Below are 288,358 nucleotides of genomic sequence, written 5' to 3' on the forward strand. Positions count from 1 at the left end.
AGCTAACAAATTGACAAACAAAACGCATTTTCCTCACATTTCTGTGGTGGAAAGTCCTGGAATCTGCGTGGATCAACAAATTTCCACCCACCCCGTGTTCCCCCAGGTCTCCTGAAAAATATGGTACCTCACTTGCCTGGGTCTGCCTAGTGCCTACGACAGGAAACAGTGCAAAACGCAACGTGTTTGCACCGCAATTTCGCAGTGAAAACGGGCCCTTTTCTGGCAAAGTGCCTACCTGTAGTTTTTGAACCCTACCTCTGCCGGCACCTAGGGAAACCTAGCAAACCTATACATTTTTGAAAACTAGACACCTAGGGGAATTAAGGATGGGGTGACTCAACTGCCTCCCACCAGGTTCTGTTACCCATAATCCCTTGCAAAGCTAAGAAATTGACAAAAAAAACGCATTTTCCTCACATTTCTGTGGTGGAAAGTTCTGGAATCTGCGTGGATCAACAAATTTCCACCCACCCCGTGTTCCCCCAGGTCTCCCAAAAAAATGGTACCTCACTTGCTTGGGTCTGCCTAGTGCCTGCGACAGGAAACAGCGCAAAACTCAACGTGTTCGCACCGCAATTTCGCAGTGAAAACTCGCCCTTTTTTGGCAAAGTGCCTACCTATAGTTATTGAACCCTAGCTCTGCCGGCACCTAGGGAAACATAGCAAACCTATACATTTTTGAAAACTAGACACCCAGGGGAATTCAGGATGGGGTGACTCAATTGCCTCCCACCAGGTTCTGTTACCCAGAATCCCTTGCAAAGCTAAACAATTGACAAAAAAAACGCATATTCCTCACATTTCTGTGGTGGAAAGTTCTGAAATTTGCGTGGATCAACAAATTTCCACCCACCCCATGTTTCCCCAGGTCTCCCCAAAAAAATGGTACCTCACTTGCCTGGGTCTGCCTAGTGCCTGCGACAGGAAACAGCGCAAAATGCAACGTGTTCACACCGCAATTTCGCAGTGAAAACGGGCCCTTTTTTGGCAAAGTGCCTACCTTTTGTTTTTTAACCCTAGCTCTGCCGGCACCTAGAGAAACCTAGTAAACCTATACATTTTTGAATACTAGACACCCAGGGGAATTCAGGATGGGGTGACTCAACTGCCTCCCACCAGGTTCTGTTACCCAGAATCCCTTGCAAAGCTAAAAGATTGACAAAAAAAGCATTTTCCTCACATTTCTGTGGTGGAAAGTTTTGGAATCTGCGTGGATCAACAAATGTCCACCCACCCAGTGTTCCCCCAGGTCTATCGAAAAAAATGGTACCTCACTTGCCTGGGTCTGCCTAGTGCCTGCGACAGGAAACAGCGCAAAACGCAACGTGTTCGCACTGCAATTTCGCAGTGAAAACGAGCCCTTTTTTGGCAAAGTGCCTACCTTTCGTTTTTGAACCCTAGCTCGGCCAGCACCTAGGGATACCTAGCAAACCTATACATTTTTGAAAACTAGACACCCAGGGGAATTCAGGATGGGGTGACTCAACTGCCTCTCACCAGGTCTGTTACCCAGAATCCCTTGCAAACCTAAACAATTTACAAAAATAACACATTTTCCTCACATTTCTGTGGTGGAAAGCTCTGGAATCTGCGTGGATCAACAAATTTTCACCCACCCCGTGTTTCCCCAGGTCTCCCGAAAAAAATGGTACCTCACTTGCCTGGGTCTGCCTAGTGCCTGCGACAGGAAACAGCGCAAAACGCAACGTGTTCGCACCGCAATTTCGCAGTGAAAACGGGCCCTTTTTTGGCAAAGTGCCTACCTGTAGTTTTTTAACCCTAGCACGGCCGGCACCTAGGGAAACCTAGCAAACCTATACATTTTTTAAAACTAGACACCCAGGGGAATTCAGGATGGGGTGACTCAACTGCCTCCCACCAGGTTCTGTTATCCAGAATCCCTTGCAAAGCTAACAAATTGACCAAAAAAATGCATTTTCCTCACATTTCTGTGGTGGAAAGTTCTGGAATCTGCGTGGATCAACAAATTTCCACCCACCCAGCGTTCCCCCGGGTCTCCTGATAGAAATGGTACCTCAATTGCGTGGGTAGGCATCGTGGCTGCAACAGGAAAAGGCCCAAATCGTACGGTAGAGACTTAAAAATTACCTTTAACAAAACTATCTTCTTTTTGGGGGGGCACCTGAGTTTTTGGCCCGGGGCTCGGCGGCAAACTGGTGAAACTACCAAACCCAAACAGTTCTGAAAACTAGACACCCGGGGGAGTCCAGGGAGGTATGGCATGCATGGGTCCCCCAATGTTTTCCTACCCAGAAATCCCTGCAAACCTTAAAAAAAACCTTTTACATACATCTTTGTGTCGGATCTCCGTGCCGGCACAAATGTCCTACCACCCAGCGTTCCCCTTGATCTCCCAAGTAAAATGATACCTCACTTGTGTGGGTGGGCCAAAGGCCTGTGACTAGGATGACCCCAAAACAGTAGAATTCTCTGCACTTAATTTGTCATTCCTGAATGCTACAATTTCTTAAAAATAAATTTTTGGCCTGTTCTGCTTTGGCCCACCCACACAAGTGAGGTATCATTTTACTCGGGAGAACAAGGGGAATGCTGGGTGGTAGGACATTTGTGCCGGCACGGAGATCCCACGCAATAAAGTTTGGATGGATGGTACTCAGCATGTACACATCCCTCCTGATCACAAATTTCACAGCTAGTAGTTCGCCACAACGTAAGGAACTGCACTGACCCCTCTGAAGTTTCTTGCAAACAAGCTCCTTTGGAAAACCTTTGCGGTTAGAGCGGATTGTGCCACATGCAAAAGTGTCCACTTTAAACAATTCCTTAAACAATTGCACAGCAGTGTAGAAGTTATCAAGGTACAAATGGTGGCCTCTGTTGAACAGTCTTCTAGCAAGATCCCACACAATTTTCTCTGACACTTCAAAAGTGGACGGACTACCAGGGGGGTCAATAGTGGAATCTCTACCAGTGTACACACGAAAATTAAAAACATACCGTCTTACTCTCAGACAACAGATACAGTTTAATTCCATAGCGTGCCCTGTTGCTAGGGATGTACTGCCTAAAAACCAAACGACCCTTGAACAAAACCAAAGACTCATCAATAGAAATTTCTTTCCCAGGAATGTTAATCTCTGAAAAACGATCAACAAAGTGATCAAGAACAGGCCGAATCTTAAAAAGACGTTCACAGTCAGGGTGACTACGTGGCAACGCCTCAGAATTATCCACAAAATGCAACATGCATAGCAAAAGTAAAAACCGATCACGAGTCATAACAGCTGGAAATATAGCTGTTGCCGTCAAAGGACTGGAAGACCAATATGAAGCCAGGTTCGGCTTCTTTAACAGACCCATCAATAAAGTCAATCCCAAAAACTTCTTCCGCTCTTCCAGATTTGTGGGAGTGCACCGGGTAGCTCTAGAGTGGGGCCTAAGTTTGTCACTGTTGACCCTCAAAAACTGTTCAGCATACAAATTAGTCTGCTCAACAATCTCACCCAAAAACACATCATCCATAAATAACTGAAAATACTGTGTAGGCAAAAAGTTTTCACAATCCACTCTACACCCTGCATCACCGCTAAAGGGAGACAACACCGGCTGCACCATGTTCGGATCAACCCAGAGCCCAACACTTCCAGTAGGAAGACTAGCAGCCTCAGGCTGAAATCCAGCTGCCTCTTGCACCATTGGCACAGCAGTGTCCTCCTCTAACACAGGCCCTTCATCTGCACTGAGAGTACCGTCATCATCCGATGATTCCATGTGGAGAGAAAACTCACTGCCAGAATCTTCCCCTCCCTCCTCTCCCTCAGACGCACTGTCAGTGTCATAATCTGGCTCAGAGGAAGATTCAAGAAGCATACCTACCACCTGCTGAGCAGTCATTCTACGGCTAGCCATAATGATTACTTACAAAGGTAACTTGACACACAAGTCAACAACTATAATCACTATGGGAAATAAGCAATTAACAAAATTCACCTTTATCAAAAATAACTACACAGTGCTAAACAATACCACTCACTTGCCAGAAGCAACTAAACTCACCACCACGTAGTCTGCACTGACACAGTATGGATCAACAATATCCCACTAAAAAAGAAAGGGAAAAAAATAGACATAAGACAATGCAAAACACATCACAAAAATGTTCATGCACAAAACACTAACTAAATGCCACTAAGACACCACTTACAAAAAATTATCCAAACATTACAATATTACTCATTTGGAGTACATACAACACAAATAATTTTCTTACCTACAATAATGCAAATTCACAAAATGGCAGAACAACCACTGTCGAAACCGCAAACAGGAATCAAAAGCTTGAGACTAGATTTAAAAAGAAGAAAAAAAATATTAGATTCACATACACAAAAAATACACTAGTCCAACATGCCAAGTTAAGGGGTAGGTGAGTCTAACAGTATAACATCAATAGGGGAGCAACCCTTGCCCTTGAAGCCACCCCTAAAAAGACAAACTTTTTAAAAATGCTGGTGTCTACTGGCTTCTGCCCCCTTGGGAACAGATGGGACTGCTACTCTGCCACTCAAAGAGGGCAGAAAAGGCCACAATCATCCTCCCATAAAGGAAGGGGACCGACCCATGACCATGGGGCGGATCAATAAACCCTGGTGCCCTAGTGGCCCTAAAAAAAAAAGCAGAACTGCCCTTCCAGGTGATACCAAAGGGGATGACGTACGGAGCGCATGCGCAAATCTAACACTCACCCCCAGGCAACTGATCTTGAATTAATCCATCATCATTGTTTAGCTCACTTAACCAACCCAGTTCAGACATGGCCATATGCAAATCAGACTGACCATTATGGTTATTTTTCTAAAAATGGGCAGCCATAAGCTTACAACATGCCCCTAAGGCTACTCAAAATGGCCCCCAAAATGAAAGTGACCCTTGCCCAAGGCACTTTGCCCCAATGCATGGTTTCTATGAAAAAAAATATTTAAATAATTACCCCCGGGGGCAGACAAAGCAAAAGTAATTGCCCCCTAAAGGGGAGCAACCCTTGTCCAAGGGGTTTCTCCCCAAAACAAAAAAAACATTAGGGCTACTCAAAATGGCCACCAAAAGGAGAGTGACCCTTGCCCAAGGGGCCACTCTCCTGCTCTTTGCCCCAGTGCATAGACACATGTGTATACTACTGCTCCCAAAAGGAGAGTGACCCTTGTCCAAGGGGTCGCTCCCAAAAACTAAAAAAGCAATAGGGCCACACAAGATAGCCCCCAAAAAAAGAGTGGCCCTTGCCCAAGGGGCCACTCCCTTGTTCTTTGCCCCAGGAAAAAAAACATATAAAATATATATTGCCCCACAAATACAGGAGCGTCCCTTATCCAAGGGGACGCTCCCCAAAACAAAAATAAACTAAAGGGCTGCACAAAATGGCCCCCATAATGAGAGTGAGCCTTGCCCAAGGGGTCACTCCCCAAACGCACAGACAATGCCCAAAATGCAGGGTTTTTTTTTTTTTAAAAAGGCAACTTCTGCCCCCCCTGGGGGCCAGAGAAAGCGAAACTATGTGCCCCAAAATATGGGAGAGACCCTTGCCCAAGGGGCCGCTCCCCAGACCAACCAACTTTGCCAATCAAAAAAAAAAATTCCCTGGTGTCTAGTGGGCATTCCTGCTGCACGATCGCACGATCGTGCAGCAGGAATGCAGAAAGAGACATCGAGGGAAAGGAAAACCCTTTCCTTTCCCCCGATGACTCTTTCGTTTCAATCCCCCCCTCCCCAGCCCCAAAACTCACCTCTTTCTCCAATGACGCGCAGGAAGCAAATGGCTTCCCTGCGCGTCGGTGGAGAAAGGGAACCTCCAATGACGTCAGCGCGCCTCGCGCGCTGATGTCATTGATGACGCGGGCGGGGGGAGGGGAGGGGGGAGGCAGGGGAAGGTCTTCCCCTTCCTCCCCCGTAAAAACGAAATAGATCGGGCACCCACGGGGGGAGCGCTGGCTCGTCATGAGCACCCGAGCACTGTATGCCATGACGAGCTCAGCTCGTCATGAGCATACAAGGGGTTAAAGCAGTCCCCCCCCCCAACAAGGGCTGCAGTGAATGTAGCTTTTTAACTGTGCATTAAGTGCACAAATGACTAAAACTGAATTCAGCTCGGATTTATTGAAGTATACTAACAAGTCAGTAAATAACTCTAAACGTAATGCTAAAGCAAGTTCAAGTGTTCATAGGAAAGACATATATTTTGTGGCTGTTTGGAGCTTGATGGCAAAATATTTGAAAATGTTTTGACATGTAGCGATGAGCTGGCTGTTTCAAAAAAGGCATTTTTACTGGGCAGCGCGGAAACAGCCGATCAGCTATGTTGCCGCTCCCTCACCCAAAAAAACAAACAGCCACATTGTTTGTAATTACCCAAATCACACCTCCATTGGCTGGCCTTAGTTACTTCACGTTCGAACAGCAATCTGATTGAGCACTCTTGTTAGGGATCCATTCGTCATGGGTCCATGAGAATGCGCGAGCTACTGACATCGGTCTGTTTAAATATGAATCTTCTGTGGAAAGGAGCAAAAAAAAAAAGAGAGAAACAAACCCGCTTCTCAGAGGAATTTTTGCAAATTGAAATAGAACAAGTATGATTATTTTAAGTTCAGCTGCTACATATAAAAAAACAAGCGTGCGTGGCCACGCTAAAGATATGGTGAAAAACATACATATGGTGAGCAGAATAAGAAGTCCGGAAATTAATTGGAAGCACAATACTTGACAGTGATCAACAAGTTGCCAAGGGAGAGCGAGGGTGAGACAGGCAGTGGAGGAGCAAGCACGCGCTGCCACGCTAATTGAAAACAGATGGCCCCTGCGCGCCGCTGCTTGCTTCTGCAAGGTGGATGCCAGCACAAACACTAGTGCTTGAAAAGAGCTGACCAATTTCTAAAGGTCATCTCCTAGAGCAGCGCATGCAAATTGCACTAGGCTCGACCTAAAAAGGAGGTGTGGGTTCCAGCAATCAGGGCTGGATTATGGAACCAAAAGCAGCCCTGGTAAAAATGTATAAACCAGCACCCACTACATTCATCCATCCATCCATCCATCCATCCATCCATCCATCCATTTATCCATCAGTTCTCTCCTTTTCTCTTTCTTTTTGTTTCTCTTATCCCTTTCTCTCTCCCTCTCTTTCCTTCTCTCTTGAAGCCTTCCTTTGCCTGCTGCAGTTATCTTTAGGAAGCTGGAGTAAGGGACAGAGGCACCTAGAGCGGCCCCAGGCATTCAAAACTGGCCACCAGGGTAATGCCCGTGGAATAAAAGGCCTCTCCGTACATGACAGGGATGTACAAATATGCCATTATCTAACAGGGTTGTCCATGTGTGTCGGTATTGTGCTGGCTCTTCTTCTGGTGCAGGCCAAAGTGCAGTACACAAAAAAGCTGAACCTTGCTGCAGTAGAAAAAAAGAAAAGTGTGCAAATAATTTGCATTGGATTAACAATAGTTTTTCCCAGTCCTATCCACCAACAATAGCCATTAACATAGTCTGTCAAAAACCTCATGCATGCCTAAATTGTTACCAAGCTCACCTTTTGTGCTGGTACGGGGTGCACTTTAATTAAAATCTGTCCACATGCATTGAAAACTGACACAGTTATTGTGGCCTGTTTTAACAATGCTGACATAGTAAAAGCGAAGCAAAATTATATTATTTTGTTGAGTAGTTCTTTACAAATCTCATATATCTGCCTCTCTATTACACACCACATACTGATATCAGTCATTGAATGGTTTTACGCCACTGCATGACTACAAAATTACTTATCCTGCTTGACAAATGTTTTTTTGTTTTAATTCTCTTTTTATTAACCCCTTGGCCGCGACGTTAATTCTGCCACGGCGCTGGGGGTGAGGGGGGCAGCGCGGCACTGCCATGCTCTTGACGGAACCACTCCGTCACGAGCCACGGGCACGCGGTGCTTGTGACGGAGTGGTTCTGTCACGGCCACCACGCCCGCTTAATAAAACGCGCCTCGCAGACGCAGAATCACGGCAGCGTGGGCGTGGCGGCGCGCCGTGACGGGACCACTCCGTCACCAGCACAGCGCTTCCGCGGCTGGTGACGGAGTGGTTCCGTCACCAGCACACAAGCGTTTAAAGAATTGTGATAGTACAGTGAGTGGCCACGAGGCCACAGGGTAAAGAAATACAATGGTAAAAGAACGAATGTCCATTCTTACAAGCAAAACACATTCTCTGTACAGCATTAGGTAGGAAGAAGGTCAATGTCTAACTCAGCTCTATGCAGTTCGTCTGATGGAGATACACATATTTCACCACGTGATACATTCCACTTAGCCCATGTGTGATCCCATTTCGTGGGGCAACCCGTGTGTTTAAAAACATGTTTCTCAGCAATCATCACATTATCCATGTCATTGGCCCATCTCTGATATTTAGGCATATCCCCAGTCCAAAATACTTGAGCTATATTCCTCTTGGCAAGGACGAATCCCAGTGATGCCCATGTGCTCTCAGTCTGGGTCAGGTTGGTGGCCTCCCACACATTTAGTAAACAAAGTCGGGGGGAGTGGGCAATGTTTTTCCCGCTTACCCTGGTAGCATAGAGATGATTTTCAGCAAGTATGGATGAATGAGTGGGCACTCCCAGATCGTGTGGGAAAATGTACCCTTTGCTGAGCACCTTCTGAGGCATCCAGGATCCGGCAGACGCCACATTTTGACCAGTGTATGTGCAGATGGGTAAGATCTGTGTAGGATTTTAAGCTGGACTAGTTGTAATCTCATTGGAATAGCGACTTCTTTGGGGGAGGAGAGAGCCTCCTGCCAGTCGTCGTCCTCTAGATACCGAAGGTCTGATTCCCACAGCTGTAGGAGAGGTACCAATGGGTCTAGTCTGTTGTTCATTAATTTACGATATGTGTGTAAAATTGCTTTGTGTGTCAGGGGATCTGTTAAAATTCTATCTTCTGGTGGGGAGGCCTCGGGTAGAGCCTCACCACTTGCCACAACAGTAGTTATTGCATGGCGAATTTATAAGTAGTAGAACGTCTCTGACCCAGCCAGTTGGTACTGCTTGTAGGTCTCTAAGTTGGACTATCTAATTTCACTTCTACAGGTCACCAACTGAAGAGATACCAATTAAGTCCCATTTATTGAAGCCTGGGCATTTGATCAATATACTGAATTGCTCGGATTCCCACAAGGGAGTGTACAGCATCAGTTTTTTGTGCCGCCCAAGTGTTTTTGTCGCGCGGTGCCAATGTGCAACTGTCTGGGCCGTAGGGCCAGTGAGTTGCTGGCGTTCGGGATTGGAATAAAGTGCACGCTGGTACCACCCGGAAATCATTATCCATTTGCCTGTGCAGTACGCGGGTTCGGACGGTGAGGCGAAGAACCGTTGATTGACCACCGCGAGCTGGAAGGTCCAGTAGTATTTTTTTAGCTCAGGCAATGTAATTCCTCCGTCATACCATCCCCTGGTCAGTTTGTGTGTCGCAATGCGTGAGTTTTTGCCATCCCATAGAAGAGTTTTGACCTTACGCTCTACACTGGCAAAGTAGGTGTCTGAAACTTTGTAAGGATTGTTTTGTAGCACGTATAAAAATCGAGGCAGCGCCAGCATTTTGAAAAGCTCTGCCCTACCGAGAAGAGTGAGGGGCAGCGACCACCAGTGGAGCACGTTGTTGTGTAGCCTAGTCAGTGGTGCCTTAATATTGATGTCATAGAATTGGGCAGGGTGCTGGGTAACGTATATACCAAGGAAAGGAAATCCTTCAGTAGCCACTGTGCTGTTGGTCCCCTTAGGCATCCGTGGCACTGGACCCTGAAGCAATAACAGAACAGAATTTGTCCAGTTATTAGTGTACCCCGAGTGGGCGCTAAAGATTGCGAAGATATGCTGGATCCTATGGATCGAGGCCAATGGAGCTACAACAAACAAAAGGAAGTCGTCAGTATAGAGGGAGATTCTGTCTTCATGCTGGTCAGTCCATTTCAGCCCCCTGATCATGGGGTCACACCTGACCCAGGTCGCCAAAGGCTCCAATATCAGGGCAAACATTAGGGGCGACTTGGGGCAACCCTGTCTAGTCCCCCTCTCTAGGCAGAATCGTCAGGAAGTGTGTTGATTAACAACTACTTGGGCCGTTGGTTCTGAATACAGTAATTTAACCCATTTTATAAAGTTCAGGCCGAATTCCATATGTTCGAGGAGGGCAAATAGGTAAGGCCACTCGATAGTATTGAACACCATTTTTTAATCCAGTGACAGCAATGTTGCATCCTCTTGGATGGTGTGAGTTCTCCCCATCACCCTGTGCAATCTTCTGAGATTGAGGGCCATGTTACCTCCAGGCATAAAGCCCGATTGGCCTGGGTGCACATGTTTACATATGACGGGTATCAAGCGATTGGCCAATACCTTGGCAAGGATTTGTACTAGTGCGGTTAACAGTGAGATTGGACACTAAGAGTCACATCTTATCGCTGGTTTGCCTTGTTTGTGGTTGACGACCACTGGAGGCCAACATCCAGTCTTTCATCTAGGGGCCCTGTTTGGTAGCTCTCTAGATGCAAGGCATGGAGAGAGGGGTTATATCTTGGAGGTCACTAATTTAATTAGTTCAATTGGGGGTCAATTAGGGTCCATGGCTTTACCCGACTTGATCCTTTGTATGGCAGTCGCTAATTCCTCCTCTATAAGATTTCCCTCTAGGGACTCGCAATAATCTGGGGTGAGGGTAGTGACTGGAATAGTGTTGAGAAGGTCACTGAAATCATGTAGGGTAGTAGAAGCAGTGGAGGAATAGATGGAGGCAAAGTGGGATGCGAAGGCCTCAGCAATTCGCCGTGGGTCTCTCACCATTTCTCCCATATCCATCTCAATAAGCGACACCCATCGCTGTGCGGTTTCCTGCTTTTCTAACCATGCCAGCAATTTTATGGTAGTGTCCCCCAGTTCATATATTTTATGCAGACTTGCTCTCTGTTTCGACGAAGCCGTGTCTGTGGCTAACTGACGATAATCTTGTCTTTTAACACTTAGAGTGTGGGTGAGCATTTCGTCATCGATAGACGCCACCATGTCCTCCAGCTCCTGAATCTCCCGCTCCAGAGTGTCCAATCATGCCCTTAGTTCCTTCTTATGTCCCGCCATTAATGAAAGTGCCTAACCCCTGATCGCTGCCCCAAAGACGCCCCACTGCATCTGATGAGATTTGACTGTAAATGTGTTTTCAGTGTAGTTGTGGTCTACCTCTTTTAGATTTGGGTTCTTTACATGTGGGATCTTCAGACTCCACGGGTTTAAGGACAGGGTGGTACGGCCACACTCCTGAGGCAGAGCTAACTAAATCAGCACAGGAGACGGGTCAGAGACACCGCGTGCCAAGGACCTAGCTACATTAAAATTAGGGAGATCGTAGGCGTGTATGAGCAGATGGTCAATTCTGGATTGACTACCACGGGCACCGGAGTGCAAGGTAAAATTCTGCGCCAGGGGATTAAAATGCTGCCAGAGATCCACAAGGCCAAAAGCTAAGAGAAAATCCATTAGGGGTGAGATGTCATGCGGATATTGTCGAGGAGTGCGCCGGTCAACCCGACCATCCACTGTCAGAATAAAATAGCCTCCCAGCACCAGGATACTGACTGGGAGGTTAAGCAGGCGTTTACCCAAGTCAGTCAATGTGGTTCTTTTTCAGCGCCGGAGAAATATAGATCGAGAGTACATTCAGTGGTTTCCCCTTCCATGTCCCAGCAATCGCGGTAAATATACCCTGATTGTCAACCCATGTGTTGTTTATTATGAATGGGCATTGCTTGTGAACTAGACGTAAAGCCTGCTTGTGCCACCAGCCTATAGCCCCATCGATCAAGGGCCTTACAAGTGTTGCCAGTTAAATGTGTCTCCTGCGATAGAGCTAAGTCTGGGGCTTGCCTCTTAAGATATTGGAGCACTACCCCTCTCTTCAATTTTTCCGCTAGCCCATTGACTGTCCATGTGATAATGCGGAGCGTTCTCTTCACGGCATGGTCCTACATGGTGTATCTAGGTGAACTGGGGCACTGATCTCCCGCGATCCAAATGTAGATGGCAGATGCTGGTACAGAAATTTCGTAAGTCCTTAGTGCGTTTGCATGGAGACATCATTTCCCCACCACTATCACAACTAAACAACAGTAAAAACTGAGTAAACAAACCTCCCTACCCCCCAAATGTCCCACACTCCCCCCTCCCTGCCTCCCTGCACAGCGGGTACTAAACCTCCCGCCACCCGAAACTTGCAGAGTGCCTATCATTCACCCTTAAAATAGTGGGGAACATGATCCAACCCCACTCCCTAGGGCGCTAATTTGTTTTACTGCATTTACCCCTGTCATTATTCTTCATAACGTTAAATTAAGACAACAAAAAGCTGTAAATAACAAGCAAACAATGATACCCCACACCAGGTTGTAGTTACGTTCTTAGAGCTACTAGCAATGTTGTCAAGTAACCTCAGAGTACTGTTGCAAAGCAGTTCTGTAGTAGGTTGGCCTGTGCCAGCATGTGCCATATAGATTTGGCCTTGTCAACTGGAAACCGCGGTCCCACTCCTTCAATCTGCTTGTCTTTGTTCCGGCGTACCCCTCGTCATAGCTTCTCCATGCGGTGAGGACCCTGATTTGCGGCTCGACCTGTCTTTATTCCCAGTGCCACGGTTCTATTTATGGTTCCACTTGCTAACCATGCGCCAACCATTGAGCCAGTCCCAAGCATCTTTGGGACTGGTGAAAAAACATGTTTTCCCTTCAGACTCAACACGCAATTTTGCTGGAAACAACATGGCATATTTGATTTCTTGATCTCGCAGGGCGCGTTTCACCTCCAGGAAGCTACGGCATTGCCTTTGCACTCTCAGCGTAAAATCTGGGAAAAAGGTACTTTTGCTATTATCAAGAGTGATCGGTAGAGCCGCTCTCGCTGTATGAAGTAATATATCCCTGTTGCGCAAGTTGAACACCCTTGCCAGGATGGGCCTAGGTGGTACACCAGGCTTGGATCTTCCGCCCGGCACTCTGTGTGCCCTTCCAATAGAGAAATATTTGGACAGACCCTTAGGTTGGAGATGTTGCAGCACCAGGTCTCCCACAAATAGGTCCACTGCTTACCCCTCGGCTCGTTCTGGCACTCCTATTATTTGGATATTGTTGTGGCGCATTCTACTTTCATAGTCGTCGAGTTGATGTTGTAGCATGTCTTGATGGACTTGGAGATCTGCGACTTGACATTTGAGGAGGTCGGTGTCAGTTGTTAAATCCTCAGTTGTAGATTCCACCTCTTTGATCTGCTCGTTTATGTTCCACATGTCCGCCCTGATGGGGGAGACCTTAAAGGCAACGGTGTCAATCCTGCCCTCTGAAGATGTGTGCACTGTCGTTATGGCTTCTAAGATGTCTTGTAGTGTGGGTCCTGGTCGGTCCCTTGCAGATTTTAGGTTCGCTTGTGCCTCTTCCTGACCTTTTTGCCATGCATATTTCTCCAGCTTCGCTTGGAGTGCGCTACGACCGTTTTGGCTGCTTGCCATATTGTGCTCAGTACGCAAGGTGCTGCCAGAGGAGAGATTGGGCCCCGCTGGCTACTCGCTGCCAACTATTCAAGGGCCAATACTCTATCCGGCCTGTCGGGTTTCACCAATAGGGCCTACGCCAACGGAGAGCACACTACGGGTTATACACACTTCAGAGGGGGCTAGCACTGTCTTGATACTGATCCCTCTTGTGGCCGCTCTGAATGCCACCCGCCGGCAATCCTGAGTTATTTAGATTGGTGCACAGCACCCTGATGGCTGTTATTTGGGTTGAGGTGCCATTCATGGGAGCCCTAGTGATAGTCTCGCGTCAGAGCACTCCCCCGCATAAGTGGGGTTCAGGGGATTAAGAGCGCAGTAATGTGCAGAGTTTAGTGTATATGGGAGAGCGCTGCCCCCCATGGCAAGCGGCCTTTGTGTCTGCTGCCCCCATAGTAATGTCTATGTAGATTCACCGGGTGGGTTCCCAGCTCTCCTCACGCCTTACATCACAGGAGCCAGGGTCCAGGGCGAGCACATGTTATCTTCACTCCCCGGGGAGCAGCAGAGTGGTGCAAGTGCCTTCACCGTGCAGCAGCATGTGCTGGTTTCTTCAAGTAGCACGGACCAGCAGTGCGGCACAGATTCCACAATGGCTGCAGGCTGTGCTGAATGTTTCCGGGGAAGTCTGGGGAGCGCGTTGAGTCCTGGCAGTTGCTGGGGCGTGGAGTTGAGTGGTTCTCCACACCTTAGAGCACCGTTTACATAAATTTGCCATAAGTTATAGTTTGTGCAAATCCACCTAGTGGCTCCATATCCCTATACTTAATACCACACATCTGAGGATTCAGTTGCTGGGGCTTGGAACCCTACAGCGCAGGTGAAAAAGGCTGCTATTGGTGCGCGCCCCCCACGGTGAGTGCATGTTGGTGTGTCCTACCGCAGGAGCGGTATCTTTGCCATCGGGAGGCCGGAGGCCTGCTGGGTGTGCTTTGCATGTGTCTATTAACTCCCGGGAGCTGCGGGGGCTGGAGACCCACGAGGAAAGGTGAGGAAAGCTACTGGCGGTGCGCCCCCCCCCCACGTGGTGAGCGCTTGCAGGCCTATCTTAACGCAGCCGCAGTGTCCTCTCCGTTAGGCGGTCGGAGGCCTGCGGGACGCGCTTTGTGGTTCGTTGGCAATTTCTGGGAGTCGCAGGGGCTAAAGACTCCCCAGGACTGGTGAAGAAGGCTTCATGGTGGTGCTCAACCCCCCCCCGAAGAGCTCAGGCTAAGAGTTCGTACCGCAGCAGTGGTATTGTTGTCGTTGGGTGGCCAGAAGCCAGTGAGGCGCATGTCACAACTTCTACAATGGTGACCCAGGTCCGGGTGAAACCCGCCAGCACTTGTTCAATTCGAACGTCGTTCACTGCACCAGTTCTGCAAGCTGCGGGGGTTAATTGGTCTGCTTTTAGTGTGTTTCATTCAGGGCATGCTATTTTAATGTGGATTTTCGGGAGTGGTGCGACGGAGCAGAGCTACCGCGCGGCCATTTCCTTCGGCAGTCGGCCGCGCCCCCGACAAATGGGTTTAAAAAGTCTACTGGTACTGTTTCAAGGGTTTGAGGAAACACCAATGAAAATCGATTAAGTGAATCGATGAAATTCGAATGCTATGCTCTTCAGGGGGCTGTATCTTAGAATATCAAACAAAACAAATATCCTGCTGCAATAAAACGGTTGCCAGAATATGAACTCCAAAAATATTGTGAAGGTAAGTATATATTGGTAAGTATAGATATACTTCTCTTAACTCCACATCTATGTAAATGGAAGAGATAAATATGTATCATCAAAGAACACACATGAGAAGCTAAGTATTGGAAACTTATATCCACCTCAGTACTCTTACTCTCACCATGTTTTTGTTGTAGATTTTCTTCCTTAGATATTTTGCAATAGCTAAGACTCAATTATCGATAGTATGTCCATCATGGAAATTGTCTCATTTGTTTTCATCCCAAAACATGAAATTTGTAAGGAAAATATAATGGATCTATAAGATATTCAAAAATGTATAGAATGTTTAAACATCTGCTATAGTTTCAGTGGGAGGTGAAGTACCGGCTATGGCACTGAGTGTATGCAGTTGGTTGTTGCATTATAGATTAAGGTTGAGGCAATGATGTGTAACCGAGCTCAGTGTTCTAGAAGAACAGCTGAATAATTTAAGATCAATCAGGAAGAATTCTTTGTAATCTGAGATTAGATGCGGATGCATCTCTTTGGCGGGGAGGTGGAAACACTATACAGTGGAGATCATCTCCCTGGTGGAGATTACGCAGAAGTTAGGAAACTGAGGTGAGAAGGGAGCACCAGAGGCTAGTTTCATGATTGCGGACTCGCTGGGCGGGCTCTTCATTAGCTCCCGACAGGCTGACCCCGAAGAGCGACATGGAGAGATGGATTATGGGTTATTAAGGGCTTCATATTTTTGGGTCCTGCTGATATTTCCATGTATTCTTCTGACTGTGGTGCATGGTAAGTATTGTATTGCGCCTGCTCTTTAATTATCCACTATGAGCTTTGAATAGCTTTTGATCGATACAAAAACATGTAATTCCTCAATTTGAGTAATAGATAATCTAAGTATCAATTTAACTCTGCCTCATGTCTTATTCAGGGCTTGTTTTTTACTCCTTCAAGTAGAAGTTATTATACAGGTGTAGATGGACATTGATGTGGTTCTAGCCTTTTGGGTTTGCCTTGGAGTTGTTGGTCCCTATAGTGATCAGTATGTTCAGCATAGGCAACATCATAACTGAATTCTGTCCTGTCTCATGTTAAATCATTGTTTAATTCTGATTCAACTACTATTTCTTGTTCAATACTGTGTGCCCCTGTAAATTTGCGATGTTGCTATTGCTGCGTTTTCCACGTAAACATAATGCATTTACCTCACTTGCCACATAATACAAAATTTGCAACATCATATTCAGATTCTAATAAAAAAATAGTTTACAGGTGTTTACTAAAAACATGCCATAAATTTTACTTCACAGTGACAAACCATTTGAAAAAGGGTAACTGTTTGCCTTGCATTTGGCAAATTCCCTATTAATGTGTTAAACCGACACTAATGAGGTGTAACCCTTTATCTTACAGCATTAATGTGAAGTCTAATGACAAATTAGCGAAATAGTAAGGCAGGATTAATCCTCATAATTTCTCTTTTATGGCTGCATCCTTAGTGAACTATTTCAGATATTTTGGTTTTCCCTTGCTGTACAATTCCAGTGACCCTGAATATAATCAGATGTGCTGCACTCCTACGTTGCTTGAAAATTTGCATGGGCTTAACTTTACAGTCTTAGCCTGGTCACCTATGATGCCGTAAGGCACAGAACAGTGGTCTTGGAATGCTGCGTCCCCCGTGAAAATAGAAAAACAAATGTGAGTCCCCGCCCAGAATTTTTCACAATTATTCTATTCAATTTGCAATGTTAAAATATATCTAGACTTATTTAAACATTACAGTTATGTTAAACCTTTTAAAAATCCAATAAATGATTGCTAAACATACTATTCTGGTCAGGCAGGCCTTACCAATGTGTAAAAGTATCGCACAGTGTGATTGTTAGAAATGGGGGATAATATTTTGAGTCCCTTCCCTTTTGAAACAAACTCCCAGCCAGCTATAATGAACAAGATTTTAGTGATGGCCCGTTACAGAGTGGCTTATTGTTGATACTTCGTTTTCTGCTTAAACAAAGCAATTATATCTGCATTATGCTTATTTTAACCAGAGCCTGCCACCCCCTCCCCCCCATCTGTTATGGTCCCCCAGTGGGGCTGGCCCCCCATATTGAAGACCCCTGGCATATAGACACATGCCGCTGCGTGGTCAAACACTATGGGATTGATTACAAACTCACTAAGCGAGAATGCACGGTCTGCTATGGAAATTAAGCATTTGTATTGTCTTCTGTGTCATCTGCTTTCGTAGGCATCACAACTCTCGGCCAAGTTATTAAAGCCAGGTTCCAGTTTGGTGCATGACTGGCCTAAACTACTAGAGGAAATCCACCCTGGGCTGTTCCCTCAATGGATATACACTTGTGAACACACAGGTGTATTCCTCTTTATTTGTAAGTGTGAGTAAATCTTCTGAAAGGGATCAGGACTGGTTGTTTGAAAGTTGGTGTATTCATAGACTTTCCCACAGCTCATTCCCCTCTGCAACATTGGCACATATTTACTACTGTCAAAGCAGAAGAAATTCAATGTTCAGGGTGAGAATAGTAATGGAATCATCCTGTGGCATGTATGGGTGCAGCTATGCATGGAAAGTTTTCCTATACGTTTAATCACAAAGAAAATACTGTGAAGTACAATTGACACTGCCATGTTGCAGTTTACATGAACGTTTATGCTTTTGAAAATGGTTTTGTTTGAGGTTAAATAACAATTCACAATTTGAGGCCAGTAGCAAGCAGCCTTAGGAACAGTTTCAACTCCCAAGGTGTACTCCTGGACGTCTGGAGTATTCTAAAATAGGTCGTACGCCTACTTTAAATGTAGGAGGCCTGCAAGAGTTCATTTCTTGGTTTGTAAATTGGACCCTTTTTGTTTATGAATGTCTTGCGGGTGTGCAACTGTAGTCTAGTGTCCTTGGGATAGATTGTGATTGTGCCAAGAAACACTAGGGGCCTGATTTACAAAGGTAAACGTAAAGGTTTGTGTTAGTTTACGATTGATTAGTATTCACAGAGGGATTTACTAGTAGTACCTTTGGGAGTGCAGAGTATCCACACATAAAAAGATAGGACTGTCCTATATTTTTATGTGCTGCGACTCCGCACTCCCAAAGATGCTACAGGTAAGCCCCTTTGTGAATACCAAACAATCGTAAACTTACACAATAGTATAAGTTTACCTTTGTGAAAAAGGCCCTTAGGTTTTTTTTGGTATTGATCACCAATATTTTTAAGACCATTCAGGCTGTACATTTACTTACTGAACAGGACATTGTGGGTGTTTGTGGCATTCATCCTGCTGGTTCAAAAACGTTTGGGAAAAAAAACTGACGGTTGCTAGGTAAATTTCAGTTCAGCTATGTATATATTCCAATGGATCAAGATGATGGCTTATGAATTTCAGTTTAGCATTGATAATATGTATAAAATAAATAACTGTCAAGGCAATACTCCACTTAGTATTAAAATTGGTGGATTTATTATTATTATGATTATTAGTATATTGATTATTTTTGTTGAGACTGTTGTTTTGTTGTTATTATTACTATTGAAATACCTTTACTTTTACATCGAATACGTGTTACAATGATATTAATAAAACTGATGATAATATTTATTAATAATAATCATAATGATCTTCGGGAAAATATGTGTCTGAGATTGAGCTTTTATCTGAGGTCTTTGCAATTCATGCTAGGCTAATACCAAATGAAAATCTGGCCCCATTTCATTGACAATGAAAGGGTGAAAGATTGAGACAGTTTAGCTGGAGCTTTGACCTCCGGAGCCTCCACTACCCCCCCTGACCTTGGAGTGTGCACTGTCAGTCCTTCCTTGGAGTGCTTGGCCCATATTGTTCCCATTCTGAAAGTATGCAGAGAAAGGGTTCATCTTTTGTTTCGCCCAGTGCACAGGCATTTGTTTTGGGGTTATTCTTGCAGATTGTCCCCACTCCTTGAAGCTAAATAAATTTACAAGTAAGCATGGTCAACCACAGTAGGTCTAGACTATAACAGAAAGTGCATCTTCACTGACTGGTCAGCTTCATTAATCAGCCACTCACCAAGCGTGTACTTTATCACTGATGCCTAGCTCATTCATCCATTTATCTCTCACCAGCCCTCAATCCCTCTTACACCCAGAGCACATGGAACTGCCTTCCAACTCCATATCTGGGGCTGCACACCACTGTGAGGGTGCAGTGTGTGGGGTAGAACGAATGGTCACTCTCTGAGACATTGGCATTAGGGTGGAGATGATGGTGGAAGAAGAGGGGAGTGTGCTCTTGACATAGGTATATGAGGTGATATCCTTAGTGCTTGTGAAGAAGGAACAAAGTGTTCACCACCCGGGGGGGGGGGGGGGGGGGGTGAAAGGTAAACCGTGGCTACAGATCATGATAGGTGTGGGGGGCATTCAACCAATTAAACCAGATGCATGACAAAGGGAACACCTCAATTGTGGTGCTTTCAATGGTGGTGAAGAGATGGTACAGGTGGGAAGCACCTCGAAACTTTACTGCACTGTTTGATCCATTAAATACAAATGAATCTTTCATCTTTATTCAATATTTCAAAAATAATCATAAACGTACACAGAAGATTACATACATAAAATTATAATAGTAAAGACAAGTACACTCTTTGAGTACAGCAGTCATACACAGATCCTACAAAATAAACTATGCATGGCATCTTTTTTGATAATGCATGTTAGAATACGCTTAAAAAGTCATTGTTTTATGATACCTTACCGCAGACTTTTAAGAAGTCCCCACAGAATAACAAACAGCTAGGCTGGACAACATCCACGAAAAACAAAAAGAAGGTTCACATTCATAAAATCCATGAGCTTTAAGTATGAGTTTTAAATACAATTGTGTAAAAGGATAACATGCATAAATGTTTGTGTATATTAATTGCACAGACAAAATAGTATTGTTGATGAATCATATTGTCCCAGAGTAAAACAGAGATAGCTTCCAATGCTGCCCAGGAGAAATCTAGTCAGTAATCTAGTCAGTAGGGATCATTCCCACAAGTTGTTAACCAAGGTTAGATAAGACTCTATATTACTTGTAGTTCATATAACTGCATAATCCTGGAGGGTTATCTTTTTTACCTGTTTGACCCCTCTGTCCATGGTGGTTACCATAATATACTTCTCTTTCATTCTTTGTGCTTCTACTTTAATAATCTGATGGGGAGAGGTAAACAGGTAATTAAATACAAATGAATCACAGTAGTAAATATTTTAAAGTATGTGGACTTAGAGTAGCAAATCCTGGGGGCCATCTGTGTGATCTCTTAACATGTTGACTGCACATGGTACCAGTCACCATCGTTGCACTGTGTCATTGTATTTCAGAGTGGCGGCCACCTTGGATGAGGGAAAACCCTCTCAGCCAGTAGTATTAAAACATGTTGGAGAGATTTCCTCTGGCACACATTTCTGACTGCAGCATACAACTTCAGTTCAATCAGCTTCATAAGAAAATAAGACCAACATGTGAGCATGTTCAAATCTCCTTTCTGAATATTGCTTCTTAACCCTTAGTTCCTGGTTATCACATAAGGTTTAGCAACAGCTGCACTATTAGGATGTGAGTAACATCAAAAGGATAAACGCTAAGATCACAATAATGATGTACTGTAATGTTTCAATGGATGGAGGGGTGAGTGGATGATGCATGGATGGATGGGTGGTGGATGTGTAGGCGGAAGAATGGTTGATGGATGGCTGGATGGATGGGGAGCTAAGTGTGTCAGTGAATGGATGGATGGATGAACAGATAGAAGAATACATTTATTAATTTGGCCACTACTGAATTAACACACTTAGGAGTTCCAAGGCTGTTGAAGTTCAACAAACAAGGTTCCTTAAATATTTTACTGCAGGGGCCAAGCTGGTAATTTCAACTGTCTCCTGGAGCAGATACACGTTCTAACCTTTTATTCATGACAAAGGTCCAATGTCCATGGCAACATCCTAAAACCCAACGATAGTATTAAATGGAGGTTCAAGGACCATATGCCCCCAAGGCAATGACCAGGGGAATCATCAAGACTGTCAAGACCCAGACGTCATGATTTTCTGCAGGAGAGACAAGGTGTTTGATACTGAGTGTTTATAAGTCAGTATTGGACCTGTGTTGAGATGTTTCACCACTTTATTCTTGACTCCTTTCAAAGGTCTTAAAATAACACCCATTTGAGGAATTCCATCCAAGACTCATTGCTCATAGCTTATTTCTGGGGACCTGGAAGTTCTTCCTGCATTAGGAGCATAAGGTGATCAACTCACTAGGATCCCGTTGTATGCACCTGAAAAAATGTAAAAGGGTATCAGAGCTTGATGTACGGTCCAAATCTCCATCTTAGTGGTGTACATGAGTGAAATGTTATGTGACTAAGACCAGGGAGACACAGAGAATCCTGCATGCATTCCACATCCTTACACTAGGAATACAGTGACAACTCTATGCTCAGATCCATTTAACAGATTTCCTGCAGACTACATTGCAGGAAAGTCAATACCACATGCGACACACAAACAACGTGTTCTACATGTGCATGAGGTGTATCCACAGGCCACTTCAGCAAAGATGTGTTTGTTAAATGCCTCAGCAATGCAGAGTGGAAATATTCTCTGTTATTCTCTGTGCTCATTAGTTTCTTAAACTGTTCCCATTATTTAGGCTACATGGACATCGATTAAAGCTTTTCGTGCCTGCCCCAATTAAATATATGGAATGAGAATAACTAATAATACTAATGAATCTTCATTTAATAAACTTAAATTCGGCCATTCCTTTAGAAAGAAGGGTAAACATGATTAAATCAGAAAAATGATAGCATTAGCCAACAGAAGAGGCTGACTAGAGTGTAACAAAAGGGGGTGGTGATGGACGGAGCATCTGAACCAATCAAACACTCACACCCAGTCAAAAGATCTGGGTTTGATCCATCACCGTTCTTTAGCCCACTCAGCCACCCCAGTTCAGACATGGCTATATGCAAATCAGTCTGACCCTGTGCCTCATGGGAACAGCCCAGCCCGAACTGCCAAGCCATGCCTTCCCTGGACCGGAAACAAGCTTCCGAGGACCGGTTTCTGGCATTCCAGCCGTCTTCAGCCCGGCTTGCTTGAATCCAGTGGCAAAGTGAGCAAGGGACTCACGTCTGAGCATACCCTGCCACACTTATGGCGGTCCTTGGATGCTTGATTCCGGTCTGGGAAAGACATGGCTTGGTAGTTCGGACTGGACTGTTCCCATGAGGCACAGGGTCAGAGCTGATTTGCATTTAGCCAGTGTCTAACCCAGGGTGGTGTGGAGTGCAAAAATCCGATGGATTTAGGCCCAGATCCTTGCACTGGGGTGAATGTATGACATTGTTCTACATTCTGTCCATCATCTGTGTTTTTTGCAATTTTCAGCCTGAGTGGGCTGGGTATGCTCAGACGTGAGTCCCAGGCTCTCCACACCACTGGAGTCAAGCTATCCAGGCTGATGAAGGCTGATAGCCAGAAACCGGTCCTTGGATGCTTGATTCCGGTCTCGGCAAGACATGGCTTGGTAGTTCGGACTGGACTGTTCCCATGAGGCACAGGGTCAGAGCTGATTTGCATATAGCCAGTGTCTAACCCAGGGTGGTGTGGAGTGCAAAAAAACGATGGATTTAGGCCCAGATCCTTGTACTGGGGTGAATGTATGACATTGTTCTACATTCTGTCCATCATCTGTGTTTTTTGCAATTTTCACCCCTAGTGGGCTGGGTATGCTCAGACGTGAATCCCAGGCTCTCCACACCACTGGAGTCAAGCTATCCAGGCTGATGAAGGCTGATAGCCAGAAACCGGTCCTTGGATGCTTGATTCCGGTCTGGTAAAGACATGGCTTGGTAGTTCGGACTGGACTGTTCCCATGAGGCACAGGGTCAGAGCTGATTTGCATATAGCCAGTGTCTAACCCAGGGTGGTGTGGAGTGCAAAAAACGATGGATTTAGGCCCAGATCCTTGTACTGGGGTGAATGTATGACATTGTTCTACATTCTGTCCATCAACTGTGTTTTTTGCAATTTTCACCCCGAGTGGGCTGGGTATGCTCAGACGTGAGTCCCAGACTCTCCACACCACTGGAGTCAAGCTATCCAGGCTGATGAAGGCTGATAGCCAGAAACCGGTCCTTGGATGCTTGATTCCGGTCTGGGAAAGACATGGCTTGGTAGTTCGGACTGGACTGTTCCCATGAGGCACAGGGTCAGAGCTGATTTGCATATAGCCAGTGTCTAACCCAGGGTGGTGTGGAGTCCAAAAAAACAATGGATTTAGGCCCAGATCCTTGTACTGGGGTGAATGTATGACTTTGTTCTACATTCTGTCCATCAACTGTGTTTTTTTGCAATTTTCACCCCGAGTGGGCTGGGTATGCTCAGACGTGAGTCCAAGGCTCTCCACACCACTGGAGTCAAGCTATCCAGGCTGATGAAGGCTGATAGCCAGAAACCGGTCCTTGGATGCTTGATTCCGGTCTGGGAAAGACATGGCTTGGTAGTTCGGACTGGACTGTTCCCATGAGGCACAGGGTCAGAGCTGATTTGCATATAGCCAGTGTCTAACCCAGGGTGGTGTGGAGTGCAAAAAAACGATGGATTTAGACCCAGATCCTTGTACTGGGGTGAAAATATGACATTGTTCTACATTCTGTCCATCAACTGTGTTTTTTTGCGACTAGAGTGTAAGGGCCACTTTTTGGAATGAGCCCAGTGCCAATTTGAACACCTTAATAGCTGGATGTAAGGTGCTGAAAAAACTATACTGTGTTTCTCGGCATGTTTACAGACAGGTTGAACAATGATGGGATGCTTTTCTGTTTATGAGTTCACAGATTTACATTTTCTGGATCTATGTTGGAGTGGATACTTTTAAGTAAAAATACCATGATGAATCACCCACTATGAAGATTCTGCATGAATTGAATTTTCATTAATGTGACAAGGCATCGTATTAATAGAATTGCACAAATTTACTTTTCAAAGAAAAAGCTTCTCAATTAACCTCCAACATATTAACCCTAAATCAACTAATTTCTAGTCTCAGCCCTAAACGTATCCCAGTGCTAGCCTCAACCTTGAACCTAACCCAATGCTAGTGTCAAAGTTAAACCTAACTCTAAACCTACTTCTAAAATTATCCATTACCCTAATTCTTAACCTATTGATGCACTAAATCTAACCATTAACCCAGCCCTAACTTTAACCCAGAATCCTAAACGTAATCCTTCTCATTTCAGTAAGTCATGCACTATTATATTCTGTGGGAAATTGGATTGCTGGTTATGGGGTGCGGAAGGGGGGTGGAACCCTACTCAAGTAGAAACCACAATGCCTTTCAGGGTGAAGTCCCCAGCAAACACCCAAATTAACCAGTGCCCAACCCTCTGGTAGCTTGGCACAAAATCTGTTATAATTAATGCATAAGCTATGTGTAAAATATGTAAGCAGCACTTCAAACAGTTATAAAGTAAAAATACAACACAAGAATAATCCAATACCAACTACAAAACATAGAGTAAAATGGAATAAATTATTTGAGACCAAAACAACAAAAATCCAGGATATGCAATTTTAAAGATTTAAGTGAAAATAGTGCCTAATAGCACAAGCGCCAACTGTGGTTGGACTGGGACAAAGTCAGAGGTTTAGACTGACCATGATGGAGCACAGGACGGATACAGGGACCCAGTAAGGCCCACTGAACAAATCCTTAATTCCTGATTGCGGAGCATTGTGAGATCCTGTGTTGAGCATGCGCTGCGTAGCAGCATTTCGGATGAGCTGTAAACTGTTATGTGAGATCCTGCATCAGGTAAGCATAGCTCAGCAGTAGTTCCAAGGCAAGCTTGCAAGGGGATTCATCATGATTTGCTAGTTCTGCCCAAGAACCCACAGCTGGGCTAACAGAGCACCTTCAGGTCCACTTCCAAGTGTCTAGGACTGGGGTGGCACCATTTGGGGGGCAAGACTTAAGGCAGGCAGAGTCCAGCTACTGGGTTCAAGGTGATATAGCCTTTTCTGTCCCTGAAGTTCCAGTCAGGAGGCCAGCCAACCAGCCCTTGGTGGTCCTGGGTTCAGAATCCCTTCTCATTAAGGCAGCAGGGCAGCAGAGTATCAGGGCAGCAACAGTCCTTCTTGCAGCAGAACAGCGCAATAGTCCTTCTTAGTCTTCCACAGGTCCAGAGGGGTACTGAAGAGTTTGGATCTGAGTGTCCAATATTTACACTTGGTGCGAACTTTGAAGTAGGTGAACGTTCTGGAGGTTTTCATGCCCAGAGGTGTTTGGAATGGCTTGCCTCCATGTCCTGGCCCCAGCTTGTCTGAGGGTGTAATAGACTGGTGGTAAACCCTTTTTGAGTGTGCTGAGGCAGAGTCTTTTTGATGTGTAAGTGTGTTAGGTGACAGCTCCTCCCCATCATTAAGTCCGACATGGCCTATCCTGTCAATACAGAGGGGCAAATTACCAACGATTAGCGATATTTATCGCTAACGATGCTTAGCAATGAATTTTTTAACGCTAAGCATCGCCGGAAATTATCGCAGATATAACTTGCTATTAGCAAGGTTTATCTCAGAAGTGATAAAAATCCTCGCTCTAACTGCCAAATGAGAGATTATCGCTGGAAAACCAATGATAATCTCTCGAAGTTTGGCATTAGCTTTATGATAGGGGCTCACAAACTTAGCCATGATATCCATCTTCCATAGGATATGATGGCTAAGTCAGGAAAATACCAGGTGTAAAAAAAGCAGTGCTAACAGCGGTTAGCGCTGCTTTTTTTATCACTAACATGGTTAGCGAAATCCTTGATAATAGGAGAAATGTCGCTTAACAACATTTCTCCTATTATTTTTCTCTGGAACGCCCCCTTTGCATCTCATTAGAGATGCAAGGGGAAGCGTAGAGAAAAAGGGTGCTAACATGCAAATTTGCGTGTTAGCACCCTGTTGCTGATAGGGAGATAATTTTATCTCCGCTTTCTTGGCTTTTAAAGCCAAAAAAGCGGAGATAAATCCCTTGATAATATGCCCCAGAGTCCCCTCTGTTTCAATGTCAGGGAGCAATATGCAAAAACCAACAGCCAGCAACACCTAGTCATGTGACCCACGATACAGGCTGCAGGCACCAAATGGTTAGGCCAAGAAAATGTCAACTTTCTAAAAGTGGTATTTCCAGAATTTTGACTTAAAATACGATTTTACCATTAAAGAGGGTTTAAGATGCCAATTCTTTAGACACCAAACTTGATATTCCGATCTGTTCCCAATTGAAAGTTATCACTTGCTAAATGTAATAAGGTAACCAAATGTTATCCTATGGGAGAGGTAGGTCTTTCAGTAATAAAAAAAATAATTTAAGAGTTTTCACTACCAGGACATGTAAACAGTTTAATCTTGTCCAACTTTTTTAATGTGTAATACTCTGCCCTGTGGACTGTTTAGGGACTAGCGTAGGGGTGACTTATATGTATTAATAAAAAGGAAAGGTTGATCTGGCAAAAGGTTTATTTTGCATTGCACACACAGGCTTTGCAATGGCAGGCCTGAGACATTTTTGAAGGGCTACTTAATTGGGGGGCACAATCAGTGCTGAAGGCCCACTAGTAGCCTTTTATTTACAGGCCCTGGGTACATGCAGTACCACTTTACTAGGGATTTATAAGTAAATTGAATGCGCCAATCGGCTAGAAGCCAATGTTACCGTTTTTTAGGGAGTACGCACACACACTTTAGCACTGGTTGACAGTGGTAAACTGCACAGAGTCCTGAGGCCAACAAAACCTAGATGAGCAAAAATGGAGGAGTAAGGCAAAATGTTTGGGGGAAGGCTAAGGCTGACAGGTCTAACATTTTCTTTCCACTTTTATTTTTGTCATCTTTCCTTTGTACTAATAATGAAAACCTCAGTTACTTTTATTTTTGCCATAGTGACTCAAAATTCAAATTTAGGAGACCTACTTATCTTAATAAAGCTTTGTTTAAAACGACATTTCTTCAAACTAGTTTCATCATAGTGACATAGCCTGCATGTGGTAGCATGAGGGGGGGAAGACATCAGACTTCCACACCAGTTTTTTCATTTTTCACAAATACAGTTAGAAGGCGGCATGCTTATGTTTTTGTCCAACATTTTGGGCCAGATGTAGGTAGGACTCAGTTACCGATTCTTAATTACCGAATTTTACCGATTCGGTAATTAAGAATCGGTAAATAAGAATGAGGGACATGTAGGAACATCCAGATGTTCCTTTTACCGAATCGGTAAAAATCTGTATTTACCGATTCGGTAAATACCGACCGGTAATGCCCATTCATTCCTATGGGCTTGGCAGCCCATAGGAATGAATGGGCATTACCGAATCGGTATTTACCGAATCGGTAAATACAGATTTCCACAAGGGTGCAGGGGGTGTCACTTTGACACCCTCTGGCACCCCCAAAAGAGGCTCGGGTGCCATGTGGCAGGCATACCTGCCCTAGGGGCAGGTCTGCCTGTCATATGGCACAGGTGTGCATGCACACATGTGCATGCACACCGGAATCGGTATTTTACCATCAAATATATTTGATGGTAAAATACAGATTCGGTAAGGGTTGTGGGACTCAGAAGAGTCCCACCTACATATCAAATTTATCGAATAGGTAAAAATACCGATTCGGTATTTTACAGATTCGGTAAATTTACCGATCGGTAAATTTACCAAATCTGTAAAATGTGTGGCCCTACATACCATTTCGTAAATACCGGTCGGTAACGGCCGAAAATACCGATTTTCGGCCGTTACCGACCGACCTACATCCGGCCCTTTGTAACTAACAGGTTTTTCGAATTACAGACTATATAGAGTTATCAGAGCAAAGTTGAGAGGAGTTGGCCTAACGGCTATGGCGCTCGACCTCAGACCTAAGGATCTGGGTTCGAGTCTCGGTAACGACGCCAAAAACCTCCTGTGATTCTGGGCAAATCACTTAATCTCCCTGTGCCTAAAACCTCCTGTGATTCTGGGCAAATCACTTAATCTCCCCGTGCCTAAAAATGAAAGTGTGTCCTCATGTAACGTAACTGGTGCTATGTAAAGCGCTCTGATACCTGATTCGGTTCGGGTCTAGTTCGCGCTATATAAAACTCTGCAAAAAAAAAAGTTGCTTAAAAGACAGTGTAAACGTGTAATAAAGGAAAACGTATTTTTGTGTGTCTTACAAAGTTGGTAGGGTAGATGTTGCTGATATTCCTGGAAAGGGAGTGATTCATCCACATCTGTTATCACAACTTGGGATTGTTATCTGTAAATTAATGTTGAAAGAAAGATTATGAGCCCTGATTAAATAAGGTTCGATGCAAGTCAAAATAACTAGCAACTAAATTATGATTTTTATTTCACCACAAACTTCCCAAAATGTTTGTGGTTTTGCATGACAACCATAAAATTAAGTAATAAAAGGGAAGTAAGGGAGAGGATGGTGAATGGGGAATGCGTAAATGTAACAGCCATCCCAAAATGCAGTATGGTAAGGGAGGAGTATAACAGAACCATTTACAAAGCAACCAAATAGATAGACAGAAGGGGAATGAAATGGAGAGTTCTGCTATGTTACTTAAAGGTGTTTTTAGGAATCTACCATTTGCTTCGGGGGATGGATTCTGAACTGAAAGATGGGGACCATTCAATAAAACAATGTTTTCTAATGTCAGGAAAAGTGACATTTAGTGAGTAATCGAAAAACAGTAGCAGTCGGTAATGTGTTTTATGGTTATTAATAATAATAATAATCCTGTATTTTTAAAGCGCACAGCTACCCGTAGTAGGTTTCCCGGCGCAGGGGGCCGTCGGGAAGATTAAACAAGCTATTGTCCAGACTCACATGGTGCTGGGCAGACCCCTGCCGCAGGTGCCCGAACCGTGATCCCCAGCATCCGCGTCAGTCACCCTGGCCGCTGCGCCACACCTCTTCCACGTGTTTTATGGTTAATGGTGTAGAGTTCTTTGGTCAACGCACTTTTAGCAAACTAGCACCTTTGAGGTTCTTCCTGTACTTGTATATTGTCACGGGTATAGTGAAGCCACACGGAGAGTTCTTGAACCTAAACAGATTTTGAATCTCTTGATGAAAAAGCATGACCCAGATTCATAAAGAATACCTGGTTTCAGGCAAAGAGGGATGCAATTGACCCCTTTGTTTAGTGACTGGCGGGATATACTTATCCAGTTGTTCCCAGAAGCCACAAGGTGTGGCCTAATGAGTTTTCTGGATTCTGCTGCTTTGCTCTGATTTGGTGAATGTATGTTCCTTATTGAGAGTACACTTATAAGTGCTGGTGACCTACTGGGAAAATGATGTCATGAAAGATCTTAGAGGTAAAGAATTGCGCTTGCAGCAGATTTGTGGCTAGGTGGTGAACTAAGCATTCAAGATTGCTCCCAAATTCTTCACACTGGTGAGCAAGGATAGTGAGCTCCTAAGCAGTGTAATGGCTCTCCATTTCAAAGATAACAAATGCAGAATGGACTCAAAAGGCATCTGACAACCCCTTTGCTTCACCCAGGAAGCACTCATTCAACTGGATTCACCTGAATCACATTGGTTCCTAAACAACAAGGGTCTCATGGCTCAACTTCTTATACCCATTGAATATTATCTCTGATTTCCATGGAGGAGGAGACATTTATATCCAGATTCATTCTTTCTGCCTTATGCAGTTACTCTGGTGTAGTAACGTGTTGGCTCTATGGGGGTCCCATACTCCACGGGATAAGGATGGTTGTGTCATTGGAGATGTATTTCACTGTAGCCCTGAAAGGTCACCCAAGGGCACGCAACAGCAGCAATGTAATTGGTAAAAATGTGAGCTATTTTGGGAATCTTAAAAAGTAAAGGTTGGAGAAGTTCCTGTACATCCAATTTTGGACATTGTAATAGCTGCAATAGTAGGAACATGGAGCCCAAAAGGACAACGAAGCACATTAGAGAATACTTTCCAGAGGGGATGGTGAAATAGAATGAGTTGCTAAGAACAGATGGCCTTTTGTCATTCACAAACCTTTTGTTCTGGGTTTGCATCACAACAGTGATGCAAATCAGCCCAAAACGTGTTTTTTACTTTCTAGTGCAAAATATGCTGTGCACTGGAAAATTGCCCAAAAGTAACACAAAGCAGCACAACGTGCATTACCCTGCGCAAGAGAGTGAATTACATGGGTGGTATATGGGTGTTCCTGTGCCACCACCCATGCTTTTTGAAGCAAATCCCTATCTACTAATAATAGTAGACAGGGTTTTGCACCATTGGGAAGTCCGGCGCTGAGGATGTGGCACGCAGTTGGGGCAATGTATCGGATCTGAGGAGCTGCAAGGATGTGATTCGGGCGTTGTCGATCAGAAATGTGAGGCCCTGCACTGAGGATGAAATGCGTCAGTTCCAAAGGGCTGGGATGTGGGTCTTTGCGATAGGTCCAATCCACGCAGCAGCTGCAATGCATCGGTTCTGTTTGGGTTTGTGATGCACAGCATTGGAGATGCATCAGTTCTGCTGTATCCACAGATGCTGGCAGAGTATTTTAAGCCCACTTCCAAGGGTTCAGGACTAGGGTGCCACCACTTGGCAGGGCGGACCCACAGATGGCAGAATCCAGGTGCAAATGCAAGATTGTTGTAAGCCTGTTGTGTCCCTGAAGCTTCAGATCAGGAGATCAGCCAACTAGCCCTTGGAGTATTCACAGGTCCAGAAGTGCACTGAATAGTTGGTGAGTGAGGTATTTATACACAGTTGGGCCTTTGAAGTGGGGAGAAACTTCAAGAGGCTTCCCTTTGAAGTGCAGAGGCGCACTGCCTTCCTGGCCCTGGTTCCACACTAACTACATGGAGTATGCAGCCCTTTGTGTGGAGACAGGACACAGTATAAGTGGGGCTCAGCTGCTCTCTCCCATGCCCATCCTGTCACACCTAAACTCCCCATGGTGTGTGGCTGTCTAGGAGAAATACACAATACCCATCTTTTACGCACACCCATTTGTGTGACCCAGAGACATGCTGCAGGCACCAAATGACTAAGGAAAGAAAACACCAACTTTCCAAATGTGCCATTTTAAGACCTACAAGTTAAAAACTAACTTCAACATGTTAAGATTTTAAATTACTATTCCAGAGATACCAAACATGAATGGCTTAACCATTTCCATTTGGAAATCACACTTATAAAATGTAATATGGTAATTACAACACTATCTTATAAGAGAGGTAGGCCTTGCAGTAGTAAAAAACGAATTTAACTCCATCACATGTACAACTCAAAAGTAAATGTCCAACTTGTTAAATACATTGGATACTGCTCTCTGGGCTTTTCAAGGGCCTACCCTAGGAGTGACTTATATGTATTAAAATGAAGATTTGGGCTTGGCAAAAGGTTTATTTTGCCAGGTCGACTTTGCAGGTCAAAACTGCACACACATGCTCTGCAATGGCAAGCCTGAGACATGCTTGGAGTGCTACATAAGTGGATGGCACAATCAGTGCTGCAGGCCTACTAGTAGCATTTAATTTACAGGCCTTGAACACAGGCAGTGCCACTTTACAAGGGACTTACAAGTAAATTAAAGATGCCAACTGGGTATAAGTCAATGTTACCATATTTTAGCAAGAAGCACACACACAAAAGTGCACAGAGTTCTGAGGCCAGAAAACACAATGTCAATAAAAACAGGTGGTCTGAAGGCAAAAGGTTAGGGGGAAACCATGCCAAAGATGCTAGGTCTAACATTTAAATAGACAAATATATAGTTGCAGTTACACATCAGAAGCCCAGGCGTTTTATGCCACAAATGTAAGACGCACTTGCTTATTGTTTTACCACACTTATTTCTGACAAGCAGTTGTGTGATATTAGTAATGCCAGCCTACACTGTTGAGGTGTGGTATCTTCTAACCTTTGAAGACCTTCATATCTTTCCAGAGTAAGTGATGGACCCCAGATTTGGTTTCCACATTCATGGATTTTCACTCAAGCTCTCACTGACTTCTAGAATGCACTGATCTCCATCAGGAATTTAGAGAGATATTTAAGTTGTGTTTAAGAACTTCTGTGATCCAGAGATGCTTATTGGTTACATCCGAAGGAGGGGTTGGTATGCTAATATATATATATACCTTAGCATGGTTCCCAGTTCAGCATAATTAGTGGAAATTAGAATTTCCTGTATAAAATGCCATTAGAAGGTAGACATTTTAGAATGCTAAATGATGATAATAAGGATGGGTTGAGTGGTCATGGGTCAGTTAATAGTGGCCCAGTTTGATGATATATAAGTGAATATAGGTTTTCAAGGTACATGAGCTCAAATACGGTGCCAACCCCAAGGGCAGTTCTTTGAAAAACGTTGGCTGGTTCCCAGTTTAGCACAAATAGTAGAAGTGTCTGTCTGAAATATCTGTGCAAGGTAGGTAACATGGAAAACTAATGGTTCGATTTACAAAAGAGAAATGCAGACTTAGGGGTATCTGAAGTCTGAAAAACTCCAAAATGATCCTGGCCTTATTTTTTGCAATTCACAAAGCATTGTTTAAAATACCTTGTGAATGAACTTATGTTTCCAGAATGCTTGCTAATTAAGTTGAATGACACATAAGCACCTACACATGATACAAGTCATGCATACACGTCGGGTTCAAAACAACAATATTCACACGTACATTCTCATGTACAGGACATCAAATAGACATTTCATGCCTAACAAATGTGTGCATATGTATGCCAGGCCTTGGAACATTTGTCATTGTCACCTAAAATGCAAGTGTGCATATCTTATGCTTGTGTATGTAAAATATACATGAGTAAGCAGAATAGGCATCCAATATATTCATATTCTAAGTATGCGTGAGCGGAATATGCTGATAAACTTTATCGAACCTGCTCTGTGAGGTTCAAATGAGGCATAACCATGGGAGTGGTCTATCATGATGAGGCTCTTCATAGGGATATAGTCACCATTCATCCGAAATGCTGGTTGGAATTAAGGTTTAGTGCTTAGAAGGGATATTTGTGTTGTTAGAATATTAGGACACACATCCCAATCTCTTAACTTCACAACATTTTGGCAGCACATATCTAGTCAATTTAGCCAGTGCCGTGTTAGAAGTTCCAATTGGTGGAGTAAGTTTGTGTGACCATGTATGAAGGAACTGGAGTCCTCAAACAGACAAAATGTGATGGAAAGAATGCTTGCAAATAGTCTACTCACTGGTGATTGCTCCATCATGCGAGCTCAGATTAGACCCAAACATATGTAAATCAGCGTTTGTCCTGCTCCAATAGGAACTGTCCAGCATGAACTGCCAGGCCAGTTGGTGAAAAGAGGTGGCTTGTAATTTTAGTTCGAGGGATTTCCAGTGGTTAGAATATTTGCAAGCATTTCTCCCATCACCTTGTGTGTGTGTGAGAGAATTGCAGTCAATCATATTTTCACAGGTTGGGTGAGAGAAGAGAAGGTGCATTGTCGATAAATACCTTGGGAGTAGAGAAAATATTCCTTGTTTTTTGTTTACATTTCACGATTACTGGCATGAATTATGAATGGCATTATTTCTGCCACTTTTCATTGACTAACATTGATGTAAAAAAAATTGTTGATTACCACACGCCTATGTTTCAATCTTAAAACATTCTTTAGTTAAGTCTTGTTGTCTTTTCCTATTTTCGTGAATTGTACTTTGAGGAGTTTAGGATAGTTGTAAGGTATGCCACTGAGAAATGACCTTCAAATGTTTACAATAAAGGTCTTTGAAGTTGGCAAGATTTGGGTGTTGGTTTCCCGGTAGTAAAGTGTGCTTCAGGATGCATTAGGTTAAAGATAGCACCAGTTTGCAAGTGCAGCCCATGGTGAAACATAAATTACATTTTGTAGTTGTTGGAGGATAGGAAAGTTGTTTAGTGATAGTTTTCGAACCAATGATCATCTAAATTAATAACGCTGAATGGCGTTTTTTAAAGTAACAGAGATGATTAACGAAGTGTGCATCTTTTCTTAGTCTGTCATTTTTTGACAATTACTAATACATTTGTAGATGAATGGTTTAATGAGAATGCAAGCAGGGCATCAGACCACAGATTTTAGTCCCTACAACCATTGTTAATTTAAAAATGTGGGCATGCAGGGTCCATCAGGTAATGAATCAAGCTGATATTTCAAAATGGACGCTCATTCAACATTGAGTCTAAAGGGCTTTCAAAGAATTTGTTACACATGGTAGTATTCAGAATATATGTCCACAGACTGCCGTGGTGATCCTATGTTCAAGAGATTTGGCCGCAAATGTAATATTATTTCATGCTAAAGTGTATGTGCTGAGTTGTGTGAAAGGGAGAGAGCAGGACAGAGCCATATTTGCAGAAGTAAGGCGCTTTTGCTCAATTTACAAGCGCTGGTGCACAATTGTGCTGCCTTGAGCCATGCATACACATCTTTCCACCATAGTGGAAATGTGTGTGTCTGAATCTAGCATCATTTTGTAATGTACAAACTCTAAGCTTAGACTATGTTTAAAATGTTTTCCTCTCTGAATTTTCTAGACTGTACATGTGTGCTGCACCATACAGCACATGTGCACAGTCTGGAAAATTTTGAGAAATAAAACATTTCTCCAACTTTGCACCTTCCTCGAGGTTAAACATTTTTGGGGTGCAAAGCCCTGTCAACCATTGTTAGTGGATAGGGCTTGGTGTCAAAAAACACGTTTGGTAACATCAGAATGCCCATGTACCACCCATGGTTCGCAAAGTCAAACAAAGCAGGGCAAACCACCACTTTGTCGTATTCTCAGGAAAATTTCCAAAATTTGGAAACTAAATAATCAATCTACACTTTTGGTGAATTGGCACTGGTTCAACATTTTGATGTATTTGGCTTATTATTTAAAACCACTATCACGTGTGTTGATTATTGGTGGTGCAAAGCTTTGAACTTGCATGATACTGGCCTCTGTATCACTTCAGAAAATGTAAATGTTAAGTACAATTCTTGAGAGTAAGTTTAGCAGAAAAAGAGAAATAGCAGTTATTGATTTGTGCTATTTTACAAATAATTGAGTCATATTGCATACCAGTAAATGTGGGCACCACTTTTAAGACCAGCAAAGCTCATTATAGGGAGTAGAATTGTACACATTATTCATCTTTTAGATTTCGTCTGTAGAGGATTCTCTTTACTTGGAGATGTACCATGGTGTTATATACGTGCACTGAAATTATTGGGAAAAATAGACATGATTCTGGGGACAATGTGCAATGAACATGCATGACGATTTCTAAGACTCGTCATAATTTCTAATTTGAATCCTTCTTCCATTTGTATTCAATTAACAGAACCCACAGTCAGCATATGTTGAGAAAAGCAGACATGTTTTGACAATTTTATAGGAATTTCATTTTGTGGACAAGCTTCTAGTCGAGAGCTCACATACTCTAACACTCCAATTCACTCAAACAGGAAAAAAGTAGGAATATGAACATTTTGTGATGCTGACTTTTGCCAGTTTATGATGTTTTCTTACAAAAATTCTGTAGGTAACTTAAAAAAAGGTGAAAAATTCAGCAGAATGTAGCTTTGACAGGAAACAAATCTACTTTTCTGCTGAACATTTTACATGGAAAATATCAGAAACAATTTATTGTGGGACATTTCACAGGTTAATTTGTGTGAAGATGACAGACTTTGCAAGGTCGCAAAACTTTGCTGGTGGATTTATAATTTCGTGCAGTCCTAGAAAGAATATTCCCCTTGTTTGTAAGAGTGGACTAGGTTACCTCTTTTCAAGAAAGTAGCTGGATATTCTTTCTAATTTATATTTTCTTCCTTGTTGCCCCCAGGACAGTTTCGGAGCAAAGCGGATGAGACAGTGAAAGGAGTCCTTGGTGGCTCGGTGCAGTTAGAGTGTGCCGAGTTTTCCTCTCTTCTCTACTTCATCTGGAACTTTGTGAAGCTGAATACAAGCCTATCCCTTCCAATCGCATCAAGTTTTGGGGGCTCATCCAATGTGCATGCGATTTCAGCACGCCTCGGTGATGTCAGCTTGGCCAATAGCACTTTGGTGATCAAAAACCTACAGACATTTGCAGAGGGGACATACGTGTGTCAGGTCCCATATGAAGAGGAAGGTGTCCAGCCAATCTACATCGATCTAGTTATTCTAAGTAAGTGGATATCCATATACTCCAAGTATTTTAAAAATTAGCATTCTATGTGCTTCATCAAAATCAGAACCCTGCAATGCAGAAAAGTTTGAAAGGAGTTGTGTCATCATTTGATATCAATACATTTTAGGGATCTCCTAACTAGAGTCTTTTACTACATCAAACTCATCCGTGTCCCCAGATTTTTGGGCACAAGACTTGCTAGCACACGACTGACATAAAAGTTAAATCATTGCATAGCAATAGTAGGCACTGGGGGCAAGCAAATTATAGTCTGAGTAAACAATGATAACTTTAGAGGCCATGAGGATCTCTTTCCAAACAGAGAGCAGTTACCGGACACAGTGAAAAAGCTGTGTTTTCTGCTAGGAAATTGCATAGAGGTAGATTTAATACAGAAAGTGTACATTTATCTTCAAAACCTTGCCTATCTACCTTTTTTTTGTATTTTGTTTTACTTAGACTGTCCTAGAAGTGCAGATTGCACATGTTGTTCAGCAAAGTGAAAGGTTGTCTTTCGACCACACACAGAGACACAAACCTATGCATTTGTCAATACCAAATCTCCCTCCCTTACACACTGCAATTCATGGACATTCAGCACCACTCACTGATGTACACACCTTGCAGTTCTGAACTCTCATTCTCATGAATGTGTGCAAAGCAATCCTACCCACATCCAATAAGCCTGTATTACTAGTGGATCTTTAACCCATTATTACGACGACTACGAGTGATATTTCTGGCCTATAACTAATTTGATCTGAACACTACTGATCAGTGTCCAACTTTGATGTGCCCTATTAATACTTATGCCAAGATAACTACTGGCTCATTTGTAATTTGTGATACTATGTGTACAATTAATATTAGAAGTAATAATGGTATAAGCAATATTACTAATGGTGCAACCCCTACTACTATTACTACATACATAGGCTCTCCAGTTATTAATACTGGTACGTACTGTCTTACCTCAATTATTGCCAATAGTTTCGGTTCCACCGCTATCATTACTATACATCCTACTTCTGTCTTTATTTCTACCAATTCCATACATTCAATTGATGCTAATGATAAAGCTACTATCACCACAAGTGTACGTTCATTGGTAGTACTGTGTGGATGCAACTACAACTACTTCTACCTCTACTACCAGTCCTACTAATACTAAATACTACTACCACTACTAGTGGTATTAGCAGCCCATTTAAAATTATGACCACTTCTACTATTAGTAGTAGTACTGCCTTTTCACCAAACACAAGTACGGTTCCCACTGGTAATATCCTTATTGACTACTGCTACAACTACTGCTCATGGTTTGCTTCCTGATAGTATTAGTGGTAAGTCTGCCACAAATACAACTACTACTACAACCCCACTGCTACAAAAGCTACTGCCAGTATAGCAGATACTAGTACTGCACTCAGTACAACTGATGCCGCTTCTACTACATTCTATTTCTCAGTCTCTGTGGCCTGAATTTGACTAATATAGGCAATGTCTTGTTTGTGCATTTGGGAGGGCTACCTTTGTTGTGTTTTTTGGTCCATTTGTGCTTCATATCTACACTTCTTTCTCTTAGAAAGCAACCTCTGCAACCATTACTGTTATTTAGTGCTCTCCTGCTGGGTGTCAGATCCAGTTAATTATTTCTCTATGGATGGTCTGTGAGTGCTTAGGTGACCTGGGCACAATTCATGTGTACCCTTTTGTTCACTGATATCCCCTTTTCTTAGTTGGAAGATGTTTTCAGTTTCAATACATTAAGAATCTGTGGTCAAGACTACATTATTGGGGAGGGGTGGCATTTGGTTGGGTGCTAGTGTGAGCTGTTTCTACTGATATAACAACGGCCGCCTCCCCCACTTCTAGAAACCTAGGTACACCTCAAAGGAACCTGCAACTCAAGCATGCATGTGTCAGAAATGGTTGCAGGTTTGCATGTTGCCTCAAAAAGCCTCCACAATGTCCCTAAAAACCCTACATGAAAACTGACTTTGTCTTAAAACTTCCAACCCTCGACTCTCTTCTTTCTTTCATATCACTCTCTCCTTACTTTTCATCCCTTGCATGCCTCCGGTGCCTGATTACAGCCTACTCTAAATCACATGCATGTTTTCCTTAATCCCTATTTTTGTATCTCTGCACATTGACCACACAACATTTCAAAGATCTATGCCCACATGCATCAAACTGAATTGCATTCACAAAGGTGCGAATCGCAAAATTCGTCCGTTTGCGAATGCAATTCATTGTTTTGGGATGCATTAACCTTTTTGGCTTTTCCGCAATTTAAGAAATCGCAATTTATTTGCGATTTCTTAAATATCAATTGCATTTAAGAAATCGCAATTTTGCGATTTCTTAATTGCAATGCATGATTATTTTTAAATTGCGAATTCGCAAATTGGAAGTGGTAAATTACCATGAAGTTAACCTTCAGGGTAATTTTTGAAAACTTTCAAAAATGCACAAAAGTGCATTTTTGAAAGTTTCATTTTAAACACACACATGCCCTTTGGGCATGTCTGTGTGAAAAAAGCACTTTAAGGTACATTTCAGGGGTGCAGGGGGGGTCCCTTGGACCCCCCCATGCACCCTTGAAATTGCATTCTCATTTTGCGATTCCTTATTTGCGAATCGCAAAATGAGAATGCCTTCACATTCATTCCTATGGGCCTCTAGGCCCATAGGAATCAATGGAAAGGGATTCCTTAATTGCGATTCACAAACAGTAACCCAGCCCAAAAGTTAATTATTAGGACTGTCCCAAATTCAGTTTCCACAAGCCGGACAAACCCATAATTGAAAGCAGTACCCATGTAATGAAAAGTCGTAAGGAAAGAAACAATTCAGATGCTGATTACGATAAGATATGTGCAAGGAAACTAAAAGTTAACGATATCCTGAACATTGATTGGTAATTTTAGACAACGATCAGCCAGAGAAATTGGCTTCGTGAAAGGGTCAGTTTCAGGTGACGGGGTCAGCGTCTTTGCAATTCACTCACAAGTCAGAAAAGGGCCTGTTAATGCATACATGAACAATGAGGCCCATGCAACTTTTTTCGTTCGGTTACCTCCACGGCCTACGTGAGGGCAACACAAAAATGGCGTCACGAACAACTCAAACAAAATGGAGTCTGGTTCGAAATCACGGAACATCACCCGTTTACTGATAATATTAACAAAGTCCATCCCAGCTGATCTCTCTACCACTTCTCCCTTTAACCTATGCCTACTTAGTACCTTAAACTTTAAACAAAATATCTCACAGTGTCCAACCTAGTACAGTAACCAGCAAAGTGGACCATGAACAAAGAAATACCACAACCGGACATACAGAGCTGTTCAAAACTGCCACCTTACTGAAAACCATAAACTGTGCACCAATCTTTCACCCTTCTTCATCCATCACACTGCTAAGGGCTGCATCCCATAATAGGATAAATGCACTTCAGTGGTCTTTACGCACAGCATAGAAACACTTCCAACACAGGATCAAAACTAAGACGGACACTTCTAACCAAACATCTTATATGGTGTAGTGTGCTGCCCATGTTGGCAAGTGCTTCAGCGCCCCGCATAGGATCAGTAGGCACTACTGAAATGTTGCAAGACAATACTGTTATTTCTGTCACCATTACCAACTTTGAAGCTGGTAAACCTGCAACTGGTACCACAGCTCTTTGGCCCGACTACTGTAAGTGTAAGTGCTAAAAGGATTACCCATGCTGTGGCTTCTTGAAGTATTTATAACACTGGATTTCCTACTCATAGATTTCCATCTGATTGTATTACTTGTGCAGCATATACTACTATGTGTAGCCATATGACTGCTAGCATACTAAATATATTAGCAATTTAATCAGATATTGAGGTGTTCGAATTGTGAAGTGAAGAGAGGTTGAGATAATAAGCACACAAAAAAGACTAGGTTTCCGATTTGGTGGCTAGCTGTATTTATCTGGTCTTTGAGAAAGGTGGCTTTGCTGTTTAGATGCTTATAACCGTATACATCACTTTCATTTTTTTAGATATATATACAGAGGGTGTCCAGCGTTTTTCCGAACTTCCGAAAGCAGTGTTAGCATTGCCTCTCTGCGTTTAAGGAGTGAACCATCCTTTAGAGACTCTTTTTTTAATTCTAAGTTTTAAAGACAGTGGCTAATTTGTCAATAAGTAGGCATGTCCATGTTCTTGTTCAAGAAATGTTATTGTGATGACAGTTGTGATGAAAATCCTTGGAGATATGCTTCTGTTTTTTCTGACCCATGCATAAAGGGTGTGCGCTAGGTTTTCCTGGGGTGCTTAGGAATGGTGTCAGAAAAGGGGATTATAAAGTGGCCACTTATGGTGCTATTGTAGTGTAGTTAATATTGTTTCTGTGTATCATTGTCATTCTGCCACCCATTTTGTTTTGCTCTCTTTGAGCAGTATTTTGTAAACCTGAGGTACCACTAACCTCAGTATGTGATGTGCCAAGCGGGTAAATTTCTATGCAGTATACTACATTGTATTGCCTTTTCTGAGGTGAGAAGTTAGGGAGACTAGGGGAGGGAAGGGAAAGATTATTCTGCCAGGGGGAGCAAGAAATACTCCCTCTTTGACAGAGGAAAAAAGTCATGCTGGAATAGGATATGAGGCTTGGCTGCCGTAGCACCAAAACACAAATTTGCCATCTGGAATTACTGGCTGGTAAAATCAGGTTCAGTGTTCCTACACCAGGGAAAACCGGGTGCGAGAACACTGGACCACTTACAATCAGGCAGAACTGTACACCACCTCAGAAAGCCACGCTCCCTGGCTTGTAATCAGGCCCCAAGCGTGTTATTTAAGTGTTAGCTGTTTACCATATGTGTAGAAGAGTGAGTTGGAATATTGCTATTTTTTTCATATGGCGTCTAATTCTTTGTTGTATCATTTGGTAGAGTTTGAGAACTAATTCTGTTTTTGCTGACCTGTTCTCGGTATGCGGGTTTTAGGATATGTGTTTTGCAACTGCATCCTCCATCAGTTGACAGGGTCTACACATTTAGAATCTTATCTAGTTTTCTTTCTTAAACGTCAGTGGCATCAGTATGTACCTTGGATTGATCACAGGAAGTCTGCGTTGTTTCTTGGCTTTGAGAGGGATCTTGACGTATACAGAAGAATGGTAGTTCAGGTTGGGACTTATTTGGGAAGATCATTTGTGGGGTGGTGATGTGCGTTGACAAGATTGTCATTGAAGAGAGGTACAATAGTACAGTCGTCTTAAAATTTCTAAGTCAAGCTAAAGCCAAATGTGTCTATCCATCCAACGCTGGAGAAATCTGTACAAGAGGTAAGTTGAGTAGACATGTAGGGTTTATAATGCAGATGGTGGTTTACAAATATTAGGCCTTTGTGTGATGGCAGTATCTTACCTTTCAATAGGCATTGATGTTGAGGTGTAGAGGCGTTTCTGATCAAATAAGTTGTAGCGCTGGGATGGTTTGCGTGGACTATCATGGATGGAGGTATTAAGTGACTGGGTGTGACAGGGTGCTTTCAGGCTGCAATATATTATTATTATTATTATTATTATAATTGCATTTGTTGAGCGCACAGCTACCCGAAGGTTTCCCGGCGCTATAGCAAACGGAAGATGGGAAGAAAAACATGGGCAAGGCAGTTACATGTTAAAAAGCCAGGTCTTAATACCTTTGCGGAATGCCATATAACAGACTTCCGAGCGCAGGGATTGGGGCATAGAGTTCCATAAAGAGGGGGCCAGAAAGGCGAACGAACGTCCGCCCATCTTGGCTCGCTTCACACGCGGAATTTGAAACTTATTTTGGGTGGACGATCGTAAAGTGCGAGATGGGACATAGTGCTGGACCATAAGATTAGTCATATTATGGGATAAATCTGTGAGTCTCAGGTAGCTGAATGTGAATCATTGTAGGGTAATTTCGATTGCATACTCCATAATTTTACATTGTGGTATACAGTAATGTGCAGCTCATATGTTTGGTTGTCCTAGCGAACGATTAGTAGTCTGTGCCCCAGGTTTGTTTAGTTTCTTTGATAATAATGATGAATTAGTGAAAGCAAGATTCAAGTGATTGTATCTTCAGAGAATTAAAGGAGTTCAGTTATAATTGTTCCCTTTATCTGGCGAAAGTATATGTCAGAAATGAGAGTTTCAGCATTAGCTGTTATGGTGATTTTCTTAATAGCTTTAGAAGTATTTAAGAGCTACGGTTTGCGTAGATGAATTCCAAAGTGTCACTTCTTTTGTGTTAGGTTTGGTAGGATATATGGATGTTTACTTTTGTGAGGGCCATTGTTGTAGACTTTGTTAGGGCAGAGGATGAGAGCTGTATCCTGGGCCAGTTGCAGATTTGTGGGAAACGATCACTAAGAATCTTTTATTGCAATTATGCAGTATGAACAGTCGAGGTTTAATAAAAGCTACACGGTGGTGAAGGTAATTCCATAAGCAGATTATCATTTCAATTTGGCACTTTAAGGAAATTCAGCAGGTTGAGTCTCCTCTGGATATACCACTTTGTACAGCAGCCAAAATATTTTCCATTTCAAACTGCTAATCACATTGTCAAGAATCGAATGTGGTAAATTTAAAGTGTTTTGCTAAGTTATGTACTTTTTTAAGTGTGTAATCACCATTGGGTGTTTTACTGTGGTTTTAGATATATGGAGTGTGCAATATAACGATCAAAAAGATACTGTTATGTTATGTTAAAATCAATTTGTAAAGCGCTCGTACGCCCGTGGGCTTCATGGCGCTATAGGAAAAGTGAAGAATCCGTCCAACATAACACTAAGCTAACAATGGCTAATGGTAGGCTTGAGAGAACAGCCAAGTTTTTAATCCCTTACGAAAGGTGAGTAGATCCTTACTCTGCCTAATCGATAAGGGGATGGAGTGGTCAGAATACCAGCTACCGAAATATCATGAAGGTCAGAATATATAGGTAAGTATAGGTTTACTGTTCTTAATTGTAACCTCATGGTACAATGAGGTGGAAAAATGGCAAGAATATATAGAAAGTATCTAAGATCATTATTCTTAATTCCACACCTATGTACCAAGGTACATAGATGTGGAGTAAGAATAGTGATCCTAAATTCTCCTTATGTATACTTTCCTTCTTTCCATCTCTATGCACCTTGAAGTTACATAGAACTGGAATTAAGGATTCGTTTTTAGAATAGTCTCTCTCAGCGGACCCCACCTTGACTAAGACCAGCTTCTACAACTGAATGAACGTCGTAGCCTGGATGAAGAACAACTCCCTGAAGCTCAACACGGAAACACGGATAAAACCGAAGTACTGATCTTCGGCATACTTTCCGCCATCTGGAATGACTCCTGCTGGCCACCAGAACTCAGTTCCATCCCTGCTCCAAAAGACCACTACCATAACCTCAGCATCAACTCTCCATGAAACGTCAGTTCAATGCCGTCTCTTCAGGCTACTTTCACACTCTCCGAATGATCTGCAAAGTATTCTAGTGACTCTCCATCAGCACCAGCAAAACAGTGAAGCTGGCCATTATCACCAGCCGGCTGTATTACGGTAACACACTCTACACAGGCACCTCCATCAAACTCATGAAAAGACTCCAGATGATCCAGATCGCAGCAGCTGGACTGATCCTCGTCCTACCCAAGAGAACCCACATCAACCAGCATATGAAGGACTGACTCCTCATACAGAAGAAATGCTATTTCAAGCTTCTGACCCATGCCTACAAAGCCCTCCATGACCAAGCACCCGCTTACATAAACCAGCGCCTGAATTTCCACCTTACTCCCAGGAACCTCCACTCCACTCACCTCGCCCTTCCACAGATACCATGCACCTGCCGCTGCCGCTCGGGAGGACGCTCCTTTTCCCACCTCGTCACCAAGTCCTGGAACACACTCCACATCCACTTCCGCATTTCACAGTTGCTGACCCACTTCAGGAAGGGTCTTAAGACTTGGCTCTTCAACTGATACCCGCAGCACAGCACCTGGAAATCTTCTCGGGTGATAAGCTGCGCTATATATATACTGATTCATTGATTGAAACCTATACTTATCGCCTATACTTATCTATGTATAAATACTTCACGATATTTCAGAAGTTGATAGTGTGATTGCAATATTTTGTAGCACGATATTTTTGGGCTTGATATGCTGATAAACAACCTTGTAGAAAGCAACGAGGCAATGTGATCTGATAATTCAGTTTAACCAGGTATTTTATCTCTTGCAGTTCCAGTTTCAAAGCCACTCCTTCGAATAAATAACTCTGCAGCAGTAGAAGGGTCTCCTGTGATGCTAACATGTCTGGTGAGGAACGGCACTGGTCCAATTGACTACATATGGCAGCGAAATACAATACAAGAAGGCACTGTGCCAGTGTCCGAGGGAAATGGCAGCGCGGTCTCTCTTAGTTCAGTAAATCGGACACATATCGGTTGGTACACTTGCACAGGAAAGAATGAGGTGAACCAAGAAACCAGCGACAGAGTCTACCTGGATGTCATATGTAAGTGCTCAATAGATTCAGAATACATTGTTTGTGGCTACATGTCTTGCCAGATATGTTAACAAATTTCAGGGATTCTTAATTGGTTTAATGCCTAAGGTGAGAAACTAACTTATGTCTAAGTGCTTGAGTTAATAAATAAGTAAATAAAGCAGAGGAAAAATGTAACATGCACACCGCTGGGTATTGAAACACAAACTTGCTCCTTCCCTTGCTTTGGGAGTTCTGGTGACCAAACCTAGAAACCTTCTTTAAATATTTATTTGGGACTTCGACGATTTCAAATGTTACTTGGTTGCTAAAATATTATCAGTTGCACACTAGTATTACATTCATATTACTATGACTCCAAAGGCATTGGGTTGAAGTAGAAAATTGGGAGATACCTACTGTACACTGAGCAGATGCTTATTTTCCTTACCCAATTACCCCATCATAGGAAAGAGGAGAAACTGTTTTACCAACAGTATCATAAGGAACATGAATTTCCGATGAAGGTGTTCAGTACTTTCAGTTATTCTCCTGATTTCTTTCTCTCTCTAACGAGAAACACCGACACACATGCACACCAACTCTGTCTCACATGCACACACACACACATGCACACCAACGCTGTTGCACATGCAAACACACACACGTATGCATATCTTAGCAAAGTGAGAAAACAGTGGCTAAAATGTTGAAATTCTTCTGAGGTTTGAGTATCTAGACAAAGACATGCTCTTTGTGCTTACAATGGCTGTCCAAAATACGAACTCCGCAGCTAAACCACCTTTCAAGAATGGCAGGTGGTCAAGCTATATTGATTACATTTTGGTACATGTCAGAAGATTGACATCATAGATTTTGAAGTCATCACTAGACCTGAAAGTGCTCATGAACCTCCGGCTCTTGGTCTGAAGCAGGAAAGCATTATTAAATTGTGCCATAACTTTTTTACTTAACCCTGATAACACCGATATCACTGTAAGAAACAATGGTAAATGGATTAAGTGGGAATTTATAATAGAATCGAACACCCAACCTTACCTTCTATTTACAATCAAATGATTTAAATTTTGGAGACCATTCTCCTAAACTGCTAAAATTATCCTGAAATTCTGGATCTACACTACTTTGCTTTACAGAAACTAAACTAGCAGATTATTTCATAAAACGTCCATGTAAAAATGTGGAACACATGCTCACATCCGTGGCATGTTAGGACTTTTAATGAGTCCTAGAAAGCTTTACTAGTTGCTTTCCACAAAGGTAAATGAGAAAGCATAGTGAATGCAAGAAATCATAATAAATGGTCTTTAGAGAGAAAAAGAAATCTTGGAAGCTGAAAAATTAGACGATTTACTTTCTGCGACTGGATCAAATAAATTTTTTCACATTGTTGCCCACTGAGGTTTCCCTCTTAATAGTCTCCAGAAATGCCAAAGACTTGGTTCCAGCACTTAACCTTGATCTATGAAGTGTGTTGTAAATGAATTCCATTTGGCTAATACTGTTATAGATACAGTAAATGAGCCTGCCACTGGCACTGACCCGGTGACTTTCTCTTTGGAAGAAGTATTGAAAAGAGTTCTTTCACAAACATCTCAAAAAGTCAGAGAGGTGTACAGTCTATACATACACGCAGTATCAACTGAACTTGCATGGGGGCACCAATCCCAGACATATGGTAGAGCGCTGAAAGTATCCTACTTTACAAAAAGTGCAACTATACTTATCCAAGGAGGTATAGGACAATTAGCTTCACTGATGATGTTCAAATAATATGTTCAAAAATGGTGGTGGTCACATTAAAAGTGTGGATTAATATTGAAAATGTGCTTCAATGCCATTAGATGGTCTTTTTTTTTTTGTATTAAGCCAGTAGATATTTACAAGATGGGGACAGCAAATGGCAAAATCAGTATCACATAATGAAAACATATGATATGTTCAATAAATGGAAATGCAAAGCATATAAATACACAAGAAAGAGAGGCAGAAATTAATAAAAATTATGAACACAATGTAAATAAAACTCTATATATCATCATACACAAATATACAACTAGCGGTATTATTATAATACAGATATATCCCCGTCATATGAATCAGTCTATTTGCCTGCTCTTCCGGGGGTACATAGCCATCTACAACTTATTTACACAATATTTACACCCATATTACAGCTTATCTGGCTAAGAGTCCAACATACTTGCCTAGGGTTATATAGATTGATTATTTTACTAATTAATGGAAAAAGACTAAGATCTATCCCTGCTGTGAAACATTACCTAAGTACTTATACTACCGGTGACAGATAATCTGTTAAAGCCCCCCAGATCTTCTCGCCAAGTTTACGTTTACATGGGCTTTTAATAGCATATAAGCTAGCCTCAAGTTTACAGATAGCAAACATTCTGCCTCTCCACATCTCAAATGTAGGGGGCTCTTCCTGGCGCCACACTGAGGCAATACACAATCTTGCTATTGCAACTGCAATATATATTAAGTATCTATATGCGTACATCCCTTGTGTTGGTGTTTCATCCTTTATAACACCCAACAGCATAACTAATGGGGTTATCTCAATCCGTACACCAGTCACCTCTGTTAAAAATGTCTGCATTCTATCAATGTTTTCAACTCTGGACATGTAGCAAACATGTGAACTATATCTGCCTGTTCTATCCCACATCGAGTACACTTATCCTCATTTGCACCGCCCCAACATGCAATTTTAACCGGTGTATAGTATAAATTAAGCATAGTTTTATATTGTTGCGATCTCAAATTTGAGGATATTAACAGTTTTTCAGCCAGAAAGATAGATTCTTGGAAAATATTCCCTTCTACCAACACTCTCATGTTCCATTTAGCATTCTGCGCCTCAACATCATCATTTTGTAAAATCAATAAGTGTCTGATATATAGTACCAATTTTTTCCCGAGCCATCACAGCTTCTATAGGCTTACTTTTCTCGGCTAAACATAAGACATCCCTCCTCTTACATAGTTAATCCCGGATCTGCAAGTATTTAAAAAAATCCGATTTGTGGAAATCATATTTAGTCATCAATGCAGCATATGTTTTAAAGCCGTTGTTATCTACTAGCAAGCCCAGGGTTGTAATACCTTTGCTTCTCCATCTATTCATGATATTATCTGAAAAGATAGGTGGGAACAGTGCTACTGCATCAGTAGGTGTGTAATAGTTTATTTTGCCAATATTGAGATGTCTCTTAAATTGGCGCCAGACCTTATAAGCAGCCTGAAGCACCTTAAAGCGGTTCTTCTTATAATAACTTGGCTCCAGTTTGTTTTTTTAAATTTCTATGTCTTTTCACCCAATAATAATTGATATATATATATGTGGTACCTCATCTCGGGTTCACCATTAGTTCCCACCAATAATATTCCTATATGCTGTGATAAGCAAGCCCAATAGTAAAATTGGAAGTTTGGGACTGCCCAGCCCCCTCTCTCCCGTGGCAGGGTCATGAATTTCAGTGCTCGCCGGGGCTTCCCCTGTGCCCATAAAAAGCTGTTGCAAATCGATTGCAGTCTCTGCATTTGTTTCCTAGTAATTTCCAATGGTACTGCCCTAAAGAAATAAAGGACGTTTGGGAGCACATTCATTTTCAGGACATTACATCTTCCCAGCAGTGACAAATGTACATTTTCCATCCTATCCAAATCTTTTTTAATCTTACTAAGCAAAGGTTGCCAATTGATTCTAACCATCTTATCTAGGCAAGCATTCAGGCGTACTCCCAAGTATAGGGCCTCCTCTAACACTCTCTGGTCTCTGAATTGTGTTTGTTCGGTACAAATTATTTGTGTCTTGGCCAAATTCAATTTATAGCCTGCACTCCTCCCAAATGTTGCTGCCAGTTGTTCCGTTTGCTCCAACGTAATTGTGCGATCCGGTGATACTATTGCGATATCATCTGCATAAGCAAATATATCAACCCGCTCCAACCTGGGGCCTAATAGTTGTTCATTTATTCTATGCCCCAACAGGTTTAGGAACGGGTTGATATATATCGCAAATAACAGGGGGGAGCATGGGCAGCCTTGCCGGGTACCTCTTGTTTTAACTCGTGGTTTTGCTTCTAGCCCTAGTGTACGTATTATTGCCTTTGGAGCTCTATACATTGACCTAATTGCCTGGACAAACCCCACACCAACACCATGTCCCCTAAGTGTGGTCCATAAAAATTCCCATGAGACACGGCCAAACGCCTTTTCTGCGTCTAATAATATTACCCCACATGGCATCTTAGGTGTATTGGCAATATCTAGCAGTGTTGTAACTCTGCTTATATGGTTGACCGTGTCTCTGCCTTGTATGAACCCGTGCTGGTGAACCGAAACTAAGGCCTTAATAACCTGCGTTAAGCGTGCCGCTAACATTTTTGCATAGATTTTGCAATCGCAGTTTATTAATGATGTTGGTCTGAATGACCCTGGGAGAGTAGGGGGTTTTTCTTTTTTTTAAAACACAATAATGCTTGCCTCATCCCAGGATAACGGAGCATCCCCCATTTGTGCCTCTCGGCAAACCTCAAGCATATTCTCCTGAATTTCAGGCAGCAATAATCAATATATCTCTAGTGGGAGTCTGTCAGGCCCTGCAGCTTTTCCCATAGCTAATGCACCCACCTCGTCTATCAACTCTTGCATTTAAATTGGTTCCTCTAATGCCCTCTTATCCTCTTCCTCAAAGATTATCCTATAAAGGTCCTTATATAATTCTTCCTATCCAACTAAACTCTGTTCATCCTCAGAATGAAGCTTTTCATAAAATGTTCTAAACACCTCTAGGATACCCTCTGGTGTCTATTGTGTTCCCTGCCAAATCCTCAATTGACACTATTGTGTTCTCCACCTCTTTACATCTAATCTTCTTTGCAAGGCACCTACCGGTTGTTTCCCCAAACTCGTAGCAGTCTTTTCTAATAAGATGGTATTTTTTGGCGATATCTTTAGCCCATTCCTCATTGATCTTAGATTTAGCCCAAGCCACCTCTGTTTGAGCCAGTGCAATGTAGGCTTTGTCCCGCACTGCCTCCATTAACCTATGTTCTGAGTGTCGTAGCTTCTCATATAATTGCATCTGTTGTTGTCTGAGTTGATTCTGTATGCGCAGGCAAAATCTGAATATCTCCCCCCTGAGTCCTGCTTTCATTGCATCCCAGACCATGCCTTCTCCAGTGGAACCACGATTTATACCTAAAAATTCTACCACCCATTTACGCATGTGTGCTACAAACTCCTCATTTAATAATAGCTTTTTGTCGAAGGAAAATGTGCTACTAGGGCGAGTTAACCCGGACAGCGCTAGTTTCAGTATGACTGGATTATGATCCGAGGTTATACAAGGGTAGACCAGCATTTGTGCGTCTTTTAGAAGTGTTTTTGGTGTGAAAAAAAAATCTAATCTAGTGAGCTTTTGATGGGGGCATGAATAGTGCGTATATCCTGGTTCGGGGTGATTTAGCCTGGGCCATACATCAATTAACCCATGTTCAAAGAGAAGCTGTTGTAGAGCTTCAACTTTGGGTTTTTTCCCAACATATTTGTCACCTCCGGGTCCTTTAATAACATCCTCCAGCTGTATATTGAAATCGCCAGTCAAAATCAATGGAGTTGCCCAATTAGCTAATTCCATATTAAGATATGTAATTATTTGTTCCTCATCATGATTAGAGCCATAGACAGAACATATTGTGCAGCTCTTATTAGCAACAACATATTCCATCATGGCCCATCACCTGTACTTGTCTGCAGCCATTTTATTCACTTTTAAGAGACCTCTTTTAGACAATATAGCGACCCCTCGGGTGGTAGTCGCTTGTGTAGTAGAGACCTGCATCTCCAGCCCAAGTTCTTTTAAGTAATTATGTTTGTTTCAAGGGACGTGTGTCTCTTGGAAACAAACTACATCAGGTGACATGTTTTTTATTTCATAGGCTACTCTTTGCCGCTTGCCCCTATCATTGAGCCCCCGCACATTAAATGTACATACGGTTAGTCCTGCCATTAGCTAGTTTTAGGCCACTGTGCCGTCTTCCTTCACATCTTGAATGTCTCTTTCTTTGTTTTTCCTCTCTTCCCATTCTTCCTTCATGTCCCCAAAAATAGCTACTGACTTTTTTCCCTCCAATTTTATCCCCATACACACCCCCCTCTGGCAGCCTCCCCCTTCCCCAAACCAAACACACCGCCCACCTCCCCTATCCTGCCTTATCTGCCAGCTGAAGGCCCCCACCCTTTCCCCAACGTGTAGGCGAATAGACCCCTCGGTTTACAGTGATGGAGAGACGCGATGCCACCCCAGCCCCCCGTGTCTCCCCGATGCATTCTACTTTACCTGACCCATATGAAATTTGGAAAAAGGAAACAACACCCTTTAGGCAATAGAATAAAGATTACACGAGACATACAGAAAAAACATGTTTCATACTTAATGATCTTTGAGAAGTAGTGCCAACGCCTTTTACATGTAACATTTGCATGTAGACATCAAAGCCTTACATAAATTCCTTCCCTATTACTTGATCTCTTTCACTTTTACTTCAGAGAAAAAAAATCTTTTTTTATCTTTATAGATAACTTTTAATTTGGCAGGGGCTAATAGAAATGCCTGTGCCCCCTTCTCTTGAAGAGGCGCAACTAGCTGTCTGAGCTGCCACCGTTTTTCCACAGTAGTGGGACAAAAATCAGGGCGAACAAAAAATTCTACCCCCGCAGCTTTCCTCTGCCTGTCTGGCCTCGCTAAATCAGATAATGCCTGCCTTGACAAGTAATTAGAGAGGCATATCAATATAGCCCTAGGTCATACGTTAACCTGATTATGTTTTACTTGAAACGGGAATCTATGGGCTCATTGTATCTCATTTTCCCATGACCATCGAGATAGTTCGGGAAAAGCCTCAGTAAAAAGTTTAACAATAAAACTGCGGGAGTCTGTCCCCTCGACCCCTTCAGGCACACCAAGAATTCTTAGATTGTTCTGTCTTAGATTATTTTCCATGTCCTCGATCTTCCACTATAGATCATCTCTATGTTTTGTTAATGCCTCAGTAGTTGTCTTCTGAACCACCATTTTGTCCTCTAAGGTGGATATCCGGGTCTCTGCCTCCGTTATTCTTTCCCCGATTTCTGAACACGTTTTAGCCATCCGACGAATAGTGTTCTGTAATTTTCTACAGGCACCCTGCGTTTTCAAACTTTCTACCCAGCTTTCCTCCCTATGGGCCTTTCCTCCCTATTGTCTCATATATGAGGGTTAGGGAAATACTCTCATACCGTTCTACTGCCCTTCCCGAAGAGTTCTGTTCTGGATCTATTTGACTACAACATTGGCTACTACTTGGACTTGATATATGTGGCATTATTTTCTTGCGTACAGTCCCACTAGCATGTGCTCTATCTGCCCTTCTCTGGGTTTCTTCTTCCAAACATATACTACTAGTCTCACTCCAGCACCTGTTTGACAAATTAAGCAGATCCTCGGATACCTGCAAAGACTCATCCCCCGAAGAGCTTGAGTGAAAAAAAAGGACCCTCTACATCTGGGGCTTGTGCATTCATCGCCAACAACCCCTCCGACACTGACCCGGCTTTAAAGCTTCCTCTCCGCTCCTGGGGAGGCCCATCCTCAGCTACTATAATCAATCTAATTTCCGGGGTGTCCAAGTTCGCCGTGTCTGGGTCTGGATCTCTTATTGTTGCCAAACCCCCACTGTTCTGATTTTTCATTGCATCATCAGAGAGAACCACAGCTCCCTCACTCGCTGCTAAAGTAGTCCCTTTTTTCATTATATTGGTATGAGTCATACTCAGCCCTTTACCCCTGCTCACCTCAGAAGAGTTCTGGGTTTGGGTTTCTCCTCGTTTCGCCGCCCAAAAAATTGCAGGGGTGATTTTCTTTTGCTTCTTAGCTTTGCCTTTCAAGCTTTCTTTTGTAGCTGATCCACCTCGTTGTGTGTTTGGATCTGTTTGGTCGCTTTCCATTCCTTTGCTTTGTGCCGATGTGTTTCACCCCGCAGAAGCAGTAACGTTTCATGTTTTGCCGGCCCTGGAGCTCTTAGGTTGCATCCTAACATCCACTTCGGCCCGGGTGCCCCCCCCGCGGCCCCAGAAATTGCCGAAAGGCACACCAAGCGCACTGGGACCGGGACCACATGTTCTTGAGCAGCTTGTCATTATATGTGACTTTTGTCACTCTATAATCATCATTTGATACCATTCCTCATCACAGCCTATGGCAAGTTATTTATACTATAGGTTTCCACTAAATCTTTTGAACATCATCATTCTTCTCCGTGATAGCAATGATGCTAAATTCAGATATGGTTCTGATGGTCATGATCTTATAACTACTACTAAGGTCAAAAACCTCTATAATATTTATTTAATCAGGGATTCGTGGATCAAAATAGACTGGGGTGTAAAACACATGGCAATCTAACAGAACACTTCTTAGCACACAAATATATTCGCCATTTTTGAAATTTAGATTAGGCATTCCATCTTTAACAAATGTTACTGACAAATAATCTAGTAGACTGTTTCATCTTATTTGTGCTGTTAGTTAGGTAATTCACATGAAACATATATTAATGGTGTGCTTTTTCTCCCCTCTTTTTCACAAGCCAAGGATGAAATGTTTCTCCATAATATGGGAATACATAGCTGCATGGTCACCTTCTGAATAGAAAAGACAAATACATATGTGTTGGTTTTTGCCCTATCCTGTTATTTTTTTATTGCTTGAATAATTATATCGAACAGTTTTACAATTGCACTATGAATGGTTTCTTCAACTATAGAGGATGGATTTGTACAGACATATTTACATTTGAATATTCTCCTTTTTTCCTTTACTTAATGATTTAGAGAATTTAGAGAATCGCATTCACCAACTTCGCAATTCATTTTTGTTATAGTACTTGATAATATGATGGTTAGAAGCAGGATAAGCTGTTGTTTCACTGATATATTTGGACTTTATGTGATTTTAAATGTAATATTTTTATTTATTTTTCAAACATTTTAATGTTTCATGTATTGGACATGAAGTATTATGGGAATATATCCTGAAATAAACTTGATGAAAATGGATGAAAATCTGTTTTGGTGCCCATCGGTGTGCTGCAAGGCATTATAAAGATACATCAATAACATGTATTTTTTTAGCAATTCAAAAATACACTAATTGCCTCTTAATTATCACTTTACTGGACTATTGCAATGGTTTCTACTTAGGGATGCAAATGTTTCAGTAAACAAAAGCTGCCATTGTTCCCAAATTCTGAAGTTTGAACAAGAGAAACATACCAATATCTGACCATTGCTTACCAGTGCTTTATTCTCTACCATGATAGAAAGTTGAACAGTGGATACACTGCATTATTTGTTGGCCTCCATCATACAGCACCACTTTCTTGCTGGGGAACCAGCAGATACCTTCCATGCCATACACTGCAGTCCAGAACTGCGTGATCCTTTCAGTTTCCAATGTTCACTTGTCAGAAAAAAACAGAGGAGTGTTCCAGTCTTGTACCTTTACTCTAGATCAAACATGTGGTCAGAAAAAAAGTAGCTTCTATGATTAATAGTTCATAAATCAGGTAAATCCATTGTTGGTCCATAACACAAACACTTTCATTTTGAGATTTTAAACTAAAGAAAGCCAACTTACTTTCAGGATGGGCAGTTTCTGGCCCGTATCTGAGACGCATCCTCCATCAGCTTCTTTAGAAAAAAGAATATCTTAGATATTTGTGCTATATAAAAATTGCCAAATCAAATTCATTTGTTTAATTATTAAATTGAATATGAACACATCTAAGAATGGGATCCTGGGGTAATAAAGGAAATGCATATGTGAACCTTGAGTCTATGACCACTCTATCTTAGCCAGTGTCCTGCTTCTATCTGAGACTGTGAAGGATCTTCCTGCCTCCTTGCTTGGTAATAATCTGAAGAGAAAGTGCTCCTTCACAAAGATATTTTGGAATATGTATGAAAGTACTTTTGAAGTACTCATTTACATCTTTTGTGAGTAAACATTTAAAATAAGAATAAAAGAGTACTCCTGTGGTACTACTTTTCTTAATCACAAACGGTTTTGGGAATTTTCCCTTATGTGTACTATATGTTCTAGCACTGTTACGGACTGAATTTGCCAGTGGAGTAAATCTCAGTGTCATTTCTATGGTGTTCTCAAGCAATCTCTATTCTCTCTCTCTAGCCTGCCATTGCGTTAATATTTTTTATGCTCTAGGCTGCTCTTTCTCTCTGCTCCAAATCACATGCCTTTCTTACTGTTGTGGTTGTCACATCACTGTTTTTTACTGATACTTGCACAGTTTCACTCTCCATTGGCACACCTTTATTCTCCCTCTTTCTCTTCTACTTACTCTTTCATTGTTAATTCACTGCGCTTTCTCATTATGCCAGTCCACTGCCCTGTAACTCTGCTATTCCACTCCACTATTCTTTAACCCCTCTAAGCTATTTTACTGTCATCTGTATGTACTCTACTAATTATCATTCTTCTCATCACATTCTCATTTTTTTCTTTTAGTGTGTCACTTTCTTCTTGCCGCTTTGCTATCTGAAACACCCTCTACTTCATGACCAGTTGTCTGACTTTTAGTTTCCCCTCAATGCAATCTCTGTTCCTAACCCCACCTGTTATCCCTCATCAGAAACATGCATCTAAAAAAATATATAAATAATCACATAGGCAAAACCTACTGCATTTACCAATGCTTGTTTTGCTTTCTTGCCTTTCCATTGATATAAGCTATTTTCCAGGTTAAACATTGAAAGTGACCTTGCCGGCCATTGCTGAAATATAGGGGTACAAGGTTGAGCCAGGCCGCCGCCCTCCCCCTATTTTTGACTCTCCTTCTCTCCTCTCTCAATAGACTGAGACTGAACTATTTTGTCTAATACCCGATGGAGCTACCTGGTTTAGCTATAGGGGAGATGGGCTGTGGAATCCCTCCTTGGTCGTCACCTACCCAGCCGGCCCTTAGATAGACTTCATTTCCTCTCTCTTTGTTGTCTCTTCCCCTATCCCCCCTATCTCTACTTCCATGCCCCCTCCCCACTACCCTCCATCTATTTTGCCCCCCACGTCTCTTTAAATATTTTTCCCACTGAGACCGAGCTATTTGGCCAATGCCCGGTGGAGCTACCTGATAGCTATTGAGGAGATGGATTTTGGGTCTTCCCCTCGACTGTCACCTACCCAGCCAGACCTTGGACAGACTTTCCTTTCGTCTCTCTGCCGCTTCTCCCTCCCACTTCTTTACCCTTACCACTTCCCCTCAAAACCTCAATTATCTCGTCTCCTATGTTCTTGTTATTGTTTGTCTAGCAACTGATGTAAATTGAACTGATTTAATCTTGTAATGTAATTTTTGTGGAACCTCATGTAAAGCGCTCTGATACCTCCGGGTCTAGCCAGCGCTATATAAAACTCTTGAATAAATAAATAAATAAATGAATAAATACAGATACGAGCTACTGCCATAGCCACAAAGACAAAGCCACCTTTGTCTTTGTAATGCCAGCAGTATTATTAGCCCCCCTAATAATAAAAGTTGAGGAGTTAATATCACATCCACATGGAGGACCACCCTCAGAAAGCTAGGTATATTTTACTTAAGAGAGTCTAGAGCTGGGTAAATGCTGAACATGTGTCCCAAATCTGCCTCCCGACTTTGACAGCGCTGACAGCAGATACCTACATTTCTCCTCCAGCTCGCTATTTTTGCTAGAGTATAATACAAGTTAAAAAGCGTCTTACAAATTTGTGCCTGCAGACAAGAGCAAAGTATATCCAAGCTCACGTGAAACAAGGAAGCTACTGCCTGTGGTCTGTGGCCATTTTTACCACATCTCAGGCAATTTCTTGAGATCGTCAGATATAAAGCCACTCAAGTAATCACACATTTGATCTTTTCTTACAGATATTATTATCACCAATGAGCTCAACCATTGTTTCCTTAGTAAACCGGATTGCTCCACCACATTTTTTAACAAGATATCCCAAACCTGAAAATATTTTTTTAAATCTCTCTTTTCTACCCTGTACTCCAGTTGTAGCTCCCAAAATGAGAGTTCTTTATTTCCATCAAATAAATCACTTAGCTTCTCAAACCCATTAGCTTACCACCTGAGACAATGAGTCTTGAAATATCTTTAGGAGCAAGGGAGACCTACAGATAGGGGTGCAGTAAATTTATCTCCCAATGCCAATCTTCTTCTTAAAGAACACGCAGAACTTAAAGGCAGCTTGCAGGGACTTAAAGATAACTTTTTGTAATAGCTTGGCTCAAACATTTTAAAACACACTCCTTAGTGCCATCCCCTATTAGCAATTCATAAATAGGAGGCGTCACAACTGCCACCTGACAATCAATCTGCCTTGCTCCAGTAAGAGATTTCATGTTTTGTAGGGCCTTTGACCACTGATAGTATGTAACATTTGGGACTGCTTAGCTGCCGCTTGCCCTAGGCAACATCAAACACCTAAGAGCCCTTCTGGATTTGGCATAGGACTAAGTAAAACTGCTAGACATCTCCTTCATTGTCTTGAACCATCTTTTTTCACACTATAATGGTATTGCCCTCAAAATGAATACAGAACTTTGGGAAAGGATAACATTTTTATTGCATTGCAGTATCCAATAATCATGAGATGGAGATTATCCATTCTACTAAAGTCCTTATATATTACTGTGGCTAGATTTAGTTCCACAATCTGAAAAATTTTAGGTGTAATATTTACTCCCAGAAACACAGCTTGTTCTACTATAGGATCGTCCTCCAAATGTATCTGATCATTGACAACCAGCTGTGTCTCATTACGGTTCAAGGAATAACCAGAAGGTTTTCCAAATTTTAAGGCCTCTTTTTCAAACTCCTTTATTGTCCCATCTTAATCCAGTGTCACAAGTGTCCAAAAGAACTCATTGGTTGAATTAAAGCATTGGATTTAAATTTTATTATCAGAGGATCAATAGAAAGAGCAGATAATAAGGGCTAGAAGGGATACCCCTGTCTCTTATTAATCATTTTGTGAAAAAGCGCAGACTACCCTGCCATAATGTAATGCCTAGCTGTTACAATTCTGTGAACTGCTTTAATAGCCTTGAAGAATCCCTGACTGTATTTGTGCCACCTAAACATGGCCTCCAGATTTTCCCAGGTAACCCGATCAAAAGCCTTTTCAGCATCTAAAATTCCCAAGACCATAGGATCTCCTGTCACACAACACCAGCTCCATTGAACAATGTTATAATTCAACTAATATGATTGGTGGTTCTTCTCCCATGTATGAAACTGTGTTGTCTTGGGGGTACCAGTTTGCCAATAAAAGATTTAACCTTGAAGCCAAAATCTTAGAGTTCATTTTGGCATCACTGTTGATCAATGAGGCAGGTCTGTATAACGTAGGATCATGAGGAGGCTTCTCGTTCTTCTTAGAAACAACTCTATTTGTAGTTGCCCAACATTCTGGAGTCTGTTGACTGCTTTGTACCTTGCGCTAAATATTAACTAAATCTACCTGTAGGGCTAAAAAGACGTATTAAATTCCAGAGGGATTCTATCCGAACCCACTGCGTTTCCAGAATGTAAGGCCCTGAGTGCCTAACTAATTTTGTTATTGCAAAAGGGGTCATCCAAATATTCCCGCTCTTCAGAATTGAATTAAATCACATAACCTTTATCGATTTCACTTTAAAAATCATAAAAGCATAAAATATAGCATTTCAGAAATCATCGAAGTCAGAATTTTTTTAAAACATATATACAATAAACATAAGAAGCAAAATATTCCACAAGTACATACTTACAATCTTATAAATTCTTTCTGTACTTGATCACAGCCCACAAGAAACTTGACATGATTCAGGTTGACTCTTCAGAAAGTGATCACTTATTGAAATGTAAAGCGTGGTGGATGAAATCAAGAGCCTTCACAGAATGACAAATAAAGAATAGCACATAGTTGATAAGGTGGTAATTCCAAGGGCTGGATTGAGACCCTTTCTTGTGTAAAGGAAACAATAGTGACCCTGGTCATGACTATGGGATGTTTGTCTTTAATAATTATTCTTGGAATAGGTGGGCCATTACTGAGGCCCATCGAGTTGGGGCACATGTATCTATCAAGGGTGGGATGCCACTTGGGCCCAGGGCTCCACTTGGGCACATTTCTTTGATGGCTGTCACCATTTGGTCCAGGCTTACTGATGTCATGTCTACATGGCCCATGCTAATTGATGTCATTAGCACGTTGGTGCCTTGTCGAGGTACTTCGATCTCACTTCCATCTATCACTTGATCTATATGTAAATTTTTAATGTAGGATTCTGATTCAGCAGGGGTAATATTAACTGCCTTTGCCTGATGTTTTAGGGTTGAGCTATTATTGATCCATAGCCAGAATTTCCTCTGATCTTTAGATTTTATTATTGCGTGAAATTCAGGCAACCTTCTGGCTTTCTTCTCCCTTTTTTGAGTCTAAAGATATTTCTTGTATTTCAGCCTAATCGTGGCAACCTGGTTCTGTAGCCACTTGCTTTCACCCTTATCATGGCTTAAGATTTTTCAAAGCTTGGTTTTGTTATTTTAATGCAGCTGTTAAATTCTTGCTCTGCTTTCTGCTTGTTGAGGTTTTACTTAGTACAGATTTCCTAGATGCTGGCTTGCTTCACTATGACTCTATAATTTTCCTTTAGGTGCACTGCCAGAAGGCCCCAGAGGTTTGAGTTGAGGTTTTCATTAGTTGTTTTCAAGGGCTCATCTAGATGAGTGATCTGCATGAGTATACACCCCTAAATACAACTTCATATGCCTCCTCACAGATATAACTAATATCAAAAGAAGAATAAATAAGATAAATTAAAAGCATACTTAATAGAAGAGACCAAATCAGGGGGGGCACTATGTAAACAATTACAAGCCAATTAATATACGCTTCTGGCTTAGCCCTTTATGCTGAGCCTGCTAGTTCATTTAAGTACTCCTTAGCTTTCATTTCTGAAATGAATACATGAGTCTTACTTTTAAATATAATCTAGAGATGAGCAGGGTTCATCAGGTAAGCTTCAGCTCCCTTCTCCTGACACAGCTTTATAAATTGTCTCAATCTCCATCGTCTTTCCCCAGTCAAAAGGCAACAGTCCAACCTTGTAAAAAAGGAATATCCATCAAGGTTTTACCTGCCATGGGGGTGTACTTTCTCAAAGATAGCCTGCCTGAGAAGGAAGTTGCCAAAATAGACAATAACTGCATTAGGCCTGGGGTGCCTTCCTCCCGTGGTTGACTTTGTCTTTTTAGCATAAAAGAGAACCAATGTGCTCTCTGAATCTCTTGTTCCCAATTCCAGCATCCTAGATCAGAAAAAGCTCCCTTGAACAGTATAATCACAAAGGTTCTAATATCATTGCATTTGACCCCTTCCTAGAGGCACAACATCTGCAAGTTGTTTTGCAACTGCCTGTTCTTGAAGTCCTCACGTTTCCATTGTATATCCAAGATCTGGGATTCTTGGGTCTCTGACGGTCTTTTCAGCACATCACGCCTGTCTCAATGCTGAAGTGCGGTTAGCAACCACAGTAATCCTTTCACCAATTTCAGTGCAGGCCTTGGAGATCTTTCTCATTGCTCCCTGCAATTTCTTTGCTACCATCCTTGCCTTGCAGCAATCAGAGCGAGTTTCTTCCTGGTGTTGCTTAATGGAGCGATATATAAGCCCCAATGTCGGCTCTCCCCGGTTTCCTTAATTAGGCTATCGGATTTATGGATGGTGAGAGACCTGCTGTTGGTTAGGTGGGTCCTTGTACACCTGCTGAGTTGGTGAGCAGTCCCATTTTAACCCAGGGACCGATAAATTCTCACCCTTTTTCCCAGCTGAATTTTGCCGTTTAGGCCTCCTATGTCACCTTACAAGCTTAAATATTGCTGTGGGGTTCATTTCTACTGATGAGCCGTACAACATGATACCTAAAGCTGATGAGTAGTCTACATCCTCCACATCCCCCACGCTAGGGGAGTCTGCTCCTTCACTTAATGAGAAGAACCTGTCTCCATGCTCAGAGGGTTTGTCTAGCATCTTATGTGTTCTGCCGTAGTCCTCTGCCATCCTAGTATCATTGTCCCACAACTTAGCCATTGAGGGAGTGTCTCTACCCTCTCTGCTATCACGGGTCCTTGCTAATACAGGGATACTACCCATAGACTTCCTGGTGAGCCAAGTAACTGTGCATTAGCGACCTCTAACTTCTCTGCTGAGGTTATAGAGGAGTGATTGCTTGAACAAAGGGAAAACTCAGCCTCAGGCCCATTTGCACTAATGTCAGAAAGTACAGTAGGAGAAGCCGGTCACCAAACCAACAGGGCGCACACCCTCTACAGAGGTTATCTCCTCAATCAGGAGAGAGGTAGATGCTGTGAGCAACTCATTATTTGTCCCTTTGGCTCCCTCTCTTTCAGACGCCTTATAGCTTGAAGCAGCACCTAATGCCATATTGCCCCCTTCCATTAAATTATGAGAAATTTCACTGACCTAAGGCCCAGGATCTACCTGTAAACTGCTGATTTGCTGATCAGAACATCATTTTGAATGGTTAGTGGCCCACCAGATAAAGATAACGCAAAGGGAGCAGCCATAGTCTGAGAAGATGGTTCGGACCCACCCTGCATTATTGAGACCTCACTGTCAGTTACCTCATCTCCACTGCCAGTGTAAACACTGCCCATAAGAGTATTTATCACAATTCTGTCTTGAGCATGGCCTCCCTGAGAGGCCTGCACTCCTGGGGGCTTTCTTAGCACACTTGCTGCCACAAGAAGATCCACTATGGAGGACCAAAGTCCAGGCCCAAAAGCTGGTACAGCATTATCCACACTTGCTTTGTATTTACTTCCCCAGCTGTTGGTGCTTGCTGCCCTTTGGGCCCGGCTTTCTCGTTGCCACGCTATTGTGATGTGTTTTTGAGTGGGGTGGGTCGGGAATGCGAGGTGCTGCTCAAGGATTCCACCCGCCCGCTCTCGAGTTAAGTGCCAACTCTTGAGTGTCATACCTAGCCCAGAGTATGCCCGCTTCCCTAGTAGCCAGGCAATTTGGTAATTGCAGCACCCACAGTGATGACTTAACCCGTATGTAGCACGCCAGACTGCATGACTTACAGCTGCTGCTGCTGCTACTGCTCCTTTAGCCTCCAAGAAACAGCATGACTGGAGCCGCGTCTCTGTACATCAGCTCTTACACTTGCTCATGCGGTAGACCTGCCTCCACTCACCAGCTCACACAATTCAATCAGCTGGGAAGGAGCACAGCCGAATGCGACTGCTCACATGGTCGACATAGTGCTTCCAGAAGTGAAGATGTCTTAATGTTGCATTACTGCTGTGATATAGGTTTAACAACAAGGGGTGGTGATGGACAGAGTTTCTGAATTAAGCAGAATACTCTCACCCAGTCAAGAGATCAGGGCTAGATCCAACACCGTTTTTTAGCTCACTGCACCATCCCAGTTCAGAACCTGGCTATATGCAAATTAGTCTGTTCCTGTCCCAGTGCATGATGGGAACAGGGCAAACCAAACTACCAAGCCAATTCTTACACTGGGAAGGAAACAAGCTTCCGGGGACCGGTTTCTGCCATTTCAGGCGTCGTCGGCCCGGCTTGCTTGAATCCTGATGGTGCAATGAGCAAGGGACTCACATCTGAGTATACCCTTCCACGCTTAGGGTGGACAAAATATTTAACAACAAGGGGTGGTGATGGACAGAGTTTCTGAATTAAGCAGAATACTCTCACCCAGTCAAGAGATCAGGGCTAGATCCAACACCATTTTTTAGCTCACTGCACCATCCCAGTTCAGAACCTGGCTATATGCAAATTAGTCTGTTCCTGTCCCAGTGCATGATGGGAACAGGGCAAACCAAACTACCAAGCCAATTTTTACACTGGGAAGGAAACAAGCTTCCGGGGACCGGTTTCTGCCATTTCAGGCGTCGTCGGCCCGGCTTGCTTGAATCCTGATGGTGCAATGAGCAAGGGACTCACATCTGAGTATACCCTTCCACGCTTAGGGTGGACAAAATATTTAACAACACGAGGCTGAAATGCCAGAAACCGGTCCCCGGAAGCTTGTATCCTTTCTGGTGAAGAATTGGCTTGGTAGTTTGGTCTGCCCTGTTCCCATGATGCACTGGGCCAGGGACAGACTAATTTGCATATAGCCAGGTTCTGAGCTGGGATGGGGCAGTGAGCTAAATAACGGTGATGGATCAAGCGCTGATCTTTGGACTGGGTAAGAGTGGTCTGCTTAATTCAGACACTCTGTTCATCACCACCCCCTTTTCTGAATCGTTTTTGGCCACTATAGGTGTGGCAGGGTATACTCAGACATGAGTCCCTTGCTCACTGCTCCATCAGGTTTCAAGCAAGCCGGGCCGACGAGGCTGAAATGCCAGAAACCGGTCCCCGGAAGCTTGTATCCTTTCTGGTGAAGAATTGGCTTGGTAGTTTGGTCTGCCCTGTTCCCATGATGCACTGGGCCAGGGACAGACTAATTTGCATATAGCCAGGTTCTGAGCTGGGATGGGGCAGTGAGCTAAATAACGGTGATGGATCAAGCCCTGATCTCTTGACTGGGTGAGAGTATTCTGCTTAATTCAGACACTCTGTTCATCACCACCCCCTTTTCTGAATCGTTTTTGGCCACTATAGGTGTGGCAGGGTATACTCAGACATGAGTCCCTTGCTCACTGCTCCATCAGGATTCAAGCAAGCCGGGCCGACGAGGCTGAAATGCCAGAAACCGGTCCCCGGAAGCTTGTATCCTTTCTGGTGAAGAATTGGCTTGGTAGTTTGGTCTGCCCTGTTCCCATGATGCACTGGGCCAGGGACAGACTAATTTGCATATAGCCAGGTTCTGAGCTGGGATGGGGCAGTGAGCTAAATAACGGTGATGGATCAAGCCCTGATCTTTTGACTGGGTAAGAGTGGTCTGCTTAATTCAGACACTCTGTTCATCACCACCCCCTTTTCTGAATCGTTTTTGGCCACTATAGGTGTGGCAGGGTATACTCAGACATGAGTCCCTTGCTCACTGCTCCATCAGGATTCAAGCAAGCCGGGCCGACGAGGCTGAAATGCCAGAAACCGGTCCCTGGAAGCTTGTATCCTTTCTGGTGAAGAATTGGCTTGGTAGTTTGGTCTGCCCTGTTCCCATGATGCACTGGGCCAGGGACAGACTAATTTGCATATAGCCAGGTTCTGAGCTGGGATGGGGCAGTGAGCTAAATAACGGTGATGGATCAAGCCCTGATCTTTGGACTGGGTAAGAGTGGTCTGCTTAATTCAGACACTCTGTTCATCACCACCCCCTTTTCTGAATCGTTTTTGGCCACTATAGGTGTGGCAGGGTATACTCAGACATGAGTCCCTTGCTCACTGCTCCATCAGGATTCAAGCAAGCCGGGCCGACGAGGCTGAAATGCCAGAAACCGGTCCCCGGAAACTTGTATCCTTTCTGGTGAAGAATTGGCTTGGTAGTTTGGTCTGCCCTGTTCCCATGATGCACTGGGCCAGGGACAGACTAATTTGCATATAGCCAGGTTCTGAGCTGGGATGGGGCAGTGAGCTAAATAACGGTGATGGAACAAGCCCTGATCTTTGGACTGGGTAAGAGTGGTCTGCTTAATTCAGACACTCTGTTCATCACCACCCCCTTTTCTGAATCGTGATATAGGTTTGACAAGCCTATAATTCTATTAGTGCAGGGAACTTCTAGGATTTAGTATGCCCGATATTAGCACTGGATATAATGGGGCTTATTTATGGGCCCTTGTGTCACTTTTGCGCTGCCGGTGCGTCACTTTTGACACACCAGCGGTGTAACAAATGCACCATGTTGCATCATATTTACAAAGTGACGCATCTAGATAGATGCGTCACTTTGTAAATAAACCCCTGTGCCACATTATACCTGCGCCAGGTATAATATATGCTGGGGGGGCATTCTGATGCAAGAAAGGATTGTAGAAGTGACACAGTAAAATCTATGAGATTTCACTGGGCCACTTCTAGGACACAAATGCGTCAATATCTCACGCCTGCCTCATGGCAGGCATAAGACTAATGCAGGCACATTTAACATGGGACTTGCACATGTGTAATGTCCCATTGCTGGAGTTGTGTCACTTTAAATATGATGCATCATTGGTCTCGCAAGGAGGGCGCAATGAAAAGTGACGCATCACTGTTTTCTCGCAGCGATACGTCACTTTTCATAAACGAGGGCCAATGAGTTTATGCCTTAGAGCAAAATATGTTCACTGTCTTTCCAATCACTGTTAGCTGATCATACAAACCTCTTTTCACCACTTCGAGTAGCGTTATCTTTCTTTCATCACTGTAATGATATCACTGATATGCATTGCCCTTACCAATAGCCTTTATGTGCTTCACTGATTTTCTGTGTCTTCCATGCCTACTGATAAGTATCTCTACACTGAAACACGTAAAGGTTAATACAACACATATGGATACTCCATTATAGGGTTAATTGCATTTTCTCTTGGTTTTCCTTTCTTTAAGATGGACCAGATGACCCTGTGATCAACATTCAGCCCTTTGCCATCAGTGAAACAGGCTTTGCGGCTAATGAGCAAGAGGAAGTCACCATGACCTGCCTGGCATCTTCGAACCCCCCCTGCCAGTATATATGGTTCTATAACAACTCTCAAATCTATTCGGGGCAGATGTATGTCATTTCGAAGATCTCAAGAAGCCAGACGGGCACCTACACCTGCCTCGCGCAGAACTCACACCTCAATACGCGCACCCAACTCACCATCAGCCTTACAGTCTACTGTAAGTATGAAATCGCGCATTGTTTTGTGTTGCACTGCTGCTACTGCCACCTGGGTGTCCCTTTTCCAATTTCCATTCCTTTCTTTCTCTCATTTTTCCCTGCTCTTTCCATTAGAAATATGCTTTCCAGTTCCTTACAAGCAGCGATGGAAGAAACAACTGAGGAGTTCAAAGAAAACAATAAAAGCACATAAATAATAAGAATGAAGGAGAAATTCTGAATGCTGCAAGAGAAATCTAGCTACATTTATTTGAAGGAAGTTATGAAGGTGTATCATTAGTGGGAGATTTCCTTCCCATAAGTCTGATACCTCATATGACACCCCCAGTGACAAGGAGAAGACTATTTTCGGGCAGATATTTCCATTGGACACTATTGCATTCAGTACCTTTCGAATCCTTGGCGTACAGGGTGTAAGCTGTTGAAGCATACAGTCACTAACGAGAGTAATATACTTCTATAGAAACGATTTGATGAATTCCAGTGTAAAAAGGCTAAGAACAGACCAAATGATGCAGATTTTAAAACTGTCATTTTTCCTGGCAAATAATAATATAAGCTCATAAAAAGTTGAGGTCGCTGAATATGGCATGACATTTGGTAATCAGATAAATTGAAGTATGCCATGGACTAAAACAAATTTACATTTGTCTCAATTTACAGCTGTGATTCTCTGGAACCTTGGGACATATTGCCAAGGAATAGCGATATTTATTGCAAAATGCGCTTAGCGCATTTTTTTTAATCGCTGCCTATCGCTGGATATGTTAGCGGAGAAAACATGCTATTAGCAACGTTTTTCTCCATTGTGCTAAAATATTCAGTGATAGTGGCAAAATGCGTGACGAAATGCTCTTAGCCATGTTATCCACCTCCCATTGAATAACATGGCTAAGAACTGGTCTGGGCAGGTGTTAGTATTTGGAGATATTCGCGCTTAGCGCAAATATATCCATCGCTACGCCTGCCTTGCTAATAGGCGATAGCGACGTTAGCGACTGCTTTCAGTCGCTAACTGGTTGGGTACGCCCACTTTGCATGTCATTAGCAATAAACATCGCTGACATGCAAAGCAGACCCCAAACTGCTCGCTATCGCCTAAAAGCTTTCGCTAACATCAGTTAGCGACAGCTTGCTAATAGGGCGATAGAATTATCGCCGCTTAGCGGCCGAAAACGGCCGCTGAATCAGCGATAATTGCCTATCGCCCCCCTTGGTAATATGCCCCCTTGTATTTTAAAGATTTTGGGCCATATTTATCATGGGGTTGTATTTGCACCAAGCAACAGGGTGCAAAAGTGATGCAACCCATGAGATGCAATTTATCAAGCCTTGCATGGTCCTGAGTGGCTTGATAAATCTAGAGTAACGCAACACAGCGCAAATTGCTGCTTTGCGTTGCTCTATCACAGGAAGGCTTTCAATGGGTGGTGCGTGGGTGTTCCCATGCAACACCCATAGATGTGGGGCATTTCCAGGTATACTAGACCTGGGAATGCATCAAAATGCTATATTACCACCCCCCCCCCCCACGTGAGTCATGACAAGGAGAAAATATCTTTATTTCTCCATGTTTTTTCCTCTTTATATGTGTGCTGCATTCTGCAGCATACATAGAAAAAGGAAAATGCTTTAGGGGATTGTTTTTGTGCAGGAAGGTGCTCCTTCCTGCACAAAAAAGTGTCCTACTAACAATGCAGGCACCTTTGCACAATTGTGCAAGAGTGCTTGCATTGGCGCCAGATAGAACATTGTGCACCAGTGCTGGGAAAAGGCAGGAATTCGCTGAACATTGTTCAGTATGGAATATTCCTGCCCTTTCTCTATCACGCAGCGCAGCAAGATGACTTGCTCCATGCGCTGCGTGATATAATTATAAATATGCCCCACTGTATCTGCTGGGATCCTCACAGCCCTTAAACGGGAATTTACCAGATGAAATTGATCAAGTGTCTGGATCACTTTATTTGGAGTTTGTTTAATGTACATATTCATAGATGCCTAGAGTTTTTGACAGTTTTTAATTGCTATTGTGAAATACTATACTTATTAGAGACTACGGCCCATCTAACGTCAACTGAGAGTACCTTTTGCATGCCTGTGCTTCTAGCAGGTAAATAGATCAAATATTGAGCATTTATGAAGGCATGGATTCGGGAAATATTTTGCCAGGTACAGTCAAACAATACCTTGGCTAGTTTTTGGTTTATAGTGAGCTTCAAGATGATGTGTTTTGCAACAGATAAGTAGTATTTCTTGGTGCATGAATGAAATAGGTAAAAATCTATAACATGTTTGTAGTTTAATTAATTATTCTATAATTGTTTTTTGTGATTGCTTTGCACTTTTAAGTTTGTGGAATCAGCATAATTAGCTTCAGCAGTACTGCAGTTCTAGCTAGATGAGTTCTGTGAAGCACAGTCATATAATGATAATGTAGTCAAATACCATTGTTTTGGGATTTTGCTTTCTATAAAACCTATATTGGATTTTTTGCAGTAGTCACACTGTGTGTGTTAGAATTGAGTTTCTGGTGTTCTTTTCAAGCATACCATTAGTGTATGATTAGAAATAACGTGGACAGTCCTTAACTAACTAAAGAAAACTTCAGATTAATTAAGAGCTTTATGTTTTTGTGTCACATGTTCATTCAAGGTAGAGCTGAATTATTGGCATGGGAATGGTCATCCAAATAGGGTACATTAGAAAGCGTTCTTAAAACCTTTTATTAGTTAGTGCTGGAATACAGGGCTAGGTCAGCCTCCATAATATGAATCTGTAGGAATTCATGTAGCAAGTATTGTGAATTCTGACAAAACATGCACAATCTTTTGATAATTTTTTTCCTGGGGAGCTGCCTTCATTCAGTGGTATGGCTTGAATCATGGATGATAAAGGGTTCCACACAAATTACTAATAGAAATATCTAGCCACATTTAATTGCAGTATTTTCTTTTGTGAGGAAGGTGAGATTGTAGTTTTCTGGAAATCATAAATAAAGGTCAGGCTTTCTGGTGAAGAGATAAAAGAGAATTATATTTGGCATAGGTGGTATGCCTAATTTGGTTTAAAAAACGAACTGTGACAGTGCTATCAAGGAAATCCCTGTTTCTATGTTATTTCTTGTATCAAAGGTTTAAAATATTATTTTGCAATGATTAGTGATGTAATATTTTGCAGAGTTGCATTTGTGGTTTTCCGTATTGAGTGAGATGTCATACTGGTGCACACATTTCCCTCAGTAGTGTGTTTGATTTGTGCTACATTGGACCAGATGTGGTGTTTATTCATTTTAAAAATACATGTAATCTTTACAATGTTGAAATGTGGTAGGCAAGTGGTACACCACTTTAGGATTTTCTGGGATTATTTTTATTTTAGTTTTAGTTACTTGAAGGACTTAGTTTGAATAGTTTCTCTATTTATTTTGTTTTAATAGGTTTGTACACTATACAAGTGGTAAATTTTGTTTGAAGATCATTTACCATTTATGATTTGTAGGCTTGATAACTGGAGTTTCTCCCCCGCCCTATTTTTTTATCTTTTCAGCTCTTAAAAGGAGTTATGTTTGCTTGTAGTGTTTTGGAGTGGAACTCAATACTAGCGTTTCAATGAGTTTTGTTTAACGATTACTATATGATTTGTTTAAATATATGATCAAAATTGCAGTTTTAATATTGGGGTCAGGGGTTGTTCTATTTCCAGTTTTACCATGTCATCATCATGGTATTATTGTATTATTAAATTTCTTTCAATGTGAGTTCAAAGTACGATACCCAAGTATTTCTCTCTAAATTAAAATGAGTTTTATAGGAAATGAAAAACCCTATGCACCAAATCCTGCAATGGTTTTGGATTGGATGGTTAGGGATAAGACGTATATTTTCAGAACTACGAAGCCATAGGTTTCAGAATTTCATAGTGAAACACTCTTCCCTAAATTCTGGAAAAAAAAGAGAAGCTGTGTGGCATACATAGACTTAAATCTATGCACTTAAATTTCCATTTTATCATGAATGAGTTAGAGTGATCCTTTTATTCATATGGAAATGGTAGTATATCTCTAAATAGATTACCACTGCCGACAGCTATTTCACTCAGTTTTCTATATCAACTTGAGTCATGTAACTAAGTTAAAACAATTTATGGCAATAACCTTAACACTGACCTGTACACTAACCTTAACGCTAACACTAGCTCAAAGCCTAACAATAAAAATGTGCCTAACACTACTTATAAAGTCACAGCATCCAAACTCTTTGATTAGGCCTACCTTAATCCTAAACGTAATCCTACACTTACCCTTAAACCTAAACCTCAGTTTAATCCCAGCACTGTATCTAACTCCAAATCAAAACTCTGGCCTACCCCATTAGCTTGAATATGTAACCCTAACCTTAACCCTAACCCTTTACCCTAACACTTACCGTAACCCCATATTTTAGCCGTATCCATATCTTGACATATAGATGTACTTGATTATATGCAATGGCTTGAATCAAAGTAAAGGTTCTGATTATATGTTAAGTAGATATAATGGATTCTAATTTGTGGCAGTGTTTCAAGGAAAGGCATTAGTGGTTTCTTAAAAACCCATGGTACTTATTTTAGCATAGATGAAGTATTAAAGAAAATAAATTAGCCATTCCCAGTTGGTGTTTATTTAGTTCAAAGGTACTAGAAGACTGAATGTACAGATGCACATTATGAACTCATTATATTTTTCTCCACATGTCTATTCAGAGGACTTAAGTTCCAAAAGGCCAGGTATTTATCCTTGAAGTTTCCTAGATGCGCAAAAAAATGACAAAGGTACTCATAAATACCTGTGTCAGGTACCTTCTTATTTGTTAAAACCAGATGTTTTAAAAAAAAATAGATACTAATTGAGTATAGAAAACAGAGTGATAGTGCTTTGAATGTATTTAGGTTTGAACATTCCTTTTACAGGTGTTTATGTGATTATTTTCCAATCTCAATGTTCATAATTTCTCATCTATTTCTGTTAAATTTAACATGATTAGTTCTCAAAGAAAGTAGTGGTTAGAAAGAAATATAAACTAATACTTTTTACAATAAAAAAAGTGGGAAACGGTTAGTAAAATCCAATGGAATCTTGATGTTTTGGAGAAATATAGATGGTTTGGATGGGAAATGGTAGAAAGAGGCAGAATTCAATGTACTATAAAATGTGAGTAATAACATGCAGAAGAACATTTATTTTGTTGTGTTTAATAATGAGATGGGTCAACTAGATTAATTAAGTTGGTAACAAAAAGTGAAAATGGATTGTGAATGTGATGCAGAGCATGGAAAACATTTAAAATACAATGCTGTAATGGTGTGAAACATCTTAAAACAATAAATATTTTGGTTTGCTGCAAATTATGCTGTCTAAAATGTTCATTCTTTAGGACTGGATCACACTTTATAGATAGAATTTATGAAACCGTCTTTTTCTCTCACAGAACTGAAGAAATAAAAAAATAATTTTAAGTCAACCCCAGACAGAAATATATATATAAACGATCCTAACCCCCTAGGAGAGAACAAACTACTGCTTTGGAAGTTTGCTTATAAAAAACAAAAAGGATTGATAAGTGGCTTCAAGAAACATGATGGTTGCTTGGCATACATATAGTACCTTCAGAAGAGCTACCCTGGCTGTGGTTCCTCTGAGGGCACAGAGATATTTTCCAGGCAGGCAGAGATCTCTAATATGGTTGGTTGTAATCTACCATGTCGACCAGTGATGTTATCATTCCCCTGGCTGAAGGAGTAGAGCACACCAAACATTCAATAACTTCTAAAGTGCTCAAGGCTCATGCATATGTTCGTATTTTATTTGTGACTTTCTGTCTGTCCATGCATACACTGAGTCACAAATTATTCAAATGTATTAAACTGAACTCTGAAAAGTTGTGTGCTCATTTATTAATTGAAATAAATAAAAACTAGAATAAATAGGCAAGTACTTAGATATGATGATAGGTACAAAAATAGATAGCAAATAGTCTGCCCTTTAAACTAGTCTCATATTTCAATCAATCAAATCCAGCTTTTTTCAGTTAGTAAAGAACAACCATAAAAGAATCCTAAAAATAACAATAAACATCTTCACAATTCATCGCAGTCTGTACATTAAAACACAAAATGGTTAAAAATTCTACTGTACATGAATATATGCAATGGAGTGATACAATAAAAGCAAAAGCGGGAGATAGTTTGTACATAAAGTACCACGTGCATAGTATATAGTACGGCAACAAAACTGCAACCCTGAATATCATTAAACAATATGCGTCCTATCTTCTTCATAAATGAGGGCCTTGAGATGTGAGTTATATTTTCTTCTTCTAATTGCCATCTGAATGTAAATCGTCACCGCATTACACACTCTGTCATTTTCTAAATTACAAATAAAATCAAAAGCAGTTTTATAGGTGAACAATCTTTCCTTTAAAAACAATAGACATAAAATGTTCTTCGTGATATCTCTATAAAACTCACAAAATAAGATAAAGTGTAAAGTTGTCTGATCAGATTTTCCCTCATAGGGGCATTTTGGGAGATTTTGTTTCCATTCTCCCATGGTTGGGAAGGCTAATAAAAAATGGCTATCCCCATTCTTAATCTAGTTAGGTAAAATCTATGTTTTGTATTCAAGACCTGGAGTAAATAGCATTGTGTCCCTGATCCAATGGGTCTATCAATTCTCGTATTTAATAACTATGATAGGCAGGGAAAGGGTGAGTAGCAGAGTTCTATATTTATATCTTTTAAATGATTACAGTATACAGGAAAAAACACAATATGGGGCACATGCATCAAGGGTTTTTGCATTCGCAAATGGTGCGAATCGCAAAATTCGGCCATTTGCGAATGCAAATCCCTTATTTGGGATGCATTCAACTTTTTGCTTTTTTCGCAATTTAAGAAATCGCAATTTATTTGCGATTTCTTAAATTCCGATTGCATTTAAGAAATCGCAATTTAGCGATTTCTTAAATGCTATGCATGATTTTTTTAAAAATGTGAATTCGCAAATAGGTAGTGGTAAATTACCATGAAGTTGAACTTCAAGGTAATTTGCAAAAACTTTCAAAAATGCACAAAAGTGCATTTTTGAAAGTTTCATTTTACACATACACATGCCCTTGGGGCATGTGTGTGTGAAAAAAGTTCTTAAAGTTAAATTTCAGGGGTGCAGGGGGGGTCCTTTGGACCCCCCCCTGCACCCTTGAAATAGCATTCTCATTTTGCGATTCCTTAATTGCGAATCGCAAAATGAGAATGGCTTCCCATTCATTCCTATGGGCCTCTAGGCCCATAGGAATCAATGGGAAGGGATTCCTTAATTGCGATTCGCAAATTGTAAATCACAATTAAGGAGAATTAAGAAATCGCAAAACAAATTGCGATTTCTTAATGCATAGTATTTTGCGATTTTTTAATTGCGATTCCTTAATTTTCGCAATTAAGAAATCGCAAAATGGTACAATGATGCATGTGGCTGTATGTCCTTAAATTGCAAATTTCTCTTGGCATTCTCTCCAGAAAAAACTGAAAGAAGTTATGATCTGAATTACCTGCTTTTGCCATTGCTCTAGATCAGGGGCCCAGAGTTTGCATGTTTGCACTACTACCAGCTATGGTGTCCTGGCATATGCATTTGCTTCAGCATTGGCACATGCACATTGTTTGTAGTCGAAATAATAGATATTATCCAATATTTCAAATTAACATGCAATGCATAATTCTCTACTACGTAAGCAAAAATAGAATGGATTTACAATGAATGCCATGTATTTGTAAACATTAGTAAAATATTTCATCAGTTGCCGAATTGTCTTTGAAGCTTTCTTAAGAATCCATCACTACTCTATGTTGCCTTTCAGATACCTTGCAAGACTCTAATTATATCAGCCATTCTTCTATTTTTACTAATGTTAACCACGTAATTACAGACAATAATGCTTTTCCATGTTCTTATTTATTTTTAAAACCTGAAAAATATAGAAAGTATACCTTCTTTTGAGTGACTATATACTTTTTCAATCATGACTGCTAGGTCAATATATTTACAGAGTGATGGCAAAGTGTGGGGATTTAGAAAAGTAGTAAGAGTTTCTTAACTAAGCACAAATGTGTAGTATAATGTTATTGTTCTGTCTGTGCATCAACGTATTGTTTATACGCCTGCATATAATTCTAAAATGGTTTTTGCACTCTGCTATATTAGTTTTAAGTTTTAGCAACAATAGATATCTGTTGAACTGGAATTATTTTCTTTGGCGTAATATATAAGTTAGTATATATCATTGGTTTTGTTGATAATACATTATTAGCTGACTACCAGGTATCGCACTTAAGGAGTTAGAAGACTGGGAATGTAATAAAAAATATTTAAATCAGTGTAACCTTAAAAATTAAGCCTCAGTGCTTCAATATTCTTTTTAGGTCTGCTAGTCAATGTCTTTGCCCGATTGTATTCCCTGTTCATGAATGCCCTGCATTCAGATTGTGTTATTCTCCGTCACATCCTTGTGGGATGAAGCAGGTCACAGGCAGAAAGGGCCTTTGAGGAGTTGGCATATGGAATGTCTGGGTGGTCATGTCACTCCTTCGAGGAGTCATATTAGCGGGGTGTCCATGCACATTGCTGTCCCTGGCACCCCATTTTTCTGGTGTTTTTCCTGATATTCATTGTCTCTGCTTCTGGATAACGTTTTCTCCTGGTCAATCAGCCAAATATAGCGGCATTGCGCTTCCTTCTATGACAATGGCATTGTCTATTGACTAACAGCAAAGTGATGTCAGTGAACTTACATCCAAGTTTTTTATGTTTGGGGCAAGGCATTAATTAGTCCAGGAGACTTACTTTGGCTCAATGTAGCCATATCTTACCTGTTTGGTGTTTAGTATGATTGTGATCTGTTCCCAATAGTTCCCAAGCACTGATCTATCCAAATCATGTGAAACAAACCAGTGTCTTCTGTCCCCCACTAAAGAAAGTGGTGGGTAGAGATACTTTAGCCAATTTGAGGTCAGTTAAGTTTGGTAAAATAAGTTGAAATGTTTTGTATTTAAAGTGCGCATTCCTGAATACTTTAACTATGAATATCCTAGATCTGACTCATTCAGCATCAAACCGGGGTATATGCAGACCTCCTTCCCTGCACAGTTTTAGGGCTTCCCGAAAGCCAGAACTCAGGCCTATTGATTGTTTTGTAGAATTGTATGTTTGCCCTACATCCTCATCTGATTGTCAATGTGGCCTGCAGTATTTTGTCTATGGATGGTTCCCACAGTTTGGGTCTCATATTCATACAGCGTTTGTTCACTAGTTAGTTGTGGTAGAGTAAGTATACTACTGGTATATCGTCAGCCAAACAAAAGTCCCCAAATGTCATTGATACACATTGCCAACATGAAGGATTTCCATGGAGCCCAGACTCTCACCTGAAATCACACAGAGACTGGGCTATGACCACAGCAGAAGTTCTGGGGCATAGCTCACATGCAGTGTGTTGTAACGTACTGTTTGGTATAATGCATCCTCCCCATTGATGTTCTCTTCACTGCTGCTCAGCCATCATGTGAGTACCGTAACCTATACTGGGTCTGGGCTTACGGGCAATAAGGACAAGCCTCACTAAATACAAAAACCAAAAACAAGCACCAATATTGCCAAAAACTTAGAATGGGGGCCTGGAAGTGACCTAACAACCTACTCAATTAAACAGTAAGTTTTCAGACAACTCTTTTAGTCTAGAACAAATCAATTATTTTAATTTTCAATTTGTATCAAAGACATATTTAGAAAACATTCAAAAGTTTATGTACAAAAATTATTACACTCCACAATTATTTACAATAACACTTCTTACACTCATTCCTAACAATTACAAACATTCACACATACATACACATTATGACACATATAGAATCAGTTGACATTAATTTGTACCAAACATATTCATAGGGTGAATTTAAACAAAACAACACAGGAAATGAAATCAAAATGTTATGAAGATTTCTTATTTTAAAGAAACGTCCTAGTGTTGTATACAAAAGGTCTACGCGTTTCGAAAACCCTTTCTTCTAGGGAATTCTCTTCAGGACCACGTAGCTGTGAATGAGAAGACACAAGAAAGGTCAGTCTCCAGAGACGACCTCATCTGTGTCACTGTACACAAAATGAAAGGGCGACACCTACTCCTACCTCAATGATGCTTGTTTTCTTTGTAATCAGGGATTCTGAAATAAACAGTAAACAGCCCAAAGTCATATCTAATTGCTCAACAGACTCATGTCCTGCACAAGAGTTACAACCAAGGAATAAGCAAAATAAATACTCACATCCATCCCTTCTTAATCTGCTTATTTTCTAATGGAGTGTGGATTCTGTGTGGTGAAGGAGCGTAAATCAGTACAAGTTGTAGTTCGAAAGCGTGAAGGTTTTATTGAGACAATGCAACATCCACAACTTACTTATGTTGAAGCGTGTGATTAGATCCAACAGCCTGGGGGCGCGTAGGGAGCGCTGTGTCCCTGTCAGGGTAAATGTGGCACTGTATCAGTATCGTGCGCAATGAGGTGTTTAACAATGCAGCTTCGTCGCGCAATGAGAAACGCCAATAGCTTCTTACCCGCTGTTCTTCGTTTGTGGCTTCAAAGGGGACCGTATTCATCTGCTGTCTCCGTTTTTTCCAAAGCTCAATTGAGGAAACCTGTCGATCAGGCAACGCGGTAATCCTATCTTCGTGCGCACTAATCTACTTCCGGGTTATTGTGATGATGGGATTTGTAGTTCAGTAGCCAAAATGAATCGGGATTTGTAGTTTTTTGTTGATTTGAGAAGTGCAGGTTTGCAATGGATTGGCAGAATCGTTTCGAATCAATGCCAGTCTTGATGGATGATAATATTGGTTGTGATGCTTATAATCCATTTTATGTATCTCTTAGACCTTGGTGCTTCTATTATGTTTACATCGGGCTGTCAAGAGCAGAGGTTGTGATGGTTTGATGTATCGAGTGTCATGCTGGCCGAGTCTCCGGTTTCACATGTAGAGGCTGCCGGACCAATCTTATTACTGCTTAAAGCATATTATTGTAGTCGGTAAATTTCTGACATTTCATTTAATCCGTCGGCGGCTGAATTAAATTTGATGATAAGTATTGCTTCATGGCGGGCTAGTTTGTCTTCAATGTCGCCACCTCGGAGATCTCTCTCGATCTTGGCGATCACCGTCCATCTTAGGTCATCCAATGTATGTTTTTCAAAGTGCCAATGGTTCACAAGTGGGGCAGAAATCACATTGTTTTTTATTCGTGACCTATGCTGTGTGATGCGACATCTAACTTCTTGGCTCGTTTTGCCAATATAAAGTTTGTTGCATGGGCACAAGACTCCATAGATCACATATCGTGATTTACAATTTGTATATTTGTCGTGTTTCCATAACACTTTCTTGTGTTGAAAAAGTGAGCCTTCGTTTGTGCTAGGGCAACAGATGCAAGTCCCACACCTGTGGTGTCCTATCAAAGGTGGTAGTCCAACGTATGCTCCCACTGTCAATTGGTCTTTCTTTTTCAGAGCTGCTCTCACTAAATGATTTCCTACACATTGATCTTTTTTGTATGTGAATAATGGTTTTTCTCTGAGAGATTCATCAATATTTTCGACGAGGTGCCAGTTTTGTAGGATTGTTTTTTTGACCTGATTAGAGTTTGGGCAGAAGGTTGATACGCAAACCACTCTATTCAGTGGTGGTTTTTCTCTTTTTTCTAAGAGAGTTTCCCTGGGGACCCACCAGGCTCTCTTCATTGACCTTTTGAGTAGTTTTTTTGGGTATCCTCTTGCTAGCAAATTTTCTGTTAGATTATTCGCATGTAGAAAGTATTCCTCTTTTAGGTGGCAATTTCTCTTTATTCGGAGGTATTGCCCGAAAGGGAGATTTTCTCTTAAATTCCGTGGGTGGTTGCTACGGAAATGAAGAGCTTTATTTCGGTCTGTCTGTTTTTTTAAAAAGGGTAGTTATTAGACCGTCCTCCGTTGGGTAGACTTCCACATCCAGGAATGCCATCTTTATTTTTGAGTAGTTCATACTGAATTTGATTTCCAGCGTTCTAGAGTTTAGCCACTCATAGAACTGTTTCAGATCATCCTCACTTCCTCTCCATGTCATAAAAACATCGTCGATATATCGACTCCAGCTCGAGATCTTTTCTGAGAAAGGATTATTCTGGTAGATGAATTTTTCTTCATAGAGTGCCATAAAAAGCACAGCTAATTCTGGTGCGAATGGACACCCCATTGCTACTCCACTCGTTTGAAAAAAGAATTGACCATTGAAATTAAAGTAGTTATTTTTTAAAGCAAATGCTGCTAGTTCCATTATGAATTCCGTCGGGACTCTCATTGGTTTTTCTCTTTCTTCCAAGAACAATTGGATGGCGTCCAGACCATCATTTTGAGGTATTTGGGTGTATAGCGATGTCACGTCTAAGGTGACTAACAGATCATGGTTCTCTTCAAAAGGAATTGCTGGTAGTTTAGAAATGAAATCTGTCGTATCTCTCAAGTATGATTTTACTTTAGGAAGAGACGGTTTTAAAAAGAAATCAACAAATTTGGAGATCGGTTCCAATAGTGAATCACAACCGGAGACTATTGGTCTCCCTGGTGGTGTATTGGCATCTTTATGAATCTTCGGGAGAACATAAAAAAGAGGTATCCTCGGATTAATGCATTTTAGATATTCATGTTCCTTTTTTCCAATGATTCCACATTCAAATCCTTTGTCCAGGATCAGATTAAGTTGTTGTTGTAAATCCCTAGTTGGATCATGGGGAATTTGTCTATAGCATCTAGTATTGTTTAGTTGGGTCATTACTTCCAAGATGTATTTCTCTGTGTCCCAGATGACAATGGAGCCACCCTTGTCAGCTTGTTTTATTGTAACTGATGTATCTTTTTTTAGATTCTCCATGGCTATTCTTTCCGAAAGTGAGATGTTGAATTTAGTCCACTTTCTTTTTTGTTCCATATTCGAGATCGCTGAGAGCACCGTTTTTTCAAAAATAAGGATCTCCTTAGCCACTTTGTTTGCTGGTGGACAGAAAAGTGATTTCTTCTTCAGACCTGTGGTTTCAATTGGTGGATATTTTGAGAGAAAAAAGATCTTAATTTGAGTTTTCTACAAAATTCAAGCACCTCAGTCTTTAGTCTAAAATACTAGTTTCCGCTGTGGTTAAGATTTTATTTGACAGGTTGAAAATAGGCGACACTACCAATTTTTGTAATTCTGCCGCCGCGTTGACATCTCCCATGGTTGATTGTATCGGGGGCGGACCCGAGGTGGTTGCTGGCCTCTCCCTAAAAAAGACGATGTTGATGGACCAGCCTGTTGTTGAAATGAACCTCTCTTATTTGTATTTCTCCTCTGATTTCCTCCTTCGTTTTCACTGCCACTTGAAGATGACGAGGTGTCAGAGAAAGTGATGAACTTACTGTTCGATCTTCCTTGGTTATCAGCTAGATATTTTCTAGAATCTAGTCGTGTGTAAAAATCAGCTTGTAAATATGGGTACACTTTTTCAAGGTTGAAATTCTTTTTATCCTTTTGGAACTGATTTTCTTTTTGGTTTATAGTGAAGTCCTTGAATTCCAAGATGTCCTTTTCCACTTTTTCTAGTAATGCCTTGGCATCCGTGATTAGTTGGTTTTGTTGAATTTCGTCTTCCAAAGTTTTAATTTCCTCAAGTTGTTGCACAGAGATCCTTTGGGCCGTCTCTACAGTTGAAACCATGAGATCTCAGCTACACTTATTCTCGATATAGCTATAATCCTTTTTATAAATAGGGTCTTCAGTGAATATGACCGGGATATTCTTTATTTGCAGTCCTCCTGGAATTGTGCCTGCTTTAAGATGTTGCAATAAAAAATGTCCATGCAGGTCCGTTCGGATCTGCTTCTTTTTTAATCTTAGTAGTTTGTCTGTTTCATTTTGATTTCTTGCTGAAGTACTTAAGGTGGTCATTGTGAGGTCATTGGAATGCTGAGAGTGTTTGTTTTTAGATGAGTGTCAGTTGGAGTGAATGAGCTGAGCAGCAAAGATGCTGCTCCTGGTGGGCAATATTTAGGAATCTACCATCTTACTGATCACCTGTAACTCAAGACATAACTTAAAGAATAAACTTGCAGCCATAATCTACATGAATTGGCTATGTGGCTTCCTTTGTTACAACACCGGAAGCGATTGGAGAAAGAACCAGTGTGTGGAAGAAAATTGAAGAGAAACTAATAGTAAAAGAAGTACTGAAGAAACTAAAAATAAAAGAAGTGGATGCCTGAAGTAGAGAGGACCACCCTGGAACTCGACCAGTGTCTCTTACATTTGACAACGTGCAGTACCTCTAGTGTGAATGGCGTTTGACCTGCTTAACATCAATGTGTGCTGATTTAAAATTTTTGAGAATTGTGTAACTCATGCCCACAAGGGTGGACCCTGCGGCTTATTCAGCCTTATGCAGCTGCACCAAGTGAATTCATTCAGTGATTAGTGAACTGGCAGTGAGGCCGATGGGGTCTATGTAATCTGGTTGGATTATTACTTTTGTTAGGAGTCTTGAATTCAACCCGTTTCAATTAAGGCAGTGAGTAACTGGCAGCGCAAAAGAAGTCGGCATCTTGGAGCTAAGACTGTGGATGTATATTTGTTGATTAAGTGGCCATGGCCATGAGACGGTACACTGTAGAAGGTGAACTGTATCAAGCCGATTACCTCATTTTGAAGCCGGTTGGTGAGCTAGTGCTCATGCGGCATTTTAAAAGGTGTGAGGGGCATCTGAAAAGGCTTGTGTGGCTGCCATGAGCTGTTGAAAAGCAGCCTGCGTGGACTAACATGTGCTGCTCCTCAGGCGTGTGCTAAGTGCACTGGGAACCTAAGGAGCCACGAGGCACCTCGAGCTCAGGTAGTAAGGGGCAGCAAGAGGTGTCATCTCAACGTAATTTATTATCTTGTTGAAGAAACGCGTGCTGGAGCATGCGCAGGTGTGACGCCACACTTCACTGATTCTGTCGACTTTATCACATATGGCTGAAGGCTAGAATGCACACTGCTGCGATTGAAGGAGAACAGGAATTGGAATACAATGCACAACGGAACCTGGGCAGGTGTGAGAGCTACAATGAGGTTTTGGTGTGGTGAACTCTGGGTGATGTACGCTGCAGTGCGCGACACAAGGTTGTTATAACAGGAACAGGGACTCAATGGCATTTGTCAGCATTTTTCAGGTGATGCCACTCCTCATACTGAATGAAGTTGCAAGGAGTGCAAACTTCTGACTGCAATCAGAAGAACTCAGCATTTTTAGTAGGGTGAAGTTACTCAAATTATCAGAGGGTGGAGAAGAATCGTTCATCGGTGGTTGAAGTCTTGTTGTTACCTGAGTTCACAATGCCATGCTAAATGCTGGTTACCAGAATTTAAGCATGTATATAGTGTGCTGAAGTTTTTTATGCCAGGCTGAATTTTAGGAATGCTTTTTTTTTAGGTTGTATGCTGGAGTGGTAGGTGCGGTTGTGACATGTTGGTGTCATGCTGAGTATTTTCCCCTATCCTGTTGTGTATGCAGATGGGGGAGTGTGTTGAAGGTTTGACCACTGGTTCTGCCTTGAGTGTTTGCATGTGATGCAATAGAGGGTAGGAGAAGCCCTGTTCCAGTGTGAATGCAGTAGAGGGTATGGGAAGCTCTGGCCCTGTGTGAATGCAGTAGATGGTAGGGGAAGCTCTGGTCCTGTGTGAATTCAGTAGGGGTGCAGTTGAGGGTAGGGGAAGCTCTGGCCCTGTGTGAATTCAGTAGGGGTGCAGTTGAGGGTAGGGGAAGCTCTGGCCCAGTGTGAATGCAGTAGAGGGTATGGGAAGCTCTGGCCCTGTGTGAATGCAGTAGAGGGTATGGGAAGCTCTGGCCCTGTGTGGATGCAGTAGACAGTAGGAGAAGCCCTGGTCCTGTGTGAATGCACTAGAGGGTATGGGAAGCTCTGGCCCTGTGTGAATGCAGTAGACGGTATGGGAAGCTCTGGCCCTGTGTGAATGCAGTAGACGGTAGGAGAAGCCCTGGTCCTGTGTGAATGCACTAGAGGGTATGGGAAGCTCTGGCCCTGTGTGAATGCAGTAGACGGTATGGGAAGCTCTGGCCCTGTGTGAATGCAGTAGACGTAGGAGAAGCCCTGGTCCTGTGTGAATGCACTAGAGGGTATGGGAAGCCCTGGTCCTGTGTGAATGCAGTAGACGGTAGGGGAAGCTCTGGTCCTGTGTGAATGCAGTAGACGGTAGGGGAAGCTCTGGTCCTGTGTGAATTCAGTAGGGGTGCAGTTGAGGGTATGGGAAGCTCTGGCCCTGTGTGAATGCAGTAGACGGTAGGGGAAGCTCTGGTCCTGTGTAAATTCAGTAGGGGTGCAGTTGAGGGTAGGGGAAGCTCTGGCCCTGTGTGAATGCAGTAGACGGTAGGGGAAGCTCTGGTCCTGTGTGAATTCAGTAGGGGTGCAGTTGAGGGTATGGGAAGCTCTGGCCCTGTGTGAATGCAGTAGACGGTATGGGAAGCTCTGGCCCTGTGTGAATGCAGTAGACGTAGGAGAAGCCCTGGTCCTGTGTGAATGCACTAGAGGGTATGGGAAGCCCTGGTCCTGTGTGAATGCAGTAGACGGTAGGGGAAGCTCTGGTCCTGTGTCCTGTGTAAATTCAGTAGGGGTGCAGTTGAGGGTAGGGGAAGCTCTGGCCCTGTGTGAATGCAGTAGAGGGTAGGGGAAGCTCTGGTCCTGTGTGAATTCAGTAGGGGTGCAGTTGAGGGTAGGAGAAGCCCAGGTCCTGTGTGAATGTAGTTGAGGGTAGGGAAAGCCCTGGTCCTGTGTGAATGCAGTAGACGGTAGGGGAAGCTCTGGTCCTGTGTGAATTCAGTAGGGGTGCAGTTGAGGGTAGGAGAAGCCCAGGTCCTGTGTGAATGTAGTTGAGGGTAGGGGAAGCCCTGGTCCTGTGTGAATGCAGTAGACGGTAGGGGAAGCTCTGGTCCTGTGTGAATTCAGTAGGGGTGCAGTTGAGGGTAGGAGAAGCCCTGGTCCTGTGTGAATGTAGTTGAGGGTAGGGGAAGCCCTGGTCCTGTGTGAATGCAGTAGATGGTAGGAGAAGCTCTGGTCCTGTGTGAATTCAGTAGGGGTGCAGTTGAGGGTGGGAGAAACTCTGGTCTTGTGCGAATGCAGTAGAGGGTAGAGGAAGCCCTGGTCCTGTGTGAATGCAGTAGAGGGGTATGGTGCGGCTGTGAGCTTCTGCCCCAGGTACTGTTTGGATGTGGAAGGGAGGTGAGGTGATGTCATGAGGCAGTGTTTCAAGCTTTACTCCTGGACCCGTCTGGAAGTCGTAGGGGGGTGAAATGAGTGTTTCTGATCTTGAAATTATGCAGTAGGGAGAGGGCTTTAGTTCTCTGGTCCTGCTTAAGTGAATTTGTGCTGTTGTGGAGAACATGGAGTTAGTTTTCCCGAAGTGTGAGCAGTAGAGGGTGTCTGTGTTCCTGGTCTTGCCTGGAGATTTTGGGGCATATGTTAGAGCGTGGAGCTGCACTAAATATAGCAGTGTCTCGTTCCGACATTTTTAAAAACCTGGGATGTGCTCTATTTACTACAATGTGGTGCATCCCTTTGTTTTGTCTAGCATGAAAATCAGCTGCCTGCTGCCTACGCAGACACCCTTGCACCATAGTGTAAGGGGGCCAGCGTTGCAGGGAATGATTGTTTATGTGCAGAACAGTGTCCCTTCCTGCACATAAATAATCCATAATGGCTAGTTGTTACTTCTATGTGTGCTCCATTCTGCAGAACACAAAGAAGTAGCAAAGTGTCATTATTTAATGATTGTTTTTGTGCAGAGGGGGACACTTCTCTGCATATAAACAATCATTAATGGCTTTTTGCTCTTTCTATGTGTGCTGCAGAAACTAAAACGGGGAGAAATAAAAGCGTTTCTCCTCGTGCATGGCATTAGTTGGGGGCACTGCACAGATATACACCTCATTGTAAATATGAGACAGCGTCAAAAAGCAATGGGTGTTGGGGTGGAAAGCACACAGAGACACCCATTGTGCACCTCTTTCATGCAGATACCTGCGTGAAAGGGTAGCATCTTTACAAAGAGACAATAAGCCACAAAAAGTGCCTTAACATCACTGTAAACATGGTGGAGGGCATACCGCCACTGGAGTGCCAAAAAGCGTGATGCTCCGGTGGTGAAAAGGCCTTGTACATATGCCCCTTAATGTGTTGTGGAGAGGAAGATGTGGTTAGTTCCCCCAGAAGTGTGAGCAACAGAGGGTGCTATGTGTTCCTGGTCCAACAAGAGATCTAAAGTGTTATGGAGGGGAACGTGTAGTTAGTTTTCCCTGATGGATGAGCAGAGAAGTTTTGGGTTGTCTGTTTAACCTTTTCTGTTTATTTCTTTGGAGTGGAATTTATCAATTTGTAGGACGTATAGCATGGATATCTTACGTCCCATTGTATTTGTAGATTTGTAGGAAGTATTGCTTCTGGATTTGACCAATTTACGTTCCATTGTATTTTCTATTGTTTCTATAAGGGGGGGAGATGTGTTGTAACCTACTATTTGGTATAATTGATTTTCTCTTCCCAGCTGTACAGTCAGCATGTGAGGTCATTGGAATGTCGAGAGTGTTTGGACGAGTGTCAGTTGGAGTGAATTGGCTGAGGCGCAAGGATGTTTCTCCTGGTGGGGCAATACATAGAAATCTATAATTTTACTTATAACCTGTAACTGAAGACATAACTTAAAGAATAAACTTACAACCATAATCTACATTACTTGGCAATGTGACTTCCTTTGTTACAACACAGTCTTTTTAAAGTAATGGGTCCAGTATTTCCCCACTACGGAGCTATTTCAGGAGCTGGGGTATGATTGATGTTATATCACTGCATATTCTTGTTGCAACAAATGTTAGTATCAGAGCTTTTGTTTGGTCGTTTGTTTCTTCATAGGGAAGGGGGATAATTCCAGGCACCCTGTCACCCATTGTATGTGTGGTGTGGCACAACATAATAGTTTACTAAATCAGGGACACTCCACTCCTCTTCTGTTATGGGCTATTTCACTTTGGTTAGTGCCACACTTTCTTTCAGTTTTCCAATTTACGTCTCACAATAAAATATCTGTGAATCAAAAGAACTTTTCGGGCAGGGCCAGTGGGATGCTGGCAAACTGATGCAGCAGTCTCGGGGGAAGGACAATCTTGATTAGCACACTCTTCTTCCCATAAGTGATATCATAATGTTTTTCCAGAATTACTCTACCCAAGAGGAGTCAATTTTGCCTACCCTCCCATAATTATGGTCAATTATCACATTCGCCTAGCTATAGATGCGTACACCCCTATACTTAATGGTGTTTGTAGCCCACTATATGTCTGCAGCAGTCAGATATTTTGGGGCTTGTGTTACAGACGTTTTAGCGGGTATAGGCAAGACGTAGCACTTTTCATGTGGAGCCGTGACCGCTGTTCAAATGTGTTTAATATCTTCATGAGTGCTAAGACCTCTGATTTCATATGAGTCACACATAATAAATAATAACTCATCAGCATCAAGGTTGGTATGGGACAGCATTATCCATCCAAGCTCTGGTCACCTACGCACCCACAAAGCCAACAGTTGCATTGCCAGTTGGAATATTATCAGAGACAGTGGGAAGCCCTGTTGTGTGTCCCATTGAATTGGTCAGATCCTGGAGATCGCCGTCCCTGTTTTCACTCTGCCTTTGGGCGGGTGTGTAGTTTGTTCAGCCAAGCCAAAAACTGTTCCTCACCTTTCAGGTGTTGCAGTGTCTTCCACTATAGTGCTAAACGTGAGCTGGATTCAAGTTTAAGATCGCATTTATCAGATGTATGACGTTACAATGCATGCTTTTACCACGCATGCTGTTACAACGCAGTTTTTACAGCGCAAACCTTTACAACGTATAGTGCTTTGGGGTGCTGGATAGTGAATAGTTTAATTTACTATTCCAACTACAGTCCCCGTGGACACTAGGGAAGGTGTTGGATAGTAAATTAAATCTATTCCCTATCCTAGAGCGCCCCCCAGCGCAATGCGTTGTAATGGTTTTCGTTGTAAAACCTGCGTTGTATAAGCACTGCGTTGTAAAAGTTTCGTTGTAAAGGATGTTTCCCCATTTATCAATTAAAATGGAAACATACTAGTGGTAAATTAATTTTTTCACAAAAATGTGGGTAAACACAAATACGATGAGGACACATTAAAATGGGCAAGTACAGAGATAAATGTTGAAAAATGAATACTATAAATTTCAACAGATTCGTTGAGGGGAGATAGGATGTATTTGTATAGCTCCCATGTGTTTCCTTTGGATAGTGTGAACTATTGTTATGGATTCAGTTCCTATAGATGAATTTGATTTTTTGGAATGGAGTTTGTTGTATAGGGTAGATTGACTTAAAGTAGGTTACGTTAATATGGAAAAGTGCAGCTACACATTAAAATGGTTTTGGGCAGATTTGATATATGCGTGTGGGCTCAATAATAATAATAATAATAGTAAATATAATATAGTACATAAAATATAAGTTATGCAAGAATGAATATATCAAAATTAAAAGAGAATGATTGGACAGACGTGATAAGATGCAGAATCACTGAATTTGCCAGTTGGCTTGTATCCACTCTTTTTCAGTAGTCCTTGAACACTCTGTTATATAGATATTTGGAGGGTGACAAGAATGCTTTTTATTTGTAGAAGTACCATAACCTTAGGTATGTAATGTTAGGAAAATAAATTGGATGTGAATTCTATCCATCGGTAAGGACCCAGTGCTTTATTTGATGTAAAATGCAGGTATTTATCTTGTTGAGACCATTAATGTATAAATATAAATGTAAATATTTTCTCCCGTTAATCAATGATTGTGATTAGCATTTTCACCAATAAAAATAATGATCATATTATTAGGGAAACCTAATTTAAGTTGATTACTATCTCTACATGTTTAAATGACACCTAAACAAGAGTTCAATCATCAAAGCTAATAATATCAAGGAGTGAATACATTTACAATATCCACTATCTTTGTAACTTAACGTATGTGAATACATGTCATGCATCTGTGTCAGTCAGGGTGGGAGCGGCAGTTCCTAGAGTCTTCCAAACAGGCAGTGACCCATAGGCTACACGTTCTGGTGACTTCTACTGGGTTTTAAGGGGTCAGAAGGCCAATTAGTTACATATAGGCAAGTTTGTGCTGGATCGCCAACATTGCTCTATTTTCTTTACTGTTGCTCAGTTTCTCCGATATGAAAAACAGTAGACACACTCCTCTATGCTGTTAATCAGTGACGCCCGGCACGGCTCACGGGTGGCCACTGGGTCCCACGCCTCTGCTCCCGCTCTACTCTGTCCGACTGCAAGTAACGGAAGCACAGCCAGGCTCCCTTGACCCTTCACAATGCTGCAATGCAGCGTTGTGATTGGTAAGCACCCCTGACCAATCACACCACTGAAATGCAGCGTTGTGATTAGTCTATACGTCTTGGTTCGATGCTCTGCCAGGGAATGGGGGCCTGGGCATGTTCTCCACGCAGGCTGTAATGCTGCCTGCGTGGAGAACAGGTAAAGTGCGCATGACTGTTTGGCCTGTCCCCGAGGACCAGCCAATCAGTCATGTGCACTTAGGAGTGGGCAAACCACTCCTCCCGTGTCCTGCTCCGAGAGCAGATTAGCCTGACTGCCCGCAAAGCAGTACGGAAACATAAAATGATAATAACTCAAAGTCATTATCATTTTGTGTTTCCTTTATTTGCACTACTTAAAAGCAGTGGTGCATCGCTCTTCCGCCACAGTGGAGGAACCAACACTGCTGTCAAAGTGTTTTACTGTGGTGGAAAGAAACTGTCTCTGCCTTTCAGCCATGGACTCACTTTCTCAAGAGTGGAAGTGTTAGTCCCCCCCACTTCCTTTATACTCTGAAGAAGACAGTTAATAGAAACAAAATACTAAAACGTGCTCAGTTACATACAGAGCATAACTATATACATTTTTATTGAACTTTCTTTTGTATTCATTGTAGTCATTGTAGCCACAAATATTTAATTGTATGCATTTTCATTTCAATAATAATTGACATTCTGCATTATTGTTATATGTTCGATTGTAAAGTACATTAATAGATTCTTATTACTTTGTTGCTCCTCTCTGAAATGTTGGTTACCTGGTAAGTGTCATCCTGATGTTTAAACCCTCGCTAATGTTCAAGAGTGCGCTTTGAAAGAGACAGAATAGTGCTTCCAACGTACCTTTTTGACATGGACACGTAAGAATATAGGTTGCAAATGTTGTGCCACTTGATATTTTGATTGACCTCCCTTAATATCTTAGTTTGCGACCTTGCATATTCTTTCCTTAATATATAATTCTTGCATGCTTCATCAATGACAGACGTGAACAGTTCTTTCGTGTATCCGTGTTTTATTAGTCATCTGTTTCTGCATGTAGCTGTGTACTAAAATGCATCCTCTTACCATTGAATGCCTATAGATTATTTGTTGTGCCTGGGATGTCTCTTCTTTTAGATAACGATAAGCCTTTAACTTTTAAAATAAGACTTGTACGGCCACATGCATCAATGTTGCCGTTTGCGAATCCTTAATTGGGAAAAATTAAGGAATCGCAATTAAGGATTCGCAAACGGCAATGCATGAATAATTCGCTTTTTTTTAGCGTTTTGGTAATTTTCCTTAATTGCGATTCACAATTTGCGAATCGCAATTAAGGAAAACCCTTCCCATTGATTCCTATGGACCAAGAGGCCCATAGGAATCAATGGGAAGGCATTTACAATTTGTTGTTGTAAAAGCTTTTATTCGACACTTTGTCATAAAGCCAACACACACATATAATACATACAACATAATCATCTTTAAAAAAAAATTTGGTTTAAAATTAATAATATATTAGCAACATTCATAATGTGCAAAATGCACTAAGTGCAAGTGCATAAGGTACAGGTCCAGTACCATCATTTCGAAAATTGTAAGGTGATTTATTACTCATATGTTTGTGAAAAATCTACAATCCGGCTATCTTGCAAGACCAAATATTAAGAACAATTAAATACAATTATAAATAATTAAAAATGCCAGCAATAAAAACAGTTATGTCCTAGAATAGCATTCCAAGTTTCTTTCTAGTTATACAAACACCATGGAGATACCTACTCAAACCAAATGTTATTAGCTTAATGGTTGAAGATCTAAGTATACGCTCTGCCTCTTTGAATGATCGTGTGCCCAAGTTTTTACAAAGGGGTATGATCCATTTCTTACGCAGTAATACATATAACAGGCAGAAAAAGAGGATATGTGCCTCATCTTCTTTAAGTTTTAGATCACATAGTTTACAATTTGGATCTTTGTTTGCCCCTCCCCACCGGCAAGTGTTTGCATTTATCTGCAAAACTCCATATCTAAATTGGAGGTAGACAGATTTAGCCAGGGGTGGCTCAATTTCGTCCATAAAATGTTCAAACGAGGGGTGATCCTTAAATTGCAAAAATGTATGTGTTAAAGTACCAGTAGCACGTTCATATACGTTAATGTTCACATAATTCCAGTAGGCAGATTTTACTTGTTCCTTACAAGTGTTAGGCGAGGTGATTGACATTGCTGGTGTTTCCCAGAAGTGTGATAAGCCTATTTTTATGAACCAATAGGATACATGTCTCAGCCACTTGATTGAATTAAAAGAATCCAGCTCCCTTACTTCCAATAATCCTGCTCTATAATCAGCAAGTTCCGGGGTAGACCATAATCTCACCCAATAAAGCAATGGCCTCAACAAACACAAATGATCTGTACGTTTTAGACTAATGTCTAAGTAGACCGGCACTAGAGGTGTTCTTACTGGCAGTCTTAATAGACGTCTAAAAAACATATTTTCATCGATATCAAATGATTTTTTTGTGTAAGGCCCCCAAATCTCGGCCCCATACAGGGCGGCAGATTGTGCTTTAGCTTTGAACACTTCAATCGCAGGAGTTATAGCTTTTGATGTACTCCCACCATGAATTTTTAGAATAGGAAGGGAGTTCTGCTTTAGTATTAACCTGCTTTTTACTAATTGATTTGTCCAAGACATTCTGCTATCTAGCCTGATACCAAGATAATCAAAGGAATCCACATAGTCAAGTTTAGTATTATTTAAGGCCAAGTTCTTCTTAAATGTTTTAGGAGGATTAATGGCCATGTACTTAGTTTTAGATGAGTTGATTTCTAACCCCTTTAACTCGCAATAGCTATTAAATTTATTTATTAGATTTTTCAAGCCTTTTGGTGTTTGGGATATTAGGATGGTGTCATCCGCAAATAACAGTGCTGTGACTGCCTCATTGCACAATTTGGGAGAATCGTGGTTACATTGTGCTAGGTAGTGGGGGATATCGTTTACAAATAGGGAGAAAAGGGTTGGGGCCAGTACACACCCTTGCCTTACCCCCCTTTTTACTGGGATGGCTCGGGTAAGTTCACCATTTCTTCCCCACCTTACTTTAGCAAAGTTATCAGTATGGAGTCTTATAAGGTTGACCAACAATTCATCCGGGACACCCATCTTCCTCAAACATTCCCATAGTAAGTAGCGGGGAACAAGATCGAACGCTGAGCGTAGGTCCATAAATGCAACATATATGCTACACTTCTTTATCTTAATGTATTTCCAGCATATACACATAAATCTATACACCTGATCTACAGTGCTTGTCTTGGTTCTGAATCCTGCTTGGAATTTAGAAAGGATTTCTGATTCCTCTATCCAATTTAAAAGCCGGTTTAAAATATGTCTGGCAAAGATTTTTTGTAAAATGTCAATTAAACTAATTGGTCTGTAGTTACCCGGGTTGTAGCGATCCCCTTTTTTATAGATGGTTACTATTTCTGCCCCTTTCCATGTTTCTGGGATCGGGGTTCCCAACAAGATGGAATTACACAAAAAGTTTATATAGGGGCACCATATATCAATGTTATGGGTAAATAAATCACCAGGTAATTTGTCCGGGCCTGGAGCCTTACCTGCCTTTATTGCTTTTATTGCACACAAAGTTTCTTTAATGCTGAATTTCACTGTATTAGAGCACTGGGTAGAAAAGCCAGAATCATTGTGCTCGGAGGGTGACCCTGCCTGGTCATACAGAACCACAAAGTGATCAAACCAGACATTTTCATCCAAAAAGAAATCTCTATTGGAGCTGCCTGTTTTATTATTTTTGGCTATCAAGTTCCAGAAGGTGCATTGGTCGGGCATCCTAGCGGCACTCAAAAGATCTACCCAGATTAAGTCATCCCATTCCCTTTTTGCATTATGCAGAAGTCTTTTATATTCTTGCCTGCATTCTCTAACTCTCAACTGGTCTTTAGATTTCACTGCAGTGATTAAGTTAGTTTTAGCTAGATGACACTGTTTATTGTACCATGGTGTCTCTAGTTCCAATTGCCTCCTTGTGTTATCTTTTTTATTTTTACAACTTTTACTCAGAAGGGGAGTTAGTGATTCCACTAAATGATAATGCATTTTCAGGACCTCATGGGATCCCAACCTTAGATTTTCATATAAAGGGATAATATCTGTGAAGATGTTATAAATTCCCAAGAGCGTCTCCTCTTTTGCTAGAATATGAGGCCATTTAATTGCTTTCCTGTTGTTGGAAACAACAACGTCAGCCACCTCCCTCTCACTTTCCATCTTACTATCGTGTGCCAAAAAAGGATCCGATAATAGCCCTAATTGTAGTGGAAAGTGATCACTCTCCGGTCTGTTCACGACCTTAAGTGCCAACAATAAGTACCAGAGGTTAGTTGAAATCAACATAAAGTCGATCAGTGATTTAGACGACCCTTTGCTGAATGTGATGTTGGCTGGCTTATCCGGATCTAGTCGCCCATTGCATGCCCTCAAGCCATGGGATACAGTCAGTTCGTATATCTGTATAGCAGCCACTGTACATTTTACCGGCTTTGCATTATCTAGGGGGGGGATGTCAAGCGCTCTATCTTCATTTTCCAATAGATTTACGAGCCCCACTATGGGCTCGAACTGACAGTTGAAATCCCCGCCTATAAATATTTTGGAATCGGGCTCTAAATTACACAAATAAGAGCTAAGTTGTTCTATAACCAATGATTCCTTATTTTGCGGGAAAGGTCTATTATAGACATTTATCATATAAACATCGCCCATGTTTTTCGTGGCTAACTTAACACCAAGTAAATCATTGGAAGCAAGATACAAGGGCGATACAACAACATCCAGGGATATACTTATCCAAATTATTAAACCCCCTGACGGTCTACCTCTCACTGATGCAATTGCCCCACAATAAAATGCTTTATAACCAAGTCTGTGTATGATGTTAATGGCCCATGTTTCCTGCAGAAGTATAATGTCGTGCTCCTCCATAAAGGAGCTCCAATTTCCATCACAAAGGTTTCTAGACAACCCTGCAATGTTCCATGACATTATTTTTAAATCTCGATTAGGCTTACAATGAACTTTATAGGATGGGTGGCAATTACTTGTAATCGATATTTCCCCCTCGTTAAGTAACTCCATGGGTTCTTGTCCACACACCTGATCCTGGGATACTTTGTTAGACAGTGGTGATGAATCATGGGCCTGAGCGCTACTATCATCGATTAAGTTCGGCCCTTGATTGCCAACCAATTTCCTTCCGGGCAGTTTCCCTTCCTGCGTTGGCTTGATAATTTCTATTTCAGGGATCAGTACCCCAGTACATATCGTTGGTGTTTTGCTTGATTCATGCTGGTGTGCACTAGACGTAAGGAAAGACAATCCATTAGGCTCATAGTCCTCATTTGTTTGTCAATGGCCCCACCATGACCAGTTATTATCCGATCCCAAGTTTGTCGGGTGTATTCTTTCAATTGGAGTTGGAAGATCAAAAAATGAATATCTATTGGCCATCGGACCTGGCTGTTGAGGGGCTCTGCTATCTTGCTTCCATTGCATTGGGTAAAAGTAGCTAAGATCGCAGGTTCCAATTCCTCGGTTACCTCTTCGTGGTTGTTGGCTATATACAAGTTGTGCTGCAGAGGGATCTTTAAAATTAACCAGAATACAATCCCCTTCAATATCTTTAGACCTAGTGCCCAACCAGCTGACTCTTCGGACTTGAATGACTTGACAATTGACAGAGTAGGGTAGGGGTCTATTTTCCCTTAGCCAGTGTAAGGTCTTATTTTTTAATTCGTCGTAAGACTCTCTTTTGTTGGGTTTCAATGGGGGAACCCCAGTGAGAACTACCACATATGGTTGGCACCCTGGTGGGAGGTGTGCATTTGGGACCTTCTTTAGCGCCTGTAATCCTATACTGCAGTCAGATGTTTGAATATTAGAGTTATTGTTGTTGATTGTAGGTCCCATTCCAGTAGTTGGTTTTATGGGTACCGATGTTTGAAGAGTAATAGAATTTGGTAATTGTTTTGTTTTACGCGGTGCAGGCTTTGGGGGAGCAACCGGTTGTTTTCCGCCATTGGGCGGTAAATCTTCCGGGGGCTCTGAACTTAATCCTCCCAATACGGTGTTAGTCCTACTTAAATCTGCTGCCCTGTCATTCCTGGGTGGGCAAGATGGTTGCGCAGGTTTGGTGGTCATAGAGCTCTTCTCCATCCTTACAGTGTCTTGGCCGATCTTTGAATGAAGTTTAACTAGCGTTTTTAGGGCAAAGAAATTGTCCAAGGATGTTTGCTCGAATTTGTCCAAGCGGTCTGTTAGCCCTTTCAGTTTGTCAGTTACTGGCAGCAATAACGATGTCATAAGGGATTGAATACGCTCCATCAGCAATTCTGATGCTGATAATTCTTCAGAATTGTTTGCTGGATCAATGGCCACAGCGGTACCAGAAAAAACATTTGATTGGTCGCACTCCGGAGGTTCACTACATTCTATCACATTGTTCGTGAAGTCATTAACTACTGCTTTACAGTGCGTTCCCACATTCATGTAGTTCTTACGAATTCTTTTTAGGGCCTTTAGTCTATAAGCTTTACGTGGGGTAACTAATCTTTTCCGTTTTACGGCAGCCCTGCCTGTCTTCTGAGGAGGTGATTGAAGAATGTGTTCTGTGGGGATATCGTGTATCGTTATTAGGGGCAAGGCCGGTGGTGCGGGCACTACAAAATTTGTAACGTTTCTAGTTCCAGCGTTAGTTGATGTTTTGTTTAGAGGTACTGGGTCGGGTACAATTTCAAAAAGATCACTATCCGGTCTCAAATCGACGACACATGGTTGCTGGTCGCTAGGAATAGGGGGGGTATTTGGTTCCGCTTGAATGATGTTTGGGGGAGATATGGCCTGTGCAAGAGACCCCATAGAGGATCGCTTGTGCGCCAAGTATTCACGTGATAGTCTACGTTCTGCTAAAATGATCTCCTTCTCTACGACAGAAACTGCACGGGTAATGAAATTATCCATGGTCCCCAGCGTAGCGTTTCCCCCTCTCCGTGAGCATCTACCTGAGCGGGTGGCCATTGGGGAATATGTAGACATGTAAAAATGCTTAACAAAGTTAGTTGTGTTACTCTATACCCCTGCGCGATGGTCCTCAGGTTTACCAATGATGTTGGGGGGGTGGCCCGTCCCGGCCCCTGCTGGCCCCGGACGGCCACAGACGGCCCGCCCTTTGCCCGGGCTTCGCCCGGCGTCCCGCTTGCGTCCCGCAAGACGGCCTCACCTCTGATGTTATAGGAAAGCTATAGGGGCGGGGCACGCAGGGGGGCGCTGACCGATGTCACGTGGTCATGCAGGGACTCCTGGGATAGTGAGTCCCTGCCGCGCTTACCCCGGCAGCCTCCTCAGGTGTTCGTCTCCCTCGGCAACCAGGTAGGAGCAGACAGCGTTGGTGGGTTGATTGATCCTCCCACAGGCGAAGCGGCTCCCGCGCAGCGGGAGCGGCGAGCAGTCGTCAACAAGGCAAATGGACAGGCAAGCTCCCACGTCGTTCCCAAACGCGGCAAGAAAAGGGTCACACAGGTGGTTGTTCCAACTTCACTCTTAACGGTTTGCCGGTAGGGGCGGGGCACGCAGGGGGGCGCTGACCGATGTCACGTGGTCATGCAGGGACTCCTGGGATAGTGAGTCCCTGCCGCTCTTACCCCGGCAGCCTCCTCAGGTGTTCGTCTCCCTCGGCGACCAGGTAGGAGCAGACAGCGTTGGTGGGTTGATTGATCCTCCCACAGGCGAAGCGGCTCCTGCGCAGCGGGAGCGGCGAGCAGTCGTCAACAAGTCAAATGGACAGGCAAGCTCCCACGTCGTTCCCAAACGCGGCAAGAAAAGGGTCAATTTGCGATTTTCAATTTGCAAATCGCAAATTGAAAATGCAATTTCAAGGGTGCAGGGGGGGTCCAAAGAACTCCTCCCTGCACCCCTGAAATTAAACTTAAGTGCAATTTACACACACACATGCCCCAAGGACATGTGTGTGTGTAACATGCAACTTTCAAAAATGCATTTTTGAGCATTTTTGAAGGTTTTCGGTAAATTAGCACGAGGTTCAACCTCATGCTAATTTACGCCTTCCAAATAATTTGCATTTTAAAAATTATCATGCATTGCATTTCAGAAATCTGAAATTGCGATTTCTGAAATGCAATAGCAATTTTAGAAATCGCAACATGATTGCCATTCCTAAAATTGCGAAATACATGATGCATTCGCAAACGGCCGAAAATTGCGATTCGCACCGTTTGCGAATGCAATTATCGTTGATGCATGTGCCCGCATGTGTTTTTCAGCTGTTTACTTTCTCCACTATAATTAGTGGAGAAAGAAAACATTGTAATTAATTCCTGTTTTATTTCCAGTTTATTTCCTTCAACTAATAAGTGTTTTCGATCTGTGCCAGGATCCTTTTGTTTTGCTCTCATTCTTACTTGTGTTGGATCGACGCTTTCTTTAATCCTCTGTGTCAAAATGTCACTTTATTCTTGGTATTTCTGTCGAATACTGCAGTTCGCTACAGAGTATGTTGTGCATTTATGCAAATGGTGATGAATATTTGCATGGAACAGTGTATACCCTGAATTTAATTTCTTTTTTTACGAAAACGCCTCAGTTGAATCATTCCATTTGCACGGTTATACTATATTAAAAATGGCACTCGTTTCTTAATTATGCCGTAAGTAAAGCTTAGGTCCAAATCATTGTGAGTGCACTTAGCAATCCTTTAAGCTCTTTTAGCAATATACTTCATTTAAGCATGGGCAGGACTACATAAAGTAATCACTCTGCACCAGAACAGGCAGGAACAAGGACAGAGCTTACTCTTTTCTCCATACACAGACATTTATTTTCAGGAGTACATTAGGATATGGAGCTGAACTGTTTCCACTCTTTGTTGCTGAGAGAGGGCGATGGCTTTGGTGCCCTCCTCAGGGAAAGGCCTGATTGGGAGAAGGAGTTAATGGGATCCAATCGGGGATGCATACACTGATGAGCATTGAGAAGATGCACTGGTGTACCACATACATCACCAAGACTTAGGCCACCAAAGAGCAGGCCAATAGCTGAATGAGGAATACTTATTTGGAATCAGCTGTTGTTGCTGACAGAAAGCAAGGCCAGCTTTGCATGGATAAATACTATGCAGCTATGGCTGCTGTTGACTTTTGATAGTGGTGAGGACTTCATGCTAACCAGTGACTCTCATAGGTAGGATTTGCAACATATCACTGTAACCCCTTGCATAATATGATGGCAGTTCTACCTAACAGTTACCTTTCTGTTCTACTCACGTAACTTGGTCTACAACTTTTTCTGGCATCTAAACGCTGATCATTATTAGTTGCTTGTTCTTTCTGGAGCTGGCAATAGAAACATACCTCATTCAAAGATCCAAATATAGCAATTTAACGACAAGAAAAATTATATCTGTAATGCATGTGTGGTAAAACTATTGCAATGGGTCAATTTAATGTAATCTTTCAACAATATTTACTTTTGAATTAATTAAATTCAAACTTCATTGGATAGACCTCAGATGGTACATAATCGATCCATTATAATCTTCAAAATACATAGTATTAGACATTGATTTTCTAATGTTCTTCTTTATGTAGAATTGGTCGAGACACCGTGTTTGTCTTTTCATTAGCAATAGCTACATTGTTTTCGAATAAAATCCATTAAGGACATGTCGCATTGGAATATAGTCCTGTATATATCATTTAGTTTCCCAACATATGCTATGGTTTAATTAGCAATAATTTCACTGCATTTTGGATAGACCTACTAATAGTAAATTTTTCATAAATACTATAGCAAATTGGCCAACAAACTCCTTAACAGTTTCTTCTTAGTTTGTGAACTGAAATGGGTCACAGGAAGAACATGCTATTGGAGTAAATATGGAATGACCCATATTGGTTTGGGGGTCACCTCTGCATTACAGTTGCTATGGTTTATTCTTCATAAGGAAGTATGATCAATGCGCTTTGTTCATAACACCATAAATACCTATATTGACAACCGATCTGATATAGAACATAATGATATCTCAATGGAAGTGGACATTCAGTCTAGCTCCATGTATATAATTGTGGTGAAAATGCCACTACTGCCTTCACCCTGAACCATTGGCGCCGATTTACCAACATCCGTGGGGTTGCAGAAGTGACATCACACCGTTTTCCCTCTATTTTGGAATCACAGGAAGTAACATCATTTTACTTTTGAACATTGTGGCATCACAGTAACTGTAGATAATATCCCAGGAAGTGGCATCATGTGACTTCATATTAAAAGGCAACTAGTGAGGGTTTCTTCTGCAAGTGCATATTTCTTGCAGATTTCCAAAGAGTAACATTGCTGGATTTTATTTCAGATTTCAATAAGTGGACAGCTTTGAGTTCCGAACCTCCCTGTCTCCTCTTCTGAATGTGATTGTGGTGTAAATGTTGTTGTTCTTCTAGTTAAATAATGCATAGAAATATAAGGGAATACAGTGTGAAAGAATAGTCTACCTGAGAATGATTAGCTAAACACGCCTGTCTTATCAATTTGTTGAAATTTTGTGTGTAGGTGAAGTGTGACAGCATTTTGTTCAGTATAAAGGCACGCTGGTCAACGAGTACTGCATAATTTGGTACAGTTGTGTTAGGGCGAAACAGTTGTTGTCTTTTTTTTTTTTAAGCCGCAGTGTTGGTCAGTACATATAAAGTCATAGACAGACACCTGCTGATCCAGAGTGTCATGATTATTTTATGCAACAAAGCTTACAAGTCACTAAGGCGTTCTCCCTCATAGTCAGCTGTGGTGGGAGAATGCCCGGTAGCAGCCATTTTGGCTGTTCTATTTCAAAGAGCCAGCATTTGTGGTGGGCGGTCTATTGGGGCTTCCCATGACTGGAATAGTAAGCCCTGCTTTCTAATCATACACTTTTTTATTGATTTAGACCTTTAGGTCAACAATACAAAACATTCGGAATCAATGCAAAATTGTAAAATATAAAACAATAAATAAAACGTTTTAAAAAATGGATACAGGTTATAACACCAAATTCATCAGGTGGTGATCTGCTTAAAACGATCAGAACATTAATTCTGGATAAATTATAGATAAAACATATGCTTTTTATAAAGCGGTTCCGAGCTTCTGCTAAAACTTTACTGGGGCAGACATATAAAACATGTACAATATCTTGAACACCTCCCCTACTTGTGTCACTACAGTGTTTAGTGTAATCTTCTAGTGGTAAGGCCCCTAAACAGAGCATAATAATGCAGTGTCTAACGTTGTGATCTACTGTAAATCTCATATATATATTTTTTTATCAATCCTATACTCTAAATTATCAGTGAAGAGCCTATAATGTACTAACTTGGAACAGTGTGCAATGTCGAGGTCATAACTCAGTCTCGTCATTTTTTCCAGAAATAGCTTCAAAAGTGCAGTGACCAGGACTGTAGAAGTGTGATAGAGCATTGAAAATGCTCTAAAGCAGTTGCGAGATTTACATTAAAAGTATACTGACTCGCTGCAGTCTTAACTGTTTCAGTCTTTAAGAGAGCTCTAAAAGACCCTTCCGCCACATGCAGTAAGTTATATGCCCATTTAATTAAGTTTGCCAAAGATCTAGAATCGGCACTGACTATCATGAGCTCTAAACATAATGCTTGTACCGGTATGGCTTGGCTCATAGTAGGTACCTTACGGAGAAGCTTCCCTTCATTTGAGTTTAAAGTTAACCACTTATTTATAAGCATATAATCCAGCTCCTATGACAGAGTAGAGGAAATCTTTTTTCTGATAGGTTTCAAGAAGGGAATGTAAGTGTCTCTTTCCCGAAGAAGAATACAAACTTTTTAGAGCACTTACATGGGCTGCAGCCTTGAGCTCCGTATACAAAAAGTGAAAAGTAGTTTCTAATGTCTGTGAAAAAACACTCCCCAGATAAGTATATGACCTTGCTACCTCAACTGGTCCCCCACCCAGTTTCCATTCAAAGTGTCTATAGTATTTCCTCCCCCTAAACGGGACCACTTTTGTTTTAGAGATGTTTACTTTTAAAAGAGGGCTGGTGTGCGGACACGCACCTGATTCTGAGTGAAAGACGCTGTTAGTGACAGTTGTATTTTCAGGTCATTTTTCAGCTATTTGAAATCTTGTTGCTCCTCTCTTTAAATTTTGGGGGGTTTTGTAGACACTCTCCCTTATCCATGGTCAGTTGCGGATGAAAAACGCCCACAAGTAGCCATTTTGGCTGGGCCATTTGAAGGAGCCAGTGTTTGTGGTGGGCGGTCTAACGGCCCTTCATGTGACTGGAATAGTAAGCCTGATTCCCTATATAAACAGTGCTGATGCACCAACGTGCAGTGGACATGAACAGTTGGCACACTGCTAGTGCACCAAAGGCAAGCCTGTCTGCACCCGTCCACACCTGCATCGTGCCAGGAGTCAGGGACTATGTTAGTTTGTCCAGGCATGGCCCACGTTACACTTCATCGCAACTGCTCGCCCTTTGTCCCACGATGATAAAAGATTGCTGTAACTTGGTGAACCTTGAGAAGGGGAAATCAAATGTAAGTTTTGTGAATTCTCGTTGAGTTCAGTGATTAAGTGCGACCCTTGTTTGAGCGGGGGGAGGTCAGTTAACCTATGGAAGTTACGTTTAAACTGCAGATCTCTGGTTTGTCATTATGCAGAGGTCTTTTATTTCATTTCAGACAATGCTTGGGATGCAGTATTTCTAAAGGAGACTTTGCTTAATCAAAATAACAACCCATGGGAGCTGCTTTGACACTACTGTCTGCTTATAATATTAAAAGATGTGATAGAATGTCTGGCTGGGGGAGGGATTGCTAAAACTTTTATAGAACTGCATTTCTGCTCCATGGAGCAACTTAATATCCCTGAATACAAGAGTTTTCTGTTCCTGATTGGGGGTTACTGAAAACGTCTCTTTTTCTAAAATGCTTATGTATAGAGCCCCCAGTCCTGAGAGGACATTTTAGAAAGAGTTAGTGGAGAGAATCGCACTGTTTGTGTTAGAATTAGCAAACTTTAAGGTAATGGGAGATCGGAACCTACTTTTAGATACTTATAATTCAGCCCAGATTTTAAATCCAATTTCAGACCTGGGGTCCTATTTAGAATACAGCACACTTTCCTTGTTTGTGCCTTGGCACAACTTTCAAAAAGTACAAGCTGTGCAAACAAGGAAATGTGCCGTATTAGAATGAATGCTATGCCCCAGGGCAGCCATAAACTCTTGGGGCAGCACATTCAAGTGAAATACAGAGCAGCTGATTAAAAGCTGCTCCCTGTTTCACTATGCAGATGCAACCCACCTACACTTTTAATGGGGATCAGAGACCCCTTGTAGGCAGGTACAGTGAGTTACTGCACCTACCTGCAGGGGGATGTCTGAGAAATCCATTTGACCCTTTTTCTCCTTCCTAGACTCCTGCCTTTAGGAGGTGTACTGAAAGTGTGTCACCTTTTTGTTTGCCTCTTAAAAGAATGTTTGCCTTTTCCCCTACATTGGTAATATGGCACGGGTTCAGAGGCAAAGTGATTCCCTCAATTGCCTGGGGCCATGCACCCATGGAAATGAGGGAACGCCCTCTCATGATAGCGCTGGAGCAACATGTGCCCCAGTGCTATCTGTATTGAAGAAGGGGATGCACAAGCAGTCTGCGGCTCCTTCTATAGTACTACTGTGCCACGGGGCTCTCAAAGCTGGCACACACACCCGGCCATGGAAGTGATTCAGCTTACTCAACTAGTTAAAGGCCCCATTCATGTGGCCAGTCACCTGCTGGATCTGGTGTTTTCAAACCTGCCTCATCTACATGTGCTAATGCCTATTCCTGTGGCGTGGTCTGACCACTTTGCTGTTCCTCTAACCATGGTAGTGCAAATTTCCCTACATCAAATGGTAGGCAGGCCACTTGTTGGTAGGCAATGGTATAAACTGGATGACATCAGTTTCGCTAATGTGCTACAGGGCAATGGTCCAAAGTTGACTCTAACATTGATGATGTGGGCCACATATCAAATCCTAGATAAATTTGACACTTAATTTATTGTTTCCTGAAAGAGTGGTTAAGCAAAAACTGAAGACATTTGCCCCCTGGTTAACTAAATAGCTAATTGTACAAAAAACAATGCAATATGCTTGAACGTAGTTGGAGGAAATCTTGTGACACTAATGCCCAAAAGAATGATGTCACCACCAACACATCTATCATAAAATAATTAAAAGGACACATTCTAATTTTTATGCAGGAACACTTGAGGGAAGTCAGAATCCAGCTAAGTATATTTATGCGATTGTGCATGGTCTAATAAAGACCATGGATAACTCTCCTCTGATTGATGTGTCGAATGAGAAATGTAAACTGTTGTGGATTACTTTGTAAAAAAAAGAAAAGGAAATCAATTCTAATTTTCCTGGGGAAAACACAATTGGTGGGCCATTATGGCTTACCCAATTGGAACAGGAGCTCCCCCCAAGCACCCACCTATAAGGGTACGATCAGCTGGACTAAGAAGGTTTGCAAACCCTTATATCAAAGGTAAAATCCAGATCGCCCAATGAGGCAGTGAAGATGGACATTAAAAAAAGGGCAGGTTCTGCTCATTATCCAATATTCCTTAGTCATCTAAACCTCCCAATCTTACCTGCAGAGATGTCAGAGTATTAGAAACCTGCTAAAGTTATTACTCTCTTAAAAATATTTACCCTGGATCACACCTCGCCTGAATATTACTGGGCGATCTCTCTTTTTACGTTTCTGGTGAAAGTTTCAGCAAAATATGTCAACAGCCAAATGATCAAGTATTTGGAAGAACATCAACTGCTCCACCTTTCGCAGAATGGGTTTATGCAAGTTCCTAGCATGCGGAGTTTGTGGATGGAGGGGGCTCTGCCGCTTTGATTTTACTAGACCTAAGTACAGCTTTTGACATCGTATAAGGAGCTCATGGGCAAATTAAGCAAGATTGGGATATAGGTAAAGACATGGGCTTGACTCACCTCCTTTTCAAAGGATCACTCCTTTCAGGTGATCTCCTCACTATCTGCCTTCACTAAGCGCAGGTGGAGTTTGGGTCCCTCAAAGTTCTGGCATTAGGCCCCAAACACTTCATCACCTATGTCAGGTCACTAGCAGAAACTGTGGAATCCTTTAGGTTGTTCTTAGTATCTAATGCTGATGACACCCAACTGATTCTGACATTATAATCTCTAGAGGAGAGAGAACATTTCCTCTTCAAGAACTGCCTGTAGGCTGTGGCCCAATAAATGCACTTGAACTGCTTGGAGTTAAATGCCAATAAAGCAGAGATTAGAATCTCAGCTTTATTGGCATTTAACGGTGGTCAAACACTTTCTGGAATGTGTGCTGATTGGTGGTCTAACATGCTGGGCCAACCCCAATCGAGTAGTTAAGTACTTGGGAGTCTGGATTTATACAAAGATGACATTTAAGCCTCAAATTAAAGCACTGACATTTAGCTGCATGGGCTACTAAAAAGCCTAAGGAAAATTCTAGGCTTCTTTTGTCCATCAGTTCAGAAGACGATTGTACAGGCCTTAATCATTTTGGGCCCAATTTACAAAAGTAATCTGAGACAAAATCCTAACTTTGTGACTTTCGGTATTCAGAAAAGGAGTTTAAGAGTAGTAAAGTTACGATTTTGTCTTAAATTTGTCTTAAATTTTGGTCTTAAGACAAAATCCTAACTTAAGTTTAACATAAATTTAATTTAAGTTTAATTTAGGATTTTGTCTTAAGTTTGTCTTAAATTTTGGACTTAAGGCAAAATCCTAACTTAAGTTCAACTTAAGTTAGGATTATGTCTTAAGTTTGTCTTCAGGATTGGTTTTAAGACAAAATCCTAACGTAAGTTAAACTTAAATTAGGATTTTATCTTAAGACCATAACTGAAGACAAACTCAAGACAAAATCCTAAATTAAACTTAAGTTAAACTTAAGTTAGGATTCTGTCTTAAAACCCAAACTTAAGACAAAATCCTAACTTTACTACTCCTAAATGCCTTTTGTGAATACCTAAAGTCTTAAAGCTAGGATTTTGTGTCGGATTGCTTTTGTGAATCGGGCCCTTTCTATCTAGACTACTGTAGCATTCTGTATCTGGGCTCCACTAGGTTAGCTAAAAAGAGATTTCAGATTATTTAAAATGTGGCAGCAAAGTTGCTATGTCACTTGCCAAGATCTCAGTCAGTGTTGAATCTACATTGGCTTACAGTGGAGAAGCAAATGCAATTTAATGTGTTATGCGTGACTCATTGAGTCTTTAACAAAGTAGGTGCGCCTATCTTGTTTTTCTCTGCTTCCGCCTTAACTCCCCACCTGGTACAGAGGACCTCAGTCTGGTGGTGATTTAACATTTTAAATTGGCCAGACAGGGAGGAAGGTATTTTCATGTATTGCTATCTAGCTTATTGAATAAACTTCCGATCCACTCATGGAACATTTCAAACCTTCATAGTTTCAGGAAGCAACTTAAGACATGGACGTTTCAATTTTAGGTGTACGTTTTGCTCTCTTCCACTTGTTCATCAGGTATAAATTTGTGTAACATAACATATATGGAGCTCATGTTTCCATTTTTTTCTGTGCCTCACTTAAATGCAAGTTAGACAGTCGCTCATCACTATCATCAATACAATTGCACATTTGAAAAACGGGTGGCCTTTTAGGCCCAAGATGTATAAGAGCTGCTATAGTTAAAAAAAAACATATATGTCCACCTTTACGGTTACTAAAAAAAATAGAACACAGCTTGGTATACCTTTTGAAAGCACCTTTGGCGTTTGCTTCAACCTGAAAAGAGCAGAAAAATGTTCTAATTTTAATACAGCATGCAGTGTTGTATTTCGGATAAATGTATAAAAACATGTTGGACAAGGTTTGGAAGCACCGAGGAAGGGATACCAAGAGGCAAACACGCATTACGATTAAAAGACCAGTTATTATAAGGTATAAACCTAGCTAAATTGGCATCGCTTTTTCAGACAACCAAAGGGAATTCAAGGCACATGTCAACCGAAATAGAAATTGCATACTTGAAATGAATGATATGAAGAGAACCAGAGTATTTTATGTAGTTTGGATTTTATGAAATAGCCAATTGAGAGGGAAACAGGCAATTAGGGAACTCTTGGTTACAACCAAGCAAAATTTTAATATCCAACTTAATATTTTGACTTTTCAGGCTATAGACAACTTCATAGTTTGATATGCATCATGCCTCCTCAACTGAGTAGCTGGCATTCTGAATATTCAAAGATGGCCCTCTGTTTAAGCTAAATTAATTCAACCAAACCCCAGTACAAGTATGATATTCTTCTACAGTGATGTACAATCAAAATTTAATTCCAATGGATCTAATTTTTAATGCTTTACTTTGTGCCTTAATCATTCAAAGAAGGAACCACACACTCTGATTTCCTGTGAAGTTTCATTGTCGATAGTTCTATTATTATAGCAAACGACAAGGGTAATAATGGGCAACCGTGATTAATGTTATGCTCAACGTATTTTGCAGTTGAAGCAAGCTATAAAGCTTGGTAAGTATCCATATGTCAATCAAAAATACATATAGCTCCTCAAAGCATGAAAATAATTGCCAACCTTTTCCAAAGGCTTTTTATGTGTCTACTAATCACCCCAAGGCTTGTCTTCAAGCACTTTTCCTCATAGATAACGCAATTAGCCGCAGTAAGTCAGTCTGTTGCATGAATGTGAAATAGAGTTTCAGTCTTTTAAGCCAAGGAGAAGTCACGCAGTGGCTTGCTCTACCAGCTGACGTTCTGGCACCAATGCCCCAGGCAAGTGAGAACCCAGGTACATTTCATTGCTGTAATCAAGCTTCAAGGGCATAATGGAGTTGACCAGAAATATCTGAAAGCTAAAATAAGGAGTGGTAACGCATGGTTCTACCATGCATGATGTAAGGAATGACAAAGACCCTGAGTTGATCTAAAAAAATAAGCAAAGGCCACAGTAGAACTTAATACCCAGACCTATCATCATTAGCAAAGAGAAACATGTTGACCCATTGAGGCAGGCTATGAATACATAGAACAAGTAGGCCTCACGCTCCTCATCCATGAAGGACAGTTGTTGGATAAGTACTAACAACTACCAACACATATTTACTCAGTCTAAGGCTAACCATTAGAACCACCAGAGCAAGAATTCATGCGAAATGTCATGTTGCTATCTCAAGCTTTTGCAACAAAAACCTCTAAGAAGCCAAGAAAATGGGAGTCATGTCATAAAGAGCAATACAACATGACAAAGCATAAATCTGATCTCCAGAAAACAACAAATACTACTCCCACCAAATATGAACAAAGCACTACAAAACTAACACCCATCACACACAACACACACACAATATACCATCACAAATACCACACTTACACCACACCACATCATACCATACAAACACGACACTAAAAGAGAACCCATTACAAAAGTCACATCACAGCAACCAATTAAATACATCTCTAACACCCAGCACGATTTTCTAATCACCAAACTTACCACTCCAAATATTCCTCAATATACCAAATAAATCCCTTAGTATTGAAAAAGAAATACGGCAGGGGTGGGGTGAAGAAGAGAATGGAAGATAGGAAAAGAAAGCCAGAGAAAGATGAAACAGGTCATGCACACAGCAACAGGAGCCCAAAAGCCAGAAACTGTGACTCATGGAAACCATAAAGGGGACCACGGAGATTGGGACCACCGGGCCCACCCCCTCCCTCCACCCGCAGATGAAGGTGATCCACAGGTAAACCCAACGACCACACTATACACAATAAGTCACTAGAGTGACACAATTTCTTACATGCCTCATTGTATGATACAACCATTAGTCATGAGCATTAAGAGATATAAACAATCACTTTGCCCACCCAAACATTTGCCTTGTCAGCCAAACGAAACGAAGGCCTTGCGCCGCCGGTGCGTCACTTTATTTGACGCAACGGCGGCGCAAACAATGCGCCCTATTTACAACGTGACGCATCTATGAGATGCGTCACGTTGTAAAGCCCTGCGCCATAAGGAGGCGTTCCTGCGCAGGGAGGGGGCGTTCCTGCGCAGGAACGCCTCCTAAAAGTGGCTGAGTGGAATCTATAAGATTTCACTCAGTCACTTTCAGGACAATGCTGCGTCAAAACCCTGCGTCTGCTTGAAGCAGGCGTAGGTCTTGACGCAGCATTGTGGAGATGGTGCACCCCCGAGCCTTGCTGAAGCTGCGTCGCGCTTGCGACGCAGCTCCAGCAATGCGCCACCTTTACGGCACAGATGCGTCACACATCTGTGCCGTTTTTGCCCCATGGTGCGCCGCATTGTAAATGCGGCGCACCATGCGTGGCGGAGCAGCGGCGCAGGATGACTGGCGCATCCCTGGGGATGCGCCAGTCATCATAAATCTGCCCCAGGAATATAATTCATATGATAGATGAAAATAAAACAAATTGAATGTGGAATCCTTCACAGCTCCTCATTTGCCTGAAGGACAGGCACCTCATTATTTGGAATGCCTGAACTGCATGTTTACTGGAGATTGTTTGAATATAGCAGAATTGCTATATATTTTATAGGGCGTGCAATAAGTCTTATATGGGGGTGCTCAGTATAAATCCTGAAGGGCTGGATCTGTGCTATATATTCAGAATGACTAGTGAATTTAATTTAGATTTATTGTATACAAATTTGTTATACCACTATCCTGACAAACTGAGATGGGCATGATTTTCCTATGCATTAGGAGTAAAGCAGCATCTGTTTGATAGTGAGCTCCAGCTATTGTTTGTATTACATTTCAAAGTATACCGTGACATTTTGGATTCAAATAAATTGGAGAACAGGCCCTCAGGGAAAGGTGCACAGCTGAGGCCTGCTCTGCATGAGAGCATGGCAGGCTCCTACAGTGACTGTCAGAAGAAGTAAACCTGGCAGATGACGAATAAACAACCCTTCTCATGGAGGCTCCCTGGCTGTTATTTCAATTTGCAGGAGCTTCTGTTGGACTGGCGGATCCCAGCCTGAGGCAGTGTGCTTAACCACTGTAAAGAAAACACAAGAACCGCAATGTCCTCATGAAATCCAGCACACAGTCAAGACAGAGTATCATGGCAAGGGTGAGACGGTGTTTATTAGTTTAAAGTTCCTGTTTACGTCAAGTGCATCCGAAGGACCAGGCCCGGCTATAGGGCAGTGCGGCCAGTGCAGTCGCACAGGGCGCTGGCCTCATAGGGGGGGGGGGGGGCACTGTGTTTAGCAATAACTTGTGATTGGAGAAATGAGGGGCACTTATGCCCGGTGATAGTGACGGAATTCAAGGAGGTGGTCATGGGAGGTGGGGGCGCCCCAAAAAATATTGCACTTGGCACCACCAGTGCTAAAACCGGCCCTGCGTAGAACACCGGCCAATAACATCTGCGAGGAAACCATTTCCTAATTTGCATGCAACGATTTGCACCATTCCCCTGCGTATAATCAGAAAAAAATATTTTAAAAGAGGAAAATGTACTTTACGTGCTTTGGGTTTTGCCACACATTGAGGTTTTGGCAACTGATGTACTAACAAAGAACTATGAATAAATAGATAAGTGGTAAGAGCAAATGGAGGCATAATTCTCATAAATTGACATCTGAAGAGCGCAGTGTGCACCCGTCGCTTCCTGAAATCTAATTTGATTGTTCAAGAAATATCGGGGCATATTATCAAGGACGGGCGATACATTATCGCTGCTTTTATCGGCAGGAAACTGCCGATAAAGCGGCGATAATGGGCTTGATAATATGCTCTATGAATTTTTATCGAAGCCCATGTTAGATGTGAAGACATCTAACATGGTCTTCGATAGGAATTCATAGAGCATATTATCAAGCACATTATCTCTGCCTTATCGGCAGTTTCCTGGGCTTCGATAGGAATTCATAGAGCATATTATCAAGCCCATTATCGCCGCTTTATCGGCAGTTTCCTGCCGATAAAAGTGGCGATAATGTATCGCCCGTCCTTGATAATATGCCCCATATTTCTTAGCATTTTATCAGTGTCGAAATCGTTCATGTCTAATAGTGTGCCATGATTTCATTTGGTAATTTATTTCAATCAGTAGAAATCCAATTCTAGCTTGCTGCTGGAGGTATCTATTCCAGTCATCAAATTACTCCTACCACAACTGGACCCAGAAGAAACCACCTGCTGCAGCCAGCTGGAATTTACCAGAGAGAGCAGTCTGGCGGAATTTAAACCTTTGAATCAGACTGGCAAGTGCTCGCAACTTTTCAAGAACAAAACACGGAGGGGCATATTATCAAGAATGGCGTTAAAATTATCGCCGGTTTAGCGGCAGAAAACTGCTGCTAAAGCGGCGATAATGGGCTTGATAATATGCCCTTGAGAATTCCAATTGAAGTCCATGTTCTGGTGTGAACATGGGCTTCTATTGGAATTCTCCAGGGCATATTATCAAGCCCATTATCGCCGTTTTAGCGGCAGTTTTCTGACGCTAAACCGGCGATAATTTTAATGCCGTTCTTGATAATATGCCCCGATATCTTTTTTGGAAAATGGGCCTCAATCTCTTGCTACTGTGCTACACCCTTCCCTCAATTGGATATGCAATTTTCAATACCATTAACTCTCTGATGTTGGCTACAGCCAAGCTATCAAAAGTTTTATCTTGTAGACACATTATGAAGCTGGCCATGGGTCAAGGTTTTCGCCTGTTTTAATAAGGTCTAAGGGTCATATTATCAGGAACAGGCGATAAAATTATCACGCTTTATCGGCAGGAAACTGCCACTAAAGCAGCGATAATTTTAATGCCGTTCTTGATAATATGCCCCGATATCTTTTCTGGAAAATGGGCCTCAATCTCTTGCTACTGTGCTACACCCTTCCCTCAATTGGATATGCAATTTTCAATACCATTAACTCTCTGATGTTGGCTACAGCCAAGCTATCAAAAGTTTTATCTTGTAGACACATTATGAAGCTGGCCATGGGTCAAGGTTTTCGCCTGTTTTAATAAGGTCTAAGGGTCATATTATCAGGAACAGGCGATAAAATTATCACCGCTTTATCGGCAGGAAACTGCCACTAAAGCGGCGATAATTTTAATGCCGTTCTTGATAATATGCCCCGATATCTTTCCTGGAAAATGGGCCTCAATCTCTTGCTACTGTGCTACACCCTTCCCTCAATTGGATATGCAATTTTCAATACCATTAACTCTCTGATGTTGGCTACAGCCAAGCCATCAAAAGTTTTATCTTGTAGACACATTATGAAGCTGGCCATGGGTCAAGGTTTTAGCCTGTTTTAATAAGGTCTAAGGGTCATATTATCAGGAACAGGCGATAAAATTATCGCCGCTTTATCGGCAGGAAACTGCCACTAAAGCGGCGATAATGGGCTTGATAATATGCCCTTGTGAATTTTCATAGCAGCCCAGGTTAACACCAGAACCTGGGCTGCTATGGGAATTCACAAGGACATAATATGAAGCCCATTATCGCCACTTTAGCGGCAGTTTCCTGCCGATAAAGCGGCGATAATTTTATCGTCTGTTCTTGATAATATGGCCCCAAATGACGTTACTTTCAGAGCCATTTAGACACAGACAGGCGACAAGTTAGTGGTGGCCTTGTCCATAGTCCCCATAGAAGAGGAATACTTGCCTGGCTGAAGGGATCTATGTGCCATCGGTGGACCTGAAGGGGCAGCAGTTGCACAGATGATTGCAGAGGAGGTTGCATGTTTGTTTGACCACCATAGCATTATTGCTTTCTTTTTCTGAAACAAGTTTTCAAACCGGAAGTTTGGTTCAGAAAAAAAAAAAAAATTCCCTGAAAGATTTTTTTTCCATGCACATCAGGGCAATTGCTTGTTCTCCCTGCTGGTTCCATCATAACTCGTGAGGTGGAGTGCAGCAGAGAAAATCAGCGATAGTCGCCCTGCCATTAACAAGATGGGACACACCGCTATTGTGACCTGGATGTCCTTTAGCAGATAAGGGTTTAGGACATTGGAAGCAGGTAAGTGTACTGGTGGCAAACCTGCAATTCCCACAGTCCTAAATGGGAACAGTAAAATTGGTATATGGTGCATATGTTGGTTTGGTTGGATGTACGGTTTCCCACGAGTCCTATATGCCCCCTTTCTTCTAGACACAAACATATGAAGATGTTCGTATTCCACAATTTCTCGTCATCTTGCATTTCCCACACAAACACAAAAACGGGTGAGAAACGTCCTTTGAAACTACTCTACTCTATATTATGTGCTGTTTAAAGTTGCCCAGTTCAAAAGTAGAATTTAATTGACAAAATACAACAGACAACCAATCACTCTTTAGGTGGTAACTATTTCACTTAATACTAGACAAAAACAAACATAACAACCCATTTTTTTTAAAGGCACTGAAGGATGGGCATCTGGTTAGTGCTTCAGAATATTTTCCTCTTGCATAACTGCATTCTCCTAGGTTGTGTCTGGAATTCCACTGTAAACATTTTTCATTTCTAAGTCCTTCCAGTTTGCAGTTTATTAAGGAGTGGAGGTTAACTGAATGGAATCCCACACATGTAATGTGGCAACTTTTCCCTTTCTATTTTTTTATGTGATGCACATGGTACCTGAAAACATACTACTGATGATTGCGAAAGATGACTGCATCTCCCTTTCATTGTTTGGATCGTACTCTAACATCTTCCCGTAGTAATGTCAAAACAAGGCTAATCCTTGGCCTTTCCCAGTTTACCATGTATAAACCATGGTTAACCAATACTTTTGCATGGACATGAAAGTAGCTGAAACATGGTTGGAGCTGCTACATACATCAGCACATATCTCTAACCCAGTCCCCCACAGCCCACTGCCTTTCTTCGCATTTTTCACTGCCTCCTCCACCTTCGACCCTCGCACCACAACACTCTCCCCGGTCCCCCACTTCCTCCTGTCCTCGTTTGCCTAGGCCACTCTCTCCCTTAACCATTGAGCCACCCTTCACTCCGTGCTCAGCACACCTCTCGCTGGAAACTAAACTTGATTCCCTCATTTCGGTCATTTCCCAGCTTGAAGCGTCCATTTCACTCCTATGTGCTAAGATATCCCCCTCCCTGAACAACCTCCCGAGGAGTTCCTTGCTGCCACGCCCCAATAGAGCTAACCACAATCTGTCCTCCACAGACATTACCAACCTATTGGCTACCTACAAGACCATCAATGTCAATTCCCCTACACTCGCCTCTCCTAACAACTCTACTCAATTTGCCATTCAGACCATCTCTTCTGTCAGAACTTACCAGCCTCCCCCTCAAGGGGCACCTTCGTTCAAGAATCTAATCCCTATCCCCCTCATCAGTCCAGACTCTCACACCACCAAAACAGTTGTGTCAGAGCTACACTGTATGCTCCATAACTGCAGATCTGCAACCAAACATAAACTTGAAATCTCCGACACCATCACTCACCACAATCTCGACATGCTCTTTCTCACTGAGACCTGGTTTAATGACTCCTCTCACACTTCATTTGATCTTTTGTTACCTACTGACTACTCTATTCTCAGAAACGACAGACCAGTCAAGATCGGAGAAGGTGTCGCGATCATCTTTAGAGACACCCTCCAAATCAAAGCCTTGCCCACCACCCTCTTTCGCACCTTTGAATGCCTCTCCCTAGAATTCCAAGTTCATCATGGGACACCCTTCAGGTTCCATACCATCTACCACCCGCCTGGTAATTGCTCTTCCTTCATTGAGGAATTCATCGACTTCATTAGTGACCAATATTCACAGAGCGACAAGCAGGTCTTCCTAGGCAATTTCAATCTCCACTGGGGCTCTGTGGAAGACTCGGCTGCCAACAAGCTTGCAACCTTTCTCTCAGCTAACGATCTTGCACAACACTGCTCAGAAATTACACATGCCAAGGGCTCAATTCTGGACCTTGTGATTTCCAAATCAGACCAGATTACCACTGCTTCACCCATCCGTGTTGACTGGTATGACCATTTCCTCATTCCCTTCTGTTTTCTCCTCTCTCACATTTTAACTCTTGCCCAACCCAAAAGAGCCTGTACGTGGTTCCGCAACACAAAAAACATTGATCTTGAGACTCTATTTGATTCTGCTATGCAGTCTCTTCCTAGTCTAGACCCCAATACGGATGTCAACGATCTCACTCCCCTTTGCCTCTCAATCCTTGAAGTTGAAATCGACAAGGTTGCTCCACTCCAAAGCAAAAGGAAAAGACCCACCGCATCAGCTCCTTGGTTCAACAAAGCTCTCTATGTCGAAAGGAAAAATCTTAGAATATTGGAGAAGCACTGGAGACAATCTCCATCCACCCCCAACCTCTCTCTTTTACGTTCAGCAAGATCCATATACCACAAGCACATCTTCCAGGAAAAAACATCACATTTCAGATCCCTCCTCGATTAAGCTAAAAACAGACCCAAAACACTTTTCGACCTCATCAAAAACCCTAATTGTGCTCCCCAAACCATCAAGCTTGGGGATGCTTCTAAAAAAGCAACTGAGTTCGCTATATTCTTCGATCAAAAGGTAAAATCTCTGGTGGAACAGGTCACCCACCCCACTCCCATCGAGGAGTAAAAATCCGTAGTCACTTGGCAGAACTTTGGTTTGAGGTTGATCTCCTCAAATGCATCTGCGAAACCAAACCCTCCAACCATTCCTCCGACCCCATTCCCAGTGGCATCGCCATGGATTTCTATACTAACACTCTCTCCTACTGCACCAGGCTAGTCAATCTCTTCCTCAGTCAAGGATCCCTCCCAATTGTCCTCAAAACAGGACAGGTTACCCCCTTCTAAAAAAAACCTCTGCAGATGCAAATGACCTCAATAACTTCCGCCCCATCACCAATCTCCCTTTTCTTTCAAAGATCACAGAAAAATGTGTTGCAAAACAACTCTCCCAACACATTATGGACAATAATCTCCTCGACATGTTCCAGTCGGGCTTTATTCAAAACTGCAGCACAGAAACAACCCTGCTGCAAGTGATCGATGATGCGCTGCATATTCTCGACTCGGGGGAATAGTGCCTTCTGATTCTTCTTGACCTCTCTGCAGCTTTTGACACTGTTAATCACAACACACTCCTTAACATTCTTCAACAGAGAATGGGCGTGGAAGGCACAGTACTCAAATGGTTTGCCTCTTTCCTCTCGGACAGATCCCAAATGATCAAGATTGCAAACAGTCTCTCGTCTCCACTGGTGGTTGGTCAAGGCGTACCTCAAGGTTCTATCCTTGCTCCAACTCTGTTCAATCTCTATCTGGAACCATTAGGGAACCTTTTAAGCAAATCTGGAATCCTCTACCATCTCTATGCGGATGACACCCAAATCTACCTCAAGGTGTCTTCCTCTCATGATCTCTCACTACTCAGCTCTACTCTCAATACTATTCACAACTGGATGTTAGTTCACCAACTCATTCTCAATCCCTCCAAAACAGAATTCCTCCTCTTATCTAGCTCCCTCTCTCCGCCTCCTGTGCAATCCTGGATGGATCAATCGAATCTACTCAACAGTAAACCCATCATTGTGGACTGCGCTAAATCCTTAGGTGTCATACTTGACAAAAGACTCAACCTAATCTCACACATCAACTCCATGGCCAAGTGCGCATGTTATCAACTGCGCCTTTTATGGGGGATTCGTCGGTTCTTCCCGGAGAAGGACCTAAAAACCTTGGTCCAATCGCTAGTTCTCTCTAGACTGGAATACTGTAATTCTCTTCTGACTGGCCTTCCCAAATCTCACCTCTCCCCCCTCAAATCCATCCTCCATTCAGCAGCTCGCTTCATTACAGGGTCCAAACGTAGTGACCACATCACTCCTATCCTGTCTTCTCTCCAATGGCTTCCCATCGAGGCTAGAGCTATCTACAAAACAGCGTGCATCACTCACAAAGCTTTGCACTCTTCCTCCCCTCCCTATCTGGCGAATAAACTCAAACTGTCTGGAGGCTCAAGACCTTCTCGGAATGCAGAAGAGTTCCTTCTTGAACCCCCTCCTTCAAAAGGGAAAAATTGTTGGCACAATCGTTCTCAGGTAATGCGGTGAGAATCTGGAACTCGCTTCCTCCTTCGCTCCGTGCCATCACCTCCATCCAGATCTTCAAAGCCGACCTCAAATCTCTTTTATTCCAAAGACACTTTCAGAACTAATTCCCTCCTTCTCAGACCCCACCAGGAAGTTCTTTAGTCATTGTAAATTTGTCACAAATATTTTTATTTTAGTTTGTACATCCTGTGCTTCTGCGTTTGATATTGTGTTCCTTTTGCCTGCGTTGTTTTGATTTTATGGCCTGCTATTGTTCGCCAGGAAGTTCTTTAGTCATTGTATAATTTGTCATATTTATTCTTATTTTTGCTTGTACAATCTGTTCATGCTGTGCTTGAGATTATGTGCCTTTTGCCTGCGTCGCTCCGATTCTATGGCCTGCTATTTTTGTTTGTTTTATTCCTGCAACAGTTCTCTCATGTAACGTAACTGGTTCTATTGTACAGTGCTCTGACACCTTCGGGTAAAGTCCACGCTTTATAAAAATGCATTAAATAAATAAAAATAAATAAATAAAAACAGGCAAATAATTATGAGGAACTTGATAAATGGTAAATGGGACTCCCCCCCAAAAAAGAAGAACAAGCATTGATAAAGGCAAAGGTCTGGTGCAGTCTCTTTCTAAAACTTTGTTGTAGAGGCAATCGCTGGGTCCTCCTTGATATGAAAAAGGTCACGCAGAGTGAAGTTATTGAATGTCAGAAGTGGCCTGACCCATTGTCCCATACTGTGTGCTAACATGAGTGGAAGAAAAATGTGAATGACAAAACAAGAGATGAATGGATTGAGCCCCTGTAAATAAGTATATATCTATATATAAATATATATATATATATTACCTACTGGCATCACCAGTAGGTAGTTATATTAGGACCGACTTTCCACAGTAAAGGCGTTTTTTTTGTTGCTAATACCTCTGGCACCATTTGATGAATCTTCACTAATGTTTGCCATTCACTTCAGCTGCTGCCTTGAAAGTTTCCGGGTGATTCGCCAAGTGGGGGCCAAGAAAAAGGGAGTGTCCCAAAACGTTTTCCCCATGCAATTTCCCATAGAGATTTTAGACACAATTACAGGGTGAACTACTAAATGGAATTACACCAAAGTTGGCAGAAAGCTAGATCTTGGTCCAGAAAAAGTGTTTTTTGTGATTTAGTGTAAATCCATTTAGTAGTTTTCGAGTTATTATAGAAAAAACAAATTTAAAATATCTAAGGAAGCAGATCCTCCACGGATCCAAAAGGTCTCATGCTGAGATCTAATTGGCTGCCAACACTTGAACCAGAAAGTGTTGACAGCCATTTTGGAACTGGGACTCAGCCGAGGCCCAAAAAAAAGGCTAATAAAAAAAGAGAAGGGGGCAGGGTAGGAGTACCCTGAACCCTAGGATTGGTGTTGGGGTCCCCCAGGGACCGAGCTAGGCCCAAAAAGCATTTTTTTTTAAATCCTACAATAATCATGGTGGATTTACGAATCTCAGGAAAATCTTTTTAAAAACAAGCGCTTGCTTATAGTTGAGCCATGGGGTGGCCAGGTCCCAAAGGCATATATAATAAAGAATTTTTAGGAGGGTGTGAACATGGTCCCCTACCCATGGCTGATATAGGCCCAGAGGACCACCACCTTCCCGGTGCCAGGCCAACGCTAAATGAATAGGAGGGGGGTGTGTGGCGCCCTCCATTGGCCATCTATTGCTGCACGGCTCCCCGGGCAAGGCCAATAAAATTCTAATTCAAATCAAGGGAGGGGGGCTGTGCGGACCCCCCTCCTGGGCCCTTTATGGCCCGTGGACCACCACCTCACCGGGCAGGCCCTGTAATAACAAAGGAGGGGGCTGAATGGCCCTCCTCCAGGAACCATTAATGGCCCTGTTTTCTCAGCAATTCCACATTGAAAAACGATCTTAAATCCTTTCTGGGGGTGAATGTTTCATTGACCTATTGGACTGCAATCTGTAGTTACTGTGATGAGTGGGTTTAATCTTGTCCTCTCCTGGTGAGAGAAGAGTACATGGTTCTTCCTGTAAACTGCTATGAGTATGCGAAGGAGAAAAATCAGTACACCTGGGGGCCTCGCCTGTTTGGCCCCACCCCGTCCACCTCAGTAGTATGCTAAGATCTTCTCACCTTTTGCCAGAATGACGAAAACTTACCAAAAGGCCCCCCCTGCGTGTTTCCCACTGATTTTGGTGACGTATTCTTGAAGTCAGAGAATATGAAAATATCTCCACTAAACAAAGAAGCACTAACTTTATATAGGTACGAGGAAGTACCCTTGTTTGGTGGATAGTCACCTGTTTGTAGTCGCATCATCTTCTCTATAGGAGAATTCATGTTAGCACACATTTCTGGAAGAAGACCCATGAGGAACAATCACATTGCTGAAATTAAATGAACAGAAGGTCACTGGTGACATTTTCTTCTGGTCCATTATGCTGTTGTAGTGTAGAATATGCACTAGACATTTACCCAATGAGTGAAATGTACTAATTAACCAATAGAAAGTACTCCAATTGGGTGGACATTTTGTTCAAAACTGTGGACTCTTGTTGGATAAAGGGGCAGGTGAGGTTCTGCTCTGGCTGAGTCAGTAAACAGCAGCTGACACACCCAAACAGACACTCAGATACCCACTCACACACCCATTCTGCCACTCTCACATCCATCCACAGACCCACATAGCCACTCACACACCCACTCACACACCAATATAGTCACTCACACAGCTACTCACATACCCACAAAACTACTCACATACCCACTCACAGACCCACATAACCACTCACACACCCATATAGCCACTCACACACCTACTTATACACTCATATAGCCACTCACACACCCACTCACAGACCCATACAGTCACTCACTAACCCACTCACACACCCACACAGCTATTCACACACCCACTCACAGACCCAAGCAGCCACTCACACACCCACTCACACCGTCAACACTACTCATATACCCACCCACCCACTCACAGACCCATACACTCACCCACCCAGCCACCAACCCATACAGCTACTCACACACCCACTCACAGACCCATACAGTCACTCACACATCCACTCATAGACCCAGACAGCCACTTCTACCCCCACTCACACTTTCACATAACTACACACACCCACTCACAGACCCATACAGCCACTCAGAGACCCACAACACCACTCACATACCCACTTACAGACCTATACAGCCACTCACAAACCCACTCACACATCCACACAACTGCTCACATACTCACTCACTGACCCATACTGCCACTCACATACCCACTCACTGACAAATCTACTCACACACCCTCAAAACTACTAACACACCCACTCATACACCCATAAAGGCACACACACCCATTCGCAGACCGATACAGCCACTTGCATACCCTGTCACTGACCCATACAGCTACTCACACACCCACCCAAAGACCCATACAGCCACTCACACATTCTCTCACAGACCCATACAGCCACTCACACGCCTACTCACTGACCCATGAAGCCATTCACACACCCACAAAAACATTCACACACCCACTCATAGATCCCATGCAACCACTCACACACCCACTCTCAAAGGTTACAGGTTACAGTTATGAAAAAACATTTTTAAAAACCTTCAAATTCCCTTTAAAGCCAAAAGTTACAGGGACGTTATAGTTAGAAAATAACATTAAATAGCTGTAGAAATTCACTGAAAAAACAAAAGGTACAGGGACATTATAGTTAGGCTTAGATTTCACATGTACAAAACATTAGAAATTTTTGAGTTATAGTTACCTGAGCTAACTGTAACTTACACCCCCGCAATACACTGATTATGACCTCACATATTACATCACTCATGACATGGTCAGTGACATTACTAATCACATCACTGATGAAATCTCAAATTAAAACACTGATGACATCTCAAATTAAATCACTGATGACATCACTTTCAGATCCCCATCACCATCATGAAATCAAAACATTTAGAGGCATCATTGCCCTTTACTTGCTTTATAATAACTCGTTCATACAAGGAGAATTTCCCAGTGATAAAGATTAGAACAGATTACACCCCCTCTTCAAGAAATTCCTTAGTCCCAAAACTCCCATCCAAATAATCCACATATCAACAACAATATCCAATTCAGTAAAGACAAGTGAAAGACATTTGGTATTATAACCATTGAGCAACTACTTGACATTGGACTTTAATGAGCGCACCAATACAGATTCCACCAGGAAAGCCGTATGGCATGAACCAAGCGGTGGGCTGATGGCAACACATTATGTATGACGGACCACATTAAAAAAGGCTTTCTTCTCCAACTTGACCAATGACAGTATTCAGCAGAGTTGACCATGTACCCTAATAAGCATCAGTGGGGCACATATGGGCATCAGTGTTGATGTTATTTTGAGCTTTGCATCCTTCTTGCAATTAATAATTCATATAATGAAAGTTGCTCATTGTATTAGGCCACAGAACATCGTAGCAACATCTGCTGTAAAAGAACAACCGCAGAAACGTCAGCCCATTTTCTAGGAGTGAACGACACAGCTGCAAACATTAGAGGCCACTGACAGATGGAGGATAAATCATAGTTTAACAGAGAACAACATTGGTTGTTCTGTCTTAAAATGCAGACCAATGGTCTGAATGATGATACACCCTGGATTGAATGCTCCAGATAACAAAAAGCCCTCGAGATAGAGCAACTGTATTACCAGAACACAGCCAGCCAGCAGTTGAGCTTCACACGTCTTTGAAGTAGTCTCCAAACATTATGATTGCCCAGATAGACTAGAGGATGTCTCCTAGAGAGGATTGTTTGTTAAAGCACCCTTAGATCTGGTACCTCATGACTCACTAGAACTCTTCTGTTTATTATAATATACAACACTCGTAATTTTATTAAGACACCACTATCTTCCTACATGGGTACAACTTCTATATCATCTGGTGAACAATATCCTGTCACACCGGTTTCACCACTGGCCACTAAGGACCAAAGGTGGACCAAGTTTTGGGAGCCATGTGCACAGGTTTCTTTAGGGAGTCTATTTTCTACTCATACTGTTGTTGGTGTCTATGATTAAGTACCACAGGCACATATACAGAGATAGTACTCATTTCCCTCTTTCAATATGGCCACAAAACTAGGGCCTCCACTTTTACTTCCATACCAACGCCCGGTGCCTTGCGAGACACTGGCTGATGAATCATTTACAATTACGAAAGCACTATGCTTGACGTGATCCAAACAAGTCTTCACCATCGCATTAAAAGCACCTACTCAGGGTTGGGAAGGCCCGCACAGTGTCTGGACAGTTCACTTGAATACATGCCAAGATGTCTGAAATCCTGCAAGTTCCCTTGATGCTGCATTCAGACTCACGTGATGGCCGCTACGTGTTGGTGATCATGTCTAGGTATGACGTGATTGGTTCCAGCTGAGTCCCTTGCAATGTACTTAACCATGTTCTGTCCGGACCACAATCTCCTCCGGGCAAGCAAAAGGCAGGGTAGGTCACCGGTTTACACTCAACGATGATCCATGTAAATACCGCGGTCTCTGAATGGCAAGTTATAAATTCCACAACGCCGCCTCACCTTTTGATTCTTTCCTAATACTTACCTCTTCAGAATGTTTTGCCGTAGCACTTTCATGGTCATCTGCACAAGGAGCACAATATTTCTGATTGGAGGGCAATACCATATCCCTACCCTTATCTTGGTTCACCTCCTTAGGTTATTGTGTGTGTGTATGTCGGGTATTCATTATCACTTTTAAGCAAAATCTCCCAACTTATTTCTTAGGATGTGTGACACATTGCACCACAGGAGCTTTGTATTGCACTCCTAGCATGATTTGATTTATATATTATAATAATGCTATCATGTACCCCCTGTGGATCTCCCTTGGGAATGTCCAATATCATAACACCAACAAATCATGTTTTTTTCTTTCAAGTTGGATTCAGAGACCTCATTAGGTCTACTGAAAGTAGGTACCTGTGTGGCTTACTTCTATTCGTTTTTTAGTGAATATTTGTTACCAAAAAAACCTGCCCACTTAACCCTCAAAGTGGGCATACTAATTCTTACTTTTTGGTCTTAATGAATTGCCATAGACCCCTCCTGGACCCTGAGGCGTGAAACATGATGACCTATATATGTTGATAGAGTGCCTCTCTTCATACCTAGAAGTAAACAATCTACACATACCTTTTATCCTTACCTAGGGGACTCAGGATTAAAAGTATATTTGTGGTACCCCTGCGGTGGTTTCAATTCACCACTTCACTTATCTCCCACACACCTGCACTCATCATCACATCTTTTTAATTAAAGCTAAAGAGCCCTCTTGTTTAGCCCACGAGGTATTGCAGTGCCAACCTCACGGGCAGCCAAGACTGATGATGACGCATGACACCCTCACTGGTGTGTGAGGGCACTACTTCCTAAAAAGGAAGACCCCATCCGTCTTCTACAAATGTAACCTGAGACACCCTAACACAGGAACAGATACCCCGCGAATATTCTCACATTTTTCAATTTGTTATCTACGTCAACAAGTAAATGTAGTACAATTTCAAAAACACCTGCTGCAGAATGAGATCAAGAGCACACTAAAATGACCACATTGCACCTATGATGAAATCCCCCACCTACTCTCCATATAGGCAAAGGTCAATTTTACCTACCCTGCAAGGCGGCATACCAGGACACTCATCTACTTGACTCGAACCGTATCATCTTGGGCAGCACCCATTTCCTTAGCAACAAAGACCAACCAAGTCTGGAAGAATCAAAATGGAAGAAAAATAACGGAAGCAATCCTTATCCAGAAATAACCCAAATTCAAATATTTCCTCCCATGCAACTTGAGATTAGTTCCATGCTGTGCTTGCTACAAGAAAGAGAGTAAAGATTCCTCTTGATACTAAATTACTAATGAAGTTTGACTTTGGGGCTGTTGATTGAGTAACTGAGATGTGTGGTCTTTGCATTTGTTTTATCTATTTAAACTGTGTCCAAAATCAACAAAGATAAGTGTTTTGCCTCAAAACATTAGCATAATGAGGCTAATATGAGAATTAAAATAGCTTTTTGACTTTGCTAATAGACTGATAACTCCTACAGCTTAAGGGTTTTAAGGGTTTAGGCTAGGACAGAAAGTGGGGTTCTGATTTGCTTTAGTTCTTCCATAGCTTTAAAAGGCCATATGACTTGTGCCTTATGACAGGAAAGATGTCTGTGATTTACAATGGCCCTAGTACTGGTTAGGAAAGTCTTAAGATTGCATTTCTATGTTTAGATCAGACTGAGGGAGTCCATTGTTAGAGATCCCCATCTTCCGTGTCACGATTTTGGTCCCACTAGGTTTTCTGTTTTGTTTTACTGAAACACATTCCCAAAGCATGCATTTGCGTCAGTGAAATAAACAATCAGTTGACCTGATGAGTAGGGAGTTTGGTTACTGTGTATCAGGGTCATTGCTAGTTTTTCTTTTCTCTGTCCCCTGGGAGTACAATGGCTTTTCTAGTTGAGAAAATCAATGAAGCTGCCTGTCTTAATAAGGCCTGGCGGCCCAGCGGCACACAGGTCACTAGGTCAGGGTTTCCACTGTCAAAGCCAGCTTAAGACCCCCTTACAGAAACACTGCAATTCCTCACTCCAGACCATAATAAGACAGGCAACAACAATGATGGCAGATGATGTAGCCATTTTTTTCTTTATATATGCCCTGCATCCACCAACCTCTATATCTGAATATAGGCCCCTCTTTTGGTGCACATGACTATATTTAGCCAAGGAAAACCCCTACTGCACAAAGCAAATCCTTCCCGGTATAGAAGTGTTGTAAGATTGTTTTAAGTCAGTGAACAACTTTAATAAATTATACTGCAAGTTTGAAGTTCACACTTATATTTAAGTTTGCTGCACTACTCAAATATATTTATTGTTTCATAGCCACAACATAAAACAAGAATACAATACAAAATACTAGTTAAAATACAAAAACATGTATTTTAAAAAATGAAGAAAAAATACATTCATGTTAAGTTAGCATGCAATATTTAACACCTCAAAGAGGATAGCTATTACATTAGCATTCTTAGATGCTTGGATTCCAGATTCTGAAAATACGGGTCAAAAAAAGTTCTACAAATTTGCAGACATAATGGGAAATCCAAAAAAGGTGGGACATCATGATTTGCAACCCCATGAACATGTACAATTAAATTTAATCTGCTTGCTGCATCCATAAAACCTTCAATATGCTGGCAGGATTAACCCAATTTGCCTGTTCAAACACTGGTTGCCTAAGGCTTTATCAAGGAATTTGGGTAAATGCAGCATCAGCGCCATACCTAAATAAGTCTGTGGTAAGCCAAAACATTTCGTAGTTTGCAAATATTGGCAACTCTAGTAGCAGGCTTCTTGTCATTGCAGATCATTTTTCCCAAATTGTTTAAAAGTGATTTAAGAATGAGACTAAGAGATTATCACACCTGATATTTATTTTTGTTGTTGTGTATTTTTATTGAGAAGTACATGTCTGTATATAAACAATACATAAAAAAGAGAGTAAACAATAGATCACATTTTGGCCACACAATAAATTACTATGAAATGTTAACTCCTCAGATTTCTAAACACAAAAAGACATAATATAGATATCAAAGATTCAATATCTGAGATACTCATAAAACCTGGAAATGAAGAAATAGGAAAGGGATAAATCAGATATTTGTGCAGAAAGAATGCAATTAAATATACGCTCAAAGTTAGAAATAGCTTATTGCACTGGGCATGAGAACTTAGAAACTGGAATTTCTAGGATACGATATACAAAGTAAGTAAAATGTTCTCAGGCCGATCGATGACTGTCAACACAAAAATCCTGCTTTCAACCTTACAGGTTGGATCATTGATGGTTTTAGGACCTCAAACTCAGAATCAATTTGAGAGTGTTTACTGCAACCATGTAAAAGGAACTTTTGGTATCCATTAAACACCATGGGCTTCAGCTGTTCTCAAATGGAATTCACATATTCACGGCCTTAATCTGAGTCTCACTCTAACGGGGTTCCCAAGACAAGCTATCCAAAAACAGTATACAGAGATCATGAAATTGGTTCACTGGATCCAGCCTCTTGTTTTCAAACCACCTCATGAACACACCTTCTTCCTACCATTACCTTAATTTTGTTAGTGCTTTCAAGTAGCTTGTTACATGGCAACATTTTTCAGAAACGAAATATGACACATAAACCCCCACATGCTTCTCCATCCCACTCCACCACAATTTCCCAAAATAATCAGGCCTTCAGCATTCATTGTCTCCTGCAAAATGTTATGGTAACCAAAGATTATGTGTCCTGAAAAATATTGACAGGTACACATATGCTGCTTTTCAAAATATTTCTGGTGGATCTCCTGACAGCCCTAGGCAAAGTGAATGCACACGCCCCAAATCTTGGAGGCAAACCAATTTGTTGCCTCCTTTGTGCAGATGATGCCCCTCTAATATTCAAGACCAGAGTGGGGTTGCAATAGCTTCTGGACAAAATTGCACAATTATAAGAAACACAATGGGCTTACCATCAACCCGAGAAACATGGATAATGATAATTGGTGGTAAGAAAAAGAAAAGCAGGTCAGTAGTATTTGAAAGGTCTTCAAATTGCTGTGGCCTATAAATACCTGGGTGTGATCATGGATAATTGTGGAACCTTCCTCCCTCACAAGGAGGCCTTAAAGTCAAAAGCAACGACCCTACTACATGCATTCTTGAAGCTTTCGAAACACCTTGTTGGTGGTCCCCCTGATCCCTCAATGAAAGGGATCTGCGCCAAACTGCTGCCCATTCTCGCCTATGGATCAGAGGCTATGCTTGGAAGCAGTTCCTGTCTGCTGGATAAGCTCCTAGAGGGCACCTATAGAAGGGTTCTTCACCTCTCCTGCTCAAATTAAGCTTGTTTTTGGCCTTTTTAATCAAACCCTGGAGAGACAAGGTGCATTTTTGAAAATATGCTTTATGCAAGCGCTGACTCTCTGGAAAACCAATTATGGCTACAAATATCTAAATCTGATAGTTGATCTGCAGCCGGGTCAATTTGGATCATTCATTACAGAACCTAAAAGCAGATGTGCTGTCGGACACCTGCATTACTTTTGCAAGTTTTATAAGGATCATTTTCAAAGTGGTACATCAGACATCATGGCTGGCACATAAACAAATATTGGCTCCACGCAGGCATGCCTAGGTGGCCTTAACCAACTATGTTAAACTCACACCGCAACCAATTTTAAATGCTTACATGTCAAAACACATTAAACAAAAGCTCATACAGTATAGGTTAGGAGGGCTGCCAACCTGCGAGGATTTCGAAAAATGTTAATGCAATATGCAGGCTCAGCCAGTCTTACAGCGAAACAATTGTGCACACAGTCTGCTTTTGCCAGGTTTTGTTGAAAGAAAGGCGGGAGCTTTTAAAAACTCAGGGGCATATTTACCGCTACCAGAACATCACTTTTTCCAATGTTTTGGTGGCGTTAACTCCTTCACCTTATTTACATAATGCCCCTATTCATACAGCACTTAGCGTGAAAAGAGCGTGTAGTGTATGTTGGAGTGGGCATTCTGCAGCAACACCAATTGCAGTAATGACACTGCACCATAATAACAAGGTATGGGTCAGCGCAAAAAATACTGTCAGTGAATACCTAGGGGCATATTACCAACAAGTAGCGATATTTATCGCTAAATAGGCATAGGGCGATTTTTTTATCGCTGCCTATCGCTGGATATGTTAGCGGAGAAAACATGCTATTGGCAAAGTTTCAGCGATAGCGGCGAAATGCGTGAATATCGCTGAGAATACAGCGATATTCACGCATTAGCGACGAAATGCTCTTAGCCATGTTATCCACCTCCCGTTGGATAACATGGCTAAGAACTGGTCTGGGCAGGTGTTAGTATTTGGGGATATTCGCGCTTAGCGCAAATATTTCCATTGCTACGTCTGCCTTGCTAATAGGCGATAGCGATGTTAGCGACTGCTTTCAGTCGCTAACTGGTTGGGTACGCCCACTTTGCATGTCATTAGCGATAGACATCGCTGACATGCAAAGCGGGCCCCAAACCGCTCGCTATCGCCTAAAAGCTGTCGCTAACATTAGTTAGCGACAGCTTGCTAATAGGGCGATAGAATTATCGCAGCTTAGCTGACAAAAACAGCCACTAAAGCGGCGATAATTGCCTATCGCCCTGCTTGATAATATGCCCCCTGGTCTTAAGCAGGCGATACTAGGAGAAGTGTTTTATTTCTCCCCGTATTTTGTTCTTTCCAAATGCACTGCATTCTGCAACACACATAGGTAGAGCAACTCGCCTGTAAAGATTGTTTATGTGCAGGAAGGTGTCCCTTCATGCATATAAAAAATTGCCCCTGCAGCACAGGCACCCCTAGCAAATTGGTACTAGGGTGCCTGTGCTGGTGCTGGAAAGCTTCTTAGCACCAGCGCTAGTGGAAGCTCAGCTTGGTGCCACACTCTTGTAAATATGGCGCATCCTGGCCTTTTTGAAACAGTTGGAGCATGGCGTTACCAAATTTGGCTTAACACCACGCTCTGCCAGTTTCTTGTAAGCCCCTAAATTCCAACCGCTGGGCATACTCTCTTGTGGACCCGCTGTAATCACTTGTTTCAAAGCACAACATCCAATTTTGGCAGGGAGATTTGAGAAATGTAGCAGGCATTCGAGAAGTTGTTGAGTACTGCAATCCCCTGTGACTAATATACTAACCAGGCACTTTAGACCAATGATCTGTGGTCCCTCTTACATACTCGCCCCGAAACCGTGGAGAACTGTAGAGACTATTATTTACAAACCTTATCCACAATGATGAACTTCACAGGATCATTTTCGTCATGATCTATAAAATGTGTAATTCAATTGTATAAGCTGCTGACAAAATGCCGAAAGTGTGAGTTTCTGCTTGTTTGATGTGTAACAGAATGACAGAGGGCAGTCTTAAACGCAGCAATTAGATTTACACTTTAAGTATCTAAGGTCCTGTAATGTCCTAAATATTCAGGAGAGGTGCATTTTTCAACAGCGCAATGCGGCTATGAACCGGGATATAGCAATCTTGATAGCACTTTATACACTGTATGCACTTACAGGGAATCAATACTTTTTTATGAGGTTTGTGTCATGATATACCTGTTTCAAAACGGATGGAGACCAGGGCCTAGATGTATCAAGCCTTTTGCGATTCATTTCGGCCTTAACGAATCGCAAACGGACATGTTGCATCTTTTGGAATGTATGTGAAATTAGCAAAATAAGGAATCGCAAAAAATTGCGATTCCTTATTTTGGATGTATGACATTACAACGCATGCTTTTACATCGCATGCTTTGACAACGCGGTTTTTACAATGCATACCATTACAACGCATAGTGCTTTTAGGCGCTGGATAGTGAATTGTTTAATTTACTATTCCAACTCCAGTCCCCGTGGATAGTAGGGAAGGTGTTGGATAGTACATTAAACCTATTCCCTATCCTAGAGCGCCCCCCAGCGCAATGCGTTGTAATGGTTTGCGTTGTAAAAGTTGCGTCGTAAAGGCACTGCGTGGTAAAAGTTGCGTTGTAAAGGTTGTTTACCCCTTATTTTGCTTAAGCATTTAAGGAATCGCAATTTTGCGATTCCTTAAATGCTATGTATGAAGCTTTTTTAAATTGCGAATTCAGGTTAAGGAATCGCAAATTAACACCAACTTGAGGTTCGTGTTGATTTGCGAAATCCTTTCGCAAATAAGGAATAATAAGGAATCGCAAAAAAATTGCGATTTTCAACATACATCACATTTTGCGAATTCTTAATAGCGATTCGGTAAAAATCGCCATTAAGAAATCGCAAAACGTAATGTTGATACATCCAGGCCCAGTTTTTTTTACACCCTTTACAAGTCTAAGAGAGTACGCAATTTGCAAAAGTGTTGATAGCACTTTACATACTGTAGGCACTTTCAGGTTATTATCATGTTCTTTTAGAAGCCTGTGTCTTAATATGCATGTTATAAATTGATTGAGATCCGTTTAAATGAGTTTCATAAGCTGCAAGTTTTCCCGCACATTTTAAACACGTATTCAATGATTTATGTGGAAGGGGCTCAGTACTATGAGTTGAGGATTTCATTTTTTGTGTATTTTGTGTGTACTGCATGAATCTTTTGGAAATGGCTTAACACTGTGACATACTGCTCTCACGTTTTAACTGATAGATATGCTAGCAATGAACCCACAGTAATCTTTTAATGTATAAACTTCATGTATTTTTAAACTAGTTTTATTAATCATACAAATAAATTAATTGAAATTGAATTGACATATTCAAATTATTCCATAGTGCCTCTGAGAATTAAAGGTTGCATTGTACACTAGGGCAAATGTGGAGTGAGGATCACTGCACCAAGAATACATCAGAACATGGTTTGTACCTACAGTAAATGCTGAATTCAAAGCCCGGAAGTGATGCTAAACAGGTTCTGGCATGGCACACATAATGCCATTAGAAGCTAAAATCATGAATAACTTATGTTCCTTTTAAAGTAAACTACTATTCTGAACTCTGAAGTATGAACTGTCCTGCTCTGTGCTTAGGTTAATTGCCTACTTTGCAGATTCAAGGACAACTTTCAATCACGCTTCTGGTTTCTAGAAGGGTCATGACCAATGGGAAACTGAACCTGCTGAATAATAAGAACTGAGACTGTACCTCAGTGATAAGGCCTGATAAAGACAAGATGCATCTGGGGATGTTTGTGTCCCATGCAGGGGGCCTAGAGTATGGGCTTATCTGGTTATTTGAAAATGGATGTCAACCAACTCTATAATGGCAAGGACTTGTGATATGCTAATTAACTGGAATTGAAGACAACCAAAGTAATCCCAATTTATTCAGATTGGTTCACGCATGTTCGTTCATCACCTATTTTCCTTTTTAAGTCAATCCATGTTGGCTTGAGCCCACCTTTTAGCATAGTTTAGAATTTAGGGACAGATGTATGAAAGCTTTTTGCATTTCTTAGCGAGGCGAATCGCAGTTTCGGCTAATTAAGGAATGCAAAACAGCCTTTTCATATGTACAAAGGCCAAAAACAGGTCGCAATTTGCGATTTCTACCCGGTAGAAATCACAAATTGTGACCGTGATTTAGGAAACGCAAATAGGGATTACATATGTGCGATTCCTAAAGCGCATGTACAAAACATTTCCTAAATGTGAATTGAGCATTCAGGAAATGCTATTACCATCGACTCAAAGCCAATGGTAACCGTGTGCAAAATGCATTTTTTAATGTGACATGAAGTGCACATATGGCCTTAGGGCATATGTGCACGTACATGTGCACTAGAATTTTGCAGGGGGGTGAGGGGAGGGGTTTAGGCTCAGAGGCACCCTTGGATTTGGATTTCCTGAACTGCGATTTCCAATTAGGAAATCGCAATTTAGGAAATGCAATCCATTTCCTCTTTGGCCCATAGGTGGGAATGCAATAGTATTTCTTATTTCCGATTTCCTAATAGATTTTCCTACTCTGTGGAAATCACTATTAGGAAATTGCAAATGTTATTCAGACCGTTTTGCACTGTATCGCTATTTAGAAAATGCAAAATAAGAATTTCTTACATCTGGCCCTAAATGTTAACACTGCTGCAAAAGTGAACTGGTTGGTACCTAAGAAAGTAACTTCCCATGTCAACAATTAACTGATGATCTAGCAGGATGAATTGTATCCCCAAATTTCTCAATGTTGGTTTTGCATTTTGGCTCACACCAGACAACAGAGTTCAGAATTGTGTTTTTTCGGTCAATTCATTTGAACTGCAGCTGATCAAGTCAACACGATTTTTCCAGGATCTACCCAGTCTCGCAGACTCAGGCTATTTGACTTGTGACACACTTTAGTACATAGAAAAAGCATGCAAACACAATGGAATGACAGCCATCTTTGAACTGTTATGCATTCTTTAATAACACTTTTAACTCCTCCTACTGTTGATGCAAACCCCATCCTGTGTGTAGATTTACCCAATGGCGCTCCCACCTGCACAGCCCTCGCTTGGAATAATTACAAGGATGTTGCCCTGTGGTGCTCCTGGACTGGTGGTCTGCCACCAGCACGGCTGCGCTGGCTGAAGTCCAGCGAGGCGGAGAGCGACATCGAGTCATATTCCAACGTCACCAGACTCAAAAGAGGGGCTGACATAAGGAACAGCAGCACATACACCTGTGTGATCTCCCACCCTGGACTCAGAGGGGATGCAGTGTGCAGAACCACAGTTTGTAAGTAGCATGTTTTTGTTGACACATGTGTATATTGTATTGTATTGTATTGTAATTGCATTTATATAGTGCTTACTACCCCTGACGAGGCGTTGAAGCGCTTTTTCGGCGAGTAGCACGCTACTCCGGGACCCATAGAGGATTAGTGTTGAATTAGTATAGTGAAACATGCAAGTACATTTTAAGTGGTAGATAGGTTAGTCAGCTATTTGGATTTGGAATGATAGCAGAAGGATAGAGGAGGAAAAAGGTTTGTATTTATATATCACTTGTTACCCCTGATGGGGTATTGACGCACGCTATTCAGGAAGCCCATAAAGGATTAGTGGTGGATTAATATGGTAAAATATGGAGTAATTTCAGTGGTGAATATTAGTCAGTTATTTTGAGTGAGAAGGTTAGCGGAGGCATAAAAGGGAAGAAAGGTTTGCATTCTATATGGAAATGTGAACAACGTTTGTAAATTGGCAATATATTTATGAGTCCTTCCTTCTTTTATTCCCATATTCATCCCTTAGAAAAATGCCTGCTAACGCCCTGGTGAGGGTCTCAGCATTTAATAAACAAGCATTAGAAATGCAATCGGGCTCGGATTTATTTGAGTTTGAGCTAATGGCATTGTAAATGCCAATGTATTGTTGCTATGTGTTATGGAGTGTGTTCATGTGGTGTGTACTGCTAGGGATCTCCTTGTGAATGTGCCAATATTGCACCACTTGCCTGTGATGTCCGTCTTATGTGTGAGAAGCTTGCACCTCTGCTGCCTGTGGTCTCCTTGTGAGTGTAAGAAGCTTGCACTGCTGCTGCCTGAGATGTCGTTCTTGTGAGTGGGTGAAGATTGCACCTCAGCTGGCTGTGGTCTCCTTGTGAGTGTATGCACTGTCATTGCTAGCCTGTAGATATGCACTATCATCGCTAGCCTGTAGATATGCATTGGCTTCACTAGCCTGTAGGTATGCACCGTCATCGCTAGCCTGTAGATATGCACTGTCATCGCTAGCCTGTAGATATGCGCTGTCATTGCTATCCTGTAGATATGCGCTGTCGTAGCTAGCCTGTAGATATGCATTATCATCGCTAGCTTGTAGGTATGCACTGTCATTGCTAGCCTGTAGATATGCTTTGTCATCGCTAGCCTGTAGATATGCACTGTCATCACTAGCCTGTAGATATGCATTGGCTTCACTAGCCTGTAGATATGCACCGTCATCGCTAGCCTGTAGATATGCACTGTCATCGCTAACCTGTAGATATGCATTGGCTTCACTAGGCTGTAGTTATGCTCTGTCATCGCTAGCCTGTAGATATGCTCTGTCATCGCTAGCCTGTAGATATGCACTGTCATCGCTAGCCTGTAGATATGCACTGTCATCGCTAGCCTGTAGATATTTGCTGTCATTGCTATCCTGTAGATATGCGCTGTCGTAGCTAGCCTGTAGATATGCATTATCATCGCTAGCTTGTAGGTATGCACTGTCATCGCTAGCCTGTAGATATGCTTTGTCATCGCTAGCCTGTAGATATGCTTTGTCATCGCTAGCCTGTAGATATGCACTGTCATCACTAGCCTGTAGATATGCATTGGCTTCACTAGCCTGTAGATATGCACCGTCATCGCTAGCCTGTAGATATGCACTGTCATCGCTAACCTGTAGATATGCATTGGCTTCACTAGGCTGTAGTTATGCTCTGTCATCGCTAGCCTGTAGATATGCATTGTCATCGCTAGCCTGTAGATATGCACTGTCATCGCTAGCCTGTAGATATGCACTGTCATCGCTAGCCTGTAGATATGCACTGTCATCGCTAGCCTGTAGATATGCACTGTCGTCGCTAGCCTGTAGATATGCGCTGTCGTTGCTATCCTGTAGATATGCGCTGTCGTTGCTAGCCTGTAGATATGCATTGGCTTCACTAGCCTGTAGATATGCACTGTCATCTGCACTCTGCACCGCCACTCTGCACCGCCACTCTGCACCGCCACTCTGCACCGCCACTCTGCACCGCCACTCTGCACCGCCACCCTGCACCGCCACTCTGCACCACCGCACTGCCACTCTGCACTGCCACTCTGCACCACCGCACTGCCACTCTGCACCGCCACTCTGCATCACCGCACTGCCACTCTGCACCGCCACTCTGCACCACCGCACTGCCACTCTGCACCGCCACTCTGCACCACCGCACTGCCACTCTGCACCGCCACTCTGCACCGCCACTCTGCACCACTGCACCGCCACTCTGCACTGCCACTCTGCACCACCACTCTGCACTCTGCACCGCCACTCTGCACTCTGCACCGCCACTCTGCACCGCCACTCTGCACCGCCACTCTGCACCGCCACTCTGCACCGCCACTCTGCACCGCCACTCTGCACCGCCACTCTGCACCGCCACTCTGCCACTCTGCACCGCCACTCTGCACCACCGCACTGCCACTCTGCACCGCCACTCTGCACCTCTGCACCGCCACTCTGCACCTCTGCACCGCCACTCTGCACCGCCACTCTGCACCGCCACCCTGCACCGCCACTCTGCACCACCGCACTGCCACTCTGCACCGCCACTCTGCACCGCCACTCTGCACCGCCACTCTGCACCACTGCACCGCCACTCTGCACCGCCACTCTGCACCGCCACTCTGCACCGCCACTCTGCACTCTGCACCGCCACTCTGCACTCTGCACCGCCACTCTGCACCGCCACTCTGCACCGCCACTCTGCACCGCCACTCTGCACCGCCACTCTGCACTGCCACTCTGCACTGCCACTCTGCACCACCACTCTGCACTCTGCACCGCCACTCTGCACTCTGCACCGCCACTCTGCACCGCCACTCTGCACCGCCACTCTGCACCGCCACTCTGCACCGCCACTCTGCACCGCCACTCTGCACCACCGCACTGCCACTCTGCACCGCCACTCTGCACCTCTGCACCGCCACTCTGCACCTCTGCACCGCCACTCTGCACCTGTGCACCGCCACTCTGCACCGCCACCCTGCACCGCCACCCTGCACCGCCACCCTGCACCGCCACCCTGCACCGCCACCCTGCACCGCCACTCTGCACCGCCACTCTGCACCGCCACTCTGCACTCTGCACCGCCACTCTGCACTCTGCACCGCCACTCTGCACCGCCACTCTGCACCGCCACTCTGCACCACCACTCTGCACCGCCACTCTGCACTCTGCACCGCCACTCTGCACCGCCACTCTGCACCGCCACTCTGCACCGCCACTCTGCACCGCCACTCTGCACTCTGCACCGCCACTCTGCACCGCCACTCTGCACTCTGCACCGCCACTCTGCACCGCCACTCTGCACCGCCACTCTGCACCGCCACTCTGCACCACTGGACCGCCACTCTGCACTGCCACTCTGCACTGCCACTCTGCACCACCACTCTGCACGGCCACTCTGCACCACCACTCTGCACCGCCACTCTGCACCGCCACTCTGCACTCTGCACCGCCACTCTGCACCGCCACTCTGCACCGCCACTCTGCACCGCCACTCTGCACCACCACTCTGCACCACCACACTGCCACTCTGCACCGCCACTCTGCACCACCGCACTGCCACTCTGCACCGCCACTCTGCACCTCTGCACCGCCACTCTGCACCGCCACTCTGCACCTCTGCACCGCCACTCTGCACCGCCACTCTGCACCGCCACTCTGCACCGCCACTCTGCACCGCCACCGTGCACCGCCACCCTGCACCGCCACCCTGCACCACCACTCTGCACCGCCACTCTGCACCGCCACCCTGCACCGCCACTCTGCACCGCCACTCTGCACCACCGCACCGCCACTCTGCACCACCACTCTGCACCGCCACCCTGCACTGCCACTCTGCACCACCGCACCGCCACTCTGCACCGCCACTCTGCACAGCCACTCTGCACCACCACTCTGCACCGCCACTCTGCACCACCACTCTGCACCACCACTCTGCACCGCCACTCTGCACCGCCACTCTGCACCGCCACTCTGCACTCTGCACCGCCACTATGCAAAGCCACTCTGCACTCTGCACCGCCACTCTGCACCGCCACTCTGCACCGCCACTCTGCACCGCCACTCTGCACCGCCACTCTGCACCGCCACTCTGCACTGCACCGCCACTCTGCACCGCCACTCTGCACCGCCACTCTGCACTCTGCACTGCCACTCTGCACCCCCACTCTGCACCCCCACTCTGCACCCCCACTCTGCACCTCCACTCTGCACCGCCACTCTGCACCGCCACTCTGCACCGCCACTCTGCACCGCCACTCTGCACCGCCACTCTGCACCCCCACTCTGCACTGCCACTCTGCACCGCCACTCAGCACTGCCACTCTGCACCACTGCACCGCCACTCTGCACTGCACCGCCACTCTGCACCGCCACTCTGCACCGCCACTCTGCACCACCACTCTGCACCGCCACTCTGCACCGCCACTCTGCACCGCCACTCTGCACTCTGCACCGCCACTCTGTACTCTGCACCGCCACTCTGCACCGCCACTCTGCACCGCCACTCTGCACCGCCACTCTGCACCGCCACTCTACACCGCCACTCTGCACCACCACTCTGCACTCTGCACCGCCACTATGCACTAGATGGTATCGGATATTGCTTGTTTTACCTTTGGTCAGAAATCTATAATTTTTTTCCCTTCTGGCTCTTTTTTGTTGTTGTTTTTGTTTTGTTTTCAAACCAGTACTGTGGGAGTTTGAAATGCGCAAACTTTTCCCCATTGCCAGCTTACATGTGACAGTTTCCTGCAAGGTCCTACTATTCTCGTCTCACACATCGAATCCTTTTGTACCTGGTTTCCACTGTTGCATTCAAAACAAAATATTAGAGCGATTATCTTTGCTGTAAAATTGGTTTCTGTAATACTGCATATGATCATAAAGTTGTCCATGGAATCTCCAATTGACAGATGACCAAGTAGTTGAGGCACTTGGTGCCATCAAGTGTGATTTAAAGCGCGGGGCATGCCTTATGATCTATGTGCTCTCTTGAAGGCGTTTATATTGCTATTCAGGCTTGCAATGTAACTTAGAAAATCGATTTTAAAATGTGACTTTGAGAAAATGTAACACTGGTCTACGGCACCCGATTGATTAGTCTTTGCAGCATCTTAGGGTCTTCTATGCACTGCATGTATGTCATACTGAAAACATCACTCCATGCGAATAAATCTGACCTGAATTGTATGTTTACATCCGTTCTCTTATATGTGCTGGATTGCTTAGTGTGTTCTGCTGTTGAAGGAACACTTGTGCTTTTTTATGCTAATGTAGTGAGGGCGCGCGCAGTCCACTGTCTGTCAGGAGCGCCTCTGGGAAACGAACATACACGGGAACTTAAATGTTAAAAGCGGCACCATCTGGATTGCATTACACGGCCACTCTGACAGCTCCTAATTAAGATTAATCACTCAGCCGTGCTCGTTCGCGCACACAATATGCCACATCGGCCACGCGTAAATTACTTATAGCCTATCAGGTCAACGCTACAAAAAAAACAGAACAGCGAAGACGAATCACTAGGCAGATGCCGTAAAAATCTAAGGAATGTGCCTGGAAAGAGCCCTTTCTGAATTCCTTCTTCTTTTGATAGCATAAGATCTCGGGAAGCTCCGCCTCCCCACTTCGTGGAGGCGGAGGCCCGAGCCCTAAAAACTGGTTCAAAAATCCCAAAATCAGAGTCCATTTGCAAAAAAGTTAGTGCACAATATGGAATCACTTATTGTGAATGCACTCTTATTACATCAGACCCAAAAAGGGTCGCAGCGGTATATAGTTTTATTAACATCTGTGCTTAATGTTAGTTACAAGACAACTATCCTCCTGAGCGAATATTTCGGCTTTCTATGTACATTTTTCTTTTAATAATCACAGTTGAGAGGTGGGCAGTCTTAGGTGAAAAACTGAAAAGTTACAATTGCAACAAAAAGAGCTCCCGGGGGATAAGATCAAGCAAGTGTCAAATAAAACCCCTTGCAACGTATCCATATGACTCAAGTGAAAGTGTATTTTCAGTAAGTTACACAACTCGCAACTCAAATTTCACAACCATTGACTTCATGCTCAGATAGCCACAGATACCTATTTGGGTCTGGCTTGTAAACTCTTCTGTAGGAAGAATTTTTATTGGAACCGAGCATATGGCATGCATGCTTTTAGGCTACAAAATAATAGCTCTATACATGTGGAAGTCGTGACTGACCATTACAAATTGGAGGTGCATGTTGATGGCCTGTATAGGGATTATGGACAGCATTTCATAGTTACAGGCATCTTGAATTTTTGCAGTGAACTCTTCCAATCAATTCTCAGTGTCATCTCGAACAATCTTATGCACCCATCCCTGGAATGCATGGACACAGAAGCCCTCACGTATGTACTTTCTTTACCATATAACCCTCAGCATGGCTGATTTTTAGCAGTGGACATTGCTGAGGTGCATTGCTAGTCATGATCTAGATCTTTTGACTCTTGTTCCTTTTAGGTCAGATTAGGTTCTACCTGCAGATCTTCTGATCCAGGGGACTTAATGCTTAATGTTGGCCTGCAGGCGTCGCAATGCTTTTGAGGGTGTGTTTTCCTGACCTCCCTTAGTGAGAGTTGTAGGCCGAGATGCAGAATCAGGAGTGTTGGGTTGATCTTTCACTCTGATGACATTGTTTACAGATAGTTGTAGATTTCCTCGATGGGAGCCTACCTTGATTGACATGACATGAAGGTGGTCTGAGACATACACAGTAATGGCACGTTTTCCCTAGGATGCAATTGCAGTGTCAGGCTTAAATGCTGTCAGTGATCTAATGAGGCACTGTGGTTTCATAGTCACTGAATCACTCTCAGTCACTCCCTACTGGTTGCCTTTAGCGTAGAAACCTTCAGCGCCAATGTAAGGTTTCTATACAAACTGCAGTTATCAAGTTAGTTTTCCCACAGTAACAATATTATATACCATGGCACTGATCAGGGTTCTGCCCAGTCTAACCAAACACAGCAAAAGAAGGTAGTCAACTTTTGACTAGTACATATTGCCGCCCATAATTTAAATTTAGTAAGAGTTATATGTCTGTCCTGTTCACGTTGTGGTGAGATAACAAAATAGGAGGTCAAAGAGTACCTGGGCCTTGGGTGCACTCTGACCATCCCATATAGCACTATTCATCTACCGAAGCCCTCTCTGGGATGCCCGAGAAACTGGTAGGGGCAATACTCTCTTTGCCAAGACACAAGCTTGGCCAGAATGATTGGCTACAAGAAGGGTCTGTGAAACCAGGTCCGAAACAAGGATTGCTGATGAGATTTGGACATTGGCAAATTCATTTGGGAATTTTGATGCCTGTGGAAGGATGGGGACAGCTCATTGGCTCATTCATTTAGCTGAGGCAAGCTATTAATGCCCTCATCTGAGTGGAAGACCTGCTGTAGCTCAGCACCCCCAGCACATAGCAGGGCGTTTGACTTTGGCAGATTGTAGCCGCATCTTCCTCCAGAGCTTTGCTATCAGTCTGCCTTGCCTTATTTTCCAGTTAAGTGATGGTATGTGTGGTCTGGCAAAGTACCCTTGCGGCATCCTCCTGCTCCTTGATGATTTTCTCAAAAGATCTGATTGCTTCTTGGACACCTTCGATAACATGGATGACGAAAGGATGTATTCCAAATAATACCACAGCAAGGGAAACATCCTTTACAACGCAACTAAAACAACGCACTACCATTACAACAAAACTTTTACAACGCAGGATCCATTACAACGCATGCCATTACAACGCATGCCATTACAACGCAGCTGCTATTACAACGCATGCCATTAGAATGTAAGTATGGGTAAGTAATTAATTTAATTTTAACCCCTACACCATCCAACACTTACCCTACAATTACTCCCCCCTGGAGTTAGAATAGTAATTTTAACCCCTACACTATCCAACACTTACCCTACTATTACGCCCCCCCTGGAGTTAGAATAGTAATTTTAACCCCTACACTATCTAACACTTAAACTACTATTACATTCCCATTAATTAAAAAAATAAAAAATAGTTACCCATACTTACGTTGTAATGGCATGCGTTGTAATAGCAGCCACGTTGTAAAGGCATGCGTTGGAAAGGCATGCATTGTAATGGATCCTGCGTTGTAAAAGTTTTGTTGTAATGGTATGCGTTGTGAAAGTATGCGTTGTAACGTCATATATCCCCACAGCAAACATATAACTCATTCAAAAGCACATGGACCACTTCCTCTTGCCATGCAACAATCTAAAAATCTCTAGATTTTAACACACATATATATCAACAGCCTAAAAAAATGTGGGTATATTTATCTGATATCTGCTTTGTGGTAGAATTCATTTAATGCATTTATCATTGCCAAACGCTATACATTGAAACTCCCATGCCAATGTCCTTCTTAATACATCGGAAAACAGAGCTGCAGTCACTTCTGCTCAAGTACATTCTAATTAGGCTAATAAGCTAATATATTACATGGAGCCATCTAGTAAAAACGCTCACAAAACTACAAAATGACTGAAGTTGCACAGCCAAGCTATGGTCAAGTCTTACCAACCTTTGAAAGGCACAAGCCCGTAGTCTCTATAGGCTATAAATTAAACAAATTAACTATAGTGCATTAGGTATTATACGGAATAGACGTCCCCTGCCATTGCAAATAGATTTATAGACATGTTGATCATTGACTTCAAAACTCCAGCAAATCCCAGATTCTCATTATCTCAGCTACAGATTTTCTTCCCTAGCTGCCGCCATCTGTATTTCATTCACATGCAACTTGTAACTGACGTCCCAGAACCGCTGCACAATGGTGGTTATTGAAGTTTAAAAGTGATGGGACGTACATTCTTGACCTCGTTGGTACTAAGTGGACTTGCGTGATCCCCCTCAGACTCATAAAATTGTGGACAAAATGGGCTAATTAATATAATCTACAGCTTAATTTACTAGAACATTTTACGAATTTCACTAGGTTCACAAGTATTTCGTAGGGGGCACTCGTGAAAAAATCCAAGAACTCATGATCTGTGAAGTGACTCTGAAACCCACAAGTTGTTTGTTGAAAGGAGGTTATAGCTCCCCCTTCCTGAAAATACAGAAATAAACAGGATCTGATGATGAATTTCATACAAAGAATTTTCTAAGAAATGAGTAAAAGCAACAGGTTTTATAGTCAATTCAAATAACCCGAACATGCTGATTAAGATGGCATCTTGTTCTAGTTCAAAATGTGTAAGGGATATTTCATTATTTCTGCCTTCCACATACCTTTTATTCAAATCCTGCCTCTTGCTACTAAATACTCATCAACATAACATGCCTGAGATTCTACAGGTAAGAAGTGGGACAGAAAAATACAAATAATTACAATGATCTCACACTAACAGGAACCAGAGCAATCGCTATTGTGAAGAAATTACAGGCTTTGACACGAAGGCTAACTTTAGTAACTGTAGGGCCCAATTATGATCAGCCCAATATTATGTGCGGTTACTTCACTATTCAAAGGGGGTTGGAGTAACAGTCACCACTGGTTAGTTGTAGATAGTACCACATTTTCATATGAAAAGCATTTTTTTGTTTGCTAATTACCTTGCCACCTCAGCTCCTTCCTGGAAAGATTTGGTGTGATCTGTCAAGCTGGTGCTGAGAAAAGAGGGGGGGGGGGCAAAACGTGTTTTCCCGATACATTTTTCCAACATATACCTGCTCCCACCTGGCAGGAGCATTTTTAAAGCTCCCACTGGGTGGGAGCAGACCTGCCTTCCCTACTGGCAGGACCACAGGCAAGGAAGGCATATCTCCTCTCATTTGGTGGGAGCTTTAAAAATGCTCCTACCGGTTGGCAGCAGACTTTTGTTTCCCTGTCTGCACTCTTGCTGGTAGGGAAACACACATTGCTCCCACCTGGTGGGAACAGGCAAAAGCAGCTGCTTCTACTGAGATGGAGCAATGCTGGCTCCCACAATGCCCAGGATGAATGCATACAGGGAACCGGCTTGGGCCACAGAGGTTCTGGGGCTCAACCCAGCTGCACCCAACTTGGTGTTTGGCTGGTGCCCTAGGTGGACAACAGGGCACACACCCAGAAGAAAGGCAGACTCCAGGGGATGGAGTCCCTAGGGCCACTATATGCACTGGGACGGTGGCCATGACCTCCCCTTTCGCTTTACAGATATATTTTGCCCCCAAGCAATGGTGTCCTATGAGCCACTATTGGCTCTGGGAGGGGACCATGCGCCACTCACCTTAATTTAAAAAAAGGCTCTGTGGATCAGGTCCCCAGGCCCTGAAGTGGCTCAGGTAGGGGGGGCACGGCCCCTTCTCCCCTTGAAAAAATAAAAGGCCGCAGGAATGTTGTCTCCAGGGCCCTAAGTGTTGAAGTCAAAGGTCGTGCACAGTGTGGGGTTGGCTTTATGTTTGATAATAAAATATTGACTTATGTTTAAAAAAAACTTTTAAATTCCCTGAAAAAACAAAGGTTAAAGTAATGTCATAGTTAGGTGAAAATTTCAGTGACAAGGTAATGTTTTAAACTCGAAAAGCCACTGAAATTCACTAGTTATCTCAAGTAACTATAACTTGTGCCCTAAACTAACTATAACTATTATCTAACTATAACTGGTGAATTTTGGTGTATTATTTTCATTTAAAAAGTTAGATAGACCAGATTTTCATAGTGTGAGGATTGTGGTGTATTATATGGCATGGTTGTGCGACCTAACCATGTAATACACTCACAAAACTGTTTCGGATCCAGTGAGGCTCATTTTTAAAACATTTAGTTCAACCCTGAATATCTGTGGATTTGAGAAGTAAGGCTTAAACAAAGGAACTAGTTTAAAGTATTTAGAAGTGCCAAACAATGAAAACCGACACCAGTGTATAAAAATAGATTATATTTTTATGGATTTTTATACATCTAGATGTGCTGAAGCCAGTGATAGAGACTTTTAAGCAAAGCGTAAATCTCAGCGTTTTAGTTCAAAGCGCAAACAAGCATTGGTAACCATTAAGTTTAGAAACTTTTGAAAAATTAGAAAGAGTTGTATTTGGCTGCCTTGATCCCAGTGGGGTGGCCTAATGTGGCAGGTAATAGGTCAGGAGGGGCCATTAAAGAATATTTAGACAGCTACCTGGTCATCACAGCAGTTTCAAGTCCAGTTCCATATTTTACATCAAGACCACCATCAACTTGAATGGAGTGGTCCTGATGCAGGATGCAGAGGATACTGAAAGAAACTCTTGGTGCTGTGTGATTGATGGGGGTATCCTTGCAGTTATTCCTCAGTCCATGGGTAAGGACGGGCAACTTTGGCCACTGGTATCGGTATCCCTCCAAGTACTATTTGAGACAGTAGAAGGCCAGTTGGGCGATCGATCTCCATACACAGTGGGTACAGAATTATCCTTTGGTGAAGGCTGGTGTCCCTCTTTGTTGACCAATCTGGACTCAGGTGACATTCCTGGGATGAGCATACTTGGGTGCAGCTTTTAGCAGTTGAAGATCGATCTCTTAGGTCATCCAGCGGCGGTCATCAATGATTCATAGAAAATGGTTACTGACTTGTCAGAATGGGCTTCTTTATTTTTGATAGACCTGTTGCTGGTTCCAGGGAGTCAGCTGACTGGCCCTTGGAGTCATTTCTTTAGTCTAGGGTTTGGGAGCAACTCTTTCACAAGATAGGAGTCAAAGGCGCATTCCTCTGTTTGCTAGCCAAAGGTGCGGCAAGTACAATCCAGCAGTTGGTGCACCCTCTCTTGCCAGGCCTAGGGGTCAGCAGGTCAGTCCTTCAGCAATCCTTTCTCACAGTTTCACTATGAACTGATATTCAGGGTGCCAGCAGTGCCACATTTATGCCCATAAAGTGCCCTGGGAGGATTATGAGGTCACTAGCCAATGGGCTAACGGGATCAGTGATGACTTTCGGCTATGTGTGGAATCTAGCAATGTCAGAGTCCACTATTCTGCCTTCTCTCAATATGTCTGAACCCTTCCTTGCATGGTATGAGCTTGGTAGCCCATCCTAGAGGTGTGGCTACCAGTGCCCATGCGAAAACCAGTTTGGGCACTGGTTCTCGCTCCCAGTTCCCGCTGCTAGTCTGTCTACCTGAACTGAGGTGCAACCCTGCAAAAGTGTGATCACTATTTACCCACCAAAGGTGGCTTCACTTTTGAAGCTCCCCTTTTGGTCCAGCACTCTGAGTGGCTTCCTGAAAGGGAGTGGTAACACCTCACCCTGTAACAGCCTTCTATTGTTTCTGAGCCTGGGAGTCATTAACACTATTTCTCAGGAGGGCCGAAGCCTGCCTAGGGACCAGCAACTGTGCAAAGTCACTGGTCAACAGAGTGGCAACTTTCTAAAAGTTGGCTTTCCTTAAAAGTGACATTAAGGGGGTCATTGGGATGGCGGGCGGACTTAGTTCGCCCGCCATCCTATCGGGTATTGGGACCACCCACCATAAGGGCGGGGGTCCCGTGGGGGATATTAGGATGCGACCGCCACTGTCGCGGGCGCATCCTGCATTTTTAGCATTGTGGCGGGCGGTGCTCTCAGCACTGTCCGCCACAATGCTAAAAATGCACGAATGCATTTGCATTAACAAAGCGCCAGGCACCGCGCGGTGCCTGCCGCTTTGTTAATGCAAATTCAGGGGGTGTACCACAGGTACCCCCCGTGTGAACCCCCCACCTCTCCTTCACTCTGGGGGCCCGCAGGGGGCCCTTAGAGTGAAGACCGCATGCCTTTCCGTGGCGGCATCGCCACCACGGAAAGGCATCTAACTGAGCTCTTGGTAATATGGCTGCCGTTGTCTAATGGACACCGCCACCATATTAAACCTTTTCCGCCCCGGCCGCAAGGCGACCGAGGTGGAAAAGCGGCGGACGGTCTTTCCATCCGCCGCGGTCCCCCCCCGCCATACTAATATGGCGGGGGGTCATTTATGTGAGGATGGCGGGCAGATTGCCCCCGTCAGGCCAGCGGTGCTACCGCCAGCCTGGCGGGGGCAATCCGCCCACCATCCTAATGGGCCCCTAAGTTCGACTTGGGCATCAACTCAGCCTCAAAGTACCCGTATTACTATTCCCATTCAGAAGTTAGTCTAGTTCAGGGGTCAGATGGTAACTCTGTATAAGCCAATGGAGCTACAACCTTTTCCCATATGTTCTTGATAATATACAGCTCCCTGGCTGAGGGCTCCACAGGCCTTACGTAGGGGAGACTTACATATATTGTTAAGGTAAATGGGCACTTTGTCATGGGTTTAAAAGGCAAATTCGAACTAGCCCGTTTAAAACTGCTCTTCCTGGCTGCGGACGAAGGCTGAGAGCCATTTTGCACTTTGTCACACACAGGATAGCACAACCAGTGCTGCAGCCCTGGGGATACATTCTGTCTAATATGTGCTGGGTACCCTTGGTACCATATACTAGGGACTTATAAGTAAGTCAATTGGGGGTAGCCAATTCAACACACACTTTGTAAGGGGTTAGAACATAGGTACTGAGGTCTGGTTAGCAGACCTCAGTGCTCTCTCAGAATCGAAAAACCAGCAACATCAAACCAAAACTTTGGGGGTGATCATGCAAAAAGAGACATTTCCTTACACATAGTATAAAAAACACAAGGTCTGTGCGCTGCAGGGAGGCGCTAGGTGGCCCACATCCAGGATTGCCACACACCTGTGAGGCTCAGGAAGCTTGGTGCAATAATTCGACAATTATTCTTACTTCTACTATGGCGACATAAATTTCATTGCTGTGTTTTGGGTCTTTGATAACTCCGTTACGTCTGGACCAAGAATTGTATTCCCTGAGCCATCCCTGCTCCGGCGGTGAGGGAGTGCTGACTGCAGGGGCTGCTGTGGACGTGCATGCTGGAGCTCTGATTCAGCTGCTGTGCCCACTCGAGGTCCTCAGCTCGCCACGAAGTGGTGGGCCTCACTGACATTGGCTTGCCCGGACTGCTGCCATATTGCCCCCGCTGTACATCTCCCCTCGGCTATTACCATCTTCCCTGCAATCACCGCTGCCTACCTGCTGCAGATGACTGGATCCTTCCTGAGCGGGGCGACCACGAGGAGTGTGGTAGGTTGCTGCGCACCATTACCGCTTGCTTCTGCATCGGCGGGCGAGCCGAATATTGCATCATAGACCTCCCCTGCTGGCTTTCCTTTTGAATCGCCTGTGGCCCCTCGCGCTACGGAGGACAGTGCCTGCCCCCGGCAGAGAGGATGGTGAGGGGTGCGGCCGCATCAAAGACACTGCCTGCTGCTGCGAGACGCGCCCCTGCTGTGCATTCCTCGCAGGGGGCCGCCATGTGAATGCAACCGCATGTGTCGCTTTTCGTTATTCAGGCCCTAGCGTGACTGCTATCAGACACTGCCTGCACTGTGCCACACAAACCTGTTAACACACTCTTCCCACGCATACCCGGTTTCATGAATGTTGCAGGCGCCCCCCAGGGCTCTTTAGAACAACTGCTGTGCGCAGGTGCCTGCCTCTTGAGCTGAGTTGATGCTGTTGTGCTGAACTCCACATTGATACTACTTTGCTAACTGGGTGCATTCTTGTCCCTTCTGGATGTGTATGACCACAGAATAGGAGAAGGAGTATCTGATCCTTCCCCCACATACCATGACGCCGTGGTCAGAGGACCTACCGCCATTGATCGCGCTGCATGCCCGAAAAGCACTTTCTGGAGGCACTTCCTCAAGAGAGACTCTGCATTGGGGGAGACCTAGGAGTACCAGGCAGCTGCGCTTTGTGACACCCACGGCCCCCTACACCCCGTCTCAGCGCCACTGACCGTCATTTACTTATTTGCGGTCAACTTAAGCTGTTGCGAATTTGGGTGGCACCACAGATCCATTACCTGTGCTTCCCGGCTGCTGCTTGGTGCCTGTCTCTTCCTACTAGGGAGCTGCCCACACAACGGACGGTTGCGATGGGGAAGCCCGATGGTCGTCAGCCACGCCTAACCTTTGATTCTAAAAAAACTGCGACAAGGTCGACCTCTAGGGAGGCTGAATCCGCAGCTATGGACCACGCCCAATCCACTCCACAATCCAGTGAGGCTGATGTTAAGACGCTGCTGCTAGCTGTACAACATAGCCTGACGAACCTCTCGGGGAAGATGGACACTATGAACAATCGGATTGATTTTTTGGTGCAAAAGGTCGATAAACATGATGGGCAATTGAGGCCGAACACACATATCTGACAATGAAGATGCTACGAATCGAATGCAGACACAAGTGGCTAATATGGATAAACTTCTAAAAGTCATTGCGGCTAAGAATGACGACATGAAAATCTTACGGACTACAACGACACTTCGTCTAGGGAAGTAAAGTTTAGAGGTAAATACTTCACTGCCCGCAGATACGGGGAGGGTGAGAGGCTGAAACGGGCATTGGCGGAAGCCATCCAAAAACCTAGATTTTCTAATTATGTGCTGGACGTGGTGGACGAAGAAGGTCACAGGTATAGGGATAGCCTTGATATTCTTAAAGTCTTGGTTAAATACTATAAGGTCCTATACAGCTCACAACGCTCATCCCCCGGACTTTGCTCCCTACTTTCAGGACATAACTCTTGGATGGCTGGGGGATGCACAGTGCGAATTCCTAGCAGCACCCTTTGAGGATGACAAGCTACGTGAAGCTATAATGCAAATGGCATCTGGGAAGGCTCCAGGCTCAGATGGCCACCCCATTGATTTTTATAAAGCATATATTGCCCAGCTAATTCCTGTGATGAAGGAAGTTTTTCTAGAGACCCAAGAGATGCAGATTTTACCCACAACAATGAGAGAAGCATTGCTTACATCCTTGTTGAAACCGGGCAAGCCTGCTGATCAGTGCGAATCTTATAGACCGTTGTCCCTTATAAATACTGATACCAAAATCTTGGCTAAGCTGTTGGCCAACCGTCTTAGTCTACAGGTGGATAAACTGGTGCTCCCGGACCAGTCTGGGTTTATCCCAGGGAGAGCCACATCCCATAATCTTAAAATGTTGTTTTTCATTCTGCAGGCAATTGACCCCAGATTGAAAGTGGTGGCAGTGTTCCTCGATGCCTCCAGGGCCTTTGATTCTGTGGAATGGGACTACCATTTCCTCATTTTGCAGAATATGGGTCTTCTGATAGGCTTTATTTCATGGATTTGTCTCCTATACACCACAACCACAGCGAAGATCTTGATCAACGGCCACACCTCCGCCTCATTTTCCTTGTCCCGTGGCACCCGACAGGGATGTCCACCATCTCCCCTCCTATTTGCCTTGATTATGGAACCCCTTGGAGCACGACTTCGGCAACACTACAATCATATAGGTCTTCGGTGTCTACTACACCCGATACTGATCTCGCTCTATGTGGACGATGTTACTCTAAATGTCAAGGACCCGTATTATAATCTCAATTCCCTACTGCAGGAATTTGTCAAATTTGGAGGCTTATCGGATATTCATATAAATTGGTCCAAATCACAGATATTTCCCTTGACTGACTCTGTCACTTCCTTCGACACAGACTACCCACTCAAATGGTGTGACACTGATGTTAAATACCTAGGTATCCATGTTACAGCGGATCGGGACGAGTTAATGAGAACAAAGTATGGGTGTGCAATGGAGCAAATCACATGCTGCATTCCTCGGTGGATTGCCATACCACTAACTATGGCGGGTCGGGTGTCCCTTATAAAAATGGTGATCCTCCCTAAATTTTTATACCTATTCCTTAACATACCCTATGATCCCGGACGTCACTTTTTTTGCATCATTGCACTCGGAATTGATTCGCCTGGTCTGGGGTGGCAAGCAGCCACGTATACAATGGGACACATTGAGGAGGCCCTACTCCCAAGGAGGTTTTGACATACCTAACTTTGAATTGTATTATCTCAGTGCCCAAGCGCACTTTGCGCATTTTTGGTTCCATCAACCCTGTTACGCCCCCCCAGGTGGCCTACGAGCATTGGCTAGCTGACCCCCTTCCACTCGAGGGTGTTCTACTAGCTAACACCTCCCTTCGGACACGTTGCCCTTCCTCAGTGGATTGCACAATTATGGCCTGGTCCCGTATCTGTGATCGGATGCTAGCGCCTTGCTTATATTCTCCTCTCCTACCACTCACTTATCATCCAGATATCTCCCTGCTGCAGGAAGGCCTCTTCAGGAGGATAGCATGTGAGAGGAAACTCAACTGTTGGGTAGACCTGTATACGAATGAGAAGTTTCGTACACTCCAGCAATTATATCCTGATCCACCTCCAACCTCTATGGAAACATTTATTTATGTCCGCCTTCGTCACGGTATCCAGGCCGGGACCCCTTCATACCCTTCTGAGCCTGCAACACTGGCCCCTTTGCACCATATTTTACGGGCACCCTCTACTTCACACCTAGTCTCTGAGCTTTACCATATGCTATATAGTGATGTCGAATATCCTACAGGCGCAGCGCGATCTAAATGGACACTGGACCTAGAACAGGACATTACTGATGAACAATGGCTTTTTTGTTGCAAACAGACGGAGCATATCTCCTCTAACAGCCGGCTTCGAATTATTCATTACAGATTTTTGCATCATAGTTATCACACACCAGTTAAACTTCACAAATTTGGGTTGCGAGACACTACTGAATGTGATAAGTGTAAAGTGGAGAATGCTGATTTTCTGCATCTAGTTTGGGACTGCCCAGGCGTGCACACTTACTGGAATCATGTCCTTACAGCCCAGGATGCTGTGACCTCGCTGCCCATCCCACGCTCCCCCCTTGTGGCCCTGCTGGGGTATACTGAGCAAATCTCAGCTCAATATCGTAAATTTGTTTCCTTCAGCCTCGCCATTGCCAAGCGGCGAATAGCTTGTAGATGGAATAGGGGCAGGGCACCCAAATTTAAAGACTGGCTTTCGGATATGATATTTTGGCAGGATCAGCTCTGCGCTTATGCAGAACTGCTCCCACGGTCTTCGCGCCCACGTGACATCTGGGGGCCGCTACAGACATATTTATCGGAACACTCGGGCAATGATGCGTATTTGTTTTAGTACTTATCCTAGCTTCCCACGTTTCACATTTATATGTGCATATTACTTCTCTTCCACATGACCAGCATATTGAATTGCGATGGACTCCTGCACTAGCACTGTGTCTGCTGCTCTGACACTATTGCAGTCTATGTCACTGCATTGAGACTGTATTGGTGGAGACATTATGTAAATGTAAATTGATACTTGTATAGCACACTACTCAACCGCAAGGGTCTCAAGGCGCTTGTACGAATACCGCTGTGGAGCCCATCCTGGCTTTCCCTGTGAGGTGTCCACTCCTGGGCACCCCAAGGTGGAGGCCAGGCATCCTTAGCGTTGTGGGGGCCGTTGTGGAGATTAAGCAAGCTATTGCCCGGAGTTGCAGAGTGGGACTCCATGATTGGAATAGGCACCGAGGCGAGAATTATCAGGTCCGTGGAATTTTTGAGCTCAAGACCCGCCGAGGCGGGGAATCGAACCCTGGTCCCGGGCTAGACCTCTGCATCAGGGTCTGCCGCTCTAACCATTGAGCCACACTTCTCCACTTATCATGTTGTTGCCTCAGACATGGTCATGGTCATTTCTCTGTAATTGTCAGATCGACTTTGTAACTTGCCTGGACCCTTGATTGTTGGTTTTGTGTATCGCGACATAGTATGTAACACATGATACACATGATTTCCTTCTGTTTTAGCTGTATGATCCATGTGCCTGCTGTAATGTATTGTATGTTCTTTATGGAAAATAATAAACACATTTAAAAAAAAAAAGGCCGTGCGCTGCAGGGCATGTATTAGTATACTGTGATGGCCTGGACTCAATGCTTGAACTGTGCAGCTTTTGAAAGGGCAGAGGCAGTGAATGCAAATACACTGTGAAGACTTATTCAGCCGTGCCTTGTACAGACATGTCTCTTGTGGATGGTTTGTACTGGATTAGATTATTATGTATTACAGTGAAGATAGAGCCCTTCTATTGCTAAGTAAATGTGTAAGAAATGAGGGTTACATGGCACAATAAAGAACTCAATATTTATTTCTACTTCAAATGATTTGTCACTGTATTAATTAGCATTCTATGCCAAACTAACACATGTATTTATTTGCCATATATTTGTCTGCAAAGGTGGGTTTCGTGAAATGTAATCTCTTCCTAAAAACTAAATAGCATAAGAAAATAAACTCAAAACTGCACTGTGTCATTTCCTCATAAATGAGGCCCTTAGTGTTTAAACATTTCTTCTAGATACAAAATATGCTACAGATCCTATTGATTTATTAGAATTTACATTAGTCACACCTTTTAGTGATGCGCATTTTCCATAGCAAAAGCAATATTGCTGATTGTTCAACTCACAGATCTGGCATGACAACCCTTCTGCCCTCTTCGAACCACACTCATTTCATCTCAAAGGCTTCCACAATAGTGAAAACCTGTAGTGAAGAACCTCAGAGATCCTATGGCTAATGACTGCTCCAGCCTTTTCTGTTAACTTCAGTGCTTTAAATAGGTAGCAAATACTGTTTGGTATTGAGTGCCAGCACTTTTTTAATTTAAAAAGGAGGGTATCTGCACTTCTGAGCAAGACGGCAATACATACCAGCACTTATCAGGAGCAAATAGGCACTCTAATTAGCATTCCTGTATTTCCATTTAAAGCAATGGTTAACTTTGGATTTATTCAGGGCTATTTGCGTACATTTTTAGCATAAAGGCAAAAGAGCCTGATTGACAAAGCTGGGCATTTGTTGAATTCTTAAATAGATTTGGGGTGGATGGAGCTTGTATTCCATAAAAACTCTGCGAGGTTCTGCTGAGTTCCAGGGGTGGGCTGAATTCAGCATGTCGCACTGCTTGCAGTGATTTTTAGTAGCTGGAGACTGTTCCACTCTGTAAAATCAGTGTGAATAGCACCACATGGTGGTCCAGAGGGCGCTGCTTCTTTCTGCCACTCAAGTAGATGTCATACTTGAGCTGCAGCTTTCTCAACAAGAATGGTTGCGACCTGCCGTGATGGCCCGCGTTGAGAAAATCTCATTGGGTAGTGTTCTTGTGCCCAAAAATCGCACTAGGGGATGCAAATTCTCACTCACGATTGCCAACTTAACATTGTCGAGCCACGCATAAGAACAAACACTGCCACGCGGTGGTTGGCGGTCTCCGTGTTACAAGTGTAACGCAGAGTGATCAAAACTCTGCGAACTCCGCCGGTGGAGCAGAGTTTATCGCCCACCCCTAATACAGATCAGCATCTGTACCATAAATCTTGTGCAGTTCACGACCCAAGCAAGGCCGCTGCTGAAAGACCCAACTATGGTTTGAGATTTCTTGATACTACAAATCATACAGTAGGCAGCAAACTTGTTTTGGTCTAGACCACAAAACTCTGGAATATGTGTTCACTTTCAGACAGTACATGAAACATAGCACTTCTGACGCTCGCTCGTAGTACGGCTAAGCCCACAAGTATTTAAATAAAATATGCACAACAGTCTAATACACAACTATTTGATGCCTGCACGCATACCTTAAGTGAAAAATCAGGTTTGGCAGGAGTGAGTACATTTCAGGCGCGCACGTACCCTCAGAACTCTTCCCCCATAGGACATCCTCGAGCTATGTACATTTCCAACCACACCTAGAGCTTTGGCTTGCAGTGCCTACCAGACAAGGCAACAGTGTTACAGTGCCACACTGATGGTTGTTGCACGCTATGCAAATGCAGGATCAGGGTCGGACTAGTTTTGACCTTGAAGACAAGTTGTGAAGGTATTGTATAGCTATGTGAGAAGGCAGGGGAAACAGACCGCATTTGTGTTTGCTTCAGGCAATGATTGTGGTAATATCAGGGAACTCAACAGTAAAAAAACAGCCCACGAGACCATAAAACAGGCCCACAAACAGTCAAAAATACAGTCCAGACAATAAACTGTAAGACCAGCCCAATAGACCAGTCCGAACCTAACATAAAACACCATCAAATGTCCTCAGCTGGAATAAGGTCAATCTAGAAGGCACCCCAGACGGTCCCTCTTAATTAAATATCGTTGTATACGAAAACGTAAGAGACTACAGTTTCAAGCATCTGTTCAACGCACCTGCACTTCAGTCACTCTTTGTAACCTGCACTAGTACTTTTTTCCCGCATTTTTCGTGCGATGTTTAATTTCCCTTGTGGATATCTAAAGCAGGACGACACACTGTATTTGCCCAAAACCTGAATAAACACGCGCAGAAGGGAAAACATAACCCAATTAAACTGTACCTCTGCTCGCAGTTAACAAGGTTATGTGTACCTTGGACGCCAAGCTCAGGTTTTTTGCATAAAAGCAGTGCGGGTGCTCAAAGCAGCCGCCTCCAGCAGGAGGTCGGATAATTAGCAGTGTAATGGGAATTTTTCAACACTCAAAGCGCGCGCACAGGCCTTTCAATAAAAACCGCATCAAAACCACAGGGAGTTAATTGGATATTTTCGTGAGCAAAGCCATTGTACTGCGTAGCAGAAGTTAAAAAAATAAATAACGCATAGAAAACGTATAAGGCACACATTTATGTTCCAATCAGTGGAACTATTGGTAAAAGGGTCGGTTTTAGCCGGATTCTGCGCAAATATGGCAGTGACCTTTAGTTGGAGGAATGTTCAAGGGATCACCGCTAGTCAGGTGCAGGGCCTCGTTCTGAGTGGGCAACTTTTGCGATGAGGTAATTTCTCCCCATTACCTCACTTAGCACTTTTCACCAAGGCTGAATTACACCAAGTTTCACATTTTCTGCCCAGAATAAGGTACAATGTGAGGAATAAAAGCGATCGCATCTGAATTTGTCTGATTTTTCCTATTTCTTGTGAGTTTTCCCTCTGCAAATGTCACCAGATGTTACCTGGTGAAAAGTGCAAAAAAAATTAAAAATTGCACACATGTTTTCTTACCTGTAAAAAACTGATTGAGTGCACTCTTAGCGCCCAATCGCGGTATTTATGTCCGCTCTGAATGAGGGACGTAGAGTCATACAACTGGCATGTTTCAAGACATTTATTTTTCCAGGTTTTTTTTATAACATAACAGCCCCAAAAGTCGTTAGTGTGCATTACAGAGATGTTGATACAATATCTCAAATTAACCAATTACTTACTAGTAATCTTCATTACCCCGTGTCTGTCTTCCTCGTTATAGTCTTTACACTGAGGATATACCAAAGCAAGAAATTGACAGACACAATTGCATGTTGCCAGAAATTTAAGTTCATTACAGTTATTATCTAATTGCTGTTTTTATAACCGAAAAACCAAAATTGTCTGTAGGGTTTGAAAACATGTCCAATATATAATGAGGCAAAAAGTATTAGAAGTTGCTCATGTGGCAGCTCTATAGATGTCCTGTAAGGGAACACCAGCTACTTCAGCCCTGTATGCGGCAACCGCTCTGGTCTATCTTGCCGCCACATTTTCTGGCAAATCACAACCCTTCGCAGAATAGGATTGAGAAATTGCCTGACCTACCTACCTACTTATAGTGGCGAAAGGTGCTTTCTTCCTTCTACAGGAAAATACCATATGAGATAAGAAAGAATTGAGAGGATCTGAAGTCCTGAGTTCTCTGTAGATAAATTAAGTAAGGACTTCTGACATTTACAGTTGATGGAATATTTTCTGTAGGCTGAAAATCTGGAAGAACAATCTCCTGATTGGAATGAAACATAGATTTAATTTTTGGCCTAAAAATGGGAACTTGCTGAAGAACAATCTTATTCAGGAAGAATTTTAGAGAAGGGTAGGAAGTAAGTAAGAACTCCTCACTTCTCTTCTCAAAAGTAATTGCAACGAGGAATGCCACTTTCGCTGATATCCATGACATGCCCGCTTACTCAATAAACTCAAAGTGTTCTTTTTGTAAGCCTTCCAGAACCGTTGAAGGCCCCAAGATGGAATAGGTTGGGACTCTCTAGGTTTGTTTAAATGGAAACTATGTTTGAGTTTCCTAACTAAGGAAAGAATAGATTACAAATCATTCCCGATTGCCTACATCATCTTATCGCTGCCGACTGGGACAAAAGAGTATCTGGGGCTAATCCCTTAACTAACCCATCTGACAAAAAAATCCAAAATTTAGCAAAACAACTGGATCAAAATCAAAACCTGAACACCAAGAGCAAAAATGTTTATCATAGGCTTTAAGGCTAGAACTCTTTTTAAATGTCTGGTTATTGAAAGTCACTTCCTGTGAGCAGCCTAAGCATTACAAGCCAGCGCTTTCAACCTTCAAACTGTCAGTTTTATCTGAGATAATAGCGTAGGTGTATATACTGGGAATTGAATAGGACTTGGGTCCAGAGGAAAAAGAAAGTATGGGTGTGTTGCTAACTCTGTCAACATCTGAAACCATGACTCCCTTGGCCAAAAATGAGTAATTAAAATTAGAGTCATCAATTCCCTCCAAAACTTCTGAAGCACCTTCTGGGGGAGGGGAAATGGATGGAAAGCGTACAGCAACCCCTGAGGCCAAAGGAGGGTTATTGCATCCACCTCCAAGCTTCAGAACATGGAGTCTCCGTGCAGAACTAGGGTAGAAGGGCATTATTAGGAGATGCTAAAATAATCTAGAGCAGATGACCGAATCTTTGTGTTATGAACTGAAAAGCTTGGAGACTGAGACGAAAATGAATCGAAGAAGGAATGTTCCGACTCAGACTGTCTGATGCACATTGACTACCCCTGGGATGTACATCACTTGGAATGAAAGTAGATGGTTCTCTGCCCACAGGAGAATGTTGTTGGCTAAGCGAGCTGGCTTCTGAGATTTCATGTCCCCCTTCGCCACTTGATTGTCTGTTCTTACCAGAACCGGTTTCCCAGACAGGCAAGTTGCAAAGCTGTGTAGAGTCTTATCAATTGCTGCTAGCTCCCTCCAATTGGATGTAATACATGATTCCACCGAGGAATAACAGCCCTACACCTCCTGATCTCCAAGAATGGTACCCTAACTCCTATTACTGACATCTGATTTTGAAACAAATGGAAGGGAGTCTGTCAGAGGGATCACTTTCCTCAGATTCTGAAGAGCAAACCTCTAAAGAACGAGAACCAAGTGAGGAGAGACAGGAATCATTGTCTCGTAATCCGCTGAGGCTGGGGGCCTGTATGCCAGGATATGCTAGACAAAAGGCTTGAAATGCAGTCAAGCCAAAGGGACTTCTGCTGTGCAGGCTGACATCATCCCTTCGATAGGTTGCTGGTGTCACAGTGTAGCTGAAGACTGATGTAGGATATGTCGCAGATGCCATTGAAGTTTCTCCTCTATCCCGTGGCAGGAATGCCATTGCTTTCTCTGGAGTTGAACAAAGCTCTGAATAACTTCTTTGTCGAGTCGGATTCAAAACACACTTTTCTTCATTCAGTAAGACACCTAGGGATGTGGGTGTCTTGCAATTCATCTTGGCATAGTCTTGAGTCTGAGAAAAAGAAAATGCCACAATTATCCAATCATCCAAATAGGAAAAACATGCTCACCTTGAAAATGGAAATACGCAACCTCGAGAGAGTGTACCATTTTCCTCGAGAGAGTGTACCATTTTGACCCGTAGTCAACTTGCCAGACCAAACGGAAGGACCTCAAACTGATAATGATGAAAGTCCAGCATCATTAGGTAATATCCTTCCTCTATCATTGGAATGATCTGTTGAAGTCATACCATTTTGAACCTCAGGTTCTTAACGTATCTGTTCAGATTTTTCAACTTTCCCTGTGGTGTCAGAACTAAAAATATGGTGGAATAAAAGCCTTGATTTTTCTCTTTCTGAGAAACTGGTGTTATAGCCCCTTTCTGCAGTAGGGCTTGAACTCCTTGTAATATTGAGTGGCTCTTCACTAAGTCTTTTGGGATAGGAGTTTTGGCGAATATGGGAGTTTGGGGCAAGCAAGAAGCAGTATTTTGTATCCTTGTTGGGCATTCTCGATAACTAATCTGTCTGAAATTAGTTCTTCCCAAATTTTAAAATAATGGGCGAATCTTCCTCCCTCAGTATGAGAGTAATTGTCATTTAATCCATTGCTGTGGTTGTTGGGACTGCAGCAGCTGTGCTTGAGATTTTCCTGCAACCGTGGCTCCCCCACCTCAAGCATGGACTCGAAAGAGTTGCTTGTTGTTGAGCATATTAGAAATACATTTCTGAATAAACTAGTTGTTTGTGTGCCACCTTCTTCACCAAATCATCCAGCTAAGATGAAAAGAGTTTAGCACGTGTGAAAGGCAACAGCAGAAATAGATTCTTCTGTAATTGATCTAGTTTCCAAGATTTTCGCCATAAATGTTGTTTGACTGCAATTGAAGTCACTTCTGGAGTTGCTGAAGACCACAGGATATTAAAAATAAAATCGGAAAAAACAGTGCGAAAATCGCCATGTATGTAAGGATTTCTGTTGGATCTTTATTGTACTGCAAACAATCAAAATGGAGTATAAAGTCCTTCAACAAAGCTTGCAAAGTGTAGGCAGAATAAGTGACTGCTCGAAGAGCAAATTTCGAGGTTGGAGATGGCCTATTGTTTGTCAATAGGAACAGCCAATGGCGCTTTTACCAATGCCAAGGAGGCTAGAGAGGACATACTGGCTAAGATCGAATTTATTTTTGGCATCTCCAGTATTTCTCCTCAAATGTCTCCAAAGAATACCTTTTGAAAAGAAAACGTAGAAAATCAGTTTTGTCAATGTTTTTTCATTCTTCTAAATACATATCTTGAAAGACCTCATGTACAGGAAGGCCATCTGCCAGTGGGGTTTTATATTGTGCAATAAATGTATCCATATGAGTCTCCATTTCTTGAAAACCCAACATCTGCTTAAATGTTTAAGCAGATCTTGTAAATGTGTAACTCGCACACATCTCTGCCTTGAAGATGAGTCCAACTTATCTTCATCATCCGGCATAGATCTAGTTTTTTTGTGGCCGGCCAAGCTAGGTCATTATAAACTGCATCATCAATTAGGGTTTACAAATCTGTCCTGGACACCATAATAATCTCATCCCACGAGAGTCTAGCTGTGAGGTTCCTGGATGCTCTTCCATTATTCCATTATGACCACTGAGTTGCGCTACAACTTTCTAATTATGGGTACCCTTGACAACTAGCTCACATTTTGCGAGATGACAGTTGGTATCAAAAGCACTTTGGTTCACGCCTATAGTGACTCACACGCTCATTTAAGCATTCAATTGCGGCAAGATCAGGAGAAAGGCTGCATGTTACCAGACCCACTCTCTCTCAGCATAAAATCTCTTATGCCCCAGCGTCCCACCCAAGCATTTGGGTTGGACGCAGGAGAAATTGCAGGTACCAGTCAACGGTGTTAAAGCAGCAATGGATCACAGTAAGTATAAAACTGGGATAAAATGCTTACCTTTGTTCTGCATAGTGTGCTGGTAGGATGGACAGAAAAGCAAGAGGCTGGGGTGGAAGGAACGGCATTATGCGCATGATGCGCTTGAAAATATAATAGCAATAGGAGAAAGCTTTGCAAGCGTACTGGGGGAGGAGGGGCAACCCCATAATGTAAAGGTTGTAGTGATGAGGACAAAAGTGGGGTAATATAGAAATATTTCATGGGTTAGTCTATCAGTAAAATATAAAGATATTTGTATGCAGATTTTATTGTATGGGTAAAGCAATACATATGTAGAAAATGCTTTTTTTTGATTTTTCTAATTCATTTATTGGTTTTCACAAGGTATACAGAAAGCGTATAGCAGGATACGCAAGGGTATCCAAGGCAAAGTTTTACAAGAATTTTTTTTACATATGCATGTATAACGTGAGGGTAATGCGCCTTAATGGATAACGCGAGCCTACCCCGGTGACCATTGGTAGTCGGAACATAAACGTCAGGCAAAGGAAAGGAGAAAAGAAAGAAAAAAAGAGAGGGAGGAGCTATGGCTAGGCGAGCTGCAGCCTCGCATTTGAATATCTAATCACATGTTTGCACAAGGGTGGTCGATATTGGCAACTTTACATAAAATGACAGTCTAGTGTTGTACCCATGGAACATAACACTTGGATACAATTTATACAGATGGAGCGACAGTAATGTCCCCGAATATGAGTCCTTGCTGAGCTCTTTATTCACGGACGTTCATAAGAGTCTTTGACAGCTTTTATAGTATTGGTAAAGCTAATACAACTATAGACATTTTTTGTATAGACAGTTATGTAGGATAAGATAATACCAATATGCAAGAATACATTGTTTAGCAACACAGACAGTGGTAGATTGCTGCGTGTCACATAAACTTTCAAATGCAAAACAACTGTCCATCAACTGGTGGTTTTACATAAACTTTCAAGGCATGCACTTTTTTTGCTTGAAATGTCAGCATTTATTGAAACAACTAAAACAATCATCTCTAAATAATGGTATAACATACACAAAGAAACATAACTTGTGCTGGGTGGAATTTACATTTCAATTATGTCGGAGTAATCTCAGTTATTTCGCAACACTTTTTGACACAGAATCACGATAATTATGTGATTACTCCTCGCGTAATATGGGGAGAATTATCTTACTGCAAGAATACAGTTAGTGAGTGAACGCTTGATTTGCTTTTTGTGCTCTGCTGCATTTAGCGCTGATTCTCAGCACAAAATGCACCCTCGCGTCCATTTTGGATGCAAGGGATTTTTTTAGGCGCCAAGAAATCGTGATACATGCAGAATTATTATTCTTGAGTAATTTTGCGTAATATCCCTAAATTCCACTTGTAATTCCCCTGATTAAAATACACGGAATTGCATAAGTTACACCCACCCCTAAGCATAACAAAATAATTAATAGAGAACAGGGCACATCACAACAAAACATAACATAAGGCAACCATTGCAGTACAGTACAACAAAGTCACATTTCAGTAACAGATCACAAAACAAAAATGCACAATAAGCAAACGAAGACTTCACTACCACAATAAAAAGGACACAACAATTGTGCCCAATGTTTTTGACATACAATATCAATTACCTCCACAAACCGATTTCATAATATAATAGGAAAGGGTTTTTAGAGCAAATACTGCCTTGATTTCTATCAAGAACATCAAATAGGTACTATTTCGTGTCCTTGGTGGTAACTTAAGGCAGTGTTTACTGCAAACCCTTTTACCAGCGTATTACGAACACAAGTGTCTGTGGGGGGATAGCGGCTGACAAAAAATGTTTGCGCATATTTGTTGTGTGGCAGAGACAGTCTTAAATTATAAATAGAAGTCACCTTTAGTGGTCTGAGCTGGCTTGACTTCGGTGAGCTACTCAATCTATCCCTGTAACATCCTTAATAAGATCTCATAAGTAACACTAGAGCTCTGACCTTCATATTTTACTGTAAAATGTGACAGGAATGTACCATATCAAACTAAAGAATTTGAAAGATGCCATCATTCAAAAGTCTATACAGTGTTAAAATATTTGGAGTCAAAGTATTCTAAAGCAAATATTTTAATGAGTAACGTATTCCCATTTGCTGACCAAATAAGTTGAGAGTTACATTTTAGAAAGTGGTACAGCCAACATGGCAGACGCTCACTAACGAAGCTCAACAAGGATCCCTTTGAATCCGGTATTACATCCACATAAATAATTGTCATCGAGGCCTCTCATGCGATCCCTGTGACTCCTGTGGTGAGATACAACTGCTAAGGTGTCCCGAGTCGGCGAGGCGCTCCTTGGAGCCACCTTACCACCCTTGGCACTGCTGAACCACGCAGGCCGAGCGGAGGGGGCCACCCAGTGTGAACAGTCTTGCTGTGGAGGGGACAATCTACATAGCTGCGGAGTTGGGCAACTGATGCCACTGCCTGTGGGGGACCCCCTGAATGACACATGTTCTTGAGGTGAGGGGGTGAACGGACGTGGCCTAGGCTGGGCAGGCGGAGTTGGCGTGCGGCGGCCCTGATCTGGCTTGGCAACCCCCCCCCCTGTCCTACAGCTAGAACACTTGGGGCTTGGCTCTGCCTGATAAAGCAAACCCCACCTCAGCCTTTGATTTTGTGGAGTGCCAGCGGGGGGATCCTACATTTGTGTGAAGCTGGGGGTGAGGCCAAGACAGTGCAGCGAGTTATGTGGCCCGATTGAGGGACGGCTGGCCTGAAGTCCGGCTTGAGAGAGCCTGGGGCCTTGGGCCTCGTCCCTGCCTAGGGTATGTGTGGGTAGGGTATGAGACAATGTTACTGCGGGCAGCTGCCATGGGACATGATACCGGAACTGCCTTGAGCCTGGGGAGCTCGTGTGCTGAGAAATATCACCCCAACTATTTTGGATTTTGCAGACACCGCTAATTGACTGGGAACCTGATGTGTGTGACGGCCTGGACTGGAGTGAGGCGTGAATTGGTGATGACATCTGTGCTGCTGCATCTGTCCCCGGAGCATCTGGGTGAGTGCTCTGGGGTGGACTGCCAGAGCCGCTTCTTCCTGCCGGTGAGACTGTGCAACTGCTCCTCCCGTAGAATAGAGCCAAATACAAGGGCTGCCTTGAACGACCAGTCTCACTGAGAAGTACAGGCTCCCCTGTCATAACTAGAGGCCTTTGACTTGCTACACTGCACTAGCCTTAATGTCTTTTATGGAGAGGGAGTGGTGATTGGCACCTGAGCTGCCGCTGAAGGGTCCTATGCTGATCTCCGCCCTTATAACCTACTGCCTGTGACCCACCTCTGGGCATATATTATATGTGGGGTCTGCTTGGCTCTGCTGATATTGTCCATGCTTCCCCAATATAGCACATGCGGCCACGCCTTCCACAAGGACACATCGCTGCTCCCTTCGCTGAGGTGCGAGAGGGCTAGGGCTCACAGACTACCTTCTATCTTGGCCTTGCTTCTGTCCTGCATTGTAGGAGACCCAACCAGGAATAACCCATGCTCCCCCTGGTGATCCATGGTGGGCACCTAAATCACTGCCTCTGGCTTTCCCTTTAAGGGTCGCAACTGACCCCTCATTCATCACAAGATTGTCTTCTTGTGCTGCCGCGTGCCATGGCAAGCAGGCCGCATCTTCACCGCCCGTGGTACCCTACAGTATCGCTCCACCACCACCATGGGTCAGGACAAGACTACTCACCCAGAAGCCTCCCAGATTTGCCGGGAACAATTCACCACCAGACCCCTGAGTGGGCATCCGGGGGGAAGGGAGTTGGAGTGGGTGGCTCCCCACCAGCTACTGATCTAGTCACGACCCATCAAGGCATTTGCAAATGGCTTTAGAAAACCGAAACTGGAGAGGTGCGCATTTAGTGGTACTGCTCTGCCAGGACCTCGGCAATGCTGGAGCTCGGTTCACAGAAGCCAAATCACGAATCTCTGGGGTGGAGGATGAGGTTGCATCCTTTAAGACCTAGGTCACTGGCCTTCTAACATGCATATCAGAGCTACACGTCGCTTCGAAGATGCCAAGTACCAGTCCTGACACAACAATGTGTGCGTAATTGGCATTCCCAAGGGAACTGAACCTCCTCAAGTTCCTGGAGACATGGATTCAATCCAGGATGCCTACTGACCAACTATCATCCTGGTGCGCAATTGAAAGTGCCCAACGCAAAACCTCCAACCGGTGCCTCTACGAGACCAATAATTGCACAAATTCTAAACTTTAGAGACGTGATTTGAAGGTGGCCCACTCCCCACTAGAACTTTGTTGTGGGAGTGCTAAGGTCCCTCTCTGTCCTGACTACACCTAGGAGATGCAGCAAGAGCGCTGTTCATAAACCAAGATCAAACAGAAACTCAGGACAATGAGTCTGCAATATCATCACCTGTTTACTGTCAAGTTCCGTGTGACTCACGCCAATAAGTCCTACCTTTTCCAGACTCCAATACTGGTTGTTGCTTACAGAGGGAAGACCCCTTTGCGCTTGTGTGGAGGCCTCGCCTAGGGGAGCCGGAAATGTGGGGCCACCTGGGCATATATCGGCACCCACACCACAAAGGTATTGTACTAATTCCCAAAGGAGACAGCTTACCAATCATTCCACTTCTCCCTCCGGATCTCCTCTAGTGTGGGAACTCTCTTCTTCCTTGTCACATCACCCCCGGCCTCCGGTGAGGGAGATCAAGAGATTGATAAAGAGATTCTTCTGGATGCAACACCTCTATTGCTGGCTGAGAACTTGCCAGATTCAGGTCTCTCTCAAAGTGCCACACTGTGACACTACTGTTGTTCAAAATGTATGAGACATGATCACACTTCTTAATATGTGCTGTTTCATTTAACCCAATGGCAATCACCTATCTATTATCTATGAAGGGCTCCAACATGCATGATTCCCTTCTTTTAATGTAATTTCTCTTCTAGTTTTCCTTTTCACGTGACAGATACTTCTAGGGTGGGGTGTATGAGGTGGGGTGGGAGTTGTGGGGTGGGGTTTTTGCATGGAGCTGTTGCTTCAACTGTTTTCACTAATTTGTTTCAACGCTCATCTTATGTTTTCAGGTATACACCGACACACATATACATCGTATGCTATGCGATGTGCTTGAAGGTATGGCTCCCCTACACATGCAGTGCACCTGCACTCCTGTCCTTATATCATAAGCAGTGCCTTTTCTCATCTGCTTCTTGCTACTTACTTCCCTACTCAGCCCCGTGATGGTCTCCTTTCACATTTTGTCCTGGAATGTTAACGGTCTCTTGGACTGGGTGAAACGCACTGGGATCCTGACCTTTGTCCACCACTATCTTGATCTTGCAGACTGATCTCTTAGAGAATCATGCCCCTTTATAGCACGTAGGAGGTGCGGCAGGATCCTCCACGCATGGTATTTCCATGGCCCCCAAGAAGTGGCCATCCTGTTTCGGTGTTCGTTTGTCCTCATGGTCTCATGGGAAATCCATGATCCACAGGGCCGCTTCCTCCCACTCACAGGGACGCTTGAAGGCCAAACTATTAACCTGAGGAGTGTCTATGCACCTCCTGCAGCTCATGTTACATTCTTTTGTGATCTATTTAAGGCCATCTTGGATCTCCCACAGTGTTTGATGGAAATAGGTGGGGACTTTAATGCGGTCCTTGTCCCCATCCCCAAATCTGACGCTTCTAGACCCCTTTGATATCCAGGCAGTTCGGTGCCATTGCCTTTCAGACTGGGCCACAGCCTTTGGACGCAAGACTCCACCAGTACACACACACATCAGCTGCTTATAATGTCCACTCCAGGCAGGACCTTATCTTCCTGCCAGCCCTTGAGTGCCATGTAATTACCCACATCCAGATTTTTGCTCATGGCATATGTGATCATGCTCCAATCCTTCCACACCTCCGTTCTCCCGGTGGAGAAGGGGGGTCTGCTACCCATGCAGCATCTCAACACCTGGTATCAACTAGACAAAGACTATGTCCAAGCCCTCAGGGAAGAACTGCGAACAAATGTACATAACAATGAGGGCTTGATTTCCACCGTTGGTACTGTTTCAGCTGCCAGTAAGGCCACAATGTGTGGTCAACCAGGGAGTGAATCAGCATACAGGAATGCACCCGCTCTCTGCACCTCACTCAGTTGTAGGCACGTGCCCTCTGTTTCGAGACTCAGATTGAGGCGGATCCTGATGGTGATACCCCAGGACAACTGGCTCTTTGCCATGAGGAAATTTGCCTCCAATCACTAGAGGCTGCCAAACATCAATGCCATGCTACAATGGCCAGGATAGGATATACATGTGAGGGACAAACATGGGAAACTGTTATATTGTCTGGCGTCCCACCATCACGTGAATAGTATTGTGCCAGAGATCATCGATGAACACGCTGCTTCCTTGCAATCTCTCCCTGAGATTACACAGGTGTTTGCCCGTTACTACCATCACTTATACTCAGCCTCATCCAGAAGAGACACAGCCTTCTCCGCTCACTTTCCTACTAATTTCCTCCTCCCTCACCTTTCTTGGGCTGGGGCCAGGGCCCTAGATTAACCCTTCTCAGTTGAGTAGAGGGAGCATTGTCGGCGGTGGCACATCGAAGACCCCCGGTCCTGATGGGATCCCCGCTGAATGTTATCTGGCACTCCAAGATATTCTTACAACACAGCTCCTTGCCTTCTAAAAGGAGGTGGGGGAATTGGGTGCTTTTCCCGCAGAGATTGACACTGCCCACGATCGTGGTGATCCCAAAAACACAACCTTAAACTACTTCATGTGCTGACTAGTGCCCAAAATCCCTAATCGATGGGAAAGTTAAGATCTTTGTGACCTTTCTGACTGCCCAACTCAAGCCGGTCCTATTCACATAGATACAACCCTTTCAGTGTGGTTTCACACCGATCCATAGCGAGCGACACTACCTTTGGTGGCTTCATGTGGCCTTGGCCCACCTTCATCACTTATCCTCAGATTTGACCTTGTTGTTAATAGATTATGAAATGGCGTTTGACACAGTGGACGGGGGCTATCTCCAGCTGGTGTGGGTGCGAGCAGGAACAAGGACCCACTTTAGTGGCATCGTCCAAGCACTATACTCCAATCCAACAGTGAGGGTTCAAATGAACAGAATCCTCTCCCACGCTTTCCCCTCAGGCAGAAGAACCATTTAGATGTGTTTCCTGGCCCCACTAATTTTCGTGCTCGATTGAGTCTCTGGCCCAACTCATCAAAGTAGTTGCGCAGAGTCATGGTTGGAAATGGATCGCTGATCATGAAGATCGCATAGCATTATATGCTGGCCATATCCTACTTTACTTGGTGAACCCAGCGCAGAGCGGGCCCACTCTCTCCATCTTTTACACTGCTTTGGGGCGGCATAGGTTCTTAGATTAAACCCTACTAAATAGGCACTGCCTCCCCTGACCTCCTCCTGAGACGGCTTTGACTGGCAGGATGCTAAACCCATCCGGTGTCTTAGCTTTAAATACCTGGGGGTCTGGGCTGCACTGCACACCAAGCTTGCATGGTCTCTCAACATAGAGCCCCTAACACAGAAAGCCAAAGCCAACCTAGTTAAATGGCAAACACTCCCACTAAATGTAATGGTACGTATTGCCCTTTATAAAATGATGATTCTACCTATTTCTTTACATCTTTCAAAACTTGTCCCTCCTCATACAGCAGAAATGGTTCCGGACACTGAATAGGGTATGCGATCTCCTTTTTATGGTACAGTACTAAAACTCGCCTTTCATTTACACATTGTCAATGAGGGCCCTACAATGGTGGATTGGGGATGGACAACCACTACCTGTATCACTTAGCTTCACACCTCCTGGTTATCCATGATAAGTTTTATGGGGGATGGTAAGAGCATGCCTATCGTCTGGAGCTAACCATTATGTGGTTCCCTAAACTTCTATCCATGCTGTATGGATCTCCCATCCCAAACTCCTCGGCATCTGTGAAAAAATTATCCCTACGAGCGTGGAGGGCAGCCTTACGGCACACCCACTCGGTCACCAGACTCATGCAGCAAACACCTTTCTGGCATGGGACCTGGTTGAGGGAGGTTGCGTTTTCATGGTTTTTTGGGCAATGGGACCTTATTAGGATCTCACAACTTGTAGACGTCTGGTCGGGAACACATTTGTGATCATATCAGAAACTTCAAACTACATATTCCCTAACCCATACACAGTTTTATGAATAATTTAAATTGAGACATGAACTTTAGCTGCATTTTTCCCAAACTGACTCACACCCTGAGTTCAGTCCACAGGAGGCTAAGCTATTGATGGGAAATTTAGGCAAAGGGGGAGTCTCTTAAATTTACCAAACCTTGATTATTAACACAAGAGGCAACCTGAACCACCTCAGGAGTCGGTGGGAGGCGTGGCTGAGGCCTCTGGAGGATTACGGTTGGCGTGATGCACTGATGGTGCTGAGACTGACCACAAGCTACACCTGTCCAAACATACTACTTTTATGAAGCTAGATTCATCAATGTCCCAATCTGCGATTCCTTAATTGCGAGAAAAAGCGAATCGCAAATAAGGAATCGCAGATTGGCATTCATGAACAATTGCGAGAAAAAAAAGCGAATCGCAATCGGCCGCAATCGCCGATTGCGATTTGCCGAAAAACGCTAAATATTCGCACAACCGGCCGAAATGCGTTTAGAAATTGCGATATCGCAAAAACGGGAAGTCGCATATTGAGCCCAGTGATGACATCACAACCAGGAAGTAGGCAGGTTCCACCCTCATTCAGGAGTGAGAGCCTGTACAGGGAGCATCACATTCAGAGGTCCCCTCCAGTGTGCCTACAGGAGTTGTGCAGGACACACCTCAGTGTCAAGCATGACTGAGGAAGCTGCAGCTGGATCTGCTAGTGAGCGCAAAAGAAAGATCAAATTTTCAGAGCAGGAGCTAGAGTTCCTGATAGAAGGAGTCTGCAAGGACTACAATCGCCAGTTTGGCAAAGATTCGAGGAGGGTGGCCGAGGCGGACAAAAGGCGGCTATGGTTGCGCATCCGCGCAAAAGTTAACTCTGTGGGGGTGCCCCAGCGCTCCGTGGACGAACTCAAAAAACGGTGATATGACCTCAGAGGGAGGTCAAAGGAGAGGATAGCGGAGAGGCTGGGGGAGCGTGTGGCGACAGGTGGAGGGGAACCCACTGTCCCACCGAATACACCACTGGAGGACCGAGTGGAGGACACAATTAATCCACAGGCATGTGTGGGTGTGACACAGCTTGACTCCTCTCGACCCACACCGGACACACCAGGTAAGTTCCATGCGACTGCGACCCCCTGTCCCCTAACAATGTCCAATACTCCAGAGCCTCCCGTATCAAAGCCCAGTCATGCAGCCAAAGCACACCACTAAAGCCCTAATGCATTGTCGGACATGTAGTCTGACCACTTTTACCATCTTGCCCCATTAAGCCACACATGTTTAGTGAGAGTCAATCCTGTAGCCAGTCAGGGAATGGTAGTCTGCATGCATGTAGGAAGTCTAAATGGGTACGAAACATGTCACTAATCAACGTCCACTTTACATCACAGGTGGTGCAGATGTCCCAAGCACTGACAGCGATGGCCTGGTCATGGACATCACGGAGGACACAGAGGGAGACGCAAATCTCTCCCCACAGCCCGGACCATCTGTGCAAGTTCCCGCACCGGCGCTCATCACACCACCTGCCCCTGTGGCCAGTGCCACCCCTGTGCCAGCACGCGCTGCTGTAGCACTGCCTCTCACACAATCCCCAGTGGGACAACCTACACCAGCTCCAGTTCGCCAACCAACCCGCCGCCCTGCGGCTGTGAGGAGCCAGTCCAGCGGACTGGTGAGGGGTCAGCGCTCCAACATTTCCCGTGCTGGTAGGGGGCTAAATCTGCAAGCAGGTGGCCTATCCATCGAGCGCAGGATGCTGCATGTGCATCAGACACAGGCACGTCATCTTGGGGCCATCCACCTGCAACTGGACAAGACTGCCCGAAATGTTGCATTGATGTCTGAGCGGATGACAGCTGCCATGGAGGCCAACACAGAGACCATTAACAGGCAGCGGGAACTCAATCGCCGCAGACACCGCCAACTGCTGACCCGCCTGTCGGCGTACAGGCGCTCGAACTACTACATCGGCAAAGCTACCTCGCAGCTCTCGCGACGCTCCTTGGCAATGCAGGTCCAAATGGTCCAGTGCTGCCAGGACGTCGCGACAGCTCTAGAGCATGTGGCTACTGCAGTCCAGGCCATGCAGGCTGCCAACCATGGCCGGGGGGTGGGGAGGACGACACAAGTGAGGCTACATCCAGCCATAGCAGCCAGTCCATCCCTCCGGTGGTAGCACCCCGCCGCAGCAGCAGGCCCTCTGCTGCCTCACGTCCTAATCAGGAGGACGATGGGGAAAGGAGGCTGGGAGCATCTGCCCGGAGGCGCCATTGAACATTGACATTGACGGGCCATGCTGCTGGTACAAGCATGCCCTCCTGAAGGACAGGCATATGACGCAATATGTCAGTGATGTACAAGTTAGCTGAATGCCAAGTTTGTTGTGATTTAACAAATACAATTGGTTTGACTACCTTAATCTGACTAATGTCATTCTTAATGTCCTCATGCATGAGTCAAGTAATGGGTGTGGGGAGTGGGTGCACTAGAAACAGTTAATAGTGATGTGGTTGCGGCGCCTGTGTCCTTCAGCAGGATTCCCCACGTGCATGACGTAAATGTGGAGGTGGGCGGTTGTCCCCTTCCGACTCACTGCCAGAGATGTCAACAGAGTTCCTGCGCTTGGTAGCAATGTTGTGAAGGATCGCACACACGACCACGATGCGGCAGCAGACCTCAGGATCGTATTTCATGGCCCCACCTGTCTTCTGCAGTATGCGGAACCTGCTTTTCAACAGGCCAAATGTCCTCTCAATACAGTTCCTTGTGCGAATGTGTGATGCATTAAATCGCCGTTGCTGTGGAGTGGCAGGGTTGAGGTATGGGGTGAGGAGGTACTCACGGAGAGCATAGCCGCTGTCACCTGTATGTAAGGAGCAGAGGGTGAGTGCCTGTTCTGCGCAGCTACATGATCACAAAGTACACATTTGGGGCATGTGTACTTACCTAGTATGTGTCCTTCCCCAAAGTCTCCCCTGGCCAATCGTGTGTGGATGCCGCTGTGCCTGAAGATGAAGGAGTCATGTGTGCTCCCCGGGTACTGTGCCACAATGTCCGTGATTATTGTTTTGGCATTGCACACCATCTGGATGTTGAGGGAGTGGTAGCTTTTCCGGTTGCGGTACAAGTACTCCGTCTCAGCAGGTGGGCAAATATGGACGTGCGTACAGTCAATACATCCAATGACGTGTGGGAATTGAGCTACATTGTAAAATTGCAGCTTTGTATCATTGAGGTCCTGTTGGCTGGTGGGGAATTATATATAGTGGTGTAGCCGGGTCAGCATTGCCTCCAGGAAACTCCTTAGGCAGCGGGACATGGTGGGCTGGGATACCCCCCTGCAACTACGACCATCCCCTGGAAGCTTCCGGAGGCCAGGAGGTGCAGGCAGCACAATACCTGCACATGTGTGGGCACGGCATTGGTCCTCCTTGTAGAGTGCTGCATCAGGGGGTCTAGGACCCGGATGAGCTTGATTATCATGGCCCCACTCAGGCGGTACTTGGCATAGATTTGCTCCCTGGTTTGGCCCAGAAGGGTGACCCGCTGGCGGAATATCCGCTCCTGTATCCTCCGTCTGTTGCGTGCAGCTCGCTGCAGCCTACGCCGCCTCACCAGCATGTAAAGTCCAGGTATTGTGGGAATCACCAGGCTCCAGTTGCATGTCCTTAAATGTGTTTGGTCAGCCCTGCACCTGTTGGGAGTGACCTAACTGTTTTTTGAAAAAAAAAAATGTTCAGTACTGGTTACCACCTGATTTGAGTTCTTCTTAATTTGCGCGTCGCAAATAGCGATTTTCTCGTTTTTCGCTTTTAGCGATTTTTCATGAATGGCAATTGCGACTTTTTTGCGACTTCGCAATTGAATTAGCAGAATCCATGGCTTCTCGCTATTTCCGATTCGCAAATGCCCATCCTCCAGGATTCTGCGAATTTAATAGCGAATTCGCTATTTTTAAATTGCGAATTCGCAATTTTGGGTGTTTGGGTTTCTTGAATTCCTTCCCGTCAAATTGCGAGCGCAATTGCGAATTCGCAGCTATTGCGAACGCATTTTGGCTTCATGAATCTAGCTGATGGTTCCTATCTCTCTAGCTTGGCTCCACCGGGTGGAATTGCTTCCCGAGCCCTAATGCAAATGATGTGGCGATGCTCCTGCCGATTTTTATCATGTAGTTTGTCTGTGTCCTATACTTCAAGGGTGCCCGTCTGCAGTAGTGGAAGAGTTAACCGAGGTGCTATGATGGGCGGTCCCCCTCTCCCCCTCTCTCCCCTAATGTTCCTTATTGGGGGACTTGGGGGCTCGGGAGGTATGAGGGCTGACCAATCATTCTTAGGAACTGCCCTTATGGTCGCTAAACGAGATATTGCTTCCCTATGGAGGTGCCCTTCACCTCCCATGCTCTTACAGTGGCGCCAAGGGGTGGATTGGTGTGCACTGGAGGAGAAACCAGTCTGAGGCCCGGAGCTGCCCCCTTTAAACATGGCTGAGTATGGGGGGCAGTGGTTAGACCAATAACTTTATGGTACTGCTTAAGGGCGGGGATGGCATTGTCACTGCTGCTTTGTAATGATGTTTTGTGTTGAATGATTGACAATGCCTTGCAATCAGAATATGTAATTTTCTCTGACAAGCCAAATGTGTGTCATATTGTTCTTCATTCTCTCGAAATTAAACTCAAAAAAATCTGTATTTCAAAAAAAGTTTTAGAAACTATTCCTATATATGTAAGTGTGGATGTTTGCTTCTTGAGACTAATGTCCCTAGTCTTGCCTGCAGTCCAGCCAGGACGAGCAGATCTCCAAAGATCTTATCCCAAAGAAGACCTCCTGGTCTGATGCTCAATAATGCGACAGCAACTCCTTCAAAGCAATTTCTGATTCCCATGCAACTGTAAGAGCCACCTATGAGGCCACACAATAAAGTGGCACTGTAACAAGGACACTAAATAGTGTGCGTATTGGACCCATTCCCCTGTGCTATGGATTCTGTCTGTACAATAGTTGCTGTCATAGTTGGGTATAGCATGTCAAACAGTGAGTTGTGTTTTTATCTCAATTCTCTTGTTTCATCGCTAGCCCAGCTTTTCTTGTAGCCTCAAGTACTTAGGGCCTAATTTGTGGAGTTTTGGCATAGGGCAGTCATCTTGATATGCTGCCATATGTCAAAGTGAAAGGCCAATATGGTGCATCCCTGCCCTTCCCCCCTGGGCTGGCACCCTTTCAGCAGCCTAGCCCAAATGCAGGCACCCTTGCACCATGGTGCAAGAGTACCTGTGCTGTTGGGAGGATTGTTTTTGTGCAGGACACATAGAAAGAGGAAAAATCAAGGAAAAATATAGTTATTTATCCTCGTTACTCCTCACCTCGGAAGGCATAAGGTTTTGGTGCTTCCCTAGGTTTACATGCTCTCGAACATGTGAGGAAGTGTCAAAATCCATGGGTGTTGTGTGGTAAAACCCACTGCAATGCCCATGGAACGCCTCCTGAGCACAGAGTAAGGCAGCACAGTGGTTTGCGCTGCCTTGCCTTTCTCCATATCTATGAAGCCATTCATAGCCACGCATTGTGGCTTTGTGTGGTTTCATTGATATGATTTTGAGAATCGCACCGCCAGAGCATCACAAAAAGTGATGCTCCGGCATTGCAAGGGGCTTGTAAACATGCCCCTCAGTCTGAGAATGTTATGCCACTTCTAATATATTGTTCTCCTTTGCTTCCAGCTGTTCCTGCCGGAGAACCAAATTGCTCAGTGGTTGCTACAGCACAAAATGAATACATCATGCTGTCCTGTGAGCTGGTTGGCGGGCTGCCGCGCGTCAAGCTGGACTGGGACACCAATGGACTGTCTGACAGCAAAGAATCCACCAACATTTATGTCATAAAATCCAATGCATCCTACAATGGGAAGTTGTTCACTTGCACTGCCCTGCACCCTCTGAATGCAGAAGCCAAGCACTGCCAGCTAAGACTAGGTATGTTAGTCCACAAAGTGCTTCTGATGAAATCACTCTTAGGAGAAAACATAGGTGGCAGTTATTACATCCCTCCTTACAAGCCATCATTACAAGTTGGCAAGTACACTATGCCTGTGGTGGATACTAATTGAACTGATTCAGCCAATTCTGTGTGACCAACTGTTTTTGCAAACAGAAAAATCTGGATTGCTGATCCTGGAAACCATCTGACTCCCTTTCTGCTTCACAGGGGAGAACACAGTGCTTCCCCTAGAATTGATCATGCCTGGCGAGCCCCCTGCTCGTCCACCCTGGCCCCAGCTCTCTGGTCCCTGACCCACAGCAATCCATCTGCCTATGTTGACCTGTATTTCAAAACAAGTGGTAAATGGCAGCAGAAAATGTTCTATTCATCAGCCGCAAAGCAGGAATGACATACAGAAAGGGACTGATGTTCCCGGATCTGATGTTATAACCATCCTTAGTGAAATAACGTGTGATGCCCCTGTAGTTTCCTTCAGGGATACCTTGAGGGCAGAGGGGGTTGGCGAATCCCTGATTGTGGCCCATGTTGTGAATCTGACCCCAGTTATCTCTGTACTGAACAAATGGAAACTAATGAGGCACACAGTGTATATTTATTATGTTTTGAAGGAAGTCTCTATAGCCCAGGGAGTAAATTATATATGTATGTGTTCTGGAGTTAACCCTGTTGACTCACCTTGAGCCCCTGCCTTTTGGAAGTGCATCCTTAAGAAAGTGATGTCCTGGGTAAAGAGTAACTGGTCAGTTGAGTTCAAGTAACCCTGGACACTAGAGAGTGTGGTGCAGAGAAAAGGCAGGTGAATGGCAAGAAAGCAGTTGACGAAGTGGTCATTTTGTTTCGTAATGTGGTGATTGTCTCACGCAGGGCTTCTAAGGGGACCCCCTTCAAATATCCCCCTTCTTTCACTCCAATGCACTGCATTTTCATCCTACTTAGTGCCACATGATCATAAAGCTGCTTTCGTAGACTGTGCAGCTATTAAGGTAGCAGCCTACCCATAAATTCTGTCTATACCATAAACACTATGGGCCGGATTTACGAGTATGGCGGTCCACAGACTGCCAGACTCATGAGGGTGAGGCAGTGGTGGTCTCCCGACCACCCTATTATGATTTGGGTGGCCGGACCACCACAGACCTGCCGTAGCCACGAGGGAACTGCATTTCCTGGCAGTGTTGCAGTGGTCAGGAGGCTGCATTATGATTGGCAGGACCGCCACGGTCCCGCCAAGCATATCACGTTATCTCTCCACCGACGGTGTCATGGAGGTTCCACCTTCATGAACACTGTGGCAGAGAGTACAGAAGGGGGGCCTTGTGGGACCCCATATGTCACCTCTGCATGGGGATGCACACAGGGGGCACAACATGTGCCCCCTGTTTGCATGTGCCCTAGTTCCTGCACAGCATTGACTGAAAAGTCCATGCTGTTTAGTAACTGTTTTGGGCACCGCTGTGGGAATGACAAAAATCAGCCCGCCAGATAGGAGGAAACTCCTAATCTGGCGGGCGGTCTGACCGCAGCTTTTGTGGTGCGGCGGCAGCTGGACCAGGAGCTGCACCGCCAAAGTCATAATCAGGCCCTCTGTGTTAATTTATGGTGAGAATGTACTTATTATCGACTCTCAAAATGAATGCAACCCACTATAAATAGCACTTTTATTAAAGATGAGGTTTTAGGTTGACTCTCTTCACCCACACTTCCTTCCTTTTTATCCCAAACTTCATTTCAATTCATCACTTAGGAAAGTAAATGTAATGCTATTTTCACAAACCTAATATTCTCAATACTACTATTGTGTTGTGGTATCTGTATACATACTGGGACTAGTGTCTGACTTTCCGAGGTAGAGAAGGATCTGGATGGCAAAATCCTCTGCTCTGCTTGATGGTTACAGTTACACCCTTTCAAATGTCCTTTTCAATGTTAGGTTATTTCTTTAATTAGTGGCCAGGTCGAAGTGGTTTGTTGTACCTTTCATCTTTGCCAATCACACCAACAAGCACTGTTCTGCCAGTCTACCAGCTTTGAACTGTCCTCGGTAATCTGTTAAAGTGAAAGGAGGGGCCCCAGACCCAGGGATTTGGTGGGAATTCATCATTCTTGTGATAATATCGGCCAGTCAATGTGCTTGTCATTCCTGTATTGTGGGAAAGGCCGTCTACCCCCACTTGTTATTGTACAATAAGAAAAGGATGATTTGGAATGTTAGAAAATAAAGTTTTAAATTACTGAATTAAGGACACAGTCATTATTTAAACAACGTACAGTCCACACACGTTTCCCCCTTGTTGGAGCACAGTCTTTGGGCTTTTTCAAGGCATATAAAACTACACCCAGAATTCAAAAGGGTGCCATATTTGCTTCTAAATGATGTGTGTGGTTCTGATGTCTGGGTCCTTAGCAGCACAGGTGGTTGATAAAAAGGAGTCCTGTTAGTTCCAGTGGCTTTTGTTACAAGGGACCGATTTTGTAGCACTGCTGCAAAACCAGCCCCTAGTAACAAAAATAGCCCCCACCTTTCCAGCCTACGAGGGGAAATGCCCCTTGGCCGCTACAGCCAGTCTGGCCCTGGGTATATGACTATCAGAAGGCTAGCTCAAAACAGGAAAGCTTGTCTGAAAAGTCATGGCTTAAATATTTTTTCTGAATTTCTTGAGATTGAGTTTGTGGCAAAAATGGTCAGGAAGTGAGTTTCATACTGGGAAAGATTTTAGTGCAAAACTGCTTTCTCCGGATTTCCCCTTCTGAAATCTGGGAGTGAAACAGCAGCGGCTCCTTCACTAAGGCGTAGGAGCGTCGCCCTACAGCTCTGGGAGCAGTTTAAAAAGGAAAACAAAAATGATAAGGAGCAAAAAAAAAATTTTATTATAATTTTTCTCGAATTTTTCATTTAAATGTTTTTATTTATATATCTTTATTAACATTTAACATGGTTTTGGCAAGACATGTATACATTCTCGAAGCCATACACTAAATTATGTCATATAATCGTAGACGCAAGTGTAGAGAGGCTGTTTACATTCCACAGCTTCGTATTAGTTTCATAACGAACACTCTAGCCCTATCGACGTGGGCCTTGTGGCATTAATCCCTAGTTCTATAGAGTCTATCTGCCTTGTCCAGTTCTTAAGTACATTCAAAAACATTTCTGCAACAAATTACCCCAACTTCCGTCTCCCTCCAACCTATAACTTTAGCCCTCCCGACCCCCCTATCTGGCATACTTCTCTATAATATAGCATCTGGGTGTCTGCTAATTGTTTATTTCACTGCATCATCCAGCACCTCTTTTATGTAATAACCAATGTTATTATCATTTTAGTTTTCTGTTACTGCTTAGGTGAGGGGTGGACTGGGCTGGCCAGAGCAGGGGACAGGGGGACTCTAAAGTGCGCATGATGGTTTGGCTTGCCGTCTTGGTTCGGCCAAACAATCATGCGTACTTTGCATGTTCTTCACTGGCTGTAATGCACAGCCTGGGTGGAGAACATGCACAGCCTCCCAGTCCCTCTCTGAGTGGCGAACCACTGTGCTCAGACCAATCAGAAGGCTGCTCTAAAGAAACTTCATGATTGGCTAGAGGAGACTGGGAGCTTCCTGGTTCCTGCATGTTTACTCAAGAGCAAAATGGGACTGAGAGGCAGCGGTCGGTCAGCCTGCAGGTAAGTGTCTTTTTTTATTAATTTACCGCCACCCTCCCTGCCTCACCACCCCATTAAGTAGCAGCCGCCACTGGAGTGATATGAAAGTAGAACGCACAGCATTGCCTTCTGAATTCAGTCATGCAAAACTTTATGTGCTAGCATTCCAAATCCTTTTGCTACTGGGAATTGTCTTTAGCCTGCTTTACATTGCTTTCTATCCAAAGTGCCAGGTAGAGAGAAGGGCAGAGGCACAAGGGTTCAAGGCAAACAGGTACATATCTCTGCTGAGGAAGAGGAGGGTCAGGGCAGGGTGGAATAATTGGGGAACCAGGGAACTGACTGATATAATTGCAACAGAGAAGTCTCAAGAGAGGAGTAACGCATTACTGAAGAGGAAGGATTATGTTGAGGTGGTCATGTTTTGTATGGATACTATGCAAGTAATATGGATTTATTTCCACAGACTAAGGGCCATAAATTTGAAGCGTAAGCCACAAATACGTCCCTGTTTACTTCCAGTAGTCATGTTGGTAGCATATAAGGAAAATTCAACTATTTGTCATTTGTAATCATTATTATATGTATCATTCACTTTTACAGAATCACCAAGTCTTGAGACTGAGAGACACCAGGTGTCCATCATGGAAGGGAGCAGCATCCAACTGCCGTGTCTCCTTACTGCTTCCAACCCATCTTCGAAAGTCTTCTGGTACGACAATAAAAACACGGCCATCAGCCAAGACTCTCAGAAATACGGAGTCAAGCAAGAAGCTCACTGGTCCAATCTGACCATCAGAGACACCGAGTGGAACGTTGATGGTGGCAACTACCAATGCTCCGCCGTTAATGCTGTTGGAAGTACTACAGTCGCTGTGAAGCTTCAAGTTATGAGTAAGCCACTCATTGCAATTTCCTTGCAAATTAATTTATTTCGATAGGCTTACGCAACTGTGCTTCATGTAAAAGATTAAATGAGATGCCCCTTGGGTCACGATGAGGCTAGCAAACAGGAGGTAGAAAAAAATGTAAAAGCCAAGCCTCACCCTCAATTTGGAATGGTTACTTTTAATTCCTGATTACTTCGGGAACTCTGTGACCTAGAGCACCCACTGTCTCCACTTTGAACCGTTCAGGATTGGTTACAAGAAGTGTCATACTGAGCTTTTAAACAGAATTTCAGTATGGCAATATTTCTTTAAGTCTACATGTATTCTGATGTTTCTGCACTCTCTGTTTGCGGCATCATTTGTCTATGTATCAAATGTCCCTACCTCTTTGAAGCCTGCACCCCACCTTGGCTATTAATATTGTGGTGCAAACTATTACTTTACAAAATGAGAGGCTGCAACCTAACCTCCAAGGAGTCACACTGCTTTAAACCCACATAATAATGATCCTTACCTCAATCTTTCCAACAATTACTTAAAACAATTTCCAAAATGCTTCTAAAATGTATACACTTATTTAATACATATTATAGCTTGTTTAAACCATTTTCTGCTCAGTTTTCACATTTAAAATCCACGCATCTTCCTATGTACGCTCTTTCTAGTTGACTCTCTCTGTTGTTTTTGCTCAATTTTCATTCTTTCTCCTTCTCTTCACTGAACCTGGCAGGCCTCTGCCCCCACCATGTTATTCCCATCCAATATTATCTGCTATTGCCAGCAGGGAGAAGAGGGTTATAAAGAACAAACAAATCTGTGTTGTGGGAAAGACTTCTAGTGCACAGGACAAGCGGAATCATTGGAAACAGAGAAAGAAATTGCATATTGCGAGATGAACATATATATTAGAGGTGTTAAGCATGAAAAACATTCGGTCTCGATTTGTCTGGCTTTCAGAGACATAGAGTGGAATAATGTCTCTGCTGGTTGAAATTGGTTTAACCCAATATTTTGCCTGGGGTATACATTAATCACACAATATCAGGGAGATGTAGGTAATGGCAACAGGTAAAAATGCCTATTATTACCCCTCTTACTTGCATTGGTGTTAGAGTAACTGGCCAATAAACAGCTGAAAGCGCATTCAATGCAAGTGGTCAGTGGCCAATGTTCTGCGGAAAGCCCTGACAGGTAAAGGGATTTTGATTTGCCACACAGAACAAACTATCTCAATATTTGCATTTGACATATCGGCGTACTTATGGAACACAGAGTCAGAAATCATTGACTACTTCAATTGGATGGGCTACTGCATTGGTTTGGCACTCCCTCTCCAATTTGAAATCACAGTTTTACTTCAGTCTGGTCATAGAGATTATGTAAAAAACTGAATTACCTCTGTGAAATATGAAACTCTTTTGTACTTTTTAAGGAAAACGTTTCTAACAACAGCATAGCACACATGAATACCTTAATTAAAAAAACAATAAATCAAGTAAAAAAAGTCCTTTCTCTATTCTGGTAAAAGGACAATTGTGCCCAAATATTATTGATGCAGAGATAAAAATATAAAACAAAATCAGAAGCACTAAATCTCTTGATCTCTAGATAATAGCTAACAAACTCTTACACAAATTCTCACCATTAGTTTAGACTTTTAAGAGCTATTTCCAAATATTGAGTAAGTAATTACAACTCATATTTGAGACATAAGCATCAAAAAATGTTGATGCTTGAGAAGCTGTACGGATACAATACTGTTTAAGTCATTACTAAGATTACGCCTCTTAAAAGCAATCAACCCCGAACAAATAAAAAAATACAAGCGTTACTGTTTCTGCGTCCAGAGCACATCAGAGGCACCATTTATTATCAGAATTCTTCCTTATCAAAAGACTGAAATTTGGTAGAGGAATTATGCATAACCAAAACCTCATATATATCTCATATAAATTAAAATCCATAGTTTCTATTAAGAGTTGAGTTGATGTAGTTTTAAAGAAACATAGTTAATGCTAGTGGAGCAAATGTATAATAATATTTAAGTAACAACAGATCCATTTCAGGACAATCATTTCACTATCAGGCTTGATATATGGATCGTCAGCTTTTCTTTTGATGCGTGGGGTGCTTCTGGAAAGAGTATGTTAACCGCAAATTGATTTTCTAATTACCGTAGAGTACCACATTATAATCACTATTATGCATGGTAATCTTTTGTAATATTAATCGAGAAATTGAGCCTGCAAATATATTTTAAGGTTGAAGCTTATAGTTTCAATAGTTTCAATCTAACTTTCTAGTTTTAAAACTGACCACCACTCTACCTAATGTCAGTTTAACTAATGATTGTGGAGTAGAAGAACACAAGTAAATAAAATGTCTTAGGCCATTACATTCATTTAAGTTAATATTTTTCCTTGGACTCCATAAATTGATTGTCTCTGTATTATGACATACTGACAGTTATTAAATAAAAAGATCTGAGATACAGCTTCAAAGATAAGCCCCGCACTGCTTAATATACTCTTTTTAGATTTGAAAAAGTGGTGGAGATCTTTGAGTTTATTAAGGCAAATTGCTCCTACCAAGCTAACAAAAAAGTAATTATCATTCCCAAGTAACTGTAAGATTTTGCTTAATCAATCTTGATACTACTTGTGGAGCAACATATCTACCAGCCCATTATCTATATTTTTGTCTTCATCATACTAATGTCAAGGATATTTTAAACATTATCTGTCTCAGTCCTGCCAATTAGTCCATAAAGGCCAACTCATTGCAATATAATACTAATTATATGATTTTTGAAGAAAGGCTTGGTGGTAATCAATGAACCATTCTTAAAATAGAAGGTACATACATCACCTAAAGATTAAAGAGCGTATGTCACAGCATACAGGCCTGGTTAGGGCTACAGTTTCTCGATATCATAGTATGCTGTTGCCATTCATACCATTGTAAATTATAACACTGGTTTGAAATAAAGTGCTTAAAGTTTTAAAAGTATTGGATCTATTCCTAGCCAATTGAGGTTATGTCTTTGTTGTTGTCTGTGTACTTGGTTGAAAGTGTAGGAAAAGTTAATCATAAAGCAAGAAATATATTTTTCCAGTATATTTACTTTTTGGCTGGTAAGTAGATCGTATTTATATTGCCTATGGTAAATGCACTGAATCTGAATCCTGCTTCTCTAACAGGAGTACGTATTTGATCACTATCCAATCATTAACTTATTGAAGAATAAACTTGGCAAACAATTTCCCAACACAACCAAAAAGGGTAGTCATACTAAAATGACTTGTGAGGTAACATGACCCTTTGTATATGTTGTTATAAGGTTATTGCCAAGCCAAGAGTCAGGCACAGTAATATTTTCTATTCTTTTTTGAGAAGCGGCACTAACCTATCTGCCTAAAATGTTGAGTTTAATTTCAAGATATCAGTTACACCATTATCTCTTGGCACCCAAGACTTTTTCAAACAATATTTGGATTCTAAATCTATTGTTTGTATTTTGTATATCTGATGTATTCCAAGTACAATAAGCAATTAATGCATGAATTCCACATAAGAATAAAGCAAGAGCTTTCTATCCTTGTTTAGGTACTGACTTGACTATTGATGTTGGTTTGTTTGAACTGTTAAAACAAGGAGTCAAAAAACTCTTGTGTTTTTTTTATTAAGCTCTTCTGCTCCCATATGAAACTAGTATGTGCTTGTACAGTTTGTTCAATTGCTGTACAATTTTCTATCTCTGCTAGTGCTTACATTGCAAATACAGAAAGATTATAGTTTAATGTGTGTCAATCCTATTTTCAGCATCGCTTGTACATTTCATTTATTTAGCATTAAGGCGTGTTCCACAATGTTTGAATAGGTTCCTCTTTTTCTAGTAGTCTAGAAATTCGTAGAAAATAATTAAAGTACAGTTCCCAACCACACTCCATTCTGAAGAATTAATTAGTGTCTCAGATACTATTGCACCAATTTCAAACTTCTTCTTATTGTACCATTTACTAAGCATTGTTTTTATATCAATAGACAAAAAAACCTGGTGGCCATTTCTGGTCTATTTACATTCATTTAGCATTAAGAAGTGTGTTCCACAATGTTCTAATTGCATCCTCATTGTCTAGTAATTTAGAAATTTGCAAAAAAAGAATCAAAGTACAGTCCCTAAGCAAACTACATTCTGAAGAACTAACTAGAGTCTCAGATACTATTGCACCTAATTGCACCTAATCCAGTCTTCTTCTTACTCTAACATTGACTTAGCGTTGTTTTTATATCAATAGACCAAAAAACCTGGTGGGCGTTTCTGGTCTACACCACAATTTCTACGGTATTCAACCTAATTGCCAATACTTCTAAGGCCCTCATAGTTATAATGTGCACATGATGTTCACTATGTGTTTGTGATGACACAATACATAACATAGATTATTCAACCAAACCCTAGGATGAACCAGCTTACTTTGAGGCTAGCGAGAACAATATTATAGTCTATTCTGTCCAATTATTTTCTTCTCTTTATCAAAATATTGCTAAAGAAAGGACAAAGGCACTCATTCGTACCCACAAATACGTTTCTTCATGGGGTCCTTCTCACCATGACCATAGTTCTGGTCCATGGCGGGCTCCTGTGTGACCCCCTGATGTTGAGATGTATTTGCTCATGATTATTTAGATTACACAGTGTGCACGATTAATTGTCAAATGTCTTAAAGTGTGTACTCACTTTGTACAGTCCTCATAATTAGTTGCACTGATCAAGGGATGGGGCAACAATTAAAAATGTATATGGGATAGTTAATGCCTTATTCATATTTTCTGTTTGTCTCCCTTTCTTAAAGTTAAAAATCACGGCCAAGAAGTGTTTGTGCTTTGACCCATATGGTGTCGCCGTTCTTTTTTTGCCGTGTCTAGTGCCCACCCACATCATGTCAATTCATCAGGACAGATCCCTAAATGTTCTTTCCCTTCCGATTTTGTAGTTCATCCTATAGAAAATGTGTTGTGTCAAAAATAAATTAATTTAGGTTTATTTTATCTTGTGTGGTGCAGTGTGACACGCCTTGTCGATTTTTATTCCAGTCACAGGACTGACCCAATAACTTTTATTGCCAACCAACTTGGTCGGATACTCCTAACACAGATGACGCATTTCATTCACATCTCCTGTGAATAGAGCAGACTCACCTCACAGTCATGTGCTTTAACTATAATTTTAAAAGCAGTCTATGAAAAATATAAACTAATCGATGTATGTGTAATCTGAAATCCTTTGGATTTTACTTGTAAAATTAGTATGACATGCTGGCAATCCTTTGCACTCCATCCATTATGTCATCTCTGTCACAGGGATTCCAAAGATGTACAAATAGTTTTACCATGTTTAGAGCTAACATCTATATTACTGATTACATCATTAATTCCTCAGAAATTATTTGCCTTCTTATTGAGTTCATCTTCTTGGGAAAAGGAGACAGGTCCCAGTTAGTGCATTTGTAACAGCTGTCCATGTAGCACTGTAGTTCAGTTGCTGCTCTTCATAAGTACCGCTTGACTAATTCTAAAGTTAGAGCTTGCAGGATATAAGGAGGGTGGGGTGGTAACCAATAACGTTGCTGATAGGATCCTAGGCTGCAACTCCAGAGTCTCTGACAGAGGTTACTGCTTCAGTTCACCGTGAGTAAAAAAAAAAGTCCATACAAGTAACCCCTTTATAAACACATATCAGGGTCTCCAAAGTGGCTGTGGGTTTCGTGTCCATATTGTCTAAGTGTTTGTATACATTTCGCGATAGTATGTTTGCAAAAATGTGTTGCTATCCCATTTGCTTTGGGGAAGAAGTAGAGTACAGTTAAGTACAATGAAGAAGTGAAAAGAGGATAGGAGGAGTCTGACTGTTCCCCGCAGTGAGAGGGATGTATGTCATTGTAACGCATGCTTTCACTCCGCATGCCATTACAACGCAACTTTTACAACGCAAGTCGTTACAACGACTTGCGTTGGGGGGCGCTGGTGGGTGGAATAGTTTAATTTACTATTCCAACTCCAGTCCCCGTGGATAGCAGGGAAGGTGTTGGATAGTAATTAAACTATTCCCTATCCTAGAGCGCCCTCCAGCGCAAGTCGTTGTAATGACTTGCGTTATAATAGTTGCGTCTTAATGGTAGTGCGGAGTAAAAGTTGCGTTGTAAAGGATGTTTCCCCAGTGAGAGCTATTATCTAGCACTAAAGCTGCAGTACAATGTGGGCTGGTTTGCAGAGATAGATCTTACTGACAGTTTTGCTCCCGATAGAGAACCTCAGTAAGATAATGATTTCCCCAGAACGTTGTAAAGAATATTCAGTGCACTTTCAGTGCCCAAACAATGGCAACAATGTGAAGAAAATTACACTAGTGGGACCAAGGCTGGAAAAAGTGCCATTGTGGGTCTTTAATAAATTCAAGAGAGCAACAATGGATAGGGGTGCAGCCAGATAGAAAATTAGGGGTTGCACGTCTGTGGGACCTAGTTCTCGATGGAAAATTTGTATCATTTTTAGAAGTCCAGAAAAGACTTTGGCCACTCCCCGCACAGGTTGGGCATTACGGCAGAACACTGAAGGCACTCAAGACATCTGGCTCAGTGTTCTGAGTGTACTTGAAGCACCTCGATTGACAGCTGCTTCAGCAGTTAGACCTTCTCCTACTTTATAAAGTAATTCAATTGAATATGGGAAAGTGGGGCTGAAAGCGCAAGATATAATTGAAGGAGAATTGTTAAGGGACAATAAACAGACAAGGAATAGTGGAGGGCTTGTGTGCAGGAGTCGAAAGCATAGAAGGGAAACCTGCAGTAAAATTACTCAATTCAACTGCTTGCACTGAACATATCCAACACCACACACACTACGCAAAATAGACACCTCAAGACCAAGCTTGTGCTCTAAGTTTCAGATTGGCTCTGAGGAGTCTCTACATATGATATGGAGCTGTCCCAAACTGAGTGAATTTTGGCAACTGACAGTATACAGGATTCGAACTGCTACAGGCATTGGAGTCCCTTAGGGGATCAAAGCTTGTATACTGGGAGTAATTCCAGTACCTATTAAAAATTAAATAAGCCTCAAAGCAGCAGTACTAGCATATGCATTGGCTAAGAGACAATTTTCTACTAAATGGATGAGTTATAAAGCACCTACCATGGCACAGTGAGAGATGTCTGGAAGACTGTGGTACAGCAGAAGAAATGTATCTCAGACTAGTTAGAAAATACACTAAAGTAGAAGAAGGCTATCTCAATCCCAATCATCTCAATCAGGTCCTGCTCATAAGGGAGGCAGATGAACTGAAGTGGAGTACTGAGTATCCCAATTTTTTGTCCTGCGAGAACAGCTGTAGGAAGAGCTTGACAGCATATGTGTGGCTTGGGTGATCGAGTCAAATAGAATCATCTGAATGGCTGAGACCAATTGTACAGGTTTGCAGATCTAGTGGAAAACTGCACATGTGTGTCAATTTGAGGGACCTCAATGAGATCATATGGATTGACCTAAATTCTTTGCCACATATAAATGAAATGTTCACAAGCATTAGGAATGTCCAATAATTTTCCTCCATAGATCAACCTAGTGCTTATCACCAAGTAACAAACACTCCGTCCATCATCCCCTTTTGTATCGCTTTGTTTGCCCTAAGTGTGGCAGGGTATGCTCAGACGTGAGTCCCTTGCTCACTTGGCCACTGGATTCAAGATAGCCTGGCTGATGAGGATTATGAATCCGAAACCGGTCCCAGGATGCTTGTTTCCGGTCCATGGAAGACATGGCTTGGCAGTTCGGGCTGGACTGTTCCCATGAGGCACAGGGTCAGACTGATTTGCATATAGCCATGTCTGAAATGGGGTGGCTGAGTGGGCTAAAGAATGGTGATGGATTAAACCCAGATCAGTTGACTGGGGGTGAATGTTTGATTTGCTCAAACGCTCCGTCCATCATCCCCTTTTGTATCGCTTTGTTTGCCCTAAGTGTGGCAGGGTATGCTCAGACGTGAGTCCCTTGCACACTTGGCCACTGGATTCAAGATAGCCTGGCTGATGAGGATTATGAATCCGAAACCGGTCCCAGGATGCTTGTTTCCGGTCCATGGAAGACCTGGCTTGGCAGTTCGGGCTAGACTATTCCCATGAGGCACAGGGTCAGACTGATTTGCATATAGCCATGTCTGAAATGGGGTGGCTGAGTGGGCTAAAGAATGGTGATGGATTAAACCCAGATCAGTTGACTGGGGGTGAGTGTTTGATTTGCTCAAACGCTCCGTCCATCATCCACTTTTGTATCGCTTATCACCAAGTACATCTGCATCTGGAATAAAAAACATCTCACGACATTCATAACGCCAGAAGGTGCTTAACAGTTTCTGCTGATGCCATTTGGTTTGTCATTGAGATCAGTTTTCCAGAGAGTCATGAGCAGTATTTTGAAAGATATCACAAATGTGCTGGTCTTCCAGGACAAAACCTTGGTTTGGGGGACAGACATAGAGTTTTCGTGTGTTGGGTGTGGTGTTTGAAAAATTGCAGGATGCTAGATTGACTGTCATCATTGACAAGTACAAGTTTGGGACGACATAAATGGACTACCTGGGTCGCACGTTGTCAAGAGATGGTATAGAATCAAAAATTAATTTACTTGAAGTGAACAAATCCACATTTTCTCCAACAGACAAATCGCAACTTTATTCTTCCCATGAAGTAGGCGAGTATCATTCAAAGTTTGTGCAAAATTCTTCTGACAAGGTGCATGTGTTGAGGAATTTGATGAAAAAGGGGTGCAGTATGAGTGGACATGTGAGTGTCATGCGGCGTTTGAAAGTATAAAACTTGGTATTGTAAAGGCAGTTGCCTTGAAACGACTTAGTCTTCAAGATGGCACCATACTGGTGGTACATGTGAGTGCCTATGGTCTTAGGGCTGTTTCTATGTAGAGAAAGAATGACCAGGGAAGGGTGGTTGCACTAGCCTCGCGGATGCTGAAGGTAGACGAGGGCTCATACTCGGTAATCGAAAGAGAGGCGTTAGCGTGCTGGTAGGGCGTGCAATATTTGAAAACATATTTATGGGGAACCATCTTTGAGTTGCGCACAGACAAAAAGCCCTTGGTTGATTTGTTGTTCACAAAGGGTGCTGGGAGGGTGACACTCAGGATTGCCAAATAACTGTATCGCCTTCAAGAGTACAATTTTGCATTAAGGTACGTTCTGGGAAGCAAAAACCTGGACGTGGATTGTTTGGCGTGTTTAGCATTGCAGGTGGAGGAAGTGAATGAACTGGAGGATGACACTGATGAGTGGCTGGTTGTCAGTGTTAGTGAGTCATGTGGAGGTGCCTTAGTGAAGAATGAGTGGAAGCAAGTCTTGGTGGAGGACAACACTTTGAAGCAGCTTATCACTTATTTGTCCAATGTGACCAGTCAATCAGAGAGTGTAAAGAATAAGATTACAGGACGGTATGGGCAGAATTGTCAGTTGTGGCTGTGTAGTGCAGTTCCTATATTCCCAATAGGCTCTGCGCATTGGAATACTATATCCTGTAGATTTGACGTAGGACTTATGTCTGCTAGGTCTCTATCAAATATATTAGACATAATTGTGAGTGCTAGCTAGCTCAGAGGTCACTAGAAACTTTCTCGAGTTCACAAGATGGGATTTAGTTTCAGACAACCGCAAAAACATGACAACTTTGTTTCCCCAAGATAAAACTGATCTTCAGAGTCGTGGAAACAATAGATAGATATTTCACTCAGTCCTTCGTGCATGCTTCGTTTCACCAGAGGTGCAGAGAAATAGAGAGACGGGCGTTTTCAATAAAAGTATTTAATGAACAGTCTTCTTTCTCAAGCAAAAGAAATGAACTGCTACAATCGTAATACTGGTTGCAAAATATAATGCATACAGTAAAAAGAGTAGCATAAAATAATACTGTAAGAGCTTTGTATGGTTCCTAGACCATAGATAAATACATACATAAATAACAACTGCTAAAAAGTACTCAACTGGTGCTTCTAAAATGCGCCTACCCCGATGTACCTAACCTAGGTCGAATACAAGGGAAGAAGTAAGTGAGGTGTAGCATAAATTTAGTATTCTTTGCCAAGAATCTATCCAAGATTTCTCTTAGGGTCTAATCAGCTCCATACCCTGGTTTAGAATGAAGAAGGTCAGGCTCAGAACTCGATTTCCCAACAACCCGCAAGGGTAGCTTGGAAACAATGGAGCTGGATTTCTCAGCAAAAGAAAAGACAGCGTCTCTCTCAGTGCGTCTGCTGGAGGATAGGCTTCCGTCAGCACTTGCTGTAGCAAGTAGCTAGTCAAACTGCTCCACACCACCGTGTGTTTGCTTTGGCAAGTTGGGGCATATTTATACCTTGAAGGTGCCAAGTTTGACGTAAAGTTGGACATAATAATGTCATCAAAGAGTCTCAGTTCTTTGAAAACTCCATGAGTTCTTGGACAAGTCAGTATGCGAGCAAGGGGAAGTCCCTAGCTGCTGAAGCCGAGTTTTCCAAGAAATCGTTGTGGATTTTCGGAACTAGTGGAAGCAGCCATGCCGTATTTGGACTGCATGAGCTATTTCTAAATAAGGTTATGATTTCTATGCCTATTTAAAGATATGGTGATTTATACCTATATAAGGGCATAAATCGGGAAATTTACACTAGGGTCCTAAAATGCTATACAACATCCACTCCGCGTTTATTATGTTCAACATTACTAAGTTCAAACACTAAAACATATTCTAAGGCATGTGTTTACAATCCCACCCAAAAATTCTTTCAAATGCATTTGAAAATGGTTGTACATGAAAAAATGAGCATTTGTACAGTACGCATTTAAAAGCAATGATCTCATTGTAAGCATATAGTGTGATATTGGCAATGCTAACTGAATAAATCATGAAATTACATTTATGAAATGGCTCTTCGTTACAGAAGAAAAGTCGAGACCATCCCATAGCAGAATATACAAGCAATTTTGGTTTGCGAATTTAGGTCAATATTGTTTCTAGGAAGTGTTCAAACAATTCTTGTACTCTAGGAATAGATATACTTTAAGCAGATTCCCTTGTGCCAAAGTTCATTGTGTCTGCAAAAAGTCAAATCAAAAAATAGAGTTCCAAAGGTAGAAGCTTTTGTTTTGAAAAAAGTGAAGATCGAATTTCAGCGTTGAAAGAACGCTGTGTGCTAACTTCAAAAGTTATTCTCGGTGTCAGGAGAAAACATTAATTCATCTAGGCTGGCAAAGAAATTGTCTACCACAGTAGATGAATGTTGACCACTTCATTAAGTAGATCAATTGTACACAGATGAGAAGCATCGCCGTCAGCGTCAGTCACATTAGCAATGTTCGCAGTTGATGGTACCTGTGTGCCTGTTGGTCCGCGTATCACACCTACAGCTGGAGCTGCCGGTGAGATCTCAATGAATGTCGTCATCAGGATTGGTAGCCATTGTGGGCAACACAATACATGACCAATTACCGGACTCAGTAATTAGTCAACATCCGTTGGCACAGCTGATGGAAGTGTTAGACAGATATCTAACACGCATTCCTCTCCATAAAGCAGGCATCGTAGAACAGGTAAGATACAATCTTGCCAGATTGGTCTGAATGACAGGAAACATGTGGTATTCAGATCTCTTAAACGAGCCAAGCCAAGGATCTGTGTTATGCGTTCACGATACTGCATTGGAAGAAGAGCATTCTCCATGGTAATTTGGGTATCGCTGGTGATTGGACTTGCCATAACGAAGCAGAAGAAATAAAAATAATATCCCTGCTACGAGTCCCAAGGTGAGAGGAAGGCCGCCGAACACAGAGTGCACGAAGTTAGGAAAAATGCCCAGGACTGCTTCAAAGGGTGCTAACAGTCCTGAAAAAATCATCTTAAATACATGTACAATACCACTGGTATCAGACATGTTTAAGATACGACCTAACATTTCTGCAAAATGTATGGGGCAGTTTGTTGATAATAATGCATGTATTTCCGCAGAGGACCTTGCAAATTGCAGATCATACGTCTCTCTGGACGAGGTCAGTGACACAATTTTTTGTAAAAGAATGACTTTCATTCTGCTTAAACTATCAATTCGTATAGAAGAGATGTTCAGTGAAGGCCATAGTGGCATCTCCCCGTCTGTCTTAGTTTTTGGAAACAATGCTTGCATACAAAAAGTGAGCCTGGCTGACACACTAACGAGATAGGCTATTCCTGGCATCATTCTACAACAGCTGTGATCATTCAGCATTATGTAGCTCCCATTTGAAAGCTGCCAAAAAATTGGATCTATCACTGCTGCCGGGGAACCCTGCAGGTGGCATGATAAGTTGTTTGAAGAACCATGACAGGCTCCATGTAAATCAATGCTTTGACAAAGAAGTTTACCACTCAATGTTGTTTTACAGTTTTTACCACTAAGAAATACCTCCTTTTCCCCACTCCAACATTTGTGTGTGTATGGTAAATCCCAGGTCGACTTTATGTACTCTTTACCCAACCTTTCATACAGGCCTGCTGGTATGTGTTTTAAGCAATACTGAGACTGGAAATCGTCACTGGTATTGTGATGGTGCCATGTATTATCCATTCAACGGATGGTTTCTCAGAAATGGTTAATGGTAATCTTTCCAGTTTTTCTATGCTCAGCACTGTATAGTCTGCTCCCCTCTGTGCCAAAGAGATTTGTTTATCTGTAAGGTTAAATCCAGTAAACAATGACGTGGTGTTGATTAGACGCCAAGGCACATAGCCAGAACAAAGGTTTTGTAACGTCCAGCCCAGCAGCATTATAGAACGTAATTGAGACTGGCCATGTGGTAACATTAGCAAGTCTTGTTCCATTGTGTCTATGGCAGAGGATACGATGCTGTCCAAAGAATAAATTCTGGACAACAGAGTTGTTAATCCATTGTCAACTACAGAGAGTGCTTTCTCTAAATTAATATGATCAATTTCTCGTATTCGTTCTGTAGTTTCCATTTGCGTGACTTTCCATGCTTCATTATAAGCAGCGTAAATACCGGCGTATATCGAGCGTTTATGACGTGGTTGGCGAGGTCCAAGTAAGAATTCTCGTAAGTCAATGTCATTTTTAAATAAAGTTAAGTGTTGTTTTATTTCTGGGAGTGTGGATTTTTGTAGCCATTCAAGGGACAGTTTTCCTACACTGTAAGTTGTTATTATCCCTGGATGTTGTCTCTGGACATATCTTGGATCTGGCCTAGTTACTGTAACCCCTTGTGTCTTGTTCAGGAATCTATCTTGACAGCTATTCGTGTCTGTGGGCCAGATTAACCATTTTTTCCATTCAGGATTAGTTCTGTTTTGTTGTAAAATGTAGTTTAGATCTACCTCATCATCTGTAGTTTCATTACTATTAGGTCTGGGTTTAGGTGTGGACGGTTTGTTTAAATCATTTATCTTAGCCAGACCAAGACAAGATGCCTGTTGAACAGTTTCATTTAAGAACAGTATTTGTTCTGGGATGATGCAGGCTCTTAATAATGCTTCTAAACCTTGTACCTGCCAGTCTTGTGTGCCCCACACAGTTTTTGTCTCAATGTTGTCTTTCCAAAAGTCAAAACCTAATGTCGACATTTGAGCATAAAAGGCCGCAGAATAAATCTGTTAAGTATTTGTTAACATGCTTTTCATGCCTGTCTTATTTACATTTTTAAAGTAAAGGGTTTCTGGATTGTGACATTAAAACCTGTAAAGTATGGGAACTTTCTATAGAATGTTTTAGAACTACCTTTTGGTGGCGTTGGGCAATGTTCCCATTGATTATGAGTTAAAACATTTCTAGGATTTGCAGATTTGTGCAAATAATGATGACCAAAATGATTAAAACAATACATTTCTTCATAATTTGATGAACCTTCTAAGTATTCATGTTTTGCAAATTTTGCTGACATTTCTAAGTCTGCCATCATATTATTAACAGTTTCAACGTCCTAATCATCAGAAAAAGTACTCGGTGAAACAAAGTCACTCAAGGAAACCTTAAATTGGTGTGGAATCTTCAACAGCTCAACCGGGCCGTAAATGTCAAAATCAGTTCTATCCCATGCTATTCCACCAGTTAGAAGAACGGCTGTGATGTTCACTGATGACAGGTCTCGTTGTTCATGATGAGATGATTTGTGTGGCTTCAGGAGCAAGTTGATGTTCTTACTTGCTGTGTCCATTTTACTATATTTTCCATCTATCAACTTTCCCAAACTTAAAACAAGAATGAGCCATAGTAGCCTAACGGCTAGGGCGCTCGACCTCCGGCCTCGGGATCTGGGTTCGAGTCTCGGTAACGCTGCCAAACATCCTGTGATTCTGGGCAAATCGCTTAATCTCCCCGTGCCTAACAAAAAAAATGAATGTGTGTCCTCATGCAACGTAACTGGTGCTATGTAAAGCGCTCTGATACCCGATTCGGTTCGGGTCAAATTCGCGCTACGTAAAACTCAGCAAAAAAAAAATGTGGTCAGATATGTAGTTGAAAGCTGGTGACCAAGTTCTTTTACTCGTTCCTTGAAATTTCTGTTTGTTGGCGTTGTTTCAGGTTCACTGGGATCCTCAGAAAAGGTATCGAAGTTGATGAAATAGCCAGAGGCAGTTCTGTCAATTGTTGGTATTGCATCCGGATTATTTGAAATCGCTGGAGCTGCTTGTTCCCTTGACATGTTAGTATAGTCAGATGCTACATCATTGTAGACAGGAGTTTCTTGACAACCTGTTATTTGGGTTTCAAGAGGCACAAGTTCCATGGCTTTGTTGCATAGTCCTTCTTTTCTCACTTTCGATTCTTCAAAGGTGATGAGTCTTTCAGTTTGAACCTCTTGGATGGTAGCAAGATTTGGTCTTCTGCTACATCTTTGGAGTCCACTGGGCCTGCTACCTATTATCGGCCACATGGTGTGGTCTTACCAGGTCAATTGATTCGGACCGGTTCTCCTTTCTTCCAGCAAGGGGCGGCAGTAACACTGTTCTTGATCCGTGGATTGCTAGTACAGGTACTGGTTTTCTGTAAGAAGGCCCTAATGCCTTCTTATCCGCTATTTTCTCTCTGACCAGATCTCCAATCTTTGGAATCCAGACAGGTCTTGCAGGGACAGGTGGTTTTTCTTCAGTGGTCATTGGCTTTTGTATGGTGTTGCCTAGACTTCTTCTTGTTTCGTTTAAGTCCTGTAAAAGAGCCAAACGATCTTTGATATCAAAGGGTTTTTGTTCTACCACTGAAGAATGACGATTGAGGTCTTCGACCATCATTCTAGTACCAAAAAGGATTTCATATGGAGTGATTCCACCCGGTGAATTTCTTGGCAGATTATTTAGACTACGTTGGACACTTATTAGATGTTTGACCCACCCATGACCCGAACCTAATACCCTAGCTGTTATAGATTGCTTTATGTCACGTTTTTTTCTTTCCACAACCAAATTTCCGTCAGGATGGAATGGATTTGAGTACCACAATGCAACGCCCAAGCTGGCCATGGCCTCCTTGTAAGCCCTAGATCTAAAAGCAGGACCCTGGTCTGAATGTAGCATGCCGATTGCGTATGTGCCGATAAAGACTCGCAAATCTTTTATAACAGTTCGGGCGTCAGCCGAGCGCTGAGGCCACATCCAAATGAATCTTGAGCATGAATCTACTGCGACCATTATGTATTTATAGTTACCATCCCTTTGTAGGGGACCACTGTGGTCCAGGTAAAGACATGCTAATGGTGTATCTAAAATTAGAAGGGGCATCCGTGCCGGGCGTTTCACTGTCGAAACTTTAATTTTCTGGCAGATTTCACATTCCAAAACATAGTTTCTGGTCTGTTTCCTCATGCGTGGCCACCAGTACTTTTGTTTTAGTAAAGACACTGTGGCGGAAACACCTGCATGTGCACTGGCAAGCCCTTCATGTGCTGCTAAATTTAGTCCTAATCTATGTTCCATGTTTGGGATTACTCTATCCCCCACTCCAGGGATTCGAGCAAACGGAACATTATTTGCATCAGTTATATACGAGTTCTTGAGTGGAAAGCCTTTCGGTAATGTTTCACCACTGTCTTTTATTAAAGCAGTAACAGCTTGCATTATTTCGCTGTATATTTTTGTTTTTGAACAAGTGATTACAGCTACGGAAGCCGTTTGCACAGCTGCCTTTGTGGCTTCATCAGCCAATGAATTCCCTTCAACGTGAACGCCATCACGGTGATGACTCAGTGTATGGATCACGTGAGTCTTTTGTAGTTTTTTCTGTAATTGAACTACTTGTTCCCAAAGCATTTTATGCTTGATTGTGCCACCTTTTGCGTCTTTGAAACTGTTTTTAACCCAGTTCTGCAAGTATTCATTGTAAGATTGGACGCAGTAATACGAATCGCACACTGTGAGTGTGGGGAATTTGCGATCTGTATTTTCAAGCGCCATCTTGAAAGCCTGTAGTTCAGCTCGCTGAGCTGTACAGTCTCCTAGGGATTGAGATTTTGTGACCATAGGTCTGAATTTACCATCGTGCCAGCGACCTTTAACAATCGTGCACGCAGCACTATAAGCTTGTTTACCCCCAATTGCGGGTTGTGCTGATCCGTCTGTAAATATTATACAGCCGTAATGTTCTAGAGGCAGAATTTCAGTCGGCAGAGGACATTCTTGTTCGTATTGGAGAAATTCTTGTGTCTTCAAGTAAGGGTCAAAAACATATTCAACGTCTGTCGCAGCAATAGAATTAACCCATTGTATCCATCTTGGATGTAGAGCTTTTGCATTTGGAATGCTCGCTTTTGTCACTGCCTCTAAGGCAGGTACAGGATTAATGACCTTTATGTGTTTTCCCTGCGCGAGGATTCTCTCTTTTGCTACTGCAGTTTGAACCGCTGTGAGAATTTTTTCTGTTGAAGTGAATTTCATTTCAGCTTGTGTTTACAAGTGTACTTTGGACGCTATTGGTACCTTTTCACCCTCATTAAAGGTTAGGTATGTGAATCTGCATCTCTCTGGGATGATTCGGATTACAAGGTTGTGTTCGTTTACGCGTGTCTGTAAATGTGTTGTTGCTAACATATCTGTTTGCACTGAACGCAAAATTTCTGTGTGTTTTTGAGTCCAATTAGTTGGTTTGAAATCAGGTTTTATTAGTTCGTAGAGAGGTTTAACCCTTTCTGCGTAATTTAGAATGTAAGTTCTTTCGAAGTTCAGGAATCCTAAAACTGACTGTAAGTTTTTCAGCATTTTTGGAGTTTAGAGCAGCGCACATTTTTCTAAAAAGTTTGCTGCCAGGCTATTGCCTTCACTTGAAAGTTCGTATCTGAAGAAAAGAACGTTCAAGTGGGCAATCCTTGATTTTTTCAAATTGAATTTATACCCTTCAGAGGCGAATCCAAGTATTATGGTGTTCACCCTGGTCAAGTGCCTGTCCAAATCATCACCTGTAAGATAGATGTCATCGACATATGATAATGCCACATCATCGTACGTTTGTAGTAACCTGTTACTCTGGCTGAAAATAATCCAGGACTGATCTTGAATCCCTGGGGGAGGCGACAAAAGTGTTGTTGTGTCCCCATTATTAAAAAAGCGGTCAAGTACCTGCTTTCAGGTGCAATATTTTAACAGAAGAAACCGTTTGAAATATCCAATGCCGTTTTGTATTTTTTGCACACAATGAAATTCATCAGTGCTGCACTGTGTGCATTTTGTACTGCAAAGGTTTTGCAACAGGAATTTAAATGTTTGTAGTCCAAAACTAGACGATATGTATTGTCTGGTTTGGAGACAGAAAACAAAGGATTGTTCATTGACGAGGTGCATGTTTCAATCACCCCTTGGATATTCAAGTTGATCTAAGATCTCCCTGACCTGTTTTTTAGATTCTTGTTTAACCGGATACTGCTTCTGAGCAGTTGGTTGATTTTTTTACTTGATCTTGACATGATTTTTATATAATGCTGGAGCCTGGGTTACAGCCCATTTTCTGGCATAGGTGTATTTTGTATGAATAGGAATATGATTTGAGAAGGCTGGCATAATGAGCTCTTCACCATGTGGGCACTCCCTGACAAATTCAGGTGGCAAGTCTTTTTCAGCCAGAAGAATGTCATAACCCTTAGATAGTTTTTCCCAAAAGAGTGCTTTTATTTTACTAGGTATGTCCCCGTCTATTCGGAGTGTTACTTCATATAACCTATGTGGTACACTGCAGTTTCAACCTGAATGCATTCATTCAGGTCCACTGTCTCCAGATGATCTCTCAGGATCTTGCGAGCTATGGTAATTTCTGCTGCGCTGTCCAGCATTGTCTGGGCCCACTCCCCATTCTTGAGTTGTGACCTCAAGATCCTCGGCATGTATGATTTTAAGACTTGCTACCTTCTTTTTGCTGAATTGAGTTTTTTTATTTTTAAGAACATGTTGATCATCTATTGACTTCACGCGTTCTTCCTTGTGTTCTGATTATCCTCTTCTTTTGGATTTCTGCGAGGAAGTCTGAAAGGTACAAGAGGAACGTGTATCAATATCTTGATATCTATCAGGTTTTCTCAAAGTATCCCTGTTTCTGAGGTTATACCTCTTTTCATAGGGCTCCTTTTGAGGAGACCTACCTCTAGATTGAGAACGCTTTTCTTTAGGAAGTGTCTGTCTAGTATTTTCCCACTACTTTTTAGGAGTAGTGAGTGTGTTTTTAATAAAAACTTTTTCAGGATTTTCTGTTAGTTCAGGCTTTACCGGTTTCCCTCCCAAAGTATCTCTTCCTAGTTCTTCATAGGATTTTTCAATTATTCTGGCCAGTTTATATGGTTGCTCAGTTATATCAAGTTCTTTTAGTTTTTGGCGGATTGCCACAGATGCTGCTTCACCTTTAATTTTAGCTAATATTATAGCTTAGACCTGTTTGAAATCTTTCAGTAACTTCATACCGAGATTTAAAGTAGGTTCTGCCCCGTATTCATTTTGAATCTGTTTCAGGACGTCTGGTATTACCGCCATAGACGGAACCCCATGTGTTTTTGTGTAGATTGCAGCAAAGACTGTACCCCAAGTGTCACAGTCCTCCAGGTGTGGTGCAAACCCAATTGGTAAACAGATTGTTAGAATCCTGTGTTTCTCATGAGATGTACTATCAGGAAATACTTCCTCGATCTGAGTCATTTTTTGAGCTTACTATAATGGAATTTGTTCCCTCTTTGTGGGTAATTTACAGATTACTGATTGTAAAGTCTGTGGTGTAATTTTGTTTGTGTTCCCCTGATGAGGGGTGTGCTGTGGAATCCTTATAGCAGGTTGGACTGTTAGAGTCCGCATGACATATTGTACCAATTGTCTATGTATTTTAATTAATTGGTTTTGCTGAGCTAATAGTTCTGGACCTGTCATTTGTTCAATGGCAGGATGTGGTGTACAGCTAGCTAGTACCGGCCATGTCGCTCCTGGTCTACCTAGTGGACCGAGTCTGGTAATGTGATTTTGATGTTGTAGGGCGCATTTAAACCAGAGCTCATGCTCTTGGTATGTTAGTGGAATTTCAATGTCCTCAAAAGCAACGTATTCCGCTGGATGTTTCTCTATCTTATAGAAGTGGAACACATGTGTTGTTGGATTTGCTTGTGGAAAGATAATCCATGAATAGACTACCTCTGGCTGCCGATATTCATGTAACTCTATGATGAAAATTACCCTACCACCTCTTGCTGATAGGCGATTTTCTATGAGTTTTATAGCAATTGTTTTCTGCACATTTTCCGGGATGTTTATGGCATCCGGGTCGTCATGTCGGAAACCCGTAACGTCAAGACCTGGTTGGTTTGCATTTAATGCAGTTCCATTTAACCTTGGATTATCCTCGTCGGTATCCAAGATTTTTGTTTGAAAGGCTTGCAGAGCAAGTTTCAAGGAAATAAAGATAAGGTGCACAATATTTTGGAACACTGTATCCTTCAATTCAACGTTGAACAAAACCAAAAACTAAAAAATAGGATTTTCGTCCTACCCAGTTATGGCAGATATTTTATCCTTTAACCCACTCCAGACGTCTATTGGTGTATTTTACGGGATAAAATGGGTCTCTGTTAAAAGCACAACTGAGTTACTCTAGTGTCTAGCGTTAAATTAGTGCCTTACCAAACGTTGGGCGCCATGTAGTGTAGTTCCTATATTCCCAATAGGCTCTGCGCATTGGAATAATATATCCTATAGATTTGACGTAGGACTTATGTCTACTAGGTCTCTATCGAATATATTAGACTTAATTGTGAGTGCCAGCTAGCTCAGAGGTCACTAGAAACTTTCTCGAGTTCACAAGAAGGGATTTAGTTTCTGACAACCGCATAAACATGACAACTTTGTTTCCCCAAGTTAAAACTGATCTTCAGAGTCATGGAAACAATAGATAGATATTTTACTCGGTCATTCGTGCATACTTCGTTTCACCAGAGGTGCAGAGAAATAGAGAGACTGGCGTTTTCAATAAAAGTATTTATTGAACAGTCTTCTTTCTCAAGCAAAAGAAATGAACTGCTACAATCGTAATACTGGTTGCAAAATATAATCCATACAGTAAAAAGAGTAGAATAAAATAATACTGTAAGACCATAGATAAATACATACATAAATAACAAAGGCTAAAAAGTACTCAACTGGTGCCTCTAAAATACGCCTACCCCGATGTACCTAACCTAGGTTGTGTACGAGGGAAGAAGTAAGTGAGGTGTAGCATAAATTTAGTATTCTTTGCCAAGAATCTATCCAAGATTTCTCTTAGGGTCTAATGAGCTCCATACCTTGGTTTAGAAAGAAGAAGGTCAGGCTCAGGACTCGATTTCCCAACAACTCGCAAGGGTAGCTTGGAAACACTGGAGCTGGATTTCTGTGCAAGAGAAAAGACAGCGTCTATCTCAGTGCTTCTGCTGAAGGGTCGGCTTCCTTCGGCATTTGCTGTAGTAGGATGCGTCGGGCAAGTAGATAGTCAAACTGCTCCACACTACCGTGTGTTTGCTATGGCAAGTGCGAGCATATTTATACCTTGAAGGTGCCTAGTTTGACGTAAAGGTGGACATAAAAACGTCATCAAAGAGTCTCAGTTCTTTGAAAACTCCATGAGTTCTTGGACAAGTCAGTATTCAAGCAAGGGGAAGTCCCTAGCTGCTGAAGCCGAGCTTTCCAAGAAATTGTTGAGGATTTTCGGAACTAGTGGAAGTAGCCATGCCGTATTTGGACTGCATGAGCTATGTCTAAATAAGGTTATGATTTCTACGCCTATATAAGGATATAGTGATTTATACCTATATAAGGGCATGAATCGGGAAATTTACACTAGGGTCCTAAAATGCTATACAACAGCTGGGGTTTTGAGAAGGGATGGAAGAGTGGCGGTTCCCATAGTTTTGCAGTCCAGATTAATATAACTAATGCATGAGGGTCACAGGGGAATGTCAGCCATAAAAAGAAGAGCCCGCATAGACTTTTGGTTTCCGGGCATGGACTGAGAGATAGAAAGGTTTGTGCACAATTGCATAGCATGCATTTGTAGTGGCAAGTCCCAATCGGTTGAAGAGATTCCTATTAGACCAACCAGTTTTCCAGAAAAATCGTGGCAAAGGGTGGCAATTGACATTTGTGGACTTTTCAATTGTAGAGGGATTGAAGGAAAGTATGCAGTTGTTTTGGTGGTCTCTTTCTCCAAGTGGTGAAGAGTCTCACCTATCATATGTATGTTATCACTTGATTCTGTCACCTGGCAACAAGCCTTGGCTATGCGAGTTCTGAGGGGCTGGAGATTCCATGCTCCAACAGAACGTTACTGAGAGGAGCCTGCCAGGGGTTGGAGGTATCTACTGAGTTACTTGACTTAACAGCATTAAAAGAACTTCTGTGTGGTTCCTGCTTCTTAAAACACCACTAATAACAACAAGCATTGACAATGCCAAATGGTCTCTGTTACCTTTACGTAAAAGTGAGACTGATTGGAACTGCCAATGCTTGTTTATAGTAGTCTGTCAAGATCAAACTTCCAAGCTTCCACAGTTCTGCTGCAGTTTTCTAGTGACCACTTGGTTGCAATGAAAGGCAGCAAACTGGTATTCAAGAATTCCATGAATTTCATGCATAATTTGTTTGTATACTTTAGTAGGGTTAAAACTGATAAGCATATGGCTGGCTCAAAACTGAAGTGCAGTTTGTGCAACATATCAGTGGATTGGGATGCAGCCTGAGGAATTAGCAGTGCTGGGAGTAATTCAATCATGTCAGACGTGGGTCCTGTGCACACTGTGTCACTGGGACCAAGCTATACCAGGCTGATGAGCTCTTACTAGGGTGAAACCGGTCCTGGGTTGTTTGTGTCCCTGTCATGGAGGACCTGGCCTGGCAGTTCAGGCTGGACTGTTCCCATTGGAGAAGGGTCAAGACTGATTTGTATATAGCTGTCTCCAAACTGAGATGGCATGGTGTGCAAAATAACTATGACCTTAGGGGTGCAGCTTAGTCAGTTAGATTTGGGGGGGGGAGAAATTTCCCAGCCATCACTACCACTAAAATGGCAAAATGGACCAAATAACATTAACTTTAAAAGGATTCTCTGCAACCCAAAGGAGCCATCCAGTCCATTGTTTATTATTTGCTTTTTAGTGTGAAAGAGAAGAGGAGGGGTGGGTTGGGTGTATGCAAGCTCTGGGAAGTTTCATAGAGATGTGTTTCTGTGCTAATATGGCTGCTATATATGTGTCACACCCAAACAACCCCCCTGGAGCTTAGCTCTTGTATGGACTGGGATGCGACCTGAGTATTTAACAGTGGCTGAGATTAATTCAAGCATTCCATGTGACACTTTTTTTATATAGTTTAGTGTGTTACCCTGAGTGGGATGGGTATGCCGAGACGTGGATCCCATGCACACTGTCTCTATGGAACCGAGCTATACCTGGCTGATGAACCCATTATTAGGGCAAACCCAGTCCTGGTTTACTTGTGTTCCAGGTCAGGAAGGGCCTGGCCTGCTAGATCGGGCTGGACTGTTCCCATCGATGTAAGGGTCAAGGCTGATTTGCATATGGCTGTGTCCAAACTGAGGTGGCATGGTGTGTAAAATAACTATAGCCTGGGATGCGGCCCGAGTAATTAGTAGCGGCAGAGATTAATTAAGGCATTTCATGCTTCATTTTTTTGTATGCTTTAGTGACTAGCCTTAAGTGGGTCCCATGCACACTGCGACACTAGAGCCAAGCTATACCTGGCTGATGAGCCTAACTAGGCAAAACCAGTCCTAGGTTGCTTGTGTTCTGGGTTACAGAAGACCTGCCCTACCAGTTAGAGCTGGACTGTTTCCATTGGAGCAGGGTCAAAACTGATATGCATATGGCTGGGTCCAAACTGAGGGGGTAGTGTGGGCAAAATAACGGTATAGAGTAAAAATATTGAGTTTTTAATATCGACTAGGCATAATATCGAGTAAAAAATATAGAATGGACATAATATCGATTAAACATAATATAGACTACCAAAATATCGACTAGAAAATTTTAATATCGAATAGAATGGACATAATATCGAATCAAAAATATAGAATGGACATAATATCGACTAGACATAATATAGACAACAAAAATATCGAATTTAAGGTAAGTTAATATTAATTTTTATTTTTTGTGTAATATAATTCTGTAGCGGGTTGTGGGTTTATAGGGGAATAGGGTGAGAAGTAATTTAATTTTAATTAATTAAATGTTATTTTATTTATTGTTATTTATTTAGAATTAATTGTTAATTAATTATTAATTGGTAATTAATTAAACTATAATTGGTAATTAATTTTAATTGATTAATTGATAAATATGTTAATTTTAGTAATTTATTTTCTGTAGCGGGTTGTGGGTTTATGGGGGAATAGGGTGGGAAGTAATTTAACTATAATTAATTAAATATGTTATTTTATTTATTGGTATGTATTTAGAATTAATTGTTAATTATTAATTGGTAATTAATTAAAATACAATTGGTAAATAATTTTAATTGAATAATTGATAAATATGTTAATTTTAGTAATTTATTTTCTGTAGCGGGTTGTGGGTTTATGGGGGAATAGGGTGGGAAGTAATTTAATTATAATTAATTAAATATGTTATTTTATTTATTGTTATTTATTTAGAATTAATTGTTAATTAATTATTAATTGGTAATTAATTAAAATATAATTAGTAATTTATTGTATTTGATGAATTGATAAATATGTTACTTTTATTACATTATTTTCTGTAGTGGGTTGTGTGTTTATAGGGGAATAGCTTGGGAAGTACTTTAATTGTAAGTAATTATATTTTAAAAAAATTTTTGTGTCTAATTTTCATTTATTTTTATATTGTAAATTAATTTATTGGTAATTGGTAAATAATTAGTATTAGTAGGTAATTTTTATTATTAGTTAAATTTTAATTGTAATTTTATTTGATTAATTAATATATTTTCTAACATTTTAAAATATTTTAATTATTTTGTAATTGGTATTAATATTTATGTTATTTATATTTATCTATGAAGTATTTACTTTCCCTACTATTGCACTCACTGGAGTGTGAATAGTAATTTTTACCCCTACGCTATCTAACGCTTTCCCTACTGTTGCACTCACTGGAGTGGGAATAGTAATTTTTATCTCTACTCTATCCAACGCTTTCCCTACTGTTGCACTCTTTGGAGTAGGAATAGTAATTTTTATCCCTACGCTATCCAATGCTTTCCCTACTGTTGCACTCACTGGAGTGGGAATAGTAATGTTTACTCCTACGCTATCCAACACTTTCCCTACTGTTGCACTCACTGGAGTGGGAATAGTAATTTTTACCCCTACGCTATCCAACCCTTTCCCTACTGTTGCACTCACTGGAGTGGGAATAGTAATTTTTATCCTTAAGCTATCCAACGCTTTCTCTACTGTTGCACTCACTGGAGTGGGAATAGTAATTGTTATCCTTACGCTATCCAACGCTTTCTCTACTGTTGCACTCACTGGAGTGGGAATAGTAATTTCTACCCCTACGCTATCCAACGCTTTCCCTACTGTTGCACTCTCCGGAGTTGTAATATTAATTTTTACCCCTACGCTATCCAACGCTTTCCCTACTGTTGCACTCACTGGAGTGGGAATAGTAATTTTTATCTCTACGCTATCCAACGCTTTCCCTACTGTTGCACTCTTTGGAGTAGGAATAGTAATTTTTATCCCTACGCTATCCAATGCTTTCCCTACTGTTGCACTCACTGGAGTGGGAATAGTAATTTTTACTCCTACGCTATCCAACACTTTCCCTACTGTTGTACTCAATGGAGTGGGAATAGTAATTTTTACCCCTTCGCTATCCAACGCTTTCCCTACTGATGCACTCTCTGGAGTTGGAATAGTAATTTTTACCCCTACGCTATCCAACCCTTTCCCTACTATTGCACTCACTGGAGTGGAAATGGTAATTTTTATCCTTACGCTATCCAACGCTTTCTCTACTGTTGCACTCACTGGAGTGGGAATAGTAATTTTTACTCCTACGCTATCCAACGCTTTCCCTACTATTGCACTCTCTGGATTGGAAATAGTTTTTTTTACCCCTACGCTATCCAATGCTTTCCCTACTGTTGCTCTCTCTGGAGTGGTAATAGTAATTTTTACCCTCTCACTACCCAACGCTTGCCCTACTATTGCACTCTCTGGAGTTGGAATAGTAATTTTTACCCCTACGCTATCCAACGCTTTCCCTACTGTTGCACTCACTGGAGTGGGAATAGTAATTTTTACCCCTACGCTATCCAATGCTTTCCCTACTGTTGCTCTCTCTGGAGTGGTAATAGTAATTTTTACCCTCTCACTACCCAACGCTTTCCGTACTGTTGCGCTCTCTGGAGTGGGAATAGTAATTTTTATCCCTACGCTATCCAACGCTTTCCCTACTGTTGCACTCTCTGGAGTGTGAATAGTAAATGTAACTCTCTCGCTATCCTATGGAAAAAATATTGTATATATTTTTTTAATAATATGTATATATATATATATGTTTTAAAATATTTTTTTTATTTTTTTAAAAGTAACATTAATTATTTATTAGTTTTAAGTTTATTTAAGTATTTTAAGTATGTTAAAATTAATTATATTTATTATTATATTACTTTAAAATTACTTTTAAGATATTTAAAAAATTCGATATTTTGACTGTCTATATTTTTTCCTATCGATGTTTTAGAGTTGATATTTTTGTACTTACCTGTTTGTAGATAGGAAGTCGATATTCTGGCATTCTATATTTTTATCTCAATATTTTGGAAAGCCGATATTTTGACTGTCGATATTCTGTCAGTGATCCCAAAATAACAGTGGACTGGGATGAGGCCCAAATAATTAGCAGTGGCTGAGATTATTTCAAACAGTTCATGCTTTACTTTTTTTATATACTTTAATGTATGGAACTCAGTGGGATGGGAATGACCAGACGTGGGTCCTGTGCACACTGTTTGGCGGGAACCAAGCTGTACCTAGTTGTTTGAGCTCTAACTAGGTCCAAACCAGTCCTGGGTTGCTTTATTTAGAATTAATTGTTAAATAATTATTAATTGGTAATTAATTAAAATATAATTGGTAGATAATTTTAATTGATTAATTGATAAATATGTTAATTTTAGTAATTTATTTTCTGTAGCGAGTTGTGGGTTTATAGGGGAATAGGGTGGGAAGTAATTTAATTATAATTAATTAAATATGTTATTTTAGTTATTGTTATTTATTTAGAATTACTTGTTAATTAATTATTAATTGGTAATTAATTAAAATATAATTGGTAATTAATTTTAATTGATTAATTGATAAATATGTTAATTTTAGTGATTTATTTTCTGTAGCGGGTTGTGGGTTTATAGGGGAATAGGGTGGGAAGTAATTTAATTATAATTAATTAAATATGTTATTTTATTTATTGGTATTTATTTAGAATTAACTGTTAATTATTAATTTGTAATTAATTAAAATATAATTGGTAATTAATTTTAATTGATTAATTGATAAATATGTTAATTTTAGTATTTTTTTTTCTGTAGCGGGTTGTGGGTTTATAGGGGAATAGGGTGGGAAGTAATTTAATTATAATTAATGAAATATGTTATTTTATGTATTGGTATTTATTTAGAATTAATTGTTAAATATGATTAATTGGTAATTAATTAAAATATAATTGGTAAATAATTTTAATTGAATAATTGATAAATATGTTAATTTTTGTCATTTATTTTCTGTAGCGGGTTGTGGGTTTATAGGGGAATAGGGTGGGAAGTAATTTAATTATAATTAATTAAATATGTTATTTTATTTATTGTTATTTATTTAGAATTAATTGTTAATTAATTATTAATTGGTAATTAATTAAAATATAATTTGTAATTTATTGTATTGATAAATATGTTACTTTTATACGGTCTTTGATATAAAGACTTTGCTTAAGACCATCCCATTTTGGGAATGATTATAGCATGTGAAGTGAGGACTATTATAACCCATTACGGGTGTATGAATTTTGGAAATAATGAATCCTTTCTTTGTACATACATATATAACGCTTATAATAGGGCTTACCATTGTAAACTTGCATTGTTCCTATATGAGTTACTGCATGTTAAGATGGCGGCCTTGTGTAAATATGTAACATAGTCCTTCCTTGCTTTTAGCTAAAATAATGACGTTTTTATAAGCAGACAGGCGTCGCGGCTCCTTGCACAATTTGAAGAAGCCCCATGGCGAAACGCGTCGTTGCTGTACTGTTCCCGTAATAAATCATCTGTGGAACGACCCCTGAGAGTGCTATTTTCTTTATGGGTTAACACCCTTGGATGTTTGGAGCTTGGACATTATTAACGGGTACACCCCCGTTGTTTGTGCACCCGCTCGAGTGTGCTACCGGCTGGTGTTTTGGAGCAGAGGAATTAATTATACCGGTTGCACCGAGTTGCCTTTTGAAGAGTTCCCGCTTTGCCGTAACCCGGTGGGATGCAGAGTTTGAACGGTATCCTGGCATTTTCGGGTAAGGCGCGGTGAGCGCAACAAAGACTATATTTCATAGACTTTGAACTTTGGCATTGACTCAGAGCGAAGGGGGAGAAACAGCATTAGACATTGTGGTAGTTGCGGCTGCGCTACCAATATCATGTTTGACGAGGCTGAGAGGCGCGAAGCCGAACGTGGCATGTTGAAAAACAAGAAAAAAGTGGATGGGGCACAGAAAACAAGCACAGGTCAAGGCATTGGGTCCAATACTACATTGAACACCAAACTGACTGCACTGGAACGTTTATACGAACGCGAAGTCAGGAAATGGTGGGAAGCCACATCTCTACAGAACTATATTGATGTGGACCGTGTCCCCAGAGGCCTGAGGATATACACTATCCCAGCGTACGAGAACCCTGATCCACAGCTGCTTGATGCATGGGCTGAACACACAGCGGCATCATGTAAAGGGAGCTTAGCAATACTGGTACGCTTTGCTTGGAGTGACAGAGAAAAGGCCCTGGTACAGATCAAAGATCTTGAGAACGAATTAACGAAGGAGGAAGACCAAGTAAACTTGGAAGAAAAACGTGAACAAATGAAAAAGCGTCTAAAAAAATACGAACAAAAAATAAAACAGCGCAAAGAAGAAAAATTTGAGAGGGACGAGAATGATTATCAAACAGGAAGAGTCCTGACCTTCGCTAAAAAGTATGATCACACTAGGCGACAATTGAGAACAAAGGTCAGTGGACCAGCAATCGTAGAATCTGTAACATCGGAATTAGACGCAACCGCTGAAGAAGCGGCAAGCGAAGATGGTGTTGATGACGTCTCTCCTTTTCATGTAGAGTACAAAGTTATGCGCAAACAACAGTTAGAGGGAGGCCGGGGAAAGCCTCCGGACAACCGAGGGGCAAGAGGAAAACGCGGCGGGGGGGTGGTGGGAAGAAACCCACTAGGATCCCCACCGGTTACACGCAGCAAGAAACCCTTCTACAAGAAGAAGAATTGAGAGTGGATTCGGACAATTTGACCATCATCAACCTGACCAACAAAGTGTTGAATAAAGAAGAGGAATCCATATTAAAATTAGGGTTATCCTACTGCCCACGCAGAAACTTTGAATTTGCGCAGACGAGAATCGACGTTTTCAAGTTCACAAGAAAACTGAAACTGCATAAATTCTTTAAGCTGAAACCACATTGTGAACTAACTATGCCGACTACTTACATCAAGCCTACAGAATTGAGATGTAGTGAATTGGGTGGTTTGAGAACCATGGAGGGTCTGCATCAGGAAATCAACACAGGAGGGGATGGTGATGTAACCAATACCCAGATGTTGGAAATATGTGATGTACAACAGAAGGGAGGAGCTAGTGGTTTCAAACCAGCGTCTACCTTTATGCCGATGATGGCAGCTGATGCCATAGACACCTTCTCCGAAGCTGTATTGAGGGATCTCACGAGACTAAGAAACACGAAAAAATTCCTACCAGGAAGAGGAAACTTTACTAAACATCAACAGGTGGCTTTAAAAACTTTGAGCGAGGATGCTGGGATAGTATGCAAGCCCTCGGACAAAGGGGGAAACATTGTCCTGCTTACCACCACCCAATATGAAACGGAGGCCTTACGCCTATTGGGTGATACAAACACTTATATGACTGTAAACGAGAAAGTTTATAATCTGAGTGTCAATGTATACCATGACATGATATTAAAATGGTATCATTTGAATATGCTTAACACTGATGAACACCTGTTTTTGCGGTGTCTTAGTCCTGTGATCCCCACATTTTATTACCTACCCAAGGTTCACAAAAATATGCTTAATCCACCGGGCCGTCCCATTGTAGCTTCCAATGGGAGTGTTACAGAAAATCTTTCAATTTATGTGGACTCTTTTCTTTCTCCCTTGGTTATGTCCTTGAAGTCCTATTTAAGAGACACAAAGCATTTTCTAAATTGCATTAATGAGGTGAAGTGGAAAACCAGTTATTGTATGATGGTCCTTGACATCACTAGTTTGTATACGTGTATTGCTCATGGGGATGGCCTGACAGCTATGGCCAGCTTTCTAGATAAACGGCCAGCACGATTTTATGAACACAACAAGATGTTACTGGAGTTCATGACATTCAGCCTCAATAACAATATATTCCTATTTGGAAAACAGCTGTATAGGCAAGTGTCTGGAGTAGCGATGGGCGCCTGCTCCGCTCCTAGCTTTGCGAATCTTTTCATAGGGTGGTGGGAGGAGCAGGTGGCCTGGAGTAGTGCCAATCAAGAGTGGAATAATCGTATTATAGGATGGCATCGTTATATCGACGATTTATTCATCATCCTAGATTCCACCATAGAGTTAGCCGGCACTTATGTTGATGTTCTCAACAATAACAATGTAAATCTTAGGTTTTCTGGGCAGATCAGTTGCACTTCAGTAAACTATTTAGATCTCACAGTTTACATTGATAAAGATGGTAAAATGCAAACTAAACTTTACAGAAAAGAAACTGCTGGGAATTCCACACTCTGCGCTACCAGCGGTCATCCCCGTCAATTAATTGACAGCATTCCTTATGGGGAACTATTGAGGCTCAGAAGGAATAATTCTAAGGATGAAGACTTTGAAAAGGCAGCGGATGCTAGCCTGACCAGATTTAAAATAAGGGGGTACAATGATGTGGTACTCGCACGAGCCTATGAGAGAGTTAAGAGAATGAAAAGATCAGAACTGTTGAAACCCAAAGTGAGTGTGAAATCTAGGAATGGTACGTTCCGGTTAATCACCACTTACTCTGATAATGCGGGTCTCATTAAGAAAATCTTTAAAAAGAATTGGAATATTCTCCTTTCTGACACCATCATAAAAGCTGATCTACCGACTAACCCCTTAGTTACCTTCAGGAAAGCGAGGTCCCTGAGGGACCATCTGGTCTCAAGTCATTTTCTCCGTCCTGGAGAAACCCCTAAATTACCTGTCCTTAATGGGTTTTACCCATGTGGCCGCTGCAAGGCTTGCAAATTCAGCAAGCGAACACTTACCTATAAAATACCGGGTTTGGCGATTCCTAAACGTATCATGAAATTTCTAACATGCTCCACGCCTTATGCAATTTACTGTCTCACTTGTCCGTGTGGCTTAAATTACATAGGCAGCACGACCAATGCAGTAAAGCTGCGTATTCTGGAGCATATGCGTGCAATCGCTAAGAAGGATGAATCTTACCCCGTAGCAAGGCATTTTCAAAGTAAACATGGGAGCAATAGGGATCTGTTGTCATATGTTTGCCTGGATAGTGTGCCTGCCAACATCAGAGGGGGTGATAGATTATTAAAACTCAGACGCCTGGAATCCAGGTATATTATAGATATGCAGAGCAAAAATCCCAAAGGTCTCAATATGCATGAAGAGCTAGCAGTACATCTAGGTTGATTTACTAGGACCTGTTTCTCGAGATTTATTTGCTGTACCTGTAATTTTCTAATGTTCTTTTGACACATCCATTTTGTAAGATATATTTTGTGATAAGGTTTTTAAATTTGTTTGATTCGGCCCATCCAGGGCGAGATATAAACGGTCTTTGATATAAAGACTTTGCTTAAGACCATCCCATTTTGGGAATGATTATAGCATGTGAAGTGAGGACTATTATAACCCATTACGGGTGTATGAATTTTGGAAATAATGAATCCTTTCTTTGTACATACATATATAACGCTTATAATAGGGCTTACCATTGTAAACTTGCATTGTTCCTATATGAGTTACTGCATGTTAAGATGGCGGCCTTGTGTAAATATGTAACATAGTCCTTCCTTGCTTTTAGCTAAAATAATGAAGTTTTTATAAGCAGACAGGCGTCGCGGCTCCTTGCACAATTTGAAGAAGCCCCATGGCGAAACGCGTCGTTGCTGTACTGTTCCCGTAATAAATCATCTGTGGAACGACCCCTGAGAGTGCTATTTTCTTTATGGGTTAACACCCTTGGATGTTTGGAGCTTGGACATTATTAACGGGTACACCCCCGTTGCTTGTGCACCTGCTCGAGTGTGCTACCGGCTGGTGTTTTGGAGCCGAGGAATATATATATATATATATATATATATATATATATATATATATATATATATATATATATATATATATATATATATATATATATATATATATATATGTTTAAAACTATATTTGTTTTAAAGTTACATTAATTATTTATTAATTTTAAGTTTATTTAAGTATTTTAAGTATTTTAAAATTAATTATATTTATTATTATATTACTTTAAAATTACTTTTAAGATATTTAAAAAAAAATGATATTTTGACTGTCTATATTTTTTCCTATCGATATTTTGGAGTCAATATTTTTGTACTTACCTGTTTGTAGATAGGAAGTCGATATTCTGCCATTCTACATTTTTACCTCGAAATTTTGGCAGTGATCCCAAAATAACAGTGGACTGGGATGAGGCCCGAATAACTAACAGTGGCTGAGATTATTTCAAACAGTTCATGCTTCACTTTTTTTTATATACTTTAATGCATGGAACTCAGTGGGATGGGAATGACCAGACGTGGGTCCTGTGCACACTGTTTAGCTGAAACCAAGCTGTACCTGGTTGTTTGAGCTCTAACTAGGTCCAAACCGGTCCTGGGTTGCTTGGGTTCCAGTTCACAGAGGACCTGGGCATTTGGGCTGGACTGTTCCCATTGGAGTAGGGCAAACAATGATTTGCCTATGGCTGTGTCCAACCTGAAGTGGCATGGTGTTCAAAGTAACAATGGACTGGGTTACGATCTGAATAATTACCAGTGACTGACATTGATGCAAGCATTCCACCCATTACTTGTTCTAAACCTAAGTTTAACTTAAGCACACAATTGTCAAGATTAATGAGCACAAGTTCAAGTTTGGAATTGAGAACATTTTGATGAGCAACCAAAACAATCCAAAGATTTCCATGACCGATTCTAATTCTGGATATGATTGGGGATTCATCCGTTTCAAAAGTAGGGGAAAATCCCTAATTAGTGGAGTTCAGGGTATGGGTATGAACCACATTTGAAAGAAGACAAATTTAGCAAGCAAACTTGTGCCTAGAGATTTACACAAGCGTGAATTTACACAATGTGCATTTATGTATGAGTAACTGATTGTGATATTGAGCACTCTTGAACTGATAGGAGTTTCCCAGGGTTACTCCTGGAATTATTTGAGAATTTAAAATTTATACTGTACATAGTTATAAAGTTACAGGGTTTTCCATGTATTCTGTTATTCAGACCCACTATGACTTAAAAGTTTAGCAGTCAACACGTTCTTTATAGGTTCTGACTGATATTGCAGTGTTTTTTACTGTTATCAAAGTGTGGGGGTTATGCTTTCCAGCATGCAGGGTTCCTGCTTAAACTGTCATTCTGTGACAGCAAGAGACAAGAGATCGGGGCGGCAGAAAGAACATGACAGGCAGGCACCAGGGCCCGCATGAGCATGTTCTACCACTTTTTAATTGTAATTTATGTATTTATTCTGTGTTTATAGCACAAACTTGGCCAGTGGCATGAAAACATTTTACATGAGCACGATAACTGCTCACATATTGGGTTTTTTTAGGCATAGGAAAAGTAAGGAATTTTACCCAGAATCTCAGAATGGCAACACATGGTTGGGATTCAAACCTAATTTACCACATAAAAAGTTGGCAGCAAATGCCACAATGCCCCATCTCTTCCTCTAGCACTGTTAGTGACCAATACAAAGGGCATTATCTTTGTAGATAACTGTTGCTCATATATTGGTAGGGGCCCTCGCCTTTGGTATGACAATCCCCAACTTCGTTAGTGGCAATGGTCCAACATTAATTCTCCTATGCACTTCACTAACACTATAAAATAGCCAGGAAAGATTATTCCAAGGCTCTGATGGAAGCAAAATGCAATTGGGACGAGGCCCACTGGCAGGAACTTAAGCAAGCCTCGGTCCAGAGGGACGCAACACTATTTTGGGATCCAATCAACAGAAGGAATAGGAAAGCAGCCGATCCAATCCCTAACTATATTACAGGCCAGCAATGGCAAGAACACTTTTCCAATCTATCTTCGGGAGAAGAATGTTCTGCGTCCCCAAGCGTTGAGATTTCCCCAATCATCACAGGTGCCCCCGAGTTACCGGACAGTTTCGAGCTACAAGAGTTGGAGCTAGCTATAAATAGCATCGCTCCAGGAAAGGCAGCAGGTCCCGACGGTCTTCCCGGGGACCTGCTCTGACACGATCCTAAGCCATGGGCTCAATTCATTTTACTTATAATGAATCTAATAGCAAGGGGATTTCTTGTTCCGGACTCCTGGAAAGGTGCGGAGGTCGTCCCAACATTCACGAAAGGAAATAGGGAGGACCTTGCCAACTACAGAACGATCAGTTTGATCGATGTGATCCAGAAGGTGGTTGGCAGGGTGCTCCTTATGAGGATCAGAACATGGATGGAGGATGGAAACATCCTGTCCTACTATCAAGCGGGGTTCAGACAGAAGGTGGGAACAATGGACCAGGTATTCGGATTCTTCATGATCTACTGGAAAATAGTGATCATAGGGAAATGCAGTGTGTACCTGGCCTTCATAGATCTGAAGACTGCATTCGCTCTGGCAGGTCCTTCAACAACTGAGCATTCCCCCTGAGATTTTTGACTTCCTAAAAGGGTTGCATAATGACAACTATGCAAAAATGAGGTGGGGATCTCAAGGGCAGCTGGCAGAGAGGATTGTGGTGAACAGGGGGGTACACCAGATATGCGTGTTGGCCCCCACCCTGTTTTCACTATTCATTAATGGGGTGGTGGACCACCTTAATGAGGAAACAACAGACGCTCCCACTCTGGCAGGGGAGAAGACACCAACCCTCTTGTTCGCCGACGATACCCTCCTGATCTCCAAGTCACCAGGTGGCCTCCAAAAGTTCCTAAATAGATTTAGCTCCTTTTGTAATTCTCAGGGGCTGATAATCAATACAAGTAAAACCAAATTAATGACTATCAACCCTTCTAAACGGTTTAGAAATGGCATTGTCCTAAACGGTGCCCCCCTAGTTGTGGTTCAGTCTTTTGACTATTTGGGAATCCGGGTTTCTAAAAACATGAAATGGTGTTCCCATCTCGCCAAGATGCTCCTAAACCTCAAGCGGGTGTCTGGGGCTATAGTCAGAGAACAACATCTGTCTGCGAGTAGGCCAGTCGCCCCGGCGCTTGCGGTCTATGACAGCAAAGCACTACCTTTGGCCCTATATGGGTCCAAACTTTGGGGTATGGAGAATACTAGTGAGCTAGCTAAGTCGGAAAATAAGTTTTTAAGAGACCTTATTTTCCTTCCCACTTCTACTCCTTTGAAGCCTTTAGTTTATGATATGGCAAGGCGCTCTATCTAGGATATTGCACGCCTTCGCACTCTGCTCTTTTGGGCGCGCATAAGAAGGACCGCTGAGCTATCCAACTATGCTGCTGCCCTTGATGAACTGGTCTCAGCCGACACAGGGAGCAGAATTAAATGGAGAGCAGACCTTAGGCAGCTTTTATCTGATATTGGATTCAGTGAGGCTTGGGCTAGCCAGACCCCACCACCCAAGCAGGTTCTAAAGTGCGCCTATTGGGATTGGGTGCAGTTGCACGAGCTATCTAATCCAAAATCTGGGAAACTTACTGAGGGGTTCTTTGAACACAAAAACATCTGCAGATTAGAACTCTACCTCAATTTTATTCAGGTTCCCAGGGACAGGGTCCTATATACGAAGATAAGATTAGGGACCCTGCCACTTAATAATGTGATAGCATCTTGGAAGGGGCCTAATTCAACACCAGCTCCTTGTCCAAGTTGTGCCCCTCCCAATGAGTCCATTGCCCATTTCTTTTTTGCATGCCCTGCTTACGGGATGGCTAGAGCAAAATGGCTCAAACCAGTTTGTAAAACGTTAGGCCTCAAGAACCATTGTGCTGCACTACGCATCCTAAAAACGGATACCTCCTCCTTCACAATGATATGTGGAGTAGCTAAATATTTGTGATGCGCATGGCTGATACGAACAAAGATTCAGGCGAAAAATGTAACAAGTCATATTACTTGAGATATGCATGGGCGACAACTATGACAAAACCAATGTCTTAAAAGAATAATGTCTAGTGTAAAAATTATCATGGTTGTAATTCTATTTTTATCAGCTTTGTGAAAATGGATTCCCCTTCTTTTTACTTCATATCTATTTTAACTTGTATATTTGTGATTTCAAGTGCCTGGAACTTAATGTATATTATGAGTTTTTAAGTGTTCCATGTTTACACAAATTGGATTTTTATATGGATATGCTTTTATGATACATTTTTATCGAATAAAGCTTATTACTACTCCTATAGGAACCTCCAACGACTAGACCCTTCGAAGTGCCAAAGTTTTAGGAAGACCAGTATTTTAGGCTTAATGTTCTTAAAAAAGATTGATGCTTAACGAAAATCAGCACCAATTATATCAAATGGCAGGCAGTGCTTGCCAGCCACCGAATGCCTATTAGTGGCCACGCTGGGAAGGCCCATCCCTTTCCTGGAGCTTGTTCAGGCAGTAACTTTTCTCAGAGATTGAGCTGACCAAAAGCTTAACAGCTTCAAGTGTCAAACTGTTTGTTTGATTGGTCAATACCTTTGAAAGATAGCATGATTGGAGTCCGAGTCTGGCTAATACCACAATGGCTCAAATCAAGTGAGTATAAGCTTTGCTGGCGAGTCCACATTCATTCCTTTTTTAACTCATACTCTGCTTTTCAGAGTTCTTCCAATGACAGATTTTATTATATGCTTGACATCTTCCTAAAAATAGGCTAGCTGCTGTGGTCAGATGTAAATGTGGTTGCAAACATATTTACTTTTGACAATATCCACACATTCATCTGATATTAATAACTAAAGGCAATAAAATGTGGCAGTATGAATCATTTGACTTTTAGGTCTGGAAAAGTGCTTCACGCCATAAAATGTTGCCTTACTGTTTCCGCTCTCTCTGCAAACACAGTTCAGACTCGAAAACATGAACATGGTTTGATAGTTCTTGAACAGGGCCCGACTGGCCGTAGCAGGCACCGGGCAATCCGCCGGTGGGCCGCACGGGTGGGGGCCGGTTTTGGCCCCCTGGGGGCCATTTTTGTTACAGGGCCGTAACAAAATCAGCTGAAAACCGGCCCTGGCAAAGAGCTTGGCGGCACCCCCAACCCCCTGGAGAGGGGAGGGGGGGCCAGCCGAGCACTTTGCCAGGGCCGGTTGTGGTTCTCAGTCCGGCACTGTTCTTGAATACTGAAAAACCTTGTGGTGCATCATGGGAAACTATGCAGCACAATTAACAGCGTGGGGGTCAGAAGGAGTCTCTTGTGTCTAATGCTGCTACCCATGCTGTGTGGGAGTTCATAATTAATCTGCTTGGCAGGATGGCTACACACAGGTACCCCGTCCTTTCAAAGACACATTTCCATTGGTTGCTCCTATTCAGTCAACTATAAACGTTCAGTTGTGTCCACTTTCATAGACGTCACACATTCCATTTTTTTCACTGTTAGCTAACTCAAATGTTTGCTCCTGGAAAAAAAAAAAAATATATATATATATATATATATATATATATATATATATATATATATATATATATATATATATATATATATATTGATTTATTTGTATATATATATATATATATATATATATATATATATATGTATATATATATCCAAATGAGAAGAGCTCCTCCCGGAGATCCCTCACCTTTCCAGGGGTGGCTCGGTGCCGGCGGAGCAGTCGGTACAGTCAATGCAACTACAAACAGAGTTCCAACGAGCACTCGGGTCCGAGAAAAAACACACCAGGGTCCGTACTTATGCCAAAATAAAGAGGTTTATTGCAGACATAAACCCGTCGTGACGCGTTTCGCACTTCAAAAAACTCTCGTGAACAACCGCTTTTTGAAGTGGGAAACGCATCACGACGGGCTTATATCTGCAATAAACCTCTTTATTTTGGCAGAAGTACGGACCCTGGTGTGTTTTTTCTCGGACCTGAGTGCTCGTTCGAACTCCGTACGTATTTGCATATATATATATATGTATATATATTACCTACTGGCGGTCGCCAGTAGGTATATATAGTTAGGATTTTTTCTCTATGGGATTTTTGAAAATTCTATGTCTAATAACTTTGGCGTTTGTGGACGGAATTGGCTGAAATTTTCAGGAAAATGGCACATTTTGTTTCTGAGCAGCCCTTGAAAATTTGGGGGGGGTTCGTCAAGGGGGGGCCGAGAAAAAAGGGGGGTCCCAAAACGTGTTTTTAACATTGAGTTTTCCATAGGGCGGTTGGCCTCACTTTAGCCCGAACGGCTGAATGGATTTGCACGAAACTTGGCAAAATTGTAGGGACTGGTAGCCCGATGTGCCTTTTGTAGGTCTCAATATATGTGCTACAGTGGATTTTGAGAAATTAACGTTTAAAAAAAGATATATATCTGTAACAGCGGACCGGGCAGCGCTCCGGTTCGCGGACTTTTCGCGCAACGGAGCTTTGTGAAGCGAAGCTGATTGGTTCTCCGGCGTCTGTGAACATTCCAAACAGTCCGTAGCGGCCGCCATCTTGTCTCTCGGTAGGATCGAGAGACAAGAGGAGGCCAAAGCGAAGGGGCAAATGACCATAAGGGGGCATAGTAGATCCTCGCTGACCCCCTAGGTTTGATGTGGAGGTTTTAAAAGGGCCCGCGGGGCAAAAAAAAATAATAATAATAATAATCGAACGGCTGAATGGATTTGCACGAAACTTGGCAAAATATTAGGGACTGGTAGCCCGATGTGCCTTTGCTAGGTCTCAATATATGTGCTCCAGTGGATTTTGAGAAATTAACGTTCAAAAAAAGATATATATCTGTAACAGCGCTCCGCTTCGCGTAACGGAGGTTTGCGAAGCTGATTGGTCATTCTGTCACTGGGCTATAGTTGGGCTACATCTGGCTGATATTTGGGCTACATTTGTTTTTTTTGTCTCTGGCGGCCATCTTTGGGCTACATTGGGCTACATTGGGCTTCATTGGGCTTCATTGGGCTACATTGGGCTACATTTGGGCTCCAACATATATATAGGCCAATGTAGCCCAATATATATTTTTCAAAGTTAATTTTCGTAAAAACAATTGGAGCATATATTTTGAGACATAGCAAAGGCACATCGGGCTACCAGTCTCTACAATTTTGCCAAGTTTCGTTGAAATCCATTCAGCCGTTCGAGCTAAAAGTGAGTCCAACCGCCCTATGGAAATGAAGGAAATGAATGGGTAATTTGTAATTAGCAAATAGCTCATCGCAAACTAGGAATGGTAAAGAATCGCTATTTATTCCTTAAAGTTCGCTATTTAGGAAATGCAAAAAACTTTGATGATACATATGGCGGTTCATCTCTAACAAGATAAGAAGCATAGGGATAGATTTATGATGACTGGCGCATCACCAGGGATGTGTTAGTCATTCTGTGCCGCTGTTCCGTCACCTATGGTGTGCTGCATTTACAATGCGGCGCATCATGGGGCAAAAACAGCACAGATGCGTGATGTATCTGTGCCGTAAAGGTGGCGCATTGCTGGAGTTGTATCGCAAGTGTGATGAAGCTCCAGCAAGGGTCGGGGGTGCCCCTGTCGCAGGGTTTCTGTTCTCACACAGAACTGTGGACAGAGGATTGGAACCTCGGCGAATTAGGGTGCCCCAAAACTCACCTTAGTAATCAAAAACCCCTTAGCAAGCTAGGTACAGTGTCACATTGGATATAACAAACTCTCAATGTTTAGACAATCCAGAATATGAACTTATAGTACCTCAGGATACGTGGAACTCATGAACAGTCGGTCGTTATATATTTCTTAGAAACCAGAACATGGAGTTAAGAAGAACACATGTGTATTTGAAATGTTTATTTACTAATGCCGTCTTCTCAGGCGTAGTATCTTAGATAATACAAGTACACATATTATCAGTAGCAAAATTACCAGCATAGTTACTAGTACATAAAAAGCGAATGGTGACAGTATGTTAACATGCTGTAAATGAATAAGAGTTAGCAACACTTATAAGCAGCCACGGGCCGTGGAGGGAGTTACGGTGGGGCAGGGAGGCGGGGAGGGGGAGGGGCAGGGTGGAGAGGGCTCCACCCTGCCCCTCCCCCTCCCCCTCCCCGCCTCCTTGCCCCACCGTAACTCCCTCCACGGCCCGCGGCTGCTTATATCTCACCCTCCCTAATACACATATTATATTATTTGCTAAGAAGGTCTGTTTGTGTTGGTTTAGGGCGTGCCCATACTTTAGTGTCTTAGATTTGAAGGAATCACATCAGCATACACCAGCTCTCTCTTCATGTGAACCGCATCAACTGTTGTGTATGTGTGTTCGGCAAAGCAATATAAAACCCGCCTCATGCCCAGAATTGGCAGAAGCTGCACTTATGTTATAAGTATGAAGTCGTGGAGATCAGACCTCATAACAATTCTGTATCGTGTTGTTCTTGAAACTTCAGCACTCGCTGTACAGATATAGTTTAACAAGCAAAGCAGATAGTAGAGCAATAACATATTATTCTCATGTAAACCACGATGAACTTCTAGGTTGAAAGCTAAAGCAACAACTAAGTGTCGTGTGCAGAAGTTGCAAAAAAGGAAAAATGGCGTTTAAACCGGTAATGAGCCCATGCTAACTTAACACGGTGTAAAGATATCCAGGACCTAGATGACACCTCCCCATGATCCGGAAACGAACTGAATAAGATAATAGAAGTGCCATCTCATGAGAGCAGATTGCAACTTTATATGTGGACGGTCCGCAAGGTAAAACATTAAAAACTAGGAAAATTTAATGCTAAAGAAAAATAAAACAGCCAAGTACTTTATCGAGTCTTAAGCCAATAGGCAAGCTAAATAATAAAAACTTGACAAATAAGTCAATGAATTGTCAATGAAATGCTAGTACTCAGCATATCAAACATGAAAAAGGTCTATGACATAACTGTGTATGCAAAATAAGCAGTCACCGTCTTCATCCGAAAAGAGTTCAGCCATCCAATTTAAAAGCGGAAAAGAACATACGTGCTCTCCCAGCACCGGATCCTCTATCACCATCAGAGGACAGCTCGGTGGGTTTTCAAGAAAGCTCTGTTCCAAGAAAGACTGTGTTGCCGCCAGTAAATTCCAGGGACCAATCAGTCCATGCATCAATGCCACAGCCATAATCCTTTCGCCAGGACAAACCAACTCGTGAGTAATGATAGGAGTCATCAGCTGATTAAAGTCGACGTCAGGAGAAACCGGTCCGCAGAGACACAAATCAATGGCCCAATCGAAATCACAGGTCAGGCAGTGAAATACAGGCTGGACACAGGTGAAGTAGGAGAATCGAAAAGATAATCCATATGCCGTGCTTAATATCGCCAACGGCATTGTGCCATAATATTCAAGCATGCGATTGCGGAACAGCGTCAGCAGCTGCAGGGCGGGACCTTGCACAGGAGGGACATCCATATTTAAAAATGTAAAAAAGCACAAGAGCGTCCGCTGCTAATGCAAGTAAAAATGGGAATCCACCAAGCAAAGTGGAAAAAATAGAATGAAAGAAAGCAGGGATGACTCCAAAGATTTTCTCAAATGAAGTCACGAGACCACTGGTAACAACTTTAAAAAAGTGCGCCAGGGCCTTTGTGGAGGACGCGTTAAAGATAGTCCGAACCATCTTGCTGAAATGGAAAGGCGAATCACTATTGAAAAGGGTCTGCACCTCTGTACGGGTGTTCGCTATGTGAAGCACGAAAGTTTCACGGGCCGAACTCAAGGCCACCTCTCTCTGAGACAAAAGAGCTCTTATTCTTGCCATGCCGTTGAAATCTGCTCCCAAGGTTGGTATTTGTGGCCAGATTGAAAACTCCCTATGTTCATGTGTGGGAGGAAATAGAACATTTCTGCAGCAAATAACCCGTTCACTTACTGTTACGATAAAAGGAATACTTTTAATTAACCCAGAACAATCTTCATTATTGAGCATCAAATAACTACCATTTTCCAACAACTTGAACGTGGGGATGATAGCAGGAACTGGCGTGCCTTGCAACACGCAAGCCATATTTGGTCGGTGTTTGTTGCATGAACCGTGTAACTGTATGTGCCTACACATTAGTGAATGATCTGGCGTCTCAGTGCATTCCTCTCCATTCAGATAAACTTCTTGATCATCTTTGAAACATCTGTATGTGTATGGAAGCGACCAGACCTCATGAAGAAAAGCACTACCTAAAGGTTCATAACGACCTATTGGTATATATTTCATACAATTTGAAAACTTATATAAAGCAAAAGGCAGCGTTATTAAACCGTGGATAAGGCACGTTGCCAAAAAACCCGCAATCCTCTGCTGATGATGTCACTGAGCATGTCATGAATGATGTAATATGTGACATCATCAGCAGTGGATTACGGGTAATAGTATCTCTAGTTTACTCCCCTATATCTGTCTTTCTTTTAACATAAGTGTCTGTTTCCTTCCCTTATACTTACTGTTCTTTTTTAAAAAAAAAGTTTTTGGTTCACTTCCGGTTCGCGTAACGGCGAGCGAACTGGGAAGCGAACTACGAGAAATAGAGGTTGGCACAGTTCCAAATATTGTACCAATTTTTTAATAACGGGGAGGTAGTTCTGAAAAGAACTTTTTTTTTTATTGTTTTTGTTGTTTTATATTTTTTTTATTATTTTTCTGAACATTTTTTTACTTTTTTTGAATTTTTCTGAACAGTTTTATATTTTTTTGGTTTTTTTTTTCGGAGGGGGCAACGAAAACGATTCATTGTAAAGGGCTCAACAGGAGCAACAAAAAAAAAAAAAGAATTTATTGTTTGGGGCGTTTCGGACAAACATGAGCATGATTGTCAATAGCTCTGTTGATCAGAGTGATGCTTCTTTCTCCGTAGCAAATGAATCCACTGCAATGTACGCAGACTTGTTTTACTTCACGAAATCTCGTTTGTATATTTGGCACCATCTCCCTGCCCTCTGGTCCCGTTACTTCCGGTACAACAGATCTTCTGGCCATAATAGGGAGATTATCTAGGTCGTTACGAAACTGTGCAGCACTGTAGTTGTTAGGATGCCACCTAGTCATATGGCGATGCATTGTGTAGTTTCCGAAACTGTATTTTTTCTCGGTCCCTCTGGACAGTCTATCTTGACATATAAGGCAAGTTACGTATCTTGCATTTACTTTTTTCTGACCTTTGGGAATTTTAAAAAATTGCCAAATGAAGTTTTCTTTCCGGTGAGACGTCCTGGGCTCCTCAGGCAAAAAGTGCCTCTCTTCGTGCTCTTCGTCTTGTTCCTCTTCTTCCTCTTCTTGCTGAATTATAACTTCAGCAGGTGGTCCACTCTTCCTTGGATGTGGTGGAGGTGGTGGGGAAGCACCAGCTGAAGCTACTAAAGAAGCCATTGCTCACTGGTAACAAAGGGTCTTTCTCTCAGAATGATGAAAGTCAGAGTGAGGAAAGAAGGAGGGATTTTCATCATTTGGGAAAAACAATAGTTCTCAACCAATGAAAAGTGTTCATTTTAGATTATATGACCTAGTCTTACATCATTAGGAAACCAAAAGTGAAATGAACCAATGAAAAGTGTTATTACCAAGTCACATGACCTGCTGTGTTTACGTTAAGCGCTTTGCAGGGCCTCCCGGTTTGCTTCCAGAAACCTGTGCTTTGCGGCTCGGTAAGCGTACCAGTTCGCTAACGTAGCACGTCATATGACGTATCACGCGACAACGCGAAACGTCATGCGGACGGGAGGCGTCACGATGTTGTTTTCTAACGCGGCAGTTGCGGTAAAGAAACGTTTACCGGCTCGCGGTCTATTTCGCGGCTTCAAGGTCAGCTAACGGGAAGCTTCCCGATTCGCGAAGCGGGAACGAAGAAAAAAAAATATTTTAAAAAAAAATTATTAATAAACATATAAAATATATTTTTGGATTTAAAGAAGAATACATTTTACAGCTACAGATATTAGCTGTTAAAAAACCAATGAAATTCACTGAAAACACCATAGGTTATAGACCATATATAGTTAGGAATTAGCATTTACAAAACCTTGAAAATTCACTGAAAAAACCATAGGTTATAGACCATATATAGTTAGGAATTAGCATTTAGAAAACCTTATTTTACTCACACAAAACCATTGAAATTCCATATATAGTTAGTTGCACTAACTATATATCGCGCACCCGCAATCCACTGCTGATGATGTCACATATTACATCATTCATGACATGGTCAGTGACATCACTGATGACATCACTGATGACATCTCAAATGACATCACTGATGACATCACTGATGACATCTCAAATGACATCACTGATGACATCATGACACACCAATACCAGTTACTACATACGCACTCACTGATTCCTACGTCTACACACACATTCACTCATTCACCCATACAATCACCTATACATACAGTCACTCATTATTACAACACTATCATATGCACTCATACACCTATGCAGACAGTCACACACTGCCACTCATCCATGGAGTTACTCACACACCAAGTCAGTCCTGTAAAGAATCAATCACACTTCCATTTCTTCATCTATACAGTTAAACACAGAACACCATACTTCAGTGACATCACTGATGACATCACTAATGACATCTGAAATGACATTACTGATGACATCTCAAATGACATCACTGATGACATCATGACACACCAATACCAGTTACTACATACGCACTCACTGATTCGTACGTCTACACACACATTCACTCATTCACCCATACAATTACTCATACATACAGTCAGTTATTATTAGAACACTATCATATGCACTCATACACCTAGTCAGTCCTGTGAAGAATCAATCACACTTCGATTTCCTCATCTATAGTTAAACACAGAACACCATACTTTTCACACATATACTAACACGTACTTACTCTCTTATACAATCACTGATACAAGTACACATTGATATGCACAGCGTCACACACCTCCCAGCCAGCCACACACACACTCAGTCTTCCATCCATCCAGTCATTCTTCAATATGTAAAACGTATTTAAACTTTATAAAAACACACAGACACTAGATGATGTCATCAGTGATGTCATCAGTGATGTCACTGACCATGTCATGAATGATGTAATATGTGACATCATCAGCAGTGGATTGCGGGTGCGCGATATATAGTTAGTGCAACTAACTATATATGGAATTTCAATGGTTTTGTGTGAGTAAAATAAGGTTTTCTAAATGCTAATTCCTAACTATATATGGTCTATAACCTATGGTTTTTTCAGTGAATTTTCAAGGTTTTGTAAATGCTAATTCCTAACTATATATGGTCTATAACCTATGGTTTTTTCAGTGAATGTATATATATATATATACATATTACCAACTGGCGGTCGCCAGTAGGTGGTTATAGTTAGGACCAAGTTTCCATAGAAAGAGCATTTTTTGTTTTACTTATAACTTTGGCGTCGTTTGATGAATCTTCATAAAATTTTTGAAACAAATTCTTTTTTTATACAGCTCCTATGTTGAAAGTTTGGGGGTGATACGTCAAGGGGGGCCGAGAAAAAGGGGGGGGTCCCAAAATGTTTTTTCTCTATGTTAACTTGCATAGGAAACTTTAGACAAGGCTACAGGTCAAAAGGAGGGAATGGAATAACCCCAAGTTTGGCAGGGAGAAGGGTCTTGGTCTAAAAGCACACTTGTGTTTATTTGGTGTAAATCTGTTCATTAGTTTTTGAGAAATATCGAAATTTACAGATATCGATATTTGGGAATTCTGGCATCTGATTGGCTGAGGCGTTATGAGCACGAGCTTGCTGCTTATTGGCTGCGAGCGGGGCGAGTGGATGCAACTAGGAAGTGCTGACCCCCATTTTGTGATTCTGTTGAAGCGAGTAAGGGGAAAAAAGGGTGAAAACAGTAAGAAAGAGGAGGGTAGGAGCGCTGTAAGCTCTGTAGGGTGGTTAGGGTGTGCTATAGAGGGAGTGTGAAGCAAAGTATTTACCCTTACCGGTGTGAAAGTGCTGTTTTGCCCAGAGTGAAATGGTGGTGAGATGAGGTCATGGTAAACTCCAGGATAAAAAGTGTTTGCCTAAACCGTGAGTTGAGTGCTGTAAACTGATGTGCTGTGGGCACTGTAGCATACTGGGTGAAGCGAAGTATTTACACCTACTGGTGTGAAAGTGCTGTTTTACCTAGAGTGAGATGGTGCTGAGGTGAGGTACCGGTAAACTCGGGGATGAAAGCCAGTGCTTAAACTGTGAGTTGAGTGCTGTAAAATGATGTGCTGTGGGCTCTGTAGCATACTGGCCGAAGCCAAGTATTTACCCCTACCAGTGTGAAAGTGCTGATTTGCTCACTGAGAGATGGTGCTGAAGTGAGGTGTCGGTACACTCTGGGATGAAAGCGTGCATTTAAACTGTGAGCTGAGTGCTGTAAACTGATGTGCTCTGGACGCTTTAGCTTACTGGCCAAAGCGAAGTATTTACCCCTACTGGTTGAAAGTGCAGTTTTGCCCACTGTGAGATGGTACTGAGGTGAGGGGCCGGTAAACCCGGGGATGAAAGCGTGTGCCTAAACTGTGAGCTGAGTGCTCTTTAGCATACTGGCCGAAGCGAAGTATTTACCCTTACCGGTGTGAAAGTGCTGTTTTGCCTAGAGTGAGATGAGGCTGAGGTGAGGTACTGGTAAACTCGGGGATGAAACCGTGCGCCTAAACTATGAGCTGAGTGCTGTAAACTGATGTGCTTTGGGCACTGTAGCATACTGGCCGCTGTAGCTTTGCGGTGCAGGTAGTGTTAGTATGCGTTTAGAGTGTAGCGGAAGTGGGAAGCAAACTACTCACTGGTACCGCTCTGAAGACTCGGGGATGAAACTGTGAGTCTAAGTCGTGAGCTGATTGCTGTAAAGTGATGTGCTGTGGGCGCTGTAGGATACTGGCCGCTGTAGCATACCTGTGTAAGTAGCGTTAGTATGCATTTATACTATACAGGGAGTGGGAAGCGAACTACTTACCCCTACCGGTCTGAAGACTCGAATGTAGTGTTTTAGCAAGCAAGAATAAAGAAATAATCATGAAGAATTTAATGCAGAATGTTGCAATGCCACAGAAGACAAATGGTGAACTGAGGTGTGTCTAAGAACGTGGCTGTGTGTAATAAAGGGATGGAGTTTGAAAATTATATTGAAAGTGTCTTTATTTAAGTGCCAAAATTGGACCCTCTGGTGCAAGAGCTAGGGCATCCAGCTTATGCAAACTTGAACTGCTTCTGCTGTATTCAAACGTAAGCTCCTGCATCAGTGAATTCCATATTACATGTTACGGTTCCATTTGACAAAAACAATACCTATTAGACTTGAATGACTCTAAATTCTATAAGGAAAATAAAGGTAGGATACGATTACCACATGTATCCTTTAAGAAAAGAAAGAAAAAAAAGATATTTCAAGATGTAATCATCAAACTTTTTAGGTACCCTGGTACTGCTTTAGTGTAACACAAAATTATCAACAGTAGAACAGTCAGCAATCTGTAGTACAGCAGATTCAATGTGGTGCGTGTCAGAATTGGTACTAGTTCTACCCACATTGGAACTTTGAGGAAGAATACAAACATTGCGCTTCTGAGAAGCTCATTCGGTACCTTTCTAGTCAAACCATACATTATTGTCTTCAGCCGTTTCAAAAAAACATTCTTGTGTAGAGAACTAAGGCATCGAGCTGAGGCAAACTCCAACCGCTTCTGCTGTATTCAAACCGAAGCTCCTGCATCCATGAATTCCACATTACATGTTACATTTCTATGTGACTTAAACAATAGCTATTAGACATGAATGAATAAATTGTATAATGAAAATAAAGGTAGGATACGATTACCACACTGTGCCAACCAGTTCCTAAACAAAGTAGTCGTTTTTCATTTTAATTTTTATTGCCAGGTTGTGAGCAGAGTAAATTTGTGTGAAAGGGCTTTGTGGATAACAGGCAGGCAGAGAGACGTGTGCACAAAGAATAGACGTGGTTTCTAAATGGGTGTCTGGTTTAGGCTAATTTAGCAAGTAAATCACGTATTTGCATAGGCCATACATCACCGATCCCTGTTAGAGTGGAGACGTAAGGGGCAATATTGAAGATAGAGTTCAAATGTCTGAGTATACTTGGAAAGATATTATATCAAAGTAGTAGAATTGAAGTGTATTTTAAAAAATTTAAAGGAAAAAGTGAAAAAAGATGGAAAAACTCCATTTAAGAATAACGTGAGTTTCTTACAAATCTTGGAGATTGCAGTCCAGAAGTTCTTCAGCGGCTTGAGATGCGTAATGTTCCAAGAGGCTATTGTTGCCATCGTGTGAGAAAAGGGAAGCGATCCAATTCATATCCTCGAAGGGACAGTAATGTTCCTTGAATGTTGGAGCGGCAATTTGAATGGGCAGGCAATCTGCGATGTTGTGAAAGGTCGCACGTTGCAGGAGATCTTTTGCGGCTGCGCAGAAATCCCATTCTGCCACGATACCTTTTTGCATTGCATTTGCCATTGCTCCACTGCCAGAACAATCACGTTCATGGTTTTTAAGATACTGCATTACCTGCTGGATATCGGTAGCGATTGTTGGGATGTTGGCAAGGCATAGATCCCTTCGCTAGTCAAATAGGCAAGTTTTGCAATCAAAAGATGGTTGTACGCATATTGCATATGTGTAAATAAATGTTATGTTGTAGCTGGCTCCGATAATAGATAGAGGCAGGTAGCCGAAAAGTTTTTCGATTTTTTTACAGTATTGATGTAGCTTGGCGTAGAGGCGTATTGTGTCGGACATAGTTGTTACCACAGAGAGCTTAGACATTTTTTACAAGCAGAATTAGTAGTAGGATGGCCGAAAAGAGAGCGAGAATTATGGGCACTGTTCTTGTTATTCCAGAGATGATCGAATTAATGAAGTCTGGTATTAAAAGAAAAACAGTTTGAAAGCATGTTAGACGGCCATAGGAGACCGTGTTAAAAAAGTGTGCCAGACCTTGAGTGTGAGATGTGTTGAAAATTGTGTAACAATTCACAAAGTGTAATTGGAGGTTCGTATTTAAAAGGGACTGTATTTTACTTGAAGTTTGTGGTATCTGCAGTCGATAAATTTCTTTTGCACAAGTAAGGGAGACTTTTGTCATGAACAAAAGCGCTTTCAGTTTGGTTTGTTTAATGAAATCTGTTTTCAAAGTAGGGATTGAAGTCCAAGTTGAAGTTTGGGAGTTAGTTTGTGTGGGTGGGAATAGACATTGCCACAGGAAGTTTCTCGGTTTGAAACAGTAAGGACATGCGGTATGTCAGCTCACATTCCAGAGAGAAGCAGATAACTGCCGTTAGAAAGCTGTGTGAATGTTGGTCGGATTGTCGGAGTTGGCGTCCTTTTAAGAAAGGACACAAGATTGGGGTCTGTAAGCTTAGAAGCGCCATGTAGTTGGACATTCTTGGATAGTATGAATGACTGTCATTGTGGTCGCACTTTTCATCTGTGAGAAAAACGTCTGTATGCTCTTTAAGACAGTGATATGTAAATGGGAGAAACCACTGCTCGTGAATAAACGGCCTACCATATATAATCACATACAACATGACAAACAACATGTACACCTAGCAGACACAATGACACTACATAATGTGGGAACCGTGGCGAGCCATGTACACAAGGCAAACATGGCATGGCACCTCTGCCACACAGTGCAGAATGCGGGGAGAGATGGGAGCAAAGTATGTGCAAAGGTGGCAAGTAATTCTCGATTATAAAAGTATACAATGCAAAGTGTTGAGGGGATGTGCCGGACAGACTTGAGTATGCAGAGCACAGACATGTACATGTCAACATACACTGATGGTCTATTGAGTGATGTGGACAGTGGACGCAACCATGATAGTACAGTTAGTAGGGAAGATTACGGAATGGTAGCGCGTACGTGCCTCCTCCCCCCCAAATGTTTGGGGTAGTGGACTGGCTCGGCATACGCAAGGCTAGCGTAGGAGTATGAAAAAAGGCATGTTTCTCTGGGTGTGGTTCTCTTCCGGATTGGCGAACGTGTCTGCCAGGTCTGCGCAGCTTACACCGCCTTGAGGCTGACGCCGTGAGCGAAGGTGGCTGCGTGAATGATGCTTTCAGCGTGCTGGTATCCAGAAACCATCATGGCCGCTGCAACGCATATATGCCCCACAGTTCACCTTTTGACTGCGCCGTATGTGAAAGAGGGCCCACCATGTGCCGGCGGAAGCTCCTGGGCCGAGGCCTGAGAGCTCGGAAGGGTCCTGAGATTAACGCTGGCTACCGTGAGTAGGCACACAGCGCCCAGCCTGAGGCCCAGGGCCCAGGAGCGTGGAGTGCTCTGTATAGTACTAACACAGTAGTCCAACAGTGGAACAGTGTTTTGATAACATAGTGGGCGATGTTAGAACTGTATCGGAGAGTGGAGATGAAGGTACTCCCTTCGACCAGGTGCAATCAACTCTAGGTCCCAACAGTGGAACGGTGTCTTGATCCCACAATGGATGATGTCCGATATTACCTGCTGCGGGCTTTTCACTTCGTCCATTGAGGTGCATCACACTCTTCCATAGCTAACTGCTGCACATGATAATTGGGCTTGGTTGACACTAGTCGGTGGAGTACACTGCGGTACAACAGGTCCGAACAGTAAAACAGGGTTTTGATTCTATGATTGAAAATGTTATAAGTTAAAGTGTGTGATTATTTCTGTGTACCCCCTCCGATCAGGTGCAACCATCTCTGTGCTTTCGAATCCAACAGTACGTGGCTGTGAGGCATTAATGACAATGCCTCTGGCCTACACTGCGGTTAGCAGGGTTCACAATTCAGATTGAGTGGTGATTGTTTAATTACAGAATCCAGAAGTAACTACACCGTTTTTTTAGATGAGTTATAGGTTTAGTAAAATGACCAAATTCATCTTGCAAGTCCAAAGGAACAGGGAATAGTGTAGACTGTGGACAGATGAAATCCCTATTCGAGTTGTTTTTATTTATGTATTGCAGAGTTTTCTGCAATTTATGTTGCTGTATTTTGTGAGGAGGCAGTGAGAAAAAGTATTCAGGGTGTGTGCGTGAGTACATGCCGTCAATTAACACTGCAGACAGTAGTGTTCACAATTCAGATCAAGTCGCTATTGTAGATGACGCAGTCCTGTAAGAAAGGGCATTGCTCTAGTGCGCTCTGTCTGCACCACTCATACGCATCATTGCAGGCTCCGCACACGGTCTTTGTGGATTCACGTATTGAAAACTGTGGAGCCCAAGTAAATGCCACATGGCTGTGGGCCCTTTCTGACCGATTTGTCTGGCCTACACTGCAGACAGCAGTGTTCACAATTTAGATCGAGTCGCTATTGCAGATGATGCAGTGTTGATGGCAACAGATATTGCTCATAGTACAGCCCGCACGCAGCACGCATCATCGCTGGCTGTGCACATGCTGAATGCTTTTGATGTGACTTTGTGAGTGCACTAGACCTGATGGAGCGTTTATGATATAATCTTTTTGTGTATTATTTCAGATCTATTGATTGTGCCTCAGTATACCACAAGTAGTGGTTCTTTTCCAATAGAATTTTTACTGTATTATTTCACATCTACTGTCCCTACCTTACTGCAGCACAAATTATTGATTCTGTTATGATAGAATCTCTGTGTGTGATCCAATGATTACTGTTTTAGTTGATGCTAGCAGCAATCATTCCCTGAGGGCTGCTTTACACTCAGCCCACAAGCACCCAGCACAGAAGTCACTGGATATGTGACCCATGTAATAAAAAGGAGTCAAGTGCACGTGCCCGTACACACTTCCACTATCTATCTGTGTCCGTGTGTTCATTTTCTATGCAAGATACTGCCTCTGGGCCGTACTATATTACGTTGTGCTGTGGACAGCGTATGCAACCATGTTACCTCTGGTATTGGAGAACATTTTGGTTATGTAACTTTTAGGTGTATGGCTATCACTAAGCATGGGCGGATTTTGCGTATTGGCAATCCGCGGATCTGCGTATTTGCGTATTTGCGGATTGCGACAATACGCAAAATCCGCGGATCCCAGCGTATTTTTTTTTTGCGTGTTCGCACGGGTTTCTGCAAGTTCGCGAGGGTTTTATTGTACAAAACGCTCGCGAACGTGCAGAAACCCGTGCGAACACAATGTGGCTACATGGCCAAACGGACGGGCTTCCATGCGAGTGGGCATGCCTCTTGTGTGTATAAAAGCCAGGTCAGAGGCCGATCAGAGCACCTACAAATTAGCCTAAAAAAATGCTGTTTGAGCCAAGTGCAGCGAGGCTTCACACTCTCCTAAACAACTGAAGATATCCACTGTAAGAAGAAAGCAATTGAGGAATATTTAATGGGTCTGCCGGGGGGACGATTGTCTCTTGAGGAGAAGGAATTATTAGAGGAATTAAGTTCCAGGGACCATTTGTGTACTGTTTCCAACGGCGCCAGCAAGCTGCCAGCGCCGTTGAAAAATAGTTACAAAGTTAGCTGCACCTGCTCTGTGCAAGCTAACTTTGTAACTATTTTACAACGGCGCTGGCAGCTTGCTGGCGCCATTACATGAGTGGGTGGGGGGAAGGGTGGGGGGAATCCGTTACATCCGCGGATTTTGTCGGATTTTTGGGAAAATACGTAAAATACACGGATTGCGTATTCACCAAAAATCCGAAAAATCCGTGGACGTAACGGATTTGCCGCCCATGCTTAGCTATCACAAGTGGAAGGCTTCTTTACAGACCATGAATATTGATAAAGATGATGGTTGCATGTTGTGTGTAGTGTAAGATATGTGTATATTGCAAAAAGTTTAGAAAAAAGCTCTTTAAGCAGAAGAGGTGTGTCTCATCAAATGCAGTAGAGATATTGACTAAAAAGGGTGGTATTTTCAAACTGTTACAATGGGAAATGTTAAGATCTAATGAAATGCTTTTTTTTATGATCACATGGCAATCGCGCACCCAGTGTGCAAGGAGACTGCACCCAATGTGATTTTGAGAAAATATATTTACTATAATATAAGTTTATTAAAGTTAGAAATATATAAATGTTCAAAATATTTTTGATTAGCGCTTGCTCTCATATACACTTTTAAGTTATATAGATATAGTTTTGAGACAAAAAAAATGAGGGAATGGCGTACGCGGCGCGACACCGTACGTCTATGATGTAACACAGGGCATGGCTGCGTGCACTAGTCCCATTCGCAACGCGCAGCAGACGCGACCCCATACGTACATGACGTAACGCATGGCTTGGTAGTGCGTACCCGTTGCATACCAAAGTAGCAGCTGGCGCGAACTCATATGTATATGTTGTTACGTGGGACGCAGTACCACAAACCCGTCGGATACGAAATGCACATCATTTAAATGTGGTGGATAGGATTTGTGTGCTGATCGAGCTTGGTAGACTACCGGTATGGGACTGTAGTTTTCTCCCCCAAAAAATTATATACATATTTTTGGGGGAAGATATAAAAGATTACATCATTTTTAAAGTTTAAAAAAGGTAATAGAGTTGCAAAACATTATAAAACAATTAGAAAAAATATAGGTTTTATAAATATTAAAATATGAAATTAACATTTAAAAAACCTTTAAAATTCACTGAAAAAACCTTAGGTTTTAAAGACGTTATAGTTAGGAATTAGCATTTAAAAAACCTTAGAAATTCACTGAAAAAAACATAGGTTAAAGGGACGTTATAGTTAGTTTTACATTTGACTCATATAAAACCAGAGAATATCGCCAGTTATAGTTAGTTGAGCTTCATGAGTGACGTAATATGTGACTTCATCAGCAGTGCATTGCGGGCGCGCACGTTATAGTTAGCTCAACTAACTATAACTGTATAACATAACTATAACTATAACTATAACTATAACAACTAACTGGCGAATTTCTCTGGTTTTATATGAGTCAAATGTCCAACTAACTATAATGTCCCTTAAACCTATGTTTTTTTCAGTGAATATATATATATATATATATATTACCTCACGGATAAGAGCTTTACAGCGGGTTCTCTTCGTAGGGGCCCGATCCTGGTCCTAAATTCAATTTAATACAACAAAGGAGCGGCACTCCAGAGCAGGATAATGCACAATTTATTCCTGGAGCAACACTCAAACCAACGCGTTTCAGCCCTCCCACTGCTTTTCTCATGGTTAGTGAGTCCTTTCTTTGTTACACTTTTTATACCCACGTTATCCTTAATGGGACATTGTGGGATTTGTAGTGTTTTTAAACAGTCAAAAACTTTATACACCCCCAACACTGCCCCGGGGACCGCCACCTCCCCGGGGCTTTATTATTATGGAGGCGGGGGGCCTCACGGGCTCCCCCAAACCGGGCACCACCACCTCCCCAGGGCTTCTGTTATTAATAAGGGGGGCCTTGCGGGGCCCCCCACCCAGCCCTGGGGACCACCACCTCCCCGGGGCTATGTTAAATATAGGGAGGGAGGCTGCGCTGCCCTCCTCCTGGAGCCCTTGATGGCCCAAGGGTGCCCACCTCCGGGACATTGCCGTTTGCAATGACAGGGCAGGAGCTGTGCGGCTCCCACACTCTCATTGCTAACTCTGGGAAACCTGCTCTCGCTTTCAAGAAGCAAAGCAGAATTGCTTTTGGGCCAGGAGAACTATATGAGGCCTAGCCCCGGGGGGGGTGGGGTCCCCCTCCCATAAAATAAAAAAAGAGAAAGAAACCGGCAACTCGCCGGAGGCCCCGCCCCCTCCCTGCATGACTCTGCAAATGCACCTCCTGGCGCATTCTAAGTTGGGGGATTAAGTCCCCTTCATTCCTGAGGGTGCCTGGGGACCAACTAGCCCACCAGGTGCCTCCAGTAAGCCCCACACAGTGGGATTGCTGAGAGGTGGTCTGAGGCCACGCCCCTTTATACACCACTCTGCAAACGCGCCTTTTGGCTCATTGCTGGTGGGACGATGAGGTCCTCTTCTGTCCTGAGGACCTTAGGACACAAGTGGACTTCATAAAAAAATATTATCCTTTCAGGCACAGAGTGACGCATAAATTATGCTAAAAAAAAGCAGGGAACTCTGGGTAGTTCTCAAGTTTAGGTGGAACGCAGCTCCTGTATAGAGCACTCTCAACACCAGCGACACACTAGATCTGCTCACCTCAAATGTCTGCTTTTCTATCAAAGTCTTTAAGCATAGGATTAGCACAGTGCCATCCACGCCAAGATAGAAAGGGACAAATACTTTTGCCATTTCTACAGCAAAGTCTTAAAGCACAGTCTAGCACAGTGATTTGTCCATGCCAAGCTGTAAAATGACAAAAGCCACTTTCCACTCCAGGCACAGTATTACAGCTTTGAATTGGTAAAATACCAACCTAACACAAACACAAAGACCTGCTCATCCAAGGCTCCTCTTTTGGAGGTAATTCATATAAGTGAAGGTGGAAGTTCCATCAATTCCTTTATTTAAATCAGAGGAAAACCATCTCTGGACCTCGTGGCGACGTGCTCGATGTACTCTCCTAAAGTGGGGAATGTTTGTTGCTAGCTGCCAATAGCCAATCGGATAAGTCTTTCTCACTATGGTTGATATAAGATTAAGCAGGCGGAACTGTGTTGGTCAGTGTCTCAAGGATTTGACTTTTATTAATAGTGTTCCAACTCCTAGCTGATCCAACATCAGAGAAAGGTGTTTTGGACCTGGTGAGATTACCAATCACAAATTTAATTAAATAATGGCCAGATCATATACAAGGATTAACCACCGGGTTAGTCATAACCAGGTTGGCTGACCATGCCTGGTCGAGAATGTGACCTTTAATATGTGTAGCAATAGTAATGTGTTGATTGAGATTGAGCCCCAAGAGTAAATCAGTCAGTTCAGCTGAGTGGGGACCACCTGATGTTTTGTTGGCCCAGTAATTCAAATCACCAATTAGATGTGCTAGCTGTTCACCCAAGGATTGTGGGAACAGTGGCGTGTTCTGGGGTGGCCTATAGAGTAGAACAAAAACCATAGGGGCAAAATCAGATTCAAATTTGATCACCAGATCGTCTACTAATGGTAAGTCAAGAGAAGTTAGTGCTGTAAATTTAAGAACCTGGTGTATTATGGCTGCTACTCCACCCCCCCACCTTCCCCTGAGGGCGGTTGGCTCGGAGGATGTAAAAGTCACTAGGTAGAGCTGCTAAAATATCATGGGAGGAGTCCTGTGATAACCAGGTTTCTGTTAACAACAGAATATCTGGTTTTACAGATGCCAACAGGAGATGTATATCCAGTTGGTGCTTTACCATAGAGCGGGTGTTGAGATAAATAACTGATGAGGCCTGATTTTTATTTCTATCCTGGAGCTCAGTGCAGCTTACAAGATGGATAGGGTATAGGAATTCTGGAAAGGATGATCTATTTTCCCTTATCTCGTTCATAACCGTGCTAGTGCGCGTGTGAAGGTTAAGTGCCAAATCCTTTGAATGGAGCAATTTCGGTTCAGTTTAAAAATAAGTAAAAAATGTAGCATAGTGACTTGCCCCTTGCCCCGTACGGCTAAGGACGGACGCAGACAGGATTGACTTTGGCGCGCCACTGGCTCACCCGCTGCGCTTCCGCATTGCTACCAGCATTATTAGCCGTAGTCAGCCTTAGCTCCTCCCCCTCCTCAATGATTGGCACCCTGAATGGGCGTAGCACCAGGAAGTGAGCAGGGCCAATAGCATGACGGTATTCAACTAGTGCAGTAAGTTTCCTCAAACAAATTCAAATTCAAACAGTGCAAACAATGCAGTTTTAAGCAAGTAAAACAATGTTAAAAAAGGCTGTAAATTCGATTAACAGGGCAACAGTACATATCTTAGAGTGTCCTCTCCCGCGCTGCTACCGGCATTAATAGCCGTAGTCAGCCTTAGCTTCTCCCACTCCTCGATGATTGGCGCCCTGAATGGGCGTAGCACTAGGAAGTGAGCAGGGCCGACCATACCAAAGGCTGAGCATACCATTTTCCATGAAGGCTCCCTCCTTTGGCTGCCTGTCAGCCCTGGTTAACAGGAAATGGGCAGGACCAGCACATATAACAAGGCAGAAATGTAGGTCCCTCTGCTGAATGTATTTTTTTTAAGTCATTTCCAGGTTCCAGCACCTGACTGTGTCTTTCAGTAAGAAACAGTTATCTTTTATCAGCAGGCTATGACGTTCAAGATGGTGATGTCTACTGAAGAGCTCTGTAGAAGCTACAGGCGGCGGCACATAGGTAAATATTTCATGGTGCAGCAACTTCCTGCCAATCTAAGAAAAGGGGCGTCTGCTGTTGCTTTTGGTTCTTCTGGCCTCGACGAACTGCAAGGAGTGCCCTATGCTGATTGCTGTAGTACAAGTGAAACCAGAGAGGATATCTGCAGGGAAAAAGTGGACAATCATCACCAGCCTTCAGTAGATGTTTCCATCCTTCCACTGATGACAACAAGCATGTCAGTTGAGGCATTGCTGCACCAGGATTATTTTTATGATCATTTTCTCAAGTTTGGTGACTGTTCCCTTCAGATTTGATCAGCTATAATTTACTTCACCATCATGCTATTGAAGCATTGTAAGAAGGTGTTGGGGATAATAAATGCAATGTTTTCCCCAGATGCTGCAACCACTAACATTAACACAAACCTGAGACCCCTCAGATGCAGATTTGACACTTTCGGAAGCAAAGTTAATGGCACTAATGAAACAATGCAAGAATCTTACCAACTTATTGAAAATACATTAACATCCATGGATGGGCACATAGCTAACAAGCACTGGCAAAGCCATTAGGAATTGCTGATGTGAGCTATTGGCTTTGGCAATGTTTTGTAACCATGCTGTACAGCAGCATGGCTAAAACTAATTTTAAAAAGCTCTTTGATGCAGCCAGGGCTAATAAACTTTTTCTGAGTATATTAGCATTGGATGTATCCTAGTCCTTCTTTCAATTATTACTTTTAGCAAGTAGCTGCACTTATATAAAGCATGGCGACAAATCATTGGCAAAGTTGGTAATGCCTATGCCGTACAACAGGAACAAAAGGCACTGGCAGAGCTAATATTCTTAAAGGCAAGACATGTTAGCTTTGCCAATGCTTTTTAGGTCTTGGCACAACACCCCTGTGTTTCTGAGACAATCAGTTAATCTCCCCATGCATGAAAAAGGAAAAAGAAATGCAATTTGGCTAAATTGCGCCCATTTTTTTGTGAAAAAACTTTTGGAAGCAGATAACATCTGTTGTCACAATAAAAGCACATAACATCACTGTCATAGTAAACATCCATGTCAAAGGAGAAAAATGCTTATTTGAAGTGTGTGGCATAGTAAAACATAGCTCTAAATGGCAACAGGTTCAACAAGAATGACCTAGAAGAAGAAAAAATAAAAGTAGTACCTCAATAGCAGTGCGATCAGTGGAAGGACAGCAATCAAACTTGGTCCATGCTCCAGCTGAAAAAAAACAGGAAGTGAAATCAACAGGCCCTGGCCTATTAGAAGGATGGAAATAAGGATTACAATGAAGCCAACGAAGGTTAAAGAACATTGGGAAGGCTGCAATCCCCTTGTTGTATACAGACTCTGTTACCAGTAGGATTACAGGTGCTTTCGCAGGCGAGACCTAAAATGAGACTGGGTTGGAGGAGGTGGATTATTGTGTCACTCCAAAGGCTGAGGTTATAAGTACTTCAAGAATATTTTAGTGGCAAGTGTAGTCCAACTTGAGTTTAAAGTTGAACTCTTTGAGAATGCTACAAGACTGAGGGTTCTTGCGTCTCCCTCATTTGCAGTAGAATATGAGGTGAGAAACACTATGCAAAGCTTCTTGGAAATAGAAATTCCGGGTGGAGCCTCTGCAATAAACATTGAATCCCAGAATGCAAGTTCTGAATGTGATATCTTAGGGGTATGGGGTTGAGTGGGTACCCTTGTGGTGGAGGTGGGAAGCCTAGGATAAAGTACATATGGGCCAGATGTACTATTACACTGCTCACTGGCTGCAATTTATGACCGGCATTTTTGTAACCAGTGTGGACTTTTGCCAAGCAACTTTGTGCTAATGGGTCAGTACGCACAATTCTACATCAGATTGAGTCGCAATCCGATCTACCTCACTAATATTTGAAAGCATGTCGCAAATTCTGACTGAATCTACTTGGAAACGTTCAAGGGATGTTGGCCTGTAAGGGTCAGCAGAGCACCATGTCTGTCGCAGTGAAGAGGGGGGAATTCGGGGGTGCTGGCGAGAGATTTCTCCATTTGCCGCCCCCAAGGCAAACACATTAAGGAAGGGGGGTTGCTATTGCTGCCCCGAGATGGTAGGTAAGAGTGGGGGAGGCCGCTGCCCCCAAAACTCCCCGTAGCTGCGCCACTGTTCTGTCAGGGGTGTAACACAGGCCCCCGCAGTGCGGGGGGCCCCAAGCTCCATGGGGTCCCCTCAGCACAGCACTCGGGCTGCAGAGCTCCTGATTGAGCCCGGAGAGGGCCCCTCCACGTCCCTTCGAATTTCGTTACGCTAGTGTGTTCTGTGTAAGAATAAGTACATTTTTTGAAAGATATGATGTATTGTTTAATGATTTATATATTTTTTCTGTGATGATTCATAAAATTGTTTGAGAAAAAAATGTTTTGAAATATATTATGAATGAATATAATTATTTATGTTGCTTAGCAAGATTGTTTTTATCCATGGGCACACATTCACCAAAGTTTTACAATTGCATTACTTTCTCGTGCTCATAGTCTTAGAGCCTAGGGAGATGAAGTGATTCACTCAGGACCACACAATTCTATCACATGCCAAAACTGGGATTAGAACCCAGGATTCCGAGAGTTAAAGTCCACAGCTCTGACACTAGATCACAATAGCCTCGTTATTGGTTTACCCCCTTCTCTTTCAGGGGTCTCCAAAAATCCTCATCTTTGTAATACATGCCATACTCAACCTCCATTAACCCAAGGTCGCGTCCACCACAGCTGCCTCCCCATGAGAGTTTTTTGCTGCCTCCCATTGGTCTTTTAAAATACTCCTTCCCTTAGTTTTAAAATTAAGCAAGTCGGAAAGCATGTTTGGGGGCCCCAAGCAGGGCTCCCTTTGGTGTAGGCATCCGATTGGAGGCCAAGGGGCACCATGCCCCCTGTTGATCCCTGTACCTTATGGCACCTCTCCAGGGGTGCAGGGATGAACTGCGCATCCCTTTTCTCAATGGGAGCTTGTGTTTTTGACCGTAACACAAGCTCCCATTGAGCAAAGGGAGCATGCGACCAAACAGTGTTAGATCGCATTGAAATGCGTCGGTCGGGACCACTGACCCTGTATCGGTCGGTCCCAGGACTGAGTAGGTGCCGGGTGGAAGCAATTCCCCTCGACATCAAAATAAGCCCCTTAATCTTTCATAGATTAATTCTTAGTTCATCTTATTCTATGTATTTCTCATTTTTCTTACCCTTTACTCATTCATGGTCTATACTAATACCAACCACATAACTCATACAAATGCACCGTATGTGTTAGAAACAGGCCTTCCTATTGACAGCTTTGGTGTTAATGCTAACCAGGTGGACATCTGGGACAGGAGCAATTGTTTTCAGGTAGATCGAGGGAAACATGATTGACTTTGATTGATTCCATCTTTTTGGGAGATTTGAGAAAGTCGTCCATTATATTTACATTACAATTAGTACTACTTTTCCTATAAAGGAGAGCAGGGGCGGCAGCAAACAATATAAGTAATAAACATACAACTATTCATACTAGCAGTTCTGGTAGTATTCATAGAAGTAGCATCAGTACTTAGGGTACTAAATCTTGTAGTAGAATAATTTTAATTTTAATAATACTAGTAGAATAAGTTATAGCAGGTACCTGTAAAAGTATTTGCGGTAGTACTTGGTATGCAAGAAGTAGTAGCTGTGGTAACAGTAGAAGTTTTAATAGTACTGATTCTGTTAGTAGGCATGTAAGGTAGTAAAAAATGAATAGTTCATAAAGATGTTCTGGTTGTAGATGTAGTAGTACTAGCAGTAGTAGAAATAGAGTGGTAGCAGTAGTAATGCTAGTACTCGATGAAGCAATCATGGCAGCAATAGTCATAGTAGTCGAAGTGTTTTATTTTAAGAGTAGGAATTATTCACTGTACTTCTTTATAGTGAATGAGATACTTTGAATTATTTTCCTTGTAATCCAAAGGGGACTGTATGAAATAGGCTTAATGTAAGAGGTCTCCTAATATTGATGCACTGTTAAGATGAAAAGCGAGTGATGGACAATGGATACATGAGTTTGCTAGAAGATTAATTTTCTCTCTTTAAACTAATGTATACACCTTGCCTTGATCAGGGCCCATATTGTTTATTACGCATACATATCTTATTGCTCTTTTTTCATGTTGTCTCATTACTTTTATGCTACAAGTTAAATTTACCATTGTATTTATTTTTTGTCTATTTTCCTTCTTTTGCAGAGCACCCCACACCGCCAAATGTGACGATAAGCAAACTCATGTACAGCAAACAACGAACAGAGGTAGATGTGGAATGGATGACCAAAGGCTCTGGGAACTTGACTGGGTTCATTGTGCAAAGGCAAGTGAGCAAACGGTCAGCAGGGAAAGTCACAGAAAATGGCCCCAAATTGGACAATTGGGACATCGTTATCAATGACATCGAACCTGAGATCCGAGGTCACAAGTTAGGAGGCCTGGATCCCAGTATTGTGTACGCTTTCCGGATATTAGCCGTCAACCACAGGACAACAGGCTTCCCTTCAGAGGTTAAAACGCCAGGTACTCCTATGTTAATTTTAGCCAGTGCTTTATTTGTTATAAAGTATGTGCCAGGGCCCTTCTCGAAAGGTCACTTAAACTTGTACAGTCCATTGCCCCTGCAGGCTCTGCCAATGTCAGTTCCAACACAACCACTAACCAGCAAACTCCCACAAGTGTAACAATTCAGATTATTTCAGGCCACACTTAGCTATAAAAATGGCCTGGGTGGCTTATATTATCAATTTGTATGTATGTTGAATTATTAAACACTGTTGATGTGCTAACCTGAAAAATCGACAAACAAGGCCACCATGTGGTGGACTGTCATAAGTGCCGGTGTTAAGAATTAAGTGCCGGGATCGAGCTTCGGCAAACACTGTCTCAAATTAAGTACTGATTCTAACTTGTGTGACTCCATAAGCAGTGAGAAGGCAGTATATGGGTCTTCATGAGCTGTAAAGAACGTAGGTCTGTTGGGCTTTCAGCAGTGCTTTGAAAAGTTATAATGTATGCTATTTAGGCATTAGGGAACATGCAAAGTCAGTGTTGGTATAGTGATCAAGCCTTTAATTGACCCTAGCGTGTAAATGTGTAGGACAGCCCAGGGAAGGGACCTTCCCTCTCCTCTGCTAATAGGAGGTACTTCATTTAACCTTAATACTGCAAAAAGAGAATTAGGGGGCATATTATCAAGACAGGAGATAAAATTATAGCCGCTTTATTGGCAGAAAACTGCCGATAAAGCGGCGATAATGGGCTTGATAATATGTTCTATGGAATTCCAATCGAAGCCCATGTTAGATGTGAAGACATCTAACATGGGCTTTGATTGGAATTGCATTGTATTCATTCTCCTTGCAATATTGCGAGAAGCAGGGCATCACGGAATGATCTGGCAAGTGAATATTAATTGGGCAGGTCTCTGTGAATGACTACAAATACAGGGCTTATAGGGCCCGATGTAGGAGCCCTAATACCGGTCAGAAACGTTACATTACTTCTGCCATTGGGGGCGTAAAGCTTTTAACAATGGAGAAAATTTCTTTGCTGTTATTTTTGCCCTTAATAATCCTGGCTGCATAATAATCCCCTTTAGCAGCCTTAATTGCTGCATAATAGTCTTTTTGTGCTATCCTGAGCTCTGCTTTTGCCGCAGGGGAATACCCCCGTCTCCAAGTTCTTTCACGTTCCTTACATCCAATTTTTAGTATTTTAAGATGATCAGTGTACCAAGGGGATGAAGGGATGGTTCTAGGGCGCTTTTTTCCTTTCTTCTCAGGCAGTGAGCTAACCATGGAGTGTATCCTTGCTGAAAAATTTTCAACTGCTTCCTCCAAATTCTGGGCCTTAACAGGAGCAGTATCAGTCAATGCCGCTGCCAAGGTTGGGATACTAATTTTCTTAGGGCGCAAATCATCCTGCGATCTAGCCGCAATGCGGTTGCCATTTATATCCCAGGAGAAACATACCAGAGAATGGTCGGACCATGTAACTGGGCAGGGGAGGTCAGTTTGAACATTAAAATTGGAATAGACGAGATCAAGACAATGGCCCCCCAAATGCGTGGAGTCAAAGACCCGACGCTCAAGGTGGGCCAAGGCACAAACCTCCTCCAGATCTCTAACCCCTAATGCCAGAGGGTCATCCATGTGAATATTCAAGTCACCCAGCATGAGAAAGTTGGAAAATCTCAACCCTCCCTGGACCGCAACCTCCTCCAGAGATTTGGTGAAAGAGCCCAGCGGGCCTGGGGGACGATAGATTAACAGCCCACCCAAGGTGAAATGCGTGGAAAGAGAGATCGAAAACTCCAAAGCTTCACCCTCCTCTATTCCTCCTGCGCAGTACTTCACTGCAGACCATTTGTCTCTGAAAATCACAGCTATACCCCCCCTCTACCTGAACTGCGATCCAACCTCACTATCTTAAATCCTCTAGGAACTGCTAATTCAATTACCGGGGCACTGCTAGTAGTCAGCCATGTCTCCGTTATGAACAGCATGTCAAGCGAGTTATCAATAATTAGCTTGTAGACTTCTTCAGCGTGTTTAGTTAAAGAGCGCACATTTATGAGGGCAGCTCGGATTGTGGTACCGGGATGGTTGAGAATTGGGAAAATAGAGGTAGACCTCGCACATCTAAAATGAAATTTACAAGAAGGGCAAGTTCGTGTCATGGAGTCAAGAGCGTTCCATGTTTCACAGTTTCCTATGCGTATTAAGGGCCAGGAGGGACTCCCGACTGTAGGCAATGGTGCTGGCAGAGGCATATCCTCCAACCTCAGCAGCATCCCTGGCCCTGAGCGCAGCCGGAGTGCGGACGGGCGCAGACGGGCTTACCTTAGGCGCACCTTCGGCGTGCCCGCTGCGCTCCCGGAAGCACATCGTTCCTTATGTCCTGCCTCCACCAAGCCCTAGACCGCTAACTCCGGTCAGGCTCGCGGGACTACACCCCCCAAGATGGCGCCTCGCCCTCCTCTCTCACGGCACTGTCAGCCGAGGTGGAATGGGTCGAGGGAGGCCGCAGGAGGAGCCGAGATGGAGCGGAATGCTGTGAAATTTCAAACAGTTAAAACAATACACAACACAGTAAGTAATGATGAATTTTAAAAGTTGAAAAAAGCGCCAGACATCTACATCATGCCTGTGTTTACAGTGCCCTCAAAATAAGAACAAGCTGCTGTTTCCTAAAAGAGCGAGCTCTCAGGTGAAAATCGCTGGCTCTCACTGACACAGGGACCCCCCAGCAAAACCTAGGAGCTGCCACCAACCCAAGATTCGTTATTCAGTCAGTCAGTCAGTCAAAATACACTTTATTCGATTTTTGTTAAAATCATAAAAGGCAGGAATAATACATACATTTAAAACATTTTAAAACATTTTAAAAATACCCACAAAACATTTATTTCACACAGCATCCTTAAAAAGGTCACTTAGTTAAAGTTAAAATTAATATATAGAGGTTCACTTTTAGTTTAGAACAATACAGTTCTCGGGCTTCTTTTGTTTTTTCCTCTATAAGCGGCTGTTAAAAAACTAGCAACACAGAAAGTGACATGTGCGTCTGGTAACCGTTGAAGAAAAAGCAAGGCTGGTCTCACTTGTATAAAGCCCATGGTTTTCAAGAGAGGTAGTAGATATTTTCCCCTCTCCAAATTGTAAAGCCCACAAAAAAACATAAAATGGAGAGTATCCTGATTAGAGAACTGATCACACTCACAAGGTGGTGCATGCTCAGGTTTTCCCCATACGGGGAAACAGCCTAGTGAGTAGTGGATCAAGTTCATTCTAAATCTGGTTAATAAAAATCTATGCAGGGGTTTAGTAACAAATTGCAGATATGGTTCCATAGCGGGGGAAGAGGACAAGACCAAATGTGCTCTTACTAATGGTTTCTTGACTTCCAACTCCTCTCTATCTAAACGTATCCTCCCCTGGAATTCTTTCTTAATCCAAGCAATGTCCCTTTTCCTGATGTTTGAAGGTGTTGTATATAGGTCTGGTCTCCCGAGGGCAGTGAAAGATGACTTTATATATTTCAACCATAATATTTTCATTGCCCCCTCCCTTGCAATCACGTCTTTAAGAATTATATGGTTTAAAGACAACTCTGTGTTTAACCAGGTATTGGCCCAGAAAAGTAAAGGGCCCAATTTCAGTCCATCTGTAATATAGGGTAGGCCAACTTCTTCATGTATGGAATAGGTGGGGGTAGAATTTGGGACCGATAAAATTCTTCTAATAAGCTTGTTTTCAACCCTCTGTATGCTATCCAAGTTAGCATATCCCCACAGAGCTGCACCATATGAAGCAATGGAAACGCATTTACTTTTATAAACTTTTAACACAGCCTCCATTGGTTTAGCCCCTAATCTTTTCGTAAAGGCCATCAGGGCTGCTGTGGACCGAGCTAAGGAAATGTTCTTGGCCTTAATCTGCGGAGCCCAAGAACCTTTCTCATTGAACAGGACCCCTAAATATGGGAAAACAGGGACCCTGGAGAGAACCTTACCCTTACATGTAAAGATTTTAGTATATGATTTATTTTTCTGTGGGCCCACAATCATTGTGTGTGATTTAGTTGCATTAATTTTTAGGTCTAAGTTAACCATAAATGAGCCAAAAAGCTCTAAAAGGGTCTGTAGACCAATGCCCGTGCGGGCGATGAGAACGGCATCGTCCGCATAAAGGAGAGCCGGAATCTGTTTCCCACCTGCCCGCGGTACATCTGCATTGCCTGTTGACAAAAACTTCCCTAGGTCATTTATATAAATAGTAAATAAAAGAGGGGCCAGGATGCAACCTTGGCGAACCCCTTTCTTTGACCTGAAGCTATCTGAGCAACGCCCTTCCCTGGTAACCCGGACCTTCGCAAAAAGCCCCTGGTGTAAACTAGCTATAAGGGCCACCAATGAGTCCTCAATGCCGAGCTCACGGAGTATAACCCAGAGCCTGCTCCTATTGACCAAGTCAAAGGCCGAGGAGAGGTCCATAAAAGCTAAATATAGTGAACCCTCCCCGGCCACTGTATACTTGGATATTAGTAGATGTAAGTTCGAGCATTGCTCTAGTGTACCCCGTTTCTCCCTGAAACCGTATTGTATCTCTGCAAGGCCCCCAGAGAGCTCCAGGTTTGCTCTCAATTTAGTCAATAGTACTCTGCCCAAGATCTTAAAGGCAGAGTCTATTAAAGAAATTGGTCGGTAGCATCCCGGATCCTCCCTATCTCCTTTTTTAAAAATGGGCACTATGACAGATGTTGTCCAAGTTTCTGGGAAGCATCCATCGTTTGTTGCCCTAAACACGTTGGTGAGGACTTTGGACCAAGTGGTTGGGGCATATCTAAAAAAGTCTACCGGGACTCCATCTGGGCCAGGAGCTTTATTTTTGGTGGAGTCCATTATTGCCTTGTACACCTCCTCCTCGGTGAATTCTACTACCGAAAGCCCCATGCCTAACCCCATGCCATTTTCATCCAGAGTGTCATTACTGCCATATATATTTTTAAAATGGTCAACCCATTTCTCATCACTGATAATGCAATCGGAGATTGTATTGATCTAACCCGAGAAGAATTGGTTATTTATAATGTCCCAGAAGCTCCTACTATTGCGTAGAACATCCACATCAAGTAGATCATTCCAGGCATTATTTTTAATTGTGTTTTTCCTATTTTTAATAACCAGCTTCGTTATTCAAAATGAGCTCCCATGAATTCACCCCTCAGCTAACAAGCAATGCAAATTCACTGGGAATCAACCAAGACAACAACCTCACCTATGAAGAACACATCACCAAGAAAACCAAGGACAACATGAAATCCCGCTGAAACAAATTGTAAATCTTCCTTACACAAATCAGTCTTAAAACAGATATGCAAACCCGTTCACACACCTGAATTAAGGCTACGATCTACCAACAGCCTACCTGAAACCAATCTGGCACCACTCAAAATCATCATACATTATAGAACAAATGCCATCAAGGATTTAAAGACATTTTACCACATCACCCCAACATGGAAGGAACAGCATCAGCTTTCCTTTCAGGCCTGCGAAGAGCAGTTAAATAACCTAAAGATTGAATTCTGGGATTTGCTCTCCTCTTTGTAACCTGAGGTCGGTTTACTTACCAGTGGTGGCTGGCACAGATCGGGAGTTGGAGGGGGGAGGAGTGGGTTGTAATGAAAATAAAAACCTACCTTCTCGCCACATATCGCTGTGTCTCGCGACTGTCACCACCATTGTCTCGGAAACAGGAACAGAGCAACCTGGAAGCACCCAGGCTCCCCTGAGCCAATCACAACACTCCAATGCAGCATTGTGATTGTTCTGAGCGCCGGCGCTCAGCTGGGGACCGGGGGCCTGGGTATGTTCTCCACCCAGGCTGCAATGCAGCCTGCGTGGAGAACATGCAAAGTGCGCATGGCTGTTTGGCCGGCCCTAGACAGCTGGCCAAACATTCATGTGAATGTAGGGAGTGCAAACCACTCCTCCCCTGATCTGTCAGCAGAGCAGCCCCACCCTGCCTGCAAATTTGCAGCAGAAAGGAAAAAATAAAGAGTTATCATTTTGTTTGTACTTTATTTATACTGCTTAAAAGCAGTGGGTGTGCTCTTCTGCCTTAGCAGAGGAGTCACTACTGTTACTTACTGAAACCTGGACATGGAGGGCAGAACAGGCGGCAATAGCTACTTTTTAAACCTCACTCATAGACACTCTCCATGAGGAATGGCTTAGATTTGTGTTTTTATGCTCAAACTATCCCGCAAGTACTGTTGGAGAGGGGCTTTGTGTACCGTCCTCCAGGGTGCAAACAGAAGTTGAGTCAGTGCCTTACAGAATACATTGAAACCCATGTTCAGACAACCCAGAAATTCCTCTTGTTGGGTGACTTTAATTATCATGGTGAAGATTCTCTAAATATGGATGTTGCACAGCTTATTTCTGATCAAACCTTGATTGCCTTGCATAAGAAAGTGCATGGACCTACTCATGTTGCGTGACATACATTAGATTTAAGATTTACTCATTTTGTATTCCTAACCTGTAAGCCTCCTCAACACTCACTCTGGACGGAACGTTCATTAATCAATTTCCAGATTCCCAAATCAATGGAGATAGTTAAAACGAATAAGGACCATTAAAATATATCAAGGCACTGGCGAAAAGTGGCACTGGACTCCTCCGCTGAAGAATATGAGTTCATTGCCACATCTGTACACCCAGACATTGATCAAGCACTACTAGAATGTCATACTGCCTTAGATGTGGCATTTAACAAGGTAGCCCCTCTTAAACCTGGCCCTGTTTCTAAACACTGATCCCATGATTTCTGGTATACAACAGAATTGAAAGCAGAGAAAGCCCTCTGCAAAAAACTGGAGAAAATATGGCGCCGGACCAATACCATACCCGATAAAGAAGCCTATAGAGCGCCTTTGACATCATACCATCGTAATATCAAAAGAACCCAGAGGTTTTATATCTCTAATTAAATTAGCCAGGCCAGGAACTCTTCCAAAGAGTTATTTAAAGTATTTAACGCATTTGTAAACCCCTGCGCTTGTTCCCAGGAAATTCCCGCGACACAAGCTCTATGTGATTCGCTGGCTAATCACTTTGAAGAAAAAATCAAGGTCATCTATCAGAGCTTCTCTAGCAATCTGATCAGATATGCAAGGAGACCAATTCCAACTTTCCTTCTTCTGACTGTGCCACTAGCTTAAGCAAGTTTAACGGTTTCTCGCCTGAGTTAATTCAGAAAGCGCTCACCATAGCGATATCTGAATCTCCTCTGGACATCTGCCCTCCTTGGATCTCTGTTGCTATATCCAATCTTATTGTCGCTGCTATATGTTCACTATTGAATTTATCAGTGAGCTCTGGGAAACTTCCTTTGGTTTGGAAAGCAGCTCAGGTGATACCTATTCAAAAAAAGGACAAAACAGTTTACCTATGGATCTGACCAACTATCGACCTATCTCACTGCTTCCTTTATTTGGCAAGCTGCTGTAAGGGAAAATTAATAAACAACTTAAGGAGTAGCTTGAGGTCAATAAGATTCTGGACCCGTCACAGTCTGGGTACCGATCTTTTCACAGTATAGAGACAGCCTTGGTAGCAGTCACTGACCATAAAGGATGCTCCCTTGACATCAATATTCCATCTTTGCTTGTGCTTCTGGACTTGTTCTATGGCATTCAACACAGTGTTACACCCTACGCTGATTTGAAGGCTCCAAGAGATTGGAATCCAGGGCACAGTGCTCCAATGGTTTGGTGATTTTCTTATCAACAGAATACAGACTATCATCTTGGTTTCTTTTAAATCCTGCACCGTATAGCTGGACAACCGCGTGCCACAGGTCCCCTGTTTTAGCCCCATGCTTTTTAACATCAATGTTGTTCTACCCCCCCCCCCTCTCCTCCCCTCCCTGGGCCAAGTTAAGCAAAGTTTTTGGATTTGATGTATCATTCTATGCTGATGATATGCAGCTAATAATCTTTTTTATAAAATTCTGACCATAGCGATAAAATGCTTCTCAGCCTGGATTAAAGCAATTGCCACCAGGATGGCAGAGAACTGCATTCAGCTAAATTCTGGTAAAACTGAAATTATGCTGTTTGGGAAGGCCCCGCAGATTTGGGCGTCTGATTGGTGGTCATCAGTACTTGTAATGGTACGCCCAAAAAAAGGTAAAACACCTTGGTGTTTGTTTGGACCAAACCATCGTAATGAAATAGCAGGTTTTGCCTATCATCAGCACCTGCTTCTACACAATGAGCTTGCTGAGGAGAGTTTTCGCTTTCCTTCCACTTTCACTGAGAAAAACAATGGTGCTGGCTCTGGTTTTTAGTCAACTAGACTAGAGCAATTCATTGTTGGCTTCTGCAAATGAGACACTGTTATCTAAATTAGAATTGGTGCAGAACACCACTGCCCATCTTATCCGCAATCTTCAATCTGGGGCCGCCGCCGCCGCTCCTCTCCTACATTCACTCCATTGACTACTGGTCCGTAAAAGGATAATCTTCAAAATGTGTTGCTTAACTCACATCTCTTTGATAGGGTGTGGCCCTAGCTTCCTATCTTCAACACTCACTATCGCCCAGCTAGACGTTTAAGATCTAGCGACAAAGCTTTGCTTGCTGTTCTGTGGGTCAGAAAGTCACGTACTGGAGGGAGGTCTTTCTCTTACCTAGTCCCTCTTTACTGGAACCAGCTACTTCTTCATCTGCGATTGTGCATTGACCATTTTAATTTCAGGAACCTACTTAAGACAGTGCTGTTCTAATTGTAACATATTCTGATTTCCCTGAGTTTGATGTTTTGCCCCAAGATATCCTTCTTGGATGATTCCTGCACAATCTAAATTAAAGTAACATAACATAAAGGGAAGTCATTCCTGCGTACTTGTCCATGAATCTTGCCACCTCCAGTAGACTGCACTAACCCAAGAGCAGGAAGATTGCCGGCTGGAAGCAACCAAGAAAGCAAGCAATAGCAGTTCTCAAATACAATTTTTAAACATGAAAAGTTGAAAAAATACACATCCCATTTCTTAACATCATATTAAACTCTGTGTTACCTACAAACATATCTATTCTACAGACACTTCACTTGGCATTGCTGTTAAGCGGCATCATTTTCCATATGTCATTAGGGCAGTGAATGAGGCAGGATTCTACTATCATTCTTCAGAAAGAGCTCATTGCTACCATATTGCACACAGTTGCGTTTACTCTCAGGCAAAAGTTATTGTCTTCTATCACATAAAGAACTGGGTAAACAATGAAATGGCGCCTCAGATTGACGGGACATCAATATAAAAATTTGGCTTTTTCTACAGTCTCTTGATTTAAATAATTTATTTAGATACACCTACTTATCCTATGAATTTTGGATTTAAGGATATTATGACCAGATGTAAAAATTGGCAGGACCAGTTTATCCAGTAACTCAAATAGAATGTCTCTCGGATCTCAGCTGAAGACAATCAGTAACAAAAATCATATAATAATACAAATTGCAAATTTCCGTACAATTTGCAGAGGTTTTAATATGTAACAACCTAAGCATCTTATATATGTAGCAGTTCATCCGGTAGTTCGACTATTTCTAAGTAAAGTAGATAACATGTGTTTCCATTCATCAGTTTAATGATGCTCAGTTTGCTTGTGAGTGAAGGAAAGATTTTACTTGAGTTTTTCTTCCCCGGAATTTGAACCCATGACCAGCAGATTCTAGTGGATGCCATTTACGAGCTGTCAACTCACAAAGCCATTTTACCATAATTTATACAAAATAATCCTATGTATTCCATGCTAAATACAACAATTAAAAGTGGTATATAAATCAAGAACCTTAATTAATTAACAATACATTTGAGAAAAAGAAATCCTTAAAAGTTGGTCTCCTTCCTTAGTTGGGTTTATTGACTGTCTTCTCCCATTCATGAATGAAATGACAACTTTCACTGTAACTGGCATAGATGATAGATTCCTGTAATTGGTATGATCAATACTTCCTGTTCTGATTGTGTCAAAGGATAAAGTCCAGGCATTATTGAGTAAGGGGACACCACCATGGCGTATTTAGGTGAAATGTCAACTTACCTGCATGGCTTGAGTGTACACCTTACTCCATATCATCAAGGACGCTGTTTCCAGTCCTGAACTTTTGACCTAGAAACTATTTTTATCTAGGATGTCATTCTAATTAGTTCAGTGGAAACAAAACAAGACTACAACACCCATAATGCATTAAGGTGGCACACAAAAGCCCAGGTCTGGAAAAAGTGACCGTAATGACATGGAGTGAAGTGGTCACCCTATGCATGACTGAATAAGGTATTATAAAATGGTGAAAGGGTTGTAACATCTATGCAGAAACCTCTTAATGCAGTACCATACTGTCTGTTCTAGCAAACGTGGTGATTCCGATGGTCAATGTCAATGGTATTCAGTGCCAAAGGAATGGCTCTGCATTTCATTGCTTTCAGACTCATCAATTGCATTTATCAACAGATGTATTCTCACTGATTCAATAATGACTGAAGGCACTGAACCTTGTACTAGCATTTCACAAAGGTAATTGAAAAGCGGTCAGGTTGACTGCATGGAAGAGAGAAGAAGGATCTGATTTCAGATCACAAGAAAAGAGGGTAGGGGATTTAAAGGGATAATAGCGGGTATTAAATACTTGTGAAAATAAAAAACAATTCTACAATACTAGCAGACACAATGTGGTTGATAAAATTATCCTCCCTTAAAAACAGAGGTTTATGCCGATGCACCACAAGAAACTATTCATTCCATATTAAATTTGACAATAGTGAGAGTTACACTATATTGCCTGATTCAGAATGTTTATTGTATATACAAAGGTCTACACGTTTTGCGGTTTCTACTATTGCTTCTTCAGGGCATTCTGATTATTCCAATCGCATAAACATGAGCTCGTGCATACAAATGGGGAATTTTTTTGAACCCACTCAAAAGTGCAAATCACTATTAGTCGATTTTGTGCTAACAATGCCTTCAAAGAAATGTAATGTGATATATGTGGTACCTGAAGTCAGGTGCGTCGTCCAGCTTGATAATCCTTTGGTTGTTGAGTAAGAGACACAATGTGGAATGTGGATGAGATAATTATCTTCCCTTAACACTGCCACATCTCAATTACTATTTTGACACCATACCGGCCTACCACCATTGGGATTTAGGCTTTGCTTTCAGTTTTCAGTGGCACTCTTGCTCATCATGTTGTTGCCACTATGGGCAGAAACCGGATATTTACTCAGTATCGACCTAGAAACATGGTTAGAATACTTTCTTGAGAGTGCCTATGAGCCTTGCTAATTTCTCTGGTACTAGTTCCTGTGGATACATATATAGGCTTCTCCAATTCCCTTTCGCCTACAGTGAAATATATAGGATTTACTCTGTCTTTATCTCTTTCACTGGTCTCTAACATCAAAAACATAGAGACGCTATCAATTTTTACCACCACACTTTTGAAAACATAACTTTTTCAGTTGCCTGACCAAGTAGGAATGGCAGCCCATGCTTTCTTTATCTCATATTTAGACTTTGGAATTGCTATTCAAGAGTATCACAACCCTTGCTCATCGCAGCCAAGGCCAGACTACACTCAGATGACACTCTTATCTTCAACAAGATCATCCTATCAGCCCAGTTTACACTGGCTGCCAATGGAAGCCAGACACACATTTAAAATTGAACGCCTTGACTTTAAAGTCTTATATGAGAACAAGCCTTTATGTCAAGCCGATCTTCTCAATATCCCGGAGAAACAAAGAAGCAAACATTTTCCTTAGTACTTTTTGCACCACAATTCAGAACTGCCCAAGATCAAATCCCACTCTTTCATCGGTTTACCAACTGGCTTCTGGGACTGTTTTCCAGCTGGTTTACAGAGTAAACCTTCTCTCGTCTCACTTAGGTGACATATAAAATCTCACCTTTTCCAGTTATCCTTGAAATATGAATGGCATGCTATTTTTCGTATGTAATACTTACTTCTTTTAATCCAGCTCCTTACTAATGTGAATTGTGTATATTTTGTGCCAATGCGACATTTCCTAATGCTTTTGTTAGTGCAGAAGCAGTAGATGTGACTGTCAAATAAATACATCAATAAATTAATTAATAAATAGTTATAATGTTGCTAACTGATAGAAATCCCTAAACTGAATTTAGAGCTAATTGAAATTTGCCTCTTTGGTCCAATGCCCGATATGGATACAATTATTTGCTCCTGCCATTTTGGGGTGGAGCCAAATAATACCATAGTCTGACAATTAACTTTTGAATTGATGTCTATGGTATTTCAGTCTGATAGGGATTATACAAATGTTCTTTTTAATGTCTGGGATAGTATTATTAAGCAGAATATTCTGATACTATTTAATGATACATGTGTGGCAGTGAATTCACAAATACTAACACAATATATCACTAAATCAACTGTCTCTTGTGGAATAAATTGAATTCAGAACCATTATGAACATTTCCTCACTAACTAACAGTTATGAATAACCCACCACTAAACTGATAAGTATGTTGGTCTTCCCTTACCTCACCTCACACCATTTCACTCTGTTTAGTTTTATTTTCGTAATTGTTGGTTCTTCCAATTAAGGAAGAAGCATTTCTTTGAAATGGAAAAACTCTTAGAATGAATTAGTGAATGTGGTCATTTGTTCATTGCACAATCACGCAAAGGCATTGTGATGCTCAAACTGATGACCAAATGAAAGTGTAAATGAAAGTGGAGAGGATGTAGCCTTACGGCTAGAGCGGTCGACCTCGAAGCTGGGGAACCGGGTTGGAGTCTCGGTGACAACACTTAAAATCATGTGATTCTGGGCAAATCACTTCATTTCCCCATGCCTAACAAAATTAATGTGTCCTTGTGTAACAAAACTGGTGCTCATGTTTAGCGCTCTGATACCTGATATCTTCGGGCCTAGTTAGCGCTATATAAAACTCTAAAGAAAGGCCTCCGCCAGGCTGCCAGGTAATTGAGGAAGGACATAGACAGAACACTGTACAGACGCGTCCTGCCGAGACCACGCCGCTGGATTTTTATACAGAGCACCCGGGGCCTATCACAGCCAGTCGGGAACCCAATACATGGCTCACACAAGAGACCTTAAAGATACATTTTTGCTCTTTGGGGGAAAACAATTTGAATGATCGAATGAAGATATTTCCAACGGGGACGAATACATTTTGGATCTTGTCTTTTTGGGTCTAGCAAATGCTTATAACACGTACAATCTGAGACATAATACAGAAAATCTTGCTATATACTCTTGGAACTACCTGTTCACGTAGTTCTACGGTATTCCAAACCAATTAAATAGGTGGACGACATCTAGAAATCAGGAACCTTAGGGAAGTCACTTGATGTGACGAAACACGTGTCGGCTGTTGTGCATTTGGATCAAGACCACAAAGCTACAAATACCTTTTATGAACAGTCTCTTCAATGCTATACTTATTTTAGGGACAATGGTTCTTTTTCAGTCTTGTTTGAAAACTATGATGTCATACATAATGTTTTTCTAAATTAAAAATAACATTTTTTGTATGAATCCAAATCTGTCTGTCGTCAGTGATATACTGATACTATTCAATGCGGTTTGCTTTGGTTACATATAAGCACAAATAGGTCTTTACTTTTGAGTGCCGGGATATCTGTATATTATAGAACACTTTATATCTGCAGCTTGACTCAGTGCAAGAGGACGTGCATGATATTAGTCAATAGTATGGGAAATGCTCTGCTACTAGTGAGAAAGTGCAAATAGAAAGTCATTTTTTGACTGAATAGGGTGCAGCGAAAAAAATGGTGGTTCAAAGACCCATGGGAGCTGTCAGAAGGCCTATCTTGAGATACATTTTGCATCAGAACATTGTTATACATCAATAACTACGGAAAGCTTATTTATGAGGTTTATTTGTTACAATAAAAAACTGTCTGTTTCATGGTTAAGAAAAAGGTTTCAGTCCAACTGCTTCATTTGTAAAAGTAAGCCTGCTACTGTCTGAAGTTATTCTCAGAAGCCCACGGGCGTAGCAATTAAGCGTTGGCATGCAGAATACCAAGGCTGTGTTGTCCTAAATCAACCTCATGTCTGTCTCTTTAATTAACTACCAGACACTCCCTGAGCCTTTATCTCACTGTTGCAGGTTCCCGCTTTTTCCCTTTCTGACGGTTGTGCCGTCTTTCTCTTGCTATATCTTTCCGGTCTGTTTGTTTTTCCCCTTTCAGGCTTGGTAAATATTTGATGCAGAAAAATAAGTGCCAGTCCCCAAAAAGCACTGCTGGTATCCCCCACCTGGCAGCTCCTAGCTCAAACTAAGCAGTGGTCTGTCCCGGTTCCCAAGAGAACTGCAAAGTTAATCGTCTATAATTGCTGGGCCCTTTCATTTGCCACACTGTTCTATCTGCACAGGTCTGTCTCCTGGCAATGAAACCACAAAATTGATATCATACAACCAGAAATGATGTGTCTTTCCTTGATTCTCATTGAATAAGCCAGTCTGGAACCTCCACCGTCCCTTCTTTGAATTTTTTGGGGTGCAGTCCTTCAACTTGGCGATCATGTTACAAGTGAGCCCTATCACCTTCTACTGAGTGTTTAAAGAATAATATACTTTTGTCCTTGTTTATTTAAGTATATTAATAAAGCTTTCAAACAAAAAAAAAAGAATAATTCCCACTCTTGCTTTAAGCCACAGCTCTGATCTAGAACTGTAGTAAATGAGTTTTGCTCCTTTCTCCCTCCACCACCCCAGGTGCATTAGAAAACAGTCTCCAACACTTGCCTTAGGTCATGGTTATATACTGTAACATGACCTAAGGCAAGTTTTGGAGGCTGATGAGTATTGTTACTTCTCCCCTCGCATTGGGTCCATCTGTGTCCTCCGTCTTCTGATCAGACTGGCCTTCCTTTACTAGCTCTGTTTGCTTTCCACCAGCAACCCCGCTTTCCTAGTAGCTTCAGCCAAGTTGCACTGCCCTCTTTTGCCACTCATCCCAATAGGCTCCTGGGATTCTGCTTGGTTTCCTACTTCTTCAGTCACTCTCTTTTTTCCTGAGATCTCCATTTCTGCCCACATCATGTGTTTCCCCTCCTTTTCTACTGGTTGTATGAGTTCTACTTGCACTAGGAGTGGTGTGGCTCACTGGTTAGAGGCGGCAGACCCGGGAGCAGAAGTCGGCCCGGGACCAGGGTTCAATTCCCGACGCGGCAGGGTCGTGGACCAGGGTCAGCGGACTCGACAATTCTCACCTCGGTGCCTACTCTAACCTGGGGTCCCACTCGGCAACTCTGGGCATTAGCTTGCCTAATCTCCACAACGGCTCCATCAACGCCGGGGATGCCTGGCTCCACCTTGGGGATTCCCAATAGGGACCATCCCACAGGGAAAGCCAGGACGGGTTCCCCAGCGGTATACAGCGCCGGGACGCCCCTTTGCTGGGGCAGCTGTGCGCTTTACAAGTATACGACATTTAACTTCCTGTATCAACCTGGAAGTACACTCACAGTGCATAGCCTGTCCTCTGTGCACCACTGTGTTGGAAGGGTTGTAGCTCTTCTTTATGCTCCTTACCACAAACATGGAATACAAAAAGTAGGAAAACAAGTAGAAGAACTATACATAAAAATAACTCTTTCCTGTAGAAGTGGTGAGGCTAATTAATTGTTTTGCCAAGGGTTGGCAAAGTGTGTTGTGTTACCAATTTAAGATACCATGGGATTAACATATATTCCAGAAATTAATCATAACGACTTTCACCAGTAATATCTGACAAATCTCCATAATAATTCACATTGTCTGTCTATTCTTTTGAGACCGAACATAATTTTTCCAATTACATAATTTTCTAAAAGCATCTTTCAGCACCAAAACAAAAACTGCATACATTATCACGGCCAAAAATCATTAGATAATCCCCTGATTGAATGTATTCTCCCTCAGTAGTGGCGGCTGGTAAGTTTTGGAGGGTGGGTGGACGGGACACACTCACACGCACACATACCCATAACTTTCACACCAATGCATTCACACACATGCACGCACACACACAAACACATCTATTCACAACACTCTTCACCAAACATTCATACATACACACACGCCCCAAACATTAATTCAAAATAAGAGTACAGACTTACCTGCAGCCAGCTCTGACTCGGAGGTTCCAGGAGTCTTGGGACTGATGCCTTCCCTCATTGGCTGACCTTCAGCCAATGAGGGCAGGTAGCAGTTCCAACGTCATCAGAGAGTGGGATAGGGTCAGTGAGACTTCTGACCCCACCCCACCCCACTCTGTGATGAAGTGTCACTGATTGGCACTCGACCTTGGACGCTTCAGGGCTTAAAACTGAAGCAGCCAGATGCGAGGCAAGCAGTAATGCTACCCTTCATCAATGAGGGGAGGGCCTCAAGGACCTTTGCTGAGCTGAGGACGTCACACCCAAAGAGCTGTGACTTCTTCAGCTCAGCAAAGGTCAGCTCAGGCAGCCAGGAACCTGTGCATTACCACATGTCTGGCTCCTGGCTGCCTGACCTGAAAATGAATAGTGTCCGTCAGGCTGAACTTTGCTCAGCCTGACAGACACTGTTCATGAGGGGCAAAAGGTGGAGGGGTGTGGCCCCCCGGCCCCAATAGATCAGCCGCGCCTGTCCCACAGTCATTGAAATGTGATGAAAAACCAGTTGTCAAAAAAATCTGCAGAGCAGAACGGAATTACAGCTAAAGTGTAAAGACGGATTTCTTTCCATATATACTACACCCGTTATGTAACCCACAAACATTTGAGTTAACCTTGCTGGGGAGGGTAATGTATCATTGGAACGACTGAGGCTAGGTAATGGGCATTTGATACTCTAACAAATAAAGGCTATATGTTTTTTTTTTTTAAAGGGATTATTATCTTTACCATATTTCAGTGGTGGTAGAACAATTCTCAGAGTGGGGGTGCTGCCACCAATGTTGCATCAGTGAGGTTGTAGTGATTGTGAAAAATCCAAGCAACACACAAATAACAAGTGTAACAAATGAGCCACACCAATTCAGCAGGAGAGTGGTATGGGCGTGGTATGTAGACGGTGGTGTATTTTGGAGCACACTGTTGCAAATATATTACTTAAGGTAAATATTAACCATCCTACTGCCTATTATTTCACACTCCCCATACCCAAGCAAGATTGTCAGCTAGTTCCCTGTATAGAAGGCTCTCAATTTTCAGAGAAAGAAAGTAAACACCAATCTCCATGGTAAAGGAAAAAGAAGCAATTTAATAGAAGACTTAGCCTGACATTTGACCTCTGTCTTTAAACGTACAGGAAATGAAATAAGGTAAAAAATGCATCTTTATTACTCATTCACCCTTTGAACCTTAGTATGATTATTTCACCCCTACTTCCTTCACATATGACATATTTTGAAGGGACATATCTTTAGAAATGTGATCTATAAAGTTAAAATGCAAGGGCGTAACTGGAAAGGGTAGTCCATTGTCTTTGCAACTAGAAAGGAGAAGAAATATTGTGGATAACAGTATGACAATTATAGATCACCTTCTGGGGGCAGAGCTGGATAGTATTAGTCATGTTAGAGCTATATCTGATCAGGTCATTTTAGAAGGTAATCCTTTTATCACCGACATTCTACCACAATTGTTCTGAGCTATGTGCAATACTTAAATCACTGTGGTCAAATGAGAATAAAATCAGAATCAATAGCACAGTATTTTTACTTGGTGACTTTACCAAAAGAAGGCTAGATTTGAATAACTGAATCCATCAGTGTAGCCTTAGAGCCCGACCTAGTGGGCTCTACCGGCCATTAAAGGCCAGCTCCAGTGTTTCGGTTCGGGCCTTTAACAAAGGAGCAGGCCTTTATTGGCCGGTAGAGTGCGCTAGGGGGGCTCTAATGCTATTAGAACCTTCCGGCCCAGAGGGCACACTGTTCTAATTGGTAAAAACAAAGGCCTCTCGGAGCCTGATGGGATTTAAATCCCCTAAGGCCCGAGAGGCCTTTGTTCACAGCAACAGCTGTGAATGAAAAACAACATTAGAATGTTGTTCTGCTGGCTTTTACCGACCCGTAGCATCCTAGAGCACTCCATTGTCTGCAATTAACATAATTAATTAACATTTAATTAATCAGCTCATCACAATTAACAAAAATATAAAAACAATGATAGATAAATTAACACAATTAACAGATAAAATAATTTTGATTAAAAATTATATAAATATTAAAAAAAGTATTTTCACATAGTTGAATAAATAACATACCGCCCTATAAACACTCAACACACTCCTAAAAAAAGTAACATAATTGACATAATAATACATTAATTATTAATAATTAATATTTAATTAATTACGAATTAATACCAATTTACACAATTTACATATTTATCAATTAATTAAAAACTCTTATTATTACCTTTTTAAATATGTAATAATACATAAATTAACGTAATTAGCAATATTAATTATTAACCATAAATTGTTAATTGATTTTTTTTTTTAATTAAATTACTTCCCACCCTATTCCCCAATAAACCCACAACCCTCTATGGAACTAATATACACAAAAAATGAATGATCAATATTGATTATTAACCATACAGTTATTAATTAATACTTTTAAAAAAAAGTAATTAAATTACTTCCCACCCTATTCCCCTATAAACCCGCTACGGAACTAATATACGCAAAAATTGATTAACATATAATTCATTATCTTAAAAAAAGTTGTAACATACATTAAAAAATTATATACTTTTAACACATATACTAACATATAATACAATTAAAAAAGATATAATAACATTCTATATTATGACATTCTATATTATAACATACCATAAAATGACATTCGATATGATGACATTAGATATTACTTACCTATATGTTACCTATATATCCAACTATATTATGTCCATTCTATTTTCTGTCCTCTCGATATTTTTCAATTGATATTATGTCCTCTCGATATTTTTTATTCTATATTTTGGGTGTTTACCATTTCATAAGCTGTTTGTGGGGGAGGAAAGATACATGATTATTAACAACCACCTCCAAGTACTAATACTCAGAGACTTTTTTAATTGAGAGTCAGATCAGGTGCCATTCACATGGCTTCTTTCTTTTCTGGCCCTTATCATGATTTTAGTTTTCTCCAACTTTTATGGGGAGCCCACTTGATTTAGAGTACTTATACAGTGTGTCTAAAAGGCGTTGTATCCCACCTGGTGCTTAGATATTAAATGGGCATTGTCTGCATAGAGGAAATAGCTAATCTATTGGCTCCGGTAAGTTGTTAAAAAGTAGTGCCGATAAAACACAGCCTTATTGTAATCCAGTCTATGTTTTGATTGCACGGATAAGTGAGCTGCCATCTCCAATTCTGACTTTAAGACATGTTTCCGAGTACAATGTAGTAATTCTTTTCAGGAGGGGCGGTGGAATGTTTCTCACCACTATTTTCACCATAATATATTTCGAGGGACAGAGTCGAATGTGGCTTTGAAATCCACAAAGCAGAGGTACACCATAGATTTTGCTTTGATGGCTCTGGTAATCAATATAGCCACAGCTAAAAGGTTTGCAGTGGCTCAGATCCACTTTCTAAGCTACGTTTTATTGCTGGGGGATGATCCAATGCTCATTTACCCATGACTCCAGCTCTTGTAATAGTAGGGCTGCATAATATTTGGCCTCATTATCTAACAAGGAGATTTGACGATAATTACCCAGATCCGCAGCTTTTCCTTTGGTAAATTGTTTAACAAAAACGCAGCAGAGGTGATCACATCTAAACTAATATAGTTACATACCAGCATAGACATCACTACTAAGGCTCAGCTACTTTTCACATATAATATATATGCAATCTTATGCTCATTAATATAGGGACTGTTCAAGAATTTTAAGTTTGAAAAAGTGGGGCCCCTGCGTCGAAGATCAATTTGCCAGCCGCAGGGAAAATTGTTAATAATTGAAAAAAAAACACGGCAAGAGACAATATACAATCATGTGCAGGCATAATCTAAACAGAGGAACTACTCACATATCAATTAGCATGTCTGACAACGTACATTGTTGATATAAAATTACTTTTAATTATTATAAATTGTCACAATAAAAAAGGTAATACACAATTTACTACAGAACACACTAGTTTTCCTCAGTGCCCTATATTACAATAAATACCAAGAATATTACACAATTAATTGTACATTATGAAAAATTTTCAATTACTGTTTAAGAATTTTGCCAGGTTAAGTGTGTTACTAATAAATTGTAGTTTTTCAGTTAGGTTCCAATCTCTATACATGCCAGACAGAGACGACATGAGTTGACAATACAGTTGTAATTATATATAGAAAAATGAATCCAGAAATTAGTCATTCACTCTCAGATGTCCTGTTTCCAGTCGAAAGGGATGTGAAAAAATACATATTTTATAAACAAATTCTGCTGTAATACTTTCACAAAACATAGATAGGGAATCCCCACACATTTTTATTTCAGAATTTGCTTATGTGTTAATTTATAAGAACCAATATCACAATGGCAATTTTTATGCACCTGACCCTGAATGCATTGGGAAACATAAGAGGATCATCCAATCATGAATTCAATCTGAAATGACCTTGCTTTCTTCAGCCCAAGAAGTATTTTGGCTCTCATTATCCAAACTTCTCTACCCCAAAACAAATGGGGGAAACTAGTACTCAGTATGCAGTTCCATTATGAAGGCCTGCCTGATCAAGAACACATGCTTCTTTGCACACCTAGAACAGGCCAAGTTTGGAGTAGCTTCGCTAAATATGCGTGCTGCTTATTTATTTTGATATTATTTTACTATTTAAACAGCTTCTTAGCAATGACTAAAACATTAACATGAATCTTTGTATAGATTATGCTTCCCATTAAGGGACAGTCCATTACTACCAGTCGAGATTCAGATTTTGTGACTTAAAGGCATATTACCACACCAACTCATTAAAATCATAATTTAGTAGCTGAGAGTACAGATTTGCCTAAAAATTGTAAGATTTTTCAAATACACCCAAGCTTGTTAAATGGGATATTTCTTCCAGATGTGCAGTGGAACAAATAAGACGAAGACATTCATCCAGCTGTTAAATTAGATTGATACTCAAAATGGCTATGGAGAAATCCTAGCTGATTGATTCCTGGGTTAAAAAGATGGTGTTGTAGCATCATTAAAGCAGGGACAGTCATGGCGTGTAAACTATACTCAGGTTATATAATGGATTTACCGATGATAAAATATACCTTTGTCTTTGTGTTCCATCTTTGCTGACAAACATTCCTTATCATATCCCAATGTGTAGGAACTATTGTTTTGTTGCTCATTAGCACATTTAAGAATTTTTAATATTTGTTTCCCCAAAAAATGTTTTCCCTTAAATGTCTCTCTAGATACAGATACTCTATGTAAAAACAAGGCATACTGGTGTATGTTCCCACACTTAATCTATGCTTTTCCTCTACAGGTGTAAAACAAATGTGCAGGTAAGTGTGGGAAATGTATTGCAAAATATATGTGAAGCTCACAGAGTTAGAACTTTGCTGGTGGTTTATATTTTGAACAGCATTTTCCTGACACCTTCCTAGAAAGGAATAAAACTTTGGGGCATCTGTACAAGAAATTAACGCAGCCGTAGCGTCAATTTGTTGATGTTACAGCAGCTTTTTCTTTACCGCTATATTTACAATTTGACCCAAACTACAGTTAGCTGCACTTTTCTAGCGTAAACATTAATTTTTAACATAGACACTTCTGTTAGCGGGACTTAATGAAAATGAGATGCAAGGTGGGCGTTACCGTGCAAATACTGCCACTAACCCCACTTCGCGATATTTACAATGAAATTCCCATTTGTCGATAACTGCAGCTAAGTCCAGTTAGAGGCAATTTTTTAAGACTAGAAAATATCTGGTCTTGAAACCGGTGCAAAAATTTGGGTCCACATATTAGATGTTTGGGTGCTGGACGGCACTGCAAGGAACATTGCTGCTCTTCACCAAATCAAAAGGACAGGGATGCGCCCTACCAATAAGATAGGGCCCATTCCTGGGCCCCATTCATGAAAAGTGTTGCACCGCTGCGACAAAACAGTGCTGTGCCATTTTTCACTGCACACTCAATCAATGTACAGCACTCCATGATGCAATCAATGACAGATACGTCTGGAATCCTGACGTATCTGGCAGCGCTATAGTCATGCATTGCTACAGTTGTGTTGCAAGCATGACGCAACTCCAGCAATGCATGGGGCCAGCCTATCCCTATGGCACTGCGTCACCCTTACGCCTGTCATGAGGCAGGCGCAAGGTTTTGACACTGTGGTATCCTAGAATTGTCGCAGTGAAATCTGAGCAACTTCACTGCACCACTCCTACAAGGCTTTGTTGCGTGGCAACGCCCACCCTGCATACATCATACCAGATGCAGGTATAATGTAGCACAGGGCTTAACAAGGTCACGCATATCCCTAGATGCTTCACTTTGTAAAAGCGCCACAACATGGTGCAAGTTTCATGCTGCAAGTGTGTCATGAAATGTACGCACCAGTGGCCTTAAACTGTTGGAAGGGGCTCAGGATTAAGCCCCCTGACTTTTTCCCCTACAATGGCACAATATTGCTGCCGTGCACCAACCCAGGCACCCTTGCACAAGGGTGACTGTGTTGCAGAGTTGATTGAGCTTGTGGCTTCATCTCTACTCAAGACGTCTGCAGGTGCATCTGGACTATGGGAGGGCGGGAGTGAACTAGTTGGCCTTCTTGGAGTGTTGTTTGCCTGGTCTTTTCTTGAGGGGTGCCTGGGTGTCGGCGCATTCGGAAATCCAAAGGTGGAGGTTGTGCTCTACGGTGTTGGCATCTGTAAGTGTTGGCGGACTGGTGGTGCTGAGGGAGTTGACAAGAAGGTCTTTGGTGGCTTTGATCCAGCTGCAACTGAGGTGCATTGATGGCAGTGGTGTACGGTAGGCGTGGTAAAGGCGTGATGTACACAATGATGGTAGGTCCAGGAGAGCTCTATGGTGTGGCTGTAATTGAAATTCCCGCCGGCGGAGACGACCTACTCGGGCGTGTGTCCGGCAATGTGGGTTGGTGCAGGGACTAGATGCTTGAGTCCAATGTTGGCGAGGTTCCCCAGGCGGGGGGTGGTGTTCTGGTCACTGGGGTTGTCCAGATGAACCTTGAGGTCTCCGAGTAGAATGTAATGGGTGGATGGGAGAGCCTGGGGTATGATGAGGTCTACAATGGCATTGGTGAATGGGGGTTCATGGCTTGGGGGGCCTGTAGATGAAGGTGACACATAGGGTGGTGTTGGGGTTGGTCCAGATCTGGAAATGGAGTTGTTCTATGGTCGCCATTGGGTCAGTAGAGTGCATGGTCAGACAAAGTGTGCTTTTGTAGACAGTGGCAATGCCTCCTCCGGGACAGTCGGGATGGTCCTTCCGGGACATTTTGTAGCAGTCAGGATGGCGATGTCTTGTCCTGACTAGAGGTTGGTTCAGGTTTACGTGAAGAAGGTGATGTCTGAAGAGGAGGCGTGAAGAAGGTTTCAGATTTCTGTGGCGTATTTGTGGAGGGACTACACGTTGAGGATGAGGCAGTTGAGCCGGTCGATTGCGCTGTTGGTAGGCTGTCCGGCAAGAGGCGCTGGTGTGCTCAGGTTGCAGGAGGTGCGTTTGCAGTTTTGGCAGGTGCAGGGTGCAAGGGTATTCTTTGGCGATGCTAGATGGCAGGTGGCGTGGCATCCAGGTTTGAGGGCGATGATGGTGGTGGTGTCATTGCGGCGGGTGCGATACAGGGTTTGATGGATGCAAACAGCTTGCTTTTTGAGCACCAGTGCCACGCCCGCATTCGCATGGCCGCACAACATCCGCCATTTGGTAGTGTTGCAGGGGGGCTGGACAGCTGAGAGGTGGGAAATACGGGAAAGGCACTAGGCGAGGGGGATACGGGGGATCGCATCGGCAATCAGAAAGAGGGTATGGAAAAAAGAACTGCAAAAAGCAAAGGGAAAACAAAGCCAAACAAGCAAAGATGAAAAAAGACAAAGGTAGGAAAGCAATGGAGCAAAGCAGAAAGATTAACAGGAACAGCAGAAAGGAGGGACAAGAGGGCAGTCAAGCTGCAGAGCAGTGACGCTCTACCACTGGACCACCAGGGAAGAGGCGCAGGCAGGAGCCTGCGGGTGGAGGAGGGACTCGAACATCTGACCTCCAGGTCAGAGGAACCAGCAGCAGCAAATAATTATAGCAGCAGCAACCAGAGGACGCATTGCTGTGGGAAGAGGAAGTCCACTAAAGTTTAGTCCCCTGTACACATAAAAGCATACTAACAGGGGGCAAGGAAAGGCAGAAAAACCTGGTTGCCTCTTCCGATCTAACAGTGGCGACAAGATTCTGTGTTCCCCAGCGAGTAACGGCGGATCAAGCTGCATACCCAAGGGCTTGGGTCAGAACCTGCCCATTCCCCTGGAACCCACTGCCACCAATGGCCGATCTCATCGACTTGAGCCAGTTAGTGGAGTCCCCCACCAGACTTGTGTTGTGTCCTCAGTGATGTAGGTCAGCCGCAGTGCAGGGCTTGCTCAGGGCACGGTGTGCGTCACCCACAGGCTCTAAACCTAGACCTAACTCGCCCCCGGTCCTCCTCTGCTACGTTTACCACCTTCTCCTCACCCGGACATTGATAACATGACTCAATGCGCCGCACTCTCTCCAAATATGTGACTCAGTCAGCAGGAGATTCAGCCAGGTGGGATTTCACAAACCTGGCTACAGCAGTTGTCGCCAAATCCACTGGGGATCCTCCCGATGCAGGCGATGCAGCATTGCCCTCTTAGGCATGAAGTTACTGTGCTCCCACAACACAAGTTTGGAGCAGCTCAGGGGCCTCGCCCTCCACAGAATCCGGCCAGCGCAAAATCCTCCGGCCTGTGATACAGAAAGGTGCGGCCCACCATTGGTAATCTCCTCCGTGCAACCTGGTGTAGTGGTGGTGCCTGTATGCGATGCAGACCTCCCTAAGTTGGTGTGCAGGAGCGCCTCTACCATTCACAGCTCCAAGGTGCACCAGGCAGTCTTCTCACGCAGGTCAGCAACGTGTCTCCATGCGACCTGCCAGACTTCACCACCAGGTAGGGGTGATTGCCAATGCCTCAATTTCTACTGCCACAGCCCAGCAACTCCACAGCACCTCTGCCTTCCACTCCGGGTCACAGATTCAGTCCCAGCGAGGTCTCCGGGGACTGTCCCCGCTTTCTGGGTTTTTGCTGCTATTGTGTTGCAAGGAGGGTGCTATGAAAAGTGATGCATCACTGACTTTTCCCAGCGATGCGCCTCGTTTCATAACCGTTCCCTGAATCTGCATTTCCTCTTCCCCTGGGACTCTGACTCGTCATCCAGGCTGTTGGAGGAGTTGTTGATCTGTGCTACACTTGGTCCTGGATGCTCCCTTCTGCATTCCATTGATCTTACTTCCTATTTTTCATTGGAGGTGGACTTGTAGGCAATTTTTGCCTCGAGTGGCAAAAAAAGTCACGTTGAGCTGACTAACGTGAGTTTTTTGGCGCTATTGGGCCTTTCAATCACTTTTCTCTCGCTAACATCAAAAATGTTATCACCTTAATACGAGTTTTAGCAGCAATTTTTACCGCGACTAGCTGTTACTATTACCATGTTGCAACATATTGGGAATACATCGCTAACAGGGCGATCGTTTTTGGTGATAGGCTGTGTTCAGAAAACTGCTGCTAACTAATGCAAACGCTAGTTAGCTGCAGTTCTTGTACATATACCCCTATGGGTGCTCAGAGCAAGTTTTACGGATATAAAATATGCACAAATAGATCTCAGTTGTGTACAAGGTAAACAAGGGTACCTTACGCATTAGAATATTATGATGGAAGGAGCCAGGACCACATTTGAGTAGGTAAAGCTCCCATGCAAATATGGCCTAAGCAACAATTAACACCTGGGAAATCTTTTTGAATTTCACTGTAATGTTTAGCAAAACCATAAATTTTGACTTCTCTTTTGCATATTAAAATGTCAAAATGTAATCATGCTATGAATGTGTATCAGAAAACTGCAGTTCTGTGGGTATCAACCGCATGATGCATCAAGAATAAAGAAAGGACACAAAACCTGCATGTTACCGCAAATAATATATTATTTATTAAGAAACTAATCACTAAGACAGCAAACAGACAGGAGCGCCCACTGCAGAGGTCTGTGTGTATCTGAATGAGTAAGCTGAAGCAGTTTTGCATCAGTTCAGGGTCGATAAAATTGCTATTGAACTGTGCAAAACTAACACTTAATAATACAAGTTTGGAGATTAATATTTGACATAAGATATATCACACCGTTGAATTATTTAAAGTAAATTACACTATTGTGTTCAATCCAAAGAAGCACAGATTTCATACAAAGGAAAGCTAAAACAAATTCCTTTACATGAAAAATAGTAAATGCATAGGGAGCAACATGTATTAAGAAATGATAAAGCTCTCTTGGGAACCTGGGGACATTTTCGAATGGTTTGGATTGTGGCCACTTAGCGTGTGACCATCTCACTTATCAATCAAGGGCTTTTATTTACCACCGCTGCCATTATGAATTGTCTTTATTTAGTTGCATTCCGATAGTTTCTTATGCTTTTAGGCTACTCAAATGATCAGTACTGGCTGATACTCGTTTTAATATTTGAAAGACTTTGCAGGCATCATTTTGTCATTTTTCATTACTACAAATAACACTTTTAACTACTACTTCACCCAGGAGCTTCAGATGTATAATCCTCGGAAGGATCTACGACTGCAAAGACATTTTTGACCATCATTTTAAACACTGATCTCAACAGGGAGCACTTTTCTAAGTGAGCTTTCCTAATAGTCAGTGCTGCATGAGACTCAGCCTCACACTCTTGATAATCTCATTATCATCCTGGAAGCAAAAACCCTGTCTTAAAGTGATAAATATGAGTGTATTCAATCAATCAACTTCCTTTGGTTGCTTAAAAGATATTAACCATAAAAGGTACATAAAAATATAAACCACTACAAAAATAGATTAAAATTCAATGCTATTATTCATTACAAATACAAAATTTACAATGACGCATTTTCCATTCAAGTGTTTCCTTTATTTAACAGCAGCTGTTAAAAATTGGTGGGGGGGTTCCCTCAGGGACTCCACTGGGAGTAAAAATATATATTTTTTAATTTTGCCACGGACTCACGGGTGGATCTGTGAATCCACAGCAAAATTAAACAAGCATTTGCAATGCAATAGGTCACGCATTTACGCGAGTTTGAGCTATTCGCATTATAAATTACAATTGTCTTTTATTTATGTTTTGGTATTTAAACAAATAAAAGGCATTGTCATTTGCAATGCTAGTAGCTTAACCCCTTGCAAATGCAAGACATATTGCATTGCAAATGCTTGTTAGATATTAAAATGTACCACCAGCAGTGTGTGTGTACATGTCACATTGTCAGGCAGTGCTTTAATTAGGAGAATGTTTGATGTTGAAAACTGTGGAAGTAGAGCTTGAGAAGACATTCCTCCTCCCACCCTCTCGATTCATAGCTATGCCTGGCGCACAGGTATGTTGATACAACTGGAGCAGCAGGTGCAGTGGCATGGATGCTTATAGGCATAAGGGGTCCATTTAATACTTGTAATCCCTATAGTTTATTACCATACAGCAGTCTACAGGAACATTTCCATTGCTTGCAACAGGGCCCATGGCATCTCTGCTACAGTACTGCCAGCCTTACCTCCAAACATTCCTCCAGGTAGACAAGTTGGGTGGTCATTGCCCAGCATGCCCTTGACCATCAGTCTACTTTCAGTCAGAGTTGTGGCTGCTCATGCAGTGCCAAAGTGTGTTCAATGCCGGAGCAGAAAACTGCTTGGAATTCTGGAGTGAGGCGACATCTCTCAGCCACAAATGAGCAACGTGCAGGAGCTCCTGCGATGGTTATGTGCTCCCAGGGTTAAGGCAGCTTGCTGTATGCACTTGTAAGGTCAAAGCCTAGGTGTAATCCCTGCATGTGCACTGGACCACATTGTAGGATCTTCTGCCAATCCCTCGATCTCGGCTCTCGACGCAATAGCACTTGCAACTATGCAAAATAGTTTAAAAGTAAACCAATAGTTTTCTTTGGTTTAGCTCCTTCAGGAGCCAGTCATAATTAGGACAGGGTCTAAGGGTTGTGTGAGTACAATCAGTGACGAGGTGCCATCCGACACCCATGTGGAAGATGCATAGTGGGGTCTGTAGGTCAGGGAGGGCACAGAGTCACAACACACACCGACAGAGAAAAGGGGCAGTGACTAGCCCCGGCAGGACATTAACAATCTGCGGGTAGACTGGAACAGGGCAACAACATTGCCCAAGAACACCAGTCAACCCTCCTTCCCATCACGGGCCACTCCCACCTGCACACAGCCCCTCTCTCCATGAGCCACAAGTCCCTGGCTGCCAAGTGCCAACATTCACAGTACGTCCAGGCTCTGGGTGCTACCACCTCTCCGGTTCAGGGGAGCGATCCAGGGAAAACAGCTTGGAAACTAAGGGAGATAAGTGCATCACCCCCAAAACAGCACACACAGCGTAATGCATCACAGGCTTGTAGCAGCTGTGCTAGTCAATCATCCACGTACTGGAAGTCGATTGGAGAGTGCACCTGTGATTTAGGCCCTGTTTTTTCCAACAACTCATTGTTGAAAATCGAAACACCCAGGCAATGTGATTGGCCCATCTGCGTCATACATCCGTGTTGCATGTCAAAGTGAGAGACAATTTACAGTAGAAGCAATGGGAGGGGTTCAGCAGCGCCACACACAGTGCAGGAGAGAGAAGATTCTGGCAGACTGAAAGAAAGAGGAGGCAGCTGCAGCACTAGGAGAGGGATGGAGCAGCAGTACCAGGGGTGCCGGCTAAAGCAGGAGGAGGAGAGCGAGCAGCGCCAGCACAGAGCAGAAAGTAACGTAGAAACAATAGCTCTCGCCTCTAGTCGATCCAGCAGTTTTGAAAAGTCCGCAGGGCAAGGAATTTGCTAAAAGTGCAATTTTAGCCAATTACGCTAGATGGCGTCAATGTCTTTAAACATTTGGCAATTTCATTGGAAGCTGAATAAAGAAAGCTGGTGATGATGTGTAAACTTTATTAACGATCTAGAATTACACTTAAGATGTACTACTATGAGAGCACCACCAAGGAGACTGATGGGGGCAAGAAATTGAAACGTTATAACATAACATATTTGCCGAATAATAATCACCTTGGGACCATAACATGGAAATACGGTTTGGAGATCAAAAAACGGCACATGGAGTTAGCCCTTCGGAACGAGAATCAACAAAGCATTTCCCTTGCGGGAGTGAGCCAGGGGAATCATGTGTTTGCAAGTTAATTACAAACATATGGTGTCAAAGCTCGCTCCTGCAAGGGAACCGCCAAACATGCACGCATTGCCATTAAAAGCAATGCAACGCGTGCCCGTTTTTAGGGCGAAAAGTGAATCAATTCCAAAAGTTCTTTTTTCTAAGCAGCGCATGCGCTGCATAGGCGAGACATAAAAAACCGAGTGTGGGCTAATGAACTTGTTGTAGAATAACTCCTGGGTGGGCCAGGTCCCGGGGCCATGTGATGAATATAGGAGGGGTGTATAGGGCACCCCACCTCGGGATATTCAAAGCCCTGGGGACCGCCACCTGCCCGGGGCATTTTTAGTTATGAATGCATACGGATCCACTGGGCCTGCCCGCAGCCTCTGGTACCGCCACCTCCCCGGGGCACTTTCAATTATGAGTGCGGGTGGGCTCATTGGGCCCGCCCGTAGCCACGGGGACCACCACCTCCCCGGGCTAATTGCATTTATTGGGGGGGGCCTCGTGGACCCCCCTGCCCGAGGACTGTCACTTCCCTGGGGCTAATTAAAATTATGTAGGGGGCCTTGCGGACCTTCCCTGGCCCGGTGACCGCTACCTCCAGGGGGCACATTGTTTTGTTTTTGTAAGTAATGCGGGGAAGGCTGTAGGGCCTCCCCCGCTGCCTCGGAGACCGTCATCTCCCTGGTGCACATACTTTATTTTAAAAAAGTAGGGAGGGCCTCCCCTGCAGCCTCTGGACCACCACCTCCCCGGAGCACAAATGCAATAATTAAAAGGTTCAGTTGCAGACCCCCGACCATGGGGATGACCACCCAGCTAGGGCAAATTTGAATAAAGGAAGGGGGCCAAATGACCCCACTCCAGGAGCCCTACCTGGCCCTGGGGACCACCACCCCAAGGGCTCAGAGGGATTCAGGCTAGTTTTTAGGGCTCAGGGTAGGGTCAGTGTAGTATTTAGGGCTCTGTAGTTTGTAGGGCTTGGGGGCAGGTTAGTGTTTTGGGCTTGGTCGGGGTAGATTTTAGGGCTCAGGGTGGGGTGCTGGGGTGTGATTTTTACCACACATCACCCTTTACCAGGGATGCCTATACCATGAAATTGTATGGTAAAGGCATGCATAATAAAGGAATGCATTGTTCAGATGCATTAGTTGGTCTGGCAACGTTGTAGAGCCACGTGTGTTTAGCCTCTGACATACAACCATCTCAAGTTATTACTCGTGACCTCACATTCACTGCTTATGACCTCACATATTGCATTACTCATGACAAGCTCTATGACATCATTAATGACATCTGAAATGAAAAAGTAGCTGGCGAATTCCTGTGGTTTGTTGAGTTCACAATGTTACCTTTAAGCTGACATTTTCAACTAACTTTAACACTTTCTCCTTTGTTTTTCCGGAAGATAGATAGATAGATAGATAGATAGATAGATAGATAGATAGATAGATAGATAGATAGATAGATAGATAGATAGACAGACAGACAGACAGACAGACAGACAGACAGACAGACAGACAGACAGACAGACAGACAGACAGACAGATATATAGATATATAGATAGACAGACAGACAGACAGACAGACAGACAGACAGACAGACAGACAGACAGACAGACAGACAGACAGACAGACAGACAGACAGACAGACAGATAGATAGATAGATAGATAGATAGATAGATAGATAGATAGATAGATAGATAGATAGATAGATAGATAGATAGATAGATAGATAGATATGCATGGAATTATTGTTAAATTGCAACAGTCCAATTCATGTTTATTACCACAGTACAGCAAAGTTGACTTGAGGGAAACACTTTTTACTTCCTCATTTTGATTTTACCGTGGTGAACAAATGTAACCCTTTGCATCCTGGTTTTTGTTAAATACTTTAAATTAAAACAAGTAAACATAAAAAGCATACCATGACAAACCATACATACAGATACATTTCAATGTCTTACTAATGTTGAGGGAGAGGAGGGGCACCATGACACTTGAGACAGATAGGTAGATTTTTTTGAAGTGAAATGTAAGTATGACATTAAGCTGATAGCACACCACACTGCTCCACGCCTCAGCACAAGCCAGTTACACTTCAACACAGCTAACACTACACTATACTAATGATCCAACACCATCTCGGTTGTGCGCTCGCAAGAACCGTCTTAGTGGCCATATTGTAATCTACAACCATTTAAAGCAACATTTACAACTCCCAGACTACTTTACATTACCACACAGTTAACAAGTAGTCCTAGATCTCAGCACTTTCCATGCTGTGTACAATACACACTATAAACCAGACCCGTGTCACAAGAATTGTCAATTACTGAGGATGTATGACATTACAGCGCATGCTTTTACCACGCATGCTGTTACGACGCAGTTTTTACAACGCATGCTGTTACAACGCATAGCGCTTAGGGTGCTGGATAGTGAATAGTTTAATTTACTATTCCAACTTCAGTCCCCGTGGATAGTAGGGAAGGTGTTGGATAGTAAATTAAATGTATTCCCTATCATAGAGCGCCCCCCAGTGCAATGCGTTGTAATGACATGCGTTGTAATGGTTGCAGCGTAAAGGCACTGCGTGGTAAAAGTTGCGTTGTAAATGATGTTTCCCATTACTGATAAGGCTGCATAACATCTACATATCACAAATGCTCCTTTCTGTCCCTGCCATTCAACTACTCCTCCCACACCTTAATAAAGGAATGAACCAACAGCAAAAAACACACCAACACAATCGAGGCCTTCACCACAACATAACCCCTTGCCATATTGCACACCGGAGTCACAAACGGACCTCCAAGGCACTACCAATGGTAGAAGTGTGCAGCACTAACAAGAAGCAACATGACACAACAGCAAGCAGGGTATTCCTTCGAACACCAATATGTCTCACTCTGGGGCATATTATCAAGCACGGCGTTAACATTATCGCCGCTTTAGCGGCAGAAAACAGCCGCTAAAGCGGCGATAATGTTAACGCCGTTTCTTGATAATATGCCCCTCTGTTGTGTATCTGAGAGCAGGTACAGCTTATAAGGGATATTTAAAGAAAGGCTATTTCCAAGCAGAAAATGATGCATTCTGCGGTTGACCTTACAGTGTTGCTGCTCCGAGAGCTGCGCTGTCTGTTGGGCTTCGACCTAAATATTCTAAAAATGGCTGCGTGATCCTTGATAGAGAAGGATGAAAGGAACTACAGAGTGATTCCTCAGGGTGAGTCGGGAGATGCTGACACGGTCAATAACGAAGTATTAAAATTGTAACCCCCTCCACCAGCTTTCACTTGGATGGTACAGTGGCACACAGCCCGTCCAGGAAGGCATCTTTCGTCACTCCTGGCTCCCTCTAGCTGCTCGTCTGCCCTGTCTCTTTGTCCTTTGTATTCTTGTCCATGCCTCTCATTAGCCTTTCATCTTTCTCTCCTTCCCCTGGCACAGCAGCACTCATCACGTTGAGCCTGTGTCTTTTGTGTGCATCCTTGTATCATCTGGTGTCGTTTTTTTGAGCATGAAATGTGTCTGAATCCAAGCCCTGAGATCTGAGAGCCTTGTTGAGGGACGGGGAAGCTCTGGCCAGGGTTAATGACTACTGTTGACATGCAATGGTTCCGCCATCTCGCAGAGATGCATCGGGTTTTCCCTAAGCCTTCATGATTAAACCGGAACAAGACAGATCTAGTGTGGGTATTGATGTTTTTTTTTTATAAAAGATGTGCTCATTTGTCAAAAATGCATTCAGAAGTCCTTGTGGAGAATGATGAGAAGCAACAGGTAAAGATAACAAAAGATACAGGAAAGCCACCATCTCAAAAATGGCTTCCTTCTTTCACTAGACAGCGCAGTGGAGTACTACACCTATTACAGCGATATATCGGTAAGTGCAAGCCACAGGTGCTGATGTTAGGTGGGCGTATTTAGGGGCAGATTTACTAAGATTTTACACAGTGTGCATCACAAAATATTTGTGTTTGATTTTCTTTCCAGCGCTAAACTTAGCACTGGAAATAATGTAGAAGTAAAGAAAACAGCGCATAGCACTGCTTTGCAGTACCATGGGTGGTGCATGGACATTTCCATGCGATCACCCAAGGTTTCTGATGCTAGACCCAGGAATTTACTAAATAAAGTAGACAGGGTTTAACTTCAGAAAATAGTGCACCCTTTAACCAGGCGCTATGAAGGACAAATGCTTTTTTCTCCTTTATTTTCTGATTTCACATGTATGCTGCACTGTACAGCATACATACAAAGTGGGAAAATGTTTACAATGAATCTTAGCACAGTATTTTGGACTGGAAGGGTATCCTTCCAGTACATAACCTATGCTTGACTCACGGAGACACTCTTGCACTACGGCACAAAAGTGTCGCAGAACCCCCCAGCAGCAAATTTCAGTGCTATGGAGAGGGGAGGAGAGTGCCATATTTCAGTAAATTTGGGGTTCTCCTGCTCTCTCCTCATGCAGTGCAGAACAGCAGTTGCGGCTGCTGGGCTGCGTGAGAAATTGGGGAATCTGGCCCTTAGTCTTTCATCCTTCTGAGTTTGACTAAAAATGAATGCGAGTGCGTCAGGTAATAGTAACATCTGATAGTTCAGACCTTAGAAACAAAGGGGCAAATTTACAAGCCTCTTGCGTCACTTTTGCGTCGTCATTGCCTCACTCTTGTGATGCAGAGGTGGCGTAAAAGTAGCGGCTCATTTACAACATGACGCATCTAGGGAGATGTGTCACGTTGTAAAGCCCTGCGTGACATTATACCTGCGTCAGTTATAATGTATGCAGGGTAGGCGTTCCCAGGTAAGGGGTGAGGTAGTGTATTGGGAATAGGCCGCAACACGCATTGCTGGAGTTGCGTCGTTCTTGCGACACGACTTCAGCAATGCGTGACTTTTCCATCAACAGATGCGTCAGAAATTCTGACGCATCTGTCAATCCTTGGGCCATGGTGCGCCGTATTTTAAGTACGGCACATCCTTGGTGATGCAAGGTTTTTTCAAGGGGCTTATTTATGTGCCCTTGCGTCACTTTTGCGACGCCAGTGAGTCACTTTTTGTGACGCACCAGCAGTGTAAAAAATGCACCATGTTGTGCCATATTTACAAAGTGACGCATCTAGGTAGAAGCGCCACTTTGTAAACCCCTGCGTCACATTATACCTGCTTCATGTATAATGTATGCAGGGGGCCGTTCCGACGCAAGAAAAGGTTGTAGAAGGGAGGCAGTAAAATCTATAAGATTTCACTGCACCACTTCTAGGACTCAAATGCATCAATATCTTATGCCTGCCTGATGGCAGGCGTAAGACTAACACAGGCACATTTAACGTGGGACTTGCCCATGTCTAATGACCCATTGCTGGAGTTGCATCACTTTTGTGACACACTCCAGCAATGCGTCACTTTTGCGCCTACAGACATGTCAGAAATACTGACGTATCTGTAACTCCTTGCAACATGATGCATATACTGTAAATATGATGCATCATTGGTGTCACAAGGAGGGTGCAATGAAAAGTGACGGATCGCTGTTTTCACGCAGCGATGGTTCACGCAAAAGATTTTAGCCTTAAAGAAAAAAGCTATTATTGTTATGTTGTATTATTATTAATACCAACACAGCAATGAACTGGGTAAAAGTATGGGAGATTGTTAATGATTTTCATCTACATCTTTCTTGTTTTTTTTTTGTTCCTTTACAGCGTTCTGATTTTTTTTTTTGCAACAACATGTTTTGTTTTTTTAAAGGACAATGTTTAAAAAATAATAGGCTAAATCTTCAGCTGAAAGTAGGCACAAAACCTTTCTCAAGTTCTTGCAAAGTGACAAAATTCTCCCGCGCTTTTTTATTGGTACAAAGAACATGTGCCACAAGCAAAGATGAGTTAAGCTGGTAACCTCTGCAAACTTCACAAACTGTGGGAAGAGTAGCGTTTGCCAACATCAAGGGCCCTGTTTAAAACTTTGCCAACCTCCAGATTTGGTATAATGGGTGAATTAATTCCTCACTGCAAAGCATGCTGATTCGATTTGTTCGCACAGTGGCCATGACAGGCACTTGTGTTGTGCACTCTCTCGAACTTTGATTCCCCAATATATTCAATAGGATGGCAACCCTTTTGAGAAGTCAATTTGTTGAACTGCCGAATTTTCGAGTCATCGACCCACTGAGGTAGATTAGTTAAATCATGTTATTCATACCTTACAACTTTATGTATTATATGCTATTGGTTGAGCCCATCGATTCCCCCTTTCCCTTCGCATCTAAAGGCTCCCACTTCATTCCCTTCATCCTCCCACGCCCCGTATTTTAGTTCCTTTTTTACCGTGTTCGATGTATGTTGCCACATTAGTGAAGAATTATGGAACCTGGTGGTGATTGGAATATATGATTTATTTGTCTTTCGAGCTTCATGTCCAGTGGTTTACTGTTGGCTAATGATAACTTTATATGTATGTATGCACACTACTTGCAAAAAATAGTAACTCATTTTGCACCCCATATCCTGAGCGAAAACTCCTATTGTGCTGGGTACATTTAGTTTGTGTATTTTTCATAAACAAACTCCATCTTTTGACTGCCATGGTGTTATGGCATTTTGGGCACACATTTCTCTGCTATTGGTATGTTGATTCCTGATGAACCGTGGACATCCCTGGATAGAAATATTTTAATACTTATTTGTCTTCAGTGCTCATTTTTACTTAGGATTTGCCTTGTAAGACTTTAGGGTTCAAGGAATCTGATGTAGATCTTGCTTTAACAGAAACTTCAATGACATTGTTTAAACCCCCTCTGCCCCCACTGAATTGGGAAATGTCATGCCTGTTTGTGAATCTTCTTAATTGCATTGTCTCCAGAAGAAAATATGGGAACATGGAGTACTGAAGCGCAAGTGTCTCAGCATCCATGCAGAGCTGCCTGTTGTTCCTGAATTAAATTGTGTTTGCGTAAATTCCAACTAGGACAGTTAAAGTTGTACGTTGTTCTTCGCAGCTGTTCTGCTTGGTGGCTGTTACAGAATAAACACATTTTTATACTACCTGTTATTTCTTGATGAATTACAACAGAGATCTTTTGGATATGGTGGTGGTGCCGTGAAGGCACCGCCCGCCGGATCACAATGCTGGAATCAGCCAGCCTTTCCATGGCGCTGGAACCACCATGGGTAGGCTGGCAGAGTCTGGCTTTGGGGGCCCCATTACGGGTCCCCCCTGTGGTGGGGGGCAGTTGTGCACTAGGGGGGTACCCATGGTACCCCTCTACATTTCCATGAACAAGGTAGCAGGCACCACGCTGTGCCTGCCACGCTGTGCAGGGAAATGCACTACATGGCCATTTACCATTGCGGCAGGTGCTGCATGTAGCAGCACTCGCCGCAATGTTAAATTGCCAGATGCGACCTCCGCAGTGCCGGTCGCATCATAATTAGGGGCACGGGACCTCCACGGGCGGCCATCGTAATCAGCTGCTGAGTACACAAGTACAATTTTAAGTAACAACAAACAGTGACAAATTAGGATGCAAGACAAGCGCTAGTGGAAGGTGTCACTCATGAGCACCCTTACAAATCAACAGAAATATTTTAAAGACAATAAAATGTTTCTTCGCAGCACAATTATGTGTTGACTGAATAGTGTCTCCAATTACTGATATCACTTGCATATCCATTACTTCAAGTGTCTCCAACTGTCCAAACGTCTCAGTATCCATTGAGTCCTTCACACATTGTCTCCCTGTTGCAGTATTTCACCGTCAAAGTGGTCATGTCTTATTACTACATCAACTCTTTGTCACATTGTCTTTGCAACCGAATCATTCCTTGCCCTAAATAATTCTCATTCAAGAGACACCCAGTGGGACCCTTTCGGAGTGTCTGTATTTAACTACTCACTGTCCCATGTCCCACTGTCCAGTGATTTGACTCCCTGTTCCAGTGTCCTTCTGTTCTGATGCATTCGTGCAGCAGTGTCTCCGTGTGGTAGTGACTTCCTATCTCTGAAGGTGCACAATTCCTGCCCAAGTAGCTGTGTCTCCCTGTCCACGCGTATGTGACTCCCTGAAAAACAGCCCCATATTTGTCACCCAATATCTCTATTGTCTGAGTACTTGTGTCTCCTTTTGCTACTTTGTAAATATCCCATTGCATGAGTGTGCATGTTTTCCAGCCCTTATATGAATGGCTTGGCGAAAGTGTCAGTTTGCAAATTCTATATAATTTCCCACAATAATATAAAATAGGTAAGATTGATGGTCTATTTAGTCACCTGCCCCACAAGGCACCACCTGAGCACCTCAGAGGTATAAGATAGAAGCTCCTTTCTCCCCATGAATTATTAGATTGTCTCAGTGCCAGGCTGCATCTGCCTGTAGCTCCTCGAGCATCGCTGGAAGTTATTCCCATCTCATTCCCGGGCGACCCCTCCATCGGACGCATGTGCTGACCGGCCCGCCTCTCCGCTTGTAGCCTCCCCTCTGCCGCCATGAATTCATCCGGGAAATAAAGGAGTGACCCACTACCCATACCAGCTGGGGGTGCTGTCCTGCTGAGGCAACAAACACAATGTCAGGTGTACAAATACTCCTGTGGTTATGCCCCCGCATGCTCCCTCCCCGTGTCTTTGCATTGCTGGGTTCATTTACAGTAGCTGGGGTCCTGTATGCCTTGGACCACAACCTGCCAATGGCCTTGATCCTCTCCTCAGACATCCTGTACTGGGCTGCCGTGGTCGCCGCCCTAATCTTAAATGAATGAGAGCCAAAGGAAGCCGCTGGGGGCCCCGTTCTACCCAGGGCCTGGCACAAAACTGCTGAGAACTGGAATTTACTTAAGAGGTTCCCATCTCTGTGCTTGAACAGGAGGCCCTCCCCCACCGGACGCGTTGCCATGTAAGCTAGTAGGTAGCATACTGTGTAATATTTGTGGTCCCTGATGCACTCCAGCCGTACTACTGCCCCTTTGCCGGACTGGTCAGTTTTTGAACTTCTCAGCCGCAGATCCACCTCTGCCACTCCAGGTCTGACGTCGGCTGCCTGTAGGCATAACCCAGCGGGTCCTGTCCTAGCATGGGACACTAGCTCGCTGAGCCTAAATGCCCTAAAGAATGCAGTTGCAAAGGCCAACCCCTCATCAAGCGTTTGATGTAGTAGGGGGCAGTGGGATCCTGCCCGGTGATTACCTTGGAAAAGTGTGTTTCTGCTGACAGTTGGGCCTGGGCCCAGGACCTTGACTTATTGTTCATGAATGCCCACTGAATACACTGCTCCACAGTCTTCCTTGTCTCACCTGCATTGACCAGTATCTGGATATTTCCTATTTGCACCACTGTCCATGTGTATTTCTTGCAGCGCTTGGCCGTCTCGGGAGTAAGGGCCCGATTCACTAGTAATGACAAGTCTGTCCCGCCAGAGACCCTAAGTCCTCTGGGAAGGGGGTCATGTCCCTCTACGCCCCAGGCACGAGTTCCCTGAATTTGCTCATCTGTGCGTGGGAGAGGGCATCCGCCAATACGTTCTCCACCCCTCATTTCATTTCATTCATTCCATTTCATAATTGAACCAAGTGGCGCATTAGCCTCAACGTGTCAGGGCACCTGGCTGTGCCTCTGTTGCTTGCCTGCACTTCTCCCTTGTCATCTGACCAGAGTGTCAGCTTCATATCCTTCAACTTTCGTTTCCAGACCGCCAGGGCAACTATAATGGGGAACAACTCTACGAACGTGATGTTGTTAGTGATGCTTGTTTATGCCAGCTGTCCGACCAGATCCTTGCGCACCACTTGTCCCCAAGGATTGTCCCAAAGCCTGTGCTACCTGCCGCGTCTGTGAACCGGGCGATCTGCCTATTCACCACCTAACCTTCTCTGCAGATTAACAGGCCATTAAACTCTGCTTGGAATGTGTCCCACATGATGAGGTTGTGCTTAACCCCGCCCCAAACCTGACATAGTGGTGTTTGTGTGGGAGACCGGCAGTTAAGTGTATTAGGCGTCTGGCAGAGACCCGACTGGCAGGGATGATTCTGGCTACAAATTTGAGCTTTCCAATAAGTCGTTGTAGCTCATGGAGGGTTGCCTTCTCCCTGCCGCACAAGTTTCTTATATCGTCCCTGAATTCTCTTACTTTTTACCTCTGGGAGCCTGAACGTTCCTGCAACTGAGTCCAGCTCAATCCCTAAAAATGTGAGCCGGGCGGAGGGGCCTACTGTTTTGTCTGCTGCCTGTAGCACTCCCAGCTCCCCTGCTAGTTCTTGAAACGCTGCCAGGGTCTCACCACACTCCACCGACATGGCGGGACCTGCGAACAGGAAGTCGTCGAGGTAGTGCAGTTTTCCTCCTGTGGGGTGTGGGTCATGCAAAGCCCATTCCGAAAAGGTGTTAAATTGCTCAAAATACGCGCAGGACACTGAGCATCTCATTGCCATTGCATTGTCAAAGTAAGTTGACCCCTCCCACTGGAAACCCAACAGGTGAAAGCTAACTGGGTGAACCGGGAGGAGGCGGAATGCGCCATGAGGGCACCAATGCCTGCTGACCTTACTAGGTCAATGGTATCATCGACTGGCGCGTAACCTACTGAACATACCTCTGAGCTGATGCCATCATTCACCGACTCCCCTCAGGGAAAGAAAGGTGGTGAATGAGTCTTAACTGCCCTGCTTCCTTCTTGGGAACCACCCCCAATGGAGAGATCACCAATCCCTTTGGTAATGGGAGAGGCAGGGGCTTTTCAATCCTTCCCAGGGTTTTCTCTTTGTCTATTTTCTGATACACTCTCTCTGGGTCCCACAGCGTTGACTTCAAATTGTTGACGTTGACGTGGCTAGGGGGGCGTCACAAGGTATAACAAAACCATCCTCTAACCTTTCACTAACATACTTGCACACTCTGTGTTATGGTATTTGTTAGCTAGCAGCTTGAGCTGTGGCGTGTTAATGGGGGACGTGGCTAGCTGGTAACTGCTCAATTCCTCTAGTCCCTCACACCTCATGTGCCTGTGTTAATGCTTCTTCTTCTTGTCTCCCGCTGCTCCTTCTTGTGTCTGCACCCTGCTGCTGGATGTCCCCCCAAAGATGGAACATATGTTTTAAAACTAACAAGAGGCCCCCCATGTGAACTCATAGGCCTCGTATTTCCAGCAGATAGCTGCCTGTCCGCTGGTGGGTGGGGGCTTCCAATTGTTGCAAGTTTTGGGCCTGTGAAATGTCCTGATCTTGCCTTTGTAAAAGGAGCCCCGAAAGGGCTGCTGGCCCTTCCAATCCCATGTTCTGACCTCTTTTGCACCCATCATTTTATGTATAAAACCGGATACGTCCTCCTCATTCCATTCCATCTTGAGGTGGATCTGCATTTTTTATCTGAAGCCTTTATTATACTCTAACTATGCATCTCCTGGGAACTGCCCGTGTGACCAGTGAATATGGGCCTCGTACAGCCACAGATCTGCAGCCTTCTGAGGGAATTTTTCCACAATAATGCAGGCCATAATTCTGAAGGCATCCCAAAAATTGTCGAAATTCCTTTCTTTCCTCTACTTTCTCCTCTCTCTCCTATCCTCATCCTTCTTATCACACACCATTAGATCCAGCCCATCCAATTGTATCTCTAACATGGAAAAGATATCTAAAAACTCTTTTCTCCATATCCTCTCCTTAACTGCTAACAGGATGAGGCATGCTGACCCGGTGGCCCTTGAGCTAGTGATGCAGAACCTGGTGATGGCCTAGTGTATGCATCAGGGGGTTGGCCAGCTCTGCCTTGGACGGTCGCTCTGTTTGCACTACCCCATGCTTCTTCGGGGATTGCCACCTCCCCCTCTGTCTCCTGCGCCTGGGAGCTGGGATCAGTTGGCCCCACCGGCTGGCCCTGTGAGCGTTCTTGCCTTGAGCTGCCTGGGGCTATTAAGTGCCATGGTAGCCCTGAAAATTCCCCCTGAAGTGGAGTACCTGCAGCCCCTTGCCCCTGTGCACCCAGGCCCTTATAAAGCAAATGAGCAAAAACCTTCAAGCATTCCTGCACTTTTGTACCAATATGCTCAGAACTCGTTGTGTTGTTCAGTTCAGCCCTGTCGTCGCCGGAATGCCCACAGGCGGTAGGTCGTCCCTCTTGGACCCTCTCTTGGCTGGAGGCTTCTTTGGTGGTTTCGCTCGGGCCCTCTGCCTCTTCCAGAGTGCTGGCTAACCCTTGGCTTTGGATGGTTGCTTCTGTCGTCTCTCGGCCCCCTCCTCCATGTGTGCCTGCAGCCAGCTGCTCCTGTGTGCCTCCGATGCTGCCCTGATCTGTCGCAACAAATCCCCTAACTCCACTGGTTGATCCTGATCAACTCCATTGTGGTTCACTGTACTGTGTGGTTCTCCTGTTGGAAACGCGGCGGGGTACAGCCTCCTTATTAATGCACCAAACAGCTGCTCCAGCACGTGGAGGGCTAGTGATTTGCCAATCCTTACAGTAAGATTGTTTTTACTCTTTAAAATACTAAGTTTCACTTTTCTTCTTTTCTTCTTTTCTCATTTCTTTTTTTTTTTATTGGCAGGCCTTCAATGGTGCATATGCAAATGCGGCGTAAAATTGCATTGAATGGCCAGCTCAGATGACCGAGGCCGTGACCATGCACCGAGGTGAGCGATGTGGCCTTGGCTCGCAAGCTCCCCAAAGATAAGCGAGTCTGTTGAATTAATGTGCTACTGCGAGCCCGTAAGTTATGCAAATTTTAGAATGAAGAATGCGGGCCTCGATCGCTTTACCGCTCACCTGCTAAGCGAGAGTTTTGCCAGTGCCATTTTAGCTAATTCCCATCTTGTAACTTTAACTCCAGTTGCCGCAGTTGCGGAGGGTGAATACCCGCCGTCCACAAGCTGCCCTTGAAATTGACCCCCAGCCTGCGCGGTGAGCTGGACTCAAACGTGGTATCCTAAACGGTAGTCAGCCCATCCGCGTCACCCTCAAGCATGTACGCGGGGCCAAGCTTCAAAATTGGCCACACCGTTTGGGGGGAAAATGCTCTGGCTACAAGTGTCTGGGGAGGCCCCACTGCTGTACCTTGCTGAACAGGCTCCTGCCCCCGACTTCTTGGACTTCACGATGCTTTTTCTGACGTTGGATGCTGCCCACCGCTCTAGAAGCTCCCCTGGCTTAGAAAACGCTGGTGACGGACCTTCGGCGCAGTCGTCCACCATGGAGCCTGGGCAATGTTAGCCTGGAGCCGAGGAATGTGGTAAGGTCCAGTCCACAATCTCTACCACGACAACGCTTGAAAAACCTTTTGCGCCTTATATCCCCCCCACGACTTTCCCACCGAAATGGAGAGGTGTAGTGATTGGGGGGTTCGAAACATCACCTGCCCCCCCATTGGCCAGGTGACTAGGCGCCTTACTGGTGCTCTTTCTGCTGCTCAGGAGGCGACCCTTCTGCTTCAGGGTGCTTCCAGGGGGCTGGAGTTAGATTCCTACAGGGCTCCAGCGTCCGTTATGGCGCTGACCCTCGAGGCCCCCTTCGGGGTGGCATCCGCAATAACCGCCACAGTGAAGTGCATTATGGTTTCTTATTCTGGAAGCACGGTGGATAAGGAAGCGGACAATTGCAGGAAATCCTGACCCCGTCTTGTTGGTTAGAATTTAAAGATGCCTTCTCTCATCTCCCTATCCTTGGGAGAAAGGGATTAATTGCAGAAAATGCGACTGTGTTGTCGCGAGATGACACATAGGCCTTAAATAAACAATAATAATTAAGAAAATCGAAATATACAAAGCCACCGGTAGGAGTTGAATGAATAAATCGCCAAAACACATGGGAAGTAAGTTCCAATGGCAAATTCGCATTGCCAACACCCCCCCCCCCATGTACCTGACTCTCATTCATAAATACAGAATGCAAGATTACTGTATCTAAATTGTGCCAAAATCACGTTGATTGAACCGAAACACATGGAAACAAGCATGCAACGTGCCATTAATAAAAAATTCAACAAACACAGAATTCTTGCAGGTCCATAACAATGTACCTATTGAAAGTAGAGAAAGGAATAACAGCAACTGCAAAAGGACATAAAAACCTGCAACCAGGTATTTATGCCACAGCTTCCCATAGGCATCTTATGCAAAAGGTAAGAAATCTTGCCACAAAACGCAATTAAATAGGAGGCAAAGAGCATCAAGCCACTCTAACATATCTTGCCCCTGCAGGGGGGGGCGATGCTGGAAATCCGACCAACGCTGTCACCTTCTGTGACAGGAGCTGTGCCACGTGAAAATAAAGCCACACATGTCGCACATCTCACTTGTGAACTGAGAAGGAAAAATGCACCTGCAAGGAGGAAATTAAAATAATTTAAACACTGCATGACTTCATTGAAAATATACCCACGGGCATAGCCAAACAAATCACCTAATCAAAATTACTCTACACGTAATTTAAAAATACCAGACCCATAAAAACCGGGAAGTGGAAATTTGCAGATATAAAATTGCTGTGTGCGAGTAGATGTCTCACCAAATGTTCCATCCAGGATGCAGGAGACGCACATGGCACCTCACAACCACCCATCTGCAAGACACCTGATGAGTCAGAGGCGCACTCAAACCCCATGCGACATGCAATGTCATATTTCCATATACAATCTGAAAAAGAGAGACAAACCAAAATTATGGTGGTTGGGGAACTCAAAGAGGGGCACATTCACAGCAAAGTGGCGGAGCGTGTCATTAAGCCAAGAAGGCTAACAACACGCTTCGTCACTTTAGAAACGCAGGGCTGCACCATATTTACTAGAATATGGTGAAGCCATGCATTTCCCCCTGCGCTGGCACTATATTTAGGTGCCTAGTGCCAACGCAGGCACCCTTGCACCATAGTGCAAGGGTGCCTGTGTTGATGAGAAGATTGTTTATCTGCAGGAAGGTCCTACTTCCTGCACATAAACAATCTTTAAATGCTGTTTTGTAACTTCTATGTGTGCTGCTCAATGCTGCACGCATCGAAGTTGCAAAATAGCATTTTTATTTTAAATGATTGTTTATGTGCAGAAAGGGGGACCTCCCTGTAATCATTGGTGTTTTGCTGTTGCTGTTTTGCTGCACAAGGCAGCACACATGAAAACAGCAAAAACAAGGAGAAAAGAAGCATTTCTCCTCATTTCGCCTGTTTAAGACTAGGTTTTGCCTGGTCTTAATTTTAGCGCTGTCTCCTATTTACGCTGCCCTTGTAAATAGGGGGCAGCGTCAAAATCACTGGGTGTTGCAGTGAAACAACCACAACAACACCCATCACCCGCACATTTGACGCTAAGTGTAGCGTGAATGGGGGCCTTATTTAAAAGGCAGTGTTAAGCAACATTAAGCGGCTTAATGCTGCCTTGCAAATAAGGCGAAGCTCCTATCACCACCACAACGTCACTAAAAGTGACAATGTGGTGGTGATAGGGCCTTTTAAATATGCCCCAAAGTGTATCATATGTCTACATTAATTCACTTGCAAGATCCATTTACAGCCGCTGAAGGCAAGGAGTTTGCTGCAAGTGTGCTATGTGCTCCACAAAATGGCCCTCAGCAGAGTCATGGATTATCATGGGAAATTCTGGGTTAAGTCACCGCCTACTCCTGATGTGGCAAGAAGAGGGCTTGAGATCAGTTAAATGGGCACCACAATTCTAGACGTGACCTTAAGAAGGTAAAGCTGTCCAGCCTGTATTGGTTTGGCAAACAGATTGCAAATGATCCCCCAAGCCCCAGGGATTGCCTAGATGAACGTAGATAGTATAGAAAGAATGTTACTGCTACAGGCTAATAGGAAAATGCGTGTCACTTGTATACCATCCAAGCCCTCCCTAATCACTACATGAGCCATAGATATTGGACAAACAACATGTTTGTGTGGGGTGCCCAGAGGAATGTGCAGTAGCCATGCTATTATCACAGGATAGGAGGCCTTTTGTGTATCTTCTTCAGTGTGTTTGGCTGCCTGCACAGCCACAGAGATAACAGTGCCAGAGGTTGGGATGGTTGTTGCACAGAAAGGTAAAGTTGCAAAGTGTGTGTGTGTGTGGGGGGGGGGGTTAGATTGTGAGACAGGCAGCCCTTGGTGGTGGTGGTGGGTCCCCACTGCTGTAAAGGCTACATTTTTGGCTACTGTGAGGTGCTCCTCAATGGTTTGAACTGATGGTAACTCAACTGGTCCATGAAACAAGGCATCCTTCACACCCACCAGAATGGCCAGGTTTTCTTTTTGCACTGCACCTTCAGCACACATTTCCTGACTTTTTACTGTTTTGCACTTTGTTCCACGTCAGATGAATCCATATGGAACAGTGTCTGGCAGCACTTCTCACTCTGTCTTATAATCTGTGTCTGGCTGCAACTTGCATCTTCCACACCTGTGCCATGATGCAGTCCCTGTGTACAGCACACACCACTGCTGAAACATGACTGAGCTGATCCTGTGGGTATTTTCGAAGAATCAAGTCCTCTTCTGATGTACTCACAACCCTAAGCTCCTTAATGTAATCTGAGCAACTGCCTTCTCCCTCACATGTTCACTACAGGGAGGCATAGCATGCAGATAATCAGAATTAATATAATAGTGTACACCGCCATTGCCAGCGAAAACGATTCCCTCTTTCGCTTTACTGTCTGATGTCTGTGCTGCAAGAAAATGGGTACCAATGTCTCCTGTATGGGAAGACAGATGGACATGGTTTTGCAAAGGACTGGCTACAATTCATTCCTATGTACATTCATGGTTTGATAGTAACCACACAATGCTTCAGGGCACATATATATGCTTACGATTCAACTTTTTAATAATGTGCATCGGCTGTGACAGCAAAGGGTTGTCACTGAATGCTTGGGCATATGGTGTTTGTAAGAGTAAGGGTACCCCTGACACAATTTCCTAAATCAGGGTGTATTAATCGATTGTAAACAAAACAAATTAGGAAAGTAGAAAATAATTATAGACCTAAACAACATACATAAGATAATGTACATACACCCTCTGAAATTAGGTATCAAAAATATTTTTTATTTTATATTTTATGTGTACAATTTAAAAAGAACAGACAGAGAAGTGTATGTCCTCTACGATCAATAATCCACTGTATTTAAACATTTTGATTACATGAAATGGTTATGTTTCCTCTCGTAAATCCAAACACTACTCTATGAATTTGTTTTCCACAGTGCCAACAGTACACATCTTTGCATATAGAGATATTTCAAGTAATTAAATATTGATCTAAAAGATACAAATTATCGTTTCATTTTATGTCGTGGACATTCTTTTCTGGCATGGCTCTGGAAATTCTATGTCCAAGTTCAATTGTACATGAATATTATTGTATATATATATATATATATATATATATATATATATATTACCTACTGGCGGTCGCCAGTAGGTATATATAGTTAGGATTTTTTCTCTATGGGATTTTTGAAAATTCTATGTCTAATAACTTTGGCGTTTGTGGACGGAATTGGCTGAAATTTTCAGGAAAATGGCACATTTTGTTTCTGAGCAGCCCCTGAAAATTTTGGGGGGGTTCGTCAAGGGGGGGCCGAGAAAAAAGGGGGGTCCCAAAACGCGTTTTTCCCATGTTAATTTCCATAGGGCGGTTGGCCTCACTTTTAGCCCGAACGGCTGAATGGATTTGCACGAAACTTGGCAAAATTGTAGGGACTGGTAGCCCGATGTGCCTTTTGTAGGTCTCAATATATGTGCTCCAGTGGATTTTGAGAAATTAACGTTTAAAAAAAGATATATATCTGTAACAGCGGACTGGGCAGCGGCCCAGGACGCGTACTTGTCGCGCAACGGAGCTTTGTGAAGCGAAGCTGATTGGTTCTCCGGCGTCTGTCAACATTCCAAACAGTCCGTAGCGGCCGCCATCTTGTCTCTCGGTAGGATCGAGAGACAAGAGGAGGTCAAAACAAAGGGGGAAATAACTATAAGGGGGCATAGTAGATCCTCGCTGACCCCCTAGGTTTGATGTGGAAGTTTTAAAAGGGCCCCGCGGGGCAAAAAATAATAATAATAATAATAATCGAACGGCTGAATGGATTTGCACGAAACTTGGCAAAATATTAGGGACTGGTAGCCCGATGTGCCTTTGCTAGGTCTCAATATATGTGCTCCAGTGGATTTTAAGAAATTAACGTTCAAAAAAAGATATATATCTGTAACAGCGCTCCGCTTCGCGTAACGGAGGTTTGCGAAGCTGATTGGTCATTCTGTCACTGGGCTATAGTTGGGCTACATCTGGCTGATATTTGGGCTACATTTGTTTTTTTGTGTGTCTGGCGGCCATCTTTGGGCTACATTGGGCTACATTGGGCTACATTTGGGCTCCAACATATATATAGGCCAATGTAGCCCAATATATATTTTTCAAAGTTAATTTTCGTAAAAACCACTGGAGCATATATCTTGAGACATAGCAAAGGCACATCGGGCTACCAGTCCCTACAATTTTGCCAAGTTTCGTGCAAATCCATTCAGCCGTGCGAGCTAAAAGTGAGTCCAACCGCCCTATGGAAATGAAGGAAATGAATGGGTAATTTGTAATTAGCAAATAGCTCATCGCAAACTAGGAATGGTAAAGAATCGCTATTTATTCCTTAAAGTTCGCTATTTAGGAAATGCAAAAAACTTTGATGATACATATGGCGGTTCATCTCTAACAAGATAAGAAGCATAGGGATACATTTATGATGACTGGCGCATCACCAGGGATGTGTTAGTCATTCTGTGCCGCTGTTCCGTCACCTATGGTGTGCTGCATTTACAATGCGGCGCATCATGGGGCAAAAACAGCACAGATGCGTGATGTATCTGTGCCGTAAAGGTGGCGCATTGCTGGAGTTGTATCGCAAGTGTGATGAAGCTCCAGCAAGGGTCGGGGTGCCCCTGTCGCAGGGTTTCTGTTCTCACACAGAACTGTGGACAGAGGATTGGAACCTCGGCGAATTAGGGTGTCCCAAAACTCACGTTAGTAATCAAAAACTCCTTAGCAAGCTAGGTACAGTGTCACATTGGATATAACAAACTCTCAATGTTTAGACAATCCAGAATATGAACTTATAGTACCTCAGGATACGTGGAACTCATGAACAGTCGGTCGTTATATATTTCTTAGAAACCAGAACATGGAGTTAAGAAGAACACATGTGTATTTGAAATGTTTATTTACTAATGCCGTCTTCACAGGCGTAGTATCTTAGATAATACAAGTACACATATTATCAGTAGCAAAATTACCAGCATAGTTACTAGTACATAAAAAGCGAATGGTGATAGTATGTTAACATGCTGTAAATGAATAAGAGTTAGCAACACTTATAAGCAGCCGCGGGCCGTGGAGGGAGTTACGGTGGGGCAGGGAGGCGGGGAGGGGGAGGGGCAAGGTAGAGAGGGCTCCACCCTGCTTCTCCCCCTCCCCGCCTCCCTGCCTCACCGTAACTCCCTCCACGGCCCGCGGCTGCTTATATCTCACCCTCCCTAATACACATATTATATTATTTGCTAAGAAGGTCTCTTTGTGTTGGTTTAGGGCGTGCCCATACTTTAGTGTCTTAGATTTGAAGGAATCACATCAGCATACACCAGCTCTCTCTTCATGTGAGCCGCATCAACTGTTGTGTATGTGTGTTCGGCAAAGCAATATAAAACCCGCCTCATGCCCAGAATTGGCAGAAGTTGCACTTATGTTATGAGTATGAAGTCTTGGAGATCAGACCTCATAACAATTCTGTATCGTGTTGTTCTTGAAACTTTAGCACTCGCTGTACAGATATAGTTTAACAAGCAAAGCAGATAGTAGAGCAATAACATATTATTCTCATGTAAACCACGATGAACTACTAGGTGGAAAGCTAAAGCAACAACTAAGTGTCGTGTGCAGAAGTTGCAAAAAAGGAAAAATGGCGTTTAAACCGGTAATGAGCCCATGCTAACTTAACACGGTGTAAAGATATCCAGGACCTAGATGACACCTCCCCATGATCCGGAAACGAACTGAATAAGATAATAGAAGTGCCATCTCATGAGAGCAGATTGCAAGTTTATATGTGGACGGTCCGCAAGGTAAAGCATTAAAAACTAGGAAAATTTAATGCTAAAGAAAAATAAAACAGCCAAGTACTTTATCGAGTCTTAAGCCAATAGGCAAGGTAAATAATAAAAACTTGACAAATAAGTCAATGAATTGTCAATGAAATGCTAGTACTCAGCATATCAAACATGAAAAAGGTCTATGACATAACTGTGTATGCAAAATAAGCTGCAACAGCCTCCAATAGGAAGTCACCGTCTTCATCCGAAAACAGTTCAGCCATCCAATTTAAAAGCGGAAAAGAACATACGTGCTCTCCCAGCACCGGATCCTCTATCACCATCAGAGGACAGCTCGGTGGGTTTTCAAGAAAGCTCTGTTCCAAGAAAGACTGTGCTGCCGCCAGTAAATTCCAGGGACCAAGTAGTCCATGCATCAATGCCACAGCCATAATCCTTTCGCCAGGACAAACCAACTCGTGAGTAATGATAGGAGTCATCAGCTGATTAAAGTCGACGTCAGGAGAAACCGGTCCGCAGAGACACAAATCAATGGCCCAATCGAAATCACAGGTCAGGCAGTGAAATACAGGCTGGACACAGGTGAAGTAGGAGAATCGAAAAGATAATCCATATGCCGTGCTTAATATCGCCAACGGCATTGTGCCATAATATTCTAGCATGCGATTGCGGAACAGTGTCAGCAGCTGCAGGGTGGGAGGTTGCATAGGAGGGACATCCATATTTAAAAATGTAAAAAAGCACAAGAGCGTCCGCTGGTAATGCAAGTAAAAATGCCAATCCACGAACCAGAGTGGAGAAAATAGAATGAAAGGAAGCAGGGATGAGTCCAAAGATTTTCTCAAATGAAGTCACGAGACCACTGGTAACAACTTTAAAAAAGTGCGCCAGGGACTTTGCGGAGGATGCGTTAAAGATAGTCGGAACCATCTTGCTGAATTTGAAAGGCAAATCTGAATTGAAAAGTGTGTGCACCTCTGTACGGGTGTTCGCTATGTGAAGCACGAAAGTTTCACGGGCCGAACTCAAGGCCACCTCTCTCTGAGACAAAAGAGCTCTTATTCTTGCCATGCCGTTGAAATCTGTCCCAAGGTTGGTATTTGTGGCCAGATTGAAAACTCCCTATGTTCATGTGTGGGAGGAAATAGAACATTTCTGCAGCAAATAACCCGTTCACTTACTGTTACGATAAAAGGAATACTTTTAATTAACTCAGAACAATCTTCATTATTGAGCATCAAATAACTACCATTTTCCAACAACTTGAACGTGGGGATGATAGCAGGAACTGGCGTGCCTTGCAACACGCAAGCCATATTTGGTCGGTGTTTGTTGCATGAACCGTGTAACTGTATGTGCCTACACATTAGTGAATGATCTGGCGTCTCAGTGCATTCCTCTCCATTCAGATAAACTTCTTGATCATCTTTGAAACATCTGTATGTGTATGGAAGCGACCAGACCTCATGAAGAAAAGCACTACCTAAAGGTTCATAACGACCTATTGGTATATATTTCATACAATTTGAAAACTTATATAAAGCAAAAGGCAGCGTTATTAAACCGTGTATAA

At 42.8% G+C, this 288,358-nt stretch overlaps 1 protein-coding gene across 1 annotated transcript; it reads left to right on the top strand.

Moving 5' to 3' along the window:
• The first annotated feature begins 15,907 nt into the window (after positions 1-15,907).
• VSIG10L2 (V-set and immunoglobulin domain containing 10 like 2) lies at positions 15,908-237,403 on the top strand. Its single transcript, XM_078683409.1, has 9 exons — positions 15,908-16,058; positions 36,189-36,512; positions 44,770-45,045; positions 65,672-65,947; positions 129,790-130,050; positions 170,428-170,679; positions 174,955-175,245; positions 236,893-237,213; positions 237,318-237,403. The coding sequence occupies exons 1-9, from the start codon at positions 15,908-15,910 to the stop codon at positions 237,401-237,403; spliced, it is 2,238 nt and encodes a 745-aa protein (XP_078539535.1).
• Positions 237,404-288,358: the final 50,955 nt, after the last annotated feature.

This window comes from Lissotriton helveticus, chromosome 3_1 (assembly GCF_964261635.1).
Source record: "Lissotriton helveticus chromosome 3_1, aLisHel1.1, whole genome shotgun sequence".
Taxonomy (NCBI): domain Eukaryota; kingdom Metazoa; phylum Chordata; class Amphibia; order Caudata; family Salamandridae; genus Lissotriton; species Lissotriton helveticus.

Excerpts from the sequence above, each read along its gene's own strand:
- VSIG10L2 (XM_078683409.1), top strand. The coding sequence starts at position 15,908 with ATGATTGCGGACTCGCTGGGCGGGCTCTTCATTAGCTCCCGACAGGCT. Across the intron at positions 65,948-129,789 it reads CATCAGCCTTACAGTCTACT|ATTTACCCAATGGCGCTCCC; the intron begins GTAAGTATGAAA and ends TCCTGTGTGTAG. Across the intron at positions 170,680-174,954 it reads GCACTGCCAGCTAAGACTAG|AATCACCAAGTCTTGAGACT; the intron begins GTATGTTAGTCC and ends TCACTTTTACAG.